This window comes from Neoarius graeffei, chromosome 22, assembly GCF_027579695.1.
Source record: "Neoarius graeffei isolate fNeoGra1 chromosome 22, fNeoGra1.pri, whole genome shotgun sequence".
Lineage (NCBI taxonomy): Eukaryota > Metazoa > Chordata > Actinopteri > Siluriformes > Ariidae > Neoarius > Neoarius graeffei.
The window spans coordinates 23,389,180-23,669,458 of record NC_083590.1 but is presented as its reverse complement, the minus strand read 5'-3'; the positions used below and the strand labels follow the sequence as shown (position 1 = coordinate 23,669,458).

The 280,279-nt window shown below is 42.6% G+C and overlaps 7 protein-coding genes across 14 annotated transcripts in view; 5 read left to right on the top strand and 2 right to left on the bottom strand.

The window, feature by feature from the left end:
• The window catches only part of sacm1la (SAC1 like phosphatidylinositide phosphatase a), a 51,396-nt gene extending 5,817 nt beyond the window's left edge, over positions 1–45,579 (top strand). The window contains exons 2-20 of the mRNA XM_060904660.1: positions 6,831–6,928; positions 7,715–7,789; positions 12,467–12,594; positions 14,231–14,380; positions 21,808–21,867; positions 23,626–23,659; positions 25,164–25,265; positions 25,351–25,436; positions 31,920–32,006; positions 36,168–36,236; positions 36,330–36,409; positions 38,490–38,588; positions 38,712–38,850; positions 39,616–39,685; positions 39,890–39,962; positions 42,069–42,162; positions 42,289–42,381; positions 42,565–42,622; positions 42,751–45,579. Of these exons, the coding sequence (XP_060760643.1) occupies positions 6,831–6,928; positions 7,715–7,789; positions 12,467–12,594; positions 14,231–14,380; positions 21,808–21,867; positions 23,626–23,659; positions 25,164–25,265; positions 25,351–25,436; positions 31,920–32,006; positions 36,168–36,236; positions 36,330–36,409; positions 38,490–38,588; positions 38,712–38,850; positions 39,616–39,685; positions 39,890–39,962; positions 42,069–42,162; positions 42,289–42,381; positions 42,565–42,622; positions 42,751–42,887 (1,732 nt within the window). The 3' untranslated portion in view covers positions 42,888–45,579. The remainder of the gene's footprint in view (positions 1–6,830; positions 6,929–7,714; positions 7,790–12,466; positions 12,595–14,230; positions 14,381–21,807; positions 21,868–23,625; positions 23,660–25,163; positions 25,266–25,350; positions 25,437–31,919; positions 32,007–36,167; positions 36,237–36,329; positions 36,410–38,489; positions 38,589–38,711; positions 38,851–39,615; positions 39,686–39,889; positions 39,963–42,068; positions 42,163–42,288; positions 42,382–42,564; positions 42,623–42,750) is intronic.
• Positions 45,580–68,059: 22,480 nt separating this feature from the next.
• LOC132870789 (zinc finger and BTB domain-containing protein 26-like) lies at positions 68,060–99,731 on the top strand. Its single transcript, XM_060904657.1, has 5 exons — positions 68,060–68,170; positions 89,763–89,966; positions 94,240–94,434; positions 94,545–94,733; positions 94,920–99,731. Exons 2-5 carry the CDS (start codon positions 89,763–89,765, stop codon positions 95,934–95,936), a joined length of 1,605 nt encoding a protein of 534 aa, XP_060760640.1. The 5' UTR covers positions 68,060–68,170; the 3' UTR covers positions 95,937–99,731.
• Positions 99,732–102,472: 2,741 nt separating this feature from the next.
• Positions 102,473–116,619, bottom strand: nelfe (negative elongation factor complex member E). The gene is made up of 11 exons (XM_060904659.1): positions 116,567–116,619; positions 116,243–116,329; positions 113,677–113,746; positions 111,415–111,560; positions 111,249–111,323; positions 111,119–111,156; positions 110,783–111,039; positions 110,432–110,576; positions 105,321–105,375; positions 105,138–105,240; positions 102,473–102,664 (listed from the first exon to the last, which is right to left on the bottom strand). The coding sequence occupies exons 2-11, from the start codon at positions 116,315–116,317 to the stop codon at positions 102,591–102,593; spliced, it is 1,038 nt and encodes a 345-aa protein (XP_060760642.1). The 5' UTR covers positions 116,318–116,329; positions 116,567–116,619; the 3' UTR covers positions 102,473–102,590.
• A 3,102-nt stretch (positions 116,620–119,721) lies between these two features.
• Positions 119,722–199,378, top strand: skic2 (SKI2 subunit of superkiller complex). Its single transcript, XM_060904656.1, has 29 exons — positions 119,722–119,817; positions 120,265–120,386; positions 123,492–123,613; positions 123,836–123,953; positions 127,376–127,490; positions 139,207–139,281; positions 139,444–139,497; positions 139,602–139,759; positions 150,294–150,458; positions 154,784–154,929; positions 155,979–156,125; positions 156,437–156,521; positions 156,714–156,820; positions 158,176–158,322; positions 158,818–158,914; positions 161,202–161,414; positions 165,430–165,540; positions 169,291–169,402; positions 171,623–171,741; positions 176,998–177,129; positions 177,483–177,620; positions 179,414–179,518; positions 179,639–179,774; positions 179,865–179,991; positions 180,077–180,287; positions 185,539–185,649; positions 187,313–187,531; positions 194,262–194,402; positions 198,796–199,378. Exons 1-29 carry the CDS (start codon positions 119,805–119,807, stop codon positions 198,994–198,996), a joined length of 3,747 nt encoding a protein of 1,248 aa, XP_060760639.1. The 5' UTR covers positions 119,722–119,804; the 3' UTR covers positions 198,997–199,378.
• Positions 199,379–209,814: 10,436 nt separating this feature from the next.
• prrt1 (proline-rich transmembrane protein 1) lies at positions 209,815–229,525 on the top strand. The gene is made up of 4 exons (XM_060904040.1): positions 209,815–210,083; positions 222,136–222,494; positions 222,758–222,949; positions 228,732–229,525. Exons 1-4 carry the CDS (start codon positions 210,068–210,070, stop codon positions 228,906–228,908), a joined length of 744 nt encoding a protein of 247 aa, XP_060760023.1. The 5' UTR covers positions 209,815–210,067; the 3' UTR covers positions 228,909–229,525.
• Positions 229,526–236,723: 7,198 nt separating this feature from the next.
• On the bottom strand, positions 236,724–253,184 carry tmem268 (transmembrane protein 268). Of its 5 annotated transcripts, XM_060904652.1 has the most exons (11): positions 252,872–253,184; positions 252,707–252,776; positions 252,122–252,285; positions 251,849–251,964; positions 248,961–249,055; positions 246,985–247,092; positions 244,774–244,932; positions 242,383–242,493; positions 240,210–240,299; positions 237,550–237,759; positions 236,724–237,044 (listed from the first exon to the last, which is right to left on the bottom strand). In XM_060904652.1, exons 3-11 carry the CDS (start codon positions 252,130–252,132, stop codon positions 236,877–236,879), a joined length of 1,068 nt encoding a protein of 355 aa, XP_060760635.1. In that variant the 5' UTR covers positions 252,133–252,285; positions 252,707–252,776; positions 252,872–253,184; the 3' UTR covers positions 236,724–236,876. The 5 variants fall into 5 exon arrangements, with proteins under 5 accessions (XP_060760635.1, XP_060760637.1, XP_060760638.1 ...); XM_060904654.1 differs by lacking the exon at positions 252,122–252,285; XM_060904655.1 differs by lacking the exon at positions 252,122–252,285 and having other exon boundaries at positions 252,876–252,977.
• An 11,969-nt stretch (positions 253,185–265,153) lies between these two features.
• Positions 265,154–280,279, top strand: part of LOC132870785 (sialidase-1-like) — a 22,024-nt gene continuing 6,898 nt past the window's right edge. Inside the window, exons 1-6 of one of the 4 annotated variants that reach the window (XM_060904648.1) lie at positions 265,154–265,325; positions 265,647–269,599; positions 269,811–270,093; positions 276,125–276,320; positions 276,448–276,710; positions 277,045–277,227. In XM_060904648.1, coding sequence (XP_060760631.1) covers positions 269,385–269,599; positions 269,811–270,093; positions 276,125–276,320; positions 276,448–276,710; positions 277,045–277,227 — 1,140 coding nt within the window. In that variant the 5' untranslated portion in view covers positions 265,154–265,325; positions 265,647–269,384. Of the gene's footprint in view, positions 269,600–269,810; positions 270,094–276,124; positions 276,321–276,447; positions 276,711–277,044; positions 277,228–280,279 lie in introns of all 4 variants that reach the window. The other 3 variants (XM_060904647.1, XM_060904650.1, XM_060904649.1) reach the window with 3 other exon arrangements.

Here is a 280,279-nt window from a genome sequence, read left to right as displayed (position 1 = left end):
GTCTCGGGGCCTCCCTGTCCCCTGCCTGTCTCGGGGCCTCCCTGTCCCCTGCCTGTCTCGGGGCCTCCCTGTCCCCTGCCTGTCTCGGGGCCTCCCTGTCCCCTGCCTGTCTCGGGGCCTCCCTGTCCCCTGCCTGTCTCGGGGCCTCCCTGTCCCCTGCCTGTCTCGGGGCCTCCCTGTCCCCTGCCTGTCTCGGGGCCTCCCTGTCCCCTGCCTGTCTCGGGGCCTCCCTGTCCCCTGCCTGTCTCGGGGCCTCCCTGTCCCCTGCCTGTCTCGGGGCCTCCCTGTCCCCTGCCTGTCTCGGGGCCTCCCTGTCCCCTGCCTGTCTCGGGGCCTCCCTGTCCCCTGCCTGTCTCGGGGCCTCCCTGTCCCCTGCCTGTCTCGGGGCCTCCCTGTCCCCTGCCTGTCTCGGGGCCTCCCTGTCCCCTGCCTGTCTCGGGGCCTCCCTGTCCCCTGCCTGTCTCGGGGGGGTCTCTCTCTCTCCCGGTCCCTGCCAGTCTCGGGGTCCCCCCCTTCTCTCTCTCCCGGTCCCTGCGAGTCTCGGGGGTCCCCCCGTTCTCTCTCTCCCGGTCCCTGCCAGTCTCGGGGGTCCCCCCGTTCTCTCTCTCCTGGTCCCTGCCAGTCTCGGGGGTCCCCCCGTTCTCTCTCTCCTGGTCCCTGCCAGTCTCGGGGTCCCCCCTCTCTCTCGGTCCCTGACTGTGTTTCTCTGTCAGTCTCTCTCAACTTTCTCCAAAAACCTTAGTGTGTCAGATTTTAAAGTTACAGCTTTAGCTCTGACTGGTGCTGGAGACTCCTTCCAAGAATGTTAATCAATCCATTTATATGAAGCCCCGTGTACATAGTTACTATAGAAATAATAAGTTGTTATCGAACAAGCGCATTAATATAAATCTGCGACTTGCTTTCCAGCCAGAACTACTGTTGGTTCTGCTGTTATTTAATAATTATTCGCCAAAGGTGAAGTGGATATCGGTGAATAATAACCAAGACAAAGTTGAGGTTATTATTCACTGATATTCACCGACCCTGAGGCGGATAATTGTTCTAGTATAAATACACAGGTGATTTTGTTTTTTTTTAAAAAAATCACATTAAAAAACACAATTTATTTCAAACTTCAAAAGCAGCATGCAAATAAAGGCGCAGCACAGACTTGTCACTTATCGACGCCGAGTCACATAAAATACTTTTATTTTATCGATTTCAAAACGATCCCACCTTCCCTTTGAATAGTTTTAGACCAAACTTCGTAGCATCTTTAGTGCTTTTAGGAACAGTCTTTTCTTTCATTTGTAATTCTTCCTCACTTACAGTGACGAAGCGATTGGCCAACATTTTGCCGAGTCGCTTGAGGTGATTGGTCAAGAGATTCGGACTATTTCTCGATAATCAGTGCACACCAGGTCTGCACCTTCTGACCTGATCAGATTTGAGAATTGAGCAGCCCTGTGATATAAAGCGGTTATATCCTTGAGTAAATAAGATTGTAGTTGTGGACAATAAGACGTCTTTTTAGTGATTTTGTTTTCATTTACTTTGTTTAAAGGCTAAATACGGAACATGGTGTTGATCCGAAGCCTCAAATCGTATCCTTATCAGGATCTTACATAGTGTCCGCCAAAGAAGAAGATGATTTTGAACACTTGAAAAAAATAAGACGAATCAGATCAGTGTTGCAGCAAGTTCAGCTGAGTGCGTTTTACTGAAGATAAAGGCAGTTTGTGCTTTAACAGCCCGATCTGCTTTCCAACCTGTTGTTTGCGCTGTATATTGAAACTGTAGCTCTGTCTGTGACCTGCGTTGTAAGCATTTGGCTTGGCTCCAGGCCCGGAATGGTATAAGTGCGAAACGATTGCCTACGGTTTTTTTTTTTTTTAATGTCTGTAGCCTGATGTTTCATGCTTACACTGCTGTTTGTGGTCGGCAGCAAATTTAAGTGCAGAGAAAGAGTATTGCTCAGCAGAATTACCAGGAGGGAGCTTTTCTTCACCGACTGCACCAGAAACTGTAGGAAGCTTGATATTTTGTCAGAGCAGTTGATGAAAGTCAACATTTATTTATTCATTCACTCACACACACATACCCATCCATTATCTGTAGCCGCTTATAGGCAAGCTGGAGCCTATCCCAGCTGACTACGGGCGAAAGGCGGGGTACACCCTGGACAAGTCGCCAGGTCATCACAGGGCTGACACACAGACAACCATTCACACTCACATTCACACCTACGCTCAATTTAGAGCCACCAGTTAGCCTAACCTGCATGTCTTTGGACTGTGGGGGAAACCGGAGCACCCGGAGGAAACCCACGCGGACACGGGGAGAACATGCAAACTCCACACAGAAAGGCCTTCGCCGGCCACGGGGCTCGAACCCAGGACCTTCTTGCTGTGAGGCGACAGCGCTAACCACTACACCACTGTGCCGCCCATCAGACACACAGACACACAGACACAGACACACACACACAATTTAGATTACTCCGCTGGGCTGCTATATTTGCTATCCATACAGTAAATATAGCATATATACTGTACATGTTATCAGTGATACTCGCCTCATCTCTTGCAAGCATCACCAAGCTGTGAGCAGCATCAGGGCTCGTAGTATTTTGGTTACCGGTTTTGTTTCCTGTGTTTTTGTTCAAAATACAGTGCTGTCAACTAGATCTATTTTCAAAATCGTAAGAAAGCACTTGTGCATGAATTGTCTGTCTTGGAAGCATTCTTTAGTACTAATGAGCACATTTTGTTTCACAAGTGTAGTGTAAAGACTCTAAAGTAATCCTTCCAAAGGGCTCAATTACCCCCCGAAGGAGCTGGTTTATTCCCACATGGGACTTTTGTAATTCCAAACCGAACGGATCACTCAAGAGTCCAGCATTGTCTTCGCTGACTTCTCAAGTTTTTGTTGAATGGCTGGAATTCTTGGCGTGAATATCTGCCCGAACCTTTCATTTGACCTTTTCAGAAGGACCAAACAAAAGCTGTGATAAGAGCAATTCCAGCGTTATGGACGTGACACTTGAACTCAAAATGGCAACAAATGACCCAGTGCATGTTTTATTGTCTCCCAGTATTTAAACAGGTGTTGCATATTTTAAGGCTGTACCATACTGGAGAAGTGACAGAACAAGAACAATTCCCATAGTACATCTAGGGCATGCCGGAAAATGCCAATAAAAGATGCGTTATGGATGTGACAGAAAAAGTATCACTTTTCTTGGGTGACTGTACATTTTTATCAAACTCTGTGAAATTGTAAACCTAATGTCAAAATGGAGATATCCGTTTGATAGAGGGGTCCAAGGTGAATATTAAAAAATCTTTGTTTAAAATATTTTGTATTTCATGCAGAGTTTCGGAAGGAAAAGTCAGCGTTATGGATGTGACGAAATTCCGTTATGGATGTGACGCGTTTGAAATAGACATGGCATACGTTTAGAAAATCAGCAATTTAACCACCATAACCCTTTGAAAAACTCTCTAAATATCAGCTAAAACTATCAAAGTTCTTAAATAATATTTAGGATGGCTATTGTTTTGCTGTTTTGTGGATTTTGGCATACATTTCTGTGGCTTGTGGCAATAATATAGAATTGTACATGATCAAAGTTGATTTTAGCTTGGGTTTTACATTATAAGAAAGAAAGACTGACATATTAAGGCGAAGGGAACAATTCTTGTGACAAACTGGTTCAACTTATTCACATCTGTAAAATACAGGCCTAGGTGATATCTCTGGGAGTGGTTTTGATGTATTACATGTTGCTTTATTCTTGCATGGTGAGGTTGACATTTACATGGATTTGCCCACAATCAAAAGGTACATTTTCTTAAAATAAACACCACTTGCTTGATATCGAATCAGTAGCCTTGGCGAACCACAAGGTAAATTTTTTTTAATTTATTTATTTTTTAAATCTGCTGATTATCGTCCGATACTACGATGTTATAACGAGGTTTCTCTTATTTCGTTTCTGGTTCTGATTGGTTCCGAAGTTTATCAAGAAGTAGAACGGGTAATCAAAACTGATCAGGATAAGTGGTGATTGGTTACGAAGTTTCGCTATTCTTACACTCATTCTTGTGTACCTTTTGATAACGCGAGATCACGATTCTCCGTTCTGGTGATTTGTAATGCGTATGTGCAGTGCGCTATTGTTACACTGGTTCTTACAACACGATGGCGCAGTGGCTCCGCCTATAGAGATCTTGCAGTCACGTGACCGGAAAGTACACAGCCGCTATCTTGTCGGTAAAAAACACCGCTGAATACTGCTGCACTCGTGTACAAAATGGATAAATTTCAACTGACGGACTACACGGCTCATTTTTCTAATGAACAGACAACTAGATATATGTCTAAAATAAACGATCTACAGATTAGTGACCCTTATGGCTTACCGGACGGAGTTTTCACGACCGTGTCAGTGGATATTGAACTGCCAGAGGTGGAATACCCGGACGTGTATAATTACCTCATTAACTTTCCCTCGCTGTTCAGTGGTGAAGCACTGCGTGCTTATAAATCTCTGGACAGTTATCTTTACAGAAATTCAGGATTTGTCAGCCACCCTCAGATGTGGCATCTTGTAAACAAGAAAATAACAATCCTCATTGGACGGGTAAGTCACTTAAGTATTACTAGTACTGATACTAGATATATCAGTAGTATCTAGTATAGCACTGACCAGCCGATTATAGAATAGAATAAGGTAATTCCAGCTGTAATTCCAAATCGTCCGTCTTGTTTACCATGGATCTGGTGTTGGAGAGGTAGAGGCTTGGCAGTGGAGGTTTGAGTGGCTGTTTTCTGAGCTTAGTCAACAGGCCGGCTCTGCAGCCTCGCTTTTGCTTCCTCTCCTGACGCCGCCTCCTTCGCCTGCCAGACCCGATAACAATCCACGGAGACCCCGCTGGTCTCGCTATCTCGTCCGGAATGTTGTGCATGTGATGGAAATCGCTACAAACCGTCATTTTCTGCTGGAAACCAATGTCCAGTAAGTCCATACGGTTGTAGTGGATATTGAAGTCCGGTACAGACGAACAACATGCAAAAATACACACAAAAAACATAAACATGCACAGGTAGGGAGAGCTTGTAGCTGCAGCCGTTGTAGTAGAATTGTATATAGTAGGGTTTTCCAGAAAAAAAGGTAGAAGTAGAAGGCGGAAATATGGCGTTTAACCGACAAGATGGCGTCTGTTACAATCTGGATCAGCTGTGACGTCACATGCAAGATCTCTATAGCGGCTTCACCCCTATGAGGCAGTAGCTATAAAAAGGGAAGCTGTATGTCATTTATATTTACATTAGATCCATCCATCCATTATCTGTAGCCGCTTATCCTGTCCTACAGGGTCGCAGGGCTGACACATAGACAACCATTCACACCTACGGTCGGTTTAGAGCCACCAATTATCCTAACCTGCATGTCTTTGGACTGTGGGGGAAACCGGAGCACCCGGAGGAAACCCACGCGGACACGGGGAGAACATGCAAACTCCGCACAGAAAGGCCCTCGCCGGCCACGGGGCTCGAACCCAGGACCTTCTTGCTGTGAGGCGACAGCCCCATTAGATACATATATTATCGAAATACAAATAAGAATACCACTACGTTAATAGAATGAGACCAAATTAATCGAGTAACAAAAAGGTGAATGTTAGCAACAATGAAATAACAAGAATAATGGTTCCAAAAAAGCCGTGATTTGATAAATGAGGCAGTTAGTTAAGAGAGATTTTTATTGAGACTCTCTGTATAATCTTCACAATTTCAACATGGGTTCCGTCATGTTGAAGTACATTAAAAAGGAGCCTGTTGAGTTCCCTTTTAAAAGCCTTTTTAGACTAATCCCTTATGGACAGTATTCAGAACCGTACACCTAAACCTGAAACAGCGTTCGGTCGAATGTAATTCTCGACTCTCAAATATACAATTTACGGACTGCAGAAGAGTGAGTGCTGGGAGAATGAAGATCAGAAATCGCAACAAAAAGTTAGTGTAAATTAGGAGGAGCCTTGTTATTAACTACATCATGCATCAAATTTACAAATGACTGGTAAGAACATGATATTTAATGGAGGAATATTAGTTTTCATAAATAATGGAATGACACTTTTGCGAATGCTCTTAAAATAAAAGTCTGCGAGCTCGCTTTTGTAAAACTAATAATGACACGTTTAAAAGGCTTGTCCCAAAGCACTTATTCCATAATTTAAATAAGGATGGATTAGTGACCAATACAAGGTAATTCAAGTTTCTTGAGGTACAAAACGTCTTAGCAATAAGACCGATCGATTTACTGATTTTTGGCGCAAATATAATCAGTATGATTTTTCCAAGAACGTGTACTCCAAAAAATTTGACTGCTTCATTTATTTATTTAGGCTGAGATACAGAATTTATCCTAATATCTGAATTTTTGGTGAGGACGGAAAATAATGTTTTTTTTTTTTCCATCAGCATTTTACTAAAAATCAGCTCGAAGAAGCCACCAGTACTAAACAAAAAGAAGGGGGGGGAAAGGCTGGGCTCTTGGTTGCATCATTTCCTGGCTCGTAAAACCATACAATTAGTGGAAGTTCATTTCTGCAAGCTGTTTCTTTTTGAACACGGACTGAAATTTGATTTATGTAGATATCTAGATATGGAAAGGAACTGGAAAGTTCAGTTTTGCAAGCAGAACCAGCATCTAACGTGACTGACTGACTGACAAATGCTTTGTTCATTAGATTCAGGATTTATTTTGTCCTCTAACTGATCCCGGGTCCATTACTGCAACACAAACTATAACTGTTGGTCTGTTTCCCTTCCTTGTACAGGCACATGACCCCTGAGAAGTTTTACATCGAGGCCTGTGATGATGGCGCTAATGACGTCCTGGTCATCGACAGGGCGTCCATGGAGATGACGCTCACAGGTAGGACTGAAGAACAGGACCTGTGAAGAGAGAACTAGAACAGGATCTTGCTCATGTGTTCGTGTACGCAGAATACACTGTACGGCGAAACCATTCCTCACTACACGCTTAAGCCGAGTCTGGGGGAGGGGAGGAAAAAAAGTGTGCGGTTTTGGTGATGCATTTCTAGGACGCACCCACCCACCCACCCTTTTTTTTTTTTTTTTTTAATGGTTCTTGAAAAATACAATGAAATGTAAACCTGTCATCTTTAAAAGCCCCACTGTTAAATTATAGTCTGTATATAAAGACTATGTTAAAATAATTTTCTTTTGTACCACAGCGCTGATGAATTCTCGATTCTGATTGGTTAGGAGGCATTGATTCATTTTCTATAACAGCAGCTCTGACTGGTAGTTCAGGGAGGAAGAAAAAAAAAAGCAAGCGAGCAACTCTTATAGTATAAATAGTGACCGTTTACTTTAAATGGATAAAATGTACAGCGCGTAATTAGAAAACATTGGGACTGATAAATTTCTTGTGATGTAAGAAGAATAAAACACTTTGTGACCTGCTGTTTTTGGGAAACTAATTGACTTTCCTGTGGTAACGGTACATATGACATCTGCTTGTTGTTGATTGTTTTCCTGGAACTGCGCATTCTCGAATTAATTTTTTTTTTGTTTTTTTTTTAAATTCCTTTCTGAATGTTTAATCTGTTCTTGGCCTGATCCATTGTCTTTTATGCTCTAGCAGGGTCTGACCTGCGACATACTGTATATATTCACCCTGTTTCTCTTTTTAAAGGTGTTATGAACATCCCACCATCAGGAGTCACCAGACCCATCTGCGGCATCATGGGAACTATTCGCCTTGTGGCTGGTAGGTTCTACTTTTACTAAAAGATCTGGCGTGTTTTATTTTAGATTGGAGTCATGCTATCAAGTATAAGGTTTATGGGGGCGTCATGGCTCGGGTGGATGGGGCGCCGCGGCTCATGTGGATGGGGCGCCGCGCCGTGGATCTGGGGACCCGGGTTCGGTTCCGACCCGGGGTCGTTTCCCGGTCTCTCCCCGTCTCTCTCTCTCCTGCTCGTTTCCTGTCTCTGCGCTGTCCTGTCCAACAGAGGTGAAAAAAGCCCAAAAAATATCTTTAAAAAAAAAAAAAAGTATATAAGGTTTATAATTTTGAATTTGTTTTGTCGTTTTGGTAAGTCCGATGAGCCGAAACCGATACCTGACCAAATGAAGCAAGTGCCGTTAACAAATTTTTTTCTAACGGCCACACAGCTGTTTAGTCCCAATCCTACAAGTTCTTGTCACATTGTGTATGTGGAAATGCTCTTACTCTCACTATCAAATATGGTTGTGAGTTCTACTGCTGAGTTTTAAAACGATTCAACTTCACAAAGCATATAAGTGATCTCTGATCCTAGTCAGTCAGGATCTTTTTGCAGCCACATTTCTTCTGTGAAGCTGATGGTTCACCACGATCCTTCCAGGTTTTAATAATGCACTGAACAGTTTTTAACCCAATTCCAGTCGTTTCAGTAGTCTCCTTAGTTGTTTTCTTTGCTTGATTCAGGCTAGTAATTTGACCCTTCCGAAACACTAACCTCTTTTTGCATGAGCACAGGATACGCCTTCTGACATGTTTGCCTCGGGCACTGTTTTGTCTTGTTTGTTAGTTAACAATCTAGCATCTAGACAGTTGCACTGACTGACTTCAAATTTCCAGGGCAGGTGGGCAATGGTCCGTAGAGTACCTGATTAAATTTTGGGGGTAATCGGGTCAAGGTCAACCTTTCAGTCAAAATAACATATTTTCCATTGTAACTCAAAAACAGTTCCCAATAGACATTTACTCTTATGAGCATATAGGAACTCCCATATGGCCTTTCATTTGGCACCATGATCTTTGGCCTTGAGTGACCTTGGAAGGTCAAACTCGAGGTCACGGATTTTCAGAGGGCTGTAACCTGAGAATGGTTGATGGTAGACATATATATTATTTACCAGCTGGGAGGTCCGTATCGTGAAATACCGTGACCGAGGTCTTGAAAGTACTGAGCGAGGCCCTCTGGGCCGAGGTCACAGTATTTCACTATACAGACAGACCTTAAGCTGGTAAATAATATATTAATTTTTTTCTTTACCAAATTCTAACAGAAAACGAGAGCGCCCGAAAGGGAAAACCGAGCTGAGCCGCCATTTTGAATCCTCATTCACGGCTGTAATGCAAATTGCTTCCTCCTCGGTATACAAGTGCACTTCCATGGCAGGAAAAAAAACTACATTTTGCCGCCTATGTAGTCCCCTATTTATACAAAATTGAGTCATTCAGGATTCAGCCATGTTTTTGCTTGGCATTAGCAACAATTAGAGGTTTTTAGCTTTCTCCTGAAATGTTTTCTTTTATTTCTTCTTCCTCAGGGTAGTAAAACTCGCTTTCGCTGTGAACACTGGCGTTATCTCTATCCATGCTGTAAAATTAATGCTGTTCTCCTGAGAAATGCTGGCAAAAATTTATAAGATTTTGGATAAACTTATAAATAAATCTTATCAAAAAAAGATAAATGTTGACCAAAAAATGCTACTATGTTTGTTGTTGTGAATGAGCGAGTCGTCAGAGGTCCGTAGCCGGGGTCCGTAAGGTAGGATACAGACCCGCTCGCCAGCCAATCCGAGCGCAGGATTTGATGGAAACCTGGCCGCAAAAGTATAAGTAGTCCCATATGGGCTTTCAGTTGCCACCATGACCTCTGACCTTGAATGGCTTTGAAATGTCAAACTCAAGGTCATGGATTTTCATAGAACTATAACCTGACAGCTGATGATTGAGAAATATTACCATTATCAACATGTATGTATAAAATAAGTGCTGTTGGGCGAGGTTTGTTTGGCCTGGCAACACTTGTTTAAGAAATGAGAAGCTACTCCCTGCATCAGTCAGGGTTAAAGTGCCATTCCACCATTGGATGTATTCTTTGGCATAAAATACAATATATTTTGACAACATATATAAACGGTATCACTAGATAGAGAAATCATTTAGCTTCAAAATGATATATCAAACATAATTTTTTGACGACAAGTATATTAATTTTGCGACCAAAGTCACCTACCCTTTTAATTTCCGCGCGTGATGTCATCGGCAGGTTCCCCTTCTTGTGTACCACGTGACGTGGCACATATTATCAGCAATGGCGGATAGAACGCGATAAAAATAATACCAATAAATCTAGCTAATACCAATAAATCTAGCTAACTGAAAGATTAACTCAATTTTTCGCAATTTTTTTGGCCCCCATATACGAGGAGAAATGACTCCCTCACTTTGGGGGTTTCCTGGTCTAAAAATAGACCAACACGTGGTACACAAGAAGGGGAACCTGCCGATGACATCACATTTCACTACCGCGCGGAAATTAAAAGGGTAGGTGACTTTGGTCGCAAAATTAATATACTTGTCGTTGTCAAAAAATTAGGTTTGATATATCATTTTGAAGCTAAAAGATTTCTCTGTCTAGTCATGTTGTCATAAAATATATTGTATTTTATGCCAAAGAATACATCCAATGGTGGAATGGCACTTTAAGAGAATTGTTGCAGCTGAAACGTTAATCCCAGTCAAAGGCTCTTAAGTTTTTGCCTAACTAAATCCAATCAATGACTTTTTTTTGGGTCACACTAATTGACACACTTTTTTTTTTTTTTTTCTCATATCTTGATGTAACCACATTAGTGAGTCATACTATCTTACCACATGTATACACACATGCTTGTCTTGCTGTCTTTTTTATTTTTAAATTGTGAAAAGAAGGTTTCCTTGTTGGGACCAACCATATGTCCAGAACTGTCAGATATTTCTATCCTTATGGGGACATTTGGTCCCCAGCAAACTATAATTCCATGCCCCCACACACAGGCCTCTGATCCCCTAACAGCTGATTTAGAAAAGAGATAATGGTGTAAACTTGTTTGAGAAAGGTGTTGGCCCTACAGTGCCGTAGCCAATTGGACGGCATGGTGGCGTAGTGGTTCGCACTGTCGCCTCACAGCAAGAAGGTTCTGGGTTTGAATCTCACAGGGGCCTTTCTGTGCGAGTTTACGTGTTCTCCTCATGTCTGTGTGGGTTTCCTCTGGGTGCGACAGTTCAGACATGCAGATTAGCTACAATGGGGTCACTGTAATAGATAGTTTTCACTGACGTCACGGCATTCCGGGGAACGCCCCCCAGCCGCCATTTTGCAGGGCAAACAAAATGGACCATCGCCACTACCCGCTACGTTATCTCGGATGAATTTATTAAGTTATATAGTCAGTTTTCTAAAAATAAAGATCAATGTCGGCAAAATCAAGCAAACGGAAGTATATGGATACATTGGACGACATCTCACGACAACGGTATGCAGCCAAACTGTCCTTGATTGGGGGAATTGACCCCTACGAAGTGGACAAAGAAGCATTTTCAAGTGATTATGCAGGGCTGCCATCCATATCGTACCCTGATATTGTGAACTATTTCATGAATACTAAAAGCGCCTACACACTTGACGACCTCAAAGCATACAAGTCGCTGGAGTCATACAATTATTTTGTCTGTGGCTGGGTCCGTGAAGTCCACCATATTAAAAACAAGTGACAGTCGTGTCCTAATTACAGCCAAGGTATGTACACATTGGAGTTTTAGAGCTCTCAACACTGCATATAAATGTGTGTGTGTGTGTGTGTGTGTGTGTGTGTGTGTGTGTATAATATCGAGTTGATTTAAGACAAATTTTACATCCATTAGTGGTATTACAGTACCATGTCAGTATAAACTTTGTAATGTAATTAACTGGTATGTAGGCTTGTTACACGATTGTTTGTTTATTTAAACAACTTATAAAATGATCGGAGCAGACTTGGCTGTGTTTGGAAGTCTGAAAATCCTTGCGGTTGATTCTTGCAAGCCATAGATTTCTCCTTTGTATGCTGAGTTTCTTTGTTTGCTCGCCTTCGTGCTCCCGTACAGTGGGAATTCCATAAAAGCTCCGCTTGACGTCATCATCTAACCTATTACGACAGCCGTGAATACAACAGGTGTGCACCATTGCTAGCTTTAAAAATAGTAATAATGTAACTATAAATGTAAATAATATATAAATAAATGTAACTCGCGCGTTACAATGTGTGCTCAGTGACCCGTACGGTAAGCTTGCCCTACAAGATGGCCACCACCAGGGAATCCCCGACTCTGTGACGTCATGTGAAAACTATCTATAGGTGCAAGCTGTAGTGATTTCCCAGCCATAATGTATGTACATGTATATCTCGTTATGGCAAAGCTAAATTAAAAATTGCCCCTACAGTCAGGATGGGAGGGATGACGTGCTTTCTCTCTCCTCTGCCAGTCAGTGATCTTAGCCAATCATGGGTGTCGCAGCAGTTTGAAGAGGAAATGTGTGTTAGTCTTTACGCTCCATGGTTGGTAGCTATCGTATGACTGGGAAGAGCTGGCTGGGAATCATGTATCATCAAATATCTATATCACCTGTATCTCGGTTTGTGCTTGCAGGGATGTACCTCGTCGTCATCACCAGGAAGAAGAAAGTAGGCGACCTGTTTGGTCACACGGTGTGGAAAGCCATGGAATTCGACCTCGTACCCTACAGAAAGACTGTTTTACACCTCACAGAAAACCAGGTGATCAGCACTGAAAGCACAACCTTTACGACTGAATTATTTACATGCCGGCATATCCGAGTGTCTCGCTGCTTCATAATCAGTTATAGCCTGGGACTCAGCTGAAAGGCTCGGTGCACTCAGTTCTGCAGAAATATCAAGCTCTGTTTGACCCGTGAGGAGAATGATAATGGTGATGATGATGAGATCACGTTACAGCCGTGCCGACTCATACATTAATCAGAGCTAACTCGAGCTTTAAAGGAGCAGGGTTTTTTTTTTTTTTTCCATCTAAACGTATAACAGATCGAAATCTCTCTTTTAACCCCACAGTCAGCCAAGACATGCATGTACTCAATCAACCAAGATTAATAATTTATTTAGCGCTGGAGCTATGAGGCTAATCTGGTTAAAAGGTCATGGATTTATATCCAGCCTCCAGTTTAACATAATGATAACTTGATGTTTAAATCACCACACACAGACCTTGAATTTTTTTTATTTTTAATAATTTTACCCAGGCGGCACGGTGGTGTAGTGGTTAGCGCTGTCGCCTCACAGCAAGAAGGTCCTGGGTTCGAGCCCCGTGGCCGGTGAGGGCCTTTCTGTGTGGAGTTTGCATGTTCTCCCCGTGTCCGTGTGGGTTTCCTCCGGGTGCTCCGGTTTCCCCCACAGTCCAAAGACATGCAGGTTAGGTTAACTGGTGACTCTAAATTGAGCGTAGGTGTGAATGTGAGTGTGAATGGTTGTCTGTGTCTATGTGTCAGCCCTGTGATGACCTGGCGACTTGTCCAGGGTGTACCCCGCCTTTCACCCGTAGTCAGCTGGGATAGACTCCAGCTTGCCTGCGACCCTGTAGAACAGGATAAAGCGGCTACAGATAATGAGGCCAAGTTTACATTAGACCGTATCTGTCTCGTTTTCTTCGCGGATGCACTGTCCGTTTACATTAAAACGCCGGGAAACGGGAATCCGCCAGGGTCCACGTATTCAATCCAGATCGTGTCTGGTCCGGTGCTGTGTAAACATTGAGAATACGCGGATACGCTGTGCTGAGCTCTAGCTGGCATCGTCATTGGACAACGTCACTGTGACATCCACCTTCCTGATTCGCTGGCGTTGGTCATGTGACGCGACTGCTGAAAAACGGCGCGGACTTCCGCCTTGTATCACCTTTCATTAAAGAGTATAAAAGTATGAAAATACTGATGCAAATACTGCCCATTGTGTAGTTACGATTGTCTTTAGGCTTGCCGTCCTTCCACTTGCAAGTGGTAAGTGACGCGCATGCCCGATATGCACTGGGATCTCACACACAGCGGCTCAGTCCCGAATCACTGCTCGTGCGCTTCACTCGCGCGCTCTGTCAGCTGTGCAGGGCCGGAGTGCGCACCCTCCAGAGGGCACTCACTGTTCAGGGCGGAGTGATTTGGAGTGCAGGATGCCTGCGGAGCCGAGCGTATCCGTGTATTGGCGTTGCTGTGTGCACGCGAATCGTGTATTGGCGTTGCTGTGTGCACGCGAATCGTTTTAAAAACGTTAATCTGATGATCCTCTGATACGGTCTAATGTAAACCCCACCTGAGATGAGATAATTTTACCCAAACTGCGCTCTTGTAAACGTGCAAAACGTAACCGCTGTGTGTCGTCCCTACAGATGCAGGACAACAAGACGTTCCTGTCCATGATCAACAACGTCCTGAACACAGATGGCTTCTATTTCTGCACCAACTACGACTTGACGCACACGCAGCAGCGGCTCGCCAACACCAGCCCCGACTTCCAGGAGATGAGCCTGCTCGAGAGGGTGAGCGCACACACACGCGCACGCGCGCACACAGGTGCAGTAAGTGACACAAACGACAGCAGTTTCCACACTTTAATGCTGTCATTAGTGTAATATCAGGATTTATAGTATTGACTTGAGTATAAATGATAATATACTAATAATTATGTCAAGTTGAACAGTTCATAGCAGCGTCTCGGAGTCGTCTCGTCATTTATTGTAACTCTGACATGACCTGAAAGCACTCTTATCAGTGTGCACAGTGAGAAATGAGGATTAGTTTGTCTCTCATTCATATTGAAAGAGCGTCACAGGAGACGTGGTGTTGAAACACACACACATGCGTGCGCTCTGACCAGGTTTGAAGTATCTTAAGCATCTTAAAGACAGATTCTCTCCTAAGATAAAACTGCTGTATAAAAAGCATAGAAATAGAAAAACTGATTTCACATTTGTGATATTTTTCTGACAGGAAGTGGACTTTCTGGAAGTCCTTATAAGGAGATGGAATTAATAGAGGAGTGAAAGAAAGATGATTTAAAAAAAAAACGGTGTGTGTGTGTTGTAACTTGCATATTCATACAATCGGGGTTTATAATAATAATGCATTATATAGACACGAGTGTTTTACTAGGAAATACACCACTTGTATTTTTCATCCGAGCTCCATCCGGGACATGGAGAACCAAAACCGTGATGTAAATTTCTCTGTCATTCGTGAGGAAATCAATGAATTGTTTTTGATAAATTTGGGTACTTTTTTTATAATAAAAATCAACATGCGATGCTCTTTTTCATCATATAGAATGTGTCGATATAATAAAAAGAACATCAGACGTTGGCTTGAAGATATGAAGTTTATCTTCTCGTGTTGGAAAGCTCACGTTTTTCATACGGAATACCTCTCGGATCTGAGTGACACGTTTAACAGTTATTCCACGAAATCGAGTCGTACATGAGCACCGAGTTGTCTATAATCCATGTACGACGAGACTGAGTGGAATAACTGTTTTATTCGATCCACATTCACCGGAGTTTGAGAAACGGAGCATTTTTCATCTCATCTCATTATCTGTAGCCGCTTTATCCTGTTCTACAGGGTCGCGGGCGAGCTGGAGCCTATCTCAGCTGACTACGGGCGAAAGGCGGGGTACACCCTGGACAAGTCGCCAGGTCATCACAGGGCTGACACATAGACACAGACAACCATTCACACTCACATTCACACCTACGCTCAATTTAGAGTCGCCAGTTAACCTAACCTGCATGTCTTTGGACTGTGGGGGAAACCGGAGCACCCGGAGGAAACCCACGCGGACACGGGGAGAACATGCAAACTCCGCACAGAAAGGCCCTCGCCGGCCACGGGGCTCGAACCCGGACCTTCTTGCTGTGAGGCGACAGCACTATCCACTACACCACCGTGCCGCCCGGAGCATTTTTATTTTTTTGCAAATTCGATAAATAAAAACTTTATACAAAACATCCGACAATTTTTTTCCGCTTGGAATGTAAACAAACCGGCGATTCTTGAAAAATAAAAAGATACGTTCTTACTTTACCATCAAATACTTTCATTTCATATTTTGTTGGGGTGTTTTTGTTTTTGTTTTTTTGTCCTCTGTTGATTCAGCAACACGTGCCGCCATTTTGTTTTTCTCTACTCACGGTATATACTCGTATCGTAGTAGAGTAGCCAATCGGAGTGCACAATTGCCGTAAGGCGATGAACTATTGCCATTATGCGGCATCCGTCCACAATTCACAAAAATCACTACTCCTCCTGGAGTTTTCACTGGATTTTGATTCTGATTGTGTTTTTGTTTGGAAGATCTAATTGTTCTCATGAAGAACAACTTGGCTAATTATAAACGAGTCTGGTTTCTCGTGGTACGGCTGCGTGAGCTACTGCATCGCTGACGCCCTGGCAATATTTGACATGACTAATAATATTCGATTGCTGTATGCGTGCTCGAGTGCAGCCTGCACTGTGGTTGATCTTATCATGCAGAAGTCTGTAGGCATCCGGCACGAAAACCTCAACCAGTTCTTTTAACGCTGTCTGACTGTTTTGCTTTTATTTAACCAGCCCTCCCATCTCGCTGATCTTCCTCACTTTATCTTTTTCATCTTGCACAGTGTCTTTATTTCCACTGCAAAAATCAATCTTAGAAATGCTGACAGTGTTTTGAATACAGGCACATTGTTCTAATATTTCCTCATTATTAGAATGTTATAAAGTAGAATGTGGTTTGGTTTTAAACGCATTTCTAGACCTTGGCTTATTTAAAAACCATGTCCGTATACCAAATGAAATCTAGCTACTTTAATCTTGGTTCTATTTCTAAGCTTCATGTTCTCTGGTTGGATCCTGAACTCAGGTTCCGCAACCCCAAATCAGAAAAATTTGGGATGGTATGGAAAATTCAAAGAGAAAAAGAAAGCAGTGATTTTCTAAATTTACTTTGACTTGTATTTCATTGCAGATAGTATGAACCCAAGATATGTCATGTTTTGTCTGATCAATTTCATTTTTTAATATACGTCCATTCCTGCATTTCAGGCCTGTAACACATTTCTTAAAGTGATGAGGCAAAACAATTAAATAATGATGTGATTTGAAACGGGTGACTGTAATCATGATTTGGTATAAAATCAGTATCCATGCAAGGTCTAACGTTTGAGGAGCAAAGATGGGCCGAGGATTTCCAGTTTGTCAACAAAATGTATGAGAAAATTTATTGAAATTTTTAAAAACAATGTTCCTCAAAGAAAGATGGGAAGAGATTTGGATATTTCACCCTCTGTGGTGCATAATATCATTAAACGATTCAAGGAATCTGGAGGAATTTCAGTGCATAAAGGGCAAAGGGCTCAAGCCTAATCCGAACACACCTGTGATCTCTAATCCCTCAGATGGCACTGCATCAAGAACCATCATTTATCTATAGCTGATATAACCACAGGCGCTCAGGATTGCTTTGGCAAAATTTTGTCAAGCTCTACAATACACAGGGATGAGAATTTTCCGCCGATCGGCGGATTTCTGACTTTTTCAGACCAAAATGATCGTTTTTGAGATGGATGTAAATCCGTTGAGAAAATTTCGGGGGGGGGGGTATGGTTAACAATCTGTGGTCACCTTATAACGCAGACATCCCAAGTCTCCTGCATATTGATAGAAGTGAGCAAGAGCGTGCGCGCGCAACATTAAGTTCTGCATCACGCATCTTAGAATGTGCGCGCGCGAGGGAGACTGTGTGCAGTGTTGCCAGATACTGCTGACGTTTTCCATCCCAAAATATGTTCAAAACCCGCCAAAATGAACTTAAAACCACCCAATGTGGCAACACTGCCTGGGTGCTTGTTCATGTAGTGCATGCCAGACAAAGAGCATCCTGATTGGGTTACTCAGCAAAATAAGCCAATCAGCTTTCAGTGTGGGCGGGCTTTTATCTCTTCTCGAGGACCGGAGTTTTCAGCTGAGTCAGTGCAGCCTACAGGATCGGCATGGCAGAGAGAGCGCGGGCGCGCCCCAAAAAACCAAAGTACTGTTGTAAAAACCGATGTACTGTTTGCAGCAGTGGTTTCAGCATTGCCCATGATGGCTTAAATGATTGTAAAGGACATGTTGAGGTGAGGAGTGTCATTTCATGTGCATTATATTTAGGTCAACAACAGGCTGGCATGAAAAGACCAAACTTTATTGAAGATTTCCGTAAAGTAGTAAGAATGTATGAATATACATCATATATATCAAATACACGTCATATATAAGTGTGTATCTTTTATAAATGAGGTTAGCTTATCTAATGTAGCATGTTGGGGAGAATCATAGTATCATATCTATATTTCTGATAAAATTTTAGGTATGATACCGTGTATAACTCTCCTCCTTATTGCTCATTTTCATAGGGGGATGGAGGGGGAATTGCTGGCATGTGCCGTGCGGGAGCGTCTGCCCAAATTTTTTAGGCCGAGATGAACTTAGTTTTTGATTTAAAAAAAATTTTCCAATATGTAATGCCCATTGTACATGCCTGTTCTTTAACTCAAAATCACCATCTTGATCTTCAAATTGACCGTATGGTATATGCATTACATTACACAACATCCTGTCCAGATAAAACCTCGTTAGTACACACAACAGTTGAAAGGGAAGTGATGAGTGATGTTGAATGTTGCCTGCTTAATATGCAAGAGCTCCTGCTACCATGATAACATCAGAAGAAAGCTTCAGAGAATTATATGATATAACTTTTTTCTGGTTTGCACTTCATTGTAAAGGATTAGAGTATTCAAAGACATGAATAGCTAAAATGCAGAAATATAATACTGTAGAGCTCGTTTATATTAAAAGGTGCATTGATTTTTTTTTTTTTAAATCATCAAATGTGAATTGATTAAAAACAAGTCTCTTGTACCATATTAATCATTTTCACCTGGGAGTCCACCAAGAAGGGGAATTTATTTCCAAATACATTGCAACTTTTTGCTGATAAAATTAATGGTTTTGGGGTAAAAAAAAAAAAAAAAAAGCCAAAAATCATTAGCCCCTGAGCCCCGCCCTGGTTTTTTCAGACTTTTTAAATATTTTTCATTCTCATCCCTGAATACAGAGTTCCATCATCAAATACCAGTTAAAACGTTACTGTACGAAAAGGAAGCCTTATGTTAACGGTGTCCAGAAGCGCCGTCGATTTCTCTGGGCTCGGAGACATCTGGGACGGACCATCACACAGTGGGAAACGTATATTGTGGTCAGATGAATCAGTATTCAAGGTCTTTTTTGGAAGAAATGGACACTCTGTGCGCTGGACCAAAGAGGAAAAAGGCCATTCAGACTGTTACCAGGAACAAGTCCCAGAGATGCCTACTAGTACGGATTGGCCGTATTTTGTACGGAAAAGTTGCGTAAATACGATGTTACGGCAAACAGTGTTATTCTGTACGGAATTATTATAAAGTCTTAAATTCCAGTGAGTTGTTTTTTAAATGTCCAAGCGACTTTTTCAGTCCATGCGCGATTCACGGCTAGGCTATTTATTTTTACGGCAACCACACATGCCGTGTGTGACATGCGCAGATTCCGCACATTTGTTCGCGCTATTTTCGATACGGTAGAATGGCCGTGCATTACACCCAGTCAAAAGGGCAATGGATACGCGCACTGCAAACTGTGTAGAACTGACATTAACATCACTCATGGTGGTCGCGATGACTGCACGCGGCATGTCAACTACAAAAAAAAACCATATGGAGTATGCTGAAATGGTGAGTCAGGCGGAAAGTAAATCTGGGGGTATCCAGCAGTTTTTTATGAAATCTGTGGATGAAAAGACACGGAACGTGACACGTGCTGAAGCGGTGATGGTTGACCTGTGCTTGGAGTTGAACTTGCCGATTAGTGCCGTAAAATGTGAGTTAAACTTATTCAGTTTCTTTTTACATGTCTGATTTTTATTCACTGAAATATCAAACACTGGCTGTACTTCTTTAATTCAAAGTCTTTTCAGTGTTGCAAGTGCAAATGTACATGTAGTATGATCAAAAACAGAATTTTATGATTAGTGCTGTTGGGATTGTGGCAAAAAATTGATCATTCCACTGTTTTAAATACAATTACAAATGTCATTTTATTCAATGTCTCTTCTGAAGCGTTATGCTGAAGTATTTATATATTGGGACATTAAGATAACAATGTCGGACTCTCTTTGGCATGAAATAAGAAATTTTTTTTTTTTAATTTTATTAGAATCCGTTAACAGGTAGAACATTTTGCCAGGCAATATAATATAATACTTTTGAGGAGTTACATTCAATACCAATGATTGGTAGTCAACCGTAATGTCTGCAAACAGGGAACACTATTGTATTTATAAAAATGTGATCTATTGTATGCTCTAGAAATTTGTTGAGTGGAAATTCAGTTGAGATGGCTGCTCGCGTTTTGTTTATTCAATTCACACAAAACAGTTCTTTTTAATAATTTAAATGTTAAACATATTGGTGTATATACCTCTTTATAATGGAAATGCGCATAAATTAATGTTACTGAAAGTCATTCCAAAATACTGAAAAATGTCTTCAAGAATACTGAAATTCAAAATTTGGGGTAGGCATCTCTGAAGTCCAAAATCCAGGGTCTGTCGTGGTATGGGTTTGTGTCAGTGCCCCTTGGCAAAGAACTTACACTTCTGTGATGGAGCATCAATGCAGACAAGTACACCGAGATTGTGGCGTAACGTACACTGCCTTCAAGATGACACCTTTTCCAGGGAGGTTTCAACAAGACGATGCAAAACCACATTCTGAACACATTGCAAAGCGCAGGGCTGTGAAAGAAGAGGGTGTGTCCCTTCTGTCCCCAATAGAGAATGTGTGGCGAACTTTGAAAAGGAGAAACATGACAATGATGATCCCGTATTGTTGCACACCTTCAGACCTGTTTTACAGGAAGAATGGGACAAAATAACACCTGAAACACTTCACTTGGCGTCTTCAGTCCCAAAACATCTTTTAAGTGTTGAGAAGGAACGGCAACATTTTATAAAGTAGTAAATGCTTTACCATCACAACTTTTTTAAAAAAGGGGGAAAAAAAATGTGCTGCAAGAATCAAAATTGAAATCTCATCTCATTATCTGTAGCCGCTTTATCCTTCTACAGGGTCGCAGGCGAGCTGGAGCCTATCCCAGCTGACTACGGGCGAAAGGCGGGGTACACCCTGGACAAGTCGCCAGGTCATCACAGGGCTGACACATAGATACAGACAACCATTCACACTCACATTCACACCTACGCTCAATTTAGAGTCACCAGTTAACCTAACCTGCATGTCTTTGGACTGTGGGGGAAACCGGAGCACCCGGAGGAAACCCACGCGGACACGGGGAGAACATGCAAACTCCGCACAGAAAGGCCCTCGCCGGCCACGGGGCTCGAACCCGGACCTTCTTGCTGTGAGGCGACAGCACTAACCACTACACCACCGTACCGCCCCAAAATTAAAATGTTTTTTGAAAAAAAAAAAAAAGTAAAATTCATGAGGTAAAACATCAAGTAATGTGCTGTTGTATTGTTTTGAGTGCAATACAGGGAAAAGATTATTTCCAGATCATTGTTTGAGTTTAATTTCAATTTTAACATACCGTCCCAACTTTTTCTGATTTGGGGTTGTAGAAGTGTGGTTGTGGTGGGGTGTTATTCGGTGGTTTATACTATTACACTTGACCTCATAAATTTTAACACGTTCTACACCACTATCTCACAATCTCTCAGATTCCCCACACACACTTTATCTCTGTCATTTGCTGCCCGTACTGAAATCACGCTTACCCCAGCAGATTCCCTCATCTGACCCATATCTCTCTGGAGTGAGTCACACTAACAGATGTTCTTGCACAATGCTTCAAACATCTTCACTTCCCTGTTTTGTTCTTTTCGCAGGCTGATCAGAGGTTCGTGTGGAATGGAAACCTGTTGAGGGACTTCACCGCACAGCCCGAGGTACTGGTTCGCAAACGTTTACCAGATAATTAGGCATGTGCCAATATGAAGGATGGGTGAAAATATCTAGCCAAGTATGGGAGTTTTAAAAAATAATAATTTTTCAGTTACGTAACATAAAGTGAATTTGTCAGAGAAAAGAGAAGCTGGTGAGGGAGAAACTGTTTTTGTTCTAATATCAGTGATAACAGGAACTGACTGGTTTCATGGGCATTCCACAACACTGAATGTAACAATAAATGGATAAAAAGTCGTCATAGAAGTGTCAGGCTGCACCACATCACATTATCGTTGATTTGATTGATCATTTTCGTATCGCAGCACTTTTTTTTTTTTTTTCCTTTTCAGTGCTTAAGAGCTTTCGTACTGTCCTGTATTTTTCAAGCTGAGAAATGTGACGGAGATAATTGTCCTTATCATGCGTTCCAGATTTATGCAAACGCTTCCCAAAAATCCAACGTGGTGATTTTATTTATTTATTTATTTATTTATTTTTTATAAAAACAACCCATAACACTATCGGAACATGCCCGCATGTAATACATGAGATAATCAACTTTATTCTGTCCTCATTCACTGGACATGAGCAATCGCACGTTCTGATTGGCTACTCTACTACGAGGATATCAGCTCATATAGCATGAGTAGAGAAAAACAAAATGGTGGAGCGTGTTGCTGAATCAACCGAGGATGAAATTAAAAACTCGACTTGAAAACAAAACCATATATAAAATAAATAAATAAAAATCCCCTCCCCCCTCCAAAGAATTATTATAATAGCACCTGGGGTTTTTTGTTTTTGTCCCCCCCCCCCCCCCCCCCCCAACAAATTGCTACTGTCATTTTCACTGGCTTGTGTACATTCTTAATCTTTTAAGCATTTAAAATGTGTTGGGTTTTTATTTATTTATTTATTTATTTATTTTAGACTGGTTCAAAAGTGGGGCGGCACGGTGGTGTAGTGGTTCGCGCTGTCGCCTCACAGCAAGAAGGTCCGGGTTCGAGCCCCGTGGCCAACGAGGGCCTTTCTGTGTGGAGTTTGCATGTTCTCCCCGTGTCCGCGTGGGTTTCCTCCGGGTGCTCCGGTTTCCCCCACAGTCCAAAGACATGCAGGTTAGGTTAACTGGTGACTCTAAATTGACCGTAGGTGTGAATGTGAGTGTGAATGGTTGTCTGTGTCTGTGTGTCAGCCCTGTGATGACCTGGCGACTTGTCCAGGGTGTACCCCGCCTTTCACCCGTAGTCAGCTGGGATAGGCTCCAGCTTGCCTGCGACCCTGTAGAACAGGATAAAGCGGCTACAGATAATGAGATGAGATGGTTCAAAAGTTTGAAAATGACAGAACTGAAATGTCCAAGGAAGAATTAAATAAATGTCTAGAGCTATTCTCTACCTCCGCAAGACGGCACTTTCTACAAGAAAAAACAACACTGAAGCCAATTCGTGCAGCCATCGATAGGTTTTTAAGAAGTCTGCCTAAGCGGAAGTGATTTTGTCGGACATTTTGTATAAAGTTTTTATTTATCGATTTTGCAAAAAATTAAAATAAAAATGCTCCGTTTCTCTAAACCCAGTGAATGTGGATAGAATAAAACAGTTATGCCACTCAATCTTGTCGTACATGGCTTATAGCCGACTCGGTGCTACGCGCCTCGTCAGCTATCAGCTCATGTACGACTCGATTTCATGGAATAACTGTTAAATGTAAAGCCCATGACTTCAGATCTGTGTTGATTTTCTGTGCATTCTGCTTTTCAGCTCCACAAATTCACCTTTCCTGTCGTTCATGGCTGTATCCTTCAGCACGATCATTAAGACTGTTGTATACTGTTGATCACAACATACTGCTATATCGACTTGAACACTGGGTTGGATTGACTGGTAAAGTTATCAATTGGTTAAAATCATACTTAAAAGATAGAAGCTTCTTTGTTACCCTGGGAAATTGTTCCTCAACGTCAATGCCCTTGACCTGTGGTGTCCCCCAGGGGTCGATTCTTGGACCATTACTTTTCAACCTTTATATGCTCCCACTTGGGCAAATTATCAATAAAAATTCAATTTTGTATCACTGCTATGCAGATGATACCCAAATTTATTTTGCTCTATCACCAAATGATTATGCCCCCCTTGAATGTCTCTACCAGTGTATCGATCAAATCAATAGCTGGATGTCACAAAATTTTCTTCAGCTGAACACAGATAAAACAGAAATAATTCTATTTGGAAAAAAAGATGAAAGACTCAGGATTACCACTATTCTTGACACAAAAGGGATTAAAACTAAAGAAATGGTTAAAAATCTTGGTGTTTTCATTGACAGTGAGCTAAACTTTGACAGTCACATGAAAGCAATCACTAAAACGGCATTTTATCACCTAAAAAACATTTCCAAACTAAGAGGACTTATGTCAAAACATGATTTGGAAAAACTAATACATGCCTTCATCTCTAGTAGGGTTGATTACTGCAATGGCCTTTTCACAGGCCTGCCAAAAAAGACCATTAAACGACTTCAGCTGGTTCAAAATGCAGCGGCGAGGGTTCTCACACGAACAAAAAGAACAGAGCACATTACTCCAATTCTAAGGTCCCTTCACTGGCTTCCAGTAAGCTACAGAATTGACTTTAAAGCATTGCTGCTGGTGTACAAATCTCTAAATGGTACAGGGCCCAATTACCTCTCTGATATGTTGTAGCGGCCTAACCCAATCAGATCTACCAGATCGCAACAGAAAAATTTACTATTAAAACCAGTTGTTAAAACAAAGTGTGGTGAAGCAGCTTTTAGCTACTATGCAGTACAGCTATGGAACCAACTGCCAGAGGACATCAAAAATGCTCCTGCTGTTGGCAGCTTCAAATCTAGGTTAAAGACCAAGCTGTTTTCAGATGCTTTCTGTTAAATAATTAATATTTTACATTTTTTTATAATCTTTTTCTCTGCATGTTTTAAATTTATTTTAACTTTATTCTATTTTATTCTGCTAGTTTTTTTTTTTTTTCCCTCTTTCTCTTTCTCCTTTTTCTTTTTGGCATTTTAATATTTTATTTCTACTATTGTTTAATTCTTATTTTCTTTTAATTCTTTTAATTAATTATTTTAGAATAAAGATAAAATTATTTTATGTAATTTTATTTCTCTATTGTTTACTGTTTTTGTTTTTACTTCTGTAAAGCACATTGAACTGCCATTGTGTATGAAATGTGCTATATAAATAAACTTGCCTTGCCTTGCCTTGCCTATGTGATCATACTGTGTTAAAGTCGTGTCTAGCCTTAACTCTGCTCACCAGTTATTGTGATGAAGCCTTGCTGTATTAATGGCAAGATATTCGAATGGATCCTCATCTCCAGGAGGAGCTGCTTCCGAGCCGGTGTGCGCTACTACGTCCGAGGTAGGCAGCGTCCTGACACGCAGCAGTATGCACAAGGTGTTGTTTCGAGCTTGACCTGTCCTCACTGTGTACCGTTATGTTTCAGGGATCGACTCCGAAGGACACGCTGCTAACTTTGTCGAGACGGAGCAGATCGTGCAGTATAATAACAGCAGAGCCTCCTTTGTACAGGTCAGTTAAAGCCAGGATGAGTCAGCCTTTATTAGGAAGTCGTTAAAAGTGGGGGTTTTACAGTGTGTGTGTATATATAAAGTGTACACACCCCGTTAAAATGATGTAAAAAAAAAAAAATGAGACCACGATAAATAATTTTTAAAATTTTCCCACCTTTAATGTGACATGTAACCTGTACAATTCAATTGAAAAACAAACAAATCTGTTCGGGGGGAATAAAAAAGGTACAAGAAGCTGGTTGCATAAGTGTGCACACCCTTAAACTAATACTTTGTTGAAGCACCTTTTGATTTAATTAGAGTATTCAGTCTTTTTGGGTTCACACCTGCCATCAGTTAAAATGACTCTGATTAACCCCAAATAAAGTTCAGACATTTGTGACGAGTCATGGAATCCACGGACACATGTCGGCCGAAATGAATCCGAGAAAATTGCAAAAGCAGCATTAATTAATTAATTAATTAATGCTGCTTTTGCTATTTTCTCGGATTCGTTTCGGCCAACATGCGTCTGTGGATCCCATGACTCGTCACATTTACTCCGTTGCATCCTCCAGCAAAAGCCAGGGTTCACAGAGAGCTTACAAAGCATCAACGGGATCTCATTGTTGAAAGGTATCAGTCAGGAGAAGGGTACACAAACATTTCCACGGCATTAGATATACCATGGAGCACAGTGAAGACCAGCATCAAGAAGTGGAGAGAATATGGGACAAGAGTGACGTTACCGAGAACTGGACGTCCCTCCAAAATTGATGAAAAGACAAGATGAAAACTGGTCAGGGAGGCTGCCAAGAGGCCGACAGCAACACTAAAGGAGCTGCAGGAATTTCTGGCAAGTACTGGTTGTGTACGACATGTGACAACAATCTCCCGTATTCTCCATATGTCTGGACTATGAGGTAGGGTCAAAGAAAAACATCCAGGCCTGGCTAAATTTTGCAAAAAAAAAACCAAAAAATACATCAACTCTCCCAAAAGCATGTAGGAAAATGTGTTCTGTTCTGATGAAACCAAGGTTGAACTTTTTGGCCACAGTTCCAAAAGGTATGTTTGGCGCAAAAACAACACTGCACATCACCAAAAGAACCCCAAATCCACGGTGAAGCATGGTGGTGGCAGCATCATGTTTTGGGGTTGTTTTTCTTCAGCTGGAACAGGGGCTTTAGTCAAGGTGGAGGGAATTATGAACAGTTCTAAATACCAGTCAATTTTGGCCCAAACCCTTCAGGTGTCTGCTAGAAAGCTGAAGATGAAGAGGAATTTCATCTTTCAGCACAACAATGACCTCAAAGTTTTGGAACGTCCCAGCCAGAGCCCAGACCTAAATCCAATTGAAAATCTGTGGGGTGACCTGAAGAGGGCTGTGCACAAGAGACGTCCTCGCAATCTGACAGATTTGGAGCGCTTTTGCAAGGAAGAGTGGGCAAATATTGCCAAATCTAGACGTGGCAGGCTGATAGACTCCGACCCAAAAAGACTGAACGCTGTAATTAAATCAAAAGCTGCTTCAACAAAGTATTAGTTTAAGGGTGCGCACACTTATGCAACCAGCTTATTGTACGTTTTTTTTTTTGTTTTTTTTATTCCTTGTTTTTCCCCCGAACAGATTTTTCTTTTTCAATTGAATTGTACAGGTTATAGGTCACATTAAATGTGGGAAAAGTTTTGAAATTATTTATCGTGGTCTCATAGGTTTTACTAATGCTAAAAAAAAAAAAGATTTTAACAGGGTGTACACTTGTGGGTTTTTTTTTTTTTTTTTTAAATATGCACTGTAGCTGTGAAATGATTCAGGAGCGAATGATGAGTAACACAAGGCGCAATCCGTGCAGTTAAGGTCAAAAAGGCTATTTTATGACGTCAAGGACGACGCTAGAGATGCAGCGTTGTCTCTGGAAGAGTTGCTCCTATCCCTGAACCTTTAATGAGCTGCCTGAGGAAACAACCTAAATCTGTAATAAGTTCATTTGTGCTACCAAAAACCTTAATGATTTTCGAAGACACTTCTTGAACCCCTCTAATCACCCACATGGATTTATTGTTGAGGTAAAAGGCTTAACGTTTTAAACCACCGCGCTGTTCAAATTTCAGTTCCGATTGGTCAGAAGTCGACCAGCCGCAGGACAAATCGCAGGTTTATATTAATATTTTATTGTTTCGATAGTAACTGTGCACAGGGACTTGCACAGTGAACGCTCCAAATAAACAGATTTATGAAACGGGGTGTGTGTGAGAGAGAGAGAGAGATCCCTGAGGGAAATTGTTTTGCTGCAGCAGTAAAATAAACATCAAAAATTACAAGGACATGAACTATGCAGAACACAAATTACAGTCCCTATACTTGGTAAACTCATTACAAAGAATAAAATAAGATGCTAAGTAGCGACAAAATTAAAGTGTTTGTGATGCTCATAAGTTAACAGTCATTAAAATGAGCCCATGAGAAACAGTAATGAATAATAATTATAAATGCAGTGTGGCAGATGGCGGGGGGAATTTTTTTTTTTTTCTCCTCCTCTCTAAAAGGTGACGTACCCCTTTTCCACAAGTTGACGCAGTTCTCTGAGGTCTTAATGAAACCTCTGTGACGAGGCATATCCGGTGAAAATTCAGTCCAAATTGCTTAAAACTGCTCTCATTGAATTCAGACCTGAATGCTGAACCACATACTTTTTACAGAATTAAAATACATTTATCTGTTCTTGCGGTATTACAAATCGGAGATTGAAGGAACGGCTTAATTTTTAGAAAACTGCCGTAATATTCTGTCTGAGGATCACGTGATCCAAAATGAGCCTCATTAACCAATGAGATCAAACGTGTTTTTCTTTTTTTTTTTTTTTTTTCCAAGATATTTACATAGAAATTGGCAGGCACATAGATGGTTGTATACGAAATACAAAGTTTAAAAAAAAAAAAGTGAAAAACGATTATGCAAATTAGTATTTAATTAGTATTATGCTAATTGGGTAAAAATGTTAAATCGGTACACTCAATAAAAAAGGCAATAAGATATATTTTTAATTCCATTTCCGTGCGCTGTAGGCCTTTGTATTTCTCAAAAGTAGGACCTTCTAGTGCTTATATTAAAGAATATAAATGATTATATTCACAGCTTTCAAGGCGAACCTTGAAAAAACTGTCTAATCCACATCCAATAAACGATTCACATTAACTGAACTGAAATTGACACTCATGTTTCTGACCTCCAGTTTTTTTAAAATCTTGTTCCGACCACTAAGATCTCAATATTTTTCATCAGAACAACTCGTTATAGTCTAAAATATTTATTTATTTACAACCCCGATTCCAAAAAAGTTGGGACAAAGTACAAATTGTAAATTAAAACGGAATGCAGTGATGTGGAAGTTTCAAAATTCCATATTTTATTCAGAATAGAACATAGATGACACATCAAATGTTTAAACTGAGAAAATGTATCATTTAAAGAGAAAAATTAGGTGATTTTACATTTCATGACAACAACACATCTCAAAAAAGTTGGGACAAGGCTATGTTTACCACTGTGAGACATCCCCTTTTCTCTTTACAACAGTCTGTAAACGTCTGGGGACTGAGGAGACAAGTTGCTCAAGTTTAGGGATAGGAATGTTAACCCATTCTTGTCTAATGTAGGATTCTAGTTGCTCAACTGTCTTAGGTCTTTTTTGTCGTATCTTCCGTTTTATGATGCGCCAAATGTTTTCTATGGGTGAAAGATCTGGACTGCAGGCTGGCCAGTTCAGTACCCGGACCCTTCTTCTACGCAGCCATGATGCTGTAATTGATGCAGTATGTGGTTTGGCATTGTCATGTTGGAAAATGCAAGGTCTTCCCTGAAAGAGACGTCGTCTGGATGGGAGCATATGTTGCTCTAGAACCTGGATATACCTTTCAGCATTGATGGTGTCTTTCCAGATGTGTAAGCTGCCAATGCCACACGCACTAATGCAACCCCATGCCATCAGAGATGCAGGCTTCTGAACTGAGCGCTGATAACAACTTGGGTCGTCCTTCTCCTCTTTAGTCCGAATGACACGGCGTCCCTGATTTCCATAAAGAACTTCAAATTTTGATTCGTCTGACCACAGAACAGTTTTCCACTTTGCCACAGTCCATTTTAAATGAGCCTTGGCCCAGAGAAGACGTCTGCGCTTCTGGATTGTGTTTAGATACGGCTTCTTTGAACTATAGAGTTTTAGCTGGCAACGGCAGATGGCACGGTGAATTGTGTTCACAGATAATGTTCTCTGGAAATATTCCTGAGCCCATTTTGTGATTTCCAATACAGAAGCATGCCTGTATGTGATGCAGTGCCGTCTAAGGACCCGAAGATCACAGGCACCCAGTATGGTTTTCCGGCCTTGACCCTTACGCACAGAGATTCTTCCAGATTCTCTGAATCTTTTGATGATGATATGCACTGTAGATGATGATATGTTCAAACTCTTTGCAATTTTACACTGTCGAACTCCTTTCTGATATTGCTCCACTATTTGTCGGCGCAGAATTAGGGGGATTGGTGATCCTCTTCCCATCTTTACTTCTGAGAGCCGCTGCCACTCCAAGATGCTCTTTTTATACCCAGTCATGTTAATGACCTATTGCCAGTTGACCTAATGAGTTGCAATTTGGTCCTCCAGCTGTTCCTTTTTTGTACCTTTAACTTTTCCAGCCTCTTATTGCCGCTGTCCCAACTTTTTTGAGATGTGTTGCTGTCATGAAATTTCAAATGAGCCAATATTGGGCATGAAATTTCAAAATGTCTCACTTTCGACATTTGATATGTTGTCTATGTTCTATTGTGAATACAATATCAGTTTTTGAGATTTGTAAATTATTACATTCCGGTTTTATTTACAATTTGTACTTTGTCCCAACTTTTTTGGAATCGGGGTTGTACATGAATCTGTTTTGATTTGAAAAAATAAGTAGGTAAAGCTATGAAAACTCACTTCAGAGTCTCCCGTGAAGCATAACATCAAAACTAGCTGATGGAAATTTTTCCTGAATCCTTCATCAGAAACAGTGAGAGCGAGATAACATCACTATAAAAGTTATCTGATTGATATTGATGAGTAATCCAGTCAGAAACCGATCAGGAGAGTGAGAGAGCGAGCCTAACTGCTTTCCTGTGACTCAAAAAGAAAAGCACCAGCAGTTTCCCGACGTCCCGCGAGCAGAGTTTTTACTCTGTTGTGCCGACTTCAACCTGCCGTTACTCCCAAAGTACTGAAAAGATCTTAACCAGATACATTTCTTTGGAAAGCAGAGATTATAAGCGTTTTAATGATAATATTCACGATAGAAAATATTCAAGAGTTAAGCAATGACCGGTTTGGAAACTTAGATGAGCGTCTGTATGCACAATTTTCACAGCACGGCCAGCGAGCGTCTGATACGCCTATTGTGACGTGCTTTGGTCAAAATACGACAAGGATAAACCCCACAGCTCCCTTCTCACCCTGTCTGAACAGCCCTGTTCCAAACGGCTGATTTGAGTGCCTGTCCCTTTAAATGATAATAAGCCACTGTTCACCTCACCCTCCTTCCGCCAGTCAATCAGAAAGCACTTATTTCTTCATGAATATTCATTCATAAAAACAGTTCTCAAGCCATGAGTGGAGATACTTAGATGAGGGGGCGGGATTATTCTAATGAGCTCCACTTATGACGTACATATGCTCCTTTTCCACCAAAGCAGTTCCAGGGCTGGTTCGGGGCCAGTGCTTAGTTTGGAACCGGGTTTTCTGTTTCCACTGACAAAGAACTGTCTCTGGGGCCAGAAAAACCGGTTCCAGGCTAGCACCAACTCTCTGCTGGGCCAGAGGAAAGAACCGCTTACGTCAGCGGGGGGCGGAGTTGTTAAGACCAACAACAATAACAAGACCGCGAAAGATCGCCATTTTTAAGCGACGAGAAGCAGCAGCTGTACAAACGCGAAGTCAGCCATTATTATTATTATTGTTGTTGCTGCTGCTGCTTCTTCCGTGTTGCTTTTGCTTCAATATTCGCGCCATGGTTTATGCAAACGTAGCGACGTAACTGACGTATACAACGACGTAACTGACGTATACAGCGATGTAACGACGTGCCTTCCTTTAGCACCGCGAGCTATGGAAAAGCAAACTGGTTCTCAGCTGGCTCGCAAGTTGAACGAGTTGTGAACCAGCACTAGCACTGGCCCCGAACCAGCCCTGGAACTGATTTGGTGGAAAAGGGGTAACAGAGGAGCCGAATCTAAACAGCTTGTTGTTGTTGACGCCCGTGTTTTCTGAAATGGGCAGAACAAAAACTGACTGGGAGTCTTATTTCAGAGTTTGTGGGTTGGTATATACTCCATATACCTAAATGTACTGTATGTGCACAGATTTTCATAATATGTCCGCTTTAAATTTCACTATGAATGGACAAAATGTTTTGTGTGTAAATACTCTACTTGACACTGCTTTCTCTCTTTCACCGTCTCCTCTAACAGACTCGAGGCTCCATGCCTTTCTTCTGGTCCCAAAGACCCAACCTGAAGTACAAGCCCAAGCCGCAGATCAGCAGCACCACCAATCACGTGAGGCTTCTTGTGATTATTTATTTATTTATTTATTCCTTGAAATGTTATCATTTCTACACTCTAAAGGCCCGGTCCTACAACACCGATAACTATAATTATACCTATAACTACAGCTATGACTGTCCCTCTGCCTGAATTTAGTTCCAGTCTGAAGCAGAAACACCACAACTATAATCCCGACTATAATATCGCTTGGTTCTGCCACTCAGGGAAGTAAACACATGCAGTTTCTGAATAGTCATGGAAGTTTTTTCCAAGTAGTAGCACATTATTCCGGGTCGTACTGTACGGCTTGGACTTCAGAACAACCCATGTACACACTCCAGTGGTTCTAAATACAGAGAGGTCACGGATTACGGAAATATAATAAAGGATACAAAATGCGGAGACGTTTCCATATATTACAGATTGGTTGCTGATTTCATACAGATGATGCATCGTGGATTAAAAAAAAAATAATAAGTCTAAAACAGTTCAATGTTTGGACTGCCGAAGTTCATAATTAAAAGATCTTACCCGCTTTTATATGTTTACTTTATTCATTTACTATTGATATTTCACAGAAAATATCACACATCCATGAATAAAAGATCCGTGATTTGTATTATATTTTTTTTATTTTCTGTGAATCAGTGTTCATGATTCATGATTCAACAAAGATGCCCAGGGAAAATGGCACTTGCTCAGACAACGTCACATGTAAATAATAATTAGCTGATTGGTCAGATGTTTTATCGGATCACGTCCAGGCCTGGAAAAATTGCTTCTGGAGCCATCTCACTGATACGGAAAAACCCAGGCCTGCGCTATAGGGATCGTTATCGGGCTGGTGTGAGCACCGACCACATAAACTGCAGGGGACTGATTTATTTATAGTTATCGGTATTGTGGGACCGAGCCTTGAGTATGTGTTTCACGTGACCTTATTTGGCACGTGGGTGGTAAGCGAGAGAGCAGAACGTCTCGTGCGCTTCTCCTTCCATTTTCCAGTGTGTTGTAGATCAGGGTTTCCCAACTCCTCGGTCATTCTGGGAGGAAAAACAGAAGTAAAAGCTTAATGAGCCAACAAACCAAAAAAAAAAAAAAAAAGTTTTATTTACATCAGATCAGAGATATGGACAGACATGCATGCATATCAGATGTGTGTTTTAATTATTTTTTTTATTAAAAACCTGCTTAGTCTGAAATTTATTTATTTATTTTTTAAATGGGTCAAATAAGATTCATTAATGAACGTGTCTCATTAGCAGTCACTCCATTAACACTGACTAAATGAAAAACAAAATTAGGTATACTAACAGGAAGTTTAAAAAAAAGACCACAGAGATGAATATGTGAAGATAAAGATGTCGAAGTGTGTACGCGGTGTTCAGTGGTCCAGTATCCGTAATATACAGAGTTGACCTGATTTAGGCAGGGTTTCATCATCACTATCTTATAACTTTACACACTTTTATCAGCTCTTCCATAGACATTATTATTATTATTATTATTATTATTATTATGGGGCGGCACGGTGGTGTAGTGGTTAGCACTGTCGCCTCACAGCAAGAAGGTCCTGGGTTTGAGCCCCGGGGCCGGCGAGGGCCTTTCTGTGCGGAGTTTGCATGTTCTCCCCGTGTCCGCGTGGGTTTCCTCCGGGTGCTCCGGTTTCCCCCACAGTCCAAAGACATGCAGGTTAGGTTAACTGGTGACTCTAAATTGACCGTAGGTGTGAATGTGAGTGTGAATGGTTGTCTGTGTCTATGTGTCAGCCCTGTGATGACCTGGCGACTTGTCCAGGGTGTACCCCGCCTTTCGCCCGTAGTCAGCTGGGATAGGCTCCAGCTTGCCTGCGACCCTGTAGAAGGATAAAGCGGCTAGAGATAATGAGATGAGATTATTATTATTATTATTATTATTATTATTAGTCAAACACAAAACTACTCCTCAAAGCGTGGTCATTTCTGAGGGTTTTTTTTCCTGAGCTAATATTACTCACTGATCATTTCACAACCTCGTTATTAATTTTTCTATTCACTTACACACTTCTTCATTTATACTTTAGTTGACTAAAATGGTGCTAGTTTGTGGATTTAGGCTTTTTTTTTTTTTTTTACTGAAGAGAATCGTGACCTGGAAAGTTCCCAAGCTGCATCATACTAAGAATTAACTCCTGTTCAAGAGAAAAGGGGATTTATTGAGTACTGCGATGAAAATAATCATCTTTCTAATGATTTATGATTTTATATTTCACTTTATTCCGCGCTGTTGTTCAGGTCTCCTTCCGATTGGTCAGAAAGTGTTGATTAATTTTCTATATTAGCACGATTCTGCATGCAACATGAGTGACCGTTGTATTACTTAACTTGTGCACTTTATCTTAATGATCACATTATATAATTCTGGGACTTTTCATATCTAAGCCTAATAATAAACAGGAAATGTTTAATGTTGATGGAAGGGTCTGTATTGTGTCAGTGCTTTGTAACAGTCAGTACACAAGAGGAGAATTCGCTGTCTGGTTTCTCAGTAACATTACAGACTGGGGGGGGGTTAACTACAAGAGATGGACAGAGAAACAGACAGAAAGGGAGAGATGGGGGGAGAGAGGGGGAGAGAGAGAGAGAGAGAGAGAGGGGGGATGGGGACAGGGAGAGAGAAGACAGACAGGAATGGGGAGAGTGAAATGGATGTAGATGGGGACAGACAGTGAGAGAGAGAGACACAGACAGGGATGGGAGAGGGAGAGAGATGGGGACAGGGACGGAGAGAGAGAAATTGACGGGGAGAGGGGGTGCGAGAGAAAGATGGACAGAGAGGGAGAGATGGATGGAGGGGAATGGACCGAGGGGGGGGGAGAGAGAGAGAGAGAGAGAGAGAAATGGACAGAGACCGAGGGATGGGGAGAAAAATGGACCGAGACCAAGAGATCAGGAGAGAAATGGATAGGGATAGATGGAGAGAAATGGGGGGAGAGAGAGATGGGAGAGAAGGAGAAATGGACAGGGACTGAGAGAGATGGGGACGGAGAGGGAGAAATGGACAGGGGGAGAGATAGATGGGGGTTGAGAGAGAGATGGATGGGACAGAGGGCGATGGAGAGAGATGGACGGGGACAGAGGGCGATGGAGAGATGGACGGGGACAGAGAGCTGAAAAAGAAACAGGGAGATGGAGGTGTGAAAGAGAAACAGGGAGATGGAGGTGTGAAAGAGAAACAGGGAGATGGAGGTGTGAAAGAGAAACAGGGAGATGGAGGTGTGAAAGAGAAACAGGGAGATGGAGGTGTGAAAGAGAAACAGGGAGATGGAGGTGTGAAAGAGAAACAGGGAGAGAAACCGGGAGATGGGGGTGTCAAAGAGAAACAGGGAAAGGGAGATGGGGGTGGGAAAGAGAAACTGAGAGAGAAATGGAAAGGGAGATGGGGTGGGAAAGAGAAATGGAGAGAGAAACGGAAAGGGAGATGGGGGTGGGAAAGAGAAACTGAGAGAGAAATGGAAAGGGAGATGGGGTGGGAAAGGGAAATGGAGAGAGAGAAACGGAAAGGGAGATGGGGGTGGGAAAGAGAAACTGAGAGAGAAATGGAAAGGGAGATGGGGGTGGGAAAGAGAAACTGAGAGAGAAATGGAAAGGGAGATGGGGTGGGAAAGGGAAATGGAGAGAGAGAAATGGAAAGGGAGATGGGGGTGGGAAATAGAAACTGAGAGAGAAACGGAAGGAATGACTGTTTCCAGCTGCTCTAACCGAATCGAGAACAGGAACAGGTTTGTTTCCTGGCCGTTCCACAGCGTTGGCCACGGCTATAAATGACTCAAACTGCTCTTTAATGACTAGAACTGCGTAATGTTGTGCAGCTTGCTGTGGTGTGAGAGGAATAAAACGCTCGCTGTAGAATTCTGCAGCCCGTTATTTAGAAACGTTCCTCTAAACTCTCTCCCTGTGGAGAACGGACCTGGCAGCAGAGATCAGTCACTTCATGGAGCTGCTGAAGTTCTCAAGCCTGGGACACAAAACTCCTCCCTCTGTCTGTGGAACAGAGAAATCCTTCCCGTCTGTAGCTCAGAGCCACAGCGCCATCTGCTGGATGGGAACTGACCGCTGCTGCGATCATCACGTCTTGTCTCTGAACTCGTCTCCGCTGGGAAACACTGTGACAGATTTTGTTTCTCTCCTGTAGCTCGATGGATTCCAGAGGCATTTTGACTCCCAGGTCCTCATTTACGGGAAGCAAGTGATTCTGAATTTGGTAAATATTTGAGTTGTATGTGGTTTTTTTTAAATGGCTGTGCGTTGTATTTGTTGAAGGTTTAATGTGTGAATGCACTGATGTATTCTGTAGGTCAATCAGAAGGGTTCAGAGTTACCTCTGGAGCAGGCGTTCGCCAAACTGGCAAACAACATGGATAACGGGATCATCAAGTAAGAATGTAGCGCGCTCTCTCGCGCATGTATGCTCTCGCACCCCTGCTCTCGCTCTTGCATGTATCCTCTCGCTCACACCTCTCTCTCTCTCTCTCTCTCTCTCTCTCTCTCTCCCGCGCGCGCGCGCTCTTGCACATGTACGCTCCTGCTCACACCTCACACACATCTCTCTCTCTCGCATGCACCTGTCTCTCTCTCGCTCTTGCACATGTACGCTCCTGCTCACACCTCACACACCTGTCTCTCTCTCGCACACACCTGTCTCTCTCGCTCTTGCACATGTACGCTCCTGCTCACACCTCACACACCTGTCTCTCTCTCGCACACACCTGTCTCTCTCGCTCTTGCACATGTACGCTCCTGCTCACACCTCACACAACTGTCTCTCTCTCTCTCTCGCTCTTGCACATGTACGCTCCTGCTCACACCTCACACACCTGTCTCTCTCTCGCACACACCTGTCTCTCTCGCTCTTGCACATGTACGCTCCTGCTCACACCTCACGCACCTGTCTCTCTCTCGCACACACCTGTCTCTCTCTCTCTCTCTCTCTCTCTCTCTCTTGCACATGTATGCTCCTGCTCACACCTCACACACCTCTCTCTCTCTCTCGCTCTCTCTCGCACACACCTGTCTCGCTCTCTCTCTCGCGCACACACCTGTCTCGCTCTCTCTCTCGCGCACACACCTGTCTCGCTCTCTCTCTCGCGCACACACCTGTCTCGCTCTCTCTCTCGCGCACACACCTGTCTCGCTCTCTCTCTCGCGCACACACCTGTCTCGCTCTCTCTCTCGCGCACACACCTGTCTCGCTCTCTCTCTCGCGCACACACCTGTCTCGCTCTCTCTCTCGCGCACACACCTGTCTCGCTCTCTCTCTCGCGCACACACCTGTCTCGCTCTCTCTCGCGCGCGCACACACCTGTCTCGCTCTCTCTCGCGCGCGCACACACCTGTCTCGCTCTCTCGCGCGCGCGCACACACCTGTCTCGCTGTCTCTCGCGCGCGCGCACACCTGTCTCGCTGTCTCTCGCGCGCGCACACACCTGTCTCGCTGTCTCTCGCGCGCGCACACACCTGTCTCGCTCTCTCTCGCGCGCACACCTGTCTCGCTCTCTCTCGCGCGCACACCTGTCTCGCTCTCTCGCGTGCACACCTGTCTCGCTCTCTCGCGCGCGCACACCTGTCTCGCTCTCTCTCTCGCGCGCGCACACCTGTCTCGCTCTCTCTCTCGCGCGCGCACACCTGTCTCGCTCTCTCTCTCGCGCGCACACACCTGTCTCGCTCTCTCTCTCGCGCGCACACACCTGTCTCGCTCTCGCGCACACACCTGTCTCGCTCTCGCGCGCACACCTGTCTCGCTCTCGCGCGCACACCTGTCTCGCTCTCGCGCGCACACCTGTCTCGCTCTCGCGCGCACACCTGTCTCGCTCTCGCGCGCACACCTGTCTCGCTCTCGCGCGCACACCTGTCTCGCTCTCGCGCGCACACCTGTCTCGCTCTCGCGCGCACACCTGTCTCGCTCTCGCGCGCACACCTGTCTCGCTCTCGCGCGCACACCTGTCTCGCTCTCGCGCGCACACCTGTCTCGCTCTCGCGCGCACACCTGTCTGTCTGTCTGTCTCGCTCTCTCTCTCTCGCGCACACCTGTCTCTCTCGCTCTTGCACATGTATGCTCCTGCACACACCTGTCTCTCTCTCTCTCGCACACACCTGTGTCTCTCTCTCTCTCTCGCACATGTATGCTCCTGCTCACACCTCACACACCTGTCTCTCTCTCTTGTGCGCACACCTGTCTCTCTATCTCTCGCACACACCTGTCTCTCTCTCTCTCGCTCTTGCACATGTATGCTCCTGCTCACACCTCTCGCGCATACCTGTCTCTCTCTCACACACACCTGTCTCTCTTTCTCGCTCTTGCACATGTACGCTCCTGCTCACACGCACCTCTCTCTCTCTCACGCACCTCTCTCTCTCTCTCTCTCGTGCACACCTCTCTCTCTCTCTCTCTCGCACACACCTGTCTCTCTCTCTCACTGTTTGAGTGCTCTCGATTGATTAACTTTCCTCACTCCAGATACATCGCCTTTGATTTCCATAAGGAGTGCAGTAAAATGAGATGGCATCGCCTGCAGATCTTGGTGGACGCTGTTGCTGAGATGCAGGATGAATTTGGGTACATCAGTTTTTGGTGTTTTTTGGGTTTTCCCCCTCCACATCATGACACTATGCCAGTATTTTTAAATGTCTGCATTAAAGCAGTGTTGCAGCTCATTTAACGGACATTACAACTCTGCAGGTACTTCCTGCTGAACTCTGACGGGAAGGTGTTGGGGGAACAGAGCGGAACGTTCCGCAGTAACTGCATGGACTGCCTGGATCGTACTAATGTGGTTCAGAGCCTTCTGGCCAGGCGTTCTCTGCAGAGCCAGCTTCAGGTGAGAGAAGTGGCATACTGCAGGGATCACAGTTTTTGTTATTAAACAAGATGTTGCTCTAAAATTGTGCTACAAGAGGAACAAAACACATGCCATATTGTTAAAGGAAAATAATTCATCCCACCACCTTGCTGATGACTTTCCTAGAGCAGTATGCCCTGGTGTGTCTTATTCCTCTTATAGCACAAGTTTAAGTTTTGTTTTGTTTTGTTTTTTAAATGGCAACATTTTATTTTTTATCCATTTATAGTTGTACAACATCATTACACAAATGAGTTCCTTTATTATTATTGTTATAGAACCTATAAACGGTAGTTTCCCCCCTTATTTTATTTTATTTTTTTTTTATTTTTTTGCTTGATATAAGACCAAAGGTGCAGTTTGCCAGTGAAGCGCGGGATGTGTAAATCCCTCTGTCCTGAAGACGTTCTCGTGTCGGAAAAATGACTGACTGTTCCAAAGTACTGACACTGGAGACTCTTAGTATTATACTCCAGATTATACCTGTTTGTTAAATAAAGGAAAATTTTATTAATCAGTTTATTATTCGGATCAGATTATGTGGAGTGCCCTCTTTAATCTTTGATGGTATTGTTTTAATATAGAAACATTTCATTATTTTTGCATGTACCGAAGACTTTTGCACTGCACTGTATTTATTTCAGATTGATGTGCGAAGGTTTTAAATGATGTAAGCTTGAATAATAAAGTGAATATAGTAGATGCTTGCTGATGGGAGATTCTGATGAATTTCTTTTGTTTTAGAGGATTGGAGTCCTTCATGCCGGCCAGAAGATTGAAGAGCAAGCTGACTTTGAGAAGATCTACAAGAACGGTGTTTACATCTTTCCTCCTTTCATAACCTAATCATGATCTATAGAAATCAGTGACATTCTTCATAATAATAATAATAATAATAACAATCTGCTGCCTTTTAACGCCCTTTAATGTTCTGTATAACGCATTATTCTGGTTCTGTATTGGACGGACCTGTCTTGCACTGACTTTAGTTAATCCGAGTTGTTGCTCTCTGTTTTAGCCTGGGCTGATAATGCTAACGCATGTGCTAAACAGTATGCAGGTACCGGAGCGCTAAAGACTGACTTCACCAGGTATTTCTATTTGGTCTGTAAGGAAAAGAAATCCAATTTTGTCACATAGACAATTATACATGGTACAATATGCAGTGAAATGTTTAGTGTAATGCTCCATAAGTAGTAAAGATGGTTTTGAAGTTTAAACAAGAGTGCTCTGAGAGCACAATATCCCCGGCTGGCAGCTATGCCATAACTCTGGTAAAATGTGACCGAATTGAATGAAATTATTATAATATGCGTATTACCAACATATAACAAAGAATCCTGCCAAGTTTCGTGAAATTCCTCCAACAATTGTGAGAGGAGTTGATTTTCAGAAGGTGAGCACCCTTCCTGGGACAGACAGACGGACATCGCCACGACATAATCCTCCTTCGGGCCTTTCAGCCAGCAGGGGATAATAAAAATTATGAGGGAAGTTGATTTCAGAAATCAAGCACACCTTGATGAAATTGCCAAAGTACAAGTTTGTTAATAATAAAGCGCATAACTCTGGGAAAATTTGCCGAAATTAAATGAAATTTCAATCTGCGTATAACTGTCATATAACAAAATAAAGCCTTTTGCCAAGTTTGGTGAAATTCCTCCACAAATTGCGAGAGGAGTTGATTTCAGAAGAGCGTACACCCTCATGAAATCGTCAGAGTTCAAGTTATTTCATCAAGGGTCAAAACTCTGGGAGAATTTTCACAAACGAAATTAAATCGCAATAAGCGTATTACCGTCATATAACAAGGTCTTTTACCAAGCTTCAAGAAATTCGTCCAAAAATTGTAAGAGGAGTTGATGTCAGAAGCCGAGCACACCTTCATGAAATTGGGAACGTACAAGGCTGTTAATCGAGGGCTGTAACTCTGGTAAAATGCGGCTGAATTGAACAAAATAACAATATGCGCACTACCAACATATAACACTGCCTTCGACCAAGTTTAGTCAAATTTGTCCAAAAATTGAGAGGGGAGTTGATTTCAGAAGGAAAACACACTCTCGTGAAATTGTCAAAGTATAATTTAGTTAATCAAGGGCTGTAACTCTGGTAAAATGTGACCCAATTTAACAAAATTGCAATTTGCGTATTAGTGACGTATAACAAAGAATCCTGCCAAGTTTCGTGAAATTCCTCCAAAAATTGTGGGAGTAGTTGATTTCAGAAAGTGAGTACCCTTCCTGGGACGGACGGAAATTGCCACGACATAATCCACCTTCGGGCCTTTCAGGCCAGCGGGGAGAATAAAGGAAAAGGTGTTAAATAGAATAAAAAGCAAAACCAAAATGTGATTGAATACCTTGCAGAATAGACAGAATATGTCTAAAGATGTTGCACTAAGGAAAATGTACTTGCGTTTGAAATATATATTGCACTGTAATGAAAATCGCACAAAGAGCTACAATTGAAGAAGAAGAACAGCTTTATTCATCACACACTTGTGAAATTCCTCTCTGCATTTAACCCATCTGAAGCAGTGAACACACACATACCCAGAGCAGTGGACAGCCATGCTAACAGCACCCGGGGGGGAGTTAGGTGCCTCACCAAGGCCGTCCCATATTAACCTAACTGCATGTCTTTGGACTGTGGGGGAAACCGGAGCACCCGGAGGAAACCCACGCGGACACGGGGAGAACATGCAAACTCCGCACAGAAAGGCCCTCGCCGGCCGCTGGGCTCGAACCCGGACCTTCTTGCTGTGAGGCGACAGCGCTAACCACTACACCACCGTGCCGCCCACAATTGCAATGGAAACACAATTTTAGTGAGATGAAATTGCATGAAGAGGTGTAAGAGTTTGGGGGGGGGAGTGACTCGACCACTTGGGGTTGTGCTGTTTTATAGAAAAATAATCAAACTTTATAAAAGGAAAACTTAAATGCTGAAACTGGAGACTCCTTCCAAAAATGCTAAATAAAGTCAATTATTATGTCTTTTATTTTTTGTTTGTTTGTTTGTTTAATAGTGTTTACTTTTAGACCAGAGATATGTAGAGCATCTGCAATACAAGTCTCTGTAAATTTGCTGTTGCCATAATCAGTTCTTTATAATCGCAGTTTAATCAACAACAACGACTTCTGACTAATCAGATTTGATTCTCTTTAATAACTTTTGACTCGTTCTTGGCTCAGGACTGGGAAAAGGACTCACTGGGGTTTGCTCATGGACGGCTGGAATTCTGCGATTCGTTATTACAAAAACAACTTCTCAGACGGTTTCAGACAAGTACGTGTGACTGTTTGTTTGTTTGTTTGTTTGTTTGCCTCAGTGCTTTTGTTATTTATTAATGAGGATGAGGATTCAGCTGAGTGCGCGATGGTAATTTTGGATTGTATTTGGACTCCATCTTAGGACTCCATTGACCTCTTCCTTGGCAACTATTCCGTGGATGAATCGGAGAGCCTGACACCACTTCAAGTGCAGAAAGGCTGGAAATTCCTCACGGTCCGTATTTTTTCCCCATGTTGCATTCAAATTATGGAATTCTGAAGATCTAGAGAAACTGCTGGAGCAGTTGTTTGGTTGACCCGAGTGTTCTGTAATTGTTGAGGTTTAGCTTCGGGTCAGATTGTGCTTTAGTTTAAAGATGTGATTATGACTGAGAGATTGTGTTTCTTGCTCCTTTAGTTGCCCGCTATCATGCTGGTGGCCTTCTCCATGTGCATCCTGTGCCTGCTTATGGCTGGTAAGAAAAAATAGTGCTTAAAACAACTGAGGGTGCTCGAGTATGACTAATTAGAAGTAAATTGTCTGTCTGCCTGTAAAAGGGAAGGTTGTGTGATCGTAACACCCCTCCCTCCCTCTCTCTCTCAGGTGACACATGGACAGAGACGCTGGCGTACATGGTGTTCTGGGGCACAGCCAGCGCCGTCACCGCTACCATCATCCTCTTTAATGGGAAGGAGTTTGTCGACGCACCCAAGCTGGTCCAGAAAGAGAAGATGGATTGAACCTAGACCTGCACTCCTCCTTTTCTTTCTCTCCTTATCTTTCTGGACCCTGTCCTGTATGTGCAGTCTGTCTCTCTTTTACTACCAGAAGTAACCTCCTAAACCACTTGGGATAGGGTCCAATGATCGCTACACTTGAGGCTTCAGTCGCAGTGGCATTAAAGGTCCAAAAATACGAGTCCACTGATTCAGTTAGGAAAAAATGAATAGCAATTTGTCAGTGAAATATTTCACGTTTTGATTTGGGTATGGAGTCTTTGCGGTGTTATTTAAATGAAATGTGTAGGGATTTTGAAAAATGAACCAAATTGTACGTGAACAGGATATACCGTCAGTCTTTAAAACATTTTCAGTAATGTACAGGGTGTCCCATAATTCCAGCACCCCCCAAAAAAAAAAAAACACGCTCCTCATGTTCTCAATCCACAAATCCGTACGAGTAGAATTATTGGATTCGTGCTTAGAAGTATCATGGTCTGTATCTGAAATTTTACCCGATGATGGTGGACTCATGGGAATGGGACAGCCTGTATACTGCAAAATAATTCCGAACGTCTCAACAAAGTCTGTATTTTGTCCGTAAGACAGCAGTGGACTCCGACGTTACACAGCACAAGCTTTTGAGTGGACCATTGGTAATATTTCACAGATTTACAGAGTGGTGTTGTGACTAAAGTTCTTTTGGTTGGCATTCTGCTGCCTAGCCGTGTTGTGTTATGTTTCCATCATCACTTCCATCTGGATGCACTTTGCAATCAAGGATCGTTCTGTACACTCTCTGGAACAAAAGGTACCGAACTGGACTTTTTCTTCTCCTTGGAGTGATTCGCTCAGTAGCCACTTTATTTCGTTAGAACATCTCTCCTCCTTGCTCATTCATTCAGTCGGCCCAATTATGTGGCGAACAGACCCAGTGCCGTTTTTTTCCAAACTTCGCCCGTCACGTTTTCAATCATTCCTGTTCTTTGCTGACAAAAGCGGACCCCCGATGTGGTCTCTTGCTCTTGGAGCCCATCCTCCTCAAGGTTCGGCGTGTTTTTGAGATGCTTTTCTGCTCACCACGGTTGTAAAGAGTGGTTATTCGAGTTACCATAGCCTTCCTGTCTGGTTGTCATTCTCTCCTGACCTTTCTCATCCTATCAACACACTTCCACCTGAAGATCTGCTGCTCACTGGATTCTCTGAATAAGAGATTCAGTCCATCTGGCGCCAGCCGTGAAGAAGTCTTCTGATGATTATTTAAATAATTGCATGAATGAGAATGTATAAAGGTGTTCCGAATAAAGTAGCAGGCGAGTGTGTGTAATGTGTGTGGGGGGTTTTTTTTTTTTTTTTTTAATTAGCTTCTAGCGCAGTGGTCCTTCGTGCTCTAAAAGCTAGCAAAAAGAACAGGTTGGTACCTTTTTATAGTATAGCCAGTCCATGTTTCCATACACTCTCCATAAAAGGGGTACTAATGTGTACCTTACCTTGATGCTGGGATGGTCCCTTAAACTTTTGTATGCTTTATTGTGTACAATATATAAGTTTGGCACGAAAATGCATGTTAAAGGTGCAATATGTGTACGCATGGCAGTACCAGAGCAGCATGGAAAGGTACGGTTTAGTACCGTTTTTTTTTTTTAGTGAAGGTGTACAGCTGGGTGAATTATCACTATTTGATGATGATGATGCTCCATAACACTCATAGTTTACACATCTTTCCTGTTTTACTACTTCCCTTTTTCTCGACTCACTTTATTAACGTCTCATTCAGTGCGGTTTATAGTTTTGCCTTTTTGTGCACGGTATAAGCTATGAGGCTCTGCTTAATAAAAAAAAAAAAACACACACACAAGGCAGAACTTTTATGCAAACTTTAGTTGAGTTGAGGTGAGTGAGTGAGTTTTCTCAGCACTTTACTGACTATTTCCGTTCACGGATCACGACACTAAGAGATTTATAACGCGTGAGCACCTTCCCGACTAACGGCTGCAGTATTATTCTTCAGTCTAGCACTAGAGTCCTGATGGTGACGTTTTACATTTTGTTACATGATTCCGGTTCTTTTGTGCTTTATTATGCTTCCTATTTAATGATGGAGAATTTCTGTCTTGTCTTGAATATTCCCCCCCCCCTTTAAGGGCACTGAAAATGAATGAATGTATGCATTTCTCTTAAGTCTGTCTAATATTTAGGATGATCAAATTTGCCTTGGTGTAATTATAGAATGAGTTTCAGATTCACTGGTTACATTTGCAAAGCGCGCACACCTTCAATTTTAAATTTGGTAAATGTGTTTCAGCACATCACTCGTTCTCTGCTAGAAAAGCTGACACACGTTTGAGCACAAAATCATCAGAAATCCTGGTTTTGTTTGATTTGTAAATTGTACACTGGTATAAATTCATTAGCTATAAATAGGACATTGTAATTATGTACTGTACTGTTTGGTTTACAGTTATAGGATTAGCATTGGATTACATAGAATGGATCACACACTGTTATAACTGACTCTGTAGTTTTATCCTGGACTCAGCTGCAGCTAGAGATCAACATTCCCACTGTAATCATTCTGAATGTGGTATAATATGGTCATGGGAATTTTTTTTTTCTTTCCTCGCTGGTCTAAAAATGTATTGATTCATTCCAAGAGGCCCCATCAGCCTCGCTTATCAACTTTTGTAATAAAATATGATTTACTCTGTGTGGAGCCTGGAGTGATGGCATGGTCAATGTCCATGATACCCAAATACAGTTCGCATCACATGACACGGCATTTCTGTCTTGTCATATCACATTATGACATGACGGTACATCACAAGACAATATGACATTTGTGTTGTCGTGACATGACATGGTATCACATGGCAGTTGTCTTGCCATGACATGGCATCACATCATGACATAACATCACATGACAATACATCGCATGGCATCACATTTCAGTCTTATCACATCATGACATATCACATCATGACATTTGTCTTATCACAACAGTACGTCACATGACGTGTTGTCATGACATCACAACACATGACATTTATGTCTTGTCATGACATCACATTATGACAATACATGACATGGCATCACATCACATTTCAGTCTTATCACATCATGACATTTCTGTCTTGTCAGGACTCATCACATGACAGTACATCACAGAGCATCACCCTCATGACCACACGACATTTGTCTTTTCATCGCATTTCTATCACATAGCATCACATCATGGCATATCACATTTCTGTCTGATGACATGACAACATGACATTTCTGTCTTGTCAAGACATCACATGACAACACACACATTTCTGTCTTATGACATCACATCATGACCTGATAATGCATCACATAAGATGGTCACATCATTTACATAACATAACGTTTCTGTCTTGTCATGACGACACATGACATGACCTGAAATATCACAGGACATGCCAATGCGTCACATCACAACACCATGATCTGAGTTACCATGAGCTCAAACCAGTTTTTCCCTCATATTCTTCTGATCTCTCAACAACGTCTGTCTGCTCTCAGAGCTGCTGCTCACTGGATGGTTTTTTTCCTTTCCTGAATTATTCTGTGTAAACGCAAGACACAGTTGTGTGTGAAACTCCCAGGAGATCAGCAGTTTCTCAAATACACAAACCAGCACATCTGGCACCAGCAACCATGCCACATTTAAAGCCGCAGAGATCATATTTTTCTCGTTCTGATATTTGATGTAAACATTGACTGAAGCTCTTGACCTGTATCTGCATGATTTCTTGTATTGTCCTGCTGCAACCTGACTGGCTGACCGGATAACTAACTGCATGAATGAACAGATGTATAGCCGTTCCTAATAACGGCCAGTGAGAGCATGATTTACGTATGGAATAAAACACTTGGGGGAATGCTCTTTTAGGAAAATAATGAAAGAAAGGGTGGTGTGATCCGTTATCACGTTGACGTTTGCGATGATTATGAATGACGTCTTGGTGTTTTATTCTGCTTATTCCACAGCAGTTGAGGTTTCGTTCATGATTTATTAACAAATGCTGTGATAAACAACTATAGTGACTTTGTCCTGACATTCACTAAGAAACTGCACTACAGTCTGTTAACGCGTTTACAACTTACACACAAACTGCCGTGACACTGAGATAATAAAGTCTATCTATAATCATTCCCCATGGACATGACATTTGATGCAGTGTACGTAGAGTGTTTTTTAATATTTCTTTCAAAATGAATTACTACTTCAGGTTTTTCCTTTACAGCGTGACTGAAAGTGCTGTGAAGAAGCCTGAGAAACCCAACAGGCCCATTGTGGAAGGGATTAGTCTCCCAACCAAAGCCAATATATCAGACGGAAAGACAAATTCAGTTGAGGCAAATTCCATTGTAAACCTAAAACACCGATTTTGAGCCTCATTTGGCAAATGTGCATTTGATCAAACCTGACTAAACACTGAGCGGGACAATTTTCCAGACAATATCCAGATTTGTTTGTTCCTGAGATAAGATATACAGTGGGGCAAAAAAGTATTTAGTCAGCCACCAATTGTGCAAGTTCTCCCACTTAAAAAGATGAGAGAGGCCTGTAATTTTCATCATAGGTCCACTTCAACTATGAGAGACAGAATGGGGGGAAAGAATCCAGGAAATCACAGTGTTGGATTTTTAATGAATTAATTGGTAAATTCCTCGGTAAAATAAGTATTTGGTCACCTACAAACAAGCAAGATTTCTGGCTCTCACAGACCTGTAACAACTTCTTTAAGAGGCTCCTCTGTCCTCCACTCGTTACCTGTATTAATGGCACCTGTTTGAACTCGTTATCAGTATAAAAGACACCTGTCCACAACCTCAAACAGTCACACTCCAAACTCCACTATGGCCAAGACCAAAGAGCTGTCAAAGGACACCAGAAACAAAATTGTAGACCTGCACCAGGCTGGCAAGACTGAATCTGCAATAGGTAAGCAGCTTGGTGTGAAGAAATCAACTGTGGGAGCAATTATTAGAAAATGGAAGACATACAAGACCACTGATAATCTCCCTCGATCTGGGGCTCCACGCAAGATCTCACCCCGTGGGGTCAAAATGATCACAAGAACGGTGAGCAAAAATCCCAGAACCACACGGGGGGACCTAGTGAATGACCTGCAGAGAGCTGGGACCAGAGTAACAAAGGCTACCATCAGTAACACACTACGCCGCCAGGGACTCAAATCCTGCAGTGCCAGACGTGTCCCCCTGCTTAAGCCAGTACATGTCCAGGCCCGTCTGAAGTTTGCTAGAGAGCATTTGGATGATCCAGAAGAGGATTGGGAGAATGTCATATGGTCAGATGAAACCAAAATAGAACTTTTTGGTAAAAACTCAACTTGTCGTGTTTGGAGGAGAAAGAATGCTGAGTTGCATCCAAAGAACACCATACCTACTGTGAAGCATGGGGGTGGAAACATCATGCTTTGGGGCTGTTTTTCTGCAAAGGGACCAGGACGACTGATCCGTGTAAAGGAAAGAATGAATGGGGCCATGTATCATGAGATTTTGAGTGAAAACCTCCTTCCATCAGCAAGGGCATTGAAGATGAAACGTGGCTGGGTCTTTCAGAATGACAATGATCCCAAACACACCACCTGGGCAACGAAGGAGTGGCTTCGTAAGAAGCATTTCAAGGTCCTGGAGTGGCCTAGCCAGTCTCCAGATCTCAACCCCATAGAAAATCTTTGGAGGGAGTTGAAAGTCCGTGTTGCCCAGCGACAGCCCCAAAACATCACTGCTCTAGAGGAGATCTGCATGGAGGAATGGGCCAAAATACCAGCAACAGTGTGTGAAAACCTTGTGAAGACTTACAGAAAACGTTTGACCTCTGTCATTGCCAGCAAAGGGTATATAACAAAGTATTGAGATGAACTTTTGTTATTGACCAAATACTTTTTTTCCACCATAATTTGCAAATAAATTCTTTAAAAATCAGACAATGTGATTTCCTGGATTCTTTCCCCCTATTCTGTCTCTCATAGTTGAGGTATACCTATGATGAAAATTACAGGCCTCTCTCATCTTTTTAAGTGGGAGAACTTGCACAATTGGTGACTGACTAAATACTTTTTTGCCCCACTGTAAATGCCACATGTGGGAAATACAGTACTGTGCAAAAGTCTTAGGCACGTGTAAAGAAATGCTGTCGACTAAATGTCGAATGGCTTAAAAATAACAAAATGAAATGTTTCAACATTAAAAAAAATACTATAAGCAGTAAGCCATAATAAATGAAACCAAGTCAATATTTGGTGTGAGACAACCCTTTGCTATAAATAGTAGTAGTAGTAGTAGTAGTAGTAGTCTGAGGTACAGTGAGTGCAGTTTGATGTGGAAATGATCTGTAGGTTTTACTGAGCATCTTCCAGAACCAGCCACAGTTCTTCTGGACACTTTGACTGTCACACTCGCGTCTTCATTTTGCACCAAAACCCAGCAGCCTTCATTATGTTTTCTTTTTCAATCTGAAAAGTGCTCTCTTATGGAATACGCTGCTCAGATACAAACATGTTTTTTCTGTAACATTTAATTTTGTCCTGGAAAATGAAACGGACTCTAAAATGTTTTTGTACCGACTCGATAATGTAGAAGTCATAAAATAGAAATCTATAACAAAGCTTGTATGAAAAAATATACAGGGTGCCTAAGACTTTTGCACGGTAAACAAAAAAACATGAAAAATGAAAATGTGAACATAAAACCACATCTAAAACAATAACTACAAACCAAAAAGTTGACTTATCTAAAGCTATCGAAAAGAAATGTTATCAGGAGAAAAAATAACAGGAAAATGCTGAGATGAACGCATTAGATCACATGAAAAAATGTTTAAACATGAAAATAAAACCATGGGAAAAATATGAATAATCAATCTGAGAAAATAAATCTCGTGTGAAAATTGAACATGAAAATAAAACCACGTGAAATAACTGAAGCAAGTGAGAAAATCTGTGGATGTGCATGACAAAAGGTGTGAAACAATGTATAGTGTGTAAAAACCACGTGTAAAATGATATGTTTCTGTAACTGCTAACAATAACATCGTGTCATGATCATCCATCCATCCATTATCTGTAGCTGCTTTATCCTGTCCTACAGGGTCGCAGGCAAGCTGGAGCCTATCCCAGCTGACTACGGGCGAAAGGCGGGGTACACCCTGGACAAGTCGCCAGGTCATCACAGGGCTGACACATAGACACAGACAACCATTCACACTCACATTCACACCTACGCTCAATTTAGAGTCACCAGTTAACCTAACCTGCATGTCTTTGGACTGTGGGGGAAACCGGAGCACCCGGAGGAAACCCACGCGGACACGGGGAGAACATGCAAACTCCGCACAGAAAGGCCCTCGCCGGCCACGGGGCTCGAACCCGGACCTTCTTGCTGTGAGGCGACAGCGCTAACCACTACACCACCGTGCCGCCCCACGCCATGATCATGTGTGGAGGAATTAAACTTTCACACAATTCATATCGGGCGGCACGGTGGTGTAGTGGTTAGCGCTGTCGCCTCACAGCAAGGAGGTCCGGGTTCGAGCCCCGTGGCCGGCGAGGGCCTTTCTGTGTGGAGTTTGCATGTTCTCCCCGTGTCCGCGTGGGTTTCCTCCGGGTGCTCCGGTTTCCCCCACAGTCCAAAGACATGCAGGTTAGGTTAACTGGTGACTCTAAGGTGGGGTTTACATTAGACCGTATCAGCGGATCATCAGATTAACGTTTTTAAAACGATTCGCGTGCACACAGCAACGCCAATACACAGATACGCTCGGCTCCGCAGGCATCCTGCGCTCCAAATCACTCCGCCCTGAACAGCGAGTGCCCACTGGAGGGTGCGCACTCCGGCCCTGCGCAGCTCACAGAGCACGCGAGTGAAGTGCACAAGCAGTGATTCGGGACTGAGCCGCTGTGTGTGTGATCCCAGCGCATATCACTTACCACTTGCAAGTGGAAGGATGGCAAGCCTAAAGACAATCATAACTACACAATGGGCAGTATTTGCATCAGTATTTGCAGTATTTTCATACTTTTATACTCTTTAATGAAAGGGCGGAAGTCCACGCCGTTTTTCAGCAGTCGCATCACATGACCAACACCAGCGAATCAGTAAGGTGGCTGTCACAGTGACGTTGTCCAATGACAACGCCAGCTAGAGCTCAGCACAGCGTATCCGCGTATTCTCAATGTTTACACAGCACCGGACCAGACACGATCTGGATTGAATACGTGGACCCTGGCGGATTCCCGTTTCCCGGCGTTTCCAGGCGGTTTAATGTAAACGGACAGTGCATCCGCGAAGAAAACGAGACAGATACGGTCTAATGTAAACTTGGCCTAAATTGAGCGTAGGTGTGAATGTGAGTGTGAATGGTTGTCTGTGTCTATGTGTGAGCCCTGTGATGACCTGGCGAACTTGTCCAGGGTGTACCCCGCCTTTCGCCCGTAGTCAGCTGGGATAGGCTCCAGCTTGCCTGCGACCCTGTAGAACAGGATAAAGCGGCTAGAGATAATGAGATGAGATGAGATGAGACAATTCATATCTTGTGGAGCGAAACAGTTTGAGTGTTTGCTGGCTTTGACTCACACTGATCTGAACGTCCTGCTGGACAGAAGGAGCTCAGGCATGTGGTGGTCAGGGTGTGAAGGTGAGCGAAGGTGAACTGATTCTGTCACCAGGCTCCCAGATGTGCGTTTCCTCGCTCTAACCTGCTGCCTCCTACTTGTCCTATCTGTAATTAGTGAACATCAAGCTCAGGTTGATCAATAAGATCCGAGCACATTGTCAGTCAACCTGTTGGCTTGATGGGACGTCCAGCAATGTGTCGATAATGAACTTTATATTAGAATGTATTGAGTTCTTATGAAAAATCTTAACACATTACTGTATTTATCACATTATATGTATAATTGCTACCTTCTGCTACACTGATCCACTTCCTTTTAAAAATACAAAATGGCAATAGAGTCATTGATTCTAAGACTCCTGTTCTTGGCTGCAGGACTGGAACCCAATGTGTTGTTCTGCTGTTGCATGCTGAGATGCTTTTCTGCTCACCACGGTTGTAAAGAGTTGCTATGAGTTACTATATCCTTCCTGGCAAAAAAGCTCGAACTAATCTGGCCATTTTCCTCTGAGCTCTCTTATCAACAAGGCGTTTGTTTCCACCCACAGAACTGTCGCTCACTTGATGTTTTTTGTTTTTCGCACCATTCTTTCTGTGTAAACTCTCGAGACTGTTGTGTGTGAAAACCCCAGGAGATCAGCAGGTTCTGAAATACTCAAACCAGTCCATCTGGCTCAAACCAACACCCATGCCACGGTGAAAGAAAGTCACACTTTGAGATCACAATTTTTCCCGTTCTGATGTTTGAACGTTGTGAACATTAACTGAAGCTCTTGATTTGTATCTGTATGATTTGATGCATTGTGCTGCTGTCAAGGGATCGGCTGATTAGAGAACCGCATCAAACAGCAGGTGGATGGATGGGGGTTCCTAATAAAGTGGCTGGTGAGTATATACACAGTGGTGCTTGAAAGTTTGTGAACCCTTTAGAATTTTCTATATTTCTGCATAAATATGACCTAAAACATCATCAGATTTTCACACAAGTCCTAAAAGTAGATAAAGAGAACCCAGTTAAACAAATGAGACAAAAATACTAGGCTTGGTCATTTATTTATTGAGGAAAATGATCCAATATTACATATCTGTGAGTGGCAAAAGTATGTGAACCTCTAGGATTAGCAGTTAATTTGAAGGTGAAATTAGAGTCAGGTGTTTTCAATCAATGGGATGACAATCAGGTGTGAGTGGGCACCCTGTTTTATTTAAAGAACAGGGATCTATCAAAGTCTGATCTTCACAACACGTTTGTGGAAGTGTATCATGGCACGCACAAAGGAGATTTCTGAGGACCTCAGAAAAAGCGTTGTTGATGCTCATCAGGCTGGAAAAGGTTACAAAACCATTTCTAAAGAGTTTGGACTCCACCAATCCACAGTCAGATTGTGCAGAAATGGAGGAAATTCAAGACCATTGTTACCCTCCTCAGGAGTGGTCGACCAACAAAGATCACTCCAAGAGCAAGGCGTGTAATAGTCGGCGAGGTCACAAAGGAGCCCAGGGTAACTTCTAAGCAACTGAAGGCCTCTCTTACATTGGCTAATGTTAATGTTCATGAGTCCACCATCAGGAGAACACTGAACAACAATGGTGTGCATGGCAGCGTTGCAAGGAGAAAGCCACTGCTCTCCAAAAAGAACATTGCTGCTCATCTGCAGTTTACTAAAGATCATGTGGACAAGCCAGAAGGCTATTGGAAAAAATGTTTTGTGGGCAGATGAGACCAAAATAGAACTTTTTGGTTTAAATGAGAAGCGTTATGTTTGGAGAAAGGAAAACACTGCATTCCAGCATAAGAACCTTATCCCATCTGTGAAACATGGTGGTGGTAGTATCATGGTTTGGGCCTGTTTTGCTGCATCTGGGCCAGGACGGCTTGCCATCATTGATGGAACAATGAATTCTGAATTATACCAGCAAATTCTAAAGGAAAATGTCAGGACATCTGTCCATGAACTGAATCTCAAGAGAAGGTGGGTCATGCAGCAAGACAACGACCCTAAGCAAACAAGTCGTTCTACCAAAGAATGGTTAAAGAAGAATAAAGTTAATGTTTTGGAATGGCCAAGTCAAAGTCCTGACCTTAATCCAATGGGAATGTTGTGGAAGGACCTGAAGCGAGCAGTTCATGTGAGGAAACCCACCAACATCCCAGAGTTGAAGCTGTTCTGTACGGAGGAATGGGCTAAAATTCCTCCAAGCCGGTGTGCAGGACTGATCAACAGTTACCGCAAACGTTTAGTTGCAGTTATTGCTGCACAAGGGGGTCATACCAGATACTGAATGCAAAGGTTCACATACTTTTGCCACTCACAATTATGTAATATTGGATCGTTTTCCTCAATAAATAAATGACCAAGTATAATATTTTTGTCTCATTATTTTAACTGGATTCTCTTTATCTACTTTTAGGACTTGTGTGAAAATCTGATGTTGTTTTAGGTCATATTTATGCAGAAATATGGAAAATTCTAAAGGGTTCACAAACTTTCAAGCACCACTGTATGCACCGTATCTAGGTGCTGTGATCTTGAACCTCAAAATGCTTTCCTGGAAGGCAGAAGAAAGGGCCTATTCCCTGGGTAATAGTTTCCCTTTTTTGTGTCTGTGTGGATTGTATGGCCTTGTTATTATACTTTACACCAAGCCTTTGGAACAGAAAGTATTTCCTGTTTCAACACTGAGCTGCGGATTACAGAAGGAATGTGATTACACTCTGTTGGTGAATGAGTCAGCGTGATGGGTCATTTGGGGTGTCTGTACATGTGGATCTGCTATGAATCAATGCAGAGTGACGGAATAGTAAAGAGGGTACTTTTAGATGAAGCGATACAACACGTATGCACCTGCTCATTCGTGAAATTATCCACTCAGCCGATCATGGACAGTAGTAGCAGCGCAATGCATACAGTCATGTAGATACAAGTCAAGTACTCCAATTAATGTTCACATCAAACATCAGAATGAGGAAAAAATGAGATGTAAGTGATTTTGACTCTGGAATGTTTCTTGGTGCCAGACGGGTTGGTTTGGATGTTTAAGAAACTGAGTGTTGATACAGAATGGTGGCATAAAACAAACAACATCCAACAAACAGCAGTTCTGGATGCAGAAACAGTTTGTTGATGATTGAGGTTAGAGGAGAATGGCCAGACTTGGTATGATTCGAGCTGACAGGAAGGCTATGGTAACTCAAAATAACCACTCTTTACAACCAGGCCCGCCGACAGGGGGGGACAAACGGGTATGTTGTCCCGGGCCCAGGAATGGGGAGGGCCCAGAACTGGGCTCTCATGAAGTTGCAATTAAATTATTTTATTTCATTTCAAAATGTGTTGATTTGGGGGAGAAATGTGCTATATTTGCATTCAATAAATGATTTCTAGATCTTTTGCCTTTATTGTCTTTGAGAAAGGCATCAAGAACCCCCTACCACCCCTAATGCAAAAATGGTTTGGTCTGACTCTTTGATTAAGGGGAAAAAAACGACATCGTTCGATCATAGCGCTTTGACAATCAGCATGCGTGCCATTTGCCAACATGCACAAGTCAGGAGCACAGAAAAGAAAAGAAAAGAGAAAAAGAGAGGAAGAAACCAAGAGACTCAGGGGCTCACTGCATAAATATTTTAAAAAAGATTCAGATGATGCAGCAGGTACTAGCAAAGGCAGTGGGGCAGCTGAGCCAGGTAAGACACAGCCAACTTTTTCCAGCCCCGTAAAGTAACCCCAACCAAGGCACGCGTGGCACGCAATTCATGTTACAAACGAGGGGAGAGCAAGTCACACTGAACACCATATCAAACGCACAGGGCATTGAATCATTTCATAACCACAACGGCTTAATAACATTGTGTTTCATATATCTGATTGAAGCTAAGAATATTCACATTAGCCCGCAATCATATCCCGCTGTTTCTCGAACGGTGTGTTCTTCTCTGCTTTTCACACTGGACAGTACGCACGCACAGTATACTATGTTCGCCCCCAGCCCTGCCCGAAATCCCCCGTCCATCACTGCTCCTTCAAGAGCACCCCAATCGCGTGATTATAGGAGACTATCCACGAGTTTAGGAATACCTTTTTGAATACCTGTCATTTAAGGGTTGGAGTGAGTAGAGACTGGGATAAGAGAGGTGGGTGTGTGTGTGGGTTGGCCCGGGGGGTTGTTAGGGGGGGCCCATTCAGAGCATTTTGTCCCGGGCCCAGCCAAAGCTGTCAGCGGCCCTGTTTACAACTGTGGTGAGTAGAAAAGCATCTCAGAATGAACAACACTTCAAACTTTGAGGCAGGTGAGCTACAACAGCAGAAGACGACATCGAATTCCACTCTTGTCAGCCAAGAACAGGAATCTGAAAGTATTAGGCACAGACTACCATGTATGGTCCAGAATTTATTATTCCATTTTACCCCCAGTGTAATCACAGACCCTGTGTCCAAAATCGTTCCTTACTCACTATACAGTGGCATGCAAAAGTTTGGGCACCCTTACTGAAAATGTCTGTTACTGTGAATAGTTAAGTGAGCAGAAGATGAACTTCTCACCAAAAGGCATAAAGGTAAAGACGACACATTTCTCATCTCATTATCTCTAGCCGCTTTATCCTGTTCTACAGGGTCGCAGGCAAGCTGGAGCCTATCCCAGCTGACTACGGGCGAAAGGCAGGGTACACCCTGGACAAGTCGCCAGGTCATCACAGGGCTGCACATAGACACAGACAACCATTCACACTCACATTCACACCTACGGTCAATTTAGAGTCACCAGTTAACCTAACCTGCATGTCTTTGGACTGTGGGGGAAACCGGAGCACCCGGAGGAAACCCACGCGGACACGGGAAGAACATGCAAACTCCGCACAGAAAGGCCCTCGCCGGCCACGGGGCTCGAACCCAGGACCTTCTTGCTGTGAGGCAACAGCGCTAACCACTACACCACCGTGCCGCCCACGACACATTTCTTTTCAGTGTTTTTTGCAAGATTTGTGTATTATTTTTGTTTTGTACAATTGGAGAGTGAAAAAACAAAAGGAACACCAGGCGAAAGTTTGGGCACCCCAATACATTTGAGTTCTCAGGTAACTTTTACCAAGGTTTCAGACCTTAATTAGTTTATTGAGCTGTGGCTTGTTCAAATTCTTCGTTAGGAAAGGTCAGATGATGCAGATTTCAAAGCTGTATAAATTCTCTGACTCCTCAAACTTGTCCCTAAAACCAACAGCCATAGGCTCCTCTAAGCCACTCCCTCGCATTCTGAATAATAAAATAATTGATGCTCACAAAGCAGGAGAAGGCTACAAGAACGTAGCAAAGTGTTTTCAGGTAGCCGTTTCCTCAGATTGTAATGATATTAAGAAATGGCAGTTAACAGAAACAGTGGAGATCAAGGTGAGGTCTGGAAGATGAAGAAAACTTTCTGAAAGAACTGCTCGTTGGATTGCTAGAAAGGCAAATAAAAACCCCTGTTTGACTGCAAAAGACCTTCAGAAAGATTTAGCAGACCCCGGAGTGGTGGTGCACTGTTCTACTATGCAGCGACACCTGAACAAATATGACCTTCATGGAAGAGTCATGAGAAGAAAACCGTTCCTGCGTCCTAGCCACAAAATTCAGCGTCTGAAGTTTGCAAAAGAACATCTAAATAAGCCTGATGCATTTTGGAAACAAGTCCTGTGGACTGATGAAATCAAAATAGAATTTTTTGGCCACAATGTGCAAAGGTATGTTTGGAGAAAAAAGGGTGCCAAATTCCAGGAAAAGAACACCTCTCCAACTCTGAAGCATGGGTGTGGATCGATCATGCTTTGGGGTTGTGTTGCAGCCAGTGGCACAGGGCACATTTCATTGGTCGAGGGAAGCATGGATTCGAATAAATACCAGCAAATTCTGGAAGCAAACATCACATCATCTGTAAAAAAGTTGAAGTTAAAAAGAGGATGGGTCCTACAATAAGACGATGATCCAAAACACACCTCAAAATCTACAATAGAATATCTCAAGAGGCACAAGCTGAAGGTTTTGCCCTGGCCCTCACAGTCCCCTGACCTAAACATCATTGAAAATCTGTGGACAGATCTCAAAAGAGCAGTGCATGCAAGACAGCCCAAGAAACTTGTAGAACTGGAAGCCTTTTGCAAGGACGAGTGTGTGAAAATCCCCCAGGTAAGAACTGAAAGATTATTAGCTGCCTACAAAAAGTGTTTACAAGCTGTGATACTTGCCAAAGGGGGTGTTACTAGGTACTAACCATGCAGGGTGCCCAAACTTTTGCTTCGGCCCTTTTCCTTTTTTGTCATTTAGAAAATGTAAAAGATGAAAATAAAAAATTGTTTTTGCTTAAAATATAAAGGGAATGAGTCGTCTTTAACTTTATGCCTTTTGGAGATAATTTCATCTTCAACTTGCTTAACTGTTCACAGTCACAGCAATTTTGACCAGGGGTGCCCAAACTTTTGCATACCACTGTATAAGACACTATATAGTGAGGACGCCATTTTGTAGTGCTGTCTGAAACTTTAGTGAGGAATATTTACACCATATATAGTGCACTCAAAGTATCCCATGATGCATCACGAAAAGTAGTGTACAACCGAGGGTCACTAACCAAAGCAATATATCCCATCATGCATTACGGTCACACTGAAAGAAATGAAATCAAAAGTCTCAAATTTGATTCCATAAAAGGCAGCGGCAAAGAATTTGATTTAAAGGAACTGAAAGGTGCAGGTACTTTGTATTGATTAATGTGGGAAATACGCTCAGTATAATATGTATTTATTATTTTGAAAATCCATTAGCCGGCTGATCCGGCACGTTTTAATTGCGCGACAGTAATGACGTAAATACCAGCGCAACGGACTAGTGTCCAAAAGCATTTTTTCATTTTACCAATGAGCTCACTATATAAGTCCTCTATATAGTAATTCCCTATGTAGGGAGTAGTGAACGAGTGAGCGATTTTGGACACAGGGAGAGACTGGCTCTTTCTTAATATCTTTCAATTCACTCCCTGTCCATAAGATGGTTTTGTTTTTGAATTTGTGATTCAGAGCCTGAATTCATTCGGTGGGTCGGATTAGAATATTTATCAGGCCCGTCCCGGTCCACAGGCCATATCTTTGACGAAATGTCATAAAGAAATTTTAGACAGTAGATGAAACTAAACATTATTCTCTTTTGGCTTTTTCAGAATTACAATGTGCCGTCCCCCCCAGGGTATGTAGGAGCAGAAGGACTGATGAGGATGAAAATGATGTAAATCATATGTGTCAGCCTTCACATTTATCAAATCTCAATTCAACAGAGAGCCCTTGGGAGATTTTGGAGCGACATGTTAGAACAACTGCATCTCTGAACAGTGTTCATTCCTCCCATACAGTTCCAAAACCCACTGACACTGAGACATTTTAATTTGTTTGTATTTCTACCGAGATTCAATGTCATCTTCTGTCATCTTTCATGGATCCCGTCTTACATTCCTGTTTCAAAGCCTTCTTTTCTATAGCCTCTGACCCATAGTGCCTCTTAATCCCAAACACAGAGCCAGTCCTTACTTGCATAAATAACAAAGGCAGCTGCTTGGAGAACAATCTTGAGAGGGGGACCAATTTATTCAGCCTTCAGCTGAACGTTGTATTGAAGTAGTGCTCAAAATGTAGTCAGCGCCTGAGCGCTGCCATTTAAAGTTCCACTTTAATGCGTCCTGGACAAGAAGACATGAGGGATGGCTTTGTCTGGTCAGGTGTAGCTGATCTGCCTAGCTCTTGTGGTCAACTGAAATAAAATATGCTGTGCATGTTTCTCTGAAACCCTGCTCATGACACGAAAGGAAACTATATATGGAAATGGACATGGAGAACCAAAACCGTGACATAAATCTCTATATATCACTCATGAGGAAATCAATTAAATGTTTTGATAAATTTGGGTACTTTTTGTTTGCGAATGTGTCTATATAATAAAAAGAAAACCACAGGTTGGCTTGAAGATATGAAGTTTATCTTCTCATGTTCAAAAATTTTACGTCATGAGGTACTGATTATGTGGTCACCTGAACCAAATCTTATTTAACAAGGAAACATATAAAAACCACTGCTGTGGTCATCACTATCCTTTTGCAATAGGACCAGTTTGGATGGCAAGAACAGTGCTAGTAGTGTTTAGTTTAATTGGAATACAAAAATATCTATTCACCATGCCAAAAGAGTTAAAAAGAAAAGTTGTGTGTTAGGGTTTTGCTGGGATTCAAACCTGGTTCGCTGGTGTGATAATCCAGCAAACCCCCACTAGGCCACCAGGGGGATGACTCAAATGCAGAGGTGTGAGGTGGAAGTAGAAAAAGTATCAAAAGGTTTATTTACAATATTTACACTATTTACAATCCAAGGCAAAAACAAAAGTATAATCCAAACGCTCAGAAGATAACCAGGAAAAAAACAAAAGTTCAAAGAAACAAAGAGCCAAAAAAACAGAAAAGAAGAGGCAAAAATACAAACGCTCAGAGGATCCAAAATGGTAAACAAAAAGTCCAAAAGAAAGCAAAGTACAAAAACCACAAAGACACGGGCGAGGAAATCGGAACAGAGGTAACTGGAGCTAAACATAACAGCACAAAGACTCCATGACAAGAGGACTGAACTCAGGGGTATAAATATACAAACTAATTAAGGACAGGGCGGGGCAGGAAACAGGCAATAAGACAAAAACAAAACACAGAACACAGTGGTGACCTCTAGAGGCCCAAAACAAACATGGCCAGAAAAGGAAATAACAGTGGCCTCTAGAGGCCAAAACAGTCCCAGTCCTAACATTTTGAGTGAGAAAAAGAAGGGTTCAATTCTGGCTTTACTGGCAGAGGGATGCAGTGAGCATCAGGTTGCATCCATCCTCAAAATTTCAAAGACGGCAGTTCATAAGAACAAGGTCAAACAGCAGACATCGGGGACAACAAAGTTACAGACTGGCAGAGGGCAAAAACAACTCTCCACTGACCAGGATGATCGCCAACTCCTTCAAATGTTACTCAACAACTGGAGGATGACATCAAGTGACCTACAAAAAGAATGGCAAATGGCAGCTGGGGTTAAGTGCATAGCAAGGATGGTTCTAAACAGGCTCCTCCGGGTGGGGTTGAAGTCATTAACAGCTAGAAAAAGCCCTTCATCTATGAAAAGCAAAGAAGTGCCAGGCTGAGGTTTGCTAAAGACCATAAGGATTGGACTGTAGAGGACTGGAATCAGGTCATCTTCTCTGACGAGTCCAATTTTCAGCTCCCCCCCCCCATCACCTGGTCATTTAATGGTTAGACAGAGACCTGGAGAGGCCTACAAGCCACAGTGTCTCGCACCCATTGTGAAATTTGATGGAGAATTGATGATGATCTGGGGGAACTTCAGCAAGGCTGATTTTTGTTTGTGGAGGACACATGAATCAAGCCATGTACAAGGATATCCGGGAAGAAAACTTGCTTCCTTCTGCTCTGACAATGTTCCCTAGCTCTGAGGATTGGGTTTTCCAGCAGAACAGTGCTCCATGCCACACAGCCATGCCAATCAAGGTGTGGATGGAGGACCACAAGATCAAGACCCTGTCATGGCCAGCTCAATCTCCAGACCTGAACCCCAGTGAAAATGAAAACCTCTGCAATGTGATCAAGAGGAAGATGGATGGTCACAAGCCACCAAATAAGGCTGAGCTGATTGAATTTTTGTACCAGGAGTGGCATCACCCAAGAGCAACGTGAAAGACTGGTGGAGAACATGCCAAGATGCATGAAAAATGTGATTAAATGTCAGGGTTATTCCACCAAATATTGATTTCTGAACTCATCCTAAGTTCAAACTAGTGGTATCGTGTCGTTTAAAATTGAATATGATCTTGATTTCTATTTCTATTCAAGGTCTGAAAACACTTCATCTTTTTTGTTATTTTGACTAGTTGTCATTTTCTGGAATTAAATGCTCTAAGTGACAATATTTTTATGTGGAATTTGGGGGGAATGTTGTCAGTAGTTTATGGAAAAAAACAAAAATGTTCATGTTCCTCAAACACATACACTATATTGCCAAAAGTATTTGCTCACCTGCCTTGACTCACATATGAGCTTAAGTGACATCCCATTCCTAATCCATAGGGTTCAATATGACGTCGGCCCACCCTTTGCAGCTAGAACAGCTTCAACTCTTCTGGGAAGGCTGTCCACAAGGTTTAGGAGTGTGTTTATGGGAATTTTTGACCATTCTTCCAGAAGCGCATTTGTGAGGTCACACACTGATGTTGGACGAGAAGGCCTGGCTCTCAGTCTCCGCTCTAATTCATCCCAAAGGTGTTCTATCGGGTTGAGGTCAGGACTCTGTGCAGGCCAGTCAAGTTCATCCACACCAGACTCTGTCATCCATGTCTTTATGGACCTTGCTTTGTGCACTGGTGCACAGTCATGTTGGAAGAGGAAGGGGCCAGCTCCAAACTGTAAAAACAGTCTGCATGCCTCGGTGCTTGATTTTATACACCTGTGACCATGGAAGTGATTGGAACACCTCATTCCGATAATTTGGATGGGTGAGCAAATACTTTTGGCAATATAGTGTACCTATAAATAGTAAAACCAGAGAAACTGTTCTTGTTGCTTTTTGCAATGCATAAACAGGTAGTATTGCTGGGTTTCAGTCACATGACTTTTCTTAGCAGTTTTACAGGAAGTGAAATAGCGGGTGGTCTAAACGGCTGCCGTAGTGCAAACAACTAGCGATAACTTATCAGAGTACGCTCGTAATCTAGAAGCCACTGCTGGCTTTAGATCTATTCAGAAGATTGCTATGTGCAATGGAATCGACCCCTACAGTCTGGGAAAGAAGGATTTGTCATACGACCTCGAAAACTACCCTTCAGTCGAGTTTCCCGGCATCTCGAACTATCTGGTGTTGCAGACGTCCTTCTACACCGCAAAACAGATGAAAGTGTGGAAGAGTATGGAGGCTTACAACTTTTTTGTACGTGGCTGGGTAAAGGACCTCGCTATCAAGTCGCTGCCCAATGAATCCTGGATTGTTTTTGCCAGTGTAAGTATGGGGTTTTTTTTAAGCTTTTCGTTTGCGTCTTTACAATGAAGCGCTGCAAGTTGAAGTGTAAACAAACAACAGTTGGCTTGATTCTCACTTGTGTTGGCTCTTATCTCTCAGCTAAATCATTCACAAAGATCATCAGAAACCTCTTTAAAGACCTAGATCTTAGTTAAACAAGACGGAGACGTGATCACGGCGGATTGTAACTGTACGGCTGGGGAAGAATTTTGTCGCGACCTTCATGCATATGGACTTTGTGAGGAGTAAACAAAGAAACAGCTGGGGATTTTAGCGCTTCGACATATAGCAAGAAAAGCACTTGGAAAACACTAAGGACATAGCTGAGAGGGAAATACAAACCTTTCACCAAGAAGTGATCACTACAAACTCGAGCATGCTTCGACTCGGCTCCCTTCGATTTCAGTCAGAGGTGCACTGAAAATAGACCTTTCTCGACGTCTTTTTGTGAAATCCTGTGTTTGTTCACCCTTTTTTATGAATTCACGGCAGAGGTGGACAAAGTACCCAACTTCATTACTTAAGTCAAAGTACAGATCCCACTGGTCAAATGTTACTCTGATACAAGTGAAAGTTGTTTAGTCAAATTTTTACTTAAGTTAAAGTGCTGAAGTATTTGCTTTTAAAAATACTTAAGTATTAAAAGTACATTTTCTGTCAACGCATCGTTGTATTATTGCCACAGACATACATGTCAACCTTTGGTCAATCAAACCTGTGTAACCAACCTCCAAAATCCGTATTTCCCTTATAAAATCCTTATAAGATGCAAATTAAAATAATTTACCTAAAATTTGAATGATAATTAACAATGATATATCCCAGTTACTTTTTATTCAATATTAATAACAATTAACCTTCAGAATGAATACAAAGCTCCAATGTTTGACAAAAACACAAAGTGTCACTCTAATGTTCTGAATTGTACTCCATGACAGCTTTTTTTAGCACTCTGCACCAATACCTCACTAGGCTGCACGTCACAGCAAGTGTCTGTGTTGATCTTGCTGGAGTGCCCATTCAGAATCTTTTCAGTCGCTACTGAAAGTCGCTCAGGTGGAAATACACTTTTCAAACAAAATGTTACTTCCCGGTTGGCGGGATTCTCGCAATGCAGTGTGCGCATGATCAGAAGTGGAACGAAGTCTCGCTACCACAAGATAACGCGCGATTTCATAAGACTCTTTACTGGCTGTTTGTGCTCTCTGTGGTGTACAGTACGTTTGTAAATGTTATGCGCTCTTTTATCATCGTGGGAATTGATTATAGCTCTAGATAAATATTGAAGTTTTTTTAAAGAATCCGTATAACTTTATTTGTATGCCCGTATACTACGTTTATTGAATCAAATCCGTATAAAATATGGACATTCCGTATAGGTTGACATGTATGCACACAGCTTACAAAACCTAACTCTGTTACCAAAGACAAAATGTGAATTCACAAAATGAACGCATGCTGTGCCATCATGGTGGTTTAACGTTAAGCTAGCAAGTCAGTGAAACTCCTCCTGACATGCTAGCAAACTCTTTTCAAACTCAAAATCATATTGGGTCGCTAACGCTACTAGAAAAGAAAGATTTGTACATTCTGTTTATTTGGCAAGATTATGCTAAAACATATTTCTGAAAGGACTTCAGATAAGTTAACGTTATTCATGTTAGCATAACTCCATTTTTACATGCTAGCTAACAGTGTCCAAGTTAACTAGCTATGTGTTAACGTTAGCCGTGGACAAGGCTATGGCAACTTGGCGAGAAAATCCATAGAAAGTCATTTGACTAACCAGACTGCATAGCTATTGCAACGTTATCGCTAGCTCTAAAAGCACAGACAACTTCGTTGCAAGCTTTCTCTTGGAATAAAATGTTTATATACCTCAATATGCTCCCACGGGTCAGATGGCGAGTTTTTGTAGGCTGTGATGTGGTTTGTTTTTGGCAAACAAAGCAAACATTTAAAACGAAACAAATCTTTATTCCTTTCAGAAAACTGGAACACGGGTTCATGGGCCATGAGTGTGTGCGTTCCCCAGAAGAACCGCCTCCTTCCATTTGGCCACCAACTGATCGCGTTAAATAATGCTGCTGAGAAATCATTGATCTTGATTTTATCCAGTCTATGGATGTGACGTGACCCTAGTGATTACTGATCGGCTGTCTCAGTGTCACCTGAGAAAAAAAACAATCACGTTTTAGAAAAGAAAAGAAAAAAACATCCACTTTCAAAGCTGCTTCATAGTAACGAGGAGCTTGATAGAAATGTAGTGGAGTAAAAAGTACGATATTTGTCTTTCAAATGTAGTGAAGTTAAAGTTATAAGTAAAAAATAATAATACTCAAGTAAACTACACTGTGGGTGGTAAAAGAGAGCAACTGGACTTGCTTGAAGATTCTTGAAGACGTTTCACCTCTCATTGGAAAGGCTTCTTCAGTTCTGTCTGACTAACAGGGAGTATCGGGTATTTATCCTGTCATGGATGAAAAGCAATCCTAAGGTGTCGTTGAGTCATCCTGTTGGTGTGGGTCACTGGGGGCTGAGTGTGAACGGCCTGGAGTGTCGTTGGGTTGATCAATGGATTGTTGGTTCTCTCTGTCCTCCTGTGAGTCACTGAAAACAGCTGGGTTTTGGTGTGCATTCAGTTGTCTGGGAAGTGTGCCAAGGACTGCGTTGTAGGTGGCTGATAAATGGTGTCTTAGACCACCACCTCTGTTCAGTGATGGCCGTTCCAGGTTGACAAAAATGGCTTCTTTAACTCCTCGCTCATACCAACGATCCTCTCTGGCTAAAATGCATATGTTTCAATCCTGAAATGAGTGTCCTTTGTTGTTAAGATGAAGATAGACAGCAGAGTCCTGGCCTGAGGAACTGGCTCTCCTGTGTTGAGCCATGCACCTGTGAAGGAACTTGCTCTCACAATTTACTATGACCTGGATGACTGAGAATCTTCACAGACAAGTAAAGTACAGATACTCAAAAAGTGTACTTAAGTACAGTACTCAAGTAAATGTACTTCGTTACTGTCCACCTCTGATTCACGGCGAACCCTGAAGAAACTTTTATCAGTTTCACGGTTTGATCGAGTCGAACAACCTAAAACAGTGCAAGCATAAGGGCAGTATCTCACTGGGCTGCGACAGCCCGCGACTAGTTGGAGACACAACAATTGCGATAAAATATGCGAATTAGCGACAATTTTCACTTGGAATTACACTGAATTGATATTTGCATATTTTACTGCAATTGTTGTGTCTCCAACTAGTTGCAGGCTGTCGCAGCCCGGCTTTCCCTCGGCAGGCAGGGAAGTTGAGGAAGCCTCACGGAAACTGACTTGAGAAGGGTTCGCGACGGCTTTGCGACACCAGCGACGCATTTGTGGCTATTTTGAGAGAAATTTTGTCACACTAATTTTTTAAACATGTTCAAAATTTCAGCGACGAAGGAGCGACACTTGAAATTGAAAAGTCCCGCGAACGTTTCAAGACACTTTTGAAACTCTCTCATGAATGACGTTCGCAATTTTTCGCAAGCCCAGTGAGATACTGGCTTCAGGAATTTTTCATGTGCCCAATGCACCTTCTCTGTACACAAACTCTTTGTCAGCTGAGCTTTAGTAGACCACCAGATAAAGTTTTGAATAACTAATGAGGCGGATAGGGGCGGCACGGTGGTGTAGTGGTTAGCGCTGTCGCCTCACAGCAAGAAGGTCTGGGTTCGAGCCCCGTGGCCGGCGAGGGCCTTTCTGTGCGGAGCTTGCATGTTCTCCCCGTGTCCGCGTGGGTTTCCTCCGGGTGCTCCGGTTTCCCCCACAGTCCAAAGACATGCAGGTTAGGTTAACTGGTGACTCTAAATTGAGCGTAGGTGTGAATGTGAGTGTGAATGGTTGTCTGTGTCTATGTGTCAGCCCTGTGATGACCTGGCGACTTGTCCAGGGTGTACCCCGCCTCTCGCCCGTAGTCAGCTGGGATAGGCTCCAGCTTGCCTGCGACCCTGTAGAACAGGATAAAGCGGCTAGAGATAATGAGATGACATGAGATGAGAATGAGGCGGATGTGGCGACAGGTGAAACCCAAGAATACAGGTAGTATAGTTTGGTGTGGTCTCTAGAACACACTCAGAGTTTATGGATGTTTGGTGGCTTTGGTGTAGAATTTAGTTGAGAGTGTAGCTATAGGGCGGCACGGTGGTGTAGTGGTTAGCGCTGTTGCCTCACAGCAAGAAGGTCTGGGTTCGAGCCCCGTGGCCGGCGAGGGCCTTTCTGTGTGGAGTTTGCATGTTCTCCCCGTGTCCGCGTGGGTTTCCTCCGGGTGCTCCGGTTTCCCCCACAGTCCCAAGACATGCAGGTTAGGTTAACTGGCGACTCTAAATTGACCGTAGGTGTGAATGTGAGTGTGAATGGTTGTCTGTGTCTATTGCCGCTTTTCCACTACAAACGCGGCTGAGTCGAGCTGAGCGGGGCTGTTGGAGTTGCATTTCGACTACAAACGTGCTGAACCGTGCTGGCTGGAAGTGGGTGGACACATTGGGTGGAGTTAGCGAAAGTGGGTGGACGTCAGGTGATGTCGTTAAGCAGCGCAAACAGTGACATCAGTGAGCTTTTAAGCGGTAGTCTCACGACCCGAATAGTAAACAATAAACATGGAGGACATGGAGTGTTGCTGGTCTTGGTGCTGTGGCTTGTTGTCACCGACAACGCGGACAGGTACTGGCAAGAGCGTATAGATGAGGCGAGGCGCATAAGGCTTCAGAAATTCTCGTAATTCTTCTCCTTCCGGGTTTGCGGTGTTTACAGATCCCAGCGTGCTCGCGGGGCGTGTGTGGGCATGTGAGGACACTCCTCCTCACCAATCAGTGCACAGGGGAGTGTCTGCTCACGCCCCCAGCCTCACTCGGCTCGCTTTGGCTCGCTTCAGCCCCACTCCAAAACGGTGCGAGTTTTAGGGGCTAAGCAGGGCTGAAGCGAGCTGAGTCGTGCTGGTTTTTGGTAGTCGAAACGCGAGCCGTGTCGGGCTGAAGTGAGCTGAAGTGAGCTGAAAAAGGGTAGTGGAAAAGGGCCATATGTGTCAGCCCTGTGATGACCTGGTGACTTGTCCAGGGTGTACCCCGCCTTTCGCAGGCAAGCTGGACCCTGTAGGACAGGATAGTTTGGTGTGGTCTCTCGAACACACTCAGAGTTTATGGATGTTTGGTGACTTTGGTGTAGAATTTAGTTAAGAGTGTAGCTATATTTTATTTGTATGATTTATAGCACCTATGGACCAAATAAACCCAACCTGCAGTTCAAATCTATTCAGCAAAATGCTAACACTGAACTAGCAACCGTTTTTTTCTTCCCCAAAACTTGACACGAGCTAAAGTACCCGTATGTTCCACTAACTCGAATTTCCAAACGCGCTCTCGACTTTTTCAAAACAGTAGAAACCGGAAGTGACCTCCCGGCCGCCGTAGTATTTGTTCCACTGCTTAAAAAGTAAACAGTAGCTTTGAAGACTCTCGGCGACTCGTGTGTTCCTGTTATGTGAGATTTTCTTCCTGTTCTCCGGCGAAAAAACATTAAAAAGGGTAAAGTAATAATTTATTCGCTTTAAAAGCTGAATATAAAAAGTGCTCGCTGTGTTTACAGGTCATTTAACGCCTCGTGAACACAGCTAATGTTAGCATTCAGGCTAGCTGCACGAGACAAAAGGTAACTAGGCGACAGTTTAGCTGTGTATCAGGCATGGAGTGTTCATATTTCTGTTAAAATAAGTGTATATATATGTATATAAATCATAATTATTGCGATGCTGTAGTACAGAGAAGGCCTTACAGATGTATAAGCTGCAGCTAGTGTGTATATGAGCTCGCTGTGTTTGTGTTAAAGCTGTTTATTTGAGGAACACAGTGCCAGTTTGGTGCTTTAATGTTCCAGATTTAGGATCAAAACAACTAAAAGTGGCAGAACGGTAAGTTAAACGCAGCTTAGACTGTATATTTTCTTTAAAAATAATATACCTGCTTAGAAAAAACAACCTGATGGATTGTCAGGTGAGGTTTGATGCACATTTTGTTACAAGTCTGATGTCTTTGCCTGATTTTGGACATGGAGGAGAAAGCATTAAAGGTGCAATAAGTGATTTTTTTTTTTTTTTTGGTGGTGGTTGTTTTTTTTTTTAAATTCTTTTCTTGCTTGGACAAACAAGCTTGAAGATACTTGAGTTAAAAAAATGCATAAAAGTGTATTATTAACACATTTGTTATTTTATGTTCTGTTTATTACTCATTCACATACAATTCAATTCAATGCCTTTATTGTCATTATTCGTCAAGTACAACGAAATTATGCTGCTACTCCAACTCGGTACTCAATACCATCAATAAAGAGTAGGGCTGTAACGATACACCCAACTCACGATTCGATTCGTATTGCGATTTTTGACCCACGATTCGATACGCCCACGATTTTTTAAAAATGTTTTTTTAAAGTAGTAAATTTGACTTATTAACATTTACTTACTTACATTAACTATTTAATAACAAATAATTCAGACCACTGCAGAGAATGAGTAATATGTATGCAAAAATGAACAAATGTATATCCAAAGATTATTTCTCAAAATAATACTGTTGAGCCGGAAGCTCTGTTTTTTTCGGTTCTGAAAAAGTCATTTTTCCAAATCGTGTAAATCCGTTAAGATTTTTTTTGGGGGGGGGGTGGCTCTCTCACTGTCTCACTCTCATAGGGCCAATGATTTTCTGTGATCGCGGAAAACAGATGGAAATTACAGAATTTTTATGGTGAAACATTGCTCGCGTGTCAAAATGTAACTGCCGCAGAAGGCTTCCGCCCAAGCAGACATGCCTTCAGTGTTGCCAGATATTGCTAACGTTTTCCACCCCAAAATATGTTCAAACCTGCCAAAAAGCACTTAAACCTGCCCAATCTGGCAACACTGCATGCCTTTCCGGTCAAGTGATTGTGATTGGCTTGTGGCACACCTAGCCAGCCAATGAGCTGCTTGTTTACAGATTCGCTCCCCGCGTCGCAACCAGAATGGCGACCGCTTAAAAGAAATGAATGCTCTGCCAGTGGCGAGTGTGGACGTTGCGTGACTCGCAGAAGATTGTCGCAGGTCGGCGAAAAAACGACTTACTAATAGATATAAAAAATAAAAGTAATTTAAGTAAGTTTAAAATGTAATTTAAATAAAAAGTAAAGTATTCATAAATTGAAGTTTGGAAGCGCCTCTGTTTTTGGGCTGAGGAGAAGTTTGAAAGGGTGTACCGCGATTCTGCCTTCTTGTATCGCGATACGGATCGTGGCTCTGCGTATCGCGATTTCGATACCCATATCGTTACAGCCCTAATAAAGAGTAAAATAATAAAATAAATAGAACAATAAAACAATGAAAAACAACATCTATACAGAATGCAATCAAGAATAAAAAGTACAACGTGAAGAGTTCATAAGTGAGGGGGTGGCTTAAGGCCAATTTATGCTGACAACGCAGTCCTCGCAGACGGTGTCGCAGGTGGCGTCTGCGTAGCCCCCTCACCTTCGCAGACGCTCTGCGTGCACCTCCCAAAAATTGTGACCACCGCAGAAGCCTCGCAGACAAGAGGGCTCTGATTGGTCCACTCTACATCCGCTGTACACGCACTTCCGCTTCCCTACTTTCCCGGTTTGGTTTGTTTTCACGACCGCCATTTTTAAAAACACGAGCAAAGATGGAGCAGCACGAAGAGTGGTTGATCGAGGAAGTGAGGAAGTACGTACATCTATACGACTCCAGTTCTAGTCATTATAAGTAACCGGAGGATAAACACTCCACTAACCACACCCACCAACTACTCCTAGCGATTTCGCGACTTCGCGCCCCCATGCGTTGTAGCAGTGAATAACATTGCGCACGCCTATTACTCCCCGCTCAACGATAAATTACAACTGTCTGCGAAAAGCTGTCTGCGAAAGCCTTGTCGCAAGAGCATGCAGAGGCCTTAGGCAGTTGTCATTTCTGTTTGTTTAGGTATGTTATGGCATATGGGAAGAAACTGTTTATGAATCTAGTGGTTCTGGATTTGATGGACCTATAACGCCTGCCAGAGGGCAACAGTTCAAACAGATGGTGACCTGGGTGAGAATTGTCCTTAATGATAGTTCGTGCTCTGGAGAGAATACGGGTCCACGTGACAAGATGGCGGCGTGCGCGTGAGTGCAGCGGCTCTTTGCTCTCCTAGTTGGTACTTGTTTGTGTGTTTTTGGCTGTTGTTACGAATCGACCTATATTCGTCAACGCAGCACTATAGTCGGCAGGAATTGATAGACTTCGGAGTTGCCCATAGTAGGGCAACAACGACGTCATTCCAGCGGACTCACAGTGTCCCTACCACTATCGCTAGAGCTCCTAATACATGTGAATTAGGGCGCATCAGTTGCCCTCACTTTCATAAAATCTGATGCATTTTTGTTTGGGTGTTCCTTTTCACCAATAAAGACATCCTGTAAAATTTTTTGACCATATTCAAAAGTCTAACGGTGGCACCATGAGGTTCTTTTTTTGCCAAAAAAAACGCTTATTTTATGTTTTCGCGTAAGGTTTGAATCACAATGTTGGGCTCCATTTATTGATTTCTTGTGAGCCAGAGATCATGTTAAGAACCTTTGCAAGGGATTGAGAAGCATTAATGTGATCCATAATACATTTGTATTGTTTAAAAGTAGTTGAACAATGATTCAATGAACAGCTAAAACTCCAACTGTGCTTGATAATATATTTAGAATATGTACTAAAAATGTGGATCTAAGATATTTGGTATACTCTATAAGGTGCCTCATGAAAAGTGATGGAAATTTTGTCATAAAAGTCATAAAATAGCAGCTTTTTCCATAACTTTGAGCTCCTGGTGCCGCCATTAAACTTTTGAATTTTGTCAAAATATTTCACCCAGTGTGTTTTCTTACCAAAAGGAACATAAAACAAAAATGCATCATGATCGGAGGAACTTTTCATTTTTAGGGGGCAACTGATGCACCCTAATGTGAATGAGTAATAAATCTCCAAGAGTCACCATGGAACATGACGTTTGCGGATAATATTGTGATATGTTATAGATGAAAGTCTTCCGGATTTACCCGGAAATCCGGATATTTGACAAAACTCTTGAAAATCCCCGGTTTCCCGAATAGAGAAATTTATTTTTCGGATTTTTCGCGTTCCTAGACGCGGCGTAATACTTCGCATCATCCTTGCATGGGCGCAGTCCTTAAATAGCCCAAACATAGTTCATTGATTAAAGACAGGTGTTCTTTGTTAACGACGCGCGTGCCAGAGCTCGTTAGGCGCGCACACTTTCAGGTGCACGTGCTAAGGCGCACAGGACTGACACCGTTCTGCGCAGCGCAAGCACAACACAATCTCACTAGAAAGCGTGTTCAAGCTGCCAGTGTAGCTGCAGCCTTTTTAGTTGCGAATTACAAGTATTTCCTCGTGTTAATAATTCGCCGTGTCAAAACAAGCGAAACTTTCCTCCTTCTTTCGACGTGAAGAGAGGTCAGCAATTTATTATATATTTTTTCCCATCAAAGTTGCATTTTGTGGTTTCGAAGCTAAGTTTTAGTGCCGTTTCTAGAACACAACATCAAGAAAACGTGGAAGAAACAGCAATAATGGAAGAGCCGGTTTCTAAGCTGCCTAAAACTAGCAATGGTAATTTATTTTTTGTTACATAATGCACTCAGGCTGCCAGTCACTCAGTGCGTTTACATGCACATAGAGAAAATCGAATTTCTGCCGTAGCTCGACTGAAATCGAAGTTCTAAATGGCATGGAAACACCTTAGCTCGGCTGAAATCGAACCGAACTGGATTTCTCGTAATCGAGCTACACGACCTAGATTATGCGATTTCTGCCGAGCTACTTAGTGCATGTAAACCCTATCGAGCTACGTAGTTGAGCTACTTACTTCAGCACTGCCCCTTCCGGAAGTGACGAGTGACGAGACCACAAGCGGGAAACACAACAGCCTCGGTCGGCATGACAACAGTAGTAGTAGCGAGCAGCAGAAGAGGTCAGGAGGAACAACATCCCTCGATGTTGCTGTCCTCGTCGTCGTTCTTCTTGTGAACACGGAACTGATGACTTTGTTTATACTCTTGAATAGCTCTTCTTCATGACGACAACCGGAAGTGTACCAACACGATGGGGCATGTAGCGCCACCTGTGGCTCAGGTGCACAATGTACCTCACACAATAGCTCGATTTCCTTGTGTGCATGTAGGATTGGATTTCTCTGGCACCCTGCTGGGACCCTTGGCTCGATTACCGACAGTAGCTCGATTTGGATGTGCATGTAAACGCACTGAGTGTGTGACACACACACACACACCTTGAAAAATCCTAGCTACGCCCCTGATTTACATGAGAAATTTGGTATTCATTGGTGTGTTTAAATTTAGACAATACGAACTAATGTAAACAATTGGCTTCAGCTCGCATAAATCTGAATTGGAAATGTTTAGTTCACTTTAGCTTCTGCAAACGCACAACTCTACTAAAAGATTGATAAACGAGGCTCAATGTCCCCAACACTGAAACCTGAAAGCTTTAGAAACTCTAACAGACCTTTACTTTTTAACAGCGCTGTTTTGGGATTTTGCTGAGTTTACCTTCAACTGTCTGATATTTTTTTTCAAAGTAATGAAGTGTGTAGCAGGAAAATCACCGCGTTTTCTAAACGCACTCCTGAAAATTACTCATTAACTCGGGGAATTAAATTTGATATTTTTGACATGTTAATCATTAATGTACATGAAAGAAAAAGGCTTAAGTTATAACTTGTTTTAGGGCAATTCCATGTAAATGTCAACCTCACCATGCAAAAATAAAGCAACATGTAATACATCAAAACCACTCCCAGAGATATCACCTAGGCCTGTATTTTACAGATGTGAATAAGTTGAACCAATTTGTAACCAACCTAATGTCAGTCAGTCTTTCTTTCTTATAATGTAAAACCCAAGCTAAAATCAACTTTGATCATGTACAATTCTATATTATTGCCACAAGCCACAGAAATGTATGCAAAAATCCACAAAACAGCAAAACAATAGCCATCCTAAATATTATTTAAGAACTTTGATAGTTTTAGCTGATATTTAGAGTTTTCCAAAGGGTTATGGTGGTTAAATTGCTGATTTTCTAAACATACGCCATGTCTATTTCAGACGCGTCACATCCATAACGGAATTTCGTCACATCCATAACGCTGACTTTTCCTTCCGAAACTCTGCATGAAATCCAAAATATTTTAAACAAAGATTTTTTAATATTCACCTTGGACCCCTCTATCAAACGGATATCTCCATTTCGACATTAGGTTTACAATTTCACAGAGTTTGATAAAAATGTACAGTCACCCAAGAAAAGTGATACTTTTTCTGTCACATCCATAACGCATCTTTTATTGGCGTTTTCTGGCATGCCCTAGATGTACTATGGGAATTGTTCTTGTTCTATCACTTCTCCAGTACGGTACAGCCTTAAAATATGCAACACCTGTTTAAATACTGGGAGACAGTAAAACGTGCACTGGGTCATTTGTTGCCATTTTGAGTTCAAGTGTCACGTCCATAACGCTGGAATTGCTCTCTAGTGAAAATAAGTACTAAAATGCACTGGAATGCAGGGTTTTGCGTGTTATGTTATTAAAATATTTTCGGGGGACGTTCCCCCCCCCATCTTAGTTTGACTTTCAAAAGTTCAGGATTTTTTTCTTTGCTCCACTTTCATCTCTAGATATGTGGTGAAAGTAGAAAGTTGGGTTTGGAGAGCTGGAGGTATGCATTGGAACGAAGAGGAATGAAGGTGAGCAGGAGCGAAACGGAATACATGCGCATCAATGAGAATGGGGATGAGAGTGTAGTGAAGATGCAAGGAGTAGACGTCAAGAAAGTTGGTGAATTCAAGTACCTGGGGTCAACTGTGCAGGAAAACGGGGGCTGCGATAGTGAGGTGAGAAAGAGGCCCAATCCCAATTCTAATTTCTACCCCTACCCCTCCGCCTTCCCCTTGGCCCTTCCCCTTGAAACTGAGCTCCAAGGGATAGGGCTTGAAATTCAACCCTTACGTATTGGGATAGCCCTTCAACGATCGCATACGTCATCGCGTACCTCCGTCAGCGTTTACGTTAGCAAAACGCGACGCGTCATTGGCTGCGACCAGCCGCTACAGTCAGAGCCAGAGGCAGAAATCTCTGCTGGCAGGGTGTGATTTGTTAACTAACACCACTGAATGGGATATCTTTGGCGCTTCGTGCACCACATCCGACAGAATGAGGTGTCAGAACACTCATGTAAACAATAAAAGCGAGAATAACAGAACAAAACGTACGCAGTAAAGCAACCGAAAACAATACTCACTCCCAAAGCTTTTTAGCAGCAGCTTGGATTTCAGAAATCGCTGCTCATTCTCAGCTCGAAAGCAAATCAAGCGGCGTGTTTCCTCTGGATAACAACTTAAAACACGTAAATAATGGAGAAAATACATTTATGACAATCTTTCGCCGCGGGAACCGCCATCTTTCTGAAATCCGCATGAAATCTCGCTGAAATCCGCATGGCATTGTGGGAAATCACTCAAACCCCTTCGTTCGGAGTCTGCTCCAGGAAAATCTCCGTTTGGAGGGGTACAGAAGCCCTACCCCTTCCCCTCCCCCTCCGCGTTAACTGGGATTGGGATACCCCTACCCCTTCACGTGAACGCGCAAAATGGAGGGGAAGGGCTAAGGAGTTGGTCCAAGGGGTGAAATGGGATTCGGCCAGAGAGTGCAGGCAGGGTGGAGAAGGATTTCGGGAGTCATTTGTGATAGGAAAGTCCCAGCAAAAGTGAAAGGTAAGATGTATAAGACAGTAGTGAGAGCAGCTGTGATGTACGGATTGGAGACCGTAGCCTTAACGAAGAGACAGGAGGCGAAGTTGGAGGTGGTGGAGTTGAGGATGTTAAGGTTTGCGATGGGAGGTTGGACAGGATAAGGAACGAGCACATCAGAGGGACAGCACATGTGGAGAGCTTGGGAATGAAGCTAAGAGAGATGAGACTGAGATGGTACGGGCACATCCTGAGAAGAGATGCAGAGCATGTTGGAAGGAGAATGTTGAGGATGGAGCTGCCAGGCACACGAAAACGAGGAAGGCCGAAGAGGAGATACATGGATGTGGTGAGAGAGGACATGAAAGTGGCAGGTGTGGTAGAGACAGGGGGCAACGGAGACGAAAGATCCGCTGATCTGCTGGAGAGCAGTTGGGAGTTAGGTGCCTCACTCAAGGTACCTCAGCCCAAGGCCGTCCCATGTTAAAGTGCATATCACAGGTAAATTCAGGAGCAAGATCAGTGTTATTCTCCTATTTTATATTAAACTTCGGTCAAATATCTGTAACATTCTGCATTTTTTTTTTTTTTACCTTGCGCAATACCAGAAAAATTCAGTTGAAATCGAGCCATTTGAGGCGAATTGGTCCGCCTCTGAAAAAACTTGTCATTTGGATTTCCCGGCAAACACTGATTTTCGTGACGTCGCGTGCGGGACGCCTCCTTCTGAATCCTACGTCAGCGCTGGTTTGTTTGAGAAAACGACCTGGTGGTTTTCTGCAAATTTCTTTAATGTTATTACGTAATTATTAAAATGGTTAACAGATGTAGCGCTGTCGCCTCACAGCAAGAAGGTCCTGGGTTCGAGCCCCGGGGCCGGCGAGGGCCTTTCTGTGTGGAGTTTGCATGTTCTCCCCGTGTCCGTGTGGGTTTCCTCCGGGTGCTCCGGTTTCCCCCACAGTCCAAAGACATGCAGGTTAGGTTAACTGGTGACTCTAAATTGACCGTAGGTGTGAATGTGAGTGTGAATGGTTGTCTGTGTCTATGTGTCAGCCCTGTGATGACCTGGTGACTTGTCCAGGGTGTACCCCGCCTTTCACCCGTAGTCAGCTGGGATAGGCTCCAGCTTGCCTGCGACCCTGTAGAAGGATAAAGCGGCTAGAGATAATGAGATGAGATGAGATGAGGTTAACAGATGTATCGTAGGAGGGTGTAGCAACACCAATCTTGATGGGATTAGTACTCATCGTTTCCCAAAAGACCGGACAATGAGAGAGAAATGGGAGCGCTTGGTCTACGCAGGCTGTGCACTGAAACCGTGCAAAGCTCGCGCAGCCTGCTGGCGCTTCCGCAGGTGACGTCACGAATCTGGCTCCAGACTCCCTTGGGATTTTTCCAGACGCGTTTTATTTTTTTCTGCTGTAGACAGATGGCCTTGTGCAAATTACCCTTCTGGATGAGCGTGTAAAGGGACATACTTTCATATTTAAAAAAAACATGAAATTGGTCCAGCATATGCCCTTTAACCTAACCTGCATGTCTTTGGATTGTGGGGGAAACCAGTGCACCCGGAGGAAACCCACACAGACACGGGGAGAACATGCAAACTCCGCGCAGAAAGGCCCTCGCCGGCCGCTGGGCTCAAACCCAGAATCTTCTTGCTGTGAGGCGACAGCTCTAACCACTACACCACCGTGCTGCCCTCAAGCGAGACAGCGAGTTTCATTGGATGTTAACATGCAGTGAGAATAAAAGGTGTTCTGATTCAGATGCTGAGTGTTTCTGGGCCGGAATGCTTGTTTGGGTTTGGATGAGAAACCTGTCAGTCATTTTATAGACACACGTTACAGGTTACTGTAAATCCTGGGGGTGGGAAAATGGGTTGAATGTTGAATGAATCTGCCCAACTGATCTGAGAAGGGGAAAAAAAAAAAAGACTAATCTTGTGTAAAGCACCTTTAACATTTTAAAAAGTGAGGTATGTTCTGTAAAATCCACAGGAAAGAGAGAAAAGAATTTCAGGGGGGTTCTGGAATTTCACGTGGTTCTTTCACGTCATTCTCAGAACCTTTTCATGCAAAGACCGAGGTTCTGTGAAGGCTGTTAAAGTCTCCATTGCGATTGGTCAGACGGTGTTGACGGTAGTCTCGGCTGCATCACTGTGATTTTGTCGGTACGGTGAAGTTTTCTGTAAGGATTTGCTTATTTAACGTTTTACAGAATGAGTCTCCAGCGTCAGCGCTTTGTAACGGTAAGGGCAATATTTCACTTTCGGGTTTCTTAGTAAGGAATGACGAGCTCCATTTTGGTTCTCAGGTTAATTTGAAGAGCGAGGCTGCTGAGGGAACGACATGTCTTGCAGAAGATTTTGTGTAATTAACAATTATTTGTTGAAGGCTTCGTCTCAACTTCATCTCCGTTATTATTCACCGATATTCACTGAGCCTGAAGTGGATAATTGTTTTAGTATAAATACACCAGTGGATTTTTTTTTTTAAATCATAACAAAATTTATTTCAAACTTCAGAAGCGGCATGCAAATGTAATAAAGGCACGGTGCAGATTTATGTCACTTATCGACGCCGAGTCACATAAAATACTTTTTGAAATCAATAAAATAAATCACAATTTCACCTTACCTTTGAATAGTTTTAGACCAAACTTTGTAGCATCTTTCGTGCTTTTAGGAACAGCAGTTTCTTTCATCCAGGGCTTGACATTAACTTTTAAACCCACTTGCCCTGGGGGGCAAGTGGGGGTAAATTTCCAATAGCCCCCCAATATTATCACTCCCCCCCCCCATTTTGTGAGTACCTTTTTTTTTTTTTTATAAATATAAAGGAAAACCATAGAATATTTGTGAATTGCAACATAAAATGAAGAGCACACACGGAGTTGAAGTTTGGCTATTGGTTACGTTTTACTTGTAACAGGCAATAACAATTTTATCCAAAATAGTTTTTCCTGCCTTAAGGGGTGTTCACACGGCAACTTTTACTCCGGTGTAGCACCGGGGCTGCCCCGGTAGAGCGTTCACACGGTACAAAGTTATAGCGGTGTAGCCCCTGAAAGCTGCTTAAACCGGTGCAAATCTAACCCTGCTCGGGAGGTGGTTTAAGAAATTTACTCCGGAGTAAATGCTAGTTTGCGGGGCAGCTCCGATATAAAATGGGACGTCTTAACGCTACAGGGGTAGACTCGCTACGCGTGAGGAGAGTTGATTTACATACGGGCATTGCATAATTTGCATCCTGGTATTCTGCGCTTCCAAAATGGCGAATATCAACAACAACAGAACTGCGTGTCTTCCAGTGTTGCCAGATTTGGCAGTTTTAAGTGCATTTTGGCGGATTTGAACATATTTTGGGATGGAAAACGTCAGCAATATCTGGCAACACTGGTGTCTTCATCCACGTTATTTTCCCGGCGCTTGGTGATGCCATGACAACCGGGAAAAGGAAGTACATTTTCACGCATGTGCATATTTCATTTCCGCATTATTACTATCGGAAATGATAGTAATAATGATAGGAAATGATAGTAATAAAAGGAAATATCAAAACTTTATTACTATCAAAGGAAATGATAGTAATAAAGTTTTTGCTACTATAACATGGTCGCAGAAACTGCCGTGTGACCGCAAGTGGGGCTGCACCGGTGCTAACACGCTTCTCTCTAGTAAGCAGGGTTGTGATGTGTGAACGCTGCGCAAAATTTACACCGGTGTAAGATATATCGCAACAAAATACATCGGTGCAGCATCGATGCAAATATGTGCCGTGTGAACATCCTATTAGTCGATTTATTTCCATTTCACATGCATGCAGCTGTTGTAAAGTTCAGTGTGTTTGTGTAGAACTCTCTCAGATTGTAGTTTCATGACTCGATAATGTAGAAATCATAAAATAGAAATCTATAGCAAAGTTTGTATGAAGAAAACAATAGGGTGCCAAGACTTTTGAACAGTACTGTGTTTGAGTATTTATATGTCGTTTTTTTTTTTTTTTTGGTCATCATACACCTCTAGGTTAAAAAAAACAAACCTGTGCTGCGTCATGACGGACAGAATGATGTTTGAGTTTAAAATTGTTCAGTGTGTAGGTTGTGGGTGTTTTGTACAGACCTGGCAACCTGTAACTGAATCAGCGCAGCTGGCCTGCCATGATGCATCGTGGGTTTTTTGTTTGTTTGTTTTTTAAATAAACCTAGAGGTGGATGATATAACCAAAAAAAAAAAAGAGATATAAATATTTTGCACAGGACTGTGTTCCTCTGGTAACAGAACCAAAGCTGCAGCTCTCTCTGCTCTTAATCTGTTCTGTTCTCTCAGGATTTATCGCGCTTGTTGCTCCTTGTTGAGGTTTTTATGCCCGACTTGTTTGAAACCAATCTGGGTTTTCTGTGTCGAATAAGGAAACGGCTTCACCTAGAAGAAAATAAACACTTTCATGAAGGCGCTAACTCGAATGCGAGCAGAAAAAAAAAGGAGAGGCCAAGAAAAAATAATTGTTTCCTATTACATCTTGAAAAAAAATAGGGTAGGTAGGTCTTTTTATTTTATTTTATTTTTTATCACACAAAATACCGGGTAGGTAGGGTTTTTTTTTTTTTTTAAATAAATTTTAGGTGTGGGACAAACAGTGGCACATAGTGGGGAAGTGTCATTCTGTGACTCAACCATCCAGAACCAGGCCGAAGAAAACCAGTGAAGCTTGTGGAATACAGGATTCGGAGCCCATGGATAAAATATGGAGTGCTCGGACGCTTAAAGGAACTATAAACATAACTACTACAAATGTTGAACCTTAACTTTATTAGGAACACTATGTTGTGAACTTGTATGTTTAATATGAATACAAAGAACAATCAAAAACATCTTTAGACTTTTGGACCTGCTATTATACAAAATGATCAATCAGTGACTACGTTTACATGCACGTCCAAATCGAGCTGCTGTTGGTAATCGAGCAAAGGGTCCCAGCAGGGGTGCCAGAGAAATCCAATCCTACATGCACAAGTGAAATCGGGCTATTGTGCACCCGAGCCACACGTGGCGCTACACGCCCCATCGTGTTGGTACACTTCCGGTTGTCGTCATGAAGAAGAGCTATAGTGTTGCCAGATACTGCTGACGTTTTCCATCCCAAAACATGTTCAAATCCGCTAAAATGCACTTAAAACCCCCAATCTGGCAACACTAGCAGTTCCGTGCTCAAGCTGTTAGGCTTGCTCTAACAGACTGTATGGCTACAAACTGTCCGGCGCAGACCACTGTTTTGTAAGACAACTTATTTTGCACAATAATATTTTTCTAAAGTCCGTTTTTTGCTTACAAAAAAATATTTTTTTTTTTGCTTACAATTTAACATGTCTTAATAAACACAAAAGTTCAATTGTTTTGTTTTTATTGACATTCTTCAGATGTTGGACATATATATACATACAAATACAATGACTTGTTTATGTACACAATTCACAGCTATGCAACAGCTGTACAGATGTATTTGGTGATACAGTAAGTGGGCTAAATTTTAACAGTGCAAACAATGCCACAAAAAGAAAAGATTCATGCCGTTGTCATGATTCGTTGTCATGCCAACCGAGGCTGTTGTGTTTCCCACTTGTGGTCTCGTCACTCGTCACTTCCGGAAGTAGCTCGACAACTAGCTCAATAGGGTTTACATGCACAAAGTAGCTCGGCAGAAATCGCATGAACTAGGTCGTGTAGCTCGATTCCGAGAAATCAAGTTCGGTTCAATTTCAGCCGAATTAAGGTGTATACATGGCATTTTGAACTTCGATTTCAGTCGAGCAACGGCAGAAATTCGATTCTGTCTATGTGCATGTAAACGTAGTGACTGTCAGAATCAAATTGTACTTTTTTGTACATCAAATTGTACAAGTTTGTGACATCACAAAACTGAGTTCTAGCAAACTGTCTGGTACTGCAAACAACCTGTTTAAAACCATGATGGCTGTAGAATGTAAGAAAGTCAAATTTGGCCTTAGAATTTAACATTGGGCAAACTTGCTAAAAACAGAGGTGCGGCTAGTAATAGTCTAGGCGTTTGGTATGCAAATATATACCTCTCGGGCATCATTGGACATTTTGGATGCATAGTTTTTGTGCCTTCTGTTATATATATTTAAACCTATTTATATATAAAGTGTTCAACTTTTCCCTTTTCTGAAGGGCACAATGTACTGTTTTTATACTAAAACAACTTGTTATATGAGCACTTGGAATGCATTATTTGTCACCTTTGTTGCCTCTACTTTTGCGTCCTCGTGTACTTTTAGTATTTTTGTTTTGATAGCTAACACTTTTTGAAACTCCGGCTTCCGTTTACATTCAAATGTCAGTGCCCGCAAGCCAAAATTGCTGAGCAGGCTTTCCAACGTGACTTCCATCGTGATGTCGATACCGCCGTTAGCCTGGGCGCTGCGTGTATACTGTTCGCATGACTCGTCCAGCGGAGGATGATAATGTTCGTAGGGTTCTTTTACAGTTGAAAACTTATAAAATGAACTTATTGTCTTACAATCTTCCGTGTGGTCGCAACCGATCACGGTAATCGAGAACACTTCGTTGGCCGCCATGATGCCTAGCGTTGTGTACAACACAAGCCGGAGTTTCCCGGAAAGAGGTCATGGCGTCAGATTGAGGCCGTGAGAAATCAATGAGTGTTTCTTGTCCGATATATGCGTTTTAGAATTAGTCACTTGTCAGATCGACGATATTATGCAAATCGTAATGCAGATTTTTTTTTTTCAAAATTTATTGTTGGTCGGCGAAAATACTTTTTTTTTAAAACATCTAACAAAAAAGTCTAGGGTCGGGGCATTTTTTAAACGGTCGGTCGGGTAACCGGAAACAAACAATTATTTTTTCTTGGCCAGATTCTTAAGCAAATTCTTCCATCCTCACTTCCGACTTTCTGTTTTTGTAAAATACATTTTAAAGGGGAACAGAGGGCAATATATAGAGTAAATATAACAATAAAACACACAATGACGAACCTTATTCAAGACTTACAAAAGTTTTTTGTTCTAAGGTTGGAAAGTTATAGTGTTTTGAAAGTAGCTCGAGCAAACTATTTCCGCAGTTTGAACAGCCCGCCGTGATATTAATTTTATCCAATCAGAATGCACGTTCATTTTCTCTGCATAAGACTCATGACGTATGTATGTGCCCAGTTGTAAATAAACAATATGGCTCATTGAGGTTGGAAATACCTGTTTCTGCCTCTTGCGACGATTTCGCAAGTCTACGGGTGGCGCCTATCTCATTGCAGCAAATAAATTCTGCTGGACTCGTGAGCAACTCCACGTTACATTTTCCGCACGAGCACCACGCCGTGTCACCTGCACGCAGACGCTCTGCCCCACGCTCAGCATCAGTCTCATCCTCGCCGTCATCCGAGCTTTCTTCTCTTCTTTCGTCATCACCGGAGTCGAGAGTGCCTCTCCTAGGTTCAAACTGGTACCCTTCTAAGCCATAGCCTGCTTGCAGTGCGTCTTGCGGGATCTCTTCGTACGATTCGACAGAGCTGTCGCTTTCACTTGATGCGCCCGACGCCATGATTACACGAGTTCCATTAGTGCAGTGGGCAGGGCTGACGTCACGGTCTTTTAAAAATGGCGACTCTTGTGCGGTTTAGCGTACCGACTATTAATAAAGTATTATATTTACAATTACCAAGATATTTCGTTGTTTTCTAGTACATAAATTTGATAGAATACTTATGAATACGTTACTTTGTCACATCAGCAACCGTATATGTTATATTTTGGACCCCTTTAAATACAATCGTGAATTTCTCTGGAGTTTTCAGGCTGAGCTCCTCTCTTCGTATTCTTTAAGCCAGTATCTCACTGGGCTGCAACAGCTTGCAACAAATTGCGAACATCATTCGTGAGCAAGTTTCAAAAGTGTCTTGAAACGTTCGCAGGGCTTCTCAGTTTCCTCGCACGAGTCGCAAAGTGTCGCTCCTTCGTCGCTGAAATTTTGAACATGTTCAAAAAATTAATGCGACAAAATTTCTCTCAAAATAGCCGCAAATGCGTCGCTGGTGTCGCAAAGCCGTCGCGAACCCTTCTCAAGTCAGTTTCCGTGAGGCTTCCTCTACTTCCCTGCCTGCCGAGGGAAAGCCGGGCTGCGACAGCCTGCGACTAGTTGGAGACACGACAGTTGCGGTAAAATATGCGAATATCAATTCAGTGTGATACCAAGTGAAAATTGTCGCTAATTTGCATATTTTATCGCAGTTGTCGTCTCCAACTCGTCGCAGGCTGTCACGGCCCAGTGAGATACTGGCTTAAAGGAGAGAGATGTGTGTGAGAAATGATTATTAAACTGATGATAAATTTTACTCGTGATATTTAAGTCAATTGACACATGCGTCAGTTTCCTGAGACATCATGGGTGTTTATTATTATAATAATAAAGAGACAGAAACTAAAGTGAACTACATAGGTGTAAAAAGCGCAGTGCAGAAATCACTAATAAAGATGTCATAGCGTTTGAGTGTGTGGGGGTGATAATACAGGGTTAGTCAAAATTATGTGACCACTAATGGATTATTTTTCTCCTGAATGTGTGGTGCGCCGTCACCGCTGTTGGCGTAATTGTATGGAATCAATTTTGTGCCAAAATGTTCATACAATACTTTTGAAATATCAAACAAAAACAACAAATCAAAATACAAAAAAAAAAAAGTCAATTTTGTTTAGACTGGCAAACAAATTATTCGTGTAATCGTGCAAAATATCAGTCTATTACTCTTCAGAAACCTTTTATTTTTGTTCCGCGGCTTTCTCAGTTTTGTTTGGCGTAATTTATTTTGGTTGCGATTCCAGCTTTCTCGTTTGCGCTCCCTGACTTTTTGCTTGCAGTTTTGGCACAAACTTCACGTGTTGGCGGGCTGTCCAGGAATGCATTCCCATTGGCTAACTTGTGTTTGACTGACAGCTAGGATCGAGTGGACTTCAGTGGCGACTGTGATATTGAATTTACACTTTGTTGAATTAATTCAATATCATAGTCGCCACTGAAGTCCACTCGATCCTTGTTTACCGTCAATGGATCGCTCACTCGTCAAACAGTCCGCCAGAATCCGAGTAGGGAATGGCTGAGCGTAGCTGTCAGTCAATCACAAGTTAGCCAATGGGAATGCATTCCTGGACAGCCCACCCACATGTGAAGTTTGTGCCAAAACTGCAAGCAAAAAGTCAGGGAGCGCAAACGAGAAAGCTGGAATCGCAACCAAAATAAATTACGTCAAACAAAACTGAGAAAGACGTGGAACAAAAATAAAAGGTTTCTGAAGAGTAATAGACTGATATTTTGCACGATTACACGAATAATTTGTTTGCCAGTCTAAACAAAATTGACTTTTTTTTTTTTTTGTATTTTGATTTGTCGTTTTTGTTTGATATTTCAAAAGTATTGTATGAACATTTTGACACAAAATTGATTCCATATAATTGGGCCCTACTTTCTTGACACCCAAACAGTGATGTCAGACGTCTGCTTGCAGACGGTGCAGCAGTACGCCATTGATGAACTTCGGCTACAGATCCGATTAGCGGGGTATTTCCAACAGGATGCCGCACCGCTGCATTTTGGCCGTACTGTTTGTGTTTATCTCAACCACACGTTTCCAGGTTGATGGATAGATCGCGGTGGACCATTGCCATGACCTCAACACTCCCCTGATTTGACGCCCTGTGATTTCTGGTTATGGGGTATAGCAGGAAAGTTCATGATATCAAGGACTGTGGTATCATCTATTCCCTGCGAAAAGTGTGTGTGGACTTTAAATGGTACTGTTGCTGGCTGGTTTTTGTGTGTTGGACACGATGGCGAACAGGTTACGACCATCTTGTAAATCATCTTGCACATATGATGTATGTTTTATGAATGAATGAATGGATGGTTTCTACCATTTAAGTGTTAACATAATTTTGACTAACCCTGTATTACCTTGTAAAGTTAGATATAACCTCGCCAACCAAGGGACGCTAATCTCCTTTAAAAAAAATACAAGCCTCAGGAAAACTGGACTGAGCCCCCGGTCTGTTCAATAGCTAGAATAGAAACGGCCCTGTGGATAACTAACATACGATGTAAAACGCGGTATTTGGTTCGTAAATCGACGGGAAAATCCAATTCCTTCAGTATCATGTGTTCCCAGACTCTTCTCGACTCTGTTCGATTGTAAATCAGGTTTTGTGTTGAAGTAAAGGCTAAGTGGAGTCCTGATACCTCTTCTGAATAATTCCATGCTGAAATAAGGTCAAACTAAAGAGGTTTATTTTAGCTTGAAGGTACTGTATGTAGAACTTGAGTTAAAAAAAAACAACGATGCATTAAACTGTGGCTTTAGCAAAAGTGTATTATTAACACCTCACCTGACAAGTCACTTTTAAATGATTTAATATTCTGTTTATATTCTATTTTTATAGTTATTACTCATTCGCATACATGGTAACGTCTTTTAACGTGTGCGCATGTGAGTGAATGGGGTTCAGTTTTTCCTTTGCTTTAAGAGAGACAGTGAGAATAAAAGGTGTTCTGATTCAGATGCTGAGTTTTTCTGGGCCGGAATGCTTGTTTGGGTTTGGATGAGAAACCTGTCAGTCATTTTATAGACATGCGCTACAGGTTACTGTAAATCCTGGGGGTGGGAGAATGGGTCGAATGTTGAATGAATCTGCCCAACTGATCTGAGAAGGGGAAAAAAAAAGACTAATCTTACGTAAAGCACCTTTAACATTTTAAAAAGTGAGGTATGTTCTGTAAAATCCACAGGAAAGAGAGAAAAGAATTTCAGGGGGGTTCTGGAATTTCACGTGGTTCTTTCACGTCATTCTCAGAACCTTTTCATGCAAAGACCGAGGTTCTGTGAAGGCTGTTAAAGTCTCTATTGCGATTGGTCAGACGGTGTTGACGGTAGTCTCGGCTGCGTCACTGTGATTTTGTCGGCACGGTGAAGTTTTCTGTAAGGATTTGCTTATTTAACGTTTTACAGAATGAGTCTCCAGCGTCAGCGCTTTGTAACGGTAAGGGCAATATTTCACTTTCGGGTTTCTTAGTAAGGAATGACGAGCTCCATTTTGGTTCTCGGGTTAATTTGAAGAGCGAGGCTGCTGAGGGAACGACTGTTTATAGATGGGATGGTACAACCCCGATTCCAAAAAAGTTGGGACAAAGTACAAATTGTAAATAAAAACGGAATGCAGTAATTTACAAATCTCAAAAACTGATATTGTATTCACAATAGAACATAGACAACATATCAAATGTTGAAAGTGAGACATTTTGAAATTTCATGACAGCAACACGTCAAAGTTGGGACAGGGGCAATAAGAGGCTGGAAAAGTTAAAGGTACAAAAAAGGAACAGCTGGAGGACCAAACTGCACCTCATTAGGTCAATTGGCAATAGGTCATTAACATGACTGGGTATAAAAAGAGCATCTTGGAGTGGCAGCGGCTCTCAGAAGTAAAGATGGGAAGAGGATCACCAATCCCCCTAATTCTGCGCCGACAAATAGTGGAGCAATATCAGAAAGGAGTTCGACAGTGTAAAATTGCAAAGAGTTTGAACATATCATCATCTACAGTGCATAATATCATCAAAAGATTCAGAGTATCTGGAAGAATCTCTGTGCGTAAGGGTCAAGGCCGGAAAACCATACTGGGTGCCCGTGATCTTCGGGCCCTTAGACGGCACTGCATCACATACAGGCATGCTTCTGTATTGGAAATCACAAAATGGGTTCAGGAATATTTCCAGAGAACATTATCTGTGAACACAATTCACCGTGCCATCCGCCGTTGCCAGCTAAAACTCTATAGTTCAAAGAAGAAGCCGTATCTAAACATGATCCAGAAGCGCAGACGTCTTCTCTGGGCCAAGGCTCATTTAAAATGGACTGTGGCAAAGTGGAAAACTGTTCTGTGGTCAGACAAATCAAAATTTGAAGTTCTTTATGGAAATCAGGGACGCCGTGTCATTCGGACTAAAGAGGAGAAGGACGACCCAAGTTGTTATCAGCGCTCAGTTCAGAAGCCTGCATCTCTGATGGTATGGGGTTGCATTAGTGCGTGTGGCATGGGCAGCTTACACATCTGGAAAGACACCATCAATGCTGAAAGGTATATCCAGGTTCTAGAGCAACATATGCTCCCATCCAGACGACGTCTCTTTCAGGGAAGACCTTGCATTTTCCAACATGACAATGCCAAACCACATACTGCATCAATTACAGCATCATGGCTGCGTAGAAGAAGGGTCCGGGTACTGAACTGGCCAGCCTGCAGTCCAGATCTTTCACCCATAGAAAACATTTGGCGCATCATAAAATGGAAGATACGACAAAAAAGACCTAAGACAGTTGAGCAATTAGAATCCTACATTAGACAAGAATGGGTTAACATTCCTATCCCTAAACTTGAGCAACTTGTCTCCTCAGTCCCCAGACGTTTACAGACTGTTGTAAAGAGAAAAGGGGATGTCTCACAGTGGGAAACATGGCCTTGTCCCAACTTTTTTGAGATGTGTTGTCATGAAATTTAAAATCACCTAATTTTTCTCTTTAAATGATACATTTTCTCAGTTTAAACATTTGATATGTCATCTATGTTCTATTCTGAATAAAATATGGAATTTTGAAACTTCCACATCATTGCATTCCGTTTTTATTTACAATTTGTACTTTGTCCCAACTTTTTTGGAAGCTGGGATGGTATAAGTGGTAACTGGAACTAACATGTCTTACAGAAGATTTTGTGTAATTAACAATTATTTGTTGAAGGTTTCGTCTCAACTTCATCTCCGTTATTATTCACCGATATTCACTGAGTCTGAAGTGGATAATTGTTTTAGTATAAATACACAGGTGATTTTAAAACTCATATTAAAAAATAATTTGTCAAACTTCAAAAGTGGTACGCAAATGTAATTACGGTGTGGTCCTGACTTGTCACTTATTTCTTTTGTTCTTTTTCGTTCATTCTTTGTGATGTTCTTTGATGTTTGTTCCTTCGTTCTTTGTGATGTTCGTTCATTCTTTACTTATTTTATATCTCTTCGTCACTCTTGTACTATCTTGTTGCCTCGTGAAGGTGATATTTTAAGGGGGTGGCCTTGGGCTGAAGTGCCCAAGAGTGGCGGCGCGCATGTACGCAGCGGCTTTACCCTAATACATGCTTTCATCTCTAGTAGGGTTGATTACTGCAATGGCCTTTTCACAGGCCTGCCAAAAAAGACCATCAAACGACTTCAGCTGGTTCAAAATGCAGCGGCGAGGGTTCTCACACGAACAAAAAGAACAGAGCACATTACTCCAATTCTAAGGTCCCTTCACTGGCTTCCAGTAAGCTACAGAATTGACTTTAAAGCATTGCTGCTGGTGTACAAATCTCTAAATGGTACAGGGCCCAATTACCTCTCTGATATGTTGCAGCGGCCTAACCCAATCAGATCTACCAGATCGCAGCAGCAAAATTTACTATTAAAACCTGTTGTTAAAACAAAGTGTGGTGAAGCAGCTTTCAGCTACGATGCAGTACAGCCATGGAACCGACTGCCAGAGGACATTAAAAATGCTCCTGCTGTTGGCAGCTTCAAATCTAGGTTAAAGACCAAGCTGTTTTCAGATGCTTTCTGTTAAATAATTAATATTGTCTTCTTTACATTCTTTATAATCTTTACTTCTCTGCATGTTTTAAATTTACTTTAACTTTATCCTATTTTATTCTTTATTCTATTCTGCTGGGGTTTTTTTTTCTTCTCATCCTATTTGAACTACTACTTCATTTTATTATTTTATTTTTACTCTTGTTTAATTCTTATTATTTTCTTTTAATTCTTTTAATTAATTGTTTTAGAATAAAAATAAAATTTTGTAATTTTATTTCTCTATTGTTTACTGTTTTTGTTTTTACTTCTGTAAAGCACATTGAACTGCCATTGTGTATGAAATGTGCTATATAAATAAACTTGCCTTGCCTTTACCCTCTTATGATGAACTAAATTTCATTGTGCATTTATGCAGTGACTATAAAGGCATTCTATTCTACTGAGAGATCTGAGGTTCTTGTGTGAGAGCTTGTATATTTTCATACGAAGCTAACCAATCCTGCAGAATTAAGATCCGAGGAGAAGCTTTCCGAGCTCCGTCAGGTTCCTCCACGTGCACGTTCACAGTGCATGTTTGCTGTGTTTGTGTTGACGGTTAATGTCTCAGCTAGGAATAATTGCACCTGTCAGAGGAATAATTCTGTCTCCTCCATGTGTGCAGATGGATGTGGTGTGTTTCCGCCTACCTGGCCACAGCGACGCTGCTCTGAGGAACATGAACTCCTTACGGGAGCAGCGGCACTTCTGCGACATCACCATCGTGGCCGGCGGCAGGCAGATGTTCCGGGGTCACAAAGTGGTGCTGGCTGCCGGTTCGGCCTTCCTCAGGGACCAGTTTTTACTGAACCCATCTGCAGAGCTACAGGTATGAACCGGGAGAAACCGCAAAGCAGATCGGGGTTCTGAAGTCTCTGTTGTATTTATTCAATCTCCCAACCTGATCTAGTTTAATAATCTAGTGATCATGAACGGACCAACCGCCAGCTTGGACTTTATCTGTCCAACATTTTGGAGTCCTCATTAACTCATCGTTGTAGTATGATGATGGTAGTCTGGTTAACACCAGACCATATCACAAGTGAAATGTGGTCTGGAATCTGCCTATTGAATTTCTCGTAGGGGAGGTGTGGTTTACGATTGTCAACGGGCGTTTATTGGACGTTGCGAATGTCTATCATTTGGCGTATACGTAGCCCATGGCCAATCATGGCAGTTGTACCCGGTGACGTAGTTAGAGCAGCGAAGAAGAGAAGGAAAGAGAAAGAGAAGGCAAAACAAAAATAGGAAAACAATGGCACCGAACGATTACTGCCGTTTGTGCAAGACAAATATGAGAGAAGCTGATTTGGTTAGTTTGGTTCGTATCGCTCGCCGCCATGTTAAATGTGATCCATAAACAGTCCCAAATAAACTACAAGCTTCCGTTTGTCGAGTAGTACGCGTCACCGTCTTTCCACCCCTCCCTAACTCAGGCGAGCCTTTAGACCATAGTTTCCATGCTGTCTTTTCAGATCGGAACGATTGTGCAAAGCAGCATGGGATTTCCCAGGCTATGATGATGGTATACTCCTCAGTATTTCTTTTCTTCAGTCCATGAATGAGGTTAAAAAAAACTTGCTCCCTCTGAAACATCTCGTTACGCATGTTTAAATGCAGATCTGCCAAATGTAACACATTTAATTTAGGAGCTCTGAAATGTTCTTATTAGAGCGCGCAGGTCTGGCTTCTCCTTCAATCCTTCAGCAACATGCCAAAAGAGCAAGTCGTCTTTCTCCACCCCAGTAGAAGTAGGAGATTAGATAATCAGCATATGAAACTGGAATGATTAGGTGTTTTGAACTCGCTGATATTAACTGACCATCTGGAAACTCCGCCCTCTTTCCCCTGCCCTAATTTCACATTGTTAACTGGCGCGCTCTCTATCACGGACTCGATTTTCCTGCTTTCTGTCAAGCTACAACGGAGAATATTTTGAGCTTTAAATAATGTCTAGCTTGGCAGATATTACCGTATTTTCTGGACTATAGAGCGCACCTGTATATAAGCCGCATCCGCTCTATTTAAAAAAAAAAAAAGATATACAAGCCGCACCGGGCTATAAGCCGCAGATATCTATGTTGAAAAATTAGATATTTACTGCATGTACAGAACGATTTTGTACTGTAAATGTACATGTATGTACCTGAACAGATTCTTTCCGAACAGTGCCTTTTAACACGGCAGCAACTTTGCTGATTAAAACGGAACAGAACCAAGAGAAAATAACCGGTATTTATTTACCTTCATTTCTCCTGTGTTTGAAACCACAAGTCACTTTAATCATCTTCGCTGGATTTGAAAATAATTACCAGTTAGTAATCTGTCGTGCGTGTTCTATCTGCTAAAGATCTGCTAATTCCTCTTTGCGTTGATTTTTCGTCTATCTTATTTTTGATTCTACTTCCGGTTAGAGCGCCCCTAGCGGTGGAAGAAAAATCCACAGAATAGCCGCACCTTTGTATAAGCCGCATGGTTCAAAACCTAGGAAAAAAGTAGCGGCTTATAGTCCAGAAAATACGGTAGACGAGTATTAAACAGTTTTATTCTTCCCCCGTTGGCCGAAAGGCCCGAAGGTGGATTATGTCGTGGTGATGTCCATCCATCCATCCGTCCCAGGAAGGGTGCTCACCTTCTGAAATCAACTCCTCTCACAATTTTTGGAGGAATTTCACAAAACTTGGCAGGATTCTTTGTTATATGTTGGTAATGCGCATACCGTAAAATACCAAATAATAGCCCGGGCGATTATTTGTCTCAATCACGTAAGAGACCCGGCGCGTATTAGAGACTAGGCGGCTATTTGGAACAGGCGATTAATTCCTTCTTCACAAACACCTTCCCCAAAATCTACCTCAAAACGGGGAAAAAAATCATTCTCAGATAGGCCTACTTTTAACCAGTATAACTTACAGTTTGTTTAGAGTTAGATTACAGATAGCACGGTGCCGACTTCGGGGAATTTTGAAGACGCAGAATGCATCTTCGCATGGCACAGTCGGGGTGGATAAAGGATAAATCACACACCTTTTCCTGTTAATGACTAGTTAAGCGCATGCTTTACAAAATAATCAAGGAACCACAACATTGTCTGTGCGCAGCACTGTGATTTAATTACTCTGCAAAGTTATGGTCACTTGCTATCACCCTCACCCATGCAGCCTCCACCCTTTGCGCTTCGCGATGTCTGTCAATCTGAAATTGCATGGAGGGCGCGACGTTGAAGCAACATAATTAGGGTGCGAAGTGTCAAACCAAAGGGTTTTTTCTTATGCTGAAAAATAAGTGACCTGCAGTGGCTACATACTGTCATCTTGCATCACGTTTCTCTCCAAGACGTCTCCCTATTTGGCCGATATGAGCCTATTCCCCGAGTGAGTTGGTACGGTGGCTCGACCCCGTAGAAAACTTAAAGTTCGGATGAAAGTTAGTTGAATAGGTTACTGACTTGTAGGCCTACATGTTGCCTGCCTGACGCGTGCTTCTGCCCAACTTGCACGACAGATTACTTGTTGAAAAGGCCCCTTGGATTAGATTGGCCGCGAGCAGACTGAAATGCATGTTAGAACGCTCTCACCTTTTTTGTAAAGCGTCTTCCAGATCCGAATGGGTAAGGGCAAGTGAAATGGTATAAGGTCTTTAATAAAACTCAGTGTGTGCTTTGACGCATGCATTCGGCAATTTAGGTCGTTTAACAGAAGCAGCAGTCCAACCTTGGAAACCCGCAGTCCTCAATGTCACCACACACGCTGGCTTTCGTTGGGTATACCCAAAGGGGTGGCTAAGACATCTGTCAAAAGTTACGGAGTTGCATTCCTCAAGAAATATTACGGTAGACCAAGATTATAACATTGAAATGGCATGTTTATTATCACGTAACAAAATGTTGTAAACAGTATTATAGAAATAATTTCATTCATTCATTCATTCATATTGTTTCGGTAGAAAACTATGCAATGCAAAATCGTTTAAACACCAGAAAACCAGAAAAGTGCTGGGCCTCAAGATTCTAGATAGAACATTCGGACGCTTTTTTTTTTTTTTTTTTTTTTAGACCCCGGCGAGTATTCGGAACCGGCCTTTATTTGTCACAACACACGCGTACACCCGGCCGTTAAAGGGAACTCGGCGGTTAATTGGAACTCGGCTATTATTTGGTATTTTACGGTATTATAATTTCGTTAAATTGGGTCACATTTTACCAGAGCTACAGCCCTTGGTTAACAAAATTATACTTTGACAATTTCATGAGTGTTTTTTTTTTTTTTTTTCCTTCTGAAATCAACTCCTCTCACAATTTTTGGAGGAATTTCACTAAACTTGGTAGAAGGCAGTGTTCTATGTCAGTAGTACGCATATCGTCATTTTGTTCAATCCAGCCGCATTTTACCAGAGTTACAGCCCTCGATTAACAACCTTGCACTTTCCCAATTTCATGAAGGTGTGCTCGGCTTCTGACATCAACTCCTCTTACAATTTTTGGACGAATTTCTCGAAGCTTGGTAAAAGGCCTTGTTATATGACGGTAATACGCGTATCGCGATTTAATTTCGTTTGTGAAAATTTACTTTGTACACCCTCATTGTACTTTGACAGTTTCATGAGGGTGTACGCTCTTCTGAAATCAGCTCCTCTCACAATTTGTGGCGGAATTTCATCAAACTTGGCAGAAGGTTTTGTTATATGTCAGTGATGCGCAGATTGAAATTGCGTTTAATTTGGGCAAATTTTCCCAGAGTTATGCGCTTTATGATTCACAAACTTGTACTTTGGCAATTTCATCAAGGTGTGCTTGCTTTCTGAAATCAACTTCCCTCACAATTTTTATTATCCCCTGCTGGCTGAAAGGCCCAAAGAGGGATGATGTCGTGGCGATGTCCGTCCGTCCCGGGAAGGGTGCTCACCTTCTGAAATCAACTCCTCTCACAATTTTTGGAGGAATTTCACGAAACTTGGCAGGATTCTTTGTTCTGTCAGTAATGCGCATATTGCAATTTCATTCAATTCAGTCACATTTTACCAGAGTTATGGCCTAGCTACCAGCAGGCGATATTGTGCTCTCAGAGCAGTCGTTTGATTTTATTGTTCGTTGTTTTCCGCAGCAGGTGTCGGTGCTGCACAGCTCCACCGTGATCCGTGAGCTGCTACAGTCCTGCTACACGGGCATCCTGCAGTTCAGCGCCAAAGAGATCGTAAACTACCTAACAGCAGCCAGCTACCTCCAAATGGAGCACGTGGTGGAGAAGTGCCGAGTGGCTCTGAGTCAGTACCTGCAGTCGAAGAGCAGCAGTCCAGGAGTGAGTCAGATTCAATCCAGCACATTCAGGTTTAATACTGTTCTTCTCTTGACGTTTGACTCATCTGGACGTTCTGTTCATTCCACTCCATCCCATCGGCACTTGTTCAGTCTGTGAAGACAGAAGAGCCCCAGGTGATGGCGGCGATCGTCAGTGGAAGCACCCATTCTCTGGATACGTCTCCTCCTGAGCGTGCCTCGTCACTGCAGCCACACAGCTCGGAGGAGGAGCCGCGGGTCTCGGGAGTCGAACACACCGGTGTCCAGCACAAAGATGAGGCTGATTTGTCCATAGTGCGGGTGAGTATCTATCTGTTCACACCTTCGTTAGAGATCTCAGGACAGGTTGAGAAGAATTGAGGTAATTGTTGTAAAAGAAAATATTTCAGGATTGAATCATTTAAACGAATCTTTTTTTTTTTGTCTAAATGGCTCACACTTTCAATAAGGTTTTACTGATGTTTCAGTCATGTGCCAATGTTGCAGCTTCGAGCCTCGGAGCACTCCGGAGGTGTTGAGGACGAGGAGAGCAGAAACGACTTCAGCGTGTTCGAGGTGCGCATCAGGGACGAGCTCCACGACGCAGACGAGAACGCAGGAGTCCAGGAGGACGCCGGAGATGCAGGGGACATGTTAGCTATACGCCAGGTCGCGCACGCGGACGATCTGAACAGGGATGAAGGTGGAGCACCGGGCAGCGGCCCGAGGGGTGGAGTGCGCATCTGGAGGCGGAGATTTGGGGAGCCGCGAGGTGGTCGTGGGCGGGGCTTCAAGCACAGGAAGCGCTACACTTACCGCGAACGAAGGCCTTCGGGGAACTTTCAGCAGGCTTGGCGATTTCCAACCTCCGAGGAGATCATGGGGAGCTTCGGAGCAGGGATCGGGCAGGAGTACTTGGCTCTCGGAGAGGCTCCGATGCAGGTGGATTACCAGCCGTCGGAATGCCAAGGAGATGCGGTGGGTTCGGATGGTGGCCCTGGTCAGTTTAGCATAGATGGCGCAAACGCCGAGGAGAACGTCGGAGTCGTATCGTTGCCCACTAATGAAGACGGTGGTGAGGACTCTGTGGCCGTCGTGGGCTCCACATCTTGCGTGACGGGCTCGGTGGCCTGCGAGCAGTGCGGCCTGGCGTTCTCTTCAGTAGAAGATTTAGCTGCACACTCGCGCTCCACCCACCTGCTGTACGTGTGCCCGTGCTGCGGCAAACACTTCAGCCAGACGAGCAACCTGAACCGCCACATGGCCGTCCACCGCTCGGCCAAGCTCCACAGCTGCCCGCTGTGCCACAAGACCTTCACGCAGAAGTCCACACTGTCCGACCACATGAACATGCACAGCGGACAGCGGCCGCACGTCTGCGCCTTCTGCCGCATCTGCTTCGCACACAAACCCGCACTGCGGCGCCACCTGAAAGAGCAGCACGGCAAGACCACCGCGCAGAACTACCTGGAGATCCAGAGAGAGTCCGAGGAGCCGGCTGTAGGAGGCGGAGGAGGAGTTTAAGGCGGACACTTCAGGATGAAATCTAAAAGTAGCATTATAGTCACAGAGGGACAGTTCTGGTGAGGATTAAGGCCCAGAATCTGACCGCATCTTAACCACCTACAATGTGCTCAACTGGATCCGAACTCGAAATGAAATACACATCACATCAGATGTGGGTTGGTGAAATTTTTTTTAATTTATCATTTTACGCCAGTCAATCAAGACATGTTTTGTGGCTGATATTTGCATCTTTCATGATGCGCTGGGGCTACCAGGATAATTTGGCGAACAAGTTGCGGGTTTAGAAACCTCGGGAACACGTATTGCAAGTCTGTCTCGCTCAAAAATATTTTGATTTAATTTTATCGTAATTTTAGTGACTGCCATTTTAATTTTGTATTTTAGTACACGAGTATTAAAAAAAGAAAAGAAAGGAAGGGGCAGGGCAGGAAAAAAAAACTAAGTAATCCGTTACTCAGTAATTTGACAAATCAGGCAGTCAGTCAAATAATGTTCAAGGCAGGGTATGTCATTTAGTTTTGTTAGATTTTATGAAATCCTATTTCACAGCAAGGGATATATCAAATGCTCGGACCAAAAAAAAAAAAGAGAGAGAGAAAAGAAAAAAATCCCTCATTTGTAGCAGGTGCAGAGCTGTTAAAAGCCCGTACGATGATTTCCTTTGATCGAAATAAAATGATTGACAAGCAGGTAGGCCATCCATTGTACATGCCCGGAGTCTTCCACGAGGCTGGAAAAACATATTGCTAAAGCTAGCGAGCCTAATTGATTGGCTCGGAGTACTAGCAATAACAATCTTCATTATTTGCATTGATTGTGAAAAGGTTAGGTTTTTTTTTTTATTTTTTAAATGAATAAATATGTGAACGACACATGAGGTCGTTGGATATGACATTGACTTGCTACACTCCTCCTCCAACACTCGGGGCCCGTTTACACGAGGACGCTGTCGGGTAAAAACGACTAAATATTTTATCGGAAGTGCCTTTCGTCTACACGGGGACGGCGTTTCCGAGGCTGAAAAATGGAAAAATTTGAAAACGTCTTCCAGAGTGGATAAGTTAAAAACAGCCCCCGTTGCATATCCGTCTAAACTACCCAATACGCCAAACTCTGCTCGGATCTGCTCACGTCGGGTACGCGTTTACGTCATACATACGTCATATACTGTACATGCCAGCCCGGGAAGTAAGAAAGTAAGTAAAAAAGTAAGAGCATGTCTGATTACATCGATCCAACGGACCTTCAAGCTGCTCTGGCAGCTTTAATAAACGTCCAGGAGTCCTTCGAACATCTATACCGAATCTGCACATATACCGTTAATGAACAGAGGCGGGTATAGTATGCTCTTACTTTTTTACTTACCATAGCCAGAGTAGTCAAAGTTTTCGCGGCGCAGATGTGCAGATCAGACAAGACGGAAGACGTTGCGCATGCGTGCAGACATAGCGGAGGTCTTTCACAGCACCACCTAGCCGCCTGGCATGCACATCCAATTGAATTCCACACATTTATGCGTCACCGTATAGACGCAGATTTCCTCCTTGAAAACGGTCGCGTAGACGCGGAAAAAAGTGAGAACGAAAACGGACTTTTGCGTTTTTGTTTCAGACCGTCCCCGTGTAAAGTGGGCCTCACTGTCTCTCATGGACTCGTCCTCCAGCAGTAGTCGGGCAGTGCGCGTTCATGTGTTCTCGAAGGAGGAGGTGGGATTTTTTCGGTTGGATACTTTTAAAAATCTAGCTGCCTCGTGCCGCTTTTCCTTTTTAATGACCTGCCCTGCCTTTAAAGTTTCTAACTTTATACTGCCACACAAACATCAGGCCTCATTTATGAAACTGGATACAAACAAAATTATGAATAAATCATTCATATGAGCTTTTAAACAAAAAAGATTGATGTACTGATGTAATAAAAAAAAAAAAAAGCCTTTAAGAAAAGACGGATAAATGAGACTCGTGATCAGTATCGCATAAACCAGCGGTCCCCAACCTTTTTTGCGGCACAGACCGGTTTGATGTCGGACAATATTTTCACGGACCAGCCTTTAAGGTGTGGTGGATAAACTGTGGTATTTTCTAAATATAGTAATAAACGTGAATCCACTGTGTACTCGTATGCAACTTTATTAGCAGCATCCTCGTAACATCGCGTCAGCAACATAACATGAGTAATGTCCTCTCTCCAACATTCTTGGTCGCTGAGATAAGCGTCTTGACGTGCGTCAAGAGCAGAGCATGTGAACGGAGCGGACGAATTTTGAAAAGAGCGCGGAGCGGGATTTTTTTTTTTTCAAGGATGGGAAGGATGGAGCGAGGCAATGGCCCGCTCCAGTTTCGCCCCGTTACCGCTCACATCACGAGTCTGAAGCATGCCCAACGTGGCTCAGAATGAACGACAGCGGTGTTTGTTTGCCACCTGCACTCCGCCTGCTCATGATGCGTTTAGAGGCGGCTCGGAAAAACGCGTTTCCACGTGTTAAAAATTAAGTGGTTGTAATGGCTGTAAAAAGTGCGGGGGACAGAGGGCAGAGATACGGGAAGTGCTCCGCGTCCGCTACGCGCATGCGTGCACATATTTTCTGAGCAAGCGTGGAGCGGAGCGGGATGCAATCTTGGTGGAGCGCTGAGCGGTAACGGGCGAAGCGGCATGGTGCGACATTGAGCGGGGAGCGAGCGGAGCGACCACCTCCGTGAGCGAGGACCGAAATTCTCGCCGCTCCACTCCGCTCACATGCTCTGGTCAAGCGTGAGTTATAGACGGATGTAACGGAGAGAATCCGGTCATTTTTCAAAATCAAACATCGTTCAGACTTGGATAATGAATGAAACGGAAATAGTGCAGGTTATTTATTCTTTCTGTGTGGCCCGGTACCAAATGACCCACGGACCGGTACCGATCCGCGGCCCGGGGGTTGGGGACCACTGGCATAAACCATAACCGATGACTTGTTTTTGTTTTTTAATATTTTATCATTTCTTCCTTTCGCCATATAAATACTAACTACATAGGGTAATGTGATCTAATGCAGTGCACTGAATACCCAACAGAACCTTTGTATTTTAGCTTGTATCGCCTGCACAGGTTTGCAATCGGTATTCCCTCACGTCTTTTACGCACATTAAAGTATTGGCACCTTCCGTTTTGCTTACTCACACAGCCTTGCCTCACACAACTTTTGAAACTGTCTCTATTTAAAACGTTACGTTCAAAGTTGTATTTATTACGCTAAAGAATTAAGAAAAGGTGCCTTTTTATCATTTACGTTCGCCTCACAGCTCCAGAGCAAAACTAAAAGACCGAACATTGTCTCGGCTGAGCACCTGCATCGAGGAAAGCATAAAATCGTTCTGTTAAGAATCGGAAGACGCACAGAGATGCGAGGAGCCGAAAGATCCCCAAGTCAGATTAGATATGCCGAAGCCTCATGATGCCACGTCCTGTTGAGTTCACGAGAGCTTGGTTCTTGAACCTGGAGAACATCCGTGCCTCATCGATAAATTAGTATCTGAACACTGTGCTGACAGACTGCATTGTTGAGAATTAAAACAAGAAGAGTGTCAGTGTAATTGTCTGTATGTGTATTCTGTAAATAGCCTGTGATTAGTCAAATAAACCAGTTAGCAACAAGCCAGTAATAATGTGATCAAGTGTAACGTTTGTTTCATGTTGTGTCTTTAGCGACGATATGTTGTTATTTACAATCAATTAAAAACAGGGAGATTTAATGGATTTCTTCCCTTTTCTTTTCTACAGAACATAAGACTTGATAAAGGATGACCTTTACACACACTTGTGTCTGCATGAGTTTTCTGTTGTGCTCGTTTAAGAAAACGGGTTGAGTTCAGTCCTCTGTGAAGAATATTAGCTTTTATTATACCATGGTGTTGAGTTCGTGAACCTGATTGGTTTATTTTCATTATCAGCAGCTCAAGCAGTAGGTTTCGCAGGTTTAGATTATTAATTACGCATGAACTTGTATGGAGGATGATCTTCAGGCACTGGTTTAAAAGGGGGGAACGTGGACTCGTGGATATGAAGTTTTGTCTGAGATGTTCATTGTGTTTTTGGTAGATGTTTCCAGTGTCAGTCTGAGGTAAAATTCAAAACAAACTGTAGGTTTTCCGCCAGGTTAAAGTCTTCATGACTGAGAGACTCAACAGTTTCTTAGTAAAATGACAAACTACTTTTTTTTTTTTTTGGTCTTAAGTTAATAAGTTGTTCTGCTCACTAGCCTTATTTTGCAGATGTTCCATAACATCAACTCTAACTAGAAATACATCTCATCTCATCTCTAGCCGCTTTATCCTGTTCTACAGGCAAGCTGGAGCCTATCCCAGCTGACTACGGGCGAAAGGCGGGGTACACCCTGGACAAGTCGCCAGGTCATCACAGGGCTGACACATAGGCTACGTTTACATTAGACCGTATCTGTCTCGTTTTCTTCGCGGATGCACTGTCCGTTTACATTAAACCACCTGGAAAAGCCGGGAAACGGGAATCCGCCAGGGTCCACGTATTCAATCTAGATCGTGTCTGGTCCGGTGCTGTGTAAACATTGAGAATACGCGGATACGCTGTGCTGAGCTCTAGCTGGCGTCTCATTGGACAACGTCACTGTGACATCCACCTTCCTGATTCGCTGGCGTTGGTCATGTGACGCGACTGCTGAAAAACGGCGCGGACTTCCGCCTTGTATCACCTTTCATTAAAGAGTATAAAAGTATGAAAATGCTGCAAATACTGATGCAAATACTGCCCATTGTGTAGTTATGATGGTCTTTAGGCTTGCCATCCTTCCACTTGCAAGTAGTGAGTGATATGCGCTGGGATCACACACACAGCGGCTCAGTCCCGAATCACATCTTGTTCACTACACTTGCGCGCTGTGTGAGCTGCGCAGGGCCGGAGTGCGCACCCTCCAGAGGGCACTCGCTGTTCAGGTCGGAGTGATTTGGAGCGCAGGATGCCTGCGGAGCCGAGCGTATCCGTGTATTGGTGTTGCTGTGTGCACGGCTAACGGTTTTAGTGTAAACGCGAATCGTTTTAAGAACATTAATCTGATGATCCGCTGATTCGACGTAATGTAAACGTAGCCATAGACACAGACAACCATTCACACCTACGGTCAATTTAGAGTCACCAGTTAACCCATTGACGCCGGATCCTGCGTCACGCAACATTGCCCCTAGCGCCGGTTGTTGCATAACGCAGCATTGTTGATTGTCATTATTTTCAAGACTCATCTATGTGTTAACAAATGTGTTAGTGTTAATGCTGAATGAGCATGATCCAATAAAAGCAGAGAATTTTATCTTTTAAATCCAACTTATTTCATGTCTTTATGTGCTTCAGAGGCTGAGATATTGAATTTTTCATAGGCGTTTTCAATTAATTATTTTTATTTCAGAAAACCCTCAGGCAGATGGGGACCTTTTGTAAAAACTGGCTTAGGCATTTGCAGACGTTTTTTTGCAGGCGTTTCAGGCGTCAATGGGTTAACCTAATCTGTATGTCTTTGGACTGTGGGGGAAACCGGAGCACCCGGAGGAAACCCACGCGGACACGGGGAGAACATGCAAACTCCGCACAGAAAGGCCCTCGCCGGCCACGGGCCTCGAACCCGGACCTTCTTGCTGTGAGGCGACAGCGCTAACCACTACACCACCGTGCTGCTCATCTAGAAATACATAAAATTTAGAAAGTATATAGTGTTCTTGACTTAATAAAAATGGTAACTTCCTGTGATAAACGTGATCTACCCTGTCACTGATGACCTCGCCCGTGATGGAGTAAGTGAGGCGAAGTATTGTAATCAGCGTGGTTTGTTTGTGTGTCTGTTTAACAATATAGCATCTAGACAGTTGCACCAATTGACTTCAAAATTTTCAGGGTAGGTGAGCAATGGTCCGTAGACCATTTAAATTTAAAAATTGTTTAAATTTTGGGGGTAATTGGGTCAAGGTCACTGGAAAAGTTAACTTCTCGGTCAAAACATTTTCCATTATAACTCAAAAACGGTTGTTGATGTTTACCATTATGAGCCTATAGGAACTCCCATATGGCCTTTCATTTGGCAGCATGATCTTTGACCTTGAAAGGTCAAACTCAAGGTCACACATTTTCAGAGGGCTATGACTTTAAAATGGTTCATGATAGCCAGATGTTTACCATTATCAACTTTTATGAAGTGCCATATGGGCTTTCATTTGGCACCATGATCTTTGAGTGACCTTGGAAGGTCAAACTCGAGGTCGTGGATAATCTGACGGCTGATGATTTGAGAAATATTACCATTATCAACATAGGTATAAAATAAGTGCTGGCGGGCGAGGTTTGTTTTGCCTGGCAACACTTATTTTCCTGTAACAGCATGCTCTGTTGATTACTGAATCCTTGTCGTACATCAGATTCCTACAAATATATTAATAACATTCTCAGAGAGAGAGAGATCCCTATTTACAAAGCTGCAAAGTAATGAGCACTGTAATATTAAAGCACAGTAAAGCTGATAGCTGTACGAACTACAAATATCCTCTACACACTTAAGCATTTTAATAAAGCAATTTTACAACTTTAATTCACATGAATAAAACATAGGGCTATGCAGAAAGCCAGTAGCAGTGCTGCATAAAAAAAATATTGCGATGCTCAGAGGAAATCTTCACTGTAGACGACTTGATTCCGCTTGTCCCTGTATGAACCCTTGGCGCTGTTATGGACAGCTGCAAAAGAAAAGAATCGTCAGAAATGCCAACCAATCAATCAAATTTTTTTTTTTTTTTAAACTACAACCCTGATTCCAAAAAAGTTGGGACGAAGTACAAACTGTAAATAAAAATGAAATGCAATGACATAGAAGTTTCAAAATTCCATATTTTATTCAGAATAGAACATAGATGACATATCAAATGTTTAAACTGAGAAAATGTATCATTTAAAGAGAAAAATTAGGTGACTTTAAATTTCATGACAACACCACATCTCAAAAAAGTTGGGACAAGGCCATGTTTCCCACTGTGAGACATCCCCATTTCTCTTTACAACAGTCTGTAAACGTCTGGGGACTGAGGAGACAAGTTGCTCAAGTTTAGGGATAGGAATGTTAACCCATTCTTGTCTAATGTAGGATTCTAGTTGCTCAACTGCCTTAGGTCTTTTTTGTCGTATCTTCCGTTTTATGATGCGCCAAATGTTTTCTATGGGTGAAAGATCTGGACTGCAGGCTGGCCAGTTCAGTACCCGGACCCTTCTTCTACGCAGCCATGATGCTGTAATTGATGCAGTATGTGGTTTGGCATTGTCATGTTGGAAAACGCAAGGTCTTCCCTGAAAGAGATGTCGTCTGGATGGGAGCATATGTTGCTCTAGAACCTGGATATACCTTTCAGCATTGATGGTGTCTTTCCAGATGTGTAAGCTGCCCATGCCACACGCACTAATGCAACCCCATACCATCAGAGATGCAGGCTTCTGAACTGAGCGCTGATAACTTGGGTTGTCCTTCTCCTCTTTAGTCCGAATGACACGGCGTCCCTGATTTCCATAAAGAACTTCAAATTTTGATTCGTCTGACCACAGAACAGTTTTGCACTTTGCCACAGTCCATTTTAAATGAGCCTTGGCCCAGAGAAGACGTCTGCGCTTCTGGATCATGTTTAGATACGGCTTCTTCTTTGAACTATAGAGTTTTAGCTGGCAACGGCGGATGGCACGGTGAATTGTGTTCACAGATAATGTTCTCTGGAAATATTCCTGAGCCCATTTTGTGATTTCCAATACAGAAGCATGCCTGTATGTGATGCAGTGCCGTCTAAGGGCCCGAAGATCACGGGCACCCAGTATGGTTTTCCGGCCTTGACCCTTACGCACAGAGATTCTTCCAGATTCTCTGAATCTTTTGATGATATTATGCACTGTAGATGATGATGTGTTCAAACTCTTCGCAATTTTACACTGTCGAACTCCTTTCTGATATTGCTCCACTATTTGTCGGCGCAGAATTAGGGGGATTGGTGATCCTCTTCCCATCTTTACTTCTGAGAGCCGCTGCCACTCCAAGATGCTCTTTTTATACCCAGTCATGTTAATGACCTATTGCCAATTGACCTAATGAGTTGCAATTTGGTCCTCCAGCTGTTCCTTTTTTGTATCTTTAACTTTTCCAGCCTCTTATTGCCCCTGTCCCAACTTTTTTGAGATGTGTTGCTGTCATGAAATTTCAAAATGTCTCACTTTCGACATTTGATATGTTGTCTGCGTTCTATTGTGAATACAATATCAGTTTTTGAGATTTGTAAATTATTGCATTCCGTTTTGATTTACAATTTGTACTTTGTATCAACTTTTTTTGGAATCGGGGTTGTAGCATTGATTAAAAGCATCACTGCAAATCAGTACAAAGTTTTTTTTTCTCTCATGACTCCACCCTATCCAGAGCATGAAGGATCACTGAATGGTTGGTGGGTTGATTTTTCCTTTAAAGCTGTACTGCCTTTCAGATTTTAAGTGTAGATCATAAAAAGAATTTTCCCCAGACACTCAATTATTTTTGTTTAGTGGACCGAAAGCTACTGAATTCGAATCACAGACTTCCAATTTTATTAGTTTTTTTTTTTAAACAGAACAATGAATTTTACGGCTACATGGCCCTAAATTCTCCGCTATTTTTTCCTGCTTCACCATGACGCGTACTACATCATGCATGACATGGTGGGCTTAACCCGTTTGCACAAGGCATTGTGGGATACAAATTTGAAACCGGAGAGAAAAATGCAGGATGTGAGTGTGTGAATGAAACGTGAAAGACTGACTACAGTAACGGAAAGAAAGCGAGAAGAAAATACGTTATGTTATATACGAAGGAAAGGAAACGCAGGACCAAACTAATATATATCGGCGGTCAGCGAGCACCTCGGTGTGATCAGCTGTTCGTTTAGCGACAGAATGATGATCAAAGGTAAACACGGATTTCCTCCGTCTGCTTGACTGAGCGATTTCATGCACATTATTTGCTTTAATCCCCTCAAATTAAATAACCACAGAATGGCCTGAAATTTTGTGAAATATTACAGAAAAACATACATCACAACGACCAAATTTCACGAAATCGAAAGGCCGTCTACTTTTAATTTGTCACACAAAACGTGACTTAGTCTGAAAACCTGTCTTGCATGACAACACGTTGGTGTCACTCACCCAGAGAACCCCAGACTGATTTCCCCGTCGCTGCATCCAGCATGGGCTGCTTCCTGGCGATGCTGACTTTGATCGTGACGTCACCCACTGTGGTGTTATTCAGCTAAAAATCAGACGGACACATTAGCATTTTGTAAAGAACGCTAATAAAAGGATGTGGAAGAGCTGAGATTTGACACCGACCTCGACTACAGCCTGATCTGCCGACTCCATCTTCTCAAAAGTGACAAACGCGCAGCTTGGATGAGGAACAAAGAAGGAAACGTAAGGAATCCATCCATTCACACTGAGGTCAGACACACACTAACATTCTCTCTCTCTCTCTATTTTTTTTCCCTTCAGAACACCCTCCTAAAATAGGGTGACCAGATTTCCCTAGTCTGAAACCGGGACACTTTTGCGCGCGACCATGCTCGTGCACGCACACCTTTTTTTTATGTAAACGTGACACTCAGAGAGGTGCGCTTATCATTTTGTTGAAGCTCACATTTATCAACATCTCACATGAAATAAAACAAACAGGCATTTTGTTATCTAGTAGCATAGTGGTATACAGATCAGTTAAATTATGGTCAGACAGCAGATGTTGTAATGGCTGAGAATAGGCCAGGCTATGTCCATAGGCCACATTTACACTGATTTATTTCCCCTGTTTGTGAGAACACCAAGAAGAATGCATATGCACATGTAGGCTAGATCTCTAAAATTGTATGCACTATAGCATGAACTTAAAAAGTAGATATGTGACCTCAACATAGCCTAGGTCAGAATCAACCTTACTAACCATTCCCCACAACTGAATGAATAAAGCAAGAAGATGTGGACAAAAGTGAACACTTTAATGGAAGCTGCAACAAGCTGTTCAACACAGCAATACGGCCAAACTGTCAGAATGGTATGTTAAACAGAAACAAAAAAAGAGACAAGTGATTTGAGAATATACACTACGGAAGCCGAGAGAGACCCTTCATATAATCCTTTTTTTTTTATTCACCTTGTTATCCCGAGATAACGAGGACCTCGAGAAAACAACACAACTAATTCGAGATCTCGAGAAAACAAAACCGTTATTCCGAGATCTCGAGTAAACAGCTGAGAAATGGTTCATTCAGGTGCGCCAAGAGACTTGTGATATGCTGACTTTGGGGCTATTTCTCATTCTGTATAGATGCAACTTTGGTCATTAGAATGTCTGGAGTAATCGATCACCTAATAAGGCAATATTTTGATCAGGGGTTGACACAGGGAGAGATTGCATTAAGTCTTTTAATAAGGGATCATTTCAAAATTAGTCCATGGCACCTCTGCAGAAGACTGGCCCGGCTTCGTCTCTACCGACGGAGATACAGTGATCCAGCTGAGATCATGAAATAATTGTTTTGTTTTCTCGAGATCTCGAATTAGTTGTGTTGTTTTCTCGAGAGCCTGAATTAATTATGTCGTTATCTCGGGATAACAAGGTGAATAAAAAAAGATTATATGAAGGGCCTCTCTCGGCTTCCGTAAATATACACTCAAACAAAACAGCAGTAAAGGAGGAGAGGGGCGACAGCCCGAGGAAAGCCCACACAGGAGCGCACAGCATTTGCAGCATAGGCTACCCAACTCAGTACAAGAACAAAGCACTTAGTGTGTGCAGTAGGCTTCGTGCGCATTGTTCTGCACCTCTCGGAGGAAGGGGTAGGTGCCCTGTAAATCTTTGGAAAAGGTACATTTTCTTTTCGGCATAATTGCTGCGGCATTACTGCTGCTAGACAAAGAACATTCGCGCCAGTTAATGTTTATTTTATTGTTGCATGGCAACCCGTTCTGTTGTCTGGAATAATGTGGCTAAATAAACCCCCATGCCACAGGGCCAGGGGGCAGTAACCAGGAAAGTTTGCGATTCCTGTCAATTCATCAAAATAGTAAATGCAGTCAGACATTTCTCCGCTAATGATTCCCACGCTGCTCAGTCGCAAACGTCGCGAGTGGCGAAAACCGGGACATATCCGTGTCCCGACAGACTTTTGTTGGGACTCGGGACACACAACCCCAAACCGGGACTGTCCCGGTAAAACCGGGATGTCTGGTCACCCTATCCTAAAATGAACTTGACACTTGCTCGTTAACATACACTCACTGGCCACTTTATTAGGAAAACCCATCCACCTGCAGGTTTATGCAGCTATCAAATCATACAGATACAACTCAAGAGCTTCAGTTAATGTTCACGTCATTCAAACACCAGAATGGGAAAAATTATGATCTCAAACACCCCTTTTCCACCAGGGCTGCTTTGGAGCCAGTGCTGGTGCTGGTTCACAACTCGTTCAACTTGTGAGCCAACTGAGAACCAGTTTGCTTTTCCATAGCTCGGGGTGCTAAGGGGAGCCACGTCATTACGTCACTGTATACGTCAGTTACGTCACTGCGTTTGCATAAACCTTGGCGCGAACATCGAAGCAACAACAATAATAACGGATGACTGCTGCTTTACTGCATCCATGATATCTCGTCGCTTATTTAAAAATGGCGCCCTCTCGCGGTCTTGCTATTGTTGTTGGTCTTAACAACTCCGCCCCCCCGCTGACGTAAGCAGTTCTTTCCTCTAGCCCAGCAAAGAGCTGGTGCTACCCTGGAACCGGTTTTTCTGGCCCAGAGCCAGTTCTTTGTCAGTGGAAACAGAAAACCTGGTTCCAAACTACATTACCGTTCAAAAGTTTGGGGTCACTTTGAAATGTCCTTATTTTTGAAAGAAAAGCACTGTTCTTTTCAATGAAGATCACTTTAAACTAATCAGAAATCCACTCTATACATTGCTAATGTGGTAAATGACTATTCTAGCTGCAAATGTCTGGTTTTTGGTGCAATATCTCCATAGGTGTATAGAGGCCCATTTCCAGCAACTCTCACTCCAGTGTTCTAATGGTACAATGTGTTTGCTCATTGCCTCAGAAGGCTAATGGATGATTAGAAAACCCTTGTACAATCATGTTAGCACAGCTGAAAACAGTTGAGCTCTTTAGAGAAGCTATAAAACTGACCTTCCTTTGAGCAGATTGAGTTTCTGGAGCATCACATTTGTGGGGTCGATTAAATGCTCAAAATGGCCAGAAAAATGTCTTGACTATATTTTCTATTCATTTTACAACTTATGGTGGGAAATAAAAGTGTGACTTTTCATGGAAAAAACAAAATTGTCTGGGTGACCCCAAACTTTTGAATGGTAGTGTAAGCACTGGCCCCGAACCAGCCCTGGAACTGATTTGGTGGAAAAGGGGTAAAAGTGTGACTTTCTTTCGCTGTCGCATGGGTGTTGGTTTGAGGATTTCGGAAACTGCTGATCTCCTGGGGTTTTCACACACGACAGACAGAATGGTGCGAAAAACAAAACATTGCATTAGCGACAGTTCTATGGGTGGAAATAAACGCCTTGTTGATTAGAGAGCTCAGAGGAAAATGGGCAGATTGGTTCGAGCTTTTTTTGGCCAGGAAGGATATAGCAACTCTTTACAACCGTGGTGAGCAGAAAAGCATCTCAGCATCCAACAGCAGAACAACACATTGGGTTCCAGTCCTGCAGCCAAGAACAGGAATCTTAGAATCAAGAACAAGTTCCTATTAAAGTGGCCGGTGTGTGTGTGTGCACTCAAGTTTGGAATAAAAAGTTAAAGCTTTGCTAAGAAAATGGCTTCATTTCATGTTTAAGGACTTTGCAGTCAAATTCAATGGCACAGAATGGATGAAAATTTCCTGTATATTTAAAAAAATAATAATAATAATAATTACAAATCAAAAGTACAATCCACTGCAGTCCATATAACTGAAGGAATCCCAAGAGGAAAGTAGAGATGCACTTCTGAAGCCGGTATCTCACTGGGCTGCGACAGCTTGCGACAAATTGCGAATGTGATTCGCGAGAGAGTTTCAAAAGTGTCTTGAAACGTTCGCGGGGCTTCTCAATTTCCTCGCACGATTCGCAAAGTGTCGCTCCTTCGTCGCTGAAATATCGAACATGTTCAAAAAATTCGTGCAACAAAATTTCTCTCAAAATAGCCACAAATGCGTCGCGAACCCTTCTCAAGTCAGTTTCCGTGAGACAGGAAGTGCGAGTGCATCTCACTGGGCTGCGACAGCCTGCGACTAGTTGGAGACACAACAATTGCGGTAAAATATGCGAATATCAATTCAGCGTGATTCCAAGTGAAAATTGTCGCTAATTCGCAGATTTGATCGCAATTATTGTGTCTCCAACTAGTCGCAGGCTGTTGCAGCCTAGCAAGATACTGGCTTTAATAATAATAAGTTAAATTTATATAGCGCCTTTCAAAAAACCCAAGGACGCTTTACAATTATAAACAAAGGAAAATAAATAAATAGATAATAAATAAATAAAAAGTAAAAAGTCCACCAAGTAGGGGTCAGGATGTAATTCCCGTGGTGTAGCAGCCACAGTCCCACCAAAAGGCGCACGAAAACAAGTCCCACATCTCCAGCACCGCCGCCGTGACGCCGTCAGCAACATCGCTCAACACCACGCCGTGGATCCACAAAGCGAGCAGAGAAGCTCCGCCACGCAGAGCGCTGGTGTGTCCCAAACCGCCTGCACAGCCACCGCGACACCACCAAGCAACATCACGCCAAGCGTTAAAGCGCAGAGCGCTGGACAACCACGATGTAAAATAAGCAACAAGCTCACTGCAGTCCACAGCTGGGAGCGCAGGCATCACCCACAGCGAACCAAGGCCTGGAGGGAACCGACGCCCAAACTAGGTCCGGAGCTACACCACAACCGGCGGAGAAAACACTCAAACAAACATCAAACTACACAAACACACAGGGAAAAAAAAATAGAAAAAGAAATAAAATAAAATAAAGAAGCTCCGGTGAGAAGCGGCAGCCAGAATGCGCATGACGTACTCTCAACCGGAAACGTGTTTAGTCACTTTAGTCACTGTGTTGGAGAGTTCCTGTAGTAATCGCATGTCCAAATCTGCTCTGTTGGTGGCGCTACAGTGTTGAGTAGCACACACCAAAATTACTGTGCAGCTCACTGAGACTGATATCAAACACAGTGCTGAAATTCAGAAGTGTACAAAGCCTACGGGCTGCCATAGACCCCCTTGAAGAAGAAGAAGAGGAAAACAATTACAGTTCAAGTAGTGAGTCTCGACACCTTCAGCACATGGCCCCTAGATATAAGAAGAAATCTGCAGTGCCAGGCTCCACTGTGTTAGTAAAATGTTATTACTGATTAATAAACACTTCTCCGTCAGGGTCTCAGAGATTAACAGGGTCAATCCGAGTCATACTTGCGTGGCGAGTCCATGGACAGGTCGATGATGGTGCCATGTTGAGAGAAAGCTGCACGCAGGCTCTCTTCCACCATGCCTGCACCGTAAACATACACCGTGTTCCCTTTGCGCATCCCTCGGCGCTCCGGGTACGAGTCTGTACCTGCGCGGGCACAAAAAATTAGAATAAATTAAACCTTAATAGACACAAAGTCAGAAGGAAACAACTCCATCAATTCAAATCAGAACGATTATTATTACAGGCTTGTTAATCATTCAAGTAGGCAAAAGTCTACTCTTAAATTATTAATGCAATCATTAAATTAAATCTGTTCTGGTACTGATTATTATGATTATTATTGGATTTACGTCTGAAGGGTCCGTCTCGCTCTCGCTCTCGTTCACGGTCTCTCTCCCTGTCCCGCTCTCGGTCTCTGTCTCTGCTCCTGTCTCTGTTCCGTTCTCGCTCTCGCTCTCTGTCTCGCCCGCGATCTCGGTCTCTGTCCCTGTCTCGATCGCGATCTCGTTCCAGCTCTCTGTCCCGGTCCCGGTCGCGCTCGAAATCCCGGTTCGATGCTCCTCCACCTTCGTCGTCGTCACGTGAGCGCTCGGCCGGGCCGACAAAGCTGCAGCAAGAAGTGAAGATAAATTTATTTTCGCGTCAGTGTCCAAAGATCTTCAATACAGAGTGTCGTTTCCGCTTACCTCTCATACAGAGCCTTTCTGTGGTTTCTTTTAGCCGACTGTAAAAGGAAAAAGTTCTGATGTTTTACTAAAATGACCTACTCGTGATGAAGATAAGCTGAGCTGCGTTATTAAATGGCATCAACTTCACCTCAGAAATCTCCTCATCTGTCGAGACGCTTCTCTGAAACGGCAAGAATGCTGGAACTGGACCTTTCTCAGGATCCTAAGGTTAAAAAAAAAAAAAAGGATTAAACTGACGAGACAAAAGCAGGAAAGTGATTATTCTTCAACAGGAAGTTGGTTTGGCTTCTTACCTTTAATTTACCCTCAAGCGTTCGCGATCGCTTGAACCCCGAGTTTTTGTTCTCGGATTTGATGGCACTTATGGCGCCGGATTTGATGAGCATCTTGGCCTGCTCAGTGGCCGTCGCCGTGTCCACCACAGGCTGATCGGACAAGGCTTAAGAGAAACCAAGTACAAACAAACCTTAAACTCCTTTCTTTAAAGGTCCCATGGCATGACATTTTCACTTTGAGGTTTTTTAACGTTAAAATGAGTTCCTCTGACCTTCTTAAGTCACCCCAGTGGCTAGAAATTTCATAATGTGTAAACCAAACTATGCCCAACATTTGAGAATGGCGCGTCAAAACGGCGCGTTGATAAACTCTTCCCTTTACTACGTCAGCAAGGGAGACGATCCCCACGCCCCCCCTCTGGATTCCCACCCACTGTATGGATTGCCCACCCAGCTCAAAAGTTGCCACCAAACATGGAAATTGCGCTGTACATGGATGTGACAACACAGAAAGGAGTCTGTTTTTACTGCCGACGGGAGAGCCCCTGAAGACGCAGTGGCTTAATTTTATTTACTCCAATAATACGCCGTCGAGTCTACCTAAGACGGTGTATGTTTGTCGGAAGCATTTTCCTGATAAATGTTTCCACAACTTGGGACAGTACAGGGCAGGTTTTGCACATCAACTGTCACTGAAGCCTGGGTCCGTACCAAGCATCCCTGCCGCATCAGCCACAAACACCGAACAAGTAAGTGTATAACTGTTAAGTCGTTTTGCCGTGTTTTAAAATCGGTGCCGCGTTAGCCTTGCAATGGCTACATTAGCTGTGCAGCTAACCGCTTCCTGCAGTTAGCCAGGTAATCTGCGCTACAAAACCAAAAAGCATGCAGCATGCTCTGTTATAATAGCCAATCAAAACAGTTTTTACAAACACACCCACATTCTTTTTTTTAAGTCACTCGTTCATTTTATTTGTTTGTTTGTTCAGTAAAAACCCAAACATTTGTTGAATTTATTTTATTTCCTCGCGTCGCGCCTTAATGACGTCAGCGCGCGGTATTTTTCCCTTCGCGGTTTGTTCCTTCTCTCTCGCCATAGTAAGGCCCAATCCCAATTCTAATTTCTACCCCTACCCCTTCCCCTTGAAACTGAGCTACAAGGGATAGGGCTTGAAATTCAACCCTTACGTATTGGGATAGCCCTTCAACGATCGCATACGTCATCGCGTACCTCCGTCAGCGTTTACGTTAGCAAAACGCGACCAAATGCGTCATTGGCTGCGACCAGCCGCTACAGTCAGAGCCAGAGATCTCTGCTGGCAGGGTGTGATTTGTTAACTAACACCACTGAATGGGATATCTTTGGCGCTTCGTGCACCACATCCGACAGAATGAGGTGTCAGAACACTCATGTAAACAATAAAAGCGAGAATAACAGAACAAAACGTACGCAGTCAAGCAACCGAAAACAATACTCACTCCCAAAGCTTTTTAGCAGCAGCTTGGATTTCAGAAATCGCTGCTCATTCTCAGCTCGAAAGCGAATCAAGCGGCGTGTTTCCTCTGGATAACAACTTAAAACACGTAAATAATGGAGAAAATACATTTATGACAATCTTTCGCCGCGGGAACCGCCATCTTTCTGAAATCCGCATGAAATCTCGCTGAAATCCGCATGGCATTGTGGGAAATCACTCAAACCCCTTCGTTCGGAGTCAGCTCCAGGAAAATCTCCGTTTGGAGGGGTACAGAAGCCCTACCCCTTCCCCTACCCCTCCGCGTTAACTGGGATTGGGATACCCCTACCCCTTCACGTGAACGCGCAAAATGGAGGGGAAGGGCCAAGGGGTTGGTCCAAGGGGTGAAATGGGATTCGGCCTAAGACACCCACATCCGCTTGTTCTGACCCACTGGAGGGAGCGTCACAGTGCTGTTAGCCAATCAGAGGTAACACGTTTACATGTCATGAATATTAATGAGTAAGAGCTGAAATCCTGTCGTTCTCCCGCCACCAAACTAGAACAGCCTGAAACAGGAGAACCACAGCATTTTTTTCACCAAAACCGGCTCACAGGGCATTCATTCATACCAGAGACCACCGCACAATTAATGAAAAAAACATGCCATGGGACCTTTAAATCAGGGCAAGGAAATGAGGTGTGATATAACTTCATAAATCAATCATAAACTACGATTTGCTCACGCCGGCTAGGACTCCTGTACTGATTCTGATTCATGCTCCGAGTCATTTTACAGGCCAGGAATGAAAAGGTGACTCACTGCGTTTGAGTCCAGCCTGACTCGTCTGATTGCTGGAGCTCTGCTTCTTCAGCGCCAGCAGGGCTTTTTTCTGCCATGAGAGAAAACAAAGTAAACAAGACAAAATGGTGCCTAAGGTGGTTTTCTTTTTTGCATTTAGGCACATACAAAGAAATGCTGTAGAGCAAAGATGCCTTCAGAAAATATGAAACGTTTCTATATTTAAAACAGGAATGAATGAAACAAAGTCAGTATTTGGTGTGAGACGACCCTTTGCTTTAAAAAAAAATAATAATAAATAGTAGTCTGAGGTCCAGTGAGTGCAGTTTTATGCGGAAATGATCTGTAGGTTTTACTGAGCATCTTCCAGAACCAGCCACAGTTCTTCTGGACACTTTGACTGTCACACTCGCTTCTTCATTTTGCACCAAAACCCAGCAGCCTTCATTATGTTTTCTTTTTTAATCTGAAAAGTGCTCTCTTATGGAATACGCTGCTTTCTTTACGAACATATTTTTTTTTTCCCTTGTAACATTTAATTATGTGTTGGAAAATGAACGTTTGGACTCTAAAATATGTTTTTGTACCGACTCGATAATATAGAAGTCATAAAATAAAAATCTATAACAAAGTTTGTACTAAAAAATAGGATGTCTAAGAGTTTTGTACAGTGCTGAATTTATATTTGGTACGTGAATAGAGAGGTTATTACATGACTGCATGAAGATATTTAGTTTATCTTCGAGTTGTTAATGTATATATTCATGAGTAAGTGAAGTTAATAAGTACCTAACATTTTTCAACACGAGAAGATAAACGTCATATCTTCGCACCACCGTGTAATATTCTTTATATTATATGGACACATCCACACCTACACACAAAAAAAAACCAAGTTAATCAAAAGAATTTTAATTTTGAATCGGTTCATCATTTTGACAACGCACGTCTTGTCCGTGGGAAAACACTAGGAGTGACGTCATCGGAGTGAAATATCAGGAAAGATGTCACTCAGATCCGTAATGTATTTTGTCTGAAAAATGCGAGTTTTTTAACACGTGAAGATAAGTTTCATATCTTCAAGCCAATGGGTGACTTTCTTTTTATTATATTGACACATTCACAAACAAAATGTGCTCAAATTTATGAAAACAATTCAGTGATATCTTCACGACTGACATATAGAGATTTACGTCACGGTTTTGGTTCTCCATGTCCTGGATGGAGCTCGGATGAAAAATGAGTGGCGTATTTCCCAGTAAAACACTCATGTCTATATGATAAAAATAAATAAAATACACACATATATATAATGTGTGTAGGGGGCAGCACAGTGGTGTAGTAGTTAGCGCTGTCGCCTCACAGCAAGAAGGTCCTGGGTTCGCGGCCGGCGAGGGCCTTTCTGTGTGGAGTTTGCATGTTCTCCCCGTGTCCACGTGGGTTTCCTCTGTGTGCTCCGGTTTCCCCCACAGTCCAAAGACATGCAGGTTAGGTTAACTGGTGACTCTAAATTGAGCGTAGGTGTGAATGTGAGTGTGAATGGTTGTCTGTGTCTATGTGTCAGCCCTGTGATGACCTGGCGACTTGTCCAGGGTGTACCCCGCCTTTCGCCCGTAGTCAGCTGGGATAGGCTCCAGCTTGCCCGCGACCCTGTAGGACAGGATAAGCGGCTACAGATAACGGATGGATGTATATATATAGGGTTAGTCAAAATTACGTTAACACTTAAATGGTAGAAACCATTTATTCACAAAACACACACTGTATGTGCAAGATGATTTACAGGACGGTCTCAACCTGTTCGCCGAGCAACTGCACTATTTAAAGAATAATAAAAATAATCCATATATGCATGATTATAGTCCTAGTGAAAATGTGCAAAAATAGTCTTGGATTAGAAGTTCCTTTGAAAAATCAGAAAATAATTATAAGCACCTTTCTTAAGTGCACACTTGTGAAGTATACAGATTTAAGATGTTATAATAAATAAATGAGCATTATTTTACCCAAATAATTAGTTATTCGATAATTATTTTTGAATGTGGCGGCACGGTGGTGTAGTGGTTGGCGCTGTCGCCTCACAGCAAGAAGGTCCGGGTTCGAGCCCCATGGCCGGCGAAGGGCCTTTCTGTGCGGAGTTTGCATGTTCTCCCCGTGTCCGCGTGGGTTTCCTCCGGGTGCTCCGGTTTCCCCCACAGTCCAAAGACATGCAGGTTAGGTTAACTGGTGACTCTAAATTGACCGTAGGTGTGAATGTGAGTGTGAATGGTTGTCTGTGTCTATGTGTCAGCCCTGTGATGACCTGGCGACTTGTCCAGGGTGTACCCCGCCTTTCGCCCATAGTCAGCTGGGATAGGCTCCAGCTTGCCTGCCACCCTGTAGAACAGGATAAAGCGGCTACAGATAATGAGATGAGAATGAGGATTTGACTTGGATCTAATCTCCTCCTGTAAAAAGCACAACCCTGTGACCCGGTACAGTCCCTAAATAAAGAAGTTATTCAGCTGTTAATATGCGATTCTTCATCAGTGTTGCACAAACAGTCCTTGAACACAAAACATGCTGCAACATCTGAGTGCATTTCTACCTTTTTCTTTAGTTTGGCGTATTTCTTCTGCAGTGTTTCCTCCTCTTCTGTGAGGGAGTTGGGAAACAGCGCCATGTTCCAGTCAGACTGCAGAGAATTAGTTTTAATCAACACAAATCCTGAGCTGTCAGAAGTGCTTTCGGTTGTTCGCTCGCTAATCACTGCTAAATGATTATGCTACGATTAAAAACAACAACAAAATACTACATTAAATCTTTCATTTTTAGCTGCTAATGTATTTTATCCTCGTGGTTACAGCATTGCGCTGCAAAAAAAATAAATATCACCATACTACAAATCAAATCAGAAAGAAATGTTTCTTACTTCCAATCTTTCCTGGATACAGTAGTGTATTAGAGCCGCGCACTTTTTCAACGTCATTCGACGCACGGATATGACGTCACGGGGTGCCTTTTCTCCAAACTAGTAACAGAATTAGTTAAAACTTTCCAAATTTTATCAACAAGCTTTGTTGGCATGGAGGCTGTGTTATTCATATAATTTCTCTCCAGACAAATCAATAATGTTGGATAATTAAAATATGACCAAAAGGAACAAATCTCTCTATTATCAAACTTGGGTTGACGGAAACATAATCTAAAAGTCCTTTTTGATGACAATGAGGCCTTCTTTATGGAGAAAGAGTTTTAGTCAGGCGGTATTTGTTTATATTTAGAGGCTACTTGTTTTTGTTAATAATAGACAAGTTCAGATATAAATTAGATTAAGAAGAAACCTTTATTTGTCACATGCACACTTCAAGCATTTAACCCATCTGAAGCAGTGAACACGCGCGCACACACACCCGGAGCAGTGGGCAGCCACACTAGAGCACCCGGGGAGCAGTCAGGGGTTAGGAACCTTGCTCAAGGGCACTTCAGCCCAAGGCCGCACCACGTTAACCTAACTGCATCTTTGGACAAACAACCATTCACACTCACATTCACACCTACGGTCAATTTAGAGTCACCAGTTAACCTAACCTGCATGTCTTTGGACTGTGGGGGAAACCGGAGCACCCGGAGGAAACCCACGCGGACACGGGGAGAACATGCAAACTCCACACAGAAAGACCCTCGCCGGCCACTGGGTTCGAACCCAGAACCTTCTTGCTGTGAGGCGACTGTGCTAACCACTATAGCAGCCTGATAGATTAGATTAGATAGAATGTTATTGATCCCTTTGGGAGGGTTCCCTCAGGGAAATTAAATTTCCAGTAGCATCATGACAGGATAAACAGAGAATAGAAAATAGAGAAAACTTCTAGATAAATTATTTACATATACAAATATATATACAAATATATATATAAAGATATGAAAAGCCAGCAGGAGAGGTATTGCACATTATATTGCACATATATATTGCACATTGTCCAGTATTACTTTTTGTTAGGCTAGGCTACTGCTCCTTCCCGTCCTCTGTCCTACTGTTCCCCCTCCTCTCCCCAGAGAGGAGTTGTACAGTCTGATGGCGTGAGGGACAAAGGAGTTTTTGAGTCTGTTCGTCCTGCACTTGGGAAGGAGCATTCTGTCACTGAACAGGCTCCTCTGGTTGCTGATGACGGTGTGCAGAGGGTGGCTGGCATCGTCCATGATGTTCAGTAGTTTGTCCATCGTCCTCTTCTCTGCCACCATCACCATAGAGTCCAGCTTCATGCCGACCACAGAGCCGGCCCGCCTGATCAGTTTGTCCAGCCTGGATGTGTCCTTCTTGGATGTGCTGCCCCCCCAGCACACCACGGTGTAAAACAGGATACTGGCGACCACGGACTGATAGAACATCCACAGGAGTTTCCTGCAGATGTTAAAGGACCGCAGCCTCCTCAGGAAGTACAGCCTGCTCTGTCCCTTCCTGTACAGGTGGTTGGTGTTGCAAGTCCAGTCCAGCTTGCTGTCCAGCCACAGCCTGAGGTACTTGTAGGAATCCACAGCCTCCACCTCGACTCCCTCGATCAGAACTGGTCGTGACCTTGGTCTGGACCTCCCAATGTCAATGACCAGCTCCTTGGTCTTCAAGGTGTTGAGCTGCAGATGGTTCCTGTTGCACCAAATGGCAAAGTCCCTTACCAGGCTCCTATACTCCTCCTCTCTGTCGTCCCTGATACACCCCACTATGGCTATGTCATCGGCGAACTTCTGAATGTGACACAGCTCCAAGTTGTAGCAGAAGTCTAGTCTGCTGTGCACATTACAACAAGTCCATAAAAATAATCGCCTCACAGCAAGAAGGTCCTGGGTTCAAGCCCAGCGGCCGACGAGGGCCTTTCTGTGTGGAGTTTGCATGTTCTCGCCATGTCTGCGTGGGTTTCCTCCGGGTGCTCCGGTTTCCCCCACAGTCCAAAGACATGCAGGTTAGGTTAACTGGTGAGATTTTATTCAATAATATCACGTTTAAATGGTGTGTGGGTTCATTTTTGCATTTGTTAAAAATAATTATAGTCCTAAAAGAGCCATTCAAAAAAAAAAAAATGATCAGAGACTGGACTGGAAAAGGGAAATAAAAATCCAATCACAGTGAATTGAATATGTCTGTCATTTATACCATCTCTCTCTCTCTCTCTCTCTCTCTCTCTTTCTCTCAGAATTATTTTTTTTAAAAATTTGTGCGGCAAAATTTCTCTTAAAATAGCCACAAATGCGTCGCTGGTGTTGCAAAGCCGTTGCGAACCCTTCTCAAGTCAGTTTCCGTGAGACAAGAAGTGCAAGTGTATTTCACTGGGCTGCGACAGCCTGCGACTAGTTGGAGACACAACAATTGCGATAAAATATCTCATCTCATTATCTCTAGCCGCTTTATCCTGTCCTACAGGGTCGCAGGCAAGCTGGAGCCTATCCCAGCTGACTACGGGCGAAAGGCGGGGTACACCCTGGACAAGTCGCCAGGTCATCACAGGGCTGACACATAGACACAGACAACCATTCACACTCACATTCACACCTACGCTCAATTTAGAGTCACCAGTTAACCTAACCTGCATGTCTTTGGACTGTGGGGGAAACCGGAGCACCCGGAGGAAACCCACGCGGACACGGGGAGAACATGCAAACTCCGCACAGAAAGGCTCTAGCCGGCCACGGGGCTCGAACCCGGACCTTCTTGCTGTGAAGCGACAGCGCTAACCACTACACCACCGTGCTGCCACGATAAAATATGCGAATATCAATTCAGTGTGATTCCAAGTGAAAATTCTCGCTAATTCGCATATTTTATTGCAATTGTTGTGTATCCAACTAGTCGCAGCCCAGTGAAATACTACCCTAAGGAATGTGGGTGAAGTTGAGAAAATAAGAGGAGGTAATGAAAGGAGGGGAAGTCAGGAGATACTTTTCTTGGGGCAAATTTGATCAGATACGACGGTTTAACACATAAACCAAATACACGCGATGGGAGTGGTAAGATGGCGGCCAGATTTTACATCGAACTCAGTGATGACAACTCGCTTTAAAACGAATAGTCCACGAACTTCCTGTGCGTCACTTCCTGTTTACGCGTCGCTTTTTTTTCCCCCCTCCTCCTTTCTGCAACTTTAGTGACTGAAATAAAAGAGCAGCAGTTTGGAATGGAGAAGATAAGTGAGTTAGCAAGACATATATTGTATTGTATATTAGATATGTTATATATTTTATATAAATTTAAGTAATCGGTCATTTTATTTTTTTTAATATAGCAGTGGCGTTCATTTAAAATAGCGAAAAAATGACAAATCAGCTGGTTGAATCTTAAATGGATTCCAATTCCCTATATATGTGCACTATGTAGGGTGTGAGTGGATGGTATAACACGCCCTATGTAGTGCACTTTGTGTGAATGGTAGTAATTTGAGATTCGGTACATGGTTAGCTAACTTGACTAGCGTGAATGATTCATTGTGAGTGTTGTAGTTTGTAGTTAATGTGTTTTTGTTTTGCTAACGTTTCTGACAGATTTAGAGAGAACTTTGAGAGATTTGAGAGAGTGCATTTTTATTAATTTTACTTCCTGGTGCAGCATACTTTCATTTCCTCATTGTGTGTGTGTAGATTTGCCAGCCCCTGGCCCTGATGATCTGCCTCTGTCCCTGCTGGAGATGGGCTGTTCAGGGAAGTTTGAGCTCCTCACACATCCTCACTCCAGCTGCACACCTTTCCCACCACAGAGCACAGTGAGAACACACCCAAACCTCATGCTTTTTACATCAGATTCTCAGAGTCTCATCTCATTATCTCTAGCCGCTTTATCCTGTTCTACAGGGTCGCAGGCAAGCTAGAGCCTATCCCAGCTGACTACGGGCGAAAGGCGGGGTACACCCTGGACAAGTCGCCAGGTCATCACAGAGCTGACACATAGACACAGACAACCATTCACACTCACATTCACACCTACGGTCAATTTAGAGTCACCAGTTAACCTAACCTGCATGTCTTTGGACTGTGGGGGAAACCCATGCGGACACGGGGAGAACATGCAAACTCCACACAGAAAGGCCCTCGCCGGCCACGGGGCTCAAACCCGGACCTTCTTGCTGTGAGGCGACAGCACTAACCACTACACCACCGTGCCGCCCAAGAAATATATTTTCAGCAAAAACACAAGTGCCACAAGTATCCTGTCCTACAGGGTTGCAGGGCTGACACATAGACACAGACAACCATTCACATTCACACCTACGGTCAATTTAGAGTCACCAGTTAACCTAACCTGCATGTCTTTGGACTGTGGGGGAAACCGGAGCACCCGGAGGAAACCCACGCGGACACGGGAAGAACATGCAAACTCCGCACAGAAAGGCCCTCGCCGGCCACGGGGCTCGAACCCGGACTTTCTTGCTATGAGGCGACAGCGCTAACCACTACACCACCATGCCGCCAGATTCTCAGAGTGTCACTTTTATTCACTTATAAGTGAGACCGAATGTTAAAGAGCTGTTTAAAGGAACAAGGTTTTCACCAGCTGATCAGAAACAAGTCCGAGAACCACAACCGGTCGGCATGGTGGTGTAGTGGTTAGCACTGTTGCCTCACAGCAAGAAGGTTCTGGGTTTGAGGCCAGTCGCTGATAGGGGCCTTTCTGTGTGGAAGACGATACCCCTCAGAGATTTCATTTACTCACAATATCTGAAGTACATTGCGCATATATGTAGAGCTGACAACACTGCAATCACAAAGAAGGTCCTATTTGCGAAGCCGAGTAGGAGATATTACAGGGATCCACGGATAAAGATCGTACGGTTGTTGGGAACATCAGTGGACCAGGCAAAGAGATTGACACAGTCCAAAAAGGAGTTCAGCAGAGTGATCCACCAGCGATTCACTCTGCCTCTTCGTTGACGAGGTCAACAACAGAGAAAATAAACTGTAACTGTTGCATGTTCTCCCCATGCCTATGTGGGTTTCCTCCGGGTGCTCCGGTTTCCCCCACAGTCCAAAGACATGCAGGTTAGGTTAATTGGAGATTCTAAATTGACCGTAGGTGTGACTGGTTGTGTGTCAGCCCTGTGATGATCTGGCAGCTTGTCCAGGGTGTACTCCGCCTCTCACCCATAGTCAGCTGGAATAGGCTCCAGTTTGCCCACGACCCTGCATGGGATAATCGCTTATTTATGATGGATGGAGAACCACAACCATGCTTTGAGACTCTTATAGATATGTTCATCTTAAATCATTTGTTTTATACTTTTATCCACGTATAGAAGCCTTTATTTTTGTCACGTGTACATTTAAGCACAGTGAAATTCCTTCTCTGCATTCAACCTATCTGAAGTAGTGAACACACACATGCATGCATGCATGCATACATACATACATACCTAGAGCAGTGGGCAGCAGTTGTCATTCAACTCCCCTCACATTTTTTTCTGCCAGTCCCGGGAATTGAACCAGCAACCCTTTGGGCCCAAGCCTGCTTCTCTAAACTTCAAGAAGCTGGGTTTTTTTGTTTGTTTGTTTTTAAATATTAGTTTGTTAGTTTGAGTTTGTTGGTTTACTTGTTGTCTCTGTGAGTTTGACTGTTTTTTTCATTTTTATATAGTTTAAAGTGCATATCCTGGACCAATTTTTTTTTTTATATGAAAGTATGTCCCTTTACACACTCATCCAGAATGGTAATTTTGCACAAGGCCATCTGTCTACAGCAGAACAAAATAAAATAACAAAACGTGTCTGGAAAAATCCCAAGGGAGTCTGGAGCCAGATTCGTGACGTTACCTGCGGAAGCGCCAGCAGGCTGCGAGAGCTTTGCACGGTTTCAGTGCACAGCCTGTGTAGACCAAGCGCTCCCATTTCTCTCTCATTGTCCGGTCTTTTGGGAAACGATGAGTACTAATCCCATCAAGATTGGTGTTGCTACACCCTCCTACGATACATCTGTTAACCATTTTAATAATTACGAGATAACGTTGAAGAAATTTGCAGAAAACCACCAGGTCGTTTTCTCATAAACAAACCAGCGCAGACGTAGGATTCAGAGGGAGGCGTCCTGCACGCGACGTCACGAAAATCAGTGTTTGCCGGGAAATCCAAATGCCAAGTTTTTTCAGAGGCAGACCAATTCGCCTCACATGGCTTGATTTCAACTGAATTTTTCTGGTATTGCGCAAGGTAAAAAAATTGCACAAAATGTGACAGATATTTGACCAAAGTTTAATATAAAATAGGAGAATTACATTGATCTCGCTCCTGAATTTACCCGTGATACGCACTTTAAGTTTTAGCTTAATTTAAATCCTTTTATTAGTTTGTTTTGCACTGATGAGGATTGCACTCCAGTTTCGTTGTACATGTTACATTGACGATAAAGATATTCTATTCAGGCCATGGTCGTCCCCTTCAGGTCATTACAATTTGAGCAGTTGAGGATTAATGATGTTCCTCAAGGACCCCTCGGCAGTGCTGGGGTCTGAACTCATAACCTTAAGAGAGAACATTTTGGGGTTTTGGTTTTTGATTTTTTTTTTAAATAACAGAACATCCTGAACTGTTTTAAAAAGAAGAAAACAAGTATTTGTTGCAGTCCAGCAACATTCCTCTCTTCAGCATATCCCAGCTTCTTGGGTCAGCTATAATCCAGAGATAAGGTTCAGGGTCTTGCTCGAGGGTGGTACAGTGGCAGCTTGGCAGTGTTGGTGTTTAAAGTCCTGACTTTCTGATCAGTACCCCAGCACGTTAAGCACTGACCCATTACTGCCTCTTTTATTCCGTGGAGATTCCGCATGTGAATTTGAATGCTTGAATAGGAGTTTCTGGGATTCATGGATCTTTCGTTCTTTCAGCTTCCTCACGGGCTTCCTCCATGCAGTCTGGACCTGAAGATGGAGGTAGAGAAACGTTTCCTGCAGGATCCCGCATGGATGCCCATACATGATACAACGGACGCCTTCCAGAAGTTTCTTAAGTATGAAACCACACGTCCTGATCATGCTCTTGCATCCTAGATTCAGATCCAATGAAATACCAGTTGGCAGCCAGTGTCCCAGTCCGAGTCCATTTTACAGTCCCTTTGTCCTGCAAAGTATATTGAGACATCTGTATTCCTTAAATGACATTTTCGGCTAGGTCAGTATTAGCTGTGATGTGTGCATCAGCATCAGAATAATATCTATTTTTAATCTCTCAGACTGACGAAAAGGGACAGACAAGTGGACTCGTTGTTGCACTGTTCGCTGACTCCTCTACACTCGGGTCTGTCTGTAGTGAGAGATCCCACCACCGGCATGCTGCTGGATTTCACGGAGGTAAAACAAAACGCGTCCATGTTAACCCTTACATCTAATCTACACTCACTGGCCACTTGATTAGGAATACCCATCCACCTGCTCTCTTATGCAGTTCTCTAATCAGCCAGTCCCTTGATGCATAAAATCATGCAGATACAAATCAAGAGCTTCGGTTCACGTTCACGTCAAACATCAGGATGGGAAAAATTGTTTGATTGATTGCTTTATTCCGAACAGTAAAGAAGATATAAAAAACCAAAAAAAAAAAAAATGCAATCATCAAAACATCATCATAAACAGAATAGCGTAGCCACAAGGCAATAACATAATTGTGATCTCAAAGTGTGACTTTCTTTCACTGTGGCATGGAGACTGCTGGTTTGAGTGTTTCAGAAACTGCTGATCTCCTGGGGTTTTCACACACGACAGTCTCGAGAGTTTATACAAACAGAATGGTACGAAAAACACTGAGTGAGTGACAGTTCTGTGGGTGGAAACAAACGCCTTGTTGGTAAGAGAGTGGTTCGAGCTGCCAGGAACTCATAGCAACTCTTTACAACCGCGATGAGCAGAAAAGCATCTCGGTATGCAGCAGCAGCAGAACACTCCTGCAGCCAAGAACAGGAATCTTAGAATAGAATACAACCCCTGGCAAAAAGTATGGAATCGCCAGTCTTGGATGAGCACTCATTCAGACGTTTTATTCTGTAGAACAAACTGAGATAGGGCGGCACGGTGGTGTAGTGGTTAGCGCTGTCGCCTCACAGCAAGAAGGTCCTGGGTTCGAGCCCCGGGGCCGGCGAGGGCCTTTCTGTGCGGAGTTTGCTTGTTCTCCCCGTGTCCGTGTGGGTTTCCTCCGGGTGCTCCGGTTTCCCCCACAGTCCAAAGACATGCAGGTTAGGTTAACTGGTGACTCTAAATTGACCGTAGGTGTGAATGTGAGTGTGAATGGTTGTCTGTGTCTATGTGTCAGCCCTGTGATGACCTGGTGACTTGTCCAGGGTGTACCCCGCCTTTCGCCCGTAGTCAGCTGGGATAGGCTCCAGCTTGCCTGCGACCCTGTAGAAGGATAAAGCGGCTACAGATAATGAGATGAGATGAGACAAACTGAGATCACAAACATGATACAATAATAAAGTCATTCCAGAGTGCACCTTCTTGGCCTTCAGAAATACTAAAATAAACGAAGAAAATACATTGTGATAGTCAGCAAATGTTACTTTTATAGACCAAGCACAGGGAAAAAAATATAGAATCACTCAATTCTGAGGAAAAAAATATGGAATCACTCAATTTTCAGGTAGAAAATAAGAACTCGCCCAGTCAATTTCCTTTCCCTAAATTGACACCTGCCTCAGATTAGATCTGCTCGTTAGTCTGCAGTTAGAAACAGCGCAGTTATCACACCTTGGAGGGCTGCTGGACCAAGTGGATTGGCAAGAATCATGGCTCCAACAAGAGAGATGTCTCTTGAAACAAAAGAGAGGATTGTCAAACTTCTTAAAGAAGGTAACTCTTCACGCATGGTTGCCAAAGATGTGGGCTGTTCACAGTCAGCTGTATCTAAGATATGGACCAAGTACAAACAGCATGGGAAGGTTTTTAAAGCCAAGCGTACTGGTAGACCAAAGAAGACATCAAAGCGTCAAGACAAAAAACTTAAGGCCGTATGTCTTGAAAACCGAAAAAGTACAACAAAACAAATGAAGCATAAATGGGAGGAAGCTGGAGTCGATGTACAAGTATGTGACCGAACCGTGAGAAATCGCCTAAAGGAAATGGGATTTTCATATAGGAAAGCTAAAAGAAAACCATCATTGACACCTAAACAGAAAAGAACAAGACTACAATGGGCTAAGGAGAAGCAATCATGGACTGTGGATGACTGGATGAAAGTTATCTTCAGTGATGAATCGCGAATCTGCATTGGACAAGGCGATGATGCTGGAACTTTTGTTTGGTGCCGTTCCAGTGAGATTTATGAAGAGGACTGCCTGAAGAAAACATCCAAATTTCCACAATCCTTGATGATATGGGGCTGCAGGTCAGGCAAAGGCACTGGGGAGATGGCTGTGGTTACTTCTTCAATAAATGCACAGGTTTACATTGACATTTTGGACAGTTTTCTTATCCCTTCAGTTGAAAAGATGTTTGGGGATGATGAAATAATTTTCCAAGATGACAATGCATCGTGCCATAGAGCAAAAACCGTGAAAGCATTCCTTGGTGAAAGACACATCCAGTCAATGTCATGGCCTGCAAATAGTCCAGATCTCAACCCAATAGAAAACTTGTGGTGGAAATTGAAAAAAATGGTCCGCGACAAGGCTCCGGCCTGCAAAGCTGATCTGGCAACTGCAATCAAAGAGAGTTGGCACCAGATTGATGAAGAATACTGTTTGTCACTCATCAAGTCCATGCCTAAGAGACTGCAAGCCGTTATAAAAGCCAGAGGTGGTGCAACTAAGTACTAGTGATGTTTTGAATGTTCTTTTGTTTGTCTGTTTTTCATGATTCCATATTTTTTTCCTCAGAATTGAGTGATTCCATATTTTTTTTCCCTGTGCTTGGTCTATAAAAGTAACATTTACTGACTTCCACAATGCTTTTTCTTCATTTCTTTTAGTGTTTCTGAAGGCCAAGAAGGTGCATTTTGGAATGACTTTATTATTGTATCATGTTTGTGATCTGAGTTTGTTCTACAGAATAAAACGTGTGAATGAGTGCTCATCCAAGACTGGTGATTCCATACTTTTTGCCAGGGGTTGTAGAATAGAAAGCCTTTATTGTCATTATACAAGTACAATGAGATTTAAAGCTTCACCATAAAGTGCACACACAAATACTAAAATAAACATAGGAAAATATATACAATAAAACTACTACTAAAAAACTACTGACAACGATACATAAACTATACATAAACTTGTGCAAGTCCCTGAAGGAACACAGGTGCATAGCAGTAACCGGGTTGAGAATAAAGTGACTAGCTGCAAGTGATCGAGGTAGCATTGGCATGTACAGATGCCTATTTTCAGTATGTAGGCAACTAAAAAACAGATGATCTGACTTGGTATGATAGTGCAATAAGACAGTTTACAGATAGCTATGATATTAACAGTGCAAATATGACAGTTTACAGTACTTAAAATGACAAAGGAAGAGGATGTCTAAGAACAGATGAACGAGTTCTGATTAAAGTGGCCAGTGAGTGTATAATCATATATTAGATTTGATATACACACACCCAAGAATGGAGAGGAATTATTGTGATTTTTTTTTCCTCTATCACTGATCATTCAGAATCAAATGTCATGAACATTATAGTTATTTCTATAAAACTAAAAAGATGGATTTGATGCTTCAAATCCATATGAGCATTTCTTCTTCTTCTTCTTCTTCTTATTATTATTATTAACATGTTTCTCTCTCTGTTTAAGGTGTTACTGGAGCACACCGGCTTGTCAGCAAAGAACTCTTTATCAATGCAACGGCAGCCTGGACCTCCATCTGAGAGCCTGAGAGGCAGCAACACCAACTATCCTTTCCTACCAGGTTTTTCCCTTCATTTTCCTTCTGTGAATACGAGGTCAGTTAGACCTCAGAAAAGGGCTTGGACATGATCACTCTGTGTGTGTGTGTGTGTGTGTGTGTGTGTGTGTGTGTGTGTGTGTGTGTGTATGAGTAGCATCATTGATATAGATGGAAGAGAGGAATAGGCCATTTGCAGGAATTGGTCACATGTCAATTTTCCCCATAGCAACAAGCCCGTGGTGGGCAAGCTAACTTGACATTCCTTGACAACCATAAGAGTTTGACTGGCGATGCGAAGCAATCCATTTCTAGTATAGCTGGTTTTACCTTTTCTACTGTCTTTTTTGACCCAAATTTTCATGTGTACTTGGAAAAAGTTTGTGGTTTTAAATTCTGTCGTAAGTTAAAGCGAATCATTGGCCGTAAAAAAAACAAACTTTTTTTTTGGACTCAAGTTGGTCACTGCCGAAAGAAATTCACGTGCGAAATGGCGGATTTCTCAGGTATGTTTATAACTTAATTTCTCCTTTTCTACCTTTTATCATTCACTTAATGTGTGAAGATTCTTGAAAATAAATACAGATATATAAATACAGTGGTGCTTGAAAGTTTGTGAACCCTTTAGAATTTTCTCTGTTTCTGCTTAAATATGACTTAAAACATCATCAGATTTTCACACAAGTCCTAAAAGTAGATAAAGAGAACTCGGTTAAACAAACGAGACAAAACTATTACACTTGGTCATTTATTTATGGAGGAAAATGATCCAATATTACATATCTGTGAGTGGCAAAAGTATGTGAACCTCTAGGATTAGCAGTTAATTTGAAGGTGAAATTAGAGTCAGGTGTTTTCAATCAATGGGATGACAATCAGGTGTGAGTGGGCACCCTGTTTTATTTAAAGAACAGGGATCTATCAAAGTCTGATCTTCACAACACATGTTTGTGGAAGTGTGTCATGGCACGAACAAAGGGGATTTCTGAGGACCTCAGAAAATGTATTGTTGATGCTCATCAGGCTGGAAAAGGTTACAAAACCATCTCTAAAGAGTTTGGACTCCACCAATCCACAGTCAGACAGATTGTGTACAAATGGAGGAAATTCAAGACCATTGTTACCCTCCCCAGGAATGGTCGACCAACAAAGATCATTCGAATAGCAAGGCATTTAATAGTCGGCGATGTCACAAAGGACCCCAGGGTAACTTCTAAGCAACTGAAGGCCTCTCTCATATTGGTTAATGTTCATGAGTCCACCATCAGGAGAACACTGAACAACAATGGCATGCATGGCAGAGTTGCAAGGAGAAAGCCACTGCGCTCCAAAAAGAACATTGCTGCTCATCTGCAGTTTGCTAAAGATCACGTGGACAAGAAGGCTATTGGAAAAATGTTTTGTGGACGGATGAGACCAAAATAGAACTTTTTGGTTTAAATGAGAAGCATTATGTTTGGAGAAAGGAAAACACTGCATTCCAGCATAAGAGCCTTATCCCATCTGTGAAACATGGTGGTGGTAGTATCATGGTTTGGGCCTGTTTTGCTGCATCTGGGCCAGGACGGCTTGCCATCGTTGATGGAACAATGAATTCTGAATTATACCAGCAAATTCTAAAGGAAAATGTCAGGACATCTATCCATGAACTGAATCTCAAGAGAAGGTGGGTCATGTAGCAAGACAAGGACCCTAAGCACACAAGTCGTTCTACCAAAGAATGGTTAAAGAAGGATAAAGTTAATGTTTTGGAATGGCCAAGTCAAAGTCCTGACCTTAATCCAATGGGAATGTTGTGGAAGGACCTGAAGCGAGCAGTTCATGTGAGGAAACCCACCAACATCCCAGAGTTGAAGCTGTTCTGTACAGAGGAACGGGCTAAAATTCCTCCAAGCCGGTGTGCAGGACTGATCAACAGTTACCGCAAACGTTTAGTTGCAGTTATTGCTGCACAAGGGGGTCACACCAGATACTGAAAGCAAAGGTTCACATACTTTTGCCACTCACAGATATGTAATATTGGATCATTTTCCTCAATAAATAACTGACCGAGTGTAATAGTTTTGTCTTATTTGTTTAACTGGGTTCTCTTTATCTACTTTTAGGACTTGTGTGAAATTCTGATGTTGTTTTAGGTCATATTTATGCAGAAATATAGAAAATTCTAAAGGGTTCACAAACTTTCAAGCACCACTGTACAGATATATCCGCCATTTCGCATGTGAATTTCTTTCGGCGGCGACCAACTTGAGTCCAAAAAAAAAATTTTATTTTTTTTTTACGACCAATGATTCGCTTTAACTTACGACAGAATTTAAAACCACAAACTTTTTCCAAGTGCAAACGAAAATTTGGGTCAAAAAAGACAGTAGAAAAGGTAAAACCAGCTATTCTAGAAATGGATTGCTTCGCATCGCCAGTCAAACTCTTATGGTTGTCAAGGAATGTCAAGTTAGCTTGCCCACCACGGGCTTGTTGCTATGGGGAAAACTGACACGTGACCAATTTCTGCCTATGGCCTATTGTACTTATTCTTCTCATCCAGTCAGGACACTGCAGCTTCGAGGAATGAGTTTACATGTATTCAGATTTTTAAAAAATGCCTATAATTTAAATATCTAAACACATTTATTTGTTCCTATTCCATCACATCTATTAATTCTGATTCAAGTATGCTTTCTGCTCTCTGTCAACAATAATATTTCCTATGATATACATGATATGACATGATGTGAAAACAGTGGCGGGCTGTAGCTCAGCTACAAGTACTGGAGTTTCTAGTTTAAGTACACTGCAACCCTGTTATAATAAACTCCTTGGGGGACGTTCAAATAGTTTATCCTGAAAAGTTCGTAATACTAAAATGGACCCACTTGTCATACACCAAACACTCATGTTGTTTTATATGCGATGTTTTAGGCACATACTCCTCCTCCTCACGAATCTCACAAATTTCTCCTTCCGAGTCACGATCGCAATTCACTGACTGAGTTAAAGGATCACGAACAGAGTCGATGATTTCTTCACCTGTTATTGAAATGACGGAGGTTACCGGTGTATCATTCGCTGTCGGTGTCCACCCACCGACTCGCTACGTTTTCTTAATCACCATTCAGTTCATTTATGTGTTTCAAATCACTGATGATGTCATTTAAGTGGGGCTGGGTGGGGTTAGTTAGCTCCTCAAGTCCCAGGATGGGCAAAGGGCCACAAGTTCTCGCCATCTTCCTCTGTCGGCTGCGAGAAAGACTGTTGAACTCCATTGAATGTTATGTCTCTTGAGAGCTTCTTCTTTAAATGTGACTCTCTGTCTTTTTTGGGACATCCTCTCAGGCGTTTTTCACCTCTTGGAGTCCAGACAAGTGCGGTTTTCATTGGTCCCTGTAGAGGGTGGAGTAGGGGGTATACAAATGCCACTGGTACGCCTTAACTAGGTGTTAAGTTTAGCGGTATCAGCAGTAATTTCATCTTTTTATCAGCCCTTTGATCACCGTTCTTGATAATTGTCAGTGATCGACACCTACACTAGGCTAGTTAAGCCTTTGTTTTATATCGTTAACACGTATTGTTAACTTGACTGCAGATTTGTTTACTTATTGTTTGTCTCTGGGGGGAAGAGGAACACATGGCTCAGCATGTCGTGTAAGCAGGTCAATGACGGCTGTAACTTCAGAAAGAGTGTTTATTTACAAACAGGCAGGTAAACAGTTCAAAAATGTAAGACAAAGGCAGGGTCGTGAAACAGGCGAGGTATAAACAGAATGGCGGAGGCAGAGTCAAATACACAAAACAAAGTCAAAACTAGAAAGGCAGTACACAAATACAAGGCTTGGTAATGTGAGACACGAGGTATACTCCGCCAAGTCTGTGTGTTTAGAGAGTTGTTATAAGTGCATGCTGTGATTGCACTCTAATCCGGAACAGGTGCATAGTACAACCCCGATTCCAAAAAAGTTGGGACAAAGTACAAATTGTAAATAAAAACGGAATGTAATGACGTGGAAGTTTCAAAATTCCATATTTTATTCAGAATAGAATATAGATGACATATCAAATGTTTAAACTGAGAAAATGTATCATTTAAAGAGAAAAATTAGGTGATTTTTTTATATTTCATGACAACACCACATCTCAAAAAAGTTGGGACAAGGCCATGTTTCCCACTGTGAGACATCCCCTTTTCTCTTTACAACAGTCTGTAAACGTCTGGGGACTGAGGAGACAAGTTGCTCAAGTTTAGGGATAGGAATGTTAACCCATTCTTGTCTAATGTAGGATTCTAGTTGCTCAACTGTCTTAGGTCTTTTTTGTCGTATCTTCCGTTTTATGATGCGCCAAATGTTTTCTATGGGTGAAAGATCTGGAGTGCAGGCTGGCCAGTTCAGTACCCGGACCCTTCTTCTACGCAGCCATGATGCTGTAATTGATGCAGTATGTGGTTTGGCATTGTCATGTTGGAAAATGCAAGGTCTTCCCTGAAAGAGACGTCGTCTGGATGGGAGCATATGTTGCTCTAGAACCTGGATATACCTTTCAGCATTGATGGTGTCTTTCCAGATGTGTAAGCTGCCCATGCCACACGCACTAATGCAACCCCATACCATCAGAGATGCAGGCTTCTGAACTGAGCGCTGATAACAACTTGGGTCGTCCTTCTCCTCTTTAGTCCGAATGACACGGCGTCCCTGATTTCCATAAAGAACTTCAAATTTTGATTCGTCTGACCACAGAACAGTTTTCCACTTTGCCACAGTCCATTTTAAATGAGCCTTGGCCCAGAGAAGACGTCTGCGCTTCTGGATTGTGTTTAGATACGGCTTCTTCTTTGAACTATAGAGTTTTAGCTGGCAACGGTGTTAGGGTTTTGCTGGGATTCGAACCTGGTTGTTCGTTGGTGTGATAATCCAGCAAACCCCCACTAGGCCACCAGGGGGATGACTCAAATGCAGAGGCGTGAGGCGGAAGTAGAAAAAGAATCAAATGGTTTATTTAAACTATATACACTATATACAGGGCAAAACAAAAGACAAAAAAAACCAAAGAGTAAATCCAAAAGAAAAGCAAAGTGCAAAAATTCAAAAGCTAAGAAGATCAAAAACACAGTACAAAGGAAACTGGAGATAAACATAACAGCACAAAGACTCCGTGACAAGAGGACTGAACTCAGGGGTATAAATAGACAAACTAATTAAGGACACAGGTGAAGATAATTAGGCAATTAACACAAACACAAAACACAGGAACAGTGGCGGCCTCTAGAGGCCAAAATAAACACGACATGAAAAGGAAATAACAGCGGCCTCTAGAGGCCAAAACAGTCCTAGTCCTAACAGGACCCCCCCCTCTAGGAGCGTCTCCTGACGTTCCCAGGGCGATCCGGATGGGCCGAATGGAAGTCCCGACATAGTTCTTTATCAAGGACATCCCGAGCAGGAACCCAGCAGCGCTCCTCAGGACCATAGCCCTCCCAGTCCACCAGATATTGCAACCCGCCGCGGACCCGGCGGGAGTCAAGCAGGCGATTCACAGTGAACACAGTCTGCCCCTGGAAGATGCGGGGGGGTGGGGGGTTCCTAGGGGCAGGGGCATACGTAGACGTCAGTACGGGCCGTAACAGGGAAACATGGAAAGTGGGGTTGATCCTCAGAGTCCGGGGCAACTGGAGCCGGTAGGAGACAGGGTTCACCCTGCGCACCACCTTGAAGGGGCCAATGTAGCGAGGAGCAAGCTTGCGGTTCTCCACCCGCAGTGGAAGGTCCTTAGTGGACAGCCAAACACGCTGCCCAGGGCGGAAAGCGTGTGCAGGTCTCCTATGGCGGTTGGCCTGAGTCTGGTTGGTTCTGGAGGTCTGTATGAGGGTCTTCCTGACCATGCTCCAGGTCTTGCGACACCGTCTCACATATTGGTTGACCGAGGGCACCCCCGCGTCCTCCTCCTGGTCCGGGAACAGAGGTGGCTGGAACCCGAATTGGCACTGGAATGGCGACAGCTTGGTGGCCGATGACTGCAGGGTGTTGTGGGCGTACTCCGCCCATGGCAGCCAGGTGCTCCACGATGTCGGGTTATCCATAGCCAGGCCTCGCAGGGTGGTTTCCAGGTCCTGGTTGAGCCTCTCTGTCTGACCATTGGACTGTGGGTGAAACCCAGAGGAGAGGCTGGCAGTGGCTCCGATGACCTTGCAGAACCCGTGCCACACTCGGGAGGAGAACTGGGGCCCTCGGTCTGAGACGATGTCCTGTGGAAGACCAAAGACTCGGAAGACATGATTAAACAAAAGTTTCGCAGTTTCAAGAGCAGAGGGGAGTTTGCACAGTGGTATGAAGCGGCAGGCCTTGGAGAATCTGTCAACTAAGACCAAAATGACCGTGTTACCTTGTGACTCAGGGAGACCCGTGATAAAGTCGACTGCCACGTGGGACCAGGGACGCCGGGGAATGGTCAGAGGATGCAGGAGACCCTGGGGACGCTGTCGTGGGTTCTTGGTTCTGGTGCAAACCTCACAGGACAGGACAAATGACCTTACTTCCTTCTCCATGTTAGGCCACCAGAAGCGTCTTTTCAGGAAGTCCAGGGTCCTCCGAGCTCCCGGGTGGGCGGTGAGAGGGGAAGAGTGACCCCACTGGAGAACCTTGGCCCGGGCTTGATGTGGGACGTACAAGAGGCCTGGTGGCCCCGTCCCAGGACCGGGGTCCTGGCGTTGGGCTCGTCGGACAGCCTCCTCAATACCCCAGCGGACAGGGGCCACAATCCGGGACACAGGGATAATAGGCCCGACTTCATTCTCCCTGTTAGTGGCAGAGAACAGTCTGGACAGTGCGTCAGGTTTGGTGTTCTTGGAGCCGGGGCGGTATGAGAGGGTGAAGTCAAACCGACTGAAAAACAGGGCCCACCTAGCCTGTCGAGGGTTCAGTCTCTTGGCTTGCTGGAGGTACTCCAGGTTCTTGTGGTCAGTCCAAACCAGGAATGGATGTTGTGCTCCCTCCAGCCAGTGCCTCCACTCCTCAAGGGCCAGTTTGACCGCTAGCAGTTCTCGATCCCCCACATCGTACCGGGACTCAGCAGGACTCAGGCGGTGGGAGAAGTAAGCGCAGGGGTGCAGCTTTCCTTCCGAACGTTGAGAGAGCACCGCGCCGACACCACTGTCCGAGGCGTCCACCTCCACGATGAATGGTTGGGAGGTGTCCGGGAGAACCAGAATGGGTGCCGTGCAGAAGCGGTCCTTGAGGTCTTTGAACGCCTTTTCTGCCTGAGGAGACCAGCCATAAGATCCACCTGTCCCTTTGGTGAGGTCTGACATGGGTGCTGCCACAGAACTGAAGTTCCTGATGAACTTGCGGTAGAAGTTAGCGAATCCTAAGAACCGCTGAACCTCCTTAACGGACTTGGGAGTAGGCCAATCCTGGACGGCCAGGGTCTTGGCAGGGTCCATTTGGAGTTGGCCTGTCCGTACAATAAATCCCAGAAAGGAGACCTCGGGAACATGAAATTCGCATTTCTGGGCCTTGGCGAACAGATTGTTCTGTAGCAGCCTCTGGAGAACCTGGCGGACATGGTGGCGGTGCTCCTGCACGGTCTTGGAGAAGATAAGGATGTCGTCGAGGTAGACAAAAACGTATAGGTTAATCATGTCCCTTAAGACGTCATTGATTAGGGCCTGAAAAACAGCTGGTGCGTTGGTGAGTCCGAAGGGCATCACCTGGTATTCGTAGTGCCCAGACGGGGTGTTAAAGGCAGTCTTCCACTCGTCTCCCTGTCGGATACGGATGAGGTGGTATGCGTTCCGTAGGTCCAACTTGGTGAAGACGGTGGCGCCTTGGAGCAGGTCGAAAGCTGTGGACATCAGCGGAAGGGGATATCGGTTGCGCACAGTGATCTTATTCAGGCCCCTGTAATCAATACATGGTCGGAGCCCCCCATCCTTCTTGCCGACAAAGAAGAAGCCGGCTCCAGCAGGTGAAGTGGAGGGTCGAATAAACCCAGAGACCAGGGCATCTTTGAGGTATTCCTCCATGGCCTTGCGTTCTGGCTGAGAGAGTGAAAACAGTCTGCCACGAGGAGGGGTAGTCCCAGGGAGCAAGTCGATGGCACAGTCGTAGGCCCGGTGCGGAGGAAGAACGGCGGCCCTGCTCTTGCTGAATACCTCCTTGAGATCCCAGTACTCTGTGGGAACTTGAGATAACTCGGTGAGATCAGGGGGCTCGGCAGGAGACACAGGAGAGCTAGAGAGCAGACAAGAGGCATGGCATGCAGGGCCCCATTCCACAACCTGGCTTGTTACCCAGTCTATGCGAGGGTTGTGGCGAGTAAGCCAAGGAAGGCCTAGAATAACTGGGAACTCAGGTGAAGGAATCAGGTGCAGGGATATTTCTTCCTTGTGACCTTGAGACTGGAGGAAAACTGGAGAAGTAACTTGAGTGACTCTTCCATCACCTAACGCTTGGCCATCGAGGGCAGACACAGACAGTGGGACTTCAAGAGGTGCAGTCGGAATATTGATGCTTTGGGCGAAGTGAATATCCATAAAGTTCCCAGCCGCCCCTGAGTCTATCAAAGCTTGACAAGAGTGGACAGACTCACCCCAGGAGATGGAGACCGGGATGTAGATTCCTTGGCCAGGGAGTCCGGGAGAGAGGGTAGGCCCCGTCACAACCCTCCCTCGGCTGGACGGGGCGGTCCTTTTCCCAAGAGTTCGGGACATGATGCTCGGAAGTGACCAGGATTGCCACAGTAGATGCAGCACTTGTCTCTCCTTCTGCGCTCCCTCTCAGATGCGGAGAGGCGAGTACGACCCACTTGCATGGGTTCTGGACAGTCACTGAAGGAGGTAGACGGTCTCCAGGTAGAGGTAGGGAGGCTGGGGGGGCTCAAGGCTTGGTGGCGTTCTCTCATCCTGTTGTCCAGACGAATAGCATGTGAGATGAGGGTTTCGAGGTCACTTGGGCATCCAATAGAGGCCAGACCGTCCTTGATGGGGTCAGACAGACCATGGTGGAAGGCTGACACCAGGGCAGTCTCGTTCCATCCACTTACTGCTGCGAGTGTTCGGAACGAGATGGCGTAATCTGCGACGCTTCCTCCTTGCCGGATGGACATGAGCTTTCGGGCTGCGTCGGTACTGATGTCTGCCTGATCGAAGACCCGAAGCATCTCTTCAGAAAACAGCTGGAAATCAAAGCACTCAGGTCCCTGTCTTTGCCAGATAGCAGTAGCCCAGGCTCGCGCCTTACCAGCTAATAAGGTGATCACAAAGGCAATCTTGCGGCGATCCGTAGTGTAGGTGGTAGGCTGAAGCTCAAAGGTGAGTTGACACTGGGTAAGGAACTCTCGGCACTCACTGTGCTTGCCGTCATACCTCTGTGGTGCAGGAAGGCTGGGTTCGCGAGGTGAAGAAGGCAGCATTGCAGGAGGCACTGGAGCAGGAGTGGGAGCTGGATCAGGAGCAGGAACTGGATCAGGAGCAGGAGATGCAGGCAGAGATGTCAGCTGTGCCAGGGTTTTCCCAATTTGCTGAAGCAGTTCCTCGTGGCGAGCGAGGGCCTCACGTTGGCTGGTGAGCGTACGTCCATGAGCGTCCATGGTCGCTCCGAAGCGTGTCAAAGCTGCCATAATTCCCTGAAGGTTGGCCGGGTAGACAGTTGAAGCAGCCTCTGCTGAGTCGGTCATGACGGAGTCTTTCTGTTAGGGTTTTGCTGGGATTCGAACCTGGTTGTTCGTTGGTGTGATAATCCAGCAAACCCCCACTAGGCCACCAGGGGGATGACTCAAATGCAGAGGCGTGAGGCGGAAGTAGAAAAAGAATCAAATGGTTTATTTAAACTATATACACTATATACAGGGCAAAACAAAAGACAAAAAAAACCAAAGAGTAAATCCAAAAGAAAAGCAAAGTGCAAAAATTCAAAAGCTAAGAAGATCAAAAACACAGTACAAAGGAAACTGGAGATAAACATAACAGCACAAAGACTCCGTGACAAGAGGACTGAACTCAGGGGTATAAATAGACAAACTAATTAAGGACACAGGTGAAGATAATTAGGCAATTAACACAAACACAAAACACAGGAACAGTGGCGGCCTCTAGAGGCCAAAATAAACACGACATGAAAAGGAAATAACAGCGGCCTCTAGAGGCCAAAACAGTCCTAGTCCTAACAAACGGTGGATGGCACGGTGAATTGTGTTCACAGATAATGTTCTCTGGAAATATTCCTGAGCCCATTTTGTGATTTCCAATACAGAAGCATGCCTGTAAGTGATGCAGTGCCGTCTAAGGGCCCGAAGATCACGGGCACCCAGTATGGTTTTCCGGCCTTGACCCTTATGCACAGAGATTCTTCCAGATTCTCTGAATCTTTTGATGATGATATGCACTGTAAGGCAAGGCAAGTTTATTTATATAGCACATTTCATACACAGTGGCAGTTCAATGTGCTTTACAGAAGTAAAAGCAGAACAGTAAACAATAGAAAATAAAATTACATAAAATAATTGGGGAAGAAAAATAATAAGAATTAAGCAATAGTAGAAATAAAATAATAAAATGAAATAAAAGTTCAAAAAAGGAATCAGCCTCGAGATTAATTATTATTATGGGTTTAACTCATAACTATCAATTATTATTACTATCAATACTAACAATAATATTATTATTATCAATTATTATTACTATCAATAATTATCATGGGTTTAACTGTAGATGATGATATGTTCAAACTCTTTGCAATTTTACACTGTCGAACTCCTTTCTGATATTGCTCCACTATTTGTCGGTGCAGAATTAGGGGGATTGGTGATCCTCTTCCCATCTTTACTTCTGAGAGCTGCTGTCACTCCAAGATGCTCTTTTTATACCCAGTCATGTTAATGACCTATTGCCAATTGACCTAATGAGTTGCAATTTGGTCCTCCAGCTGTTCCTTTTTTGTACCTTTAACTTTTCCAGCCTCTTATTGCCCCTGTCCCAACTTTTTTGAGATGTGTTGCTGTCATGAAATTTCAAATGAGCCAATATTTGGCATGAAATTTCAAAATGTCTCACTTTCGACGTTTTATATGTTGTCTATGTTCTATTGTGAATACAATATCAGTTTTTGAGATTTGTAAATTATTGCATTCCGTTTTTATTTACAATTTGTACTTTGTCCCAACTTTTTTGGAATCGGGGTTGTAATTAGTCCTAATTCTGCGATGTGCAAGTTGTAACCTGTGCGTGAACGTTACACAGTGATGTGTTTTTTTTTTTTAAGACTCTGACTCATTGTCACTAAAGGCAGGGGACATGAACTTGGTTCGATATGTGCAAAAGTTCGTAGTATGTGTAAGAGTTCATTATAGCGGAATTGCAGCGTATAACTAAATTTTAAAATAAAATTGTACACTTCTTTGAGCTGTTTCTGTTTTAGTCCAAAGAAACAGACAAGTTTTATTTTCTCTCTCCAGTTTGTTTATAAAAAAATAATAAAAATCTGATTTTCAGGATCTATTTGATGAATAATCAGATTGTTTGTCTATAACCAAAGTGTCTCTATTGGACTTTGTGTATGATTGTAGTATCTTGATTATCTAGTAACTCCAGGAATTAGATCGTGATTGGATAATTATCGTGCATGTACAGTAAACCACGTTCAGGGCTTGGATGCATTAGCTGGATAAACCAGTACGGAGTTTATAATAACGAACGATTTTCAGATGCTCGTCTAATGCACATCTTCTCTTTCCTTTCTTTTTTTTTCATCCTCAGGAGGTATGGAGGAGCTGACGCTCGAGCAGATAAAGAAAAAGTCCGAGTTGGAGGAGGACATTGACTTTGAGAATGGTGAAAATTCTTTAGACACTGTATAGCTTTGCACTGTATCTGCTCATGTTCAATGCCTGTGTAGATTCTGGATAAGCATTTATTCCAGGTCGGGTTTTTTTTTTTTTTAAATGCGACTTGCATTACAGTAATGACTGACTTTCTTCCTTCTCCTTTGTCTAGATTTACTGACGGTGCCTCCAGGGCTGAAAGCGGGCATGAACTTCAGTAACAAAGGTTTAATCCACAGCTGTTTTGCACACATACTGTACCACACCACGTCACTCTCCTGTTGATGTCTGATTGCTTCATTCCTCTGTATCTGCTCTCAAATACTGCAGAAGCCAAAACTACAAAAGGAGACGTGAACCTGTTGTCCCTGCTGTCTACGTTCGATAACATCATCGAACCTGTGCCTGAGGAGAAAGAGAAAAGCTCAGGAAGCAAAGAAGAGTCTAAACTCCAAAGAACGAACAGCCTGGAGGATCTGGGTATTAAGGTAAACAGTGAAAGAATCGGTATTAGTTCTGATGAGGAAGGAATAAAGCACTTATAGGAAACTAATCACACTGTTTAACTACATGGCAGTGGTTATTTATTTTTAAAAAAAGCAACACTTTTTTTTTTTTTCCTACGTTTACAGTTACATTTAATGTTGTGAACAGTGGTCGAGTTGTAAAATCAAACCGGGCGGATGGTGAAATTTTTAGTCGTGTGTCGACCCATCGGTCGGTCCGTCGGTGGGAAACTGGTTTGCTTTTAGGAGGGTTTGCACACAACGTAGGTCTGTGGACCTTGTTCATTTACCAGACGTACAGTATTTTGTGCTGATAAAGTGTGTAGTACACACTGTGTACCCTTTTTATTGTTGTAAAAAACATAATACACTGGTATTTTACTGTAAAACATGCACAGTGTGGATGTCATGTCGTATTTAGTCAGTCTCCTGGCTGACATACCGACCACATTCTCCATATTAGGGTGAAATGCAGATGACACATTTGAAGTGTAACTTCATAGTCATGGTAAGCTCCTTTTAAATCGTTTGGTAAATAATTTATTAAAACCTCAGTAGGCAATGTAAATGAGCAACTGAATCTTTTCATGTCAAGTCAATAGAATTTTTATTCAAAGCTGAACACTGAGTTAAATACAGAGGTAGGTAGGCAACCAATCAGCTAAAACAAGCAACAGTAAATTGTAAATCAGCCTTACATGTTGTGACCGGCTCTCTAATGAGGCAGTGAAGCCTTCAAAACTGCTAGTGTCGTTTATTTTAGCCTTCCTGTCTTGAATAACACTTTTTGTTGCCTGAAGAATAACAAACGAACGTCCAGGCTGATTAAATTAATGGCCTTATACAAGAAATCAAAGCTAACATGAACCTGAGTAAGCTATCGATAGCTGGCTAGACTCCAAACTAATGCCGCTTTTCCACTACCAACGCGGCTGAGTTGGGCTGAGCCGTGCCGTGCTGAGTTGGGCTGAGTCGAGCTGAGTGGGGCTGTTGGAGTTGCATTTCGACTACAACCGCGCTGAACCGTGCTGGCTGGAAGTGGGTGGACACATTGGGTGGAGTTAGCGAAAGTGGGTGGACGTCACGTGATGTCGTTAGGCGGCGCAAACAGTGACATCAGTGGCCTTTTCAGCGGTAGTCTCACGACCCGGATAGTAAACAATAAACATGGAGGACATGGAGTCGTTAGTGTTGCTGGTCTTGGTGCTGTGGCTTGTTGTCACCGACAACGCCAACAGATACTGGCAAGAGCGTATAGATGAGGCGAGGCGCATAAGGCTTCAGAAATTCTCGTGATTCGTAATTCTTCTCCTTCCGGGTTTGCGGTGTTTACAGATCCCAGCGTGCTCGCGGGGCGTGTGTGGGCGTGTGAGGACACTCCTCCTCACCAATCAGTGCACAGGGGAGTGTCTGCTCACGCCCCTAGCCCCACTCGGCTCGGTTTGGCTCGCTTCAGCCCCACTCCAAAACCATGCGAGTTTTGGGTGCTGAGTAGGGCTGAAGCGAGCTGAGTCGTGCTGTTCTGAGGTAGTCGAAACACGAGCCGTGTCGGGCTGAAGTGAGCTGAAAAATGGTCGTGGAAAAGGGCCATAAGATTCATTATGATAGCTGTGTTGTTATCCGCCACCCACAAATTAGGCTACATATCGGTAACTTTACAGCATGATAGTGGGCTCACAGAAAGTGTGACTGATATTCGTAACTCTTGACTTACCTCCTGAAATGTTTTTTCTTGCGATCTTAAATCCGAACTTGCTTAGGTCTTTCTGTCCACTCCTCTTGGCCATGATGCTGCAATCCGCTGCTGTCACTGACGCCGAATGAAATCAAAAATAACAGAACCCCAACTGAATGTCACCTCCTCAAACGCTTCGCTTGCACGTGCCCTCTCTCGCAGTAGCTTATTGTATGCTCAGTTTCAGCAGAGCTACGTGGAATGGCATTTCTAATTCCAATGTTAAATAGAAGTAATGTCCACATTTATTGATAAAATTGCTCAAGGGAAGGGAGGGGGGATGCCCGTTTTAGAGGGGGGATGATTTTGACCATTTTTTTATTCCAGGGTGGATGGCATCCCCCCCCCCCCCCATCCCCTCTCAACTCGAGTACAGGTTGTGAATGTCCATGAAACATTCTAGCAGCTATAAACAGTCGTTCTCTTCCAAAGCTCTATTTTTTTTCTCTCTTGAAGTTAATAGGACAAAAAAAATTTGCTTGTTGTATTACCAAGAAATCAGTAATGCAGAATCTTTTGTCTTGATTTTCTCAAGTTGGAAATCCTGTCGGACACTGGAAGCTCCTTCAGGGAAAAAAACAAAAAAACAAAAACTGAATAAATGTCTCCAGACAAATGATCTCACACACAGCATCTGTCATTCAAATCCCTGAAACAGCAGTCTTACAGTTTTAGTTCAGGAATAGACACCCGTGATCTGAATTACAGTCCGAACTCCTGTCCAAGTAGCACAACGGTGTCTTTCTGACCAATCAGATTGGAGAATTACACAGATACATTAAAGGGGAACTGAAGGCAATTTTTTTTTTATCATCAAAATTCTATTTATCTCATTTTATTAAATATCGGAATGCATTTTTGATCGCTGTTTTGTCGCTGCTATAGCAAGTTATGAGTGTTTGAAACATGCTCTGTAATATATCAGTCCATATGTCGATCGGCCAAGCGATGGCCGTAAACGAGATTCGTTGAGACCTGTGTGAGACATCGTAGGACGGAAGTAAAACGTACAGCGGAAATCAAAGTCACCAACATCTGCCAACGTTGTCAAAAGACGCGCACGCCCTCTTTCGAATGCTGACGTAATCAAGCCAGAAGTTTTCCCTGTGTCTGAAATCACTCACTATATAGGGCACTATATAGTGGGGACGCCATTTTGTAGTGCTGTCCGAAACTGTAGTGAGGATTATGTGGGAAATACGCTCAGTATAATATGTATTTATCACAAAAAAAAAAATCTCATCTCATTTATCTCTAGCCGCTTTATCCTGTTCTACAGGGTCGCAGGCAAGCTGGAGCCTATCCCAGCTGACTACGGGTGAAAGGCGGGGTACACCCTGGACAAGTCGCCAGGTCATCACAGGGCTGACACATAGACACAGACAACCATTCACACTCACATTCACACCTACGGTCAATTTAGAGTCACCAGTTAACCTAACCTGCATGTCTTTGGACTGTGGGGGAAACCGGAGCACCCGGAGGAAACCCACGTGGACACGGGGAGAACATGCAAACTCCGCACAGAAAGGCCCTCGCCGGCCACGGGGCTCGAACCCGGACCTTCTTGCTGTGAGGCGACAGCGCTAAGGTCGGTCTGTATCGTGAAATACCGTGAACGAGGGCTTGAAAATACTGACCTGGGCCTACCTCAGTCACGGTATTTCATGATACGGACCGACCTTAAGCTGGTAAATAATATATTTATTTTTTTCTTTACCAAATCCTAACAGAAAATGAGAGCACCTGAAAGGGAAACCCATATTTAGGACAAACCTGCTACAAGCTTGTTTTCGGCTTTCTCCTGAAATGTCTTAATCAGGATAGTAAAACTCGCTTTCGCTGTGAACACTGTCGTTATCGCTATCCATGCTGTAAAATTAATGCTATTATACTGAGAAATGCGAAAATAAATGTTGACACAAATTTGCTACTATGTTTGTTGTTGTGAACGAACGAGTCGCCAAAGGTCCGTAACTGGGGTCTGGATCGTAGGATTCCGGACCGCTCGTGAGCCAATCAGAGCACACGATTTGATGGAAACCAGCCCGCGAAAAAAATAAATGCATGTATTTATTATTTTGAAAACCCACCAGCCGCCTGATCTGGCACGTTTTAATTGTGCGACAGTAATGACATAAATACCAGCGCGACGGGCTAGTCCTTATCCTGTCGTCTTTCCAACTCTTCTCTACTCCACGTTGGTTCGAAGTCGTATGGAATAATCTCCATGTCACGTACGTGAGGGAGGCGGATGTATGTGCAGAAGTATACAGTTTAATAAAGTGCAGAATATATGTACAGTGAGACAATATACACACAGGCGAACAATCCAAAATGGCAGGCTAGATCAAAAATACAGGCAAAAGGGTCGGTCGAGGCGCAAAAGGTACATCAAAGGCTAAGCGAGGACGAGAACGAGAAACAGGCACAAGGATCGTGAATCAGGATATCGAGACGACGGGCAGAAACGCATTACCAAGCCTATCTGTGTGTCGTAATACTTTGCGATGCAAATGTTGACACAAATTTGCTACCATGTTTGTTGTTGTGAACGAACGAGTCGCCAAAGGTCCGTAACCGGGGTCCGGATTGTAGGATTCCGGACCGCTCGTGAGCCAATCAGAGCACACGATTAATTGAAACAGGAAATCAAGACAACGGGCAGAAAGGCTTGGTAATGTGTATATGCGTGTTGTAATACTTTGTGATGCAAATGCATCACCACAGTAAACACACATTTCCTTAACTGAGCTCAGGTGTGCCTTGTTCATGGCGCGCGTGCTGGAGTCCACTCGGCACACGCAGCCCAAGGCGTGCCTTCAGGTGCAGCGCAGGACTGACACTCCATCACTGATGAAGCTGGCAAATCTCAAAATTAATCTAAACTGGAATGATATGGCGATCTGGCCGCTGTGTAAACAGTTTTCAAGATGGTGGTGCTGACACTTCACGTTTGAAGTCTCGCACAAGTCTCGTGAAGATCGCGCGGATAAGCGACGCCTGCCGTGGACCAAACGAACTACGTTCAGCATGGCTAAAAACCGAAAAGGCCGATAAGTATAATATAATATGCCAATACGAGTCACGATATAAGGTTACTAAAACTGAAAATGTAATTGAATAAGACATTAATTAAGAAATAAAGGAAGTTTAAAAATGACTTCCGCTTTAAAGCAAGCAGTCTGTGTGCTGTAATGTAGTGGAGTACAGTGATTCATTTTGCCCTGCGTCATGCGTATTTTACGCAATTTTAAAATAAATGACGCAGATGTTTTGCCTGTGGTGCGTATTTTTGACGCAAGGTCGCACTCGGAACATCCTCGAGTTACTTCTCTTCATTCAGGATATAGAGCGAAGGGATGTAGCTCGAGGTTGTTCCGAGTGGCAAGGTCCTAACGACGCTATATTTTTCTCGTTCAACATGACTGAACTGTTGTTATAATGCTTCATTTATCGACTACTATAGTCTTTTTTACTTGGCGAGCCTATATTTAGCTTCGTTTAATTCCGTCAGCAACGTGTCGGCAATTTCATTGGCTGGAAAGCTTCGGCATATGCAAATCCTTTCCAGCCTCGATTTGAAGCAAGTGAAAATAGCTCTCTCGTACTAATCGATAAAATTTATGTTTGCCAAAGCATTTCTTTGCGGTAATAAAAGATCGATCTAAATTTGTTTCTACTTACCAAACATATGAATAACGCCTATCAAATGGGAAATTCAGTTAAAGTTTTGCTATGGTATTCAGTAAAAAGGTTTAGAAATTTAGGAAATATGAATTAATAGTAGAAAATTTTTCATTGGATGATATAAAAAGACTGACCAATCGAGATCGAGTTAACAGAAACACTAGGTGGAAGTAGCATCGGTCAACGATAAGGAGTGTTTACATTAACAACGCTACTGCAGTACATTTGAAAACACATTTAATGTGAAAATCATGCCAAATAAACGCATGAAAGTGCAAAGCAAATTGATTTCTTTGTGGGGTCCGGGAGCAAGTACGTCAAGCACAGACTCGAGTACGATTGACGATGATACAGCGGACAAGACTGAAACAGAGAGTGAGACTCAAAGTGATGCTGGGAAACCTGGGGTAACAAAGTTGAAAATAAAACGTAAATTCAACAGGAAATGGATAGCAACCTACACGTAGCTCAGGTATGAAAGTGTGAACAGTGATAACTATTGTGTTTTTTGTTTTCAAAGTGTGTATTGTAATTTTGACTCACTTTGGAAATTTTTGACTCACTGATTTAATATGTGGTGAGTCAGTTTGACTCATAGTCATTAGGAGCAAAATGAATCACTGGGAGTATGATTTGAGGCTGTCGGGGTCGTTATTGTACAAACAATCAGTTTTTCCCAGGAAAGAAAAGGTGTTCGCTTTGAGGAGTGAGAGGCCGCACTTGTTTTGGATTTTACAGGTTTAGACACTTGTATCGACACAATTTCTGATTTGAATCTTACGGAAGCATGTTACTGCCACACCAGGAAAAAAAATCAGTATCCCATCATAACGTGAAGTTTGTTATAACAATATATTTTTCCTGTTATAACATGATAATTTGGTTTCACATTATAATGTGATCGTTTATATTGTTAAAACGTGAAAACTTTAAACTCATGTTTGAATCTATGGTTTGGACGAGGTGTGTGGGGGAATAAACTGGGTAATATGGCTCATTTACATGATTTTAATCAATAGTTTCACTCCTATTCACTGTAGTGTCACTAAAATCACTGCACACATCAACAGTCTCCTGTTGGGGGTACTTAGGTGCTTCAGAAAGGTGGGGGTTTTTTTTTTTGGGGGGGGGTCTATTTTAGTTCTGTTTTTCTTGTTTTTATGTTTTGTCTTCCTTCCTTCTTTGGGTTTTTCTTTCTGTTGTCTGTCTGTTTTTTGTTTTTGTACATCTTGCATATCTTTTTGTACAACCCCAATTCCAAAAAAGTTGGGACAAAGTACAAATTGTAAATAAAAACGGAATGCAATAATTTACAAATCTCAAAAACTGATATTGTATTCACAATAGAACATAGACAACATATCAAATGTCGAAAGTGAGACATTTTGAAATTTCATGCCAAATATTGGCTCATTTGAAATTTCATGACAGCAACACATCTCAAAAAAGTTGGGACAGGGGCAATAAGAGGCTGGAAAAGTTAAAGGTACAAAAAAGGAACAGCTGGAGGACCAAATTGCAACTCATTAGGTCAATTGGCAATAGGTCATTAACATGACTGGGTATAAAAAGAGCATCTTGGAGTGGCAGCGGCTCTCAGAAGTAAAGATGGGAAGAGGATCACCAATCCCCCTAATTCTGCACCGACAAATAGTGGAGCAATATCAGAAAGGAGTTCAACAGTGTAAAATTGCAAAGAGTTTGAACATATCATCATCTACAGTGCATAATATCAAAAGATTCAGAGAATCTGGAAGAATCTCTGTGCGTAAGGGTCAAGGCCGGAAAACCATACTGGGTGCCCGTGATCTTCGGGCCCTTAGACGGCACTGCATCACATACAGGCATGCTTCTGTATTGGAAATCACAAAATAGGCTCAGGAATATTTCCAGAGAACATTATCTGTGAACACAATTCACCGTGCCATCCGCCGTTGCCAGCTAAAACTCTATAGTTCAAAGAAGAAGCCGTATCTAAAGACGATCCAGAAGCGCAGACGTCTTCTCTGGGCCAAGGCTCATTTAAAATGGACTGTGGCAAAGTGGAAAACTGTTCTGTGGTCAGACGAATCAAAATTTGAAGTTCTTTATGGAAATCAGGGACGCCGTGTCATTCGGACTAAAGAGGAGAAGGACCACCCAAGTTGTTATCAGCGCTCAGTTCAGAAGCCTGCATCTCTGATGGTATGGGGTTGCATTAGTGCGTGTGGCATGGGCAGCTTACACATCTGGAAAGACACCATCAATGCTGAAAGGTATATCCAGGTTCTAGAGCAACATATGCTCCCATCCAGATGACGTCTTTCAGGGAAGACCTTGCATTTTCCAACATGACAATGCCAAACCACATACTGCATCAATTACAGCATCATGGCTGCGTAGAAGAAGGGTCCGGGTACTGAACTGGCCAGCCTGCAGTCCAGATCTTTCACCCATAGAAAACATTTGGCGCATCATAAAACGGAAGATACGACAAAAAAGACCTAAGACAGTTGAGCAACTAGAATCCTACATTAGACAAGAATGGGTTAACATTCCTATCCCTAAACTTGAGCAACTTGTCTCCTCAGTCCCCAGACGTTTACAGACTGTTGTAAAGAGAAAAGGGGATGTCTCACAGTGGTAAACATGGCCTTGTCCCAACTTTTTTGAGATGTGTTGTTGTCATGAAATTTAAAATCACCTAATTTTTCTCTTTAAATGATACATTTTCTCAGTTTAAACATTTGATATGTCATCTGTGTTCTATTCTGAATAAAATATGGAATTTTGAAACTTCCACGTCATTGCATTCCGTTTTTATTTATAATTTGTACTTTGTCCCAACTTTTTTGGAATCGGGGTTGTATATTTTTGTCTTGTCTTTCTTCCTGTAAGCTCTAAGCAAGCTGAAAAAAAGGCTCTTGTTTATTTTGTTGGTATTCATCTGTCTCGGGAGAAAATGAACTTTTGTGCCTTGGGTCAGTCAGTGGTTTGCCTGGTGCAGTGTTTTACAGTCTGCTTGTCGAGTTGCCTCTTAGCGCCACGCTGTGCTGGGTCAGCACCTTACTAGCTGGGGGCTGCCCAGCTTGAGGTGGGCAGTAGCTGACCAGTGGGACGCGATGGTCTCTCCTACTGTCAGAGTTGGCCCGTAGTGCCCCTTCTTACGCCAGTCGGCGTGGGGCTTATCACTTGTAACTGCTGGCTCCTGTGGTGTTCTGTCACTGTGGTCAGCGGCACTGGAGTGACCTCTCCTGGGCGGGATGTATGGAGAACCTGGGCTGCCCAAACGTCAGGATCCCCCTCTCGGCCTCACTGGTGAGGTCCGAAGGAAAGCAGAGCAGTCCGTTTGGCACCAGGTTGGCTGCAGGAGGGAAGTCAGGTGTTAACCTGAGGGGCTCCGCTCCTGATTTTCTGTCTGGGTTTACTCCCGTTGCCTTTTCTCCTCCCGAAGATGTCCCTCAAGGCAGTAGGGCATGGCTGCAGGAAGCTCAAGGCATGTCCTTGGACCCAGGGTCTTCACGTGCTAAAACTGTCCTGCATGCCCAGGCACTTCAAGGGTTTGGAGTCGGAGTTTTCCTTCTGCTAGACTGGCTGCCATCCAAAGCTGACGAGCCCAGTCTGCCCAACCCAGTTATACCGCCAGGCACTCGGTCGCGTCAGAACATAGCAAACTTTGCAAGAACAGGGACACCACAAGTAGGTGTTGCTATGGGCACAGTAATGTAGGAGGGGCCATGTGCAAGTAACCAGCTGCACAGAAGTTCTGCGCAGTGGCTCTACAGCGATCACGACACCTGGAGGAAGAGGCTGTTTGAGACGCTTTACCTCCCTTGAGTGTGCGGGACGTCCGGCCCAGACCACACCTGTCCCCCTTGTTTGTTATACAACAGTTATTTTGGAAAAACGTGCTTTTTTTTGCATCATTTTGGGGAATTTTTATTAGTAAGAAAAATATTCAATAACTTTTACTGTTGTACACTGTAGTGTCACCAAAATCACAAACGGGAGACTGTTGAATGTTGGTGACGCTACAATGAAATAAGGGTGAAGTTATTGAATATTTTCGTAGCATCTCTTTTCAGTCTTGCACTTTTTAGACGGTCCCTGCGCACTCGTCTCAGAGCCGGCTGCACATAGAGACCAGTGTTTATTAGTCCAGCTCGGAGAGTGACTCCTTTTGATTAAAATCAGGTTGTAGCTCGTTGTCTACCTTGTTACAGTAGGAAAGAGGCATTTATTGTGTTTGAACAACACTTTACTTACTTAAGCCCATTGCCCACTGGGGAGCATAGGCCATCAACGACGCTTCGCCATCTGACTCGGCTCTGGGCTGTCCTTCCCGCGCCTGTCCAGTTGGTTCCCATCCTCTGCAGTTCTCCATCGGTGTCGCGCCTCCAGCTGTTCCTGGGCCGGCCCCTCTTCCTCTTCCCTTGCGGGTTCCAGGTTAAGGCTTGGCGTGTGATGCTGGATGCTGGCTTCCTGAGGGTGTGTCCTATCCAGCCCCACTTCCTCCTCAGCATCTGGCTGGAAACTGCCTCCTGACCCGCTCTCTGCCACAGCTCCTCGTTCGTGATTTTCTCTGGCCACCTGATGTTGAAGATGTGCCTCAGACATGTGTTGATGAAGGTCTGGATCTTCTGTTGTGTCGCCTTGGTCATCCTCCACGTCTCAGAGCCATAGAGTAGTAGAACAACACTTTGCTTTAGAGTTATTGATCCAGGAAATTTGAATCTGTGACTATATTTCCAACTTTACTGCAATTCAACCCAAGCATGAAACAGAACTTGATTAAATTGTGTACATTATTCTCTACACACCTCATTCCCACCATAGATTCAAACACGAGTTTAGTTATCGCGTTATAACATGAAGTTTCACACTTCATCAATATAAATGATCGCATTATAACATGAAACCAAATTATCATGGTATAATGTAAAATGTTCTTTGTAATAACATGAAAAATATATTGTTATAACAAATTTCATGTTATGTGATACTGACGGGGTGCCCCCCCACCCCACCCCAGATGCTTCTGTAGAATCTGAATTGTTTACAGTCTTATTAATGTGGAAAAAAAAATTTTTTTTCTCTTTTCATCTCTTCCAGGATTCAGGGCCATCTCCTGCTCCCACTGGAGCTTCGTCACCAAGTAAGACGGATGGAGGAATACCGAAAAGCAGAGAAGAGAAGGAAAGGAAGTGGGCTGTGCCTGTGGATATCACCTCTCCGTGTGAGGATTTCTACAAACGAATCCCCAATCCTGCTTTTAAGGTACAGGTTATACCCGCGTTTAGTGGCAGTAACAGACTGTAGAGGCTCACTACATTACTAGTACAACCCCTGGCAAAAAGTATGGAATCACCAGTCTTGAATGAGCACTCATTCACACGTTTTATTCTGTAGAACAAACTCAGATCACAAACATGATACAATAATAGTCATTCCAAAGTGCACCTTCTTGGCCTTCAGAAACACTAAAAGAAATGAAGAAAAAGCATTGTGGAAGTCAGTAAATGTTACTTTTATAGACCAAGCACAGGGAAAAAAATATGGAATCACTCAATTCTGAGGAAAAAAATATGGAATCATGAAAAACAGACAAACAAAAGAACATTCAAAACACATCACTAGTACTTATGCCATGTACACACATAGCCGGGTATTTTTAAAACCGAACATTCCCCCCCCCTCCGTTTATAAAAATGTTTTATCCACACCACCTCGTCTTCGAAAAAAATCCCTTCCACACATAACCGAAGATCTGCGTTTTCAATCACATTCATAAGCATTCCAAACCTGTAGATGGCATTATTTCCCCAAATCCTACCCCCCAATCACATCGCCTGTGCTCTTGGAGCAGTAGTTGGGCTTCTAAAATTAAACATGTAAATAGCACCTGCACAATAATTAACGCTTTCAAGGCACTACTCCGATCCATTACTCTTTAGCTAGCCGCACACTACGCCGATTTTCAGCGTACCGAGCCAACTGAAGTCGCGAGTCAGGCGTAAAGACTAGTTATCGATGGTACCGACTCATCTCACAGCCGATTCGAAAAACTAATCGGGAGCCAGACTGATCGGCGAGAGTCGCTAGCAATAGCCAATCATATCTTTCGCATATAACACGTGACATCATTAAACACAATTTCTAGCGCGAGAAATCCGTGTTGGTAGCACCTAATGCAGGTATATACTGTAATTCCATAGACTGAAGCTTTATCCATAGACATAGTGGGCTGGAAAGCCACTCTGCTCAAGTTGTGTGGCTGAATTCCAAATCGCTTTAACTCCCCTATATAAGTGCACTATTTAAGGTTGGAAATAATAGCTCATGCAGCCTAGATAGTGCGCTACATATTCCATGTTGTGTCATTTGTAATTCAGCCTGTAGCATCTTCAAGTGTTGGATTTAACAGTAACTATATCCAATAGCCAATCACAAAGCTATTAAGTTGTCACGTGTCGCTTCAGTCGCGACTGCACTCGTCAACAGTCGGGGGATATGTGCGTGCCCTGTTGGAAGTCGGCTCTGAAATGGGTCGGTTCGGTACCGCGTGGATCGCCGTAGTGTGCGGCTAGCTTAAGTCCATGCTTAATCTGGCTTCTGCAGTAAACAAAGGTCGCACGTTTGACGTCAGGGCAGATTTGTTGTCATTTTTTTGGCGCAGATTGTGACGTTCTAAAACGCAAAACTCCGGTTATCTCTGTCTACATGAAAAGGCATACACGGAGTTTTCAAAAATCTTCACTTTGCCCGGAGTTTTTTTAAATATTTGTTTTTGATGTGTTTTCATGTGGATGACAGGCCAAAACGTAGAAAAATATCTTCGATTTAGCAGATACCCGGCTACATGTGGACGGGGTCTTAGTTGCACCACCTCTGGCTTTTATAACGGCTTGCAGGCTCTTAGGCATGGACTTGATGAGTGACAAACAGTATTCTTCATCAATCTGCTGCCAACTCTCTTTGATTGCAGTTGCCAGATCAGCTTTGCAGGCCGGAGCCTTGTCGTGGACCATTTTTTTCAATTTCCACCACAAGTTTTCTATTGGGTTGAGATCTGGACTATTTGCAGGCCATGACATTGACTGGATGTGTCTTTCACCAAGGAATGCTTTCACAGTTTTTGCTCTATGGCACGATGCATTGTCATCTTGGAAAATTATTTCATCATCCCCAAACATCTTTTCAATTGAAGGGATAAGAAAACTGTCCAAAATGCCAATGTAAACCTGTGCATTTATTGAAGAAGTAACCACAGCCATCTCCCCAGTGCCTTTGCCTGACACGCAGCCCCATATCATCAAGGATTGTGGAAATTTGGATGTTTTCTTCAGGCAGTCCTCTTCATAAATCTCACTGGAACGGCACCAAACAAAAGTTCCAGCATCATCACCTTGCCCAATGCAGATTCGTGATTCATCACTGAAGATAACTTTCATCCAGTCATCCACAGTCCATGATTGCTTCTCCTTAGCCCATTGTAGTCTTGTTCTTTTCTGTTTAGGTGTCACTGATGGTTTTCTTTTAGCTTTCCTATATGAAAATCCCATTTCCTTTAGGCGATTTCTCACGGTTCGGTCACATACTTGTACATCGACTCCAGCTTCCTCCCATTTATGCTTCATTTGTTTTGTTGTACTTTTTCGGTTTTCAAGACATATGGCCTTAAGTTTTTTGTCTTGACGCTTTGATGTCTTCCTTGGTCTACCAGTACGCTTGGCTTTAAAAACCTTCCCATGCTGTTTGTACTTGGTCCATATCTTAGATACAGCTGACTGTGAACAGCCCACATCTTTGGCAACCATGCGTGAAGAGTTACCTTCTTTAAGAAGTTTGACAATCCTCTCTTTTGTTTCAAGAGACATCTCTCTTGTTGGAGCCATGATTCTTGCCAATCCACTTGGTCCAGCAGCCCTCCAAGGTGTGATAACTGCGCTGTTTCTAACTGCAGACTAACGAGCAGATCTAATCTGAGGCAGGTGTCAATTTAGGGAAAGGAAATTGACTGGGCAAGTCCTTATTTTCTACCTGAAAATTGAGTGATTCCATATTTTTTTCCTCAGAATTGAGTGATTCCATATTTTTTTCCCTGTGCTTGGTCTATAAAAGTAACATTTGCTGACTATCACAATGTATTTTCTTCGTTTATTTTAGTGTTTCTGAAGGCCAAGAAGGTGCACTTTGGAATGACTATTATTGTATCATGTTTGTGATCTCAGTTTGTTCTACAGAATAAAACGTCTGAATGAGTGCTCATCCAAGACTGGCGATTCCATACTTTTTGCCAGGGGTTGTGTAAACCGATGTACAGGAATTTACGCAATGGCAGGAACATAGTGATACTTTTACTAAATTTCTGAGTTCGTGAACGTCTCTGGAGTATAAGGTGCAGATATAGAAGACGCTGATTTGTTGTCAATGTACATTAATACACTTGGTGTTCCAGGATGTTTTTATCATCACCAACACCACCCCAGTCCAAACTGCCAATTTCTGGCTGTTAAATTGTCAGTATTGCGTCTGTGGTGCTGTTTACACAAGGACACTTGGCAGCTTTAGAGAATAAAAACTTTTACATGGGCACTTTTTTGCCAGAACAAGTTGTTCTTGGAACAAATAGCCCGAGCACAACGGCCCGTCTTTCCAGAACAATTTTGACACCAGTGGACGTGACTTGCTCCACTGGTGCAACTTGTTCCTGCTTACCATCTAAACGCAATCGATGTCAAGTCGGACATGTACACGTGTGCAGTAGCGTTCATCCGGACAAGACCGCGTCACGACAAATCCAATGGTCAGTTCTTCTCAAGTGGTTTTCCTTGTCAAACTTCTCCACCTTTAAACAATGGAGTCAAACGATTTCCAAACCAATCGCAGTGATACCTGGACTAAAGAAGAAGTTCTTACCCTCATCCAGTTGTGGGGAGATGCAGATACCCAGTCGGATTCTGAGAAATCGGGCCGCGGTGAGCCGATTTACCGTCAAATCACCGAGCATTTTAAACAGAAACACGCAGCGAGAGGACAATAAAGCAAGTTAAAAACAAGCTTCTGATCGCTGATTTGCGCGCGCACACACTTTGTGTTTACCTGTCTAACCTCCAGTTTGCCACCGATAGAGAGTGAGCGTGTAAACATGAAGGAAAGTGGGCGCAACTTGTTCTTGTGGGCGAACATGTTGCATAATTGTATAGATCAGAGAACCTGTGGTTGTCTTTCATGCAAAAATAAAATGGTGTGGGATTGAGGTTTAAATGTTTTCCCTTGAAAATCAAGAACTCAGAAATCCCCAGTATAAACAATATGTATAAAACTAAAAAATATGTAAAAGGAAAAAAAAAAGGTTATTTGATTCGGGATCAATCCTGAGTAATTTATTAAAGCTTTGTAGAAATGTCGCACTATATTTCTATCACATTTCAGGAAATAATGCTCTGTGGTGGTGTTTTTGTCAGATTTATTGGTACGACTGCATTATAACGATGTGTACCGTTTTTATCACTGAATCATATCCATTTAAAGGAGTAAAATAAAATGCTAACAGGACAGAATAGGATAATGAATGGTGTGTGTGTGTGTGTGATTTTTAGTATCCGTTTGAGCTGGACGTGTTTCAGAAGCAGGCGATCCTGAGGCTCGAGGCTCATGATTCAGTCTTTGTGGCTGCTCACACATCAGCGGGCAAGACTGTGGTGGCGGAGTACGCCATTGCGCTCTCACAAAAACACATGACCAGGTGTGTGTGGGGTGAATCTGTGAAAAAGAACCCATTTTATTATTATAACCTATTTTACCCCCTTTTTTTTTTTTCTAAAACCAAGGTTGCCAGTAATTCTGGAGTTGTGTGTGTTTTGAATCTGTACTTAAAGGAACAGTCCACCGTACTTCCATAATGAAATATGCTCTTATCTGAATTGAGACGAGCTGCTCCGTACCTCTCCGAGCTTTGCGCGACCTCCCAGTCAGTCAGACGCGCTGTCACTCCTGTTAGCAATGTAGCTAGGCTCAGTATGGCCAATGGTATTTTTTGGGGCTGTAGTTAGATGCGACCAAACTCTTCCGCGTTTTTCCTGTTTACACAGGTTTATATGACCAGTGATATGAAACAAGTTCAGTTACACAAATTGAAACGTGGCGATTTTCCATATGTATGTTAAACCTGGCGATTTTCTATGCTATGGAAAGTCCGCACTATAATGACAGGCGTACTAACACCTTCTGCGCGCTTCGGCAGCGCATTGATACCTGCACTCCTGAGTGAAGGTATCAATGCGCTGTCGAAGCGCGCAGAAGGTGTTAGTACGCCTGTCATTATAGTGCGCACTTTCCATAGCATAGAAAATCGCCACGTTTCAATTTGTGTAACTGAACTTGTTTCATATCACTGGTCATATAAACCTATGTAAACAGGAAAAACGTGGAAGAGTTTGGTCGCATCTAACTACAGCCCCAAAAAATACCATTGGCCATACTGAGCCTAGCTACATTGCTAACAGGAGTGACAGCGCGTCTGACTGCGTCTGACTGACTGGGAGGTCGCGCAAAGCTCGGAGAGGTACGGAGCAGCTCGTCTCAATTCAGATAAGAGCATATTTCATTATGGAAGTACGGTGGACTGTTCCTTTAACCCAAATGGAAGATTCAAAATTAACCCCCCACCCACCCACCCACACACACACACACACACACACACACACGGATAAATAATAATGGCAAAAAAAATGTATTTAATTTGAGATATTTGGGGAAAATCTTAATAATGATGTCCTCCATCTTTCCCATCAGAACCATCTATACGTCCCCCATTAAAGCTTTATCCAATCAGAAATTCCGCGACTTTAAAAACACGTTTGGCGACGTTGGGCTTTTGACTGGAGATGTTCAGCTAAATCCTGAAGCCTCCTGTCTCATCATGACCACTGAAATATTGAGGTAATAAAGCAACCAATCATTAACATTTTCTGCTGTAAGAGAAGGAAGCTTTCATAACCTCTGTCTGCCTCTCTCTGTGTCTGTCTCTGTCTGTCTGTCGTCTGTCTGTCTGTGTCTGTCTGTCTCTCTCTCTCCCTGTCTGTCTGTCTCTCTCTCCCTCTGTCTGTGTGTCTCTGTCTGTCTGCCTCTCTTTCTCTGTCTGTCTGTCTCTTCTCTGTCTGCCTCTCTGTCTGTCTGTGTCTGTCTCTCTCTCCCCCTCTGTCTGTGTGCATCTCTTTCTCTGTCGATCTGCCTCTCTCTCTCTCTCTCAGGTCTATGCTGTATAACGGGTCAGAGGTCATTCGGGACCTGGAGTGGGTTATATTCGACGAGGTTCATTACATCAATGATGCAGAGGTGAGAAGTGCTTCAGTTTGTTCAGCGAGCCGCCGTATTTCAGATTTATCGGCGTAGTCCGGTTTTTGTCCCGTTAGTCTTGTCTTTGCCGCGTTTTTACCGGAATCTCTGGTCCCTGAATGCTGCTCTGAGTCATTCCATAACCGAGTCTCAGTTCTGCGAGTCTCTCTCTGTGTTTTCTTTCTGTTTCAGCGAGGTGTTGTGTGGGAGGAAGTGCTCATCATGCTGCCTGAACATGTTAGTATTATTTTGCTCAGTGCTACCGTTCCCAATGCAGTGGAGTTCAGCGAATGGATCGGGTATGTGTCGTCATCTAATGCTTTACTTGCGGCACTCTTATTTATTGACGCTGTGTTCGAAGAGCATGTCTTTTAAAGGATTTAGCAGTTGGATATTCATTTAAAACAGTTCCACTCCCCCCCCCAAAGTAAAAAGCATTACTAAGAATGCTTTCTTTCACCTCCACAATATTGCATGTCTCCGCCCTTTTCTCTTGGAAACTGATGCCAATATGTTGGTCAATGCATTTATTTTTTCTCGTCTTGACTATTGCAGTTCTCTCTTTTATGGTCTCCCTGCCACATTGCTCAACTGCCTGCAGTACATCCAAAACTCATCAGCTAGAGTCCTCACACTCACCAAGCGCACTGCTCACATCACTCCTGTTTTACAGCAACTGCACCGGTTGCCAGTTATCTCTCGGATTAAATACAAAATCTTGCTTTTCACCTATAAAGCTCTTCATGGTTTCGCCCCTTCCTATCTCTGTGAGCTAATTCATTTGTACTGTCCCTCCCGCTCCCTCAGATCTTCTGTCTGTGGACTTTTGACTGTCCCACGTTTTAAACTGGCATCTATGGGTGGCAGATCATTCAGTGTTGCTGCTCCTAAACTTTGGAACTCATTACCACAATCGCTTCGTGACTGTTCCGCTCTTTCTTCCTTCAAAGCTAACTTGAAAACTTTCCTCTTTAGCTCACACTACTCTTCCTAGTGTGGCCTTTTTTTTTGGTAACTCCTGTGTAAAGCGTCCTTGGGTTTGTGAAAGGCGCTATATAAATTGAACTCATCTCATCTCATTATCTCTAGCCGCTTTATCCTGTTCTACAGGGTCGCAGGCAAGCTGGAGCCTATCCCAGCTGACTACGGGCGAAAGGCGGGGTACACCCTGGACAAGTCGCCAGGTCATCACAGGGCTGACACATAGACACAGACAACCATTCACACTCACATTCACACCTACGCTCAATTTAGAGTCACCAGTTAACCTAACCTGCATGTCTTTGGACTGTGGGGGAAACCGGAGCACCCGGAGGAAACCCACGCGGACACGGGGAGAACATGCAAACTCCGCACAGAAAGGCCCTCGCCGGCCACGGGGCTCGAACCCGGACCTTCTTGCTGTGAGGCGACAGCGCTAACCACTACACCACCGTGCCGCCATAAATTGAACTTATTATTATTATCTTTTGATAAATGATGAGTAGAAAATCATCTTTCTTGTGGGCTCTTGGTCTTGATCTTTTTTCGTTTTTCCCCATTTAATCTATTCGTAATTCTTTGTCTCACGGCTTATGATATATATATATTTTTTTAAAATCTGCCTCTCATGGCCTGTGTCTCAGTTTCTCTTCTTTTTCTCCTCCTCTTCCAGCCGGATCAAGAAGAGGCCGATTTACGTGATCAGCACAGTGAAGAGGCCGGTGCCACTGGAGCACTACCTCTACACAGGAAACAGCACCAAGACTCAGAAAGAGCTCTTCCTCCTGCTGGATGCTACTGGAGCTTTCCTCACCAAAGGGTAAGGCCAAGAGACTCGTCTTCGTAAACTGGAGTGTGTTTTAGAGTGGGGGAAGACACCAGGACAGTGTTTTAACAGCTGTTATGTCAGAAGTGAAGTTTGAATTGATCAGCATTTCATAAGGACTTCATTTGTGTAGAAACCAGCGTTCAGTGATGATGCTTTGGGTCCTGGACATGCTGTTATTCATGGGTTAAAACAAACTACGACGTGTTTTATGCTAGGCTTGTTGCTCTTGTTGTAATATGTTCAGCTAACGTTACACTGAAAATCTGATAGCTGTGGAAATACAGTAACCCTAGCGGGACAGAAACTGAACCAGCACTAACAGGGTTTCTGAAATGCCAAATGCCTCGGACATGATTTGATTTTGAATATACAGGCAGTCAACAGAAAATATTAACGCAGTCTCTAAAGAGTTATGGAATTTATACTGCGTGATTTGTTATGGAAAGAAGCTGCGAATCTATCCATCCATCCTCCCTTTGTGTTTAGGTACTACACAGCTGTGGAGGCCAAAAAGGAGCGCACCAGTAAACATGCCCAGTCTTTTGGTACGAAGAAGGTGTCCCAGACCACCACGGCAAATCAGGTCTGTGTTCTTATTCTTAAAAAAGCTTTTACAGGATGCATTTAAAGGGATATTTACTTTTGGGTATGAAAGAGTGTCTCTTTAAGGCCTGTTTTTTTTTTTTCCAGGATAATAATAATAATAATAATAATAATTTCAATTTATATAACGCCTTGCTGGGCAGCACGGTGGCGTAGTGGTTAGCGCTGTCGCCTCACAGCAAGAAGGTCCAGGTTCGAGCCCCGTGGCCGGCGAGGGCCTTTCTGTGCAGAGTTTGCATGTTCTCCCTGTGTCCGCGTGGGTTTCCTCCGGGTGCTCCGGTTTCCCCCACAGTCCAAAGACATGCAGGTTAGGTTAACTGGTGACTCTAAATTGACCGTAGGTGTGAATGTGAGTGTGAATGGTTGTCTGTGTCTATGTGTCAGCCCTGTGATGACCTGGCGACTTGTCCAGGGTGTACCCCGCCTTTCGCCCGTAGTCAGCTGGGATAGGCTCCAGCTTGCCTGCGACCCTGTAGAAGGATAAAGCGGCTAGAGATGATGAGATGAGAAAAAAAAAAAGTCCACCAAATAGAGGTTAGGATGTCATTCTAATGGTGTAGCAACCACAGTCTCACCAAAAGGTGCACGAAAACAAGTCCCGTACCGCCAGCACAGCCACTGCGCCGCCACCGGGTGACATCACTCGTAACACCACGCCATGGATCCACAAAGCGAGCACAGACGCACCGCCACGCAGAGCGCTGGTATGTCCCGTGACGCCACCGAGCAACATTGCTTGGAACATCACGCCAAGCACTAAAGTGCTGACGCACAGAGCACTGGACAACCACGATGTTTTTTTTTTTTTAAAGATATTTTTTGGGCTTTTTTTTTTTTTTTCACTTTTATTGGATAGGACAGTGTAGAGACAGGACAGGAAATGAGTGGGAGAGAGAGACGGGGAGGGATCGGGAAATGACCTCGGGTCGGAATCGAACCCGGGTCCCCGGATTTATGGTATGGTGCCTTAGCCACCTGAGCCACGACGCCCCCACAACCACGATGTTAAAATGAGCAACAAGCTCACTGCAGTCCATAGTGACGAGTACAGGCATCACCCACGGCGAACCAAGGCCTGGAGGGAACCGACGCCCAAAACTGGGTCCGGAGCTACACCACAACCGGCGGACAAAACACTCAAACATCAAACTACACAAACACACACCAAAAAAAAGGAGAGAAAATAAAATGAGAAGCGCCAGCCAGATTGTGCACGGCGTACTCTCAACCAGGATTGTGTATCAGGCACACTTTCATGAATGAGAGATGTACTTTTGTTTTACAAAACAACACATGGAGGCAGGGGTTTTTTTTGGGGGGGGGGCAAACTGTCAGTTTAAACCCACTTCAATTTATTCCGAAGTGTATTTAAAAAAAAAAAAAAAAGAGAGAGAGAGCGTGCTGATTGGCTGGCTAATGCTAAGGTCTCATACTTCATAGTAGATGATTTTGGGCCTTCCAGAGCTCAACTGGCACACATTCCAGGCTCTTCCGTCAGAATACATGAGAGCCAGGGAGCTACCTTGACAACCGGGAGGACGTGGCTTCCATCCCCGGAAAGTTTCGTCGTGTCAAATTGCTGTGGGTCAAGCATCGGATGAATTCATCTGGCGCGACTGTGAAGGCATACGTGGGCTGCCAGGGGTTACCGTAGCATTCTGTCACAACCATCGAGCTCAAAATGTTCACGGAGCAACATTCTGCAGAAAGTGAAAAGTTTGTCTCGGGGGCGTGGCTTATTTCGTTTTGCCGTGGCTGCAGTCGTGAAAACGGTACACACTCGTCATTGCCGAAAGGCTATACATCGCTGCTGCCACTGGTTTACTGAGGTCTTCTGTCACAGCTGTCGTGGCTTCATTTGCATATTCACTCCGCCCAGATTTCTGCGACAGATCACCTCCAGAATGGCCATGGTACGCCCAGCCTTAGCATAATCTTTAACATTTTTAAACCATTTTCTCATTCATGTTTCTTTTTAAATGTGTGTCGCAAACTTCTTTTTTTTTTTCGATAAATCTACAAGGGACTTTTGTGATTTTGTACCGAATAATTTATACATAAAATCTGTGCTCATTTGATCCACAAGCTCGCTCGCTTGCTTACTCACTCCTCGCTTCCTCACCCTCACTTGTCGACCAGGATGTCAGATTGTCCACTAGGGGGTGCTCATATTCAAGTAGCTTTTGTATGTGTTGAACGCACTCATTTGCACGTGTGCATATAATATGAAGTAAAATTGTTTGCACACGCACGTGTGTGTGTTTCAGGACCGGGCTGTGTGGCAGACGCTGCTCAACTTCCTGTCAGAGAGGCAGCAGACTCCGGTGGTGGCGTTCACCTTCTCGCGTACACGCTGTGACGATAACGCTCGCTCGCTCACTTCTCTAGACCTGACCAGCTCGGTGGAGAAGAACGAGATCCACTCCTTCTTCCATAAGAGTCTGACCAGGCTGAGAGGAGGAGACCGGCAGCTCCCTCAGGTACAACCTGGCCCATCATCATCATCATCATCATCAATACACAGACATGTGGAATATTTGGCTGTCCCTCTCTTGCTATGTTTTCTGGAAGATATTGCAGGTTTTAATACTTCAACCCAGATAAAAACATTCTCACCTAACTCACAGGAATGTAACTGCTGTGAGAGTTTTGAAGGCAGGAAAAAAAAAAAATCACGCAGTCCGTGTAAAACACTTGTATACGGTCGAAGACTCATCATGAAAATTGGAATCAGGCATATTATCGTAATTTTTTTTAAAAATGAAATAAGCCCCTATTTTAATTTAAGATGAACATTTTTGTTGCAATTTATTTTTATTTGTAAATGAGCACTATTACAGGGTGACCCCAAAAAAAAGTTTACGCTTTCATAAATGAAACTTCAACACCATGTATCTCAGCTTCTAATACAAATTTTATTAACAATCTATACATCATTAGATTGTATATACATCTATACACCATAGATTCTATTTCTCGATGTGTCCTCCTCCGACTGCCATGACCGCCTCCAGACGACTGCGGAAAACTTGACAAGTCTTCTTAATGTAGGATGCTGTCATCCGGTTCCAAGATCTCAGAACAGACCTCTGCAAGGTTGGTACAGAAGGGTGGGGCTTCTTACAGGCACTGTCCTCCACAGTTGCCCAGATACTATAATCCAGTGGATTAAGATCTGGACTCTGGGGAGGCCACATATCCTTGGGCCAGAATGCCTCCAGGTTGGCATTCAACCATTCTTGGGTCCTCTTGGAAGTGTGAGCAGGGGCACCGTCTTGTTGGAACACATAATTCCCATCAGGGTAGTTGGTCTGGATCCATGGCTTGACTTTTTTCTGCAGAACGTCCAGATATTCCTCAGTGTTGATGCGTACACCTGAGGGAATGAAAACTGGAGGCATCTTCTTGCCATGCGAGGAGATGAGACCAAAAACCATGACTGAAGCTGGGTGCTTTGTAGTGTTGGCATACTTTACAGCATCAGGTACATCTGTGGGATCACCTCCAATCCATCGGTTGTTTCTTCGGTTTGATATGGCATCGACAGTGAAGATCTTTTCATCTGAGAACAAGATCGCACGACCTGGCGCAGCATGCTTGATGTTGTTCAACAATGCCTTGGACCGTTTCACCCTACTTTCTCGTTGAGCTTTAGTAAGAAGTGGAACCTTCACCCTGGCCCTGGACTTCATGTTAAGGTCATTCTTGACAAGTCGTTGCATTGAGGAAGGACTGACATCAAGCTCAGAAGCCATTTTTCTCATGGACCTGACAGGATTGGACTTAATTCATCGTTTAACCTTGCTGATCATGTGTTTTGTCCGTACAGACCGAGGGCGACCAGATCCAGGCTTTCTTTTGGCTGTTCCAGTGCGTTCTAACTTGTTTTTAATTTTGTACACTGCACATCTTGATATTCCCAGCTGTGTTGCAATCTCGGTAGGAGACAGTCCGGCACGCAGTAATTCAGGCACAGCAGAAGTTTTCTTCATTTTCAAACGAAGCACATGTAGTTGAGCGAAAAGAGCATAGCAGCGGAATTAGGAGTTCAACAGCAATCATTGGAGCGTTGAACAAAGTTAAAGAGACCTAAATTGGTGTTTATACAAGCAATCAACCAAGTGTAAACTTTTTTTTGGGTCACCCTGTAAATATCTTCATGGATTAATTCTGCTGAATACTTTCCACTTTGTGCCTCATATCCTCTTACTGAAGGATCAGTCTCAGCTCAGACGTTCATGACTGAGTGCGGGTAATTAACCTTACGTATTTTTCCAACCAGTGCTTGGTTTAATGGACCGCACTGGAGATGGGGATTACTTAAAATCGATAATAGAGTGAAGACGGGGTTAAAAAACAGCCAAACAAACTTGTATTAAAGTGCCATTCCACCATTGGATGTATTCTTTGGCATAAAATACAATATATTTTGACAACATATATAAATGGTATCACTAGATAGAGAAATCTTTTAGCTTCAAAATGATATATCAAACATAATTTTTTGACAACGACAAGTATATTAATTTTGCGACCAAAGTCACCTACCCTTTTAATTTCCGCGCGTGATGTCATCGGCAGGTTCCCCTTCTTGTGTACCACGTGACGTGGCACATATTATCAGCAATGGCGGATAGAACGCGATAAAAATAATACCAATAAATCAGGGCTTTGAACCGGTTCAAGGAACGAAAACCGGGAACTTTTTCTATTTCACATGGAACAGAAACGAAACCAGAAACTTTATTATTTTTTATGTTCCGGAACAGAAACGCTTATTAAAAATAATGGTAACCGGTTAATACCGGTTTTTATTTCGTTTCTCAAAGTTTCTGTAGCCTACAAATAGTCATTCTTCTCCTGCGCAAGTTTCTATGACCCACTGGGGTTCACTTCCTGTGTGACGTTCGCTGATGGAATGGAGAGAGCGGGAAGGTGGACTACTATCATGTCTCCATTACTGAGTGTCTGAGCAAAGAAGAGCCTGAACGATGCAACCTCCCTATTGGCTGTTTGTAAAAATGTATCAGTTGTTGCCCTTCCCACAGGAATCATCGCGGGCTCGAGAGATGAGACCTGACGAGTTAGTTCGTTGGTAGCAGAACAAAATGTCTGGACACAAATCAGGTTTTCAGAAAAGGAAAGAAAATAAACGGAGGGTCGAAAATACAAAAAAGGAGGCAGAAAATGCAAAACGAGTTTTAAGGTAGGACAAATGGTTACTTTTTAAGGCAGCCCGCCGTGGCTGCAGGCTTTCAGTTGTCATTGAATGGTTACTTTTCTGAGGCAGCCCGCCGTGGCTGCCTGCAGGCTTATTTATTATAGCCCATTTAGTTAAAATAGTTGATATAAAATGTTTATAGTTATGTGATGGTTGTCCTGATTTAGACTGTGTTTTTTTTTTTTTTTGGGGTTGCGCGATGTTGCACCCGGGTCCAGATTAGGGCAAAACCGGCCCTGGCTACATTTCAGGTGTAGTTTGTTTTATGTATGTATGTACTTGCATAGATGTGTACTTGGTCTTCCAATATGGCGCCTAACAAAATCTCGCGGCGCGGTGACGTCATGCGGTAGCCCTCTATAGGGCCTGACTAGCCTTTGGTAACACACTAAACGAATTCTCTTTCATTTTTGGCACTTTTTCTGTTTGTGTAGATGGGAAGACATACTGAGAATCCAAATCGCCAACATTTGAAATAATAATTGTTTTGAATTATTTCTTGTCTTATTTAATGAAGGTTGTAATAGAATTAGCCTACATTTGGCTTAAGCTGGATGAGACAGAGACATAATTTTATAGCCATTTGTTAAACAGCTGACAGGGAACGTAATTAACCGTTCCGGGAACGAAATTTTTTTGTTCTAACCGGTTCGGGAACGTCTATTTAATGGTGGAACCCAAAACCGGAAACGTTAAAATTCCGTTTCTGTTCGGAACGAACCAATAGGAAAAAAATTCCGGTTCAAAGCCCTGCAATAAATCTAGCTAATACCAATAAATCTAGCTAACTGAAAGATTAACTCAAAATTTTTCGCAATTTTTTGGCCCCCATATACGAGGAGAAATGACTCTCTCACTTTGGGGGTTTCCTGGTCTAAAAATAGACCGACACGTGGTACACAAGAAGGGGAACCTGCCGATGACATCACGTTTCACTACCGCGCGGAAATTAAAAGGGTAGGTGACTTTGGTCGCAAAATTAATATACTTGTCGTTGTCAAAAAATTATGTTTGATATATCATTTTGAAGCTAAAAGATTTCTCTGTCTAGTCATGTTGTCATAAAATATATTGTATTTTATGCCAAAGAATACATCCAATGGTGGAATGGCACTTTAAGTAGAAATAACGCTGATGTACCGTGACGGTAAGTCAGAAGCTTGAATTCTTATATTGACAGAATAGACCCGAGCTCGATGATTTTTGTCAGAACGGTCGATTCTGATACTGACACCTTGGCACATAAATGTTTTTTGTTCCTCTTTGGTTCTCAGATCTTGCTGATGAGGGACTTGCTGAAGAGAGGCATTGCCGTGCACCACAGCGGCATCCTGCCGATCCTGAAGGAGGTCATCGAAATGCTGTTCTCGAGAGGCCTTGTAAAAGTACGCCTTGTTTGCTATAGGTTAGGGCGCATCAGTCGCTCTCACTTTCATAAAATCTGATGCATTTTTGTTTGGGTGTTCCTTTTCACCAATAAAGACATCCTGTAAAATTTTTTGACCATATTCAAAAGTCTAACGGTGGCACCATGAGGTTCTTTTTTTTGCCAAAAAACGCTTATTTTATGTTTTCACGTAAGGTTTGAATCACAATGTTGGACTCCATTTATTGATTTCTTGTGAGCCAGAGATCATGTTAAGAACCTTTGCAAGGGATTGAGAAGCATTAATGTGATCCATAATTCATTTGTATTGTTTAAAAGTAGTTGAACAATGATTCAATGAACAGCTAAAACTCAAACTGTGCTTGATAATATATTTAGAATATGTACTAAAAATGTGGATCTAAGATATTTGGTATACTCTATAAGGTGCCTCATGAAAAGTGATCGAAATTGTGTCAAAGTCATAAAATAGCAGCTTTTTCCATAACTTTGAGCTCCTGGTGCCACCATTAAACTTTTGAATTTTGTCAACATATTTCACCCAGTGTGTTTTCTTACCAAAAGGAACATAAAAACAAAAATGCATCATGATCGGAGGAACTTTTCATTTTTAGGGGGCAACTGATGCACCCTACTCTAGGTGTTATTTCAGTGTATAACGGTATCAAGTAATGCGAGATAAACATGTCCGATTATGTTTTTGCTTCATGACGCGTGAGAAATTAAAGAAGAAGATTGTCTATCAGGCAGGGAGCGATGACGTATCCTCTTTCTCTCTCCCCTGCCAATTACATCGACTCGAGCCAATCATGGGAGTCTGTGAGCTCATGTATATGGAAGTGGGCGGATAGCACTTTCCTCAGAGTATGTTACACAACTTGCTGATGTATGAGCAACAGTTCGAAAAGATGCGGTCAGCTGGCTTCCTGTGCCACGGAGGAAGTATGTGGTAGATTTCACCCTCCCTGGTTGGTAGCTGTCGTGTGGTTGGGTGGGAATTGGCCACATCTAAATTTGGAGGTGGGGGTAAATGTACACTGATCAGCCATGACGTTATAATGACTGACAGGTGAAAAGGTGAAATAGCATCGATTATCTCATTACGATGGCACCTGTCAAGGGGTGGGATGTACTGTATTCGGCAGCAAGAGCTCTTGAAGTTGATGTGTTGGAAGCAGGAAAAATGGGCAAGTGTAAGGATCTGAGCGACTTTGACAAAGGACAAATTGTGATGGTGAGATGACTGGGTCTGAACATCTCCAAAATGGCACATCTTATTCCCGGTATGCAGTGGTTAGTACCAAACAAAAGTGGTCCAGGGTCATGGGCGTCAAAGGCTCATTGATTTGCATGGGGTACGAAGGGTAGCCCATATGATCCAATCTTAGAGAAGAGCTACTGGAGCATAAACTGCTGAAAAAGTTAATGCTAGCTAAAACAGAAAGAAATTCTCTTCAAACTCAACTCTGTTTTAAAAAAAAAATTAGTTAGGATTAAATACGTAATGGAAACGTTCCTGTTTCTTACGCCAAAGCACAGTCGAATTCTTGAATTTTATTAATGCACCTGTCTTCTATAGTAACAGCTTCCACAGGAACTTGAATGTCTTCAAAATATAAGACTAATAATAAATGGATGAGGGGTGGCACGGTGGTGTAGTGGTTAGCGCTGTCGCCTCACAGCAAGAAGGTCCGGGTTCGAGCCCCGTGGCCGGCGAGGGCCTTTCTGTGTGGAGTTTGCATGTTCTCCCTGTGTCCGCGTGGGTTTCCTCCGGGTGCTCCGGTTTCCCCCACAGTCCAAAGACATGCAGGTTAGGTTAACTGGTGACTCTAAATTGACCGTAGGTGTGAATGTGAGTGCGAATGGTTGTCTGTGTCTATTGGCCCTTTTCCACTACCCTTTTTCAGCTCACTTCAGCCCGACACGGCTCGCGTTTCGACTATCCAAGAACAGCATGACTCAGCTCGCTTCAGCCCTGCTCAGCCCCCAAAACTTGCACGGTTTTGGAGTAGGGCTGAAGCGAGCCAAACCGAGCCGAGTGGGGCTAGGGGCGTGAGGAGACACTCCCCTGTGCACTGATTGGTGAGGAGGAGTGTCCTCACACGCCCCACGAGCATGCTGGGATCTGTAAACACCGTAAACCCGGAAGAAGGAGAATTACAAGAATTATGAAGCCTTATGCGCCTCGCCTCATCTATACGCTCTTGCCAGTATCTGTTGGCGTTGTCGGCGACAACAAGCCACAGCACCAAGACCAGCAACACGAACGACTCCATGTCCTCCATGTTTATTGTTTACTCTCCGGGTTGTGAGACTACCGCTTAAAAGGTCACTGATGTCACTGTTTGCGCCGCCTGACGTCCACCCACTTTCGCTAACTCCACCCAATGTGTCCACCCACTTCCAGCCAGCACGGTTCAGCGCGGTTGTAGTCAAAATGCAACTCCAACAGCCCCACTCAGCTCGACTCAGCACGGCACAGCTCAGCCCAACTCAGCCGCGTTGGTAGTGGAAAAGCGGCATATGTGTCAGCCCTGTGATGACCTGGTGACTTGTCCAGGGTGTACCCCGCCTTTCGCCCGTAGTCAGCTGGGATAGGCTCCAGCTTGCCTGCGACCCTGTAGAACAGGATAAAGCGGCTAGAGATAATGAGATGGTGCACTCAAAGTATCCCACAATGCATCATGAAAAATAGTGTACAACTGATGGTCACTAACCAAGCAGTATATCCCATCATGCATTGCGGTCGCGCTGAAAGAAATCACATCAAAAGCCTCAAGTTTGATTGAATAAAAGGCAGCGGCCAAGAAGAAAGAAAGTATTCAGCCTTGATTTAAAAGAACTGAAAGATGCAGCAGAGACAAAGTACTTTGTATTTATTAGTGTGGGAAATACGCTCAGTATAATATGCATCACAAAAATACTGGCGTTATTTTGAAAACCCACTAACCGTCTGATCTGGCACGTTGTAATTGTGTGACAGTCATGACGTAAATAACGGCGTGGCAGAGTAGTGCCCGAAAGGTTTTTTTTTTTTTTTTCATTTTACCAATGAGTTCACTATATAGTCCTCTATATAGTAATTCCCTATGTAGGAAGTAGTGAACTAGAGTGATTTCGGACACAGGGAACATGTTTCACTGACATTCCATAATGTTAAATGAACAATAAATGGATAAAGTATGACATGGTGTTCTTTAATTACTAAAAAAAAATGTTAGTGTTGGCAAATTGCTGTAGTATAAGAGGTATAAAACATTACAGAATGTGCTGTTAGAGACAAATAATCGACGTCTTGGTGGTGTCAGTTACTTTGGATCGGACTGGCCCGCATCACACCACTTTGTTGACCGTTTTCCCATCACCAGCACACCTCCAGATGTTTTATTCATTGCGTAATGTACAAGAGCTAGCGAGGTTCCAGTACGTCTGTAGTTATGAGGATGGGCTGGGGGCATTTTTTCAGTTTTTAACAAGGTTTCTGAAGGAGTTTTACTTCTCTCTAATTTCATTATGATGTGGAGCTTTAATATCAGGCACTTCCGCGATGCTTGTTGATTTTGTGCATTACAAAACCCGCTGGGGATTAGTTATAACTACTGTAGCACTGCGACAAATGTAGGATAGTAGGTCCTTCTTTCCCCACCCCATCATTCAGTAATCTAGTGCATGCAGATGATCACAGCAATTTCTCTCTCTCTCTCTCTCTCTCTCTCTCTCTCTCTCTCTCTCTCTCTCATATATGCAGGTTCTTTTCGCCACTGAGACTTTTGCGATGGGTGTAAACATGCCGGCCAGGACTGTGGTGTTCGACACCATCCGCAAACACGATGGAACTGGATTTAGGAACCTTCATCCTGGTATTTAAAAATAAAAAATACGCGGCCTTTTTTTTTTTTTTTTTTATAAATAATTTGTCCTAAATTCTTTGTACCACTCTTCTTATAGACCTGTAGTCAGCTCAAGAATTATTGGCACCCTTGGTAGGGGATGGGAAGGGTTGTTGTGGTTCATTTCTAGCTTAACCTCACAATGAAGATATGAGGGAGCTCTCAGCATCAATTGAAGTAAATTTATTCAAAGAAAACAGGCAGCCCAAAACCATGCGTCAGTATTCCTGGCACCCCGACATTCAGTACTTTGAGCAAGGTCCTTTTTGCCAACATAACCTCCGAGTCTTCTATAATGCTTCATAAGATTGGAGAATACACAGCAAGGACTCTGAGATCACTCAATACAAATTCATTACAGAATATTCTAGATCTTGTGAATTGGGATGTCCATGTCAAAAGCTTGACGGATTAACCATTCGTTTTTATCATAACCTATATTTCCTTGACCCCCCCCCCAAAAAAAACCCTAAGGGTGCCAATAATTTTGGAGCTCTGTGTGTGTGAGGGGAGAGTTTCTTGCCTGTCAGTCCGTTCCTGTTTTTCATGACCATTTGTGATCACAGTAATTAGCGAAGGCTGAATTGATGCTCATTCAATTTAGCCAACAGCCCACAGTGAATGAGCAATACAGTTATTCGTAAACAAGACAGATGTCTAATGTGCATTTTTTGCTTCATCGAAAGCTTCACGGAATGCTACAGGAGGTCTGTGACGTGCCTCTGTTTGTGCAGAGTGGGTGTAATCGCTTTGCACAAATGAGTGTAATTGCTATGCACATGATCAGTGAGAGGAAAAACATTAGAAGTGACACACAGCTCATTTCTTTATCACTGAACGAAAATGAGTTGAAATAAAGGCGACGCGGTGGTGCAGTAGTTTTAACTGTCGCCTCACAACAAGAAGGCTCTGGGTACGAACCTGCTGGTCAGCTAGGGCCTTTCTGTGTGGAGTTTGCATGTTCTCTTCGTGCCTGTGTGGGTTTCATCCTACGTGTGGGTTTCATCCTACATGTGGATTAGGCCAAGTGGCTACTCTAAATTGCCTGTGTGTGTGAGAGAATGATTGTCTGGGTCTCTGTGTTAGCCCTGTGATGGACTGGCCCAGAGTGTACCTCACCTCTCGCCCAGTGTCAGCTGGGATTGACTCCAGCTTCCCCCACAACCTGTAGTGGATAAGTGGTGTAGAAAATGGATGGATGGAGTTGAAATAAATAATTAGAAATAAATTAGCAAATTTGAGGTCGTCATGAGCCAAACATTACATGGGCCTGATATTACATGTCCAAGTCTTTTATTACTAGAATTATTATTGAATAATAGAATATTGGTATTTAATGTGGCGGCACGGTGGTGTAGTGGTTAGCGCTGTCGCCTCACAGCAAGAAGGTCCGGGTTCGAGCCCCGTGGCCGGCGAGGGCCTTTCTGTGCGGAGTTTGCATGTTCTCCCCGTGTCCGCGTGGGTTTCCTCCGGGTGCTCCGGTTTCCCCCACAGTCCAAAGACATGCAGGTTAGGTTAACTGGTGACTCTAAATTGAGCGTAGGTGTGAATGTGAGTGTGAATGGTTGTCTGTGTCTATGTGTCAGCCCTGTGATGACCTGGCGACTTGTCCAGGGTGTACCCCGCCTTTCGCCCGTAGTCAGCTGGGATAGGCTCCAGCTTGCCCGCGACCCTGTAGAACAGGATAAAGCGGCTAGAGATAATGAGATGAGATGGTATTTAATGATAAATGAGAAAGAGATGGGAGTTTGTCCCAGATGGAGGGTTTTTAATTTTGAGATGATGCAGTGTGTATCTTGATGCATGTTCAACAACAGGCCTAAAGGCACAGAGGCCGCGCCTCCTGTAAGTGGGGGCGGACGGGCCCAGAGGCCGCGCCGCCTTCATTAGGATTTAGTCCCAGAAGCCACACCTCCTCTGTAGGAGTTGACAGGCACAGAGGCTAGTCTTACCCTATGACTGACGGACACAGAGGCCACGCCTCCTTTGTATCAGTTCAGTCTTGATCCCGTCACAACCTTTTTTGGTAAATTGGTGAGTAAATACTAAACTCTACTCCTGTAACTGATGCAACAAGAGTACTCTCAGCCCAAAGTTAATTAACACACACACACACTACACTCTCGATACACACTCAAAGATTGTGGGGTTTTTTGTTTGTTTGTTTTGTGTGTGTGTGTTTACCTGTAGGTGAGTACATACAGATGGCGGGGAGAGCAGGCAGAAGAGGCCTGGATGCTACAGGTACAGTCATCATCCTCTGCAAGACAGGGGTTCATGAAATGGCCGACCTGCACGTCATGATGCTGGTGAGTTCTGAAACCGCGTGCACCTCCGTTTTATAGCTGATTTTAGTCTCCGCTCTAGGAAGTTTTGCCAAGGTATTTTGAAGTGGTTTGATATAGCTGTTAAACTCCAGAGTAGTGGTGCAAAGAAAAGATTCCTAGTAGCTATAAACTCTGTGTCTCTCTCTCAAAAATGCAGCTTGTAATGTTACAGAGAAAGTAACAGTCCTGAATCAAATAATATCCGTGCTGAACTGAATCATATCGCCTCATTCGTGAATTGAAGTGTGTTGAATCATCACTTGTTTGACTGTTAGTCATCTCGTGACTGTTTTTGCTTTTGATTTCCAGCTGAGAGAAGTCAGGGTTCAGTGGATGATCTTAATAATGTATTTGAGATGTTTGGAATGATCGAGGCATTGATTAGATAACTTGTGATGAATTACATGTGAAGATAACACGTGATTGAAGTGTGTGTGTGTGTAGTTTGTGATGGTTTGACTCGGGTAAATGTAAGTAAGGTAGCCTAGTAAACTAGACCCACCCGCCTAGCGGGCAAAAATATTTTTGCCTACGAGTGGGTCTAGCCTCGCACCATATCAACACAACACCCCGGGCATCAAATCGTGCCCGCCAATCACAACGCAAGGTTTTTGTTTGGATTCTTTGGGCGGGCTTTTGCAGGAGTGACGACAAAGCTGCGCGACGCTGGAGAAAGCACAACAGGAAAGATGGCTACGGCTAGTGAACAGCGCGCGTTTGACTCCGCTTTGGAATCAGTTTTAGAAGAATTAGACTTGGAGTTTTCGTTGAAACATGAGCAGGAAGAGGCTCTCCGCTCATTCCTTTTCAAGAAGGACGTTTTCGCTGTTTTGCCGACCGGCTATGGCAAAAGTCTGATCTACCAGCTGGCTCCGCTCGTAGCCAAAAGGATGGGGCTAGTTTGTGCAGTACGAAGAATTAATAATCAGCTTTGAAACATTACTTTTTGATTGTTTCTTATTTTCCCGTTATTTTAAATTTAAGGGAAATTATTTCACCAAACACCACTAAATAAAAACTCTCAAACAGTTTAAGCAAACCTTTGAAAAACACTTTAAAAAAAACAAGTGTATGTTAAGTATGTGGTACAGACTCCAAACTTGTGGTCATCATCTCCAAACTTCTTAATATCTAGAACCTGTTTATTAATTAATACGCATTTTGAAAAATTATTTATTTCAAGGCTTCCCCCACTGCTTTCTGTCGCTCTGACTACGTCACAGTCACTGTTGCGCCTACCCACACCCTTCGGAAATGTCTACGACCGAGACCAGACTAAATATTCACATTTAGTCTGGCTTGCCAGGCTATAAGTAAGGTGCTGTAGGATTGTTTTTATAGTCTGGGACCCAACACGATGCCTATTCCAAGTTTTGGATTGAAGTGATTGATGCACTATATTATGTTCACCTATAGACCCTTTTCAGTCACGTGACCTTCGTAAACGCGACCACCATTTTGGACATGTAGCGGACTTCGGCTCGAATTGGTTTGAATGCGAGGAAGGCGACAAACGGAGAACATACAAGAAAAAGGAGGGAGATGCAGAAAACACCTTCGCTATCCAGCGACGTAGGGCATTTACAGGGCGAGCAGAGGGAGAAATAACAGTAACGACACATTAGCAACGCCGTACAGAAATAACGGTTTATGGCACAGACCCTTTCGGTTCTCGCTCATCTAGCTGCTACAATGACTGCTTAGACTGCAACAATAATACCTAACACACATTTAAGTATCCGTCGTAAAGATGTGAAACTCGTCGAGTGACGAGTGTGTTCATTGATAAGCTAACACAATCTAAAAGTAGACATACCATCACACTGCCCTGGCGCTGTGTACAGTTTACCTTCTATGGTTTGTGCACTCACTATTTGCCATTACTTTCTCCAACCGTTGTTACAGATTACAGGGAACGGCCTGGATTTAAGAGACAAATACATGTTCCTCTTGTTTCGAACACTTATTTGTAGGCAGTGCTTAATTTGTAAAGTGGGAGGTCCCGGAGCGCAGAGGATGAGCGGCTCCGGTGCGGGAAAAAAGAGGAGAGGAGAGGGGAGGGGGGCGCGGCGCTGCGCTTCTGGGCATGTTTTGTAATAACACTGCAAATTAAGTTCATCTGCAGATATTTTGTGGATGTCGTTTCATGAGAGAAATCACCAACAAGACAGATATCAAAATCAGACATTAACACTAAATAAACTTGCATTTTTTTAATTTAATTATTATTATTATTTTTTTTTTTTGTTACATAGTCAAAAGAGGTGTCGGATCACCGGATCCAGTGTAAATAGCTGCCGGAGCCAACGCCCGAGGTTCCGGAGCGCGCTCCGGCTTGCTCCCCCTCAAATTAAGCGCTGTTTGTAGGACACTGCCTCTGATCTGTCCTACAGTCTACCAACAGCAAAGGAACACAACGCTAACTAATAGCTACGACAGAAGAACAAAGAGGTTACAATGGGTTATTTTAGCCTATTTGGTTACACACTCGCCGCCACAGAATGTTAACAGCAATGTAATGCCTTTTCTGGCTAATTTTATTCGTCTTACCTCCAACAAAGTGGTCACTACACAAGCGCTGGTATGCCGAGGGCTGCCAATCTTTCCTGTTAATGGCCGCTATCCATCTTCTCCGTCGGGATCCGATAAAATGATGACCCTTGCCTTGTTTGTTGATGGTTACTACATCCAGGTGCACAACAATATAGTGGCATGATGGAAGTCTTGCTGAAAATAAACACTTTCTTTGCTGCCGTTCCTCAGTGTTGGCTGTGGTAAACTACTGGTAATACACGTCCAAAATGGCGGCCGCGTTTGTCGTGACGTCACGTGAAAAGGGTCCATAGACCCCTTCGCATGTTTGTAAACAAACCGACCGTTGCTAGGATGCGCGCGCAGCCTGGACTCAGAAACAATGGCGCCGCCCATAGACCGGCATTATGAGCTGTCAGATTATGCAAAACAATTGTCGTTACAAGATCAAGAATGCTACATAAATAAGTTAACTCTAACAAGTGGACATCGCCTACCGGATCCGTATTTAATTAAAGAGTGGACGGACGATGTTAGCAAGTTTTCCTCTGATACCTGAAGGCAGTCATACTATTTACAAAAAATGTCAAACTCAAAAAAAAAAAAAAAACCTATTTACAAAAGTAGCATTCTGGTTACAGCGAGACTACAACTTGATTAAAGTGCCATTCCACCATTGGATGTATTCTTTGGCATAAAATACAATATATTTTGACAACATATATAAATGGTATCACTAGATAGAGAAATCTTTTAGCTTCAAAATGATACATCAAACATATAATTTTTTGACAACGACAAGTATATTAATTTTGCGACCAAAGTCACCTACCCTTTTAATTTCCACGCGTGATGTCATCGGCAGGTTCCCCTTCTTGTGTACCACGTGACGTGGCACATATTATCAGCGATGGCGGATAGAACGCGATAAAAATAATACCAATAAATCTAGCTAATACCAATAAATCTAGCTAACTGAAAGATTAACTCAAAATTTTTCGCAATTTTTTTGGCCCCCATATACGAGGAGAAATGACTCTCTCACTTTGGGGGTTTCCTGTTCTAAAAATAGACCGACACGTGGTACACAAGAAGGGGAACCTGCCGATGACATCACGTTTCACTACCGCGCGGAAATTAAAAGGGTAGGTGACTTTGGTTGCAAAATTAATATACTTGTCGTTGTCAAAAAATTAGGTTTGATATATCATTTTGAAGCTAAAAGATTTCTCTGTCTAGTCATGTTGTCATAAAATATATTGTATTTTATGCCAAAGAATACATCCAATGGTGGAATGGCACTTTAACAATGGGACATTCATATTCATTTTGTTTTCATCAAATTATGCCAGTGATGTGATGGCAATGTGGCTTTAGCTACAACAGCAAATACCAACACTAAACAGCAATTTGCAGGAGGTAATGGCATGAAAGGAATGATAGTGTAAAGAGTGCAGCTAAGAGAAATCAGAGCTGCGTAAAAAGCGAGAGGCAGAGAGCAGAAATGAAACTGAACGGGGCGGGAGCTAGGTTAGAGCAGTCAGCGTAAGTTGGCATTTAGAGTGAGGGCACACAATTTTACCTTTCCATCCTTGCTTTAAAATTGTGATTTTCGGCATACACAAATAATGATGGCACAAAATCTGGACTGCTTGAGTGAAGCGAGACCTCTCCTACAAACAAAACTGCATGCAAAGCTAAGCTAACATGCTAACAATATTCATTACATTGTGTAACTATGACCCAGCTAATCAGACAAACGTTACCAAAGTATTTTGCTACATCAATAAACGAAGACTAGAAAGAATAAAAAAGAAAGATTTAATAAATAGCCTGATCTTACCTGTGATGAAGTAGGCGCTGCAAACCCGCCATTTTTGATGGTGCTTTCATCCCAGTCTACACGTTTGATGGCTTGTAGCCATAGACGTCGGCGATTTTTTTGGAATGGGTGAGATCCTGCTGGAATTCTGTACATTTTAACCCCATCACTGCTACGATTCTGACACCCGACAACACAACAACTAGGCATTTCTTCCAAATATTTCTTCTCGTCTCTACTGTCGCTGAGTCTTTTTTGGGTCCAGGCTGCGCGCGCAATTTCCTCTTACGTATGAATGACGTTTACTGCGAAGGGGTCTATTGTTCACTCTTAACAAGCCTGTCCATCCTTCAGTGATTACGGTTTGAGTTCTTAAGTGGAGCTTGTCCTAGCAATCAGGATTCATTGATGCAAACTGTGTTGTAGCTTTTAATAATTTTTTTTTTTTTTTTTTTTTTTTTTTTATAATGAAGGGTTTTAATGTAATGTAAGTGCTTGTGCAGTCTGTTGGGAGGGGTTCTTATCTGGCTCTTCTCTGAATGTTAATCATCACTGGGTCATGGATGGTTCCAGAGGCTCGTGCTGGTGCACTGCTCCATGGCAACAGCATCGCTGATGGACCGAGGGATGTAATTACTCACAGCGGGTTGGAAAAGGAGCTGCGATCTCCATCAAACCCATTTTACTGATTTGATTCCCCCCCACACACACACATTCCTCCAAGAAATGAAGCTGATGCAAAACTCAGTTAACGGGCATTGAGTTTATTTTTCTCGGCTGTTTAATCATGCGTTGTTAACTGTGGTGAGCAGTGAGGTTTTACCCATTTGCAGTCGAAACTGATTATTACGCGGCTGATCGAAAGACTTTTCACGTTTCCTCAGGGAAAGCCGACGTTGCTGCAGTCCCAGTTCAGGCTGACTTACACCATGATCCTTAACCTGCTGCGAGTCGAGGCCCTCAGAGTCACCGACATGATGCGCAGGAGCTTCTCCGAGAACCACAGAGACACGCAGGTGGATGCATTTCCCAGCAGCCCTTGTTCTTCAGAGCTCTTCTGTAAAATTCCTGAAGTTTTTCTGTAGGGTTTATTTATTTATTTATTTATTTATTTATTGCACAGCATTTTAAATACAGTAAGGTGGGAATAATGTATGTGCTGGAGAGTTCGCACTGTATAAAAATTTCTCATGAGTATAGATGCTTTTGTTCTACGTCCTGAAAAAAAAAAATGGCAAAATCTTTTTAACCATTTTACACTTTTTATATCTTTCTGCTAAGGCAAAGTAGGTTGGATTGACCTCAGTTTTGGAGGAAAGATGTGCAGCAGATGTAAGAACGTTGTGCCAATTTTCTCTCTCTCTTTCAGGCCACTGAGCGGAGAATATCGGAGTTGAAATGTGAGCTTTCCTCTCTCCCGCCTCTTGACACAGAGGGTCAGTTATCTGACTTACTCTCTTATTACCGTACGTTGACAGAGCTGCGCATTACAACAGAAGGCCTGCAGGTACACGAACACACACACACACACCCCATCACAGACCTACAGTTGTGTTCAAAATAATAGCAGTGTGTTTTTTAAAAACGTGAGTAAAGCTCAAAATCCTTATAATAGTTTTTATTTCCATGCATTGGGAACACTGCACATTATATTCTACATCAAAACATGAAGAAAAATGTATGAATATTTTAATTACTTTACAGAAAATGAAGAAAAATGAACATTGGGCTGTTCAAAAAAATAGCAGTGTCTGCATTTTTCATTACAAACTCCAAATATTTACTGTATAAACTGCAAAAATCTTAAGGATTTAGTATTCCTGTGAATCACTAAACTAATATTTAGTTGTATAACCACGGTTTCTGAGAACTTCTGGCACCTGTGAACAGGTATTCCAGCCCAGGATGATTTGACAACATTCCACAATTCCTCTGCATTTCTTGGTTTTTCCTCAGAAACAGCATTTTTGATGTCACCCCACAAGTTTTCTATCGGATTAAGGTCCGGGGATTGGGCTGGCCACTCCATAACTTTCATTTTGTTGGTCTCGAACCCTGATGCTGCTCGCTTACTGGTGTGTTTGGGGTCGTTGTCTTGTTGAAACACCCATTTCAAGGGCATTTCCTCTTCAGCATAAGGCAACATGGCCTCCTCAAGTATTTTGATCTATGCAAACTGATCCATGATCCCTGGTATCCGATAAATGGGCCCGACACCACAGTAAGAGAAACATCCCCATATCATGATGCTTGCACCACCATGCTTCACTGTCTTCAGAGTGTACTGTGGCTTGAATTCAGTGTTTGGGGGTCGTCTGAAAAACTGTCTGCGGCCCTTGGACCCAAAAAGAACAATTTTACTTTCATCAGTCCACAAAATGTTTTTCCATTTCTCTTTAGGCCAGTCGATGTGTTCTTTGGCAAATTGTATCCTCTTCAGCACGTCTTTTTTTTTAACAGTGGAACTTTGCGGGGGCTTCTTGCCGATAGATTAGCTTCACACAGGCGTCTTCTAATTGTCACAGTACTCACAGGTAACTTCAGACCGTCTTTGATCACCCTGGAGCTGATCATTGGCTGAGTCTTTGCCATTCTGGCTATTCTTCGATCCATTCGAATGGTAGTCTTCTGTTTTCTTCCACGTCTCTCTGGCTTTGCTGTCCATTTTAAAGCACTGGAGATCATTTTAGCCGAGCAGCCCATCATTTTCTGCACTTCTTTACAGTATACGTTTTACCTCTCCAATCGACGTTTTAATCAAAGCACGCTGTTCTTCTGAACAATGTCTGGAACGACCCATGTTTCTCATGTTTTCAGAGAGAAATGGATGTACAACATGTGCTGGCTTCATCCTTAAATTAGGGCCACCTGACTGACATCTGTTTTTTCACAGAATGAATGACCTCACTAATTAAACTCCACACTGCTATTATTTTGAACACGCCCCTTTCACTTAATTATTCGATTACACAGACTCAGGAGCATGCATATCATGAATGTTGGGTCTGTTGGTTTTCTATGACTCTACTACACCTACTGGTAAATTATTTGCCATGTAGTAATATAATTTCCACCAAAAACAGTGATTGATCTGGTTAGTCGTGTTGGACTGCTATTATTTTGAACACAAGTGTACATATCCTGTGCATAACATGCGACGCCTCTGTAATCCCATAAGCTACTACTTTTTATACTGAGGTACACACTAATCACTTAAAGAAAAGAAACAGCAAGGTTTTGGGTTTACAGCATGTCCATGTGTAATAATGAGGGTTTTTTTTTTTACTCCTACTGTCTCAGCAAGCAGTGATGGAGTCCATGAACGGAATAAAGGCCTTGTCAGTGGGCCGGGTTGTTGTAGTCAACAACGCTCAGCATTTCAACGCCCTGGCTGTCCTCTTACAGGTCCGTGTGTGAAGGCTTGACGTCTATATCATTTTTTTTTCCTCATTATCGCAGCTTGAGAGCTCTCTATGATGATCCGAGTTTGTTTAATGGAAGCGTTTGCCATTCTGCTACCTTCAGGTGTCCACGGACGCAGTGAATCGGACGTTCACCACCCTCATCATTTGTGAGAAAGGGAACGAAGAAGCAGCAGGACCTGTTCAGAAAAACCAGCTGTTCACACACCTTCACAACACCAGCCTTTTCATCCCAGAAGGTCTGAGGCCTCATTACCTCATACTAACTCCTGTCCGAGAAAGACGTTTAGCCGATAGTGTTCTCATTGCTCCTGTTTGTGTGTATTTAGGCCCCTGCAGTCACACCGTACAGAAGCTGAAGCCGCCGGACATCTCCGCCATCACCGTTAAGACCCTGAAGGTCATTCCCGAGAGGATTATCGATAACTATAACAAGAGACAGCAGCCCCGCTTCAGGTGGACAAGCATCTGTTTTGCATCCGCTCCCATTTATTTCACTTTCTCAAATCACTAAAGCGAACTTCCTGTCTTTTCCTGTCAGAATGGATCCACCTGGTCAAGCCATTTCCACTGCAACTCAGGAGCTCCTGCGATTGGCCGAGGCCAACCCGGACGGCATCGCGACCCTCGACCCTGTGAATGACCTCCACTTGAAGGGTGTGGATGTGGTGGAGGGTGTGATGAGGCAACGAGTCCTTCAGGAAAGCCTCAAAGACTTCCACTGTACCCACTCGCCCACCTTTACTGAGCAGGTATGTCTTTCTCTGTTCCTCTCTCAACTGTGCCTAGGTTTACCTGTCTCACTCCTGCCTGTGTCAAATCACCAAAAGTTTGGGACTCTTGGTCCTTTTTTTAATCTTGGATTGCATTCTTTCAGTCAACACTGCCATCTTATTTATCTCTGCCAAGGAGGTTATGTTTTCAGTGTGGTTTGTTTGTGAGTCTTCAATTAAGCAAGATTGCGCAAAACCTACCGACCCGATTTTCATGAAACTTGGTGGAAGGGTGTACCTTGGGTTAAGGAATAACTCGTTAAATTTTGAAGCAAATTGAGTTTCTCTTTTGCTAAAGATGCAAGATTCGGCATTCGGCCTTGATGGAAGAGGAAGCCTTTATTTGTCACACGTACACTTAAAGTGCTGATGACACGTTTTTGACATCTTTGGCGATGTTTTATAACATAAAAAGTAATTCCCGATGATCCATATATTAATTCACGAAGGCGCCTATTTTACAAGTTATGATAATAAACGCGGCTATTTGGGCAAATTTGACAGGGCTGCAGCACCCAGGAGACGAAAGAGGAGGAGGGGCTATATGACGTCAGCGAAAGAACCTTCCTCCTAACTTACCAGTTTGTTGTTGATGCGACAGGTGTTCAGTTTATCATTATTAGTATTATTATTATACATATATATAGTTATTATGCCTTCGCGTTGTGTTGCCGGCTTTTGCTCCAAAACCCACAAGGATGAGGTAAGTTTATTCAAGTTTCCCAGAGATCCCGAGCTGCATGCGAAGTGGGTGAAGCAAGTCAGGCGCACTCGTGACAAGTGGGAGCCCTCACCAACATCCGTCCTGTGCTCTGAACACTTCGATTTGGATTGTTTTGACACCCTTCCCAGCTTAAAAGAATCTCTTGGGTGTTCAGTTCAGCACAAACGTGTGTCGCTACCATCAGCAGTGCCTACACAGTGTTGCCAGATTGGGAGGTTTCCCGTCCCGTTGGGCGGTTTCAAGTGCATTTTGGTGGGTTTTGAACATATTTTGGGCTGGAAAACGTCAGCAGTATCTGTTGGCAGACACTGTTGCCAGATACTGCTGAAGTTTTCCAGCCCAAAATATGTTCAAAACCCACCAAAATGCACTTGAAACCGCCCAACTGGGCGGGAAACCTCCCAATCTGGCAACACTGCCAGTATTCCGGAGGGGGTCTACTAGTAGCTATGCCGGATCCAAAGACAGTCCTCCTGTCAGAACATGTGTTGTGAAATGACATAAGATAAAGGTACATAGAGCTATAGACTCTACATGATAATCATAAATGTAATCATAAAGTCGGCATGATATCAGTCATGTATTTGCTTGTGAAAGCTTGCGGCTTTCATGTAACTGCCGCCTAGCAACGAGAGGCAAAGGGTAAAGAGGGTAGGCTATCATAGATTCTATTCGGAAGAGATCAACACAATTCTAGACTCCCAGAAGAGGAAGAGCTAGCACTAGAGAGTTCACCGGCGTTTTCATGCGCCATTTCCATTGAGTAGAACCAGAGTAGAACAGCCAGTGAACCGCAGCGTGTTCTTCCGCTGACGTCACAGCATGGCTGCGAGCCACGGACCCAGTTTTCTTGCCCTGTGCAATTAAAAGTTGGATATTCGCGTAACAACAGCTTCTTTTCACGTAATTATAACAGAAATCTAACATGTTTACCATGTTGTATAGTTTATTTAAGAAATTGCATAGAGTCATGTTCGTGTCATCAGCACTTTAAGCACAGATTTAAGCACACAGTGAAATTCATCCTCTGCATTTAACCCATCTGAAGCAGTAAGCAGTGAGTGCACATACAGTTGTGGGTTAGGTGTCTTGCATCAGCCCGACCCTCGGGGCTCTGGCCATGACTGCCCCGTGTTAACCTGACTGCATGTCTTTGGATTGTCAGGGAAACCGGAGGAAACCCATGCGGACGCAGGGAGAACATGCAAACTCCACACAGAAAGGCCCCCATCGGCTGCTGGGCTCGAACCCGGACCTTCTTCAGCACTAACCACTACACCACCATGCCGCTCAACAGTACCATACATCCTAAAATCCAGTCAATGGCAGGCAGTAAAGTTCAGTAGTGACAAAACATAGCCAGTGTAGAAATACAGTGACGCCATATCACAGTCCACATTCACAGGTACCAGTAATCCTCTGGGATACACACGTGGGCACAGAATTCTAATAATTTTGGAAAATATATCCAGGCATATAAAGGTTGCAGATTTGTACATCATGAAAGAATTATCCTTGACAGAGGTATGCGCTCTTTTTTTTTTTTTTTTTTTTTTTTTTTTAATTAATTAATCTCATCTCATTATCTCTAGCTGCTTTATCCTGTTCTACAGGGTCGCGGGCAAGCTGGAGCCTATCCCAGCTGACTACGGGCGAAAGGCGGGGTACACCCTGGACAAGTCACCAGGTCATCACAGGGCTGACACATAGACACAGACAACCATTCACACTCACATTCACACCTACGCTCAATTTAGAGTCACCAGTTAACCTAACCTGCATGTCTTTGGACTGTGGGGGAAACCGGAGCACCCGGAGGAAACCCACGCGGACACGGGGAGAACATGCAAACTCCACACAGAAAGGCCCTCACCGGCCACGGGGCTCGAACCCGGACCTTCTTGCTGTGAGGCGACAGCGCTAACCACTACACCACCGTGCCGCCCCGTATTAATTAATACTGAAGTTTTTGCATTTGTGTTTTTAATTCTAAAAAAAAGTGTGATTTATTTGTACACATCACATTTGATTCTGGCATTGGGCAATTCCATGTAAATGTCAACCTCACCATGCAAAAATAAAGCAACATGTAATACATCAAAACCACTCCCAGAGATATCACCTAGGCCTGTATTTTACAGATGTGAATACGTTGAACCAATTTGTAACCAACCTAATATGTCACTGTCAGTCTTTCTTTCTTATAATGTAAAACCCAAGCTAAAATCAACTTTGATCATGTACAATTCTATATTATTGCCACAAGCCACAGAAATGTATGCTAAAATCCACAAAACAGCAAAACAATAGCCATCCTAAATATTATTTAAGAACTTTGATAGTTTTAGCTGATATTTAGAGAGTTTTTCAAAGGGTTATGGTGGTTAAATTGCTGATTTTCTAAACATACGCCATGTCTATTTCAGACGCGTCACATCCATAACGGAATTTCGTCACATCCATAACGCTGACTTTTCCTTCCGAAACTCTGCATGAAATAAAAAATATTTTAAACAAAGATTTTTTAATATTCACCTTGGACCCCTCTATCAAATGGATATCTCCATTTCGACATTAGGTTTACAATTTCACAGAGTTTGATAAAAATGTACAGTCACCCAAGAAAAGTGATACTTTTTCTGTCACATCCATAACGCATCTTTTATTGGCGTTTTCTGGCATGCCCTAGATGTACTATGGGAATTGTTCTTGTTCTATCACTTCTCCAGTATGGTACAGCCTTAAAATATGCAACACCTGTTTAAATACTGGGAGACAATAAAACATGCACTGGGTCATTTGTTGCCATTTTGAGTTCAAGTGTCATGTCCATAACGCTGGAATTGCTCCATTATGGAAAACCATCAGAAGCATCCAGTTATACAGTTGCATATACAAAATCCTTAGTGCATTCTTTCAAGCTGCTGCACAACTTTTGCATAGTATTAAAGGTGTCATTCCGCGACAAACCGTTTAATACTTGCTCTTTTTGAAATACCATAGTTCACTCTGAGTTGCATATGCATGCTGCACGTGAAAATGTTCTTCTACCCCTATTCCCTGTATCAGCCTATGAAAGACAATAGACGGAAAAACGAGCGAATCGGAAAAAGCCCTACGAACTTGCGTCACTTTGAAAATTGGTAGTCATGGCCTCGCCCATAACCAGTGTTGGGCACGCTACTTTCAAAAAGTAATTAGTTATAGTTACTAGTTACTTTTCCCAAAAAGTAACTGAGTTAGTAACGGAGTTACTTTGTCATAAAAGTAACTAATTACCAGGGAAAGTAATTATTCCGTTACATTTTGTTACCCCCCCCCCAAAAAAATCATAATAAAAGTGTAATCATAATAAAAGTAAAAGTGAATGTTAAATGTGTTTAATGACTGAAATTGACACTTAACAGAACCAATTAATAACGTTATCTACACTATATTAATATTTTTGTGGGACAATGTGAGATAAGACATCTATCAAATGTAATATATTTTTGTAGTTATTAAAATTATGTTACTAATTACTGGCCACTGACGAGGACAAATGCTTTGTTCCTTGACATAATGTGCATTGCACGTAGACATTTTTGCCTTTTATTTCAAGTAATGAAAAGTCCTGGCTGTATTTCCAGTGTGAAAGCGCAGTGCTGGGCTGACCGCTCGCCATCGCTGGGTCTTCTGATTGAAAGTGTGTGCAGTAGTGCAGTAGGCGGAGCCTACCTACGTATGCTGTCCAAATCTACTCTGATTGGCTTACTGTGCCGTTGTCTCATGTCTCCCCGCCCCACACTAAAGCAGAGGAAGGAAAGGCTGAATGAGCAGCGTGCCAGATGAGAACGGCTTTAATAAAGTAACACATAGTATTTTATTGTAAGTAACGGGAACAGCGTTATAACGATGTAAAAAGTAATTAGTTAGATTACTCGTTACTAAAAAAAAGTAACGCCGTTAGTAACCGCCGTTTATTTCTAACGCCGTTATTCCCATCACTGCCCATAACCCACTGGGGGGAGCGTCACAGTGCTGTTAGCCAATCAGAAGCAATATGTTTACATGCCATGAATATTCATGAGTAAGAGCTGAAATCCTGTTGTTCTTTCCCCACCCACTCATCCACCAAACTAGAACAGACTGAAACAGGAGCACCACAGCATTTTTTTCACCAAGACCGGCTCACAGGGCGTTCATTCATACTAGAGACCACCGCACAATTAATGAAAAAATGATGCAATGACACCTTTAAAAACTGAATTATAATAGCTAATCCTTCTGGCCCCTGCTGCCATCCCTTCAGTCTCGGTGCATAAGAAGCTAATGTCTCATAAGCTGATATTAATGTCATCTAGGCTCCAGTGTTTATGGAATGAGATTAAACTCCTCTCCTGCCACTAATTTGAATTTACTTGGATTCCTTAGTCAGAAAAGCATCTTCCGTGAGTGATTAGTGACCGAGTGGATTGTCTTAATTGCAGCTCTTTTTGTGTGTGTCTCCCCCCCCCCCGCCCCCAGTTTGCACGTGTGCAGGAGCGGATGAAACTGCAGGAAGAGTTGGATCAACTGCTGTTCTTGATCTCAGATCAGTCACTGACTCTGCTGCCCGAGTACCACCAGAGGATTAAGGTAAGTTAACACCATTACCCCATCCGGTTATTACTGCTATTTTCCTGATCGCGACCCGAAGACAAAGTGGCACGGAGTAGACCAGTTCCACTGTTTGAGTACTGTGATTAAATTAGATTAGATTAGATAAAACTTTATTGATCCCTTTGGGAGGGTTCCCTCAGGGAAATTAAGATTCCAGCATCATCATTACAGATAAACAGAGAAAATAAATAGAGAAAACTTCTAGATAAATTAAAATAAATTATTTACATATACAAATATAAAAAGAATAAGATATGGGGGAGGGGGGCAGCAGTAGGAGAGATATTGCACATTATATTGCACATTGTCCAGTATTGCTTATTGTCAGGCTAGGCTACTGCTCCTTCCCGTCCTCTGTCCTCCTGTTCCCCCTCCTCCCCCCCCAGAGAGGAGTTGTACAGTCTGATGGCGTGAGGGACTAATAGTTGACTAATAGGGAGTCACTCCCTATTAGTCAGACAGAACTGAGGAAGCCTTTTGGACGAGAGGTGAAACGTTTTCAAGAATCTTCAAGCAAGTCCAGTTGCCCATTTCTACCACCCACAGTTTACTATGACCTGGATGATTGAGAATCTTCACAGCCCTGAAGCTGATGTCTCGATAGAAGTGTTTTATTCCTCTTATACCACAGCAGCTGTCCAATGCTAACAATTTCTCATGTTCAATGGGATGAAAAAAGGTAGTTTCTTCACCACCTTCCCCCCCCCCCCCCCCCCCCCCCTTATCATGAAGTTAAGTTTCTAGATCTGAAAAACACTAGTCTGGTTAACACCAGACCATATCACAAGTGAAATATGATCTGGAATCCGCCTATTGAATTTCTCGTAGGGGAGGTGTGGTTTACGATCGTCAACGGCCGTTTATTGGACGTTGCGAATGTCTATCATTTGGCGTATACGTAGCCCATGGCCAATCATGGCAGTTGTACCCGGTGACGTAGTTAGAGCGACGAAGAGGCGAAGAAAGACTGTAACGCCAAACGCTGTTCTTTTTTTAAAACAAACTTTCGCTCTAAACTATTCAGAACAGTGTCTAAAGCTTGATCGAAAGTTTGGTTCGTATCGCTCGCCGCCATGTTAAATGTGATCCGTAAACAGTCCCAAATAAACTACAAGCTTCCATTTGTCGAGTAGTACGCGTCACCGTCTTTCCACCCCTCCCCACTCTCTGATTGGCTCCCTAACTCAGGCGAGCCTTTAGACCATAGTTTCCATGCTGTCTTTTCAGATCGGAACGATTGTGCAAAGCAGCATGGGATTTCCCAGGCTAGAAAAACACTTCATGAAGAATTAAAATGCCAATTATACCATACACCTTAAAATCCAGACAATGGCAGTAAAGTTCAGTAGTGGAAAAAAAATGTAGCCAATGTAGAAACACGACGACTCCATATCCCAATCCACATTCACGGGTACCAGTAATCCTCTAGGATACACACGTGGGCATATAATTCTCATAATTTTGGAAATCTATTCAGACATATAAAGTGGTTGCAGTTGCAAATTTGCATATCATGGAAGAGATTTGCATGTTTGGGATATGGAGTCATCGTATTTAAATATATATATATGCAATAGCACAATGTAATGTTATGTAATGACTGCGTGACGTGAATATATTTTGGTGTTCTGATCCACAGGTCCTGGAGGCTCTGAACTACATCGACGGGAGTGGAGCGGTGCAGCTGAAAGGTCGAGTTGCGTGTCAGATCAGCAGTCATGAGCTCCTGCTCACAGAGCTGCTGTTCGAGAACACGCTGAGTCCTCTGGCCCCGGAGGAGAGCGCCGCCCTGCTGTCCTGCCTCGTCTTCACACAGAACACTCAGATCGAACCACACATCCCCAACACAATCCAAGAGGTATTACCCGGCACCGTTTGTGTGCGCATGCACATTCATTACTGCTAATGTTCAATTTGCTCTAAAACTAGAGAGCTGACCAGTGATTACCACCTTCTGGAAGGTTTCCTCCCATTCTTTACCTTCGTAGGTCATTCAGAAAATATATTTATGAGATGATCAATGGCCAAACTGTCAGCTGTTACATTATAGCCACTAAATGTTTTGAAAAAAATGACACAAAAAGGTAAAAGACTGAAAGAGATTTTAGGACATGGATTAAAGTTGTGGATCAGGACTATGATCATGTGTAGAGGCTAACAAAAAAGGCAGGTGAGATCGGACAGCCATTCTGACGCTCACAGGACAAAGAAAAAGCACATTTTATTAAAGCAAGACGGCCTTTCAATTTCATAAAATCGGTGAAATTTAGTTCCCTCTGAAATTTTATGATTGTTATAAATGTTTATTTTTGTAATATCTTAAAAAACAGGCCATTCTGTGGTTGGGAAGATATTTAATTTGAGGGGATTCCCTAGCATGAAATCGCTCGCTTTGCGTCATCAAGCAGACAAATGCACGCACTTAACTGAGTCGTCATCTTCATCTTTCGGGTTTTACGGCAGCTGGGATCCAGTGATGCATTACTGCCGTCTACAGGCTTACCTCTGACCGTGCACTGACGGTTACATCGCTAAACAGTGAGTTTCCTTTCCTTCGCAACATAACGTCTTTTTTTCTCGCTTTCCGTTACTGTAGTCGGTCTTTCACATTTCATTCGCACACTCACGTCTGCTGTCGTTCTTTCCTGTTTCAAATTTGTATCCCGCAGTGCCTTGCGCGAACGGGGAAAGCCTACCACGTCATGCATGACGCAGTATCTTGAATTGGGTCATGGTGAAGCAGGAAAAAAATGGCGGAGAATTTAGGGCCACGGGGCTCTGAATTCATTAATTGTTCTTTTAGGGAGAAAGTAATAAAATTGGAAGTCTGTGATTTTGAACTCAGTAGCTTTTGGTCCACTAAAAAAAAAATTGGGTGTCGGGGGGGGGGGATTCTTTTTATGACCAAAACGTGAAAAATCTGAAAGGCAGTGTATCTTTAACGTAACAGTGCTTTGGCATGTCAGGTAGCTCAGAAGATACAAAATAGTGGATGTTGGACAAAATACCTGTGCAGATATTTCTGTATTGGTGAAGTCTGATGCAACATGTGCAATTCTTTTAAATGTCGGAAATATGCAGTGGCCTCTCGTTCTTCAAAATATAGCATGAGAAACCGGAACCTAACAGTAGTAATGCAACCTCAGTGTGTTTTGAATTTATATCATATGAATGAGAAATCTGTTCAGTTATTCGCCACCAGTGCTTACTGAATCCCTGTTGCCAGATTGCAGTTACTGGAACAGACTGCTTCTGCTTCAAGCTTCCAGGAAGAGCGGCACGCCTGCTGAGACACACACACACACACACACACACATACACACACGCTTGTCATGTGCGTACATGAAAATCCCTCACCTTTCGGCGAAATTCGCTGTTTTGAAACCAAAATGGGTGACTGTAGGACTCCCTATGTGTGGGTGGAGCACAGAGGACGGCAGGACAGGGATCAGGTTCCAAAATAGCGTTTATTGCTATACTTTTCAGCTTAAACAATAATTCACTCATTCACACAGACACCCACACACAACCGGCGTCTGGTTCAGGGATGAGCTACCTCCGCTCTCACTCTCCCTCCTCATATAGGGCGCGGTCACTGGAAAGACACACGAACAGGTTAATTGCTCTCAGGTGAAGTGATTCTGCCACTTACCTTCCCTGACTCCGCCCTCCTGTAACAGACCGGCGCTTGACCACGCCACAGTGACCTACGTGAATCGTGTAGATCCGATGAGAAAAAAAATTGGGGGGTGTTTTGATATTGACCCAAAGGGCAAGGAGGTCGCTTCGCACCCATAGACAGTTCATGCCGGTTTGCGCCGCCGCCGCCTCCTGCTTTGATATTGACGCCATAGCGACGAGTACATCTCGCTGCGAAGGGCAAGCAGCATCATTTCGCGCCTCTTCTCCTGCTGGCCAGAGCGTGCACACATCAGTCAGAGTGCAGACCAGACCACCAGAAGCTGGATTGAGTCATCGGACTGAATTTCCTACTTTTTTCAAACTTTCCTGATTTGCCATCAAAACAAACAAAACTTCCGGCTTGATTACAGTACGTCAGCATTCGAAAGAGGGCGCCCGCGTCTTTTGACAATCCCTGTGTCCGAAATTGCTCGCTACTCACTATATAGGGCACTGTATTAGTGGAGACGCCATTTTGTAGTGCTGTCCGTGCTGAAAGAAATCAAATTAAAAGTCTCAAATTTGATTTAATAAAAGACAGCAGCAAAGAAGAAAGTATTCAGCCTTGATTTAAAAAGAGCTGCAGGTACGTCCATATCTCGGCAGGCTGAGTGGTATGCTGGGGCACCTCTTGCCAGCAGACCAGGATATCCAGAGGGAACTTGTGCAGTTCAGTGTTGACCTGACCATCCCCAGCTTCAAGGAGGGAGAGAGCATCGTGGAGTGGTGGGGTCATGTCTTCGACAAACCAGACAAGTACCCCTCCCTGGGTGCACTGGTTAAGTGTTGCCTCTCCATCTTTCATGGACCTAGAGTCGAGTCCTCATTTAGTCTGATGAATGATGTAATTGATCAAAGGAGTGGCAACATGAATGTGGAAACATTTAATGCAATACAGACGGTCAAGTACACGCTGATGTCCGGGGGAAGACGGCTATGCAGCTCTTTAGAAGGGAGGACGTGAAGTTTGGGGAAGTGGACAGAACATTGTGCAAGAACATTAACTCTGCAGCAGCCACATACAAACACCAGCAGAGGGTGAACAAGGAGGAAAAGCAGCAGCAGCAGAGCAAGTATGGCTCTCAAGCAACTTGCAGTGCTCAGCAGGCCAAGAAACCGACTGCTGAAGGAGAGAAGCGGGCAAGGCTGAAACATGTGGCAACTCTGCGAAAGCGGGCCATGGAGACACTGGTGGTCCAGGCAAATAAAAGGAAAAAATGATCACTATTCCTTGTGTGTTCCACTTTCTTCGTTCTATTATTCACATTTTTTTCCAGGGCATAATTTCACTATAACTACAGTTGTGTTCAAAATAATAGCAGTGTGTTTAAAAACGTGAGTAAAGCTCAAAATCCTTATAATAGTTTTTATTTCCATGCATTGGGAACACTGCACATTATATTCTACAACCCCGATTCCAAAAAAGTTGGGACAAAGTACAGATTGTAAATAAAAACGGAATGCAGTGACGTGGAAGTTTCAAAATTCCATATTTTATTCAGAATAGAACATAGATGACACATCAAATGTTTAAACTGAGAAAATGTTTCATTTAAAGAGAAAAATTAGGTGACTTTAAATTTCATGACAACAACACATCTCAAAAAAGTTGGGACAAGGCCATGTTTCCCACTGTGAGACATCCCCTTTTCTCTTTACAACAGTCTGTAAACGTCTGGGGACTGAGGAGACAAGTTGCTCAAGTTTAGGGATAGGAATGTTAACCCATTCTTGTCTAATGTAGGATTCTAGTTGCTCAACTGTCTTAGGTCTTTTTTGTCGTATCTTCCGTTTTATGATGCGCCAAATGTTTTCTATGGGTGAAAGATCTGGACTGCAGGCTGGCCAGTTCAGTACCCGGACCCTTCTTCTACGCAGCCATGATGCTGTAATTGATGCAGTATGTGGTTTGGCATTGTCATGTTGGAAAATGCAAGGTCTTCCCTGAAAGAGACGTCGTCTGGATGGGAGCATATGTTGCTCTAGAACCTGGATATACCTTTCAGCATTGATGGTGTCTTTCCAGATGTGTAAGCTGCCCATGCCACACGCACTAATGCAACCCCATACCATCAGAGATGCAGGCTTCTGAACTGAGTGCTGATAACAACTTGGGTCGTCCTTCTCCTCTTTAGTCCGAATGACACGGCGTCCCTGATTTCCATAAAGAACTTCAAATTTTGATTCGTCTGACCACAGAACAGTTTTCCACTTTGCCACAGTCCATTTTAAATGAGCCTTGGCCCAGAGAAGACGTCTGCGCTTCTGGATCGTGTTTAGATACGGCTTCTTCTTTGAACTATAGAGTTTTAGCTGGCAACGGCGGATGGCACGGTGAATTGTGTTCACAGATAATGTTCTCTGGAAATATTCCTGAGCCCATTTTGTGATTTCCAATACAGAAGCATGCCTGTATGTGATGCAGTGCCGTCTAAGGGCCCGAAGATCACGGGCACCCAGTATGGTTTTCCGGCCTTGACCCTTACGCACAGAGATTCTTCCAGATTCTCTGAATCTTTTGATGATATTATGCACTGTAGATGATGATATGTTCAAACTCTGCAATTTTACACTGTCGAACTCCTTTCTGATATTGCTCCACTATTTGTCGGCGCAGAATTAGGGGGATTGGTGATCCTCTTCCCGTCTTTACTTCTGAGAGCCGCTGCCACTCCAAGATGCTCTTTTTATACCCAGTCATGTTAATGACCTATTGCCAATTGACCTAATGAGTTGCAATTTGGTCCTCCAGCTGTTCCTTTTTTGTACCTTTAACTTTTCCTGCCTCTTATTGCCCCTGTCCCAACTTTTTTGAGATGTGTTGCTGTCATGAAATTTCAAATGAGCCAATATTTGGCATGAAATTTCAAAATGTCTCACTTTCGACATTTGATATGTTGTCTATGTTCTATTGTGAATACAATATCAGTTTTTGAGATTTGTAAATTATTGCATTCTGTTTTTATTTACAATTTGTACTTTGTCCCAACTTTTTTGGAATCGGGGTTGTACATCAAAACATGAAGAAAAATGTATGAATATTTTAATTACTTTACAGAAAATGAAGAAAAATGAACATTGGGCTGTTCAAAAAAATAGCAGTGTCTGCATTTTTCATTACAAACTCCAAATATTTACTGTATAAACTGCAAAAATCTTAAGGATTTAGTATTCCTGTGAATCACTAAACTAATATTTAGCTGTATAACCACGGTTTCTGAGAACTTCTGGCACCTGTGAACAGGTATTCCAGCCCAGGATGATTTGACAACATTCCACAATTCCTCTGCATTTCTTGGTTTTGCCTCAGAAACAGCATTTTTGATGTCACCCCACAAGTTTTCTATCGGATTAAGGTCCGGGGATTGGGCTGGCCACTCCATAACTTTCATTTTGTTGGTCTTGAACCCTGATGCTGCTCGCTTACTGGTGTGTTTGGGGTCGTTGTCTTGTTGAAACACCCATTTCAAGGGCATTTCCTCTTCAGCATAAGGCAACATGACCTCAAGTATTTTGATATATGCAAACTGATCCATGATCCCTGGAATGCGATAAATGGGCCCAACACCACAGTAAGAGAAACATCCCCATATCATGATGCTTGCACCACCATGCTTCACTGTCTTCAGAGTGTACTGTGGCTTGAATTCAGTGTTTGGGGGTCGTCTGAAAAACTGTCTGCGGCCCTTGGACCCAAAAAGAACAATTTTACTTTCATCAGTCCACAAAATGTTTTTCCATTTCTCTTTAGGCCAGTCGATGTGTTCTTTGGCAAATTGTATCCTCTTCAGCACGTCTTTTTTTTTTTTTTTAACAGTGGAGCTTTGCGGGAGCTTCTTGCCGATAGATTAGCTTCACACAGGCATCTTCTAATTGTCACAGTACTCACAGGTAACTTCAGACCGTCTTTGATCACCCTGGAGCTGATCATTGGCTGAGTCTTTGCCATTCTGGCTATTCTTCGATCCATTCGAATGGTAGTCTTCTGTTTTCTTCCACGTCTCTCTGGCTTTGCTGTCCATTTTAAAGCACTGGAGATCATTTTAGCCGAGCAGCCCATCATTTTCTGCACTTCTTTACAGTATATGTTTTACCTCTCCAATCAACATTTTAATCAAAGCATGCTGTTCTTCTGAACAATGTCTGGAACGACCCATGTTTCTCAGGTTTTCAGAGAGAAATGGATGTACAACATGTGCTGGCTTCATCCTTAAATTAGGGCCACCTGACTGACATCTGTTTTTTCACAGAATGAATGACCTCACTAATTAAACTCCACACTGCTATTATTTTGAACACGTCCCTTTCACTTAATTATTCGATTACACAGACTCGGAGCATGCATATCATGAATGTTGGGTCTGTTGGTTTTCTATGACTCTACTACACCTACTGGTAAATTATTTGCCATGTAGTAATATAATTTCCACCAAAAACAGTGATTGATCTGGTTAGTCATGTTGGACTGCTATTATTTTGAACACAAGTGTACATGTATTTGAATTTGTATTTGTACTGTATGTCCTTGTGCAAATGTCAATACAGTATACTTAGTAAGGAGGCTATAATATTTATTCTGGGGGAGAACCCCCCCCAAAAAAATAAAACAACACCAGAGGCCACGTCACCACTCGCGCACCCTTCTCACCTTTTTCACCCCGACCCGTTTTCATGCCTGCATGTGTCAGTACAAGTTGTTGAACAGCTCTGGAACATGAACAAGTTTTAAACAGAACCTGAAATCGTAAGTGATGATTGTGTGTGTGTGATTCTAGCATGAAGGAGCAGATGAGAATCAGGTAGAGAAATACAAGCTCTATGACCTTGAGTATTTAATTGTAATAACCTGAGCAGTAGCCTCCTGACTGTCTGTCATGTCATGTCTTGTCTCGTCTCTCCTCAATCAGGCGATCGACCGGGTGCTGTGCGTGGCTCATCGTATCGGGGAGCTACAGCGCGACTGCGGTCTCGCCCAGACTGCCGAAGACTTTGTGTCCCAGTTTAAGTTTGGCCTGACTGAGGTGGTGTACTGCTGGGCCAGAGGAATGGTGAGCACTGACCCAAAAACCCACACAAGTTTGGCCCTGCAAGGCTGCCTTATCACTCAGGATTTTTGCGAGTGTGCTTTTATAGGAGTTTAACAGTGTGATAGATGAGGAATAAACCACTTAGGCGAGCGCTCTTACAGGAAAATGATCAGTGACATGGTGGTGCAATGAAGCAGAGTGACTTATCTGTGAAGATACTCAGTCATCCAGGTACATAGTAATCTGTGGTTGGTAGAAGAGAGCAACTGGACTTGCTTGAAAAGTCTTGAAGACGTTTCGCCTCTCGTCCGAAAGGCATCCTCAGTTCTGTGTGTCTAATAGGGAGTATCAGGTATTTATCCTCTCGTGGATCATCATAGAATCCGAATCAGAATGCTGATGGCTGCATTGTAGGTGGCTGATAGATGTCATAGACACCCACCTCTGTTCCGTGATGGTCGTTCCAGGTTGACAAAAATGAACGATCCTCTCTGGCTAAGATGTCTGCCAGTTTTCTGGAAGTCCTCTCATACTCCCGCACCAGTCGAAGGGAACGCATCCCAAAGTGCGTAGAAACATATCTGTGAAGATACTCAGTCATATACCTGGATAGACTGAGTATCTTCACAGATATGTTTCTACGCACTTTGGGATGAGTTCCCGTCGACTGGTGTGGGAGTATGAGAGGACTTCCAGAAAACTGGCAGACATCTTAGCCAGAGAGGATCGTTCATTTTTGTCAACCTGGAACGACCATCACGGAACAGAGGTGGGTGTCTATGACATCTATCAGCCACCGACAATGCAGCCATCAGCATTCTGATTCGGATTCTATGATGATCCACGAGAGGATAAATACTGAATACTCCCTATTAGACAGACAGAACTGAGGATGCCTTTCGGACGAGAGGCGAAACGTCTTCAAGACTTTTCAAGCAAGTCCAGTTGCTCTCTTCTACCAACCACAGAAGCAGAGTGACTGTTAATACACTGAAGTTGATAATTTTACAATATCTGAGCACATCACAAAGTGTCTTCCTTTTATACTTTTAATGTTGTGGAACATCCATGAAATAAGCCACTTCCTGTTATCACTTGCAGTTTTGCAGCTATAAATACTCAGTCCTCTTTCCTTTGTCTCTTGCTTAAGACAAAAAAAACGCAGCTGGTCATGTTGTTAAGAAGCCCTAAGGCACAAAATCCTTGATGCTGAAGACTTTTGTGTTTTGGAGACTCCTTCCGTAAATGGAAAATTATCATTTCCTTACATAAAATCTACTGTATCACTGATTAGGTTCGACATTTCAGCTTTTACTTTTTTGCTTCTAGCATATTTTCACATCACTGCGAGTTGGCTAGTGGTTAGTGTGTCCGCCTCTCGATCAGGAGATCGCAAGTTGTACTCACGGTCAGGTCATACCAAAGATCATCATAGAAATGGTACCTACTATCGTCTGGCAAGGCACGCTGCAATACAGATGCGAGTGGAGAGTTAAACTCTCGCAGTTACCAGAGTACTAGCCCCCCCCGTGTACCCCTAGCTATGTAGTAGGCGAGAGGCCGAGGGCTATGGAAATGGAGATCGGCGCCGCCCTATGCGCCACATGGCGTGGGAAGGACTTTGATTTGATTTGATATTTTCATACATCATTGATGTACTGCTATTATCACATTTTATCACAATACACTCCCCGGCCACTTTAATAGGAACTTGTTCTTGGCTGCAGGACTGGAACCCAACGTGGTGTTCTGCTGTTGCATGCCGAGATGCTTTTCTGCTCATCACGGTGGTAAAGAGTTGCTATGAGTTACTATATCCTTCCTGGCAGCATGAACCAATCTGCCCATTTTCCTCTGAGCTCTCTTATCAACAAAGCGTTTGTTTCCACCCACAGAACTGTCACTCACTCGCTCAATGTGTTTTGTTTTTCACACCATTCTGTGCAAACTCTCGAGACTGTTGTGTGTGAAAACCCCAGGAGATCAGCAGGTTCTGAAACAACGTTCAGACATCAGAACGGGAAAAACTATGATCTCAAAGTGTGACTGACTTTCACTGTGGCATGGGTGTTGGTTTGAGCCAGATGGACTGGTTTGAGTATTTCAGAACCTGCTGATCTCCTGGGGGTTTTCTCACACAACAGTCTCAAGAGTTTGCACAGAATGGTGCGAAAAACAAAAAACATTGAGCGAGTGAGGGACAGTTCTGTGGGTGGAAACGTATAGAACAGAGTTACTGTATCCTTCCTGGCAGCATGAACTAGGGATCGACCGATATGTTTTTTTTTTCAGGGCCGATACCGATTATTATGGAATTGGGATGCCGATAACCGATATGTGCAACCGATAAATGCAAACATTATAATTCACATGAAATTAAACATAGCACACACTGACACAGACCTTCATATCCATGAAATGTATGTTTAATTGTAAAATTGAACATGAAATTTTGTGCAGGGAGATGCCAGCAGCATTTGTACAATAAAGTCAAACATTAGTTAGAATAAAATGAGAAAAAATATTCACCAATAAAAAAATAAATCACTCCCTACTATATTACAGCTCACCATTTTCAGTGGAAAATAAATGAAAATACACTCTGGATTCTTTTACACTAAGAACTAAGTAAGACTTACCAACTTCAAGTAGTTTTTAAATAACAAATCAAGTGTAGGGAGCTGCCTGCAGTGTTTTTTAAAAAGTAAAATCAAACAAAGTAGGCTATCACTCCCTATTATGTAACAACTTAATAAGTAACCATCTACGGCTCTGCTCCTTTAAGAGTATATCGCTTTCCGAATCAGAAGCGCTAGCGAGGAGAATCACTTGCGCAAGAATTATAAATACTAGTGGAGTACATTACAGCGCAATGTGAAGTAGCATAAGAACATTTAAGTCAAGAGTTTAATTGATGTATTTCGTTCATTACCGTTTATCCAAGCAAGTGTGCATCCACGACACAATTAATGACTGAGCCCACAACAAGCGTCCTGACAAACTCCCTACAGTATTACATAGCCTACTAGCACCATATCACACCTGGCGTGTTTAAATGTTCAAATAGCGCTTTATAAAGTTACCTAACATATACAAGTGCAATGCGCTTTTTGAGCACGAGTCACGTCATGAAGTTTACTCATCACCATAACAAATAGCCAGTAGGCTTGCGCTAGCCTACAGAACACAAACACTACGTTTTATTTCATCTTCCCTTGACCACCTCTCTGTATGGCTGTCATTCTGCTGTTCGAGTAGAACTACTGACGCATTCACAACGTTTCCAGACAGGGATTTTAAAATGACTGCAGCCTACGTTATGCTGGGGACTGCTTACTATGGACAACATGACATGTAGTTTCAGCGAGACTAGTTGGTTGTAGGCTAATTCAAGTGCTTCCTTCCGTAAGCTAAGTTTGCCTGGCTACACAGATGCAAATGGACAATTTGAACGAGTAGTAGATGAAGAATGTAAACATATAATGTTGTGCTTTTGCAACTTGTGTGTTTGTGACTTATTGCGGCAAAAGCAGCGTGTCCTTACCTTGAAGTGGGATCTGCTTCTGCCCGAGTGCCCATACGGCCGCCTTGAAACAGTTCACAGCGTTTAGCTACGCGTGTCGATTGGCTGTATCCCTTGTGCCGCTTCTGCCCGAGTGCCCGTACGACCGCCTTGAAACAGTTCACAGCGTTTAACTACACGTGTTGATTGGCTATATCTCTTGTGCCAAACAAATCAGATGTTGTGGTGGGCGGGACCGTGTTCTTGAACTCAGAGAGGCGAGTGCAGGAAAGGACGTGCAGTGACAGTCGCGTTAGGAATGAAATGGCTGCAAAAAGGCATGTTATCGGCATATCGGTGGAAATTATGGCCGATACCGATAACCCTAAAAATGTAGAATATCGGCCCAATATATCGGCCAGGCCGATTATCGGTCGACCCCTAGCATGAACCAATCTGCCCATTTTCCTCTGAGCTCTCTTATCAACAAGGCGTTTGTTTCCACCCACAGAACTGTTCCTCACTCGCTCAATGTTTTTTTTTTGTTTGTTTTTCGCACCATTCTGTGCAAAGTCTCGAGACTCTTGTGTGTGAAAAACCCCAGGAGATCAGCAGGTTCTGAAATGCTCAAACCAGTCCATCTGGCTCAAACCAACACCCATGCTACAGTGAAAGTCAGTCACACTTTGAGATCATAGTTTTTCCCGTTCTGATGTCTGAACGTTGTGAACATTAACCGAAGCTCTTGATTTGTATCTGTATGATTTGATGCATCGTGCTCCTGTCAAGGGATCTGCTGATTAGAGAACCGCATCAAACAGCAGGTGGATGGGTGTGCCTAATAAAGTGGCCGTTTTTTAAGGTATAAACAGTGCATTACATTACAGTTGTGTGTGTGTGTGTGTGTGTCAGCCCTTTGCAGAGATTGCCCAGCTGACCGACGTGCAGGAGGGGACGGTAGTGCGCTGCATTCAGAGACTGGACGAAGTCCTGAAGGAGGTTCGACAAGCGGCCCGAATTGTCGGAGATTCCGTTTTGGGCAGCAAGATGGAGAGAGCATCCCTGGCCATTCGCAGAGACATCGTGTTCACGGCATCTCTTTACACACACTGAGGGAGCGCGTGCCTCAGGATGGCTGAGTGTGTGCTCGTGTGTAAAAGTGCCAGTTAATGATTGCATGAATGTCTTAACATCCTAATTAATTCATGTGTAACAGCAAACGCACTGAAGATCAGCATGCATTGTTGAAGGAGAAATGGCTACTTCCCGTCTGTCCTGATTAAAGATGGCGTCATGGAGCACTGAAGACGGATGAAGATACTAAATCATTTTAGATTTGCAGTGGGTCCAAACATGTTTACATTTTGTGTGTAGGAGAGCAAGTCTGCTTGCATTGTTAAGAAAGCAGTAATGTCTGTCTGAGTTGGAAATCAAAGACAAAACCAATTATGGGCTGTAATTTATTGTACAGTAATAAAATCTACTGTATATAAAATGAGTAATAGTCGTCCACTCCACAGCACTACATGCTAAGTCTAGTAAAACAAAAAACGACTAGGAGTTGGGGCTCCTAATAATAAACATCACTCTGACTGTCTTGTAAAGTGAACTTAAAAAACCTCTCGTATGGAAACTGTTCTTGGCTTTCAATGTAAAATATAAAACAGCACTTTCTCTCATCGTGTAGCGGATTTTCAGAACATCCTACAAAACAAGTTCATCACTGTCGCTTAAAGGGGAACAGAGGGCAATATATAGAGTAAATATAACAATAAAACACACATTAACGAACCTTATTCAAGACATACAAAAGTTTTTTTGTTCTAAGGTTGGAAAGTTAGTGTTTTGAAAGTAGCTCGAGCAAACTATTTTCGCAGTTTGAACAGCCCGCCATGATATTAATTTTATCCAATCAGAATGCACGTTCATTTTCTCTGCGTAAGACTCATGACGTATGTATGTGCCCAGTATTGGTGGGACATGGCGATTCATTTCCGCCAGTTCGTTCATGTCGGTCAGTTCAGCAAAGAAATTCGTTCGTTTAGTTCGTTCACTCGTTCATTTTGATGACGTCACACCAAAGCGGCACAAATAATGGCTGTCGTCCGAAGTTTAGTTCATCTTGAGTGAACGAGAGGCGGCAGAGGTGCCATCCACAATAGATTTTCATACATTACAATGTGCTTGAGAAAAAGATGGAAGAAAAACATTATCCTAGCATTATCTGAAAAAGACTACATAAACAATTGCTATGCGCCCAGCCCAGTATGGCAGCAGGCAGGCTGGCTGCTGGCTGTTCGTTCGTTCGCGAACTGCTGAGCTCGTTCGCTGTGAACTGAAATGTATTGCTGAGTGAGAGCTCTAAATTGTAAACTAAAGACCTGGCATGTGTCAACGCTCTGATAATAGGGCTCAGATAGCCCTTAAAGAAGTAAAGTGGCGCTGCTCTGCACAGATCAAAATGCAAGTTGGACGCCCTTCTGCTACTGAACAGATCCTGCTGATTCGCCAACGACCGAGATTCAGCGACCGCCCTGCTGCCAGCGAGCAGAGACTGCTGATTCGCGAACGACCGAGAACGAGAGGCAGCGCGATCTAGTTCTAGTCGTTCACTTCGAAGACTCGTTCAAAAAGAATGGCTCGTTCGTGAACGACACACCACTAGTGCCCAGTTGTGTTGGCTCATTGAGGTTGGGAATAGCACGTGTGAATCGGAAAGTAGGATGAATTGTAAGTGATCGGCTACACAATGCCACAGTGTGTTGCTTTCGGATGTAATAACAGGACCGATGGAAAGCGTAACGATCCTCCAGACGTGTCTTTTCACTCGTTTCCGCTGAAAAACACCGTGAGTTCGAGCTTTCTTCTCTTCTTTCATCATCACCGGAGGCGAGAGTACCTCTCCTAGGTTCAAACTGGTACCCTTCTAAGCCGTAGCCTGCTTGCAGTGTGTCTTGCGGGATCTCTTCGTATGATTCGACAGAGCTGTCGCTTTCACTTGATGCGCCCGACGCCATGATTACACGCTTCTCTCCTAGTGCAGTGGGTAGGGCTGACGTCACGGTCTTTTAAAAATGGCGACTCTTGTGCCGTTTAGCGTACCGACTATTATATTTACAATTACCAAGATATTCCGTTGTTTTCTAGTATATAAATTTGATAGAATACTTAAGAATACGTTACTTTGTCATATCAGCAACTGTATATATTATATTTGGTGCCCCTTTAACGTTATGCTTAGATCTTATTGGAGATTTCCAGATTACTTTCATACCTGGTGAAGGTGGTGTCATACTCTTAATAATAGTTTCCATCACAGCGATATTCTTGGTAATAAGTACAATGAAAAAGTCCGTCCGTGTATAAATTAGCTCGTCTCTGTCAGTACGGCTTTGCTTTCTGATCAGCTGTACTATTGCTGTCGGATCACAAGTACGTACTGTATAGTGTAGATGTTTGCTGATTTTTTTTTTCCCTTGCTTTTTTGTTTTTAATTCTAAAACTTTAAATGCTACTAAATGACTGCCTTATTTACCAAATTGAGCTAGCAAGTAAGTGTAACTAGCTAATGCGCCGAGAAAATATTGGCTAGCTAACATGGCTCATCATCCTTCACTCAATACAAGACAAGCTGATGTCAATAAACCATTTACAAGAACACACAAGAATTGTTTTGCACCAAAGACTGGATTGCTTCAGCATTTTTTCGTTAGATTTTGGGAATCCTGTACATGTACAAATGAGTCTATGCATGTTAAAATGTGATTTGTGCAGTATTCCTGCCCCAGCACCACCGGTAACCAGATATTACTTTTCATGTTGGACTGTTCTCAGCACCTCAGTGATATTGACTGTAGCAACATGGTAGTGGTGATGGGGTTTAGAATATCTCCGTGTCACTGCTGGGTTATGAATAGTCCCTAATCAACATTACACATGCAGGCCACTTTTTTGATGGATTAAAAACATGTTCTATTCCCTTCTAGCGAGTTTCATTCATTTGGTTTGATAGCATGTGATATTGTTAGCATATCGCTTATCCTACGTGTATTACGTCACTCTACCCAATGGAGAACGAGCGTTGAAGATGGTTCACGATATTGCATGGTTGTCAAGACAACATGACGTCACATGTCAGAGATGTAAAACTTCCACTTTAGCAAGCGACTGTGACAATTTGTAAACAAACATGGCCGCCAGGTTTCCTTCGTTAAACATGGAAAATTTTGAAAGAGAAAGACGCGTTGAAAACCTGAAAAGAATGTGTATGTATAAATAATAATATTGGCTGGCTTTTTTTCATGGTATATCAGATATATTCCATTCAGTTACTCGTCTTCGACCCGATCAATATCATGTTAGCTGAATGGAATATATCTGATATACCACTCAACACCAGCCATTATTATTTATTAAATATCTAGCTATCAGTGATTATTTGTCCCTAGTTAGAAAGTGCCAAATACATGAGCTCAGGTATGGAGTTTCACATATTCATCCCATGTCATAAGTTTCTTCTGGGTTCTCTGGTTTCCTCCTACCTTCCAAAAACATGCTTGTTCACTCTCATAAATTTGGATACCAAACTGTCCTTTTTTTTTTTTTGTCACCAATCAAATTGGTACTATCAAGAGTACATCTTTTATACCTTTTTAAAAATAATTTGAAGTACATAAATGGATCTTTAAGAACCACTAATGTACCTTTTTAACGATTAACTGTAAAAGCTAATTGCATGAAAGATGCATACTAAAGGTACAAAATCGGTCCTTGTCTTTGGCGGGCGGTAGATTGATTTGGTGACTCTAATTTGCCCCAGATGTGAATGAACCTGAGACTGTGTATACGTGGTGCCCGGGGTAGACTGGTGTCACATCCAGGGTGTATTTCCACTTTGCACCCAGATCAGTGAATGAATTCGAAAGCTGGAAAATACTTACCAGCTCGCAAAGATGATGTACTAACTTGACTATTTTGGCTTGTGTTTTGGCAGCTTATCAGGAACCAAGATGGATTATTCAGCAGAGTGATAAAATATCTACCGAATATAGACAGAAAACAGATATACATGTTAATTTGGCAAATTACAGTGTGTCTATGTATAATTATAGATTAAACTCTGCTTAAGGACTTTGTTTGAGCAGGAAGGCAGCACTTGACCCCATGTATACACTATATGGCCAAAAGTATGTGAACACCACTTGATCCTCACATGCATATGTGCCCATTCTAAGGCCATGGAGTTGGTCCCCTTTTGCTGTTATAACGACCTCCAGTCATCTGGAAAGGCTTTCCACTAGATTTTGGAGTGTAGCTGTAGGGATTTGTGGTTCATTCAGCCACAAGAACATTCGTAAGGTCAGGTACTGATGTTGGGGGAAGAGGTTTGGGGTATCGTCGGTGTTCCAGTTTCATCCCAAAGGTGTTCTTTGGGGTTGAGTTGAATCAGGGCTCTGTGCAGGACCACTCCAACCTTAATACACCATGAGCTTGCTTTGTGCACGGGTGCATTGTCGTGCTGGAACGGATTTTGGCTTCTTAGTTCCAGTGAAGGGAAATTGTAACGCTCCAGCATCCAAAAACATCCAATACAACTGTGTTTCACAATGCTTGGTACAATGGGGCCACTGTAATTAGCGCAAGCTGTAGTGGTTTCCCAGCCATAATGTATGTACATACATATATACATAAAGCACTCTTTAAGCGCATTGATAACACATGCTACGTATGACACTCAGCATCAGATGGTTTGACAAGATCAACAACAAAATAGTCTATGGAAACCTAACCAGAGCTACCATCAAAATCCAAGAGAGGAGGATGAAGCTTGCAGGCCACATAAGACGACATGACGACCTACTGGTGCACAAGCTTCTGTTCTGGGCCCCAAAGCATGGAGAGCAAAGACACAGGCGTCCCTACCTCACATTTCTTGACCTGCTTTACAGGGACACCGAACTTAACAGTGTTGCTGAGATAGAGAGCCTGACGCTAGACAGACGTGGTGGTATACCATAACGTCTCGGACGATGAAGCTGCCCTAATCGAAAACAGTAAGTGTAGCTTGTCAGAGACCAGTCTGGATGTTTCAGCAGGGTGATAAAATGGATACCAAAGGATGAACTGACAGATCACATGAGCATGTATTTGTTTATGGATTCAAGTCTGGTTAAAGTAGATACGCAGAGGCTTTATTTTAAATACATTTCTGATCTCCATCCTTGACTCTTGTATGCTGTGTAAATGGGAATTAAAGAAATATATTTGAGAGTTAAAAAATCAACTGCAAAGTTGGCATTGGAGCTGCCCCGCTGAGCCAGCCAGCCCTGAGTGCGTGACGTCACAGCGGGAACCGGTTTTAAGGCCGAGGCCTTTGACAGCTATAGACCAAAGTCATATAAATAAAAATTTATGGTGAAGGTAAGAAATCCTGTTACCCACTTGCTCAACTTAGACTGATTTGACTTCACTGATTGTGGGTTGACTCTCATTAAAACAGGATAGGCGTTATAACTCACGCAACATACATGCATTTTCACTGATAAAATGTAAAAGGCTCATTAAATAATCAGATGAACTGAGACAATCACATTCTGAAGCAAATTAAACAATCTTATACCGGTAACTTCAACACACAATACAAGTTACATATATTAATCTAAATGCAGGTAAACAAGAAGTGGTGTTTTGTATCCAAATGAGAGTCGGAGCTTACCCGTCTGTGTTCTCGCTTCTTGAAGGCCGATCTTGTGGCTGATTGTTTTGAAACAATCTGACTTTCAGTTGTTGGTTCAGTTCTCTGTTCATTCGCTTCTTCCACGTAAGGGCGAGATGGCAGCGATATCCAGCGCAGAAATAAGATGGCTGCTCCACTCATTCTCCATTTTCTCCATTACTGAGTACTCCGCCATTACTGCTGGGCTCAGGCAATTATTAAAACCCGGGACGGAACGGGAGGTCACTGGTTTTAGCAACAACTGCAGGGAGGTCACTGCCCGAGCGACATGTCCCGTCGCGTTCCGTCCTGGGTTTTACCAACAACCCTCGGCTCACTCTGGGAGAATTGGTGCAACTGAACTCACTTTCCTTTAAAAAAAAAAATAATAAAATAAATACTTTTTTTTTAATTTTCCTTTAATTGTTGGTACCACACCCTCTTTCAATACGGGCTTATAGCCAACGTTCCTCAACAGATAAGAGGTCTCATATGAGTCTTCAGTAAAATGTGCAGAGCAGAAGAGAGACCACTTCATAGCCGCCCAATGTGCCCGTGAACTTCTCGCAAAATGCGTCCAAATCTTTGCAGTTTGAACATTCTTGGGCCATGAATGCAACGTAAATCCACCTTCTGTCATGTTGCTGCACCTGCCAGTGGCATGGCGATAAATTAGCTCAAAATGGAGAATCGGAGTTGCAGTCAGCTATGTGTTTTAGTATAGCGGAAATGGCGATGAGACCGATAGACTTCCTGCGGTGACGTTATGGACGTCAACATCATTCACTCAGACCGCTACCTATATAACTCACTTTAATCGCAAAAAATTACTATATTAGATTTATTGTTAATGCTTAAAGCTATTCCTGTGCCATTCTTGAGGTCTCAAGGCATTTATAAACAAAAGTGAGGCCATGGTTCTGCGTATATGCTTTAAGGACTATGTTTTAGGAAGCAGTACTCATCCCAATATACAGTGGTGCTTGAAAGTTTGTGAACCCTTTAGAATTTTCTATATTTCTGCATAAATATGACCTAAAAGAACATCAGATTTTCACACAAGTCCTAAAAGTAGATAAAGAGAACCCAGTTAAACAAATGAGACAAAAATATATATTGGTCATTTTATTTATTGAGAAAAATGATCCAATATTACATACTGTATCTGTGAGTGGCAAAAGTATGTGAACCTTTGCTTTCAGTATCTGGTGTGACCCCCTTGTGCAGCAATAACTGCAACTAAACATTTCCGGTAACTGTTGATCAGTCCTGCACACTGGCTTGGAGGAATTTTAGCCCATTCCTCCATACAGAACAGCTTCAACTCTGGGATGTTGGTGGGTTTCCTCACATGAACTGCTCGCTTCAGCTCCTTCCACAACATTTCCATTGGATTAAGGTCAGGACTTTGACTTGGCCATTCCAAAACATTAACTTTATTCTTCTTTAACCATTCTTTGGTAGAACGACTTGTGTGCTTAGGGTTGTTGTCTTGCTGCATGACCCACCTTCTCTTGAGATTCAGTTCAGGGACAGATGTCCTGACATTTTCCTTTAGAATTTGCTGGTATAATTCAGAATTCATTGTTTCATCAATGATGACAAGCCGTCCTGGCCCAGATGCAGCAAAACAGGCCCAAACCATGATACTACCACCACCATGTTTCACAGATGGGATAAGGCTCTTATGCTGGAATGCATTGTTTTCCTTTCTCCAAGCTTCTCATTTAAACTAAAAAGTTCTATTTTGGTCTCATCTGTCCACGAAACATTTTTCCAATAGCCTTCTGGCTTGTCCACGTGATCTTTAGCAAACTGCAGACGAGCAGCAATGTTCTTTTTGGAGAGCAGTGGCTTTTTCCTTGCAACCCTGCCATGCACACCATTGTTGTTTAGTGTTCTCCTGATGGTGGACTCATGAACATGAACATTTAGCCAATGTGAGACAGGCCTTCAGTTGCTTAGAAGTTACCCCGGGGTCCTTTGTGACCTCGCCGACTATTACACACCTTGCTCTTGGAGTGATCTTTGTTGGTCGACCACGCCTGCGGAGGATAACAATGGTCTTGAATTTCCTCCATTTCTGCACAATCTGTCTGACTGTGGATTGATGGAGTCCAAACTTTTTAGAGGTGGTTTTGTAACCTTTTCCAGCCTGATGAGCATCAACAACGATATTTCTGAGGTTCTCAGAAATCTCCTTTGTTCGTGCCATGATACACTTCTACAACCATGTGTTGTGAAGATCAGACTTTGATAGATCCCTGTTCTTTAAATAAAACCAGACGCCCACTCACCCACCACTGACTCTAATTTCACCTTCAAATTAACTGCTAATCCTAGAGCAGGGGTATCCAAACTGATCCATAAAGGGCCGTGTGGCTGCAGGTTTTCATTCCAGCCATGCAGCAGCACACCTGATTTGGCTTATTCAATCAGCTGACACATCCACCCTTTAATCAAGGGTGGGTGTGGCTGCAAGTATTTGACTGTGTGAAGACAGTTCAGTTGATTGAATGAGGCAAGTCAGGTGTGCTGCTGCATGGCTGGAATGAAAACCTGCAGCCACACGGCCCTTTATGGATCAGTTTGGACACCCCTGTCCTAGAGGTTCACATACTTTTGCCACTCACAGATATGTAATATCACATCTCATCTCGTTATCTCTAGCCGCTTTTATCCTGTTCTACAGGGTCGCAGGCAAGCTGGAGCCTATCCCAGCTGACTACGGGTGAGAGGCGGGGTACACCCTGGACAAGTCGCCAGATCATCGCAGAGCTGACACATAGGCTACGTTCACACTGCAGGCTGAAGTGACTCAAATCCGATCTTTTCGCCCATATGTGACCTGTATCCGATCTTTTATTGACAATATGAACGACACAGATCCGATTTTTTCAAATCCGACCCAGGCCGTTTGGATATGTGGTCCTAATTCCAATTCCTATCCGCTCTTTTCATATGTGACTTCAGTCTGAACCGCCAGGTCGCATTCATCCGACTTACACGTCATCAACAAGCCACAAACGTCACTATTCTGCGCTGAAGTAGGCGGCGGGTCTCTCAAAAAAAGTTACAACAACATGGCGCATAATCACGGGCGCAGATAGAGGGTGGGACGGGTGGGATTCGTCCCACCCAGATTTAAATTCACTTTGTTCGGTCCCCCCCACTTTGCATAAGGCAAACCTCACGGAAAAATCAAAAGACTAATTACCATTCGGTTTATTGAGGTGCACGGCAGTGTATACATAGTTGCAACAACTCATAAAACAAAACAAAGGCTGATATTCGGTTGGTTGAGCTGCGCAGACTGCACAGGTTGCGAGCTCGAGCTTGGTTGCTATGGTAACCCACAACAAGTTTGACAGGCATATTGGGGTTGGGGTTGGTTTGCTGGCAGCTTTGTCCCCCCCAGTTTTTTGTCCCCCCCAGTTCAAAAAAACGTATCTGCGCCCCTGCGCATGACATCAATGCGAGGGACGCTTCGGGCTGTGAAGGTTCTGAATCTTCTCAATGGAAGGACGCAGAGGTTAGGGAGCTGATTTCCATTTGGGGGATGCAGCTATTCAAGCTAGATTGGATGGGTCATACCGCAACCGGGCGGTTTTACTTCCGTAAACACTGGCCATGCTCACTGCGTGTGACGTCGTTGTATCCTGCAATGCGCATGCGGAACACTTTTAGGCCGCTTTTCGTTCATACTGAGGATCACATACAAGTCGCATATATTTGTTAATGTGAACGACCTCACAAAAAAATCGGAATTGAGCATTAAGCCTTGCAGTGTGAACGTAGCGATAGACACAGACAACCATTCACACTCAATTAGTTAACCTAACCTGCATGTCTTTGGACTGTGGGGGAAACCGGAGCACCCGGAGGAAACCCACGCGGACACGGGGAGAACATGCAAACTCCGCACAGAAAGGCCCTCACCGGCCACGGGGCTCGAACCCGGACCTTCTTGCTGTGAGGCGACAGTGCTAACCACTACACCACCGAGCCACTGTAATATCTTTATCTACTTTTAGGACTTCTGATCATGTTTTTATGCAGAAATGTGGAAAATTCTAAAGGGTTCACAAACTTTCAAGCACCAGTGTATGAAAGATGAATGATGGGCAGTCTCTGAAACATTTAGCCCCATCCTACATAGCAGACCTCCTTCATCATCATACACCCCTGAGATCACTGAGGTCCTCTGACCAACTACTGCTAACTGTCCCACCCTCTAGACTAAAGAGTAGGGGGGATTGTGGTTTTGCAGTTATAGGCCCCAAACTATGGAATGAACTCCCACTGCATGTAAGGCTTGCCCCCTCAGTGCCCATCTTCAAGTCCCGCCTGAAAACACACTTTTTCTCCCTGGCGTTTGACTCTCTATGAGCGGTGTGATGTTATGTGACTTGGTATAGTGAAGATCCATGTCTGTTGTCCATGATTTGCTTTTAGGGTCTATGTGTGATTTTATGTCTCTGTCCTTTATCTGCTTTTAGGTCTTATATATATAATTTTTATGTATATTCACTTCATTCTTACTTAATTTTATTTATTTATTTAATTACTCTTATCTTAGATGGAGGCCGGCACGGTGGTGTAGTGGTTAGCGCTGTCGCCTCACAGCAAGAAGGTCCTGGGTTCGAGCCCCGGGGCCGGCGAGGGCCTTTCTGTGTGGAGTTTGCATGTTCTCCCCGTGTCCGCGTGGGTTTCCTCCGGGTGCTCCGGTTTCCCCCACAGTCCAAAGACATGCAGGTTAGGTTAACTGGTGACTCTAAATTGAGCGTAGGTGTGAATGTGAGTGTGAATGGTTGTCTGTGTCTATGTGTCAGCCCTGTGATGACCTGGCGACTTGTCCAGGGTGTACCCCACCTTTCACCCGTAGTCAGCTGGGATAGGCTCCAGCTCGCCTGCGACCCTGTAGAACAGGATAAAGCGGCTACAGATAATGAGATGAGATGAGATCTTAGATGGACTGTACAGCACTTTGGTCAACTGTTGTTGTTTTTAAAGGGCTTTATAATAAACTTGAACTTGAACAGTCATGGGTTGAGTGTTGAAAGGGATTTTTTTGATGGATTCTTCATTCCTAGTGTCTATTTTTACTGAAAATCAGCCTTTTCTTTTTGGTTTTTCCAAACTCTGCTGTATCTCTTTAAGGCAGCTCCACTGTGGATGAGATTAATTCAGTGTGATGCGATGCTCTGACAGGAGCCCATTTTCCCTACATGTAGTTTCCAGCTCCAGTGCTGTCTGGGGGTTGAAAACATCCAGTAAAACACACTGGTCACCTCTGAAGAGTTCCTGTTCGACTCTAAAAGCCGAGGTGCGTTTTGTTTTGCTGTGAAGATGCTCTGAAGGACTTAGCCGGCTCGGCTAGCGGGTTTAAACATTTAAACAAAGGGCACGCGCGGCTGCTGCTGGCGTATTTCCAACGGAAAACTCATCGCCTCAGAAAAACTGAGCGTCATGTCGGGAAAACACGGTGAGGGTGATTTTAATCGATTATTCTGATTAATTTACACATGCTGTTGATTGATTAATTAATTGATTTTCTTGAAATGAGAAACTCATATAAAAAAAAACATAAAATAGATTCATAATCTTGGTTATTAAGGACAGGGAATGCTAACATTCTTATACAGCCGCATAATGTGTCTAGGCTAGTGGTTTTTTTTTTGCCTGTTTTTGTTTGTTTGTTTGTTTTTATTTATTTCTTCACTTCAGGCTCTAACACAGTTGAAAATAAAAATCTAATTTAAAATTAAAAAGTACCTCCGTGAAGAAAAATTAAAAATAAAAGGGAAAGAAAGAGAGAAAAATCGCCTCACGGCGGCCGAACTCCAAATCGCAATCTACGCCCTATACAGGCGCACTACACAGGGTGTTCAATAGGATGCTCGTGCACCCTATGCAGTGCACTAGGTCTGAAATCCCTAGCCGTTTGGAATCCGGACATTGATTGATAAATAATACAGAATGGAAAATCTGCCTGTCTTTTCTGATGTTTCATGATTACTGATTAAATAATTGTTGGGGTTTTTTTTATTTTAAAGAGACATGTGTGGTGCTTTTTAAGAATCTACCCACACAGAAAAACATAATTTTGTGTGAAGTTATGATGATATTGGTATATATATTTTTTAAAACTATATAATGTATTGAGGGAAGGAGTGGTGGGGTGTCATACATAAATGAAAATATATTATATTATTATGTTGTCCAAGTTGATTTAATGTAATTATGGCTTTTGCATGGGCACAATACTGTGTTTTTAAGCATTTACATGCAGTTATTATATTCAATAATAATAATAATTTATTATTAGTAGTAATAATAATAATAATAATAATAATAATAATTATTATTATTATTAAGACCAAACAGTCAGACTAAAAGGACATGAGCATGATGTGACCTCCTGCAAGACGTTTTCTATCTGCAGTGAGTTCCTCTTTAAAGCTGCAGCAACATCCCACTTTTGTTCAGCAATATATTTTTTGCGCTTGAAGTGAAAATAACAGGCTGTGGTGTGGCGCTTCACATTTTGCATCAGCCTCTGCTGTGTGTCCGTCTCACACGACACGGTGTCGGTCGTTCCTCGTTTCCTGTTAACGGCGTGAAAAGGAAGATCTGTTTTGGGTGTTTTTTTTAATCCTGCAGCATTTTTCCACAGTGATGATACAGAAACCTCTTGTACTTGTGTCTCTAGACAGTTATGTTTTGGTTTTTTCCTTCCTGCCTTTTTCTGTGGCTTGATGGCGTAGAGAGGACAGATTTGATTGTGTTTCTGTGTCATGGTTTCAGGGCCGTTTAATATTTTTCGCTCTGATTTAGGGATGCGGTGATGCTGATGCTGGTATCAGGTCTCATGGTTGATACCAGGTGACACTTGACGTAGTGTGCACATCTTCATGCGTGTGAAAGGGCTGGGCGTATTTCATGATCTAGTCATGCAAAACAAAGCAAACTGTGAGCATATCAAGAGGAGGAACTATAGCATCTTCTGACAGTTCAGCTAATCTGATAAAACATCTTAAATACAAAACTCCAAACAAGGAGGTCATTACTGGCAGGAAACGATGAAGACTAGGTGAGAAAGGGTATCGACGGAAAAAGCTGAGTGAAAATAACAGCTCTTACCCAGGATGACGTTCTTGATCATGAGCCATTGTTGATCCTTGACAGCAAGGATTTCTGACATGATGATGATTGATGATGATGATGATGATGATATGTACTCTTGGAGCTAAAGAGAGGTGAACCAAAGCCACGCCACAGCCATAATCGATTTGAGGTAAATAAAGAAGCTAGCAAATGAACTTCATTTCAAATCAGCTTGCTAATGTTATAAAGAGCGAGGCTAACTTAAACTCGTTTACACAAGTGTGTCACTGGATAAATCAGGTAAACATAAAGTGAGCTAAATAAAACATTCCAAGATGCCCCGGATTGATTCATACTACATTACATTACAGGCATTTAGCAGATGCTGTTATCCAGAACGATGCACAACATGCCCAGAGCAGCCTGGGAAGCAGTTGGTGGTTAGGTACCTTGCTCAAGGGCACTTCAGCTATTCCTGCTGGTCCAGGGAATCAAACCAGCAACCTTAATGGGCACAAAGCTGCTTCTCTAACCATTAGGCCATGGCTTCCCCAGAGATTACTCATTTTGGTGTCATTCTTTGCATCACTGAGACTGAGTACTCAGTCTGGGGGGGGGGTGGAACCAATGATTTAGCATCACTTTCGTTAGCATTGCTGAACTGATGATGATGACGAGGGTTACAAAATGGCTCATCCTCAAACACCTCTCTCTCTCTCTCTCTCACACACACACACACACACACACACACACACATACATTTACCAGCCGTTTTAATAAGAACTTGTTCTTGATTCTAAGATTCCTGTTCTTGGCTGCAGGAGTGGAACCCAATGTGTTGTTCTGATGTTGCATGCTGAGATGCTTTTCTGCTCACCACGGTTGTAGAGTTGCTATGAGTCACTATATCCTTCCTGGCAGCTTGAACCAATCTGGCCATTTTCCTCTGAGCTCTCTTATCAACAAGGTGTTTGTTTCCACCCACAGAACTGTCGCTCACTCAATGTTTGTTTTTTTGTTTTCCACACCATTCTGTGTAAACTCTAGACTGTTGTGTGTGGAAACCCCAGGAGATCAGCAGATTCTGAAATATTCAAGCCAGTCCATCTGGCACCAGCACCAGTCGCACTTTGAGATCATAATTTTTCCCATTCTTATGTTTGACGTGAACATTAACTGAAGCTCTTGATTTGCATCTGCGCGATTTTATGCATCACGGGACTGGCTGATTTAGATAACTGCATAAAACAGCCCGTGGATGGGTGTTCCTAATAACCAGTGAGTGTATACCATCTGACAGTATCAATCTTGTATATTCTCTTGTTTAGTGTTCATAATGATTTATAATGTGTGTGCTGTGAGCTCCCAAAGCATTTTAATTAATATCAGATGAGCCACCAGGGTAAATTACATTAAGCCCCATTGATTTTGCTGCAGCACAGTTCTCAAACCAGAGTGCTCTGGTACAGTTGATCAGAGATCTAGCACAGGCACAAACGAGCATCGGGGGAAAAGTGAGCTTTAAAGTCTTCTGGAAGAAACATCAAGAACTGCTCATCTGAGTAATGCAACACACCCAGAGGGGACGGCACAGGTATCATTTCAGCGAAAGGAAAACATCTCCCTGAACACATTAAATGTGTTCTTTCCAGGTGATGTTATCAGTTGTGTAGTACACTGATGTCACAGGAGGACTTTGTGATTGCTGGTGGTGTTTAATAGGAGACAAAATTTCAGCAATCTCAGACATTTTGCTGTTAACAAGTAAGTGCGTCTTGTTTCACACCATTTATTGAGGTGAAACTAATTAGCTACCGAATAATCAAGCTTGCAGCCCTGTGATGACCTGGCGACTTGTCCAGGGTGTACCCCGCCTTTCGCCCGTAGTCAGCTGGGATAGGCTCCAGCTTGCCTGCGACCCTGTAGAACAGGATAAAGCGGCTAGAGATGATATGAGATAATCAAGCTTGCTAGCCAACTTTGTCAGAGTTTGTATGTATTTAATTTCGGAGTGCTCTTTTAAATGTTGTTTAACCAGCCTTAATTAGCTTGGTAATGTACAGCTGAGGCCAAAAGTTACACAAATCATCTTTTTATTTAAATATATTCAGTCTTTTCTGCTTTATTTCTTTTACCAGGTAGATTTTATTCACGTCAAAAGTTTAGGACAATTAAACGTTTCAGGTTTAATTCACTAGATCAGAAATCCAGTGCGTGGAAAGTTTACATACACTACGATGACGCTCCTTTTAAACAGACATACTGACTTTAAATTGATGTGATTTTTAGAAGGTTCTGATTGGCCAGTTGTCATCATCAGGAGTTAGTTTAGAGGTTGTGTTTAAAGGGGAACTGAAGGCAAATTTTTTTATCAAAATTCTATTTATCTCATTTTATTAAATATCGGAATGCATTTTTGATCGCTATTTTGTCGCTGCTATAGCAAGTTATGAGTGTTTGAAATATGCTCTGTAATATATCAGTCCATATGTCAAAGCGATGGCCGTAAACAAGATTCGTTGAGACCTGTGCGAGACATCGTAGGACAGAAGTAAAACGTACAGCGGAAATCAAAGTCACCAACATCTGCCAACGTTGTCAAAAGACGCGCGCGCCCTCTTTCGAATGCTGATGTAATCAAGCCGGAAGTTTTGTTTGTTTTGATAGCAATCAGGAAAGTTTGGAAAAAGTAGGCAGTAATCGTCATTTAAACTCGTTTTTGTGCAATGTTTCGTTTGGAAAAAGCAGTTTTCAAAATGGCGGCGCTGACACTTCACGTTTTGAAGTCTCGCATGAGTCTCGTGAAGATCGCGCGGATAAGCGACGGCTGGCGTGGACCAAACGAACTAAATTCAACATGGCTAAAAACCGAATAGGCCGATAAGTCTCATCTCATTATCTGTAGCCGCTTTATCCTGTTCTACAGGGTTGCAGGCAAGCTGGAGCCTATCCCAGCTGACTACGGGCGAAAGGCGGGGTACACCCTGGACAAGTCGCCAGGTCATCACAGGGCTGACACATAGACACAGACAACCATTCACATTCACACCTATGGTCAATTTAGAGTCACCAGTTAACCTAACCTGCATGTCTTTGGACTGTGGGGGAAACCGGAGCACACGGAGGAAACCCACGCGGACACGGGGAGAACATGCAAACTCCACACAGAAAGCCCCTCGCCGGCCACGGGGCTCGAACCTGGACCTTCTTGCTGTGAGGCGACAGCACTAACCACTACACCACCGTGCCGCCCCGAACAGGCCGATAAGTATAATATTTAATTGTAATTAGTTGCCAATATGAGTCACAGTACAAGGCGACTACAACCCCGATTCCAAAAAAGTTGGGACAAAGTACAAATTGTAAATAAAAACGGAATGCAATGACGTGGAAGTTTCAAAATTCCATATTTTATTCAGAATAGAACATAGATGACATATCAAATGTTTAAAGTGAGAAAATGTATCATTTCAAGAGAAAAAACACATCTCAAAGTTGGGACAAGGCCATGTTTCCCACTGTGAGACATCCCCTTTTCTCTTTACAACAGTCTGTAAATGTCTGGGGACTGAGGAGACATGTTGCTCAAGTTTAGGGATAGGAATGTTAACCCATTCTTGTCTAATGTAGGATTCTAGTTGCTCAACTGTCTTAGGTCTTTTTTGTCATATCTTCCGTTTTATGATGCGCCAAATGTTTTCTATGGGTGAAAGATCTGGACTGCAGGCTGGCCAGTTCAGTACCCGGACCCTTCTTCTACGCAGCCATGATGCTGTAATTGATGCAGTATGTGGTTTGGCATTGTCATGTTGGAAAATGCAAGGTCTTCCCTGAAAGAGACGTCTGGATGGGAGCATATGTTGCTCTAGAACCTGGATATACCTTTCAGTATTGATGGTGTCTTTCCAGATGTGTAAGCTGCCCATGCCACACGCACTAATGCAACCCCATACCATCAGAGATGCAGGCTTCTGAACTGAGCGCTGATAACAACTTGGGTTGTCCTTCTCCTCTTTAGTCCGAATGACATGGCGTCCCTGATTTCCATAAAGAACTTCAAATTTTGATTCGTCTGACCACAGAACAGTTTTCCACTTTGCCACAGTCCATTTTAAATGAGCCTTGGCCCAGAGAAGACGTCTGCGCTTCTGGATCACGTTTAGATACGGCTTCTTCTTTGAACTATAGAGTTTTAGCTGGCAACGGCGGATGGCACGGTGAATTGTGTTCACAGATAATGTTCTCTGGAAATATTCCTGAGCCCGTTTTGTGATTTCCAATACAGAAGCATGCCTGTATGTGATGCAGTGCCGTCTAAGGGCCCGAAGATCACGGGCACCCAGTATGGTTTTCCGGCCTTGACCCTTACGCACAGAGATTCTTCCAGATTCTCTGAATCTTTTGATGATATTATGCACTGTAGATGATATGTTCAAACTCTTTGCAATTTTACACTGTCGAACTCCTTTCTGATATTGCTCCACTATTTGTCGGCGCAGAATTAGGGGGATTGGTGATCCTCTTCCCATCTTTACTTCTGAGAGCCGCTGCCACTCCAAGATGCTCTTTTTATACCCAGTCATGTTAATGACCTATTGCCAATTGACCTAATGAGTTGCAATTTGGTCCTCCAGCTGTTCCTTTTTTGTACCTTTAACTTTTCCAGCCTCTTATTGCCCCTGTCCCAACTTTTTTGAGATGTGTTGCTGTCATGAAATTTCAAATGAGCCAATATTTGGCATGAAATTTCAAAATGTCTCACTTTCGACATTTGATATGTTGTCTATGTTCTATTGTGAATACAGTATCAGTTTTTGAGATTTGTAAATTATTACATTCTGTTTTTATTTACAATTTGTATGTCTGTGAAGATTCTCAATCATCCAGGTCATAGTAAACTGTGGGTGGTAGAAATGGGCAACTGGACTTGCTTGAAGATTCTTGAAAACGTTTCACCTCTCGTCCAAAAGGCTTCCTCAGTTCTGTCTGACTAATAGGGAGTCACTCCCTATTAGTCAGACAGAACTGAGGAAGCCTTTTGGACGAGAGGTGAAACGTTTTCAAGAATCTTCAAGCAAGTCCAGTTGCCCCTTTTCTACCACCCACATTTTACAATTTGTACTTTGTCCCAACTTTTTTGGAATCGGGGTTGTAAAACCGAAAACGTAATTGAATAACATGTTAATTAAGAAATAAAGCAAGTTTAAAAATTACTTCAGTTCTTCTTTAAGGGCCAGTGCCTTTTTGGTCTTGATACCATGGGAACATCTAAGAACCTGGGAATAAAATTGAGCGCCTCCACATTGTGGTTCCTTCTTAGGAGCACTTTCCAAACAAATAAGGGTACCACCAGAGACTCTTGTCTCTGGTTCAGGAGTGAATGGCTTGATATTAGGAACGTGACAGTGGTAGCTCCTTTCCTGAAGATGTCTGTGTGCCCGTGCCCCCCCCCCCCCCCCCCCCCCCAAAAAAAAAAAAGCAACAAAATATGGAATAAAAGTATTTCATGGTAAGAACATTTATCTTTTTTTTCAGAGAATTATTGTTATTGCATTTTTCACAAATTATACTCCTGTCATTTCGCTAGTTAGGTTTACATTCTAAGTGGAAATTATTTTGTTGAATGTTTTGTGTGAAGTTTTCATTTATTGAATTTGCAAAAAATAAAAATGCTCTGTTTCTCAAAATCCAGTGAATGTGGATAGAATAAAATAGTTATTCCGCTCATCTCATCGTACATGGCTTATAGCCGACTCAGTGCTACACACCTCGTTGGCTACCAGCTCATGTACGACCCGATTTCATGGAATAATTATTAAATATACCGGTAATAGTATACATGTGTAATGATTGTATACATGGTGTTTAAAGTGCTGATGACACGTTTTTGACATCTTTGGCGATGTTTTATAACATAAAAAGTAATTCCCGATGATCCATATATTAATTCACGAAGGCGCCTATTTTACAAGTTATGATAAAAAACGCGGCTATTTGGGCAAATTTGACAGGGCTGCAGCACCCAGGAGACGAAGGAGGAGGAGGAGCTATATGACGTCAGCGAAAGAACCTTCCTCCTAACTTACCAGTTTATTGTTCATGCATGAAAATCCCTCACCTTTCGGCGAAATTCGCCGTTTTGAAACCAAAATGGGTGACCTACGTGAATCGTGTAGATCCGATGAGAAAAAAAATTGGGGGGGGTGTTCGATATTGACCCAAAGGGTAAGGAGGTCGCTTCGCACCCATAGACAGTTCGTGCCGGTTTGCGCCTCCTCCTCCTCCTGCTTTGATATTGACGCCATAGCGACGAGTACATCTCGCTGCGAAGGGCAAGCAGCATCATTTCGCGCCTCTTCTCCTGCTGGCCAGAGTGTGCACACATCAGTCAGAGTGCAGACCAGACCGCTGGAAGCTGGATTGAGTCATCGGACTGAATTTCCTACTTTTTTCAAACTTTCCTGATTTGCCATCAAAACAAACAAAACTTCCGGCTTGATTACGTCAGCATTCGAAAGAGGGCGCGCGCGTCTTTTGACAATCCCTGTGTTCGAAATTGCTCGCTACTCACTATAGAGGGATTTCACTGACGTCACCCGAAACCGGAAGTAAACAGACCCTGCGCCATTTTGGAAGACCAACAAACTCGTGATTAGGGGGAAATAACGGCAGCGGTATGTGAACCCACGAGAATAAAGTGGAGTGGCAAACGACTTAAACAAACAAATCTGAGCTGTTTTATTTATGATTTATTGGCCCAACAGTAGACTTGAAAGAAACCTGTGTGAGACTTGGCAAAAAACTGTGGATATAATGGATAAGTCTGTGCATGATCTGCGGACACTTTGCGGTAAGCAAACGCAAGAAATTCAGATTTAAAACATGCTAAATTGGCCCCAAGTTGAAAACTGTATGAGGAGCAAGCCTCCCAGACTTCTACAATTTAATAATAATAATTTAGGATGGTTTGGGGCTTGCTCTCCCTCCTATTATATAAATAAAGCATAGTTGTTGTGTAGGCATATATCATAAATACATATGTATAATTTGGATAAATTAACCTAAATTATGGATACCTTAATAGTAACAAAAAGTATTAATTTTTCAACTGAAAAGATATATTATTAAAAGATAAACAAGATTACCTTGGCCATAACTATGTGTAGGTTATTCTTAATAACAGCTGTAATATCACGAACCAAGCCACTAACAACATAATTGTAAGCCTGTAGCCCTTTGTAGGCCTTCAAGTCATCAGCAGTGTAGGCACTGTGTGTAAACAACAAATAGTTTACAATGTCTGGGTAGCAAACAGATGGCAGAATTGGTGTCCGGTCCTCCTTATGTTTCCATTCTCCCTTGCCCCGAGTCTTATCATATGGGTCAAACCCATCAATCACAGCGAGTTTCTCCACATACCGTGCCCTTTCTGCAGCTGGTAATGTACTCACATAACCAGAATTATCATCCATCGTGTCACTTTACTCTCGCTCGTACTTTGTTTTATGTTGTGAGTGCATGTACTTGGTCTTCCAATATGGCGCCTAACAAAATCTCGCGGTGCGGTGACGTCATGCGGTAGCCCTCTATAGGGCACTGTATAGTGGAGACGCCATTTTGTAGTGCTGTCCGTGCTGAAAGAAATCAAATTAAAAGTCTCCAAATTTGATTTAATAAAAGACAGCAGCAAAGAAGAAAGTATTCAGCCTTGATTTAAAAAGAACTGAAAGCTGCAGGTACTTCCATAGCTTGGCAGGCTGAGTGGTATGCTGGGGCACCTCTTGCCAGCAGACCAGGATATCCAGAGGGAACTTGTGCGGTTCAGTGTTGACCTGACCATCCCCAGCTTCAAGGAGGGAGAGAGCATCGTGGAGTGGTGGGGTCATGTCTTCGACAAACCAGACAAGTACCCCTCCCTGGGTGCACTGGTTAAGTGTTGCCTCTCCATCTTTCATGGACCTAGAGTCGAGTCCTCATTTAGTCTGATGAATGATGTAATTGATCAAAGGAGTGGCAACATGAATGTGGAAACATTTAATGCAATACAGACGGTCAAGTACACGCTGATGTCCAGGGGGAAGACGGCTATGCAGCTCTTTAGAAGGGAGGACGTGAAGTTTGGGGAAGTGGACAGAACATTGTGCAAGAACATTAACTCTGCAGCAGCCACATACAAACACCAGCAGAGGGTGAACAAGGAGGAAAAGCAGCAGAGCAAGTATGGCTCTCAAGCAACTTGCAGTGCTCAGCAGGCCAAGAAACAGACTGCTGAAAGAGAGAAGCGGGCAAGGCTGAAACATGTGGCAACTCTGCGAAAGCGGGCCATGGAGACACTGGTGGTCCAGGCAAATAAAAGGAAAAAATGATCACTATTCCTTGTGTGTTCCACTTTCTTCGTTCTATTATTCACATTTTTTTTCCAGGGCATAATTTCACTATAACTACATGTATTTGTACTGTATGTCCTTGTGCAAATGTCAATACAGTATACTTAGTAAGGAGGCTATAATATTTATTCTGGGGGAGGACCCCCCCCCCCCCCCCCCCCAAACAAAATAAAACAACACCAGAGGCCACGTCACCACTCGCGCACCCTTCTCACCTTTTTCACCCCTGACCCGTTTTCATGACTGATTGTTGATGCGACAGGTGTTCATTTTGTCATTTATTAGTATTTTTATATATATATATATATATATATATATATATATATATATATATATATATATATATATATATATATATATATATTATGCCTTCGCGTTGTGTTGCCGGCTTTTGCTCCAAAACCCACAAGGATGGGGTAAGTTTATTCAAGTTTCCCAGAGATCCCGAGCTGCATGCGAAGTGGGTGAAGCAAGTCAGGCGCACTCGTGACAAGTGGGAGCCCTCACCAACATCCGTCCTGTGCTCTGAACACTTCGATTTGGATTGTTTTGACACCCTTCCCAGCTTAAAAGAATCTCTTGGGTGTTCAGTTCATCACAAATGTGTGTTACTACCATCAGCAGTGCCTACACAGTGTTGCCAGATTGGGAGGTTTCCCGCCCAGTTGAGCGGTTTCAAGTGCATTTTGGTGGGTTTTGAACATATTTTGGGCTGGAAAACGTCAGCAGTATCTGTTGGCAGACACTGTTGCCAGATACTGCTGAAGTTTTCCAGCCCAAAATATGTTCAAAACCCACCAAAATGCACTTGAAACCGCTCAACTGGGCGGGAAAAATCCCAATCTGGCAACACTGCCAGTATTCCGGAGGGGGTCTACTAGTAGCTATGCCGGATCCAAAGACAGTCCTCCTGTCAGAACATGTGTTGTGAAACGATATAAGATAAAGGTACGTCGAGCTATAGACTCTACATGATAATCATAAATGTAATCATAAAGTCGGCGTGATATCAGTCATGTATTTGGTTGTGAAAGCTTGCGGCTTTCATGTAACTGCCGCCTAGCAACGAGAGGCAAAGGGTAAAGAGGGTAGGCTATCATAGATTCTATTCGGAAGAGATCAACACAATTCTAGACTCCCAGAAGAGGAAGAGCTAGCACTAGAGTTCACTGGCGTTTTCATGCGCCATTTCCATTGAGTAGAACAGCCATTGAACCGCAGCGTGTTCTCCCGCTGACGTCACAACATGGCCGCGAGCCACGGACCCAGTTTTCTTGCGCTGTGCAATTAAAAGTTGGATATTTGCGTAACAACAGCTTCTTTTCATGTAATTATAACAGAAATCTAACATGTTTGCCATGTTGTATAGTTTATTTAAGAAATTGCATAGAGTCATGTTCGTGTCATCAGCCCTTTAATAGGCAGATATAAATATTATGTCTTAGTCCTGGTAACAAAATGGAGAGTGGCCATTTTAAGAAGTAGTTTATATAAAGTGTTTAATAAGGTTTTTTAAAGACAGTAAAAAAGGTTCAGATGTTATAAGAAATGCACCCTTTTTTGGTACAATATAGAATATTTCTTTGCTAAGGCTAAATTTTATTAATGTTCTTTAAACCAATCTCAGGGTTTGAGGTGTCTATCAGCAGATGAGTTCAAAACCACAAAAGCTGAGAATAGCAAAATGTCAAAGCAGAACCTTTGTCAGACCACACTGACCGCAGCGCTGACCTCTGGTAGGAAGAGTTTCATCACATGGGAAGTTAATGACCCTTCCTTCTGCTTCAGATTCAGGCTTTTACAAGACGAAGTAGTGGAATTTAACAGTCATGATGAATGGAGAACGATTGTACTGATAAATAGTACATTTATAGCGCATACATTCTGAAAACCAGTGGTTTATATATTTTAACCGTATTGAAGACATTTTGCACTTTTTTTTTTTTTTTTTTTATATAAGAACGTCTGTAGTTTTCGAGTCTTATGACACATTTTGTGTTCTGGTAAAGTTAGACATCACTTCCTGTTTTTTTCTGATGGCAGGTCTTGAGGAGGCAGCAGGAAGGCAGCCCATGACTCAGCCGCTGAACCAAATGGCTCCTCCACCTTACCTGCCGGCGCAGGACCCCAGCATGGCCCCACACCCTCCTCCGCCCGGCTGCGGCCCCCAGCCTAACTACCCCCCTCCACCTCCTCCGCCCGGCTCTGAGGGGTATTTACAGGAGACGCAGTTTCCTTCTGGAAACCCTCCACCTCAGGCAGCTCCTAATGGTTACACGGTTCAGACGCACGGGCCCGGCAGCTCGGTGCCTCATCCTCCCGTGGGTTACCTGCAGCTCGGATATCCACTCCAACTGCAGCCCTGCACTGCTTATGTACCTGTGTATCCTATTGGAGCAGGGGTGAGTCAAGGCCCATTTTACACCCTGTTCTTTTCTGATCATCACTCTTGAATATTCTACCAAAAGAGTGTGTTATTGTTTCTTGAAAGCAGTAAAGAAGTTGATGTATAAAGAACCAATACAGTTGGATCACTATCAGGTGTTGAGTTAATTCACAACCGTTTTGAACAGTATCAGTTGAAGTGATGACTTTTGACAAAATGAAACAAAGTCCACTGTATCTCTATCAGCATCACTTGAAATATTCATTTCTCTTTCTCTAGGGCCAGCCTTACATGCCTAATGGTACACCTCATGCAGGTGTTGCACCAGGGCAGGTGCCAATGCAAATGCCCCCCGGCGTTGCTCTAATGGAGCCACGGCGGCCCCCTCATGACTACCTGCCCATCGCCGTGCTCACAACCATCTGCTGCTTCTGGCCCACAGGCATCATCGCCATCATCAAAGCCGTGCAGGTGAGCCAGCCATGCAAATGAGCAGTGTCCTGAATTAAGGCGACACCAAATTAATTAGTTGGTTCTCGGATTTTTTCAGGAAAAATATGAAGCAAGCGAGCGAAATAAAATTTAAAAAATGCTCTGATGGTAAAATTAGCGGTGGAAATAGAGGGCTTTCATAATAGAGAAACAAAACAAAGACAATACATTATTGTTACACATTTCATATGGCTCTTCTAATAGCTTATCTTATTTCCACCCGTATGCATTAAGGATAATTGAAAATAAAAGTCTGAAACAACAGTCTTCATTTTTTCCTTTTATTTGTGTAAACAAGCCCCCAAGGGGAACTCGAACAACTGTGCCTGACAAGTCAGAATGCCATCTCTTGGCAGAATTTTTCACCCTGAAAGATATGGATGTTGTATTCATAGCATTTATGTGAAGACTGTAACTTTCACCACACACATTTCACCAGGCCTACGTTCAAACTCATTTTTCTGTCATGAAAACAGTTTATCACAGCAACGAGTGATTAATAGCATTAGAACTACAAGATCGTGCTGTTTCACCAGATCTGCGGACAGTAGCCTATGTGATTAAGGTGGGGTTTACATTAGACCGTATCAGCGGATCATCAGATTAATGTTTTTAAAACGATTAGTGTGCACACAGCAACGCCAATACACAATTCGCGTGCACATAGCAACGCCAATACACGGATACGCTCGGCTCCGCAGGCATCCTGCGCTCCAAATCACTCCGCCCTGAACAGCGAGTGCCCTCTGGAGGGTGCGCACTCCGGCCCTGCGCAGCTCACAGAGCGCGCGAGTGAAGCACACAAGCAGTGATTCGGGACTGAGCCGCTGTGTGTGTGATCCCAGTGCATGTCGGGCATGCGCATCACTTACCACTTGCAAGTGGAAGAATGGCAAGCCTAAAGACAATCATAACTACACAATGGGCATTATTTGCATCAGTATTTGCAGTATTTTCATACTTTTATACTCTTTAATGAAAGGTGATACAAGGCGGAAGTCCGTGCCATTTTTCAGCAGTCGCGTCACATGACCAACGCCAGCGAATCAGGAAGGTGGATGTCACAGTGACGTTGTCCAATGACGACGCCAGCTAGAGCTCAGCACAGCGTATCCGCGTATTCTCAATGTTTACACAGCACCAGAGCTGACACGATCTGGATTGAATACGTGGACCCTGGCGGATTCCCGTTTCCCGGCGTTTCTAGGCATTTTAATGTAAACGGACAGTGCATCCGCGAAGAAAACGAGACAGATACGGTCTAATGTAAACTTGGGCTAAAACTCCGCGCTCAATTTAACCGAGATGAATATTCATCAACGTGCAGTTAAGTGAATCGGGCTAGACTGAGTAAGAGCAGATTTTTTTTTTGCATGAGAAACCGGAGGTGTGTTGCGTGAGGGCATGAGAGGGTAGTCATACACGTGTGTCTCACGCTCACTACATAACAGTCGGCAGCCCTGCTCAAGAGGGATGCTACCCAGAAAAAATGAACAAGGGAATAAACCCAGTAGGCCTACAGTAAATTTATGTCATGTATTGTCCTTGTCAGCAGGGCTAGCTCTGGCTGCACGTCTTTTATCAGGCAAACCAGTAAACAGATAGGCTAAATAAACGATTGAATTACAGTCAAATGAACATCTACAATGCACAGAAAAAAAGATTTGACCAGGAGTCGGCTACTTCTGATGGCTAAATACTTCGAATGATTTTTTGTTTGCCCCTCACATCAATCACTGAAATATATAAATCAAACCCACCTCTACGGAGTTGTTGTCCGAGTCGGCACATCGCAGGGTAACAAGCTCACGGCATCTTGAGTACAACTGTGCAAAGTTTTCCTCCTCTTGAATTTCGACACACCTGTCAAAGATTTTACGCTTCTGTTCGCTGAATATCCTAACAATCACAAACGCAGGCTTTGCAGGATTCCCCTCCACAGGCATGTTTCTTCCACAAGCCTTTATCTAAAGTGGAAGGGGCGATTTGATTGGTTTTCGACGTCATGCGACCTCAATCTGCAGTCTGTTTTTTTTTTTGTTGGTGGGAGTTTGATTTCGATTTTTTTTTTTTTTCATTTTGCATTTTCTTCAAGCGGCGATTCCGAGAACCAACTAATCTAATTGGTGTGGCCTAATCTGGATATTAAGAACTTGTCAGGGTGAATCTTTATCACAAATCAAACTGTAAAGGTCTTTACACATACAGCGTGATTTGTCATTACGATTTTTTCACATCAAAGACAAATGTTTGTATGTGAAAACCAAATGGGGACGCTTAATTTTTCCGCAGCAGGTTCGATTTAAAAAAAAAAAAAATTTCATCCGTGAAAGGAAGGCAATCAACCAGTTAAGGCACAGGTTATGGAAACGTCATCACGCTGCTGCAGGCTTTTATTTATTTATTTATTTTTATTTCTCCTTTATTTAACCAGGGTAGTCACATTGAGGCTGTTGTCTCTTTTTCAAGTGAGCCCTGGCCAAGAAAGCAGCAATAAGCTAAAACAGACAACATAAAGCAGACATGCAGACAAACACAGCAGCAAAGCATAACAAAAATTAAGAGCAAAGACATAAAAGATTAAGACATGAAAACATACAGGACATAATCAAAACATGCAGAACATAAGCAAGATATGCATAGCTTAGAAGAATGGCAGGGCGTGAGCACATCATACTGGACAACACACACAACTTGATAAGACAAGCAGGACAAAAACATACCATGCAGGGCAACAAGATGCACACAGCTTAAAACACACAATAGGTTAAAAAACAGGCAGGCTTGGCGGAGGGAGTATAGTTCAGTTTGTGTCTCAAAACTTGCATCATGCTGTTTGACACGGGCAACAAAAATGATAAAGATAACAACTTCAAAGACAATGTCTGGGGGGGGAAGGAGAAGGAGCTCGACAGTGAAAATGGTGTGTGTACAGTCCATGGTGATGTGGTGAAGCTTATCATCAGTCAAACTCCCCACTTTCCGCACGATCACGTCGTTTATTCATGTCGCACTGCTTGTGTAAAGACCTTAAGACTGTATGGAGTTATGTATATAGGCATTTACCAATATTACATTTTCATGTATTTGTGGTCACCTAACCTTATAATCAATATTATAGTCTTAAAAATAATCACTTTCTGTTTGTCACTGTTCTCTTTAAGAAAGTCCATGGAGACCTGAGATTCAGAATTCAGTCATCATTTACTATCAGTTAGTGCATTCTGTTACAGGACATGGTATTTTTATTCCTTCGCTCTGAGAAAAGCGAAGCACAGCTCTGCATTTCAAGCGAAAGGGAATAAAACATCCTTCTCACCCCAAAAAAACCCAACTTCTCAAATGAAATATTTTGAAATGTTCACGAAAACTATATCATGTGCTCTGAATATTGTTTTTTATTCTATCCACATTCACTGGATATGAGCAATCGTGTGCTCTGATTGGCTACTCTACTACTAGGATATCAGCTCATATACCATGAGTAGAGAGAAACAAAATGGCGACGCATGTTGCTGAACCAACCGAGGATGAAATAAAAACTCGAAAACAAAACCCCAAAAAAAACCACGGAATGAAAGTATTTGATGGTAAGAACGCATCTTTTTTTTTTTTCAATAATTATTATTATAGCATTTTTCACAAATTGCTTGTCATTTTGCCATTTTTTTTTACATTCTTCATCTTTAAGCATTAAAATTTGCTGAATTTTTTTTCGACTGATACAAAAGCTCAAATTACAGAACTGAAATGTCCAAGGAAGAATTAAATAAATGTCTAAAGCTATTCTGTACCTCGGCAAGACAGCACGTTCTCATAATAAATAAATAAATAAACCCACTCACGTCAGTTCGTGCAGCCGTTGATGTGTTTTTAAGAAGTCCGCCTAAACGGAAATGATTTTGTCGGACGTTTTGTAGAAAGTTTTTATTTCTCGAATTTGCTAAAAATAAAAATGCTCCGTTTCTTAAAATCCAGTGAATGTGGGTAGAATAAAACGGTTATTCCACGAAATTGAGTCGTACATGGCTTATAGCCGACGAGGTGCATAGATTGCTGTGATGTGATCATCAGGATCTAACTATTTTGTTATAGCTTAATCGCTGCTCTAATTAATAAATTGCAAGTAAGAAATTATATATTTGACAAGCAGTAAATCTCATCAATTTAATTGAATTGAATTTAAGAGTAAACTTGAACTCTCAAGGAAAGCATCAGCAGGAATTGTAGCTAATTAAAGTTAGAGAGCTTAAAAAGTTAAAGTGCATCCCTGAAGATGAGACCGTGAAATATTTAAAGTGAAAATGTGCACTGGAGTAAACTCGTCACATTTCATTAATACATGAAGGCAATTTGAGTGTTGCGCAACTTCCCTTCTTTATCCTAAAAGCCGTTCAGGTGACAGCGAAGACACCCCTGTGGCAGGTTAACTGCAAAATTAGCCATTACTGCTGAAGTCTTTTATACATATGACCACTATTGCATTAGTCTAAATCTAGAAGAAGTGTATGAACATGTGGCTTTAATCTCAGCTCATTGAAACAAAATGCAAGAGCTGAGTTGCTTAATACAGGGCTTTTCAAAGTGTGGGGCGCGCCTCCCCTAGGGCGCGCCAGAGTTCTTTGGGGGGGGCGCAACGTGAGGAAAAATAAACCAGAATAAGTTACTATTGCAGACATTTAGCGAACTTCAGCTAGCCTTTACCAGAGACAGAATGGATCGATTTTTAGTACCTAAAGCTACAGTGAGTGAGGAGACAGAGTCTGGGCCAAGCAAAAAAAGAAGGAAGTATGACCACGATTATTTAAAGTTTGGATTTTCATGGACTGGATCTGAAGATGCTCCACTGCCACAGTGTGTTGTCTGCCAAGAGGTGCTAGCTAACGATGCTATGAGATGTTTAAAATGTGTAAAACAAGATGTGGCGGCACGGTGGTGTAGTGGTTAGCGCTGTCGCCTCACAGCAAGAAGGTCTGGGTTCGAGCCCCGTGGCCGGCGAGGGCCTTTCTGTGCGGAGTTTGCATGTTCTCCCCGTGTCCGCGTGGGTTTCCTCCGGGTGCTCCGGTTTCCCCCACAGTCCAAAGACATGCAGGTTAGGTTAACTGGTGACTCTAAATTGAGCGTAGGTGTGAATGTGAGTGTGAATGGTTGTCTGTGTCTATGTGTCAGCCCTGTGATGACCTGGCGACTTGTCCAGGGTGTACCCCGCCTCTCGCCCGTAGTCAGATGGGATAGGCTCCAGCTTGCCTGCGACCCTCTGGAAGGATAAAGCGGCTAGAGATAATGAGATGAGATGAGAAAGCAAGATGTTTAAAAAAAAAAGCACAGAGATGTTTAAAATGTGTAAAAAAAAAAAAAGACGTTTTAAAAAAGCACAGATGTTTTAAAATGTGTAAAAAATGTTTTAATAAAGCTCATATGTTTTAAATGTGTAAAAAAAGACGTTTTAAAAAAGCACAGATGTTTAAAATGTGTAAAAGAAAAAAAATGTGTACAACAACCATTTTTTTTTAAATACGAATGGAACATTAAGTATAGCAGCAACAAAAATTGTAAGGGGGGGCGCTATTTATTTGCTCTCTGGGGGGCTGACTCTCCCACACTTTGAAAAGCCCTGGCTTAATAAATTTGTCTTCTTGCAGCTGAACACTGCAATCCGAGGGTTTTTTTGGTATTCAGAAATAATGCCACTGAGCTGGTTATCTAGCAGAATTGCACTTTGTCGCAGCCTCTACTAAAGATGCTGTGTCTTCTGCATTAGGTACGTACAGCTGTTGCTCGGGGCGACATGGTGTCGGCAGAGATTGCGTCACGCGAGGCGCGTAACTTCTCCTTCATCAGCCTGGCGGTGGGCATTGCCTCCATCGTGCTCTGCACCATCCTCACGGTGGTGGTGATCATCGCCTCGCAGCACCACGACGAAGACTGGGAGCCGTAGACTCCTCCCCAGACCCGCACCACACTACGGACTGAAAGCGGTACAGCCAGTATTCTGCCCATAGAATGAAGATCTGCTCACATTGTCACACAACACACTCCGTATTACAGTCAAGGATAAAACCTAAAGTGAATAATTGTTTCCTGTGTTAGCTAAGGCACAGATTTACATCCTTAATTAATCTCTCATAGGAGGTGGGAACAAATCACACCCATCCCCATGGTTTCCTGTGCAGAAATGCTCAGCAAATCAGTTTAATAATCTCCAGACAAACTCGTGTTCCATATTGGTTATGCACTGTGTTTGTGTTGAGTCCATTCCGTCACTGATTTGTTCCATTAATCTGTTTAGGTTCACTGTTGTACAATAGAAGTAAGGTATTTCCTGGCACTGACGAAAAATGATGACGCAAACCGATCTGCTATTATTTACTCGTATTGTAATATATAAAAGTGTTAAGTAGCTGAGCAGAAGCGATAATCATTCTTAGACTTTTATTACAGTCGGTGTAAAAAGCCGTACAAGTTTAATAAGTAGAATATTGGTCTTTGCTAACCGAGAAACAATTCTGTTCAAAAATTTGGTGATGACTAAAAATATTTTTTTGCGCTCGAATGCCTCATGGTAAACTCAGAAAGATATATATAATTATGAAATTGTGTGGTTATGTTATGTATTATACATTATTTATTACTTATGTTTGTGCATTCATTTAAATATGTATTATTATAATTATTATTATATTTAGCCATAGCTCTTGTGTTGAACTGAACTATTTTTATCGTTTGATGATTATGTATGATCACTACAGATTGCACAACTTCATAGTGCGTCATATTTTTAGCAAAGCATGTTGCGACACGCACTTTTATGCACTGTGAGGGTGTAAATGCTGCTGCCTTCTTTCTGGTTTGTTTGCCAGGAATGAACAGGGAACAGGATTTAAGGGTAAGTTTAAAAAAAAAAAAAAGTAGAAGACAAATACTCTGTCCCTGTGTGAAACATTTGACACATTGATAGATTCTTTACACGACACTAATTTTATTTTTAAATTAAATTAATAACAATCAAGAGGATCGATCGTGTCAAATAAACATTCATGTTTTCTATAGCTCTATCAGCCACCTTGTAATGCCCTAGATCTGAGCAGAATGCAGAGAGGCTTTAGTCAGGATTGTTGTTCTGGTTCGTCTCAGGCTCGTCCCCTGAAAGCGTCCTCTCCTACGCTCATTGGCACGGGAGATTTGTCACAGATCATTTCAGAAATGCAGGGAATTGTCAAGTCCTCACAGGCTCAGTGAGCTGCATTACTTAACTGCGTATGCTTAACAATCAGAAGTGACAGACTTGCAGTGATGAGATGGCCTTCTGCAGTGGGAGGGTGGGCGGTTAGGGGTTGTTGGCGATTCAGGTAATTGTCAGGAAATTCTGTGTAGTCGTTTCTGTATGTGTTTGGTGGTGCGCCTGAAAGTCATACAGTTTGAGGAGGATGTACTGTATTAATGTCAAGTGAATCAGCACTCGCTGATGTTGTTAAAGTCCACTTTCACACAAACGTACCTGTGTGAAGTGATTCGAAAGAAAATGAATGTATTCTGTCATTGTGGATTGTTGGACTCTGCAAATGCGCCTCCTATCCACCACTCTGGCACACCAGCCTTTGGTATATTCTCTTAGACTTTGGGGAAAGGAGATTTAGCGTCTTGTAAATTTCCACATTAAAGGAAAAATCCACCCTGAACAACTTGCTCGGCATGTAACGATTCACACGATTCGATTCATGATGTTGGGTTCATTATTTGATTTCCAACTACACTTTTGAAAGTTAAAAATTATTCCAAGAAAAAACCATGCAAGGTTTATTTTCCTTTTCTTATTATCTTAAATATTCCTTTTGTTAAATTGAAATAAAAAAACTTTCATTTTCTTAATCATCAAGAATAATTATTTACCCACATTTGTAAAGGTTAGAGTAAAATATAATAGCCTATTAACTAAAATAGTCATTTTATTAAAAATGAAAACGCTAATAACAAACGGGCCTTTTCTTATTAAACTTTTATAACATTTCTACTACCTCCATTTGCTTCTCTTTTTTCTTTAGATTCATCAGTCTGTCAAAAGAGAGCTCTGATTTCTTGTTAAATCTATTTGTACAGTAAGTCGCACAACAGCTCTTTCCAGTTTAAGATGTGTGTTTTGGCATTAGAGCTGTGTTACTTCCACCTACGGTGAAGTCACACATATCTCTGCTATTGTATGTTATTCCACCCTCTGTTGTCTACACGATGACAACTAGAGTGACTGCTAGTAAATACTAAGAGATTACGCAGCCTGGTAATAATCGCGATTAACTTTTTACTTCATAAATTTGAATCGTCAAAATTTGTATAAATCGGGATTTATTGTAACATGATGTATCAGTATATTTATACAACTTGCATATTAAAATTTATAATTAACACGTGATCTACAGTGGCATCAAAGATTTATTCTGAATTGTCTTTTTCATTGACGTTTTATTTTGGTTAACAGTTTCCTATATTACCCCCGATGCCATTCAACTACCCGCTGGTAGTGTTGCAGTTTAGCCCTTGTATTTTCATCTCTACCGAAAGAGACTGATGCAGCAGAGCTTTAGTCTATATAGCTCTCTCCCCTCCAACAGATCAGCTTCTAAAGTGTTAGCTTTCACGCTAACCTTCCGTCAACACTATCGAGCTCGTCATCTCGTAGATCGCTAACTAGCCAAGTCTCCAGTCTAATTCAGTGCTACGGCATCGTGTAGCTGCATTGCATTCTGGGACTTTAGGTCTAATGTTTAGTGCCTCCGCTTTTGAGAAAAGAAACTCTTGCTCTTTTGTTCACCAGAGTCACTAGACACATCACAAATATTTCAGTATTTCAACATATTTAATGTGCTTCAGGGTGGAGTTTGCCTTTAATTCTTCGGAGTAGACTTGAAATGAGCGGATTGTACTTGTGCTTTTATTTTGAACCCAGAACAAATCTGAGAATTGGTTGGAAATCTCAAAACTATGACACTTTGTTCCACTTTTTTTTTTTCCTTTTTTTTTTTTTTTTTAGCGACACCCATTTTTCTCTTCAGTATTTAAATGTTTGGCCAACAGAATATCAGATCTGATCTTTTCTTCGCTCGTTCTTATTCTTAAACCTGTCCATTTTTAGATAAAGAGCTTTAATGTAAATGCAAGTGACTACAGATTGATGTATCAATGTATCTTTCTATTTATCTACTATTAAAAAAAGAAGCCAGTGGGAACCGTCCTAATATTTTGGCTGTGTATAAAATCACTCACCAGTGGTTCTTTGATTCTAAATGCATTAAACAGAAGATCTGTTTGTATTATAATGATTTAAGTATCTGCTGCCAGTGCAATGTATTGGTGTTGTGGGTTCTCAGTACTTAGATAGAACTCCAGCAAAAAAAAAGGAAAAAAAAAAGCTTTTCTTCAATCTAATATAAATCTGGTCCTGTATTGTTAGATGATTTGCTTTAAAAAAAAGGAAAGCGTATGGTTCCCCATAGTTACTGCTCTCTTCAGATACCGGTTTTCTCTGAGCTTGTAAATGTGGCAGGTGGCTTGTTGAAAGAGCCTGCCCGATGACTTGTGTACCTGTGCTTTTAAGATTTATTCTATTGATTGATGCTATACATGCCTTTATTGTGTATGAATCCTGTTTAAATAATAAAAAGAAAGCCACTGCAGGAATGGATTGTGGTGCATGTCTCTGTCTCGCTTCTTCTCTCTCTTTCCCCGTGTGGCATTTTCCCTCCTTCATCTCATGTGCTTGCTATTTATAGATGACCTGGGTGGTTTTTTTTTTTTTAAAAGAGTTTGTCTCGCTTCTTTATCACCCTGTTCAGTTATATGCATTCAAGCAATGTTTGTGTATTATTCTAAATCTCATCAAATTTCTTCCGTGTAGTAAGATTCCCTTTTAATGTTCAGGGACATATAATCATTTATCATTTTTGCTACAAGATGTGTATTCAGAGCTGAGGGGGAAAAAATCAGACAGCACTGGGAGAGCAACTGAACTGGAATTGTAGTTATATCGGACAAACTAGGCTGGCCAGACTGTCTGCAAAGATCACAGATGGTCGTTTAGCCCCCCAATGAGTCTCAGCATCTTTGTGATCGTTTAAGCAGGCCTCACGCTGCATCCTCCATCACATGCTTCTGTCTTTCCAGCTCAGATTTTCTCCATTTCTTTCATCATGTCCATTTACTCACTGAGCAGTCACTCCACAACTACATCAACTTGGATTTTTTAAAAATAATTTTTCTTGGCTGCATTGCCATATCATAACATCGTGATTTGTTATTGAAGTGTAGTCATTAACATCAGGTGTCAGTGCTCTTATAACACATTAGTTACTTGCTGTAAAAAGTAACCAGATATTCAAACTGTTTTGGTACCAATTGTCACATCTTCATTAATATTTGCTTTTTATAAGTTCTGAGCAAATAGATCTCGGACGTTCATGTGATATGTGATTGATTATAATATTATTCTTGTATAGCCCACCTCTTGTGGTGCCTTGCTCCATGTGCTGTTACATTACACTCTATTGCCGTCTTCCCTGTGATGCCTGATATTACACTGTGCTGTGTTACAATACACTCCACTGTTTCCTCACTGTGCTGGCTTCTTCTCTGTGATGTATTAGATTACGCTATGCTGTGTTACAGTACACTCCACTGCTTTCCTCACTGTGCTGTTGCATTATACTGTGTTGCCTTCCTTCCTTCCTGTCCTGTCCTGTCTTACATTACACTTTGCAATGCTGTGTTACAATACACTGTTTTGTGTAACATTACACTGCTGTTACAGTACACTTCACTGCTTTCCTCACTGTGCTGTTGCATTATACTGTGCTGCCTTCTTCCCTGTGCCGTGTTACATTACACTTTGCTGTGTTACGGCGTAATATTACACTCCACTGCTTTCCTCACTGTGCTGTTGCATTATACTGTGCTGCCTTCTTCCCTGTGCCGTGTTACATTACGCTGTGCTGCCGTCTTCCCTGTGCTCTGTTACATTACACTTTGCTGTGTTACGGTGTAATATTACACTCCACTGCTTTCCTCACTGTGCTGTTGCATTATACTGTGCTGCCTTCTTCCCTGTGCCGTGTTACATTACACTGTGCTGCCGTCTTCCCTGTGCCGTGTTACATTACACTTTGCTGTGTTACGGTGTAATATTACACTCCACTGCTTTCCTCACTGTGCTGTTGCATTATACTGTGCTGCCTTCTTTCCTGTGCCGTGTTACATTACACTGTGCTGCCTTCTTCCCTGTGCTGTGTTACATTACACTGTGCTGTGCTACAGTGTAACATTACACTGTGTTGTGTTATATTACACTCCACTGCTTTCCTCACTGTGCTGTTGCATTATACTGTGTTGCCTTCCTTCCTGTACTGTGTCACATTACACTGTGCTGGCTTCTCCCCTGTGATGTACTACATTACACTATACTGTCCCGTGTTACAATACACTGTTTTGTGTAATATTACACTCTACTGTGTTTACATTACACTCACTGTGCTGTTGCATTATACTGTGTTATATTACACTGTCGTTGTCTTCTCGTATGTCAGCCGTAGTTGACTTTGCTGCAGATTTGTTAGCTAGCTCAGGAGAGCTACCCAGGGTGGACGTCGAGGATGTAGAGCAGTTCCCACCCAACCATTCACACGCATGGGCAATTTAGAATAGCCAGTTAACATAAATGCATGTCTTTTGGACTGTGGGAGGAAACCAGAGCACCAAGAGGAAACCCATACAGACACGGGGAGCACATGCAAGCTCCACACAGAAAGGCCTCCATTAGCCGTGAGGTTCGAACCCGGAGCCTTCTTGCTGTTACAATGCTAACTACCCATATTACACTGTGCTTATGTTACATTTAACTGTGCTGCCTTCTTCCCTTTGATGTGCTACATTACACTCTATGGCCTTCTTCCCTGTGCTGTGTATCATTACACTGTGCTGTATTACAATACATCCTGTTACTTTGCTGTGCTACAATACACTGTGCCGAGTAACATTGCACTGTGCTGTGTTACATTACACTATGCTGTTATATTACACTGTGCCATGTAACATTACACTGTGCTGTTACAATATACTGTGCTGCTGTTCATTACATTGTTTTGTGTAACATTTACACTGCTGTCACATTACACTGTTTTGTGTCACATTACGCTGTGCTGTGTAACATTACTGTGCTGTGTCACATTACACTGTTTTGTGTAGCATTACACTGTGCTGTCACATTAGTTTTATGTAACATTACATTGTGCTATGTCACATTACACTGTTTAGTGTAACATTACATTTGTGCTATGTTACATTACACCGTTTTGTGTAACATTAGTTTATTATGTAACATTACACTGTTTAGTGTAACATTACATTTGTGCTACTGTATGTTACATTACACCGTTTTGTGTAACATTAGTTTATTATGTAACATTACATTTGTGCAATGTTACATTACATCGTTTTGTGTAACATTAGTTTATGTAACATTACACTGTTTAGTGTAACATTACATTCGTGCTATGTTACATTACACCGTTTTGTTACATTTAGTTTTTTTATGTAACATTACACTGTGCTGTGTCACATGACACTGTTTAGTGTAACATTACATTTGTGCTATGTTACATTACACCGTTTTGTGTAACATTAGTTTTTTTATGTAACATTACACTGTTTAGTGTAACATTACATTTGTGCTATGTTACATTACACCATTTTGTGTAACATTAGTTTTTTGTGTAACATTACATTTGTGCTACTGTATGTTACATTACACCGTTTTGTGTAACATTAGTTTATTATGTAACATTACATTTGTGCAATGTTACATTACATCGTTTTGTGTAACATTAGTTTATGTAACATTACACTGTTTAGTGTAACATTAAATTTGTGCTATGTTACATTAAACCGTTTTGTTACATTTAGTTTTTTTATGTAACATTACACTGTGCTGTCACATGACACTGTTTAGTGTAACATTACATTTGTGCTATGTTACATTACACCGTTTTGTGTAACATTAGTTTTTTTATGTAACATTACACTGTTTAGTGTAACATTACATTTGTGCTATGTTACATTACACCATTTTGTGTAACATTAGTTTTTTGTGTAACATTACATTTGTGCTATGTTACATTAAACCGTTTTGTTACATTTAGTTTTTTTATGTAACATTACACTGTGCTGTCACATGACACTGTTTAGTGTAACATTACATTTGTGCTATGTTACATTACACCGTTTTGTGTAACATTGTTTAGTGTAACATTACACTGTGCTGTGTCACATTACACTGTGCTGTTCTCCTCCCTGTCCTGTGTTACACTGCATTGTGCTCTTTTCATTCCTGTGCTGTTATATTTCATTGTGGTGCCTTAATCATTGAAACTGTAATATTGCCTTTATGTGCTGTTATATTACATATTGCTCCCTTTCCCGGTGCACTGCGTAACGTTCCTTTGCACTGGTTTCCTCTGTGTGCTCTTACGTTTCCCTTGTTCTCTGTGAAGCCGTGTTGTCATATGCTCTCCTGAATTAGAGCGCGCTAGTTCCACCACATGCAGTTCTGTACAGATTTACTGACTCGTTTTCTGAACCATGCTGACAGCCTGAGTATAATCTCTGAAATGCATCAGCGACTCTCTCTCTCTCGCTCTCTCTCTGTCCTCCCACAACCTTTATGTAAGAACCACATTAGAATATCACATCTCACCACTTCAAAAGAGACCACTTTATAAGAGGAAATATGTTTATTTCACAAAGCAGCTTGGAAAATAATTTAAAGAACATTTATAGTACAGCGGGTTCAGGTTTGTTCACATTGCCATGATTGAGCATTTCTACAGAAATGCATTCTGGATAGTCTTTTACAGCTTGAGTCTCTCTACTGCAACAGTTTGTACTGTACATACTGACAAAGACAAAGTGATGCCATTTTGCAGTGATTCCTCTCTGAATCTAGAGGGCCACTTGAGGAATTGGGAAGTCTCTCTGATACCAGCAACTTCACATAGACGGCACTGTAGATCATCAAAAGATGGTTTGCAATTTCCTGGGAGTGAACACACACACACAAAAGTCAACAATGTGTATGAATCATGTATCATTCATTCATCTTCATCATCAGGGTCATGGATTCAGAGCCCATACACACATTGGCACAGTTCCTCACACTTTGGGGCAATTTGGAGTCACGATTTTTTGGGAGGTGGGAAGAAAATTGGTGAACCCAGACTGATACAGAGAGAAAATGTAAAACTCTGTAACACAAGCTCACAGCTCTGGAGCTGTGAGGCAGCAACGCTACCTTCTACACATTAAGTGCTACCCCGTACCATATTTTCAGTCTATAATTTGCTTCTTTGTAAGTTAATGGAGAAGGCATTATTCATAGAGTAGCTAAGTAAAGCTTGGCAGCAGCTGGGTAACGTCTCAATGTCTCATGTTCACCTACACACTGGCTCAATTCAACGATTTCCGCTTGCTATGACAACGGTGTTATTTATAACTGAGATCATCACCACAGTACAGAAATGAACTTCTCTATGCCTCTGTACCTGATATGAGAGAGTAAAGTCTGGTAACAGACTAAATGTTTGGGTCAGTATAACTTCTTGTCTTTTCTTGGGTGGAGCACGACTTGTTCTGTCCCCTCCCAGCAGGGGATGCTCTTCATCAAACCCCTCACTGATCTCTCCAGCATCAGGCTCAGTGGATGGGACTTCAGCCACTACTACGAGGTGGGACATTCTTTTCTTCAGTTTGTTCTAGAGAGTAAAATGGAAAAGATTTTTTTTCCTTAGTATTATATTTGTGAAAACTTTTGCGAAAATAGTTATCCATATAATGTTTAAGATATTCTAATATACAGTACTGTGCAAAAGTCTTAGGCACCCTATATATTTTTTTCAATCAAACTTTGTTGTAGATTTCTATTTGATGATTTCTACATTATCAAGTCGGTACAAAAACATTTTAGAGTCCAAACGTTCGCTTCATTTTCCAGCACAACATTAAATGTTACGGGGGAAAAAAGTTTGTATCTGAGCAGCGTATTCCATAAGAGAGCATTTTTCAGATTAAAAAAGAAAACATAATGAAGGCTGCTGGGTTTTGGTGCAAAATGAAGAAGCGAGTGTGACAGTCAAAGTGTCCAGAAGAACTGTGGCTGGTTCTGGAAGATGCTCAGTAAAACCTACAGCTCATTTCCGCATAAAACTGCACTCACTGGACCTCAGACTACTATTTTTTTGAAGCAAAGTCAATAATTGGTCTCACACCAAATATTGACTTGGTTTCATTTATTATGGCTTACTGATTACTGTTTATAGTATATTTTTTTTAATGTTGAAACATTTAATTTCATTATTTTTAAGCCATTTTTGGTCAGCAGCATTTCTTTACATGTGCCTAAGACTTTTGCACAGTACTCTGTGTGATATATACAGTGGTGCTTGAAAGTTTGTGAACCCTTTAGAATTTTCTATATTTCTGCATAAATATGATCTAAAACATCAGATTTTCACACAAGTCCTTAAAGTAGATAAAGAGAACCCAGTTAAACAAATGAGACAACAAATATTATACTTGGTCATTTATTTATTGAGGAAAATGATCCAATATTACATATCTGTGAGTGGCAAAAGTATGTGAACCTCTAGGATTAGCAGTTAATTTGAAGGTGAAATTAGAGTCAGGTGTTTTCAGTCAATGGGATGACAATCAGGTGTGAGTGGGCACCCTGTTTTATTTAAAGAACAGGGATCTATCAAAGTCTGATCTTCACAACACGCATTTGTGGAAGTGTATCATGGCACGAACAAAGAAGATTTCTGAGGACCTCAGAAAAAGCGTTGCTGATGCTCATCAGGCTGGAAAAGGTGACAAAACCATCTCTAAAGAGTTTGGACTCCACCAATCCACAGTCAGACAGACTATGTACAAATGGAGGAAATTCAAGACCATTGTTACCCTCCCCAGGAGTGGTCAACCAACAAAGATCACTCCAAGAGCAAGGCGTGTAATAGTCGGCGAGGTCACAAAGGACCCCAGGGTAGCTTCTAAGCAACTGAAGGCCTCTCTCACATTGCCTGATGTTAATGTTCATGAGTCCACCATCAGGAGAACACTGAACAACAATAGTGTGCATGGCAGGGTTGCAAGGAGAAAGCCGCTGCTCTCCAAAAAGAACATTGCTGCTCATCTGCAGTTTGCTAAAGATCACGTGGACAAGCCAGAAGGCTATTGGAAACATGTTTTGTGGCTGGATGAGACCAAAATAGAACTTTTTGGTTTAAATGAGAAGCGTTATGTTTGGAGAAAGGAAAACACTGCATTCCAGCATAAGAACCTTCTCCCATCTGTGAAACATGATGGTGGTAATATCATGGTTTGGGCCTGTTTTGCTGCATTTGGGCCAGGACGGCTTGCCATCATTGATGGAACAATGAATTCTGAATTATACCAGGGAATTCTAAAGGAAAATGTCAGGACATCTGTTTATGAACCGAATCTCAAGAGAAGGTGGGTCATGCAGCAAGACGACGACCTTAAGCACACAAGTCGCTCTACCAAAGAATGGTTAAAGAAGAATAAAGTTAATGTTTTGGAATGGCCAAGTCAAAGTCCTGACCTTAATCCAATGGAAAGTTGTCGAAGGACCTGAAGCGAGCAGTTCATGTGAGGAAACCCACCAACATCCCAGAGTTGAAGCTGTTCTGTACGGAGGAACGGGCTAAAATTCCTCCAAGCTGGTGTGCAGGACTGATCAACAGTTACCAGAAATGTTTAGTTGCAGTTATTGCTGCACAAGGGGGTCACACCAGATACTGAAAGCAAAGGTTCACATACTTTTGCCACTCACAGATATATAATATTGGGCTATTTTCCTCAATAAATAAATGACCATGTATAATATTTTTGTCTCATTTGTTTAACTGGGTTCTCTTTATCTACTTTTAGGACTTGTGTGAAAATCTGATGATGTTTTAGGTCATATTTATGCAGAAATATAAAAAATTCTAAAGGGTTCACAAACTTCCAAGCACCACTGTGTGTGTGTGTGTGTGTGTGTGTGTGTGTGTGTGTGTGTATATATATATATATATATATATATATATATATATATATATATTCTGTATCTGTCCAACACTATTTTGCATCGTCTTAACCTTAGAACAGAACCAATAGTACTGTTGGTTAAAAGTAGCCTACAAACCTTTATCTCATCTCTGACCAAGCCCAGTTCCTCTAAAGTTTCTGTCAGGGTTCGCAAGCAGGGACCCAAATCCCAGAACACACCGCAAAGCTGAGAGAGAGAGAGACAAAGAGACAGAGAAAGAGACCCCTGTTAAGCAAAACTCTCATGCTGTGGTAGAAATATGTTTTTAGCAGATAAAGTAGGAAATGAACCTGATTGTGTATATAAAATATAGAAATAAAAAAGGAAAAAAGCAAAGGGTCGTCTCACACCAAATACTGACTTTGTTTCATTTATTATGGCTTACTGCTTATAGTATTTTTTTTTAATGCTGAAACATTTCATTTCATTATTTTTAAGGCATTTTTGGCCTACAGCATTTCTTTACATGTGCCTAAGACTTTTGCACAGTACTGTGTGTGTGTGTGTGTGTGTGTGTGTGTGTGTGTGTGTGTGTGTGTGTATAATTTCGGTTTAGACCAGAACCCAACAAGCCATTTCAACAGAATGAACCAAGTTCTTGAAAACCTGCTATAACAGAACCATGCAAAAGAACTACGTAGTTCAGGGTTCAGTTTTCAAAATGTTTCAGAGATTTTTAAAAATAATGTGTGAAGAAGACTGCGCAGAGATGTGTGTGTGTGTGTGTGTTCTGCCTGAGTCAAATTTAAAACTCATGTATCACATACATTCAGAGTCCCTGACGCTAGTTAAAAGTGGTGATATGACGTGCCAGTATGAAACAAAATGTATATACATGTTATTTACCAGCTGAGAGGTCTGTATTGTGAAATACCGAGGCCCTTTGGGCCGAGGTCAGTATTCAAGGCCGAGGTCACGGTATTTCACCATACGGACCGACCTTAAGCTGGTAAATGATTATATTAATTTTTTTCTTTACCAAATTCTAACAGAAAACGAGAGCGCCCGAAAGGGAACATCGAGCCGAGCCGCCATTTTGAATCCTCATTCACGGCTGTAATGCAAATGGCTTCCTCCTCAGTATACAAGTGCACTTCCATGGCAGGAAAAAAAACTACATTTTGCCGCCTATGTAGTCCCCTATTTATACAAAATTGAGTCATTCAGGATTCAGCCATGTTTTTGCTCGGCGTTAGCAACTGTTACAGGTTTTTAGCTTTCTCCTGAAATGTTTTCTTTTATTTCTTCTTCCTCAGGGTAGTAAAACTCGCTTTCGCTGTGAACACTGTCGTTATCGCTATCCATGCTGTAAAATTAATGCTATTCTCCTGAGAAATGTGAAAATAAATGTTGACAAAAATTGCTACTGTGTTCATTGTTGTGAACAAGCGAGTCGCCAGAGGTCCGTAACTGGGGTCTGTATTGTAAGATACGGACCCGCTCGCCAGCCAATCAGAGTGCAGGATCTGATGGAAACTGGACCGCGAAAAAAATAATTAACAGTTATTCACTGATATTCATTGAGCCTGAGGCGAATAATTGTTTTTGAATAAATACACAGGTGTTTTTTTTTTTTAAATTGTATTTAAAAATTAATTTATTTCAAACTTCAAAAGCAGTATGCAAATGTAATAATGGCGTGCTGCAGACTTGTCACTTATCTACGCCGACTCACATAAAATACTTTGTTTTGAAATAAATAAATCACAATTCCACCTTACCTTTCAATAGTTTTAGACCAAACTTCATAGCATCTTTAGTGCTTTTAGGAACAGCATTTTCTTTCATCATTTGTAATTCTTCCTCACTTACGATTACGAAGCAATTGGCCGCCGTTTTGCCGAGTCACTCGAGGTGATTATTGAGGAACTGTTGAGAGTCTGAACTTCTCAACAAATCAATGCACATGATTTCCTATAATCACCTCCATATTTATACTAAAACCACTTAAAAACTTATTTTAAGTCTTATTTATATCCTTAAACTATTTGATAATGTTTAACTATGTTGTCACCTTTAAGTAATGTTAGTTGCTTATCCAGATTTTTCTGAACATTTTTACAGTATGTAACTGGACCTTCACAAATTGTTTGACTTGGTCAAGATAAATTTCTGGATTTACTGAATATCTAATCAGGTAATGTATCATAAAACACAGACACGCCCTTCCTGACAGATCCCTAACTTCAATTTATGAAACAAAACCCACACCATAGAGCACGTAGATAAAACACTGACAATTTACTTTATAGGTTTCCTCTCACGTTACCTGCATTTTCCCAGTGCACTTTTCAATCCAGTCCGCCACTCCCAGGAGCAGACCGTGCCCGATGAGCCGCTCGTTCACTTGCACCAGACGCACGTCAGTATTCACGTTGATCTGTGCCAAGAAACACAACAGTGATCTTAAATCAGTGCTTTCAGGTTCACTGCTATAGAACTGCTTTACAAGCTGCGTCTGACTCCACCTGTCCAATCAGGTCATCTTGGCCTAAGTATGGAATGAAATCCTGCACATACATGAACCTTTTACAGATAAGATTTTGCTCCCCAGCTGTAAAATACTGTATCTGTATATTTCAATGCTTGTAACAACACAAAGCATATGTGACAGGCTAAATATTTACCAAAACATGACTTTTCACGTCTCAAACTCTGTTTTTAAAGGAGCTGTGTGTAATCTTTGGAGTCCTCATGTGTCTTGTGTCTGTCAATAACAACTGTAATATAAAAACATTGACAAGCATTTCTTTCATTGCGGCTGATCCCGACTGATTGATGAAACTTTGTATGACTGGACGTACACGTGAGTTGCTTTTTAATTTAATGAAATGTGGAGCTAATTTCTGGGCCAGAAATGGGTTTGTTTATTTATTTATTTTCATTTAAGAAGCCTTTATGAAGAATGCATGCAAAAATTATTTGCAAGGGAGTATTGTTTTGATGAGTAGATGCTGAGTTGATGTTTCTAAGTTATCTTTGAAAATATATTATTAATATACACTACCGTTCAAAAGTTTGGGGTCACTTTGAAATGTCCTTATTTTTGAAAGAAAAGCACTGTTCTTTTCAATGAAGATCACTTTAAACTAATCAGAAATACACTCTATACATTGCTAATGTGGTAAATGACTATTCTAGCTAAATTCTACTAAGGTGGTGTTTACATTAGACCGTATCCGTCTCGTTTTCGTCGCGGATGCACTGTCCGTTCACATTAAAACGCCGGGAAACGACTCCACAGGCGGAACAACTTGAATCCGCCAGGGCCCACGTATTCAACCCAGTTCGTATCTGATCCGGTGCTGTGTAAACATTGAGATACGAGGAAACGCAGTGCTGAGCTCTAGCTGACGTCGTCATTGGACAACGTCACTGTGACATCCACCTTCCTGATTCGCTGGTGTTGTTCATGCCACGTTGGTCATGTGACGCGACTGCTAAAAAACGGCGCGGACTTCACTTCCTGCTATTGTTTCCGCCTTGTATCACCTTTTTGTTTTTCATTAAAGAGTATAAAAGTATGAATATAATGCTTTGCTTTGTCATTCTTAATGTTGTTCATGGTAAGATGCAAATACTGCCCATTGTGTAGTTATGATTGTCTTTAGGCTTGCCATCCTTCCACTTGCAAGTGGTAAGTGACGCGCATGCCCGATATGCACTGGGATCACACACACAGCGGCTCAGTCCCGAATCACTGCTCGTGCGCTTCACTCGCGCGCTCTGTGAGCTGCGCAGGGCCGGAGTGCGCACCCTCCAGAGGGCACTCGCTGTTCAGGGCGGAGCGATTTGGAGCGCAGCCGCTGAGGAGGAAGCGCTGAGCCGCACTGACACATTTCAACTTGCGTGCTGTCTAATTAGTCATGTGATTAGCGTATCCGTGTATTGGCGTTGCTGTGTGCACGCGAATCGTTTTAAAAACGTTAATCTGATGATCCACTGATACAGTCTAATGTAAACACCACCTAAATGTGTGGTTTTTGGTGCAATATCTCCATAGGTGTATAGAGGCCCATTTCCAGCAACTCTCACTCCAGTGTTCTAATGGTACAATGTGTTTGCTCATTGCCTCAGAAGGCTAATGGATGATTAGAAAACCCTTGTACAATCATGTTAGCACAGCTGAAAACAGTTGAGCTCTTTAGAGAAGCTATAAAACTGACCTTCCTTTGAGCAGATTGAGTTTCTGGAGCATCACATTTGTGGGGTCGATTAAATGCTCAAAATGGCCAGAAAAATGTCTTGACTATATTTTCTATTCATTTTACAACTTATGGTGGGAAATAAAAGTGTGACTTTTCATGGAAAACACAAAATTGTCTGGGTGACCCCAAACTTTTGAACGGTAGTGTAGGCTGAAAAACATTTAAATATTACAAACTGCACCTTGTTAATGAGAGCTGAGTGGAAATTTATAGCATTTCAATTGATATTACTTGCGTTTAGTGTAATTATGGGGTGATTTGTGTATGTATGACTATACAATGCACATGACTGGAATATGTTGTCATTGGTCTTACATTCACTTGCTGATTGATTGATTATTCAAACAACACGTAAACATTTTTAAAAACAATAATTAAGCTTGTGGACTGTCTGGGAGTGAATTTGCTTTCTTGAGGTTGGGACAGGAATGTGAGAGGAAGTATTTTCCTGCCTCTTTGTTGCTGTAGTGGAAGACGAGGATGATGATGGCGGTGATGACGACGACGATGAGGCTCACACACAGACAAAGAACCCAGAGGTTCATGATGCTCTCATTGAGGTAAAGGTGCAGACTGGAGTACACGGCACACCACAGCACCACATACACAATCTGCCGAGAGAAACCAGTCACGTCATGCCAACTCACACACTCCGTGACCTTCTAAAAGGAGAACGTGTCTCACTTCTCAGACAACTCCTGAACAGAGATGAATGAATTATGAGTCACGTGAAATGAACTGTGAATTATTTAAATGAATTATGATTCATGGAAGTGAAGAATGTTATCACAGAGTTGTATAACTGTGGATATTATCTCAGGCTGCTCAGTCTGGATGTGTTTAAATGTTTAGCTTAAAATAATATAATCTAAAATCAAATTCACCTCAAATTGAGTCGATCAGCCAAGATATGTTTGGTGTACGATGCTTACTTTCTTTTAAAATTTTGCTCTGGAGATATGAAGCTGATGTGATGGAAATCTGAAACAATTTTCCATAAATATCCCTCTCCCAGATCACACATAGTACTTAAGCAATGTGTGTTTAATTACGGTCATTTAGCACAAGAGTCTTTTCGCACAAGTCATTTAGCACAAATCTGATGACATTTTGCACAAATCTGACGACATTTTGCACAAATCTGACGATATTAGCACAAATCTGACGATATTAGCACAAATCTGAAGTCATTTAGCACAAATATGAAGATATTAGCACAAATCTGATGGCATTTAGCACAAATCTGATGACATTTAGCACAAATCTGACGGCATTTAGCACAAATATGAAGATATCAGCACAAATCTGATGGCATTTAGCACAAATCTGACGACATTTAGCACAAATCTGACGACATTTAGCACAAATATGAATATATTAGCACAAATCTGACGACATTTAGCACAAATATGAATATATTAGCACAAATCTGACGACATTTAGGACAAATATGAAGAAATTAGCACAAATCTGATGACATTTAGCACAAATCTGATGACATTTAGCACAAATATGAAGATATTAGCACAAATCTGACGGCATTTAGCACAAATCTGATGACATTTAGCACAAATATGAAGATATTAGCACAAATCTGACAACATTTAGGACAAATATGAAGATGATAGCACAAATCTGATGACATTTAGCACAAATCTGAAGACATTTAGCACAAATCTGACGTCCTATCTAAAACAATGGGATAGATGGTGAACATTTTCACTTTTGCAATCCTACTGTTCCTTTTAATTGAGCATGTGCAAGAAACAGGTATTGCTGCATCTATTTTAATGACCTGTCACAACTAATCAACCATGGCAAATTTCACTTCCACTGAGCAATCTAAAACTGTTGTTGTCAGAACAATGGTATAGATGGTGAAGATTTTCATTATATTACATTACAGGCATTTAGCAGAAGCTCTTATCCAGAGAGACGTACAACATGCCCAGAGCAGCCTGGGGAGCAGATGGGGGTTAGGTGCCTTGCTCAAGGGCACTTCAGCCATTCCTGTTGGTCCAGGGAATGGAACTGGCAACCTTTTGGTCCCAAAGCTGCTTCTCTAACCATTAGACCTCATTTTCACTTTTGCAATCTTATTGTTCCAGCAAACATCTTTTCAAACATGATCAGTCGGTATTTAAAATAAAGATTAAATGTTCTTAGAACTTGGGCAAAACGTCTTTAGATTTGTCATAAATGACTTGTGCGAAAAGACTTTTGTGTGAAATGACCAGATACCAGTAATATTGCACAGGCTTACCGATGTGGTTTGAGACACTGTGTGAATTTCATGGATCTATAAACAGAACAAAAATTCACCGTGTATCTGAACACTGTGATGTTTTGAAGGCAGCCATAATTGAAGCAGAATGACTTTTTTCCCCTTCACATTTGTAAATACAGACATTTCATGCTGTTTTACAAAATACTTTGTCAAGTGCTTCATGTAAAATGGGATTATGTAGCTACAACGTTGTTTGAAGCAAGTATATGAAGTTTTTTGCATTTATTTATGGAAAAATCTGCTTTACTCATGCTTTACCCCTGGTGCAAAGCAAAAGAAGCAAACTTAAGACACTAAACTTGTCTTGGCTGATGGACTACATTTGAAATTTTTTTTAAAAAATGGTTCCATCAGTGATTTACATGTTTGCTCTTACTGGAGCCATGATGAAATGAAACAGAGACGAGTTGAAGAACAGGTATCTTCGGATGGAAGGAGGTTCCAGTGCTGTTCTGAGAGGAGTCTCAAAGTCCTCGACAGGGATCTGCGTTAGAGCAGCCAAAATAGTGGCACTGTAATATACAGTATAGTATTGCATGGCAGAAAAATTTATTTCCCAGAATTCCTTGAGCAGTGGTGTCCAAACTTAGTCAATAGTCTGTGTGTATTAGTGTTGTAGTACTCGAGACCGATCTCAAGACCACTTTTTGAAGGTCTCGGTCTCATCTCAGAATTGACCGCATTTTTACTCGGTCTTGTCAGACGTGGAGGACTCGGGATTTTATTTCAAGACTGATCAAGACCACAACTGTGGGGATTTCACTAAATTGCCTGTGCATTGCCTGATTTATTTGTTAACATCATTACTGTGATTGGATGCTTCAAATGCAACCAATAACGTGACTCATTGCTAATTTGAAATTTTTCTTCTTGTTAATGGCCATCCCCCCTCCCCCCTTCACACACACTGGTCTGGTCCTGGTCTTGACTCGGTCTTGCCCTACCTTGGTCTTGATCTTGACTTGGTCTCAACTCCTCAAAGTCTTGGTCTTGTCTTGGTTTTCACTCTGGTCTTGGTCATGACTTGGTCTTGGTTTAGGTAGTCTTGACTATGTTACAGGTGATTTTTTTTTTAAATCAGATGAATCTGGATTCACCTGATTAGGGTTAGGGTTGGGTAATCTAGTGGAATGTTTAATTTCTTTGTGGGAACCGAATCCTCTGTGGGAACTGAATCCTCTATGGTGTCGTGGTAAAGTGGTGGACTTCAAAGTAGAAGGTCCCAAGTTTGATTCCCAGCAAGGACAGTGGAAAAAATTAAACTATAAAGACAGATTATATAAGTGTAATTCTGGGTAGAGAGGTCTAAGGCGATCAGAGTGAAAGGTAAATAGAGAGTGGTTGTTGAAGTGTTCTCATTCTTTTATGGAAACCACCACCAAAAAAAAATCCCTTTTAAAAATGTCAACCTAATTTACCGATGTAAATCCAGATTCCCCTGATTTCAAAAATCACCTATAACAACTATAACGCTAGTGTGTAAATGTATTCATAAATATGTCTACCACAGTATATTGGAGTTTAAATTAAATAATGATTATGAGCTCAATGTACAGCTTTAGTCTGAGGATATTCAGATTGAATGAATGATGTAGGAGTTACAACACTTTTTATAACTGGTTCACCCCCATTTCAGGGACCAGTGTTAATTGGACAAACTAAGAATCATAAATTAACTGTCGTTTTTAATACTTGGTTGCAGATTTACTTTCTAAAGGTTTTCCATGATGAGTGGTTTCGAGCTCATTGGAAATCGCCCCTTCTCACTGTTAACATTAGACTTTTTCTCTAAGAAAGAGCTCTATGGAGACTTTCCAAAGCTTTCAACAACAATAGCAGAAAGGAGACTACGTTTTCCTGGCCATTGCTGGAGAAGTAAGGAGGAGATGATCCACAAGGTGATTCTTTGCGAAACAATCCACGGAAAACGCAGTAGAGGACGACCAGCCGGAACCTTTATTGATCAACTGGTAGAAGACGCCAATCTTGAGAAGTATCAGTTGCCAATAGCAATGGCAGACCATGAGTTATGGAGAAGTATGGTCAATAATGTCCAACTGAGGTCGCTCCGGTAGGTAGGTAGGTAGGTTTTGTCTGTAGTCATGACTAAATATTATTCTGTAAATTGATTTGTAGCTGTAGTCAGGAAAAAAAATGCTCTTACGTTTTAGCTAAGTGTGTAACACATTCTGAATCTGAAAATGGAAAAATTGTAACTTATCATTATATTCTAGTAGAGGAGCCACGAGCCGGATTTGGCCTTGGGGCTGGAGTTTGGACACCACTGTCCGAGATCCATTTTTAGGCTGTTAGTTTAAGAAAATAAAGAACAGCTGTTTAGAGTTTACTAACTTGGAAGCCTTCTTTCTCCAGCTGTGTTCTGCAAAGTTCCAGGTCAAAGCTTGGTGTTAATATAGAGGGTGCTGGTACAGCCATGACACACTGACCTAATAAACACAGCCACACACACGCGCACACACAAATGGAAAATTCATTTGAATATTGACCAAAACCCTTTTGCCCTTAAAGTGTCATAAATATACGCTATATGCATACGGTGGTTAAAATGCTCTCATTGGTAAAATAAAAAATGACAGGGTGGTGTGATCCATCCGAACATGAAGTACCACCACAAAGGTAATTATTTTCCTATAACAGAACTTCCCAAAGTGTTTTCATCCTCTTCAGTGATAAAAAAAAGTAAATAATTTTTTGATGAATGACACGTCATAGTTTTTATCTCTTTATACTGATATTTTTTGTTGGATAAGACAAGTCAGTTCTTGTTATCACTTATGTTAAAGCAGATCGAAACAGTCATTCCCTTCCCAGCCTCTATATTTTCTCTGTTTATGTTAATAAGCCAATAAATTCAGCTTGTCATGTTACATAAAAACCAAAAAGTGCAAAGTCCTCTGCCCTGAAGACTTTCCTATGGTGGAAAACCATTACAAATCACTGACACTGGAGACTCCTTACACAAAAACATAAACGTCAACTAAACATATCCTTACAGAACACTTCACCGTATCAGCACTTCGGAGGTTTTTTCTTTGATGAATAACAAGATGTTTTATCTGTTAAATTATGTACATCCTCTGCCATACAAGTCCTTATGAATTATTTGTTACTACAGAAACAACAACAACAACGATGATGATGTATTAGAGCAAGTGCATTAATACAGACCTGTGATTTGCCTTGCAACCAGAACTGTTGAAAATGAATCAGCACCTTCTGACCAATCAGATTGGAGCTTCAACAGCTCTCGGGTACATACACATAATAATACATGACTAAATATAACACCAGTAAAACAGGTTAGATAAAGTATTCTGCAAGCATACTTATGTGAAGGGTTAGGATTATGGTGCTTCATAAGTAATTTGGGACCTGTAACTTTATCAAACAAGGAAAAGTCTTCAGGACAGAAGGCTTTGCAGTTGTTTGGAAACGTTATCAGCTGTGTGACTTATGTGAGAAAAAAACCCCGAGACACTGGTGAGGAAATAACTGTTTATAGCCGCTATGATAGAAATGTTAATAGAAAATAACATGGTTTGCCGACATTCCATGAACTTTAAATGGAACTATAAATGAATATGGTGTTCATTGGCAAACTGTTGTGCGAGAAGAGGGATAAAACGTAACTCCATGTTGGTAAGAGTTACTCTGCTTTGCTTGATCGTTTTTCTATAACAGCATATATTATACGGACATGAGTGTTTTACTGGGAAATACGCCACTTGTATTTTTCACACGAGCTCCATCTGGTACATCTCATCTCATTATCTGTAGCCACTTTATCCTGTTCTACAGGGTCGCAGGCAAGCTGGAGCCTATCCCAGCTGACTACGGGCGAAAGGCGGGGTACACCCTGGACAAGTCGCCAGGTCATCACAGGGCTGACACATAGATACAGACAACCATTCACACTCACATTCACACCTACGCTCAATTTAGAGTCACCAGTTAACCTAACCTGCATGTCTTTGGACTGTGGGGGAAACCGGAGCACCCGGAGGAAACCCACGCGGACACTGGGAGAACATCCAAACTCCGCACAGAAAGGCCCTCGCCGGCCACAGGGCTCGAACCCGGACCTTCTTGCTGTGAGGCGACAGCGCTAACCACTACACCACCGTGCCACCCTGGCTTGAAGATATGAAGTTTATTTTCTCGTGTTGAAAAACTCAAATTTTTCATACGAAATGCATCACGGAGCTGAGTGGCATAATTAAATAATATTGGCTGGTGTTGAGTGGTATATCAGATATATTCCATTCAGCAAGCACGATACTGAACAAGTCAAAGACGAGTAGCTGAATGGAATATATCTGATATACCATGAAAAAAAGCCAGCTAATATTATTATTATTATTATTATACATACGCATTCTTTTCGGGTGTTCAACGTGTCTTTCTCTTTCAAGGCTCTCTCAAAATCTTCCATATTTAACGAAGCAAACCTGGCAGCCATGTTTGTTTACAAATTGTCAGTCGCTTGCTAGCACGTAAGGTTCACATCTCCAATGTGCGACGTTATGTTGTCTTGACAACCATGTAATATCGTAAACCATATTCAACACTCATTCTCCATTGGGTAGAGTGACGTAATACACGTAGGATAAGCGATATGCTAACAATATTGCATGCTATCAAACCAAATGAATGAAACCTGCTAGAAGGGAATAGGACACGTTTTTATTCCATGGAAAAAGTGTCCTGTATGTATAATAATTCCTGATATTCCACTCCGATGACGTCACTCCCAGTATTTTCCTTGTCAAAATGGTGAACCGGTTCAAAATTAAAATTCTTTTAGTTAACTTGCGTATATTTTTTGTGGATGTGTCCATATAATATAAAGAACATTACACATTGGTGCCAAGACACGAAGTTTGTCTTCTTGTATTGAAAATATTTTCACTCATTCGCTTCACTCTCTCTCTCGTGAATATATTCGCCACTCGAAGATAAACTTCATATCTTCACGCAACCATGTAATATCTTCTATGTATATCATACTACAGTATTTATTATCCTTGTCCTTGTGTTTGCATTAATCTCTCAAAATCCTTGTCTTGCCAGGACATGAGATGGAGCTTGTAATCCCTAAATTATGTTGTTCTGTAAGTATAAAGTGAATGTCTAAGAGAAAACCATGAAGTTAAACACAGATGTTGCATTTCAGAACTGGGAAATCCCACTGAGCGACATGTCATGTTTGTGCAACATACCATTTGTCAATGTGGGCCTTCTGCTCCTTGTTCTATGGACTCGGGTGTTTTCCGAAGAGATCCCAGATTCAGGATCATACCTGTCTCTGTTCCACTGACCGTCTCTGTCCGCCATGCTGAGAAGAGTTCATGAGATAAATAACACCTCGGATTATTAGAAATCATATACTATATTTAAAACATTTCTACAATTTTGATTATAAAAAATGGAATTGAATCAACGTAGAAGAGAAAACGAGTCATTTTTCTGTCATCATGATCCAGCAAAATCACCTGTGAGTCATATGAGTATCAGCAACTGTTCAGCTGATATTTACTTCTTCCAGGCAGACAAAGCTGTTCCTTCTTCTTCTTGCTCACATCATTCACACTTCAGCTGGAGATTCCACAACAGCTGCATAATGGACTCTCAGTCCAAACGATACTCCAGTTATAGCCTGGTTTTTTTTTTTAATCAAAGATTTGAAATTGAAATCCAATCACATTTTAACCCGTGTAACCCAAGGGCTTTTTTTTTCTTTGCAGATTTGCAAAAAAGTAAGACTACATGTTCAGAACTCAGCAAAACGAAACAGGAAATGTCGGTCTGGACCACTTCTTCTTTTATAGTTTCATGAGCAGCGTCTCATCAACCAGAAAGATTCCTCAGGGTACCTTCTTGACTTCTTCAAAACAGTGTTGTTTAAAAACCTGAATAAATATCTCATCATCATCATCGCTATTGCTAGAAGTATCTTCTGGTTCCCTCCATGTTAAGGTGTTCTTCCAACACAAACAACTGACAGTAGATACTACATGAGGATTTAACTGAAGAGCTCACCTCCCCCATGCTATGCTCTGAATAAGATTATAACTTACTGCACTGCAGATGAAGCAGTCAGCACGGCACCATATGCCCACCGATCGCTGCTCTCGAACACCTCTGGATCTGGGAATGAGAAACATAGCACCAGAAAAAGAACAAGGAAAAATGCCATTGAATAAAATGCAGCATCATTCTCTCTCTCTCCACCTCATACTCACTTACTGCTGCTAGCTGGCAGGGGCAGAATCACACATAACGTTGATGGTTTGATGGTGTGGTGTAGACTAGTCCATCTCTTCTTTCTTTCACTGTTGCATCTTGCTTTCTGTCGGCTTCACATGCTCCTACTGTAACCGCCAGTGCTTATTTTTGCCAGATCCTCCCACTCATCTGTCAGGTCCTTAATTTCTGCGCTATTTCCTTGTCATCTGATTTTCTTCATTCTTTCTTGGACATAAATTCCATTCTCTGTCACTCTCTTTCTGTCGATACTCTACTCTAGGTTTGGCATCACTTCCTCCTTTGCATATCTGTGACACCTTAGCAGCAGCCCTCCCCCTTTTTTATGTTCTCACTTCATCATCTGTCTTTCTTTCCTCTTTCTCTTTCACACCACAGCTTGTGACTCAAATCCACATGACCTGAGGAATTCACAGTACTTCTCAGCGTGCCGCACAACTGACAGTCTTGATTATTTTTAAAAAGGCTGCACTACTCGGACCATTTCATGGGAACGTCTCAAGTGAAACCTGACAGAGGAGAAAATATATCATGAAATCAGCCTTGTTTGGATCAAATTCTGTCAAACCTACAAATTGTCATCACCACATTTTTGAATCATTGTCAGTATGCTCTGAGACTCTCAACTCGTGTATCTTTTTGGGGATTTCCACTGAAGTCTGTGCGGCTACATCTAACCACAACTCCGTCACAATAAGCAGAAGGAAATCATTTGCCCATTTGGTTTTATAGCTGCAGACTTCCTAATGTATGTCACCATGTTTATCAACGAGTGGCATGGTGGTGTAGAGGCACTGTTGCCTCACAGCAAAAAGGTTCTGGGTTCAAACCTCTCAGCCAAATGGGGCCTTTTTATGTAGAGATGTTCTCTTCATGCCTGTGTGGGTTTCCTCAGGATGCTCCGGTTTCCTCCAACAGTCCAAAGACATGCAGATTTGGTCAACTAAATACTGTAAATTGCCTATAGGTGGGAACGTGGGTGTGAATGGTTGTTCATCTCTGTGATAAGGAAAAACGTGGGGGAAGCCATGGCCTAAAGGTTAGAGAAGCAGCTTTGGGACCAAAGGGTTGTTGGTTTAATTCCCTGGACTTGCAGGAATGGGTGAAGTACCTTTGAGGAAGGCACCTAACCCCCAACTGATCCCCAGGCTGCTCTGGGTATGTTGTACATTGCCTGTAATGTAATGATACATTGGTGAACCCTACCTCGTACCTGAAGATTGGCTCCAGCTTCCCCTGATGGATCATTATTCTAGATCATGGAAGGATGAATATTGCAATCCATTGATGGAAAGGGACCACCACAGGACTATTGTAATATGTGGTGGTCATTTGCCCTCATAGATCCCACAACAAATGTGTTACAGTCAGTCAGTCAGTCAGTCAGAAAGCAACCTTTACTGGATATAATGCCCAATAGATGCAGATACAACATACCTGAAGAAATAGACACTGTTATCTTCTTCTTTGTTCTGAGTGATGGCAGGTCCAGCTCTGACGTCCATCAGAGCTTCTAGGGAACATTACAGTAGTGGTTATCCATTGCCTTCTACCAGATTATTAGAGGTTTTCTCTTCTCAACCATTCACACCTTTTGGACAATTTAGAGTAGCCAGTTAACCTGGCCACACTTTCTTTCAACTGCAGGGGAAACCAGAGCGCCCAGAGGAAACCCACATGGGAAGAACATGCAAACTCCACACAGAAAGGCCTCCCATCAGCTGCTGGGCTTGAACCCAGAACCGTCTTGCTGTGAGGCAACAGTGCCAACCACTACACTACTGTGCCACCCGACACTGACATGTTGCTTAATAATGAATGTCTCCTTGCTGCCATCTTGAGGTACAGATCACCAAACACCAGCAGATTAGTGAAGGTCACTGAGATCTTGTCATACATTAAGGTACTGTATACATTGTAGGAATTATGCGTGTGTGTGCGTGCTGATATTTGATTAAAATATATGCCCTGCTAATCAACAAACACTATCACTTCATTCAGAAGCTTTAAAATATCATCAGTCAAGGTGGTGTTATTTTGGATGTGTGTGTTTGCTTGGAAAAACTTTTCACATGGTCACATTTTTGACTAGATATACTTGAGATACTTAGCTGATCTCTCTTGCACATATCTCAAGTAAAGTTCTAGTATTTTTAAGTGAAAAGGGAGAAGACTGCATTGAACTATTTAATTCCAAATTCAACCTCAAGACGTCAAGCCTAGCTCTACTTTTATAACCAAATCTACTGAGGTTATAAACTCTTCAAAGTTTAGAGTTAGAAGTTTCCAATGGGAAATGAATTTTAATTATCAGCATCATCCACATCAGTTGAGGTAAAATTCACTCACAGAATTTACAACCCCAATGCCATAAATTTGGGACACTGTGTAAAACGGAAATAAAAAACAGAATGTGACAATTTGCCAGTCAGTTTTCAAGTGGAAAATTGTCCCGAGGTCCGACGAATCAAAAGTAGAAATTCTTTTTAGAAATCATGGACACCACGTCCTCCAGGCTAAAGAAAAGAGGGACCATCCGGCTTATTATCAGCGCACAGTTCAAAAGCCAGTGTCTGTGATGGTATGAGGGTGCATTAGTGCACATGACATGGGTAGCTTGTACATATGGGAAGGCATCATTAATGCTGAATGATGTATACACGTTTCAGAGCAATATGCTGCCATCCAGACAAAATCTTTTTCAGGGAAGGCCTTCCTTCTTTCAGCAAGATAATGCCAAACTGCTTTCTGCACATATTAAATCTGTATGGCTCCGTAGTAAGAGTCCGGGTGCTAAACTGGCCTGCAGTCCAGACCTGTCTCCCATTTAAAACATTTGGCACATTATGAAGCGCAAAATACGACAAAGGAGACCCCGAACTGTTGAGCAACTGAAATGGTATATCAGGCAAGAATGACAACATTTATCTTTCAAAAATAACAACGATTGGTCTCGTCAGTTCCCAAATGTTTACAGAGTGTTGTTAAAGGTGGAGGTGATGCAATACAGTGGTTAACTTGCCCCTGTCCCAACTTTTTTGAAATGTGTTGCTGACATCAAATTCAAAATGAGTGTATATTTTTCAAAAAACAAGAAAATTTCTCAGTTTCAACATTTGATATGTTGTCTTTCTGCTATTTTCATTGAAATATAGGGTTTCCATGATTTGCAAATTGTCATGTTTTACACAGTGTCTCAAATTTATGGAATTGGAGTTGTAAACAAGAGCCTAGTCGTTGTCTCTTTACTCCATTGATCCGTTTTCACACTGATATCAGTGCTGAAACAATCGATCCATTCACTCAGTTCTGGTCTGCTGACTAGAAAGTTTTCCCGGAATGCCACATACAGTTTTTCCCTGTTGGACTTTATACCTGTGATGTGTGCTGTGGTTGGCTTCTTTATTGGGAACATCACCAACACCTTATTTTGATAGGTTAAAAAGTATACGCTGTAGAAACAAATGTTTAGGCTCAATCAAAAAGAAAAAAAGAAAAGCCACAGTTTCCATTTGTCTTTACAACTTCTAATGAATAACAGCCAAAGCCAAGTAACGTGCGATGGAAAGAAATTAGATTACACAATGTAGTTGATGGTTACATCTCATCTCATCATCTCTAGCCGCTTTATCCTTCTACAGGGTTGCAGGCAAGCTGGAGCCTATCCCAGCTGACCACGGGCGAAAGGCGGGGTACACCCTGGACAAGTCGCCAGGTCATCACAGGGCTGACACATAGACACAGACAACCATTCACACTCACACCTATGGTCAATTTAGAGTCACCAGTTAACCTAACCTGCATGTCTTTGGACTGTGGGGGAAACCGGAGCACCCGGAGGAAACCCACGCAGACATGGGGAGAACATGCAAACTCCACACAGAAAGGCCCTCGCCGGCCCCGGGGCTCGAACCCAGGACCTTCTTGCTGTGAGGCGACAGCGCTAACCACTACACCACCGTGCCGCCCTGATGGTTACATGAATAAGCAAAAATTTAATCATGTTTTTCCTCCTCATGACACACATGAAAAGCTCTGTCTAGCTAACCGTATCACAATCGATCTCGATTGATCATATCACAACTGAGAATGTGCTGAAATGTATTACTTTAGTAGAATTTATTTGTAAACGAAATAATACTCACTTTGAAATGTCTAAATTGTATTCTATTTGTTCAGCCTGAATGTCGGCTAACACAACAGTCTTAACTGTCTGAATTTGTCCAGGTATGTTAAGTGAGTAAAGGAGGGGATTTGAAACCTTGAACTCAAGATGAAGAAAAAAAATATCAAGACACTTTCATTAAATTACTAGAACTGGAACTTTTTAAAAATCAATTAATGCAGAAATTTGAGTTTAAATTACACACAATATTATGTTGATCTAATTAGCAACATTTATTATGTCAAAACAACTCATCAAAATAACGTTTGGAACTTAAAACATTTATGTAAATCAATAAAATTAGAATTTTTATTTTGCAACCACAACAACATTTAATTAAGTGGTGGTGACAGGTCCATTGAATTACATTTTAGAGTGTCTATGACGCCCATTGGGTGGCACGGTGGTGTAGTGGTTAGCACTATTGCCTCACAGCAAGAAGGTCCTGGGTTTGAGCCCAGCGGCCGACGAGGGCCTTTCTGTGTGGAGTTTGCATGCTTTCCCTGTGTCTGTGTGGGTTTCCTCCGGGTGCTCCAGTTTCCCCCACAGTCCAAAGGTTAGGCTAATTGGTGGCTCTAAATTGATCGTGAGTGTGAATGGTTGTCTGTGTCTATGTGTCAGCCCTGTGATGACCTGGCGACTTGTCCAGGGTGTACCCCGCCTTTCGCCCATAGTCAGCTGAGATAGACTCCAGCTTGCCTGTGACCCTGTAGGACAGGATAAGTGGCTACAGATAATGGATGGATGACATTCATTATATGAAAATACTTTTAAATAGAATGATGTACAGAATTGTTGATCTTCATATTATTCAAGGTGGACATATTGTCCTTTATGTCTGCAGTCCAGCAGTTTGGCCTAACACACAGATTCCCTGTCCTGTACATTTAACTTTTTTTTCTTCTGCTCTAACACACCCACATCAAACAGCTGACTCTGTCATGTACACCATATAGGTCCAAAAGTTTGTGGACACCTGACCATCCATCACAGCCATAAGTGTCTTCCCTAAATTGTTGCCACAAAGTTGGAAGAACAGAATTGTCTAGAATTTCCTTTCACTGGAACCAAGAGGCCCAAACCTGTTCCAGAATGACAATGCCACTGTGCACAAAGCAAGCTCCAGGAAAACATGGTGTGTTAAGGTTGGAGTAAAAGAACTCGAGTGCCCTGCACAGAGCCCTGATCGAAATCAACTCCAATGAAGACCCTTGGGATGAACTGGAACACCGACTGCACCCCAGACCTCCTCACCTGACATCAGTACCTAATCTCAGTAATGCTCTTGTAGCTGAATGAACACAAATCCCTACAGCCACACCCCAAAGTGTGAGTGGAGGTTACAATACAGTAAAGCTATAGTTAAAAGCTACAGTTGGCTTGCTAACTTTAGGACTGCAGTTGTCATGAACAGTTTTGCACTCAAGGTTCCATCAATGAAGAGTTTATAACATCAGCAAAACTGACTTCATGTTAAAACTGTTAATGTTATAGTCATGCTGTCTGTTGTTGCCCAAATGAGGATGGGTTCCCTTTTGAGTCTGGTTCCTTTCGAGGTTTCTTCCTCTTGTCGGCTGGGGGAGTTTTTCCTTGCCACCGTCGCCACGGGCTTGCTCATTGGGTATAGATTAGGGATAAAATTAGCTCATGTTTTAAGTCATTCAAATTTTGTAAAGCTGCTTTGCGACAATGTTTATTGTCAAAAGCACTATACAAATAAACTTGACTTAAAGGGCAAGCCATGGCCTAATGGTTAGCAACCTTGGGACCAAAAAGTCACCGGTTCAATTCCCTGGACCATCAGGAATGGCTTTAGCAAGGCACCTAACCCCCAACTGCTCCCCAGGCTGCTCTGGGTATGTTGTATGTCTCTCTGCATAATAACATCTGCTAAACACCTGTAATGTACTTTAATGTAAAAGGGACTACTAAATCTGGAATGGGATATTTAGCAAGCACATAAGAGTGATAACGGTGAGGTGGCCGCAAACTTTTGGACATATCTAAGAAGGGAAATAATTAAATTAAATTAAATTAAATTAAATTAAATGACCACATATGGACTCCCTTTATTCGAAAATGAAGCATGCATCTAAAGCAAAATGAGTTGTTTTTTTTAATCTTACTAATGATACCAGAGCCATCTAATGAGATGAAAATGTATGATTGACAGTAGTCAAGTTTATTTGTATAGCGCTTTTAACAATAAACATTGTCGCAAAGCAGCTTTACAAAATTTGACCGACTTAAAACATGAGCTAATTTATCCCTAATCTATCCCCAATGAGCAAGCCTGCGGTGACGGTGGCAAGGAAAAACTCCCTCCGATGACATGAGGAAGAAACCTCGAGAGGAACCAGACTCAAAAGGGAACCCATCCTCATTTGGGCAACAGCAGACAGCATGACTATAATATTAACAGTTTTAACATGAAGTCAGTTTTGTTGATGTTATAAACTCTTCATTGATGGAAACTTGAGTGCAAAACTGTTCATGACAACTGCAGTCCTAAAGTTAGCAAGTCAACTGTAGTCCTCAGCCATAAAAGCATTACTGTAAGTGTCCAGAGCATCCTCCAGGTGTGACTTTCAACTGTCCTCATGGGGCCATCCTTCACAGGAGCGATGCGATACTGTTGGAGCAAGACTCCAACCAGACACAGGGCACCAGGATGGATCAAGCAGGTCCGAGGGGCAGAAGAGGTCAGCATCTCAATCCCAGGACTGACATGTAACTCAGAGGGACAGATTGGGGGGGGGGAAACACAGGTTGTTAGGTATGCCCTAAAAATGACACAAGTATTAAGTCTGTGTGGTAGGCTTGCAGAGACGAGAGTCTTGACATCAGGCATAATACACAACAATGGCATGTTAATATGGTTAAAAAATATCATGACCTGCTCTGGCTGGATGCTTGATTGGATGATGGGAGCACACTCCTCAGCAATGATGGGATGCAGATGGGACCCTTAGGGCTGGCCAAGACAATTCAGTTACATTTCACCGGGTCTGGGACATGCGACAGAATGTCTGACGGCCGATTCCCTGCAGGCTACAATAGCCAGTCGAGGTCTCCACCCTCTCCACCAAAAGATTTCCTGTTGACTCCATGTAACTCAGAGGGACAGATTTGGGGGGGAGGGAAAGAAAACACAGGTTGTTAGGTATGCCCAATGTCACCTGAATAAGTAGGAACAGTATACATATTGCACTGAGTACAAGCAGGGACTCCGGCAACTAACTATGACAGCATAACTAAAAGGGGAGAGCCAGAAGGTAACACAGGCATGAGGGAGCCCCGGGACATAAAGCAGCCAGCCACTACACCGTCAACAAACTCGAGTGAGCAAGTGAGTGGGGACTGACAGCATCCATACATCCCAGTTTACCAAAACACTCTATGTCTGAGGACCCTCCAGATCTACACCTTTACCTCATAAACATCATTAACAAAAGGCTTGACTAAACAGATATGTTTTCAGCCTAGACTTAAACGCTGAGACTGTGTCTGATTCCCGAACATTACTTGGAAGGCTGTTCCATAACTGTGGGGCTTTATAAGAAAAGGCTCTGCCCCCTGATGTAGCCTTCACTATACGAGGTACCAGCAGATAGCCTGCACCTTTTGATCTAAGTAGGCGTGGCGGGTCATAGAGGACCAGAAGTTCACTCAGGTACTGTGGTGCGAGACCATTTAGTGCTTTAAAGGTCAATAGTAGTATTTTATAATCAATACGAAATGTGATTGGGAGCCAATGCAGTGTGGATAAGACAGGGGTGATGTGGTCATATTTTCTAGTTCTAGTAAGGACTCTTGCTGCTGCATTTTGAACTACTGGAGCTTGTTTATGCACTTATTGGAACATCCAGACAGTAAGGCATTACAATAATCCAACCTGGAGGTAACAAAAGCATGAACTAGTTTTTCCGCGTCATGTAGTGACATTAAATTTCTTATCTTAGCAATATTTCTGAGATGAAAGAAAGCTATCTGGGTAATGTTATCAATGTGAGTTTCAAATGAAAGACTGGGGTCAATAATCACCCCGAGGTCTTTTACTGCTGCACGTGAAGAAACAGAAAGGCCATCCAGAGTCACTGTGTAATCAGAAAACTTACTTCTAGCTGTATGTGGTCCTAGTACAAGTACTTCACTCTTGTCAGAGTTAAGCAGAAGGAAATTAATAAGCATCCAGTGTCTAATGTCCTTAACACATTCCTCAATTCTATAAAGCTGGTGTCTCTCATCTGGTTTTGCAGAAACATACAACTGTGTGTCATCAGCATAACAGTGGAAACTAATACAATGTTTATGAATAATATCACCCAGAGGTAACATATACAGAGAAAAAAGCAGTGGACCCAAGACAGAACCTTGTGGAATACCAAACTTTACCTCAGTACGTCTAGAAATATCACCACTTATATCAACATACTGATAACGATCAGTTAAATAAGAGCTGAGCCAGGAGAGGGCCGTTCCCTTAACTCCCACAACATTTTCTAGTCTATCCAGAAGAATGGAATGATCAATGGTATCAAATGCTGCACTAAGATCAAGCAACACAAGCAGCGAGACACAGCCCTGATCAGACGCCAGCAGTAGGTCATTTACTACTTTAACCAAAGCTGTTTCTGTGCTGTGATTAGGTCTAAATCCTGACTGATACATTTCATGGATGTTATTCCTATGTAAATATAAGCATAACTGCTGTGCCACAGCTTTTTCAAGGATATTGGAAATAAAGGGGAGGTTTGATATTGGCCAATAATTGGACAGCTGACAGGGATCAAGGTCAGGCTTTTTAATCAGGGATTTGATAACTGCTAGTTTAAAGGATTTGGGTACATAGCCGATTGTGAGAGAAGAATTTATTATTTTTAGAAGCGGTTCAATTACTTCAGGTGTTATCTGTTTGAATAGATGTGTAGGTAAGGGATCTAGTACGCAAGTTGAGGCTTTTGATGCCTAGATTAATGAAAGTAATTCAAGATTCATTTATTGTCATTCCTTATGCACTAGAGTACACAAAAGAGTGAAATAACGTCCCCCAACTTGGTCAATACCACACATAAGTCACAAGTAATCTAAGCTTAAAAGAAGTTATACACAATAAATAACAATTAAAAACACAAGGACAAATAGGATTAAAATGACAAAATGTAATGGGCAAATCCAGTGCCGTGCCAGAATAAAGTGCAGGTGTCATCAGTCCATAATAATAAATAAAACATGTACAGTATGTTTTCAAAGTGGCAATGGAAGGGGGCATAAACCATTCACTATTGTCAATACTTGTGGGAAAAAACTGTTGAGCATCCTACTGGTTCTAGAGGGGAGGCTCTTATACCTTTTCCCAGATGGCAAAAGAGTAAAGAGGTGATGGGAAGGGTGATGGAAGTCTCTGATGATACTGGTGGCCTTCCGGGCACACCACAGCTTGTAGGTCTCTAGCAAAGAGGGAAGAGGGGCATTGATGATTTTACTTGCCGTCTTCACAATCCTGCTCAACTGTTGTTTTTCCCTGAGCCTTACAGCTGCCAAACCATGAAATGAGGCCGTATGACAGGACAGATTCTACTGTACCTCTGTAAAAAGTAATAAGATGGGTGGTAGAAAAGCCTGCCTTTTTCAGACGGCGGAGAGAATGGAGCCGCTGGTGGGCCTTTTTAATGATGGCGGAGGTTTTGGTTGAGAAGGTCAGGTCATCTGCCAGGTGAACACCCAGGAACCTCATCTTCTCAACTCTTTCCACAACACCATCAATGATCAGAGGTGCGTGGTAATTCAGTTTCTTTAAGGGGAGTAAAACATTCTAATTGATGATCTGATACAGTTATATGGTTAACTACAAGGTCACTTTCATTGTCTGACCTTAAATTAGTAGTTTGAATTTTTTGTCAGATATTCTCAATTTTGTCATTAAAAAAATTAATGAAATCGTTACTATTATATACTGCAGGTGTGCATGCGTCTGTAGTGGACTTATTCCTGGTTAATTTTGCTGCAGTAATACTATTTCATACTGCAGCAGTATGAAATAGGAATCTAGGATTATTTTTGTTATCTTCTATTAGGGAGGAGAGATATGTTGATTTAGCAGCACTAAGAGCTTTTCTATACTTCAGGAAGCTCTCCTTCCACGCTAATTTGAACACTACCAATTTTCTCATCTCTCATCTCATTATCTCTAGCCACTTTATCCCGTTCTACAGGGTCACAGGCAAGCTGGAGCCTATCCCAGCTGACTACGGGCGAAAGGCGGGGTACACCCTGGACAAGTCGCCAGGTCATCACAGGGCTGACACATAGACACAGACAACCATTCACACTCACATTCACACCTACGGTCAATTTAGAGTCACCAGTTAACCTAACCTGCATGTCTTTGGACTGTGGGGGAAACCGGAGCACCCGGAGGAAACCCACGCGGACATGGGGAGAACATGCAAACTCCGCACAGAAAGGCCCTCGCCGGCCACGGGGCTCGAACCCAGACCTTCTTGCTGTGAGGCGACAGCGCTAACCACTACACCACCGTGCCGCCCCACTATCAATTTTGTTTGACGCCATTTATGTTCCAATTTTGAAGTGGTCTGTTTTAAAGTGCGAGTGTCATCATTATACCAGGGTGCTAATTTTTTCTCTCTGACCATTTTCCTTTTTAGAGGAGCTACATTATCTAAAGTATGGCGGAACGTTGACTCTAAGCATTCAGTTGCCTGATCAAGTTCTGCGGGGGCTGACAGTGACCCAATCAAAGTTGATAACTCTGGGAGATCATTTATAAAGCTCTGTGCAGTAGCTGACATGAATGTACGTTTAATACAGTAGCGTGGTGAGGTGCATATATTATTACTCAGACATAGTTTGCATGAGATGAGACAATGATCTGAGATAACTTCAGACTGTGGAAGTATGACTATATTGTCTACGTTTAACCCGAATAGGGTGTGACCACCATTATGGGTCGGTCCTATGACATTCTGATTAATCCCTACTGAACCTAAAATGGGGGCGGCACGGTGGTGTAGTGGTTAGCGCTGTCGCCTCACAGCAAGAAGGTCCAGGTTCGAGCCCCGTGGCCGGCGAGGGCCCTTCTGTGCGGAGTTTGCATGTTCTCCCCGTGTCCGCGTGGGTTTCCTCCGGGTGCTCCGGTTTTCCCCACAGTCCAAAGACATGCAGGTTAGGTTAACTGGTGACTCTAAATTGACCGTAGGTGTGAATGTGAGTGTGAATGGTTGTCTGTGTCTATGTGTCAGCCCTGTGATGACCTGGCGACTTGTCCAGGGTGTACCCTGCCTTTCGCCCGTAGTCAGCTGGGATAGGCTCCAGCTTGCCTGCGACCCTGTAGAAGGATAAAGCGGCTAGAGATAATGAGATGAGATGAGGGTGTGACCACCATTATGGGTCGGTCCTATGACATTCTGATTAATCCCTACTGAACCTAAAATGGGGGTGGCATGGTGGTGTAGTGGTTAGTGCTGATCGCCTCACAGCAAGAAGGTCCGGGTTCGAGCTCCGTGCCCGGCGAGGGCCTTTCTGGGCGGAGTTTGCATGTTCTCCCCATGTCCGCGTGGGTTTCCTCCGGGTGCTCCGGTTTCCCCCACAGTCCAAAGACATGCAGGTTAGGTTAACTGGTGGCTCTAAATTGACCATAGGTGTGAATGTGAGTGTGAATGATCGTCTGTGTCTATGTGTCAGCCCTGTGATGACCTGGCGACTTGTCCAGGGTGTACCCCGCCTTTCGCCCGTAGTCAGCTGGGATAGGCTCCAGCTTGCCTGCGACCCTGTAGAACAGGATAAAGCAGCTAGAGATAATAATGAGATGAGGAATGAACCTAAAATGGACACAAACACTGTTTTTAAAGGGTCTTCTGGGTTATCGAAGTGAATATTAAAAGTAGTAAATCCTGTAATTGTGCCTAAAGAAGATATGGTGTCGAATTTGCAACATGATAATACTGCAAAATATTAAAAACATATAAAAGGGGGAAGAAGAAAAAAATAAAACACCTAGTCTGCGCAATGTGTGCGCATCCAGGATGTTCCTCAACGCTCCGGCAAAGCTGACTGGATCACCTGACAGAATACATCACATGTCATGTGACAGTGTGTCTGATGAAGACGTGAATAAGGAACTGTTTCCTTTACATTGTTTTTCATCATATAGTGAGTTTAGAGTGTGCAGAGGCGGACAAATGGGGTTATTAATATATCTGAGTTTAATGTGGATGTTCTTATTAGCTTCTACACTGCCTTCTAAGGTAAGAAAAACAGGTGAATTCGGTGTTTTATTTTGAGACATTCCTGAAATACCCGGATGTATAAAGCTGTATTGACTTTCTTTAGAATCTAAAATCTACCTACAGACAAAGAATACATTTTGTTTAGTAGAATTTGCACCAGTGGTTTCAAAGATAATGTCTGATCAGTTCTGTGCACACTGGGACTATACTGTAAGGTTTCTGTTATCTCTAGTATAATAATCCAGTGCTGAATTGTTCATCTAAAAGCCTTTCTGTTTCATAAACATCCTCACATTTGAAGTTTAAAGAAGAGAACTTCTTTGACATGAATGTCTTCAGTCATTTTCAGAAACCAGTTTATCCTGGTCAGAGTGGTGGAGGATCTGGGGTCCATCCTAGGTGGGATGCCAGTCCATCACTGGGCACCATACCAGGGTTTTCCACTTGTCAAAAATAAAAGGTGGTGGACGGGGTGGGGCCCCGGGGGACAAAGTCCCCCTGAAGCTGACGGGCTTTGGGCTATGTCCAGGGCTCGAAATTAACTTTTTTTCTTTGTGTCCCCCAGTGGTCCCAAATTCTGTGTTGTATTGTCCCGAATGGAAGCAATAGTGTCCCCATTTTTTCCTCTCTGAAATAACCAGTGGTTAATATTATCATATGAAGTTACTATTATATTTGTAACTATGCGATTTTGAACCCTTTATATCATTTTTACAATAAGTCACAAGACACAAGCGACACATGTCCTATACATCATCTACTTCAAAATTACAGTTATTGCATTTTCAGTTTATTAAACTTTGGCGATCTCACTGTATGAATAGATACCCGTTTATTTAAAGGGGCCAACTAGCTCATTCAGAAAATGTTTCAACTCCCTACATCTGCAGTACACTTTAGTTGAAAATAAGACCCCTTTTATGTTCATTTCATCTACTTATACCTTGAATATCTGTTGGCACTTATAAGGCCAACTTATCATTTTCACCATTATCGTTATCCATTTTTATGAACTTTCCGTTATCCATTTTTATGAACTTTCCGTTATCCATTTTTATGAACTTTCGCTGCCGGGTGCAAATGTTAGCACCATCAGCATAGTGGCAGGTCCGAGCCTAGTTGTGCTGCTGACTGACTAAACTTTCTGAACTAGAAAGACACCAAGAAAACTCACTTATTCTGTTGAACGGTATCTTCCGTCAATATCATCCACATCATTCCTGTTGTATTTTATAACGTGTCTAACAGTGTTCATTCAGTTCATTCAGTTGCTAGCGTTGCCTGCAGACCAGGCGATGACACTTTGGATCCTGAAGGTCCCGGAGACGTTATGTCTGGGCTTTCAGTTTCTTCCCCGCGGTCGGTCCGCTTCAACCACTTCAGCATTTTTGTTCTGGCAAGAGTCGGCGCAGCGTGTGCGGTAGCAATTCCATTCCAAGTCCATATAATGCGGACTCCGGCCGAAGATTCTAGAACAGAATGCGCTGCTCTGTAGCCTACGGATGCAGGTGCATCGAAAGTGTAGCTACTATGTATTTTTCGCTGTTAACGTTTTAAAATTGACAAATTAGGTGAATGTCTACGTATGTGTTACGGCTTTGTAAATAATATTAATGTAGAACTTTTTTTCTAGATCTATTTTTTTTCCATTGTCCCGGGATTGTCCCAGATATGATAATTTTGTGTCCCGATGACATTTTTATGGTCCCCGGGACACCGTTAGTTTCGAGCGCTGGCTATGTCTGGTTGGAATCTCGTCTCATCTCATCTTATCTCATCTCATTGGCAGCACGGTGGTATAGTGGAGCGTTTCTCAACCATGGTGCCGTCAGAGAATATTCTAATGTTGAAATAAATAAAATGAATTAAAATTCCAAAAAACGATAGATCAAAATTTGTCTCACGGCCCCCTTTCCCATGTCACAACATCACTGCCGGGGTCAGCGTGACTGCGTATATTTTATATGGGGGTACCTTGAGAATTTGCATACTTCTGAAGGGTGCCGTGACTGAAAAAAGGTTGAGGAACACTGGTGTAGTGGTTAGCACGGTTGCCTCACAGCAAGAAGGTTCCGGGTTTGAACCCAGCAACCGGCGAGGGCCTTGCTGTGCGGAGTTTGCATGTTCTCCCCGTATCTGTGTGGGTTTCCTCCGGGTGCTCCAGTTTCCCCCACAGTCCAAAGACATGCAGTTAGGTTAACGTGGGGTGGCCTTGGGCTGAAGTGCCCTTGAGCAAGGTACTTAACCAGTGTTGCCAGATACTGCTGACATTTTCCAGCCCAAAATATGTTCAAAACCCGCCAAAATGCACTTGAAACCGCCCAATCTGGCAACACTGTACTTAACCCCTGACTGCTCCCTGGGCGTTCTGGTGTGGTTGTTCACTGCTTCAGATGGGTTAAATGCAGAGGATGAATTTCACTGTGCTTGAAGTGTGCATGGGACAAATAAAGGTTTCTTCTTCACATCGCTCCTGTGGAGTTTGGCCCCATCTAGACAGTTGAAAGTCAGACTTGGAAGACGCTCTGGACACTTACAGTAATGCTTTTGTGGCTGAGAACTACAGTCGACTTGCTAACTTTTTAGGACTGCAGTTGTCATGAACAGTTTTGCACTCCAGTTTCCGTTAATGAAGAGTTTATAACATCAACAAAACTGACTTCATGTTAAAACTGTTAATGTTAGGGTAGTATCTCACTGGGCTGCGACAGCCTGTGACTAGTTGGAGACACAACAATTGCGATAAAATATGCAAATTTGCGAGAATTTTCACTTGGAATCACACTGAATTGATATTCGCATATTTTATCGCAATTGTTGTGTCTCCAACTAGTCGCAGGCTGTCGCAGCCTAGTGAGATACACTCGCACTTCCTGTCTCACGGAAACTGACTTGAGAAGGGTTCGTGATGGCTTTGCGACACCAGCGACGCATTTGCAGCTATTTTGAGAGAAATTTTGTCGCACTAATTTTTTGAATACGTTCAAAATTTCAGCAATGAAGGAGCGACACTTTGCGACTCATGCGAGGAAATTGAGAAGCCCCGTGAATGTTTCAAGACACTTTTGAAACTCTCTCGCGAATGACGTTAGCAATTTGCCGCAAGCAGTAATGCTTTTGTGGCTGAGGACTCCAGCTGGCTTGCTAACTTTAGGACTGCAGTTGTCATGAACAGTTTTGCACTCAAGTTTCCATTAATGAAGAGTTTATAACATCAACGAAACTGACTTCATGTTACAGTTTTTCTCAATTCCTAAAACACTAAACCCTAGCCTGGGAAATCCCATGCTGCTTTGCACAATCGTTCCGATCTGAAAAGACAGCATGGAAACTATGGTCTAAAGGCTCGCCTGAGTTAGGGAGCCAATCAGAGAGTGGGGAGGGGTGGAAAGATGGTGACACGTACTACTCGACAAACGGAAGCTTGTAGTTTATTTGGGACTGTTTACGGATCACATTTAACATGGCGGCGAGCGATACGAACCAAACTTTCGATCAAGCTTTGTCTTGCACAAATGGCAGTAATCGTTCGGTGCCATTGTTTTCCTATTTTTGTTTTGCCTTCTCTTTCTCCTTCCTTCTCTTCTTCGTCGCTCTAACTACGTCACCGGGTACAACTGCCATGATTGGCCATGGGCTACGTATACGCCAAATGATAGACATTCGCAACGTCCAATAAACGGCCGTTGACAATCATAAACCACACCTCCCCTACGAGAAATTCAATAGGCGGATTCCAGACCATATTTCACTTGTGATATGGTCTGGTGTTAACCAGACTAACTAAACCCTATTGTCTGAACCAAATGCTCAGTTGCCTGAACCCACTGATTGAATCAGTCACTCTTTTGGCAAAACCATAGGCACTTTTCACCTGTTTAGACACAACTTGCCAACACATTTTCATTGTGACGCACCTGTGCTGCATAATGGTGAGCACAGGTGACAAAAGTCAAACAATTAAAGCACAGGTGTCACCACTTGAACACAACAGCTCAAAATTGATCACACATTTGGCTAATGATGTGAGGGAACATATAAGCCAGTTCAGAGAGCACTGGTTTGTGAGGCCCTACAATGGATAGAAATCTGAGAGGAAGAGTTCGTGTGAGAGGAGGTCGAGGTGATCAGCGAAGACAAAGAACAGTAATATCTGATGAAATCAGAGCTACTGTGATTGACCATGTTCTTGTCCATGGTATGAGCATGAGGGAGGCTGGAGAAAGGGTGCAACCAAACATCAGTAGATTCGCTGTGTCCACCATAATCCGAAGATTTAGAGAAGAGAACAGGTAATTACCTTTTTTGACATTATAGTACAGTATGTAAATGTTGACAGCAGTTACTGTATGACATACTATATACTGTACCACAGTATACTTTAAGTAAATATATGTTTCAGTACATCACTGTACCAATGTACTGTAGTATTGTAATGGAGGGTTGGTCTAACTGTTTGTAGGCCATGTATATTTTTTGTAACTGCATGTTCTCTTTTTGTAGAATTGAAAGACTGCCACATGGGGGTGGGAGGACAGGTATGTTCTCCCCACACCAAGAGACCCTAATTGTTGATATAGTCCATAAGAACAAAGCCGTTAAACTGAGTGAAATTGAGCAGAAGATCATTGAGGACCATGTAAATTTTGAGGGTATCAGCAGTGTCAGCCTCTCTACTGTTGATCGTGTCCTCAAGCGCAACAGACTGCGCATGAAACAGCTGTACAGAGTGCCCTTTGATCGCAACTCAGACAGAGTCAAAGAGCAAAGATTCCAGTATGTACAGGTTGGTATATATCCAGACACATTCAGTGTTGATTACTCTGATACCCCTTTCCACCAAATCAGTTCCAGGGCTGGTTCGGGGCCAGTGCTGGTTCACAACTCGTTCAACTCGCGAGCCAGCTGAGAACCAGTTTGCTTTTCCATAGCTCGCGGTGCTAAGGGAAGACACGTCATTACGTCGCTGTATATGTCAGTTACGTCGCTACGTTTGCATAAACCTTGGTGTGAATATCGAAGCAAAAACAACACGGAAGAAGCAGCAGCAGCAACAACAACAATAATAATAATGGATGACTTCGCGTTTGTACAGCTGCTGCTTCTCGTCGCTTAAAAATGGCGATCTTTCGCGGTCTTGTTATTGTTGTTGGTCTTAACAACTCTGCCCCCCTGCTGATGTAAGCGGTTCTTTCCTCTGGCCCAGCAGAGAGTTGGTGCTAGCCTGGAACCGGTTTTTCTGGCCCCAGAGCCAGTTCTTTGTCAGTGGAAACAGAAAACCCGGTTCCAAACTAAGCACTGGCCCCGAACCAGCCCTCGAACTGCTTTGGTGGAATAGGGGCATATGTAGTGGCCTAAATCACTTTTTCTGTATCACTTAGAAAACTATATCTATTTCTACAGAGGGTTTTTTAACTGGATGCAATGGAAAGACCCCATGAATACATCTACATGGATGAAGCTGGGTTTAATTTCACCAAAAGGAGAAGGAGAGGCCATAATGTGGTTGGCCATCGGGCCATTGTTGGTGTCCCTGGGCAGTGTGGTGGCAATGTCACGTTATGTGCTGCCATCAGCAATCATGGGATTGTCCACCATCATGCCAACCTGGGGCCCTACAACACTCACCAGCTCCTCATATTCCTCAATCACATGCGAGATGCTCTGTTAGGGCAGCAGGATGAGCATCCCATCTATGTTGTCGTTTGGGACAATGTGAGTTTTCACAGAGCCCTCCAGGTTAGAGAGTGGTTCAATATGAACCAAGGTTTTATCAATCTTTGCCTTCCACCGTACTCCCCTTTCCTAAACCCCATTGAGGAATTCTTCTCCTCATGGTGGTGGAAGGTATATGAACGCCAACCTTACACCAGGGTAAATCTCCTACAAGCCATGGAACTCGCCTGTGGTGACATAAGTGTGGAGGCATACCAAGCCTGGTTACGGCATGCCAGGGGTTTTTTCCCCCGTTGCCTGGCCAGACAAAATGTGGCCTGTGATGTGGATGAAGTCCTGTAGCCTGACCCAGTACGGAGACATGATGCTGTGGCTGAGTAATGAACTTATTTGTATATTTTTGTACTTTATTTTTACATGGGCTTACTGTACACAAGTGGCAAATGCACAAGATTTCTGCTTGTGCATTTACATGTAGCACTTGTAAAAACAAGATTTGTTTTTTGTCTTTTTGTACAAGTGCTAAATGCACAGATTTTTTTGTTTTGCAACATGCATTTAGCCTACAGTGAACAATAAACATTTATTTCTCCAGCTTCATGTCCTGAGCATTGTGTTTTCTATTTTTCTATGTAGTGTTTAGTGACTGCTCAGTAGTGTGTTTAATTTTGATTGACTCAGGGCACGATTTGACAACATGGTTCAGTTTTGAGCACAGATTGAACGGTTTTGAGGTGAAAGTTTGGTTTTGAGCAATTCCAGCGTTATGGACGTGACACTTGAACTCAAAATGGCAACAAATGACCCAGTGCATGTTTTATTGTCCCCCAGTATTTAAACAGGTGTTGCATATTTTAAGGCTGTACCATACTGGAGAAGTGATAGAACAAGAACAATTCCCATAGTACATCTAGGGCATGCCAGAAAATGCCAATAAAAGATGCATTATGGATGTGACAGAAAAAGTATCACTTTTCTTGGGTGACTGTACATTTTTATCAAACTATGTGAAATTGTAAACCTAATGTCGAAATGGAGATATCCATTTGATAGAGGGGTCCAAGGTGAATATTAAAAAATCTTTGTTTAAAATATTTTGTATTTCATGCAGAGTTTCGGAAGGAAAAGTCAGCGTTATGGATGTGACGAAATTCCGTTATGGATGTGACGCGTCTGAAATAGACATGGCATACGTTTAGAAAATCAGCAATTTAACCACCATAACCCTTTGAAAAACTCTCTAAATATCAGCTAAAACTATCAAAGTTCTTAAATAATATTTAGGATGGCTATTGTTTTGCTGTTTTGTGGATTTTAGCATACATTTCTGTGGCTTGTGGCAATAATATAGAATTGTACATGATCAAAGTTGATTTTAGCTTGGGTTTTACATTATAAGAAAGAAAGACTGACAGTGACATATTAGGTTGGTTACAAATTGGTTCAACTTATTCACATCTGTAAAATACAGGCCTAGGTGATATCTCTGGGAGTGGTTTTGATGTATTACATGTTGCTTTATTTTTGCATGGTGAGGTTGACATTTACATGGAATTGCCCTTTTGCAAGAAGAGTCTGAGGTTTTGTGAATGTAGCTTGAAAATTGGGTTTTGTGTTCACAGTTTAGAGAAAAGGAGAGCAGCTTTCAAGAAATGTGTCTTAGCAATCGAGAAAAAACTGTTAATGTTATAGTCATGCTGTCTGTTGTTGTCATCCAGGTGAGGATGGGTTCCCTTTTGGGTCTGGTTCCTCTTGAGGTTTCTTCCTCGTGTTGTCTATGGGAGTTTTTCCTTGCCACCATCGCCACGGGCTTGCTCATTGGGGATAGATTAGGGATAAAATTGGCTCATGTCTTGGGTCATTCAGATTCTGTAAAGCTGCTTTGGGACAATGTCTATTGTTAAAAGCGCTATACAAACAAACTTGACTTGACTTGGCAGTGAAACTGGCCAATAAATGGATAGGAAATGCTAAATCATTTTACAAAAAAATTACACATTCTTGCTATACATATCTTTTATTGTCGACGTGAAACTCATTTGACATTTTATTTATTTAAAAGGACATTGCACATTAATCAACAGAACTGTAAATGTGCCAGTGTTAGCCAACAGGCTAATTTTCAACTGCAGTCCTTAGGCATGATGTTTATAGACCCATGTGACCAACTTTTGTAAAAGTCAGGTTGTTAAAAACAAACATAACAGAAAAAAAACAACAGTAATGAAACAGAAAAGTGTTTACACATCAGACAAGCCATCAAGACACTCGCATCACTATAAACTGAATCAGTCTTACAAATACAGCCACTAAGACAGCAAAGTAGACCGAGCAGGAGACATCATCATACCACAAACAATGCCAGAGACAACAACACCTTATAGACGGGACAAAAGACGTCACTCATTATCAAACACTCTGGCAACAGACAACATTTGATTGAAAACAAGGGAACGCCAGTGTCATTTCTGTTGAGACTGATACACCTGTTGCGCATCCCTGAATTAATTATATTTTTTCTGTGTGTGAAAAATAAATGAACTTCCATGCATAAACAAAATACCCAATTACAATAAATGCATACTTTTTTTTTTACAATACACATAATTAATGTTAATTGGGTGAAACTATTCCAATCAATGCACGAGCTGGTGCGCGTGCCCGCGACTGGCACTACAAAGCCACCCCGGCCTCTGTAGTTCAGGTCCTTTGACCCAGGAACCCAGAAGTCCTGCAATAAATAACCACAGTGAAGCAACAGGAAACTGCAGCTCTCGCCTACACAATCACAGATATGTAAAATAAAAGACCTGAACTTAACTAGTGTGTGTGTGTGTGTGTGTGTGCTGTTATATGATTACTGTAAGTGTGTATGGTCAGAAAAGACGATAGATAAGCATAACCGTTGCACAATAACGCTACAAACACCCGCAAAGTTATTTAGCTGCTGGCTAGCTGCAGCTTGTCACTTCCAATGTTCCTATGTGTCAGTATAGTGTAATGTGGTGCGGTGTAGTGTAACGCAGGGATAGACCCGTATGCATTGGTTTAATGGTCTTCTGCGTGTTAAGTAGTTACAAAATTATAATAAAGCGAATACTTTACGATTTATTTAGAGTATACTAATGAAGTTGTGGGTTTTTATTTATTTATTTTTTTGGCCAATGGAAGGGTGGCAGGCCAGAATTGTAACGTGGCGGTGCGCCACTTTAAAAGCGCCCGTGGAGAATACTGCATGCCCTCGTTTGTGCACGCTGACACCTAGGGGCCATTTAGCATACATTCATATCCAGAGTGATGGACAAGTGGACCCTGACATACCCACTGCAGTGGGCAGCCTGGGGAACAGTTGGGGGTTATGTGAAGATTACGCGTAGCCGGTTGATCCGTGAGAACTGCGGCTGGGGCTACCGTGGCCATTCCAACAGATTTTGGATGTGATCTGTTGCATATGTTTGGGTGGAACAAATATGCAAATGAAGCCATAGCTGCGATGGAAGATGCTGGTAAAACCAATGGCAGCAGCAACATATGGTCTTACAGCAATGACTGCAGTGTGTCAGAGCCACGGCAAGATGAAATAAGCCATGCCCCCTCAGCAAACTTCACTTTCTGCAGAATGTTGTTCCATGAACGTTTTGAGCTCAATGGTTGTGACGAAGGATGGCACGGTGGTGTAGTGGTTAGCGCTGTCGCCTCACAGCAAGAAGGTCCTGGGTTCGAGCCCCGGGGCCGGCGAGGGCCTTTCTGTGCGGAGTTTGCATGTTCTCCCCGTGTCCGCGTGGGTTTCCTCCGGGTGCTCCGGTTTCCCCCACAGTCCAAAGACATGCAGGTTAGGTTAACTGGTGACTCTAAATTGACCGTAGGTGTGAATGTGAGTGTGAATGGTTGTCTGTGTCTATGTGTCAGCCCTGTGATGACCTGGCGACTTGTCCAGGGTGTACCCCGCCTTTCACCCATAGTCAGCTGGGATAGGCTCCAGCTTGCCTGCGACCCTGTAGAAGGATAAAGCGGCTAGAGATGAGGTTGTGACGAAAACCACCGATAGCCCATGTATGCCTTCATGGTTGCAACAGAAGAATTCATCCGGCACTTGACCCATGGCAACGTTCAACACGACTAAACTTTCCGGGGATGGAATCCACGCCCTTTTGGTTGTCAAGGTAGCTCTCCGCCTCTCACATATTCCAGTGGAAGGAATATACGAGACTGAGGCATTAGGTGCCTTGCTCAAGGGCACTTCAGCTATTCCTGCTGGTCCAGGGGATCAAACCAGTGATCTTTTGGTTCCAAAGCTGCTTCAGGCCATGGCCATCCAGCTGTTTCAGGCTTTACGCCATGGCTTTCCCATAGAGTCAATTTAGCATGGCATGTTTTGGGGAAGAAAATCAAAGGACCTAGAGAAAGCCCCTCAAGACATGGGGAGAACATGTAAAACTCCACACAGACAGCAATCCAAGCTCGTTGAACCAGAGACTCTGGAAGTGTCCACTGTACCACTTAATCAGTCAAGACAATGTTTCTTCCCATCCCATGTCATGTAGTTGGTCTCACACTATGTACTCAAATGTGGAATTGTTATACAAGAACTTTGGAGCTATCTTTCATGGTCAGATGAGACAAAACGCCAACAATGTCAACAGAGATGCCTTGGGAACATAATATCTTCACCTAGTGGGAGAAGCATAAATAAGAGGTTTTTGACATTTAAAAAAAAAGCAGGATGTTTCTTCAGAAAAAACACCCAACCCTTCTCACAACTGTTATGCAGTTATGGTGAAACCGTGAGGCTGTATTGCCTCCAAAGGCCCAAAGTTGTGTGTTTTTAGCAGAACAGTAATCCAAATCCAAGCCATAAGTCAAAGAAAAAAACACACATGTTTTAGTGACCACAGAATCAGGCATTCGACATGGCAATCCCAGTCCTCCATCACAGTGAAGGTGTTAGTGGGTGTACAAACTTTTTTGCACCACGTTTTTGTCGAATAAATTGACCTTTGTCACTCTTTAACCCAGTCATCCTGCATCACATAAGCTTGTATGCCGGATATAAGAGTTTATAATCCTTTCAGCAGCTTGTAATGTTTTAGAATTATAATAAGCATGCAGTCCCTGTTTATTTTATTGTATTAATGTCACAGATGCAGATCAAGCCACTGATTTATGATGAGCAGTTGCTGTGGGTGAGCAACGGAGCAGGCCAGGTGAACACGTATCGTGTTCCTCTGCTAACATTCACTTCTCAAGGCAACCTGCTGGCCTTTGCTGAGGCGAGGAAAGACTCGTCATCTGACATCGGGGCAAAGTTCATTGCAATGAGACGCTCTACAGACAAAGGTGATTAAACAAAAATGCTCATCTGCACAGACCAACCGAGACTGTTTGAATAAGATTGACGCGCATCTTACACGTTCCATAGTAAATCAGTTCTTTCATATTTTTTCTTCATTCTTTCAACCCCAAGGACTTACCTGGTCTCCGACAACCTTCATAGTGGATGATGGCATTCTGGTGGATGGCTTGAACCTTGGCTCGGTTGTAGTGGACGAGCAAAGACGTTCCGTGATGCTGATCTACTGTCTGTGCTTCCACCAGTACCAGTGCAGTACCTCCAGCACCATGTTAGTGGAAAGTCTGGATGATGGTCTGACCTGGAGCAGTCCTCGTAATCTGTCTGTCCAGCTCGGGGTGAAGAGCTTCGCCCCTGGGCCGGGATTCGGCATTCAGGTAGGACTCCTGCTCTTTTCTAACTGTTCTAGGAGTCTCTTCTTCAGGTTTATTCTTCAAGCATTAATCATAACTCAAAGTTTCATACACAGGTTCAATCACTGAAAAATAATATTGTGTGTGTTCTTTTCCAAAATGATGCAATATACATCTCGATACATGATTAACCATCTGATGTATGAAAGATAACTGTGACTGAACTCAACTGGTTAGGCTTTCTTAGACACTTGCTTCACTGGGAATTACTCACATAGAAGCCATGCCTACTCAGCTTTGACTGATGGGAAGGGCGGCCACGCCTACATCATATGACCATGTTTGCATGTCTGCACAGAAACGCTTGAGTCCAGCAGTAGGACGTTTGGTGGTGTGTGGTCATGGCACCATCGAGGGCGATGGGGTTTTCTGTATCCTGAGCGACGATCACGGGCAAACGTGGAGGAACGGCGGATCGCTGAAGAGTATCCCGTATAATCAGCCCAAACAGAGCTGGGACTTCAACCCTGATGAGTGTCAGGTATGAACGTGGAAGGGAAGAAAGTTTGGGATATTTAGTCGAGTAGAGCTGATTGGGAACCTCTGTAAATCAGCACATTCATGCAGGTATCAAATCAGCCAATCACATGGCAGCAAAACAATGCATATATTGGTGCAGATACAGGTCAAGAGCTTCACATTCACATCAAACACCAGAACGGGGGAAAAACATCAGTGACTTTTGACAGAGTATGGAATGGTTTTTGGTGCCTGAACGGAATGTGCGAAAAACAAAAAACATCCAGTTTCATATTTAATGCATGTAAAAACTGTTTAAAGCTGACCTACTCTTCATTTCCATGTAGGAAAAGTTCAGTTCATTTTGGTGCAACATCAACATTATTTTAATGATTATAAATATGCCCTGTGATGACCTGGCGACTTGTCCAGGGTGTACCCCGCCTTTCGCCCGTAGTCAGCTGGGATAGGCTCCAGCTTGCCTGCGACCCTGTAGAAGGATAAAGCGGCTAGAGATAATGAGATGAGATGAGATTATAAATATTTAAAGTTTAGCTAATTATACATCAGAGATGTCCACAAACACCGGCGACCAGCGATTTTCTCTGCCCACGCAGACGGTGTGCGTCAGCTACTCGATCTCAGAAAAAAATTATAACTTGCCTTTCAATGTTCAAGTGATTTTTTTTTATATCATCTCAGCTGCCCATAATTTGCTGCAAATCCAATTATTTGCCCACAAAAGTGTCTTTGATTCGGGTCTAACATGACTGGAAGTGACGCCATATTTGTTGATCGATTCTCACGCTCTGATTGGCTGAGCCGGACCACATGACCACGCCGTAGCAGATGGTGAAGACGCAGTTGGTGGTTGTTGCAGACGATTTCACTCACTTTTCACAAAATGCCACCAGAGAAGAAACTAAAACCTTCCATGGGCCAAATAAGTATAAAGTCTGCTTTCTGCACATATGTACATATGAAAATATTAATTACGATGTATATCGATGAATTGTTATTTTCATATCTAGAAGCTACCTGGAGTGCTGAAGTTCCCATAGAGATGTTTGGTCCCTTAGCTAAGGCTTCATACTTATAAAGTGCAATTGCAAATATTTATGCTGAAATTAAAACTATATAATACCACATGAGAAGCATCTCAAGTATATTATACATGCACCAAATAAGCTCACCATGTAGTTATGTTACCGAGCCAGGAGGCGTACTACAGAGGGGAACTGAGAAAGCCAAGCGCACACACATCTGGAGAGAAAGCTCTCAAAATACATATTTTGCAAGTATTTTACAGGGAAATGGTTAGTAATTTATTAGCTGAGAGTGCACCAGAAGGCATGTAAATTTCAAAATTTTCTGGAGGGGGCATGCCCCCAGACCCCCTAGCATTAACACGCCATTAGCATGCCAAATTCCTAAGCCGCCTACGCCTTATTTATTTTTTTTAAACCTGGCTACTTCAGATTTTCTGGAGAACCCTGTATGTTAAACATCATCTCCAACTTAATCACTGAAGGCTTCATTAACCGAGCCAGCAGTACTTGTGTTGTATTGGCTGATGCAGACTAACACACGAGTTGTTCATAGAGTTATATTCTGTAGATTGTGTAACAGTAAGGAGCACGTATCAACATTGACCTTTAAAGCGAGCCAGCCCGGGAAATAAAAACGTAGTCATAAATCAGAGGATGAGTACTATGGGGCTTTCTGCGTAGCTCTGCACATTCTCCCAGGAGAGCTGAGGATATTAAATATGATTTATACCACAGTTAGGTCCGGGCCACTCACTGGATTCCAAGAGTGCTGATATTTACTATAACGGCACTGGGACATTTTACTCTGTGTCTCACTCCACTTGTTGGTGTTCTGTACGTACAACCCCGATTCCAAAAAAAGTTGGGACAAAGTACAAATTGTAAATAAAAACGGAATGCAATAATTTACAAATCTCAAAAACTGATATTGTATTCACAATAGAACATAGACAACATATCAAATGTCGAAAGTGAGACATTTTGAAATTTCATGCCAAATATTGGCTCATTTGAAATTTCATGACAGCAACACATCTCAAAAAAGTTGGGACAGGGGCAATAAGAGGCTGGAAAAGTTAAAGGTACAAAAAAGGAACAGCTGGAGGACCAAATTGCAACTCATTAGGTCAATTGGCAATAGGTCATTAACATGACTGGGTATAAAAAGAGCATCTTGGAGTGGCAGCAGCTCTCAGAAGTAAAGATGGGAAGAGGATCACCAATCCCCCCAATTCTGCACCGACGAATAGTGGAGCAATATCAGAAAGGAGTTCGACAGTGTAAAATTGCAAAGAGTTTGAACATATCATCATCTACAGTGCATAATATCATCAATAGATTCAGAGAATCTGGAAGAATCTCTGTGCGTAAGGGTCAAGGCCGGAAAACCATACTGGGTGCCCGTGATCTTCGGGCCCTTAGACGGCACTGCATCACATACAGGCACGCTTCTGTATTGGAAATCACAAAATGGGCTCAGGAATATTTCCAGAGAACATTATCTGTGAACACATTCACCGTGCCATCCGCCGTTGCCAGCTAAAACTCTATAGTTCAAAGAAGAAGCCGTATCTAAACATGATCCAGAAGCGCAGACGTCTTCTCTGGGCCAAGGCTCATTTAAAATGGACTGTGGCAAAGTGGAAAACTGTTCTGTGGTCAGACGAATCAAAATTTGAAGTTCTTTATGGAAATCAGGGACGCCATGTCATTCGGACTAAAGAGGAGAAGGACGACCCAAGTTGTTATCAGCGTTCAGTTCAGAAGCCTGCATCTCTGATGGTATGGGGTTGCATTAGTATGTGTGGCATGGGCAGCTTACACATCTGGAAAGACACCATCAATGCTGAAAGGTATATCCAGGTTCTAGAGCAACATATGCTCCCATCCAGACGACGTCTCTTTCAGGGAAGACCTTGCATTTTCCAACATGACAATGCCAAACCACATACTGCATCAATTACAGCATCATGGCTGCGCAGAAGAAGGGTCCGGGTACTGAACTGGCCAGACTGCAGTCCAGAT

Excerpts from the sequence above, each read along its gene's own strand:
- LOC132870789 (XM_060904657.1), top strand. The coding sequence starts at position 89,763 with ATGGATGTGGTGTGTTTCCGCCTACCTGGCCACAGCGACGCTGCTCTG. Across the intron at positions 89,967-94,239 it reads ACCCATCTGCAGAGCTACAG|CAGGTGTCGGTGCTGCACAG; the intron begins GTATGAACCGGG and ends TGTTTTCCGCAG. Across the intron at positions 94,734-94,919 it reads CTGATTTGTCCATAGTGCGG|CTTCGAGCCTCGGAGCACTC; the intron begins GTGAGTATCTAT and ends CCAATGTTGCAG.
- nelfe (XM_060904659.1), bottom strand. The coding sequence starts at position 116,317 with ATGGCGCTGTTTCCCAACTCCCTCACAGAAGAGGAGGAAACACTGCAG. Across the intron at positions 111,157-111,248 it reads CAGATGAGGAGATTTCTGAG|TCGGCTAAAAGAAACCACAG; the intron begins GTGAAGTTGATG and ends TTCCTTTTACAG. Across the intron at positions 105,241-105,320 it reads CAGATCAGGCTGTAGTCGAG|CTGAATAACACCACAGTGGG; the intron begins GTCGGTGTCAAA and ends TCTGATTTTTAG.
- skic2 (XM_060904656.1), top strand. Across the intron at positions 150,459-154,783 it reads TCCCCAATCCTGCTTTTAAG|TATCCGTTTGAGCTGGACGT; the intron begins GTACAGGTTATA and ends TGTGATTTTTAG. Across the intron at positions 156,126-156,436 it reads ATGACCACTGAAATATTGAG|GTCTATGCTGTATAACGGGT; the intron begins GTAATAAAGCAA and ends TCTCTCTCTCAG.
- prrt1 (XM_060904040.1), top strand. Across the intron at positions 222,495-222,757 it reads TGTATCCTATTGGAGCAGGG|GGCCAGCCTTACATGCCTAA; the intron begins GTGAGTCAAGGC and ends CTCTTTCTCTAG. Across the intron at positions 222,950-228,731 it reads CCATCATCAAAGCCGTGCAG|GTACGTACAGCTGTTGCTCG; the intron begins GTGAGCCAGCCA and ends CTTCTGCATTAG.
- tmem268 (XM_060904651.1), bottom strand. The coding sequence starts at position 252,825 with ATGGCATTTTTCCTTGTTCTTTTTCTGGTGCTATGTTTCTCATTCCCA. Across the intron at positions 247,093-248,960 it reads TGGAGAAAGAAGGCTTCCAA|ATCCCTGTCGAGGACTTTGA; the intron begins GTTAGTAAACTC and ends GCTCTAACGCAG. Across the intron at positions 237,760-240,209 it reads TGGTCAGAGATGAGATAAAG|AACAAACTGAAGAAAAGAAT; the intron begins GTTTGTAGGCTA and ends TTTACTCTCTAG.